The sequence below is a fragment of the Pinus tabuliformis genome, chromosome X, assembly GCF_031772625.1.
Source record: "Pinus tabuliformis cultivar Carrire ecotype Pingquan chromosome X, CPIR1, whole genome shotgun sequence".
NCBI lineage: Eukaryota > Viridiplantae > Streptophyta > Pinopsida > Pinales > Pinaceae > Pinus > Pinus tabuliformis.
The window spans coordinates 1,230,856,620-1,231,144,977 of NC_142308.1; the positions used below are offsets into that span (position 1 = coordinate 1,230,856,620).

The following is a 288,358-nucleotide window of genomic DNA, read 5'->3' on the forward strand; positions in this document are numbered from 1 at the left end:
GTATTCATGGAGATATGAATTTATTTTGATTATGGAATTATTATCAAGATGACCTACAACTCATGTAGGCTCAGAAGCCCAACAGTCACATTTATTCAAACATCATCATTTTTGTATAAATACAAGAGGAATTTTCCTCATTTTCACTCACTCATCTCATCACATCTCTCTCTCTACTGCATAGAAAGGAGTCTCTTCTCTACTGCACAGAAAAGGGTCTCTCTCTCACACATGTGAAGCTGGATGCTGCTGAAACTGAAGCTGCAACTGCAGAAGTAAAGTTTGACCTACGTGGACAAGAATATCTCCTCTTCTAATCTGCATTTTAGGTGAATTTGAACCTCCTCTGAAGGCTGCAACTTTTGGTGGTGGAATCAAGTCAATCCGACGGACAATTTGCAAGATATCGACTGCCCTGATTTGAAGGAAGCTACTGAAACTGAAGCTGCAACTGTAGAAGTAAAGTTTGACCTACGTGGACCAAAATATCTCATCATCTGAATTGTGCTATAGGTTCATCTAAACCTCCTCTGAAATTTGAAACTTTTGGTGGTGGAATCAAGTCAATCCGATGGACGGTTTGCAAGATATTGACTGCCCTAGTTTGAACGAAGCTACTAAAATTGAAGCTGCAACTGCAGAAGTGAAGTTTGACCTATGTGGAATAGAATATCTCCTCATCTAAACTATGCTGTAGGTTCATTTGAACCTCCTCTAGAAGCCAAAACTTTTGGTGGTGGAATTAAGCCAATCCGACAGTCGATTTGTGAGATATTGTCTGCCCTAGTTTGATGATGAAGCCGCTAATGTTGATGTTGCTGATATAGGGTTTGCTACTACTGATATAAATCAGATTTATTGTATTATTTCTCTCTGCTAAATTATTGAATATAAAAGAATATTTGATCAAAGGGTTTCCCCACACATTGTGGGGTTTTTCCTTGGCTAGCCGCCACATCTTGTGTCTCTTGTCTTGGCTTGTTTTCTGTCGATCGTTTAATGATCTATCTACACTTTACTTTATGTACATGTGATTGCTAACATGTGGAATATAATAAGAAAAAGAAGTAAATTGTTATAAGCATAGAACATACCATAAATTAACAAGAATGGAAAAACAAACCTATTGGATCCATGAAAGAAAAATTGAAGACCAAATACTTTCGACACTAGCATTGAGAAATTTAACTTCTAGAAGGACAAGGCATGAAAGTAGCATTTTTAGAAGTGTATGGAAACTTACTCTAGACTTTCTCTGAATGGGAGATATAGACTTTGCATTTATAGAGATCCTCTGTCCTGCGGAAGATCTAAAGTTATGCCTCTTCCAGAGCCAATGCTCCCTTAACCTATGTTTTCCTTTCCAAAATTCTAGTGAGGAAAAAAATATCAAAGACGAATACGCTCACCTATTACTGTAAACATCTCCTTAGGCTAGTCATTCATGCGACATTAATATATTTAGAATGGTGATTCTTGTTCTAATTATTTGAATATATTTGGGTAATTACAGGCTTCCTAGTGACTTTGGATTTGATTTGTTGGGCTTGATGGATCCTGAAGGACCTAGAGGTTTTGTCGAACCAGGTTGGCTCGCTTATGGAGAAATCATGAATGGTCAATACACAATGTAGCTTGTAGTTGGAGCCATTTCTCCTGAAATATTAGGCAATTAGTGTGGACTAACCACACCTTCTACCTACAACAATGTAAACTTTGAAACGGGAACTATAAACTCAAAACGGGAACTCTGGCCCAAAAACCCCAAAAAAACCACAAAAACAGTGCTCAAAACGAAAAGTGTGTATACTGGAACGATGTTTTTTTTTTTTAGGTGTCAATTTTGCGGCTGTTTTAAAAATGGCAGTGACTACGAAATTTTCCTGCAAAATATAGCTTCAGAACGAAAGTGTTGATACTGGAATAATGATTTTTTTTTTAGGTGTCAATTTTGCGGCTGTTTTAAAAATGGCAGTGACTACAAAATTTTCTACGAAATTTTCCTGCAAAATATAGCTTCAGAACGAAAGTGTTGATACTGGAATAATGATTTTTTTTTTTAGGGTCAATTTTCATACTTTTTAAAAAATGCTAATAAAACCAATTTTTTATGTCTCAAACAAAGTTAAATTTTAAGGAAAAAAACACATTAATGTTTCTAGTAGAATATCATTTTGGGCCGCCCCCTCCCCCCCGCAGCCCCCTGCCCGGGCCGCCCCACCCTCCTCCCCCTCCCTCCCCTGCCCGGCCACCCCACCCCCCTCCCTCCCCCTCCCCCCCCCGGCCCCCCCCGCCCCCCCCGCCCGGGCCACCCCACCCCCCTCCCTCCCCCTCCCCCTCCCCCTCCCGGCCCAGCCCGCCCTCCCTCGCCACCCCCGGGCCGCCCCGCCCCGCCCGACCCGACGGCGGGTTGATTCCCGGAATCAAGATGCAAGTTTGTGTATCATGCAAGATGCAAGAGACATGCCCAAAGTATTTATCATATAACATGAACCAATGTCAAAACAATGGGTAGAGGAATAGGTCATTTGATAGAGAAATCACCTAGTCACTAATTTCACCATTGTCTACTAGTGATTAGTCTCAATCTTGTACTGTGGGTTATGGGAACACTGCACCCTTTTACTACACCTCTAATCCATCCATGCATAGTCAATAAATAATTGCTTTTTACTTTTGTGCAAGCGAATTTTTTTTTTCAACTTTCCGTTGATTTCCCATCAAGAAAATCACAGAAAAGCATTAAATGGCGGGGGATGAAAAATTGGACCATATAAATTCACCAACACTTCTCACACCATTCAACTCCAACGTTCACCAAAAAGTGAAGTATGGACTAGAGAGTCTTGCAAATTATTGTGAAGCATGTTCCAGAAGCAGAGATCATAGAATTAGGAGATGGCACCTACAAAATCCGTCTGTCATATTGCTTCAAAGAAATGGTTGTGTATCGAGAGCTAAGAAGAGCTCTGAAAGAGTCCCCAACCAAGCCCATCTATTCAACCTTTTGTTCATAGAATACAAAGTTCAGATATTTTGAAGACAACTCCTCCAAGGTATAAATTCCTAGCCTGCAACAATCTCTTCACTTTTGGAGGAAAACAATACTACAAAAACCATAATGCAGCTAATGGTCAAGACCATCAGAAGGAGAAAAAAATCAACTCCAAAGATCATGATCAGCACAGTCTAGTTTCAAGAAAAAAATCAAATGGAAGGAGGTCGATTGCAGCAGCAGCAACAACAGAGCTGGTGACAACGACTACTAAGTGCAAAATGTGGAAACACTGAACCTAGTTAATTTGATAAATTATTTCAAGCAAGATGCACAGGATTTTGTTCAAACACAATTGGAACTATCCCAGAAGCCTTACTGGGCAAAAAAAATTACGATGGTGATGATGAGGGAGAGATGATATCTTGTGGATTGAGTAAAGTTGTGCCTCAACAATGTATGAAAGAAAAGGAAGGCGATCTTCAAGATGAGAAGAATTCTTTTGAACTGCAGTTATGGTTTTAACCAAATTATTGATTTGGGTTTTGAAGGATCTCAATTCTCACTCAGACGGATATATTCTGGTGTCACAAAAATTATAGTTTCATTAAATTAGTGCAAAGTGCCCATATAAATAATAAATTGTCCTATTGATATTCTTATCATTGTTGCTTTGATTATTCTATCATAGAAAGTGTTGGCCAGGATTGAATGTTGATTTTGGTTTTTGTTTGCTTCAGAATCAATAGAATTCATAAATTTTAATGACTCTTATTCTTGCATCTTAATTCCTTATGGTTTATGTTCACCCATTTTTATGTTATTATAGATTTGAGGAATATTTTGATATTTGGGAAATAGAGGGAGGTGAAACAATTGGGTTTGCTATTGTTTGTTCCTGTGATTATATTCATCGTATTCTGAAAATATTCATGAAACTTGTATAAAATTAACTCCAACTCTTATATTTTATTTATGAATTACTTTAAAAGATATCCACCCATTAAAACGTAAAACTGCCTTTTTGGACGTGGACGTGGAGAAGAGAACTTCCTTTATAGTACATCAACCAGTTGCTCACACAGATAGCTTCAAAATAAAATACAGTATACGATATGCATTTCAAAACAAATGGTTAATTAATTAGATAATATGAAACATGCATCCACCCAGCCTAAAATAGAATTGTAAATAATTGAATTAACTAGATTGAAAAATTAACTTTCCAAAAGTTGTAAAAGAAATCAAACTGCAAAGGAAATAAAATGAACACACAAAAATAGAAATAAAGACTAACTAAAATACACAACACCTATTCTTATTCTTATTGCAGTGGATCTTGCATCCTAAAAATATAATTTCGACTTAAACCACAATAAACTAAGAAAACTCAATAAGCCACACATTCACACAAGCATATATTTATGAGACTGAAACTAGAATTGTGATTTGAGAAAAATCACCAAGAAATTTAAACCCTTTCATTCTCAAGTGGTTCTATATTTATATGTTCGTTATTATTGTCATAAGTAGTGGTTTTAACATGTTACTAACTTTATAGAGCTCACAACCAAACACACAAGTGGTTCCTGGGATTCTTGCTACATCGTATGGAATTTAGAATGTTGTAGACTGTATATTATAATATCTCACCCCAAATTCATCCAAGGCGTCTATTGATGGCGCTGGTTTCCCGGATCTATGCATGCATATAGAAGGTAGTAAAAATAGGTAGTAAAAATGGATCTACAAATGTGGGATTATAGTAATCTTCCTTCCCTCTACAAATGTGGGATTTTAGTAATCTTCCTTCTCACAGTCAAAACCATGAATTGCATATTTTATTATCTTCCCCAAATGGTCCTAAGAATGAATTTGTTGCATTAATTTCACTGATTTAAATTAGGTCAGAAGCACGTGGAGGAAGGAAACACGTAAAGCAACGCTTTGTGTTTTTTTTTCAAAGTATTGTGGAAGTATCTTAATGGTAAACACCTTTTATTTTGATTATGAAAAATTAAATTAACATTATCAAACTTAGAAGCCAAGTGTAGTCCCTAGAATTATGACCAAATTTGTACTCAAATTATAGGGATCATAGTGTCACAGTTGAAATTGTGGCTTTTTAAGTAATACACTATGACCAAATTTGTACTCAAATGATAGGGATCATAGTGTCATAGTTGAAATTGTGGCTTTTTAAGTAATACAACGTGCTTTTGTAAACTGGGTCCTAATCAATACAATGGTGAGAGATAATCAAAACCTTGTGCGGATTGGGGAGCTATAGAAATTTTATTTCATTAATTTATTAGTGTACATATTGTATCATGTGGCAATATAACAAAGTTTTGTGTTACAGGCTTGAAATTATGTGGGGAGATATTTGTTAACATGGTTAAATTTAAATGCAACAAGACTTATAAAGATGGATGGAAATTATTGAAATTAATAATAACCTTACTATCTTTTATTAACTTTATAATTGGCCATTCAACTAGTGGTTTTCTAGCATCTTCCAATTAACTTTACAAGTGGTTTCTTCATTGGTGGTTCCTTGCATCCTCGTTGACAATGGAACCTCCAGAGGGGCGGGTCGATTCCCGGAATCGACCCGCCGCCGGGTCGGGCGGCGCCTCCTCGCAACGCCACCCCGGGTGGCGTTGCGAGGCGGCGCCGCCCGACCCGGCGGCGGGTCGATTCCGAGAATCGACCCGCCCGGGGTGGCGTTGCGAGGCGGCGCCGCCCGACCCGGCGGCGTCGATTCCGGGAATCGACCCGCCCCTCTGGAGGTTCCATTGTCAATAAGTTTTAAGAAGCATAGGACATTTTGTTGACCTGTACACATCGACATTTTGTTGACCTGTACACATCGACATTCTTGAAGATTTTTATCAGAAAGTTGAAGTGAAGATCACGGTCACGCGTGGTCTGCTTGTTAATAGCTGCAACTGGAAGATTCACCTGTGACTTACAAGTGTGGTAATTGGGAGTGCTAATCTTTCCAAAGGGAGCATTGATCGATGCACTTAGATATAGTGGATTCTACAGTACTTTAAGATTGGAACGAGAGTTTGAAATTCAGCTGGGTTGTTGTTACTCGGATTGACCCTACGTATTCCATTTGAAAAGATATGCAAAATCAGTTTTCGTGCCACCTCGGTAACTCTTGCCATTCGTGAATTTGACTCTGTGATACACACAGATACCTATCTGAAGAAATAAAAAATGTCTACGGTGATTGGCAGCCATAATGCGGGCATGCCTTAATTTCATTTTCTTTTCCCATTCTTTTGATACAGCGCGATACTCATATGACATTACACAACAATTGCATGTGGTAATTGGTAACAGTAATGTGGTAATTCCTCTTTTTGTCTCCTTGTGCTATCGGTGAAACAAGTGAACATGGCCTTGATCATGTGCGTTAGGGTTTTGGTCATGTGTGTTATGACTGTGGTTGTGTGGTGCACACACAATGACGGGCATTGCCATTGTTAATTGGCATCGTAACACATTACGCTCCTCCACCCCCGGGCCGCCCCGCCCCGCCGCCGGTCGGGCGGGGTGGGGCGGCCTGAGGGTGCCGCTGCGTAATGTGTTACCAAGTCAAACAGAACTAAAATTAAATAAACATGAACAATAAACCGAAAATAACTTGTACCTTCGACCTGATTAAACGAAACATAAATTATGAAATGATCTTCGACCAATCTCATGTCAAATGATATATCAGATTTCGGAGAAATGGGAAGCCCAACATATGTGACATGGCGTGAAGCAATAACCAGAGGTTTAGAAGAAGATGCGGTCTATCGCCTACCATCAATTTTATATTTGTCTTTGGAAATACTGTCTGATGTTTCTTTCTATGTTGCTGCCTATAATGGACCCCAGTGCGAAACAACTCAAATTAATCGGTATCGTATGCTTCTTATCACATCTACGTCCCTTGTTTTCTTCCTCAACATTGCTGGTCATTTCGTTTCCTTGTAATTAGAAGTTAGAACGTCCCTCGTACTTTGTTTCAAGTCGCTCATCTATTTTCTGTGCGAAATTATTCTTCAATACAAAACTGACATCACGGTAAAGGTAAGGATCCATATTTCTTAATATGAATGCATTCAAAGAAAAACCAGAAAACTGATAACACAATAGGTATTGTGCGGAATTGTTTTGCAGAGAATGAGCCAAGTTTCCAAGGCAGATAGTTTAAACTTCAAGCCAAGCGTAACAAATTTCTTTGACAGTGATGGTTTGGATGAACTTCAACGGATCAAAGCATACTTGATTCTTATTGCATTGTGCTTCAAATGTACAGCTAGAATGAATAACACATTCATGGCATCTCTATGTATGTTGGTTGTCTCTGGAATGTGTCCATGTCGTCTTTTCAGGCTATATGGCGGAAAACATAAAGTTTTCAGCGAACACTAGATCAGGTTATCAAATGTTTATGAATATACAACTCTGTAAATATCCAATCAGTAAATCAGTGAGACAAAGGCCATCACGCAGGTATAGAGACGCAAATCTCATAAAAGGATACCATATTCCACTAGCTAAGGATATGTATTATGATGACAGGAGAGTTCAACATAGGAACGAAAATTCCCTTAAAGGGCCATTCGTCGCTAAAATGTTGACATGCCAAAATAAAAACAAACCGATACGCATCGAAGGCGTATTTGTGAAGCACGAGCCACTTTCCTCTGGCTTTGGAAGGTAAAGCACTGAAGTGGGTAAGTGAATTCTCCAAAGAATCATATAATAAGGACGATGTTGTTCCTTTTGCTTCCGTTTTTTGTTCGGGAGAGAATATCTGTGGGTTGCATTCTGTATAACTTTTAGCTTTTGAGGAGTTTCATGTAACTTCATCATATACATAGATCCTTAGAATTTGTTTCCATTATGGTGGGCTTTCTAAGATATGTAATTATAAGACATTGATTATGTATATTTGGAAAATATTCACAACATTTACCTGCTTTCTGCTTTCTCCTATGAGTTTTAGGAATACGATTATATTTTGACAGTGTTTTGCAGTGATAAGGTTTGCGTGAGTGGCATCATGAAAATGTGATGGAGTTTCAATAACTAATCGATTCAATATTTTCTTTGTTTTAAAAGCGACGAAGTCCTAAGTCCGAATGTTATGGATTTTAGAGAAAACGCCAACAACATCTACGAATTACCTGCACAAACATACCATAAAGATATTAAATTCGATTCTGCACGAATATCAAAATTGCATTATGTTTAAAGTTGTGTGATGAGGTTTTATGAGTATAATACACAACATAATATGTGCGTTTCTTTTGTTTTATATATGTGTGCTTTACATCTGTTTGATATAATATGAATTTTGGGTTTATTTAACAATATTTATAAGTTTTAAAATTAAATAATGAAGTGAAAGGCTTGGTCATTTTGAGTCTAAGTTTATTTTCAATTTTTGATTCATTATTTGTTGCTTAGATTTCAAAACTAAGTAGGGCTTTTTTGCACATTTGCAAAACCATTTCCCACCAACACTAGACATCTCTAATAAGTCATATATCTAGGCTAAGGTCTGGGGACTCAAGGAAGGGAAGGTAGTCCAACACAGAATGACTGTAGAGAGATATCGTGTCATCCCTGGGTGGGTTACGTATGGACATGAAATCGAAGAGGGTAACACCATAGCCTCCCTAGTGGGTAGGTGTATGTGAGTGCTAAAGTGAAAAATCCATATGCTACACAAGGCGCCCTTTGTAAGAGACGCTATCCGTAATATGGGAATAGTAGTGAGTTGCAAGGAAGGAGAGAAGTCAGCAAAATGAAAGAAGGAAAAGAGAAAAAGAAGAGTAACAACAATAGAAAGGCAATTATGCATGGGGAGGAGCCTACTAGTGTGTGTAGCAGGAGGCAATTATGAATGGAATGGTTCGGTAGTAATTGAAGTTTATTATCATTTAATAAAATAGAGAAGGATAGTCTTTATATTTATTTTTTATATCTATATGTAAACTCTAGATTTATAAATATCGAGCTAGGTAACATTTAAATTTATTTCTTTCAAATTTGTAATTAAATATAGTTAAAAATTATGTATAAAGCTTTGCAATGTTTTGATTCTGACATTTCATGAAAAGAATAATCAATGAATTAAAGTTGTTATGTGTTCAATATTTGTAATTTGTGATTTTTGCATTGATTTTTAAGTTAATCATTATTTTTTGAAAAAAAAAGTAGTTATTATTATCTTTTTGACATGAAATTCATAAAAAAAACTATTATTTGACCATTTTTAGTTAATATTTTTGTATAAAAATTGTGATTTTGACATGTTAATTCTAGCAAAAAATTATCAAAACGTTTAGTTTTTTTGTTATATTTATGTTAAAAATGGTTATTTTTTATGTCCATTGTTAAAAAATGTTGTTTTTTAGAAACAATTATTTCATGTGGATTGAAAAATTAATTAAGGATGTCTAAATATGTAGATTATCTAAAATTCAAACTATCGACTTTCTAATTTAAAAACGCAAAACAATAAAAACCCCACTAAAAAAAAAAAAAATTAAGATAGAGAACAAGAAAATATGAATACAATGACGACTTCAAAAACTATCAAATTTAGAAAATAATTTTTTACATTTCACACACTAGGTCTTTTAAAAAAACATTCTTTCAAAAAATAGGTCTTTTAAAAAAAGGGTGTGATGCAGAATACTCTTTAAAATCATGATGAAAATCACTACCATTCACTACCATTCTAAAACTTAATGCACATGAAAAAAATTAAAGTTCCAAAAACCATGTTCTAAAAAAAACATGTGTATTCTGCATCAACACTTTTGAAAATCGGGTCATTTTTTTGCCACCTCTACAAAACGGGTAACAGTATCAGTTCCCGTTTCAAAGTTTACATTGTTCTACGTCTGATGGGTGTGTTGCTATTGGGAAGGCAAGCTATATCCGCTAAACTATGGAAATTATGAACAAGAATTTATTATGAATGGACAAAAATACCTGAAGATCTACTCCTAGGCCAAAAATATAGAAGGAATATTGCTAGTAATAATACTAATAGTACATTAAAATAAATACATTTAGCACTCATGTACATGGATAAGGCATTTCTCAGCAATCCGCTAATCATTATTACTTTAAAGCTCCAAGTTAAGCTCTCAGTTTTCCTCTTCTATATATATGTAACGTATAATTCAAAATCGAATAGATCACTTACATATCAAAGTCACATGGTATCAGAACAATCCTATAAATAAATGTACTGGTTTTACCATTATTTGAATTAGATTTTGTTGTCCTCTGTGTTGAATTTGTCAAGTCTTTTTTCCTGCCAAATATTTGAGTCCCAAATGAACAAGAAAGCGGCATGGGCAAAGCCACTGAAATAGTTTCATTTAATTGAAGTACATAAATCTACAAGTGAATGCAGAGGTGTGATTAGGCATATATGGGGTTAGAAAAGAGGACAACCTTTGACAGAGATTCCAGGTGCAGTTGAACAAGAAGCAAGTGGACAATGATATATTTCTGTTCCCCACCACTTGATCCCCTTGTTTTCACTACCCAAAATAAAATAGAGAATCACTCCCATGAAGGTTGTGCTTGCATCCATAGATGCTGATAAAACATAATTGTATCTCTTCCACCGCCCTTTCTGCTATTGAAATATGAAATAACTGAAGATGCTCCCAATGAAAATCCATGACCAAAGTTGATAGGAGTTGCAAGAGGCATGCTGGAAAAACTGCCCAAAAGCACTGGTATGTTGATCAATTTCAACCATTCTACTTTGGGGAATAACTTGCTTAAACTACACACTATCATAGGGAGAATTGTATCCACTAGGAATAACCACAACAAGTTTGTGTATGGTCCAAGTGGGCTGAACAGGTGTTTCGGACCAACTAGGCCCCATATGAATGATGCATCAAAGGCTACTTTGTTCTTTGGACACATCCAAGGGCTGTCAGGAGGCAAAGAGTCCACATCATAAATATTCTCTCTTCTTGTCATCATACACCATGCAACGTAGAGATTGATTTGGCTTATTGGGCCCTGATCCAGGTTTGGAAGAGTTATTAGCCAAACAAATCCCGCGCTACCGGCCCTTTCGGAAATAGTCCACGGAGCATGGACTGAAGTCTCACCTAAGGTAGCAGGGGAGGGTGCTGGAACCAGGTTTCTGTACCCTTGGGATGTCTAGATGTGTTCTGGAAGGTTCGCGAACCAATCTGTGGCCTCGCGCCACTTTTCTTCTGCGCATATCTGGAATAAGGCACTTCCTTAATACTTATTGTTAATGGGTTTGTTATAGATCAGATCTACTTCTTACAGTGTTTAAGCAAACATTTAATAGAGATAACCAGTGCGTGCACCCAGAAATGTTATAGATTTGCATAAACTCAGAACATAAGCATAAGCGCACAGATCAAAATAGATATATAAACCAGAAATTAACCAGATCCACAATATTTCAGAACCAACTTAGCTTTATTGATATCTTTGTTCAGTACAATCCACTTCTCGCCCTACACACTCAGCTGCAGGGGTCCGTGCACATAGCTGTGGACTCTACTAGGCCTCTACGCACACAGTTGCAGAGCCTATTCCACTAATATCTAACCTGACTCGGACTTACAGACTCAGATCCACTATCACCTTCACAAACCCATACATTCAAGATCAAAAAACAAGAACTAGAAACTGACTCTACCTCTAGATCCTTGCTCTATTTATAAATTTCCATGATCCATGGACCATGGGCAGGCTGACTCACTTTCTATTTTCTTACATTATTTTTGGGCAGACAACCCTTTGACTTGACTTGTTACAATCCACGCTCCGTGCACCTCGTGAAGCCTTTATCATACTTTTACCCAAAATTGCGGGCTTGGAGCCCCAAAACCATTACGCGGGGCCTCTGCTACCCAACAGGCCCCCAACACAATCATCGTGACTCGTTTTGAGTCACTTGGCTGGCTCGGAAATCTTCACATGGAGGTCAGTCAACAACTTCTGTGCTTCGCTTGTACTTGCAACAAACTCTATCTCCATCTTCTGTACTTGTTCTATGTGGGCCAGTGATGCATAAGCATCTGTTTTAGTTGTTTCGCCGGGTGCATATGTTGCCTACATGTGTTCCACCTTTCACTCGATGGTGGTGGAAACCGCAAATGCTTCATCAATCCATGGCTGGAGACGTTCTTTAATTACTTCTTCCTTCTTTCGGGTAGTGTTAGATTGTATCTTCAGAGCCTGGGCATCCCTCATTTTGGCCAAGTGCTGCGTAATAGCAACCATCTGCACGGTCCCTCTCACATTATCATAGGATTTTTGTAGCTCCCTTCCCTCTGTTTCCAATCGCTGTAAGGTTCGATCTTCCTGCAGTGAAGTGAGTGTAATAAGTGATTGATCCAACAACCCGGCACACTCCTACATGGCACAGGCTATTGTTTCCCGCCCGGATTGAATGATACCTCTCCACTGCTCTATGACCTCCGGTGGCATAGAGGGCTATGATTTTAGTTGCAGTTCGGTGATTTTCAAGTTAAGGGCAACCTGGATCTTCGTGGCTTTGTCCTTTGCTTCACGGAACCCACTAGCCAACTTGTGGATTCGTATGCCGACAGGTAAATCTTCCACGATCTCCAACTCAAGGCACAACTACATGCTTCCCCCATAATTTTCTCCAGCTGTCGATTTTGTGTTACTTCTTCATCCCGTTGGAGGCTCAACTGTTCTATGTTAATTCGCTACTCACTAAGTACTTGTACTGCACATCCATCCCTAGCGCGGAGCTCCTTTGTGACACCATACTAAAGATAGCATAAGTTCTCACAGTGGAGGGCAGCCAAATTTAATCCAAGCCCTGTAAGCTGGCCTACGACTACTCTTTCCGTTGTTTTGTCTGTTGTTATTACTCCTGTGGGGAGTGTGATAGCATTAGCCATTTTGGCCTACAACAACTACTCAACTGCAGACATACTCGTAGCTCCAGGGGTAGCGACTATTCTTGGCGGTAGGGCCCGTGCTTCGAGTTCCTGCAGTTGTGTGCTAAGCACCCCCAACACAGTCTTCTGATCCATCATGGCCTTGTCGAATGTTTCCCGAGTGACTTCACGGACTGTATCCCCTATGTCATGTAGGTCACCTTCAGTTAATGTGATAAGTTCCCCCTCCAATTTGGATGCCTTGGTCTTCTTCCATGCCTTCGATCGTTTTGTCGCATGCGGTCATTTTAGGGGCAAACAGGTGGTGGATGGCGCTCCTCCTTCCATCTCTATATCCCTTTCTAGCTCTAAGGTTACTTGCAAACTTCTTTCGTCCCCTATCATAGCAGCCCCTCCTGTTGTCGCCTTTCCTGTGGAAACCTGCACTGCTTCCTGGGCTACCCGTACTTCCGCAGCATGCTGTTCATTTCGCTTCTGTTGTGCTAAGCGCTTAGCCTCAACCTTCTGTTTCTGAATGGCGGCCTCATCGCATCCCACCGCATCTAGGCCGCACCACTCTGGTGGCCAGGTATCCAACACTGCATAAACAACCTCGTCAATGGCAATGAAGGGAAGTGTGGACCATGTCTGCTCTGGATCCTTGCACGCCTGGATGTATACATGGTGCATATCCGCCTTAAACTCGGCTACGCTCTTCACACTATCAAATACTTCTGTAGATAGACAAGGTTGTTGATTGATTCACTGTCATATGTTCGCATCCATCAGTATCTAGAAAATCTTGACTCCTTGGATTCTTGCGGCGTATCCTGGTCCAGGGAAGGAAATTGACTATATTTGGGTAGTTCACTTGTAACCAATAGGATGGGTAACAACAACCACACATAGTGGAAGACCTTACTGTCCTCCTAGGCCTCCCTGCAGTTGGTCAGGAATTTGTCACAGAGGAACTGCGCGCAATTGAACTGTTCCCCTTCTGCGCATTGTTCAGCTAATGCGATGACCACTGCCGGGACCTCGTTGCCTTGGCATTTCCTCATCACTTTCCCTACCAGCAACTGGGTAGCTACGTGGACCCCCTTGTCCTGAATACTATCAATAGCATATCCCCTCTACTTTTTCTCCAATTTGAATTTCTTCTTCAGGGCTTCTGTCATCATCAGGTTGCCTCTCATAGCAACTATTTTTGCGGGGTCCCTTCTATCACAGGGAAGTTGAGAGATCCTATGAATAAGCTTCGTCGTGATGGGGATGAGTTTGTCTATCCACAAGTATCCATCGTGTACCAGGCATAACAATTGTCTGATGACCAGTATTGTAATGGGGGGCCGATGAAAATGTGGAATTGACAGGAGGCAGAGTAACACAGCTGCCTCCACCTTTTGCAGCCAGTCCTGCGGCTGTAGTGTCGTAATAGCCCCCTCCATGCTCCACTCCATCAGTTCGCTATTCTCCAAATGGGGAAATTTCTCAGTATCTGCAAGGTCCCAGTCTTCAAATTTTATGATAGGGATGTGTCTGGTCACCGTTCCCTCGAATGGAACCCCTTTAGGGAGGGACAGGGTGATGAGTATGTTATCAATGACATCTAAATCTTTAGGGACCGGGGCTTTCCCTTTCCTTGGAGGAACATACTTAGGCCATTTTGCTGGAGCCCAGACTGACTGGATTTCTTCCATCTGGTCTTCGGGTTCTATTTCTTTGATAATGGTCGGAGGGTCCTCTTCCTCTTCATCACTCTCAATCATAACAGTTTTGCCTTTTTCTTCCATCGACAGCTTGCCAACTCGTGGATTTCGCAGGGACGTCCGGACCGGTCCTGTTTCCTGTGTGTTCATCTTGGTCCGTGGCGTCTAGGGTGATTTAGGGATATCAGCTATAGTCCCTTCCTACGGTGGGGGGTTTTGCATCGCCTCCTTGGTTATGGCTGCCATCTTAACTAGGTTCTCCTGCATATCCTTCGGTAACGTTTTAAACCACAGACTTTCTCACAGGAGTTACTCATCCATATTCTTCCTGTTTTCTTGATAATAGTACGTCTTATTATGCAAGGTGCCAAGGGTTGTTTGGAGACAAGCAATGCATGATTCATATGCATATTTGAATTTAAATTCGACCGTTCCCTCCACTTGTGGCTCATTAATGTGATTTTTGTGGTAACTCGCTTTAGCCCTATATCTTAATAACCCGCTGCCTACTCCTTGACGTCTTAAATGGGGCATCTTGTCATTAATAGTATTTTCAAGGTCACCTTCCATCTGTCCCACGCGCCAGTGCAGTCGCTGGTACGTGAATGCGTTCTCTACTTCCTACTAGCCGTGCGTGCCACGTTTGAATCGTGCAACTTGTCTACAGACTTCTTTCTAGTTTTGTGCCCTCTTCCAACTGCATGAAGCACTGAGACTGGGCCTCCTATGGATAGTTAGGTGGTCGCACGCCTCGTGCGAGCCTTTCGTTTCCCTGATAGCCCAGGCTGCGGGCACCCTTCGTGTACCTTTGAAGCAAGGTGCGTCGCACATTCCGTGATCCCATGTTTAGTAGGGTGCACTGGCAACCATGATAGCAGGGTCATAGCTCATTCTAGTATCGTAGGAGGGCCGACCAGGTCTAGTCCCCTTATTCTCACATTCGTGCTACTCGTTTGTGTGACTTCGTATTTTGTTGATCTCCTCATCCAGCATTGTGCTTTTCCTCTCCAGCCATGCCCATTGTTCATTAATTTCGCAAAGCCTTCTGCTGCCGCACCGAATGACTCCAAGAAATCGTCGGATTTCTTCATCCCTGACCTCTGTGAAGGTTACGATCGAGGAAGTTTCTTCAGTCCTCTCAGTTCCATCTTGTCTCATCACCTTCGCCCTCCTTCATTTGTTGTTGGTCTGATAATTCCATTGAACCCTTGTTACATGCAGGTTCTCATTGACTCGTCTTCTTGTGTGAATGTTGTGCATACTTCCCCCTATTATCCTGATTGTGTTGGCACGAACAGCTGGAATGCGTTTCTTCTCTTGTTGTCGTGACAGACTCAGAGTTTTGATTCTTGGTCGGGTGGGCGTTTCCACAACATATATTTGCACCCCCTGCAACCGGCGGATGTTTTGTCCTTTAACTTGTACATGTGTTTGTCTTCTACATCCGCACCCAATCCTCCAAGTCTCTTAATGTTTATTCCACCCTGGTGCATTTGTCGCGCACAGCGCCCCTAGTTGTGCACCATTCCATTTCCGTGCCAGTCACATCTTTTCACAATGAGATATAGCTTCCTTTGTGCATGTTGTGCCCTCATCGGTTGGTAGTTCCCTTGCTTGGGACGTTACGTGTCGCAGCGATCTAATCATCATATTACAATTTAGTGTTGTTACCTCCTGCAATTGGTTCTGCCACCACCCTATCTCTTCATCGGAATTTGATGTGCAGTAACTGTCGCACTTCCATGAGATTCTCTCGGCCGCTGTCAGATTCACCCGGTCTTGATCTTATGTTGTTAGCTGGTAGATGCAGTCTAATTCATCATCGTTGTCCTCCTCGTGCAAAGGTTCAATGTAGTACGCGCCTTCGGTGAGGCCAAACGAAACTACTACACGTAGAGACTTTTTCTCGAATGTCATCTTTCGTCTCTTTAAGTTGATGACCCCATTCATGTCCATGGCCCAATCTATCCCTAGCAACTCAGGATATGGATTGTTGTCATCAACAATTTCTATCACCTCAAACTCCATCTGCGTACTTATGCCTTCAATGTCCATAGTCACCCCTTGCAATCTTTCCATCAGTAAGATCTTCTGCTGGTTGGCCATCCATAGTTGAATTAGGGACCACTGTAGTGTAGGCCTACCCATGTGTTCCCATGTTTGCTTAGGAAATACATTTGCATCTGACCCCAGATCCATAATGACCTGGTCCATCTCATATTCATTGATTTGCGCCGTCATTCGCATTTCCTGCCTGGTGCGCAAAGCATGTTTTCTTAGCTTCCAGACTACACATGACGACCCTGATCCTGTGCACCTTGTGATCAGCTCTTGTAGTCCTTTAACTACCTTATTGTCATGTAGTAGCTTCATACATGTCTCTAAAAAGGTAGTAAGCATCGAGGGATCCATTCCTGGCTCAATTGGATCCCTACTACCTGGAGTAGAGACTTCCATGAAACTCTTCTTAGCTTCCCTTAACGTCCCCTTCCCCTATCCCATCTCAATGTCAGGTTCCTTCACGTCTTCTCCGAACACTTTCCTCGCAACCTCCCCTATAGTTGCACCACTCCTTAATACCATGTTTACGCTGGGTTCTTCCTTGCATGGCCCAGACCTCATCATTTGGATATTTTGAGTTGTACTAGGCTATAGTACCCCCTTTTCGTGCATTTGGACAATCAATGTCAGACAATCTATCATTTCATGGTCAAACTGCTCACAATACAGGCAATATATTCTCGTCGGGTTAGTATAATTGTGAGTGTAGTGCGCTGGCCCTCTACAATTATAACAAATCAGTTGTCTGTGGCCTCATCCTAGTCCCATTCCTCCTCTCCCTTGTCCGCACCCTTGGTATTCATCGCACGACCTTGTGGCTGGGTCGAAACTCCACGTCTTAGTTTGCATTCGGTAGGCTGGGGTCCTTTCCATCATTAGCTCGTAGCTTCGACATGTTCACTTGTCGTTCCCTACTGATCTACAGAAGTTGCAATACAGCTGTTGCGGAGTCTGGGTATACTTCTGCAACAGGTGATAGTTGTCTGTTGCGTGCTTTCCTCCTACTTGACAAATCGCACACCAGAACAAGGGCGCCGCACTTTTCCCTGCTTGTACTTCCAGCCTTAATGGCATCATGCCCCATTCCTCCAGATAGTTCGCAAATACGAGTCGGTGGTCCTTGTCATGCCCTTGACTTTTTAATTTGATACACCCTACTTCTGTACTCACCTCTGGTCGAGGCGCCCTTTCTTGCTTCAAACTTTGCATTTGTAAGCATAGGTTTTGTAGTTGCGTGTGGATCTGCTGAACTCCCAACCCCAGATCCTGTATTGGGGTTTCATGGAACATCATCACTGTCTCCAATGCTTCAGCTTTGGTTGAGATCTTTTGCTGTGACAATGTCATTCTTAGATGTGGTGTCAAAGATGCCATAAACCACGTGTAGTGGTGTGCATCTATCAGCGTCATGTTAGCTTTGCGGATTGCAATCTTCAATCTCTGATCCAGATCCCATGGGGTTTCACCAGGTAACATCACAATCTCTTTGAACCCGATGATCGATTGCGTCTCTGATTTTGGCCAGCTAAATTCTTTGTTTAACGCATCCTAGATCGCCGCTATTCCTGCATTCGGATGATCGCTCGAGTACTTTATATACCACGTCAACGCATGGTCCTGCATTACGCTAACCAAAGTAGCCTTTTTGATGTTATCATCCATTATGCCTTGGGATTCCCATACAGCCTTTACCACAAACCATAACTTACTTGGTTCCTCATTTTCTACGCCTCTAAATACCAACAACTTTATCGCACTCGCCATTCCAACCCTTGGTGGTGGTGGTGGTGGAGGAGGAGGGGTCAGTGAAGATGGGTTTGACGTAGGTGAAGTAGGTGATGGCGTCGAAGGTGGTGGAATCAGTGGAATGCATTGATTTATCAGTCGGACTGTGCTTCTCAGAGAGAACCCTGCGAGCTCCTCCTCACTTTCTCGCGAGAGTGAAATCAGAGGACTATTTTCCAATCCCTCAATCCCTCAATAGCCTCTTCCGCTCCTCGTTACCCCAGACATTAATGTACGTGCATAACCCGTTTTTCACATAACATCATTTTAATCCAAGTATTCAATGATTTGATGTACTTACCCCACGGTCCTTGGAGAAATCACCTTTCTACTTCATTGTAAATCACAGTTGTGTCTATCGCAAACTCAGTGATAAGCCTTCCTATTATTCGATCCAACCAGTGATCTACTGTGCGTATGATTTTATCTTCAGATGCCTCTAGCCTCTGCACCAATTCTGGAGTCCACATAATGGGTTGATCTAGTCTGCACCTTCCCACGCTGTCAGCTAGCCTCGCAATCCACTTGTACAACTCCAGCGAGAAGGTTGTGAAGAAGATCGTGTGGACTTCTGTGTATATGTAGCGATCTAGCCACCTTTCCTCAGATATCCACGGATTTCTGTTCTCCTGTACCATGAACTCGTGCAGCTTCTGATCCAACCAATCTTCAAGTTTTTTTCTTTGTAGGGTTCCAGTGTTCAAACATCAGACATCCCTTAGGTAGATCTCGGTCCCGACAACGGAACCATTTGTTGTATTATTGGGCGTTGACCCAAGTTCAGAAGAGTTATTAGCCAAACAAATCTCGTGCTACCGGCCCTTTCGGCAACAGTTCGTGGAGCGTGGACTAAATTTTCACCCGAGGTAGCAGAGGAGGGTGCTGGAACCATGTTTCTGCACCCTTGGGATGTTTAGATGTGTTCTGGAAGGTTTGCGAACTGACCTGTGGCCTTGTGCCACTTTTCTTCTGCGCAGATTTGGAACAAGTCACTTCCTTAATACTTATTGTTAATGGGTTTGTTATAGATCAGATCTACTTCTTACAGTCCTTAAGTAAACATGTAATAGAGATAACTAGTGCGCACACCCAGAAATGTTATTGATTTGCATAAACACAGAACATAAGCATAAGCACACAGTTCAAAACATATCTATAAACTAGAAATTAACCAGATCCACAATATTTCAGAACCAAATTAGCTTTATTGATATCTTTGTTTAGTACAATCCACTTCCCGCCAACACACTTAGTTGCAGGGGTCCGCGCACACAGCTGCAGACTCTACCAGGCCTCTGCACACACAGCTGCAGAGCCTATTCCACTACTATCCAACCCAACTCAGACTTACAGACTCAGATCCACTATCGCATTCACAAACCCATACATTCAAGATCAAAAAACAAGAGCTAAAAACTGACTCTACCTCTAGAGCCTTGCTCTATTTATACATTTCCATGATTCGTGGACCATGGCTAGGCCGACTCAGTTTCTATTTTCTTACATTATTTTTGGTTAGACAACCCTTTGACTTGACTTGTTACAATCTGCATTCCGCACACCTCATGGAGCCTTTACTATCCTTTTACCCAAAATTGCGGGCTTTGAGCCCCAAAACCATTATGCGGGGGCTCTGCAACCCAATAGGTTGATAGTACCTATAACTATTATGCCCACAAGATGTGTACATCAACAAGTTAGCCCCTGGACTCAAATATAGTTAGTAAAAATTTGAACCCCATGACAAAATAATACTTGTGGTTTATAAAATATTTTATAAGATTCAACACTATAGAAGAAGTGAAAACTGAAAACTATAAGAGCCACGCTGAGTAACATACATGCAATGTGGTGGAATCTTCATGTAGTGCCCAAGCTTCAAGTCTACATGAAAAGAAAGAGCATGTATTGTACTAATCCTTCCACAAGTCTTAAAAAGGATATTGGCAATTGATTTTCTAGGCAATAAGTACCCAATAATAAATTCCATAACAACATTGTAACCTGGTTACTATTTTCACAACAATAGAAAATAAATTTTTGCACGAGTCTAGTTCACTTCAAATAGCTAGCCCTATTACAACCCAATGGGGCATCAAAAAAAGAATAAGCTCACACTTGATTTACTAGCATGGGTAGGCATGAGAGAGGTTTTGATGTATTGATTTCCTTTTATGTACTCTTGGAAGGCAAGATAACCGTATCTTTTCCAGTATCAGTTTTGTTTAGAAACGAACAAGGAAACAAAATAAGCTCATTTTCTTTTAGTTTTAGAAAATTTTATTGATCTCTAAAAGTAGCATGGCTTTCTGGGGAAATGGATAGTTCAATAGGGAGGAAGAAATATATAATGTGTGGATGGTCTGATAGGTAGGTATAAAAATATAGTATGTAATATCATTAATGGGCATATCCTTTTAATGGAAAATTTGGGTTATGCAACCTTTCAAGGAAAACTGATCAATTCCATTTGGGTGAAGTTACAATTTCTAATCAGAGCTGTTTATACAAATTTCTTCTAGAATTGGCAACTTGAGAAAAGATATCGATCTCTTGAAATCAAAGTCAAGGTGGACTTACTAGCTCAAATTTCTTAGTATGGAGGCTAAATCTAGGTAATTTCACTTTGACTCGATGCTGAATCATTGTTGATGTACCTTTTATATTTTAGAGATGAAATATAAGATTCATATTCCAAAAGAAATGGTTAATCAATGGTGATATCCATACAAGCATGTTTAAATTAATCAGAATATAAAATAGGTACCATTGTAGCATCATACACAGAGACATCTCTTTCTCATTACTTTGGCATTAGGAAAAATGAATGTAAGAAAATTTACTGCTTAACAAGAAAGCATGGACAAAGCCACTGAAAGAGTTGCATTTGATTGAAGTACACAAATCTACAAGTGCATGCACAGGTGTCATTAGTCATATATGGGGTCACAAAAGAGGACAACCTTTGATACAGATTCCAAGGGCAATTGGACAGGAAGCAAGTGGACAGTGATCTATTTTTGATCCCCGCCACTTGATCCCCTTATTTTCACTATCCAAACTAAAGTAGAGAAGCACTCCCATGAATGTTGTGCATGCATACATAGATGTTGATAAAACATAATTGTATCTCTGCCACCACCCTTTCTGCAATCAAAATATGAAATAATTGAAGATTCTCCCAATGAAAATCCATGTACCAATGTTGACAAGAGTTGTAGGAGGCATGCTGGAAAAACCACCCAAAAGCACTGGTATTTTGATCAATTTCAACCATTCTACTTTGGGGAATAACTTGCTTAAACTTCACACTATCACAGGGAGAATTGCACCCACTAGGAATAACCACACCAAGTTTTTGTATGGCCCAAGTGGGCCAAACATGCATTTTGGACCAACTAGGCCCCAAATGACTGATGCATCAAAGGTCACTTCCAAGGGCTCTTAGGAGGCAAAGATTCCACATCACAAATATTCTCTATGCCTGTGAGCATCACCATGAAATGCAGATATTGATTGTACTTGCAACTGTTGTGCCCACAAGCTGTGTACATCCACAAGTTATCCCCTTGACTCAAATATAGTTAATAAAAAATTGAACCCCATGAAAAAATGATATTTGTGGTTTATAAAATATTTTATAAGATTGAACATTATAGAAGAAGCGAAAAATGGAAACTATAAGAGATACACCTAAGCAACATACATGCAATGTGGAGGAACATTCATGTAGTGCCCAATCTTCAAGTCCGAAAGATAAGAAAGAGCATGTACTATACTAATCCTTCCATAAGTCTTAAAAAGGATATTGGCAATTGGTTTTCTAGGAAATAAGTACCCAATAATAAATTCCACAACAACATTGTAACCTGGTTGTTGTTTTCATAACAATAGAAAATAAATTTCAGCATGAGTCTAGTTCACTTCAAATACCCAGCCCTATTATAACCCAATGGGGCATCAAAAAAGCATAAACTCATACTTGCTTTACTGGCATGGGTAGGCATGGGAGAGTTTTTGATGTACTAATTTCCTTTTATGTACTCTTGGAAGGAAAGATAACTACATCTTTTCCAATATCAATTTTGTTCAAAAATGAAAAAGGAAACAACATAAGCTCATTTTCTTTCAGTTTTAGAATTTTTTTTTGATCTCTGGAAGTAGCATGGTGTTATAGACATTTTTGTGCCTTACAGCATGAAGCATGAAATGTCAATAATCTAAGGGATCCAAAGTCCCTAAACATGTTGTTCCTACCCCTAGAGGAACAAGTTCAGCAAACCACAGCACTAAATATCAGTTCTCCACCTGAAAACACTCAAAAACAAGCTAATTCTGGATCATGTCAACTGCTCCACTGAGCATCTGCGCTGAATGTCAACTGCTCCACTGTGTACCTGCGCTGAATGTCAACTGCAAAGAAGGCTACCTGCGCTGGGCGAGTTTGGCCAAGTGGCACAGTCATTCCTCAAGGTGTCAATGCCCAGGAAGCTTCCAAAATGACACTTGGATAAGAGAATTCGCCTAGTGATGAGTAAGAGGGTCTAGATCTCCAAGTGGAAGCAAGAACCTCCAAGTGGACTCAAGAACTGAAGAATAACTGAAGTGGGAGAGGACACTAGTCAGCTTCATGCCAGCCTCAAGCTGACTCATCCTTTCTCCAAAACTCCTATATATAGAGCTCTCTCATGAGGTCTAAGGAGGCTGGAATCTTGTGAATGTAAGGAAGTGCTGTTGGTTTGAGTATAGAACTATTGGGTGATTTGCTTGAAGGAGGTGAAGAGGAGATTTCTTTCTGCTGGGAGGTGATGCTGGATTGGGCCTCTTATGGTTGTATCACTTCCTGAACTTTACTTCTTCCATTAATAAAGCATTTGAGGTTCTTCTATATGCATGCGTCTCAATGGTGTATTGTTATGCTTGTGTATTTGATTTATTCTAATCCTTGAATCAATTATGAATGTATGCTTCTTGTAGTTTCCCTCTCTTGTGATTTTGCAGGAACTTGGTGTAGCTGGGCCAGTGAAAGAGCAAGGAGCTGGGAACAAGCAGCAAGGAGATAAGATTGGATCAATCATTAGCGGAAGACATCGGTTAGTGGATCTCTTCCTCCTCTCTCTTACATCTCATAAAGAAGTAATCTTGAATAGCTTTGCTTTGATTGTTGCTGAGGTACTATCACCCTTAGAGTGGGATAGGGTCATTCCGTATTGGATACTTTTACTAACAACAAATTGGCGACTCCACTGGGGATCGTATCTTGTTGGTTGTTTGTGTTTTTGCTATTCATTTCATAAACACAGGGAGTACCGAATCGAACTGCATTTGGAGCTTTCAAATGCAAAGTAGAGGGCAGCTACTCTAGCTCAGTTTCTGGGCATGTTTATGATTTGAAGAGCTGATCCACAAGGACTCTAAATAGCTCTTAGTGATAGCTTTTCATCCTCCTTTTCATCCCTTAGTGTGTACTTGATTGATAGCTTCTGATTTGGCCAAAAACTGTGAATTTTTGAGCAATCTGTAACCCGGAAACTGAGAAAAACGAAAGTTTAACTCTTCATTGCAGACACTGTGAAGACAGTTTGCATTTCAGCGCAGATCCCGAAGGGGCTACCTGCGCTGAATGTCAAACTGACGGTGTACCACCTGCGCTGAACCAGTTTTGCCTAGTGCGACTGGGGTTCCCTGCTGTTTATTGCCCTGTTTTCATCCTTGTTTTTGCAGCCTATTATCAGTCAATGTACCTATCTGAAACCAACTTTCCTTGCCACTATTCTGCCTCGGTTGTATAAAGAAACTGTGTTTGTTCTTTGTGTATTTCTTATATCATTTACAGTTTCCCGTAACGAAAGTGAACTAGTCTTGCTGTGGCCTCTTAGATCTAGACCTGTGATAAGTGTCGTTTTGATCTTAAGAGTTAGTTTGTTTGCTGTTCATAGCTGATTGAGCTTTTGCTTTCGTCATATGGTTTGAATTTATATATTTCTAGTGTCGAAACAAGTAAATCTTAAGGTGTCTTTTGATTTTGGACAAGCTTGTTTGCTTTCACTTGAAATTGAATTCAAAGTTATACAACAGCTTTCTTTTTGTATTACATCAACATTAAGAAAGAGAAAAGAAATACCTGCATTGTGCATGTGCATTATGACAGTTTGCATGTTGATTTAGGAAAAAGTGCATTAGTGTGTGCTCTATGATCTGTGTGAAAAGATGATGTCTTTCTTTTCCCTCAGTAGCTAGGATTTTCAAAGTTGAAAGATCGAAAAGCTTGCTTATCATCTTAGACTGCATTTAGGAGTGTTACTATACATCTCGTGGTGATCCATAAAGGCAAACTGCTAAACAAGATCAACCTTAAAATAAATTGAATTTACATAACAACGCATTGAAACATAATGCAAACACATAGAGGTCTAAGCTAGAGACGTGTTCCGGCGTCGTTAAACGTGATATCTTAGCGTTGAGTGGTTGGGTGATTCCTCCACGGTGAAGCGATAAGTATCAATACGGACTTGTGCTCCCACGTACCGTTGCGTATATATTGGGAGACCCCTATAGGAACAAAGCCTTTATCCATAGGAAGCCGTGTCGGCCGCCCTACTGATCGCAATGCAGTGAACACAGCATTCACGAAGATCGACCACTCGTACCGTAAAACGTATTCTGTGGTTTTGCGAAAAGTTTGGCACACCCTCTGCCTAGAACTCCAGAGTAGTTTCTTTTGGCCTTTTTCAAACTCTATAACTGAAAAAGTCCATCCGAGCATTTGTCACTTTGGGCTCGTTAAAACATCGAAGGAGACTAGAGTCATATTTAGCTTTTTCTCGACTCTTAAAAAGTGAAAAAGCAAGTTGTGTCTAAAGCGTCGTTATAAAATTTATTTTAAACGGAACATAATCACCTCCTATTCCTGCGTTGATCTATAGGTTGAGAACATGGAATGCCCCAACCAAGGAATTCCACATGATGGAAATCCTAGTCCTTTCTCCTCTTGGGGAGAAGTTGGTGCGCCCCACATGGCCACATTGTCGCTTCCAGGACTGACAATTGGCCTGCCAATTTGGCTATTCTCAACCAATGTAGTTCAGAACACCATGGTTCCTGAATAGTCAAGTCAACAGTTAGACCAGTCTAGAGCTGCCCACCAGCCTTCTACTTCCTATAACTCTTCCTCCGATCCTTCATCTTCGCAAGGTAGAGCCGGCAAAAGCCAAGCTCCCATGGAGAAGAAGGAGAAGAAGAAGAGAGAGAAGAAGAAGAAGGAGCCTAAGGCGACTGGGGGCAAGCAAAAGACATCTAACAAAAATCCACACACAGCACAGACCGGGCCTAAATCACCATGTGTCATATGTAAAGGAGACCACTTCCATAGAGATTGTCCCTGTATTCCCCGGATACTAAGGGACTGGTCCCCTCGTTTTCACAATTCGGGAGCATCAACCTCTGATAGCCATGTTGAATGCTTACCGTCAACCAACGAAAGTGAAGGTTCAAGACAAAGAGGGGGAGCAAGATCCCCCTGCAGACTGTGTGAAGGCGATCACGCCATCCACCGTTGTCCCTTCTTAGACGAAGCGAAAAGAGTTTTGGAAGATCGCCCGGTTTCACCGTTGAGACTTCCTCCTGGATACAAAAAACTCGTGCCAATTACTTCGTTGGTTGAAAATACAGCTGGCCCGCTCAAGTGGTCAGCTGAAGCGTCAGTCATTGAAAATGAACCTACTGAATCCAGACCAGACGAAAGTCCAAAGGTCGAAACAGCAGTTGACCCGGTTCTTCCTTCAGAAGTTTCATCTTCAAATGACACCGTCACCGAAGATTCATCTTCAAATGACACCCTCACTGAAGAGAATAAGGATGACACCATCCAGATTCTTTTCATCAGCACCGACTCTGATGAGCATCAGGGCAATTGATCCGGATTTAAACAGGAACGCAATAGATTACAGAGATAACCATAAATACAGAGATGCAATAACCATAAACACATAGATGCAGCGGAAATAATGATTCATTTTATTAATGGCAAATACTGAATACAACCAGAAATGGAAATAAACCAGCTAGGGCGATGGTAGCTATCTCTGAGAAGAGATGTGCGGCTACATGCCTCTGAACTGTTCCGAACTGTATTACAATGAGGCTCGAAGGCCTATTTATTGTTGAGAAACAATGAAAAACCCTTCACATCCCGAAACCTAACCCTAGAAGATGAAACGCCAAATTGTGGGCCCCGTTTGGGTAAATTGGTACATCAATTTCCCGGGGTCGTAACTTTGGCATATGATCTCCGTTTGACGCGTACGATAGCTCGTTAGAAAGATCTATCCGAGAACTACCACTTTGGGAAGGGCAACATCGGTCCATGGACCCATGTTGCCCCCAGATTCCCAAAAAAACGTCGTTTAGGGCCTCAAAATGGCTCCGGAAGTTCAGGACCCGAAAAACTGCTAAAAATAGTAAGTTGTGCTACAATTAAGGAAACTGAAAAGACTGAAAGAGACAGTTGTGGGGGTCCAAATGGGTTAGTGGGTGGCCACCAACATCCACCTGGATCATTCCTCCCCCCTTAGGAAGCAATGGTCCCCATTGCGTTGAGTTCCTCCATCTGCTGAACTTGTCCTGCAATCTCTGATGTGTCCAGTGATGGTGGGAAGCATGGTCGACGATGGTCCACATTGAACATTTGGTGCAGGCGAAGGAATGGAGGAATGTTGTGCTCCAAAGCATTGTTCCCCATAGCCTTGGTACTGCTGTAAGGACCATGTCGGTGTGGTCTGAGCTTCTGATGGGTTCTGGTAAGGCGTTCTTTCTGTCGATGCAACCAGACTTTGTTGCCCACCTGAAACTTATGTGGTACCCCTGTGGGTGAGGAGAAGTTGTTCCTGTGTTCTGTCATGACCGTATCCTTTTGCTACTGCTGCTGCATGGAGGAACCCTTTGCAGGGGTCATGGGTGTAGCAACGATCTTCCCCTTATTTTGGGAGTGAACCAGACAAATGAATTTCCTGGTCTGTGATATGAGCTTGCTGCCTTTCTTGGTAGTGATCAAGGATGTGGCAGTAGGTGGGGCTACCTCTGGTATCCTGTATAATGAATTATTCAAAGAAATAATGACAGCACGAGGCCTTGACTCATACACAGCATGTCGCCTCCATAAGTATGGCTGGCCTAATAATACATCACAAACATCCAGAGGTGTAACATCACACAATACCTCGTCTGTGAAGGGTTTGATGCTGTAGGGAAGGCGGCACTGCTGGCGAACTTTGAGATCTCGTCCTTCATGAAGCCACCCGATACTGTACGGCTGTGGGTGTGGTGTAGTCGGTAAGCCCAACCGCTTCACGACCTCTGCTGAAACCAAGTTCTTTTGGCTACCACTGTCGACAATGAATCGCAGCGGTGAACCCTTCACCCACATCTGTGAGTGGAAAAGACGCTCCCCCTCCTCTGGATCTTCGGGCTCATTTTTCTTGATCTTGGCGGTGGCAACAGTGGCACTGGGATCCGCATCAATGATCTGCTTCCCTTTACCATTCCCCTTGTCAGGTTCTGGCTCAGGGTCGGAACATGCATCTGATTCGGAAGCCTTCAACTCGGCCACCAGCGACTGCTTGGTCCGACACTCACTTGTGTTATGAGTGGGACTCTTGTGGAACTCACACCACTTTCCTGTGTCCTTCTTCGGCTTCGTGGTGTTGTTCTTTTCTTGCGGCTTTGACGGGTTGTCTTGGGTCACCCCGCCTTGGCTTTGTCCTTTGGGCTTCGGATTTGCAGATCCAAAGTCTCGCTTCTTCTGTTTAAACTTTTGCTCGATTTTGACAGCGTATCGGTATGCTGTGCCGAGTGAGGAGATGTTCAAGAACACCATCTCTTCCTGGATGTATCTGTGTAGGCAGCCACGGTATTTGAGTACCAGATGCAGCTCAGAATCTTTGATACCCAACTGTGTGCGAAGGGTATGAAAAATGTTTGTGAACTCTGGCACATCTTGGTCTCGTCCCTGCCGCAATGTGGTCCATTTGATGTATTTGTCCTCATAGCTTCCGACAGGGTAGTACTGCTCCTTGATGGCATCCCGAAAGTCATTCCAAGTGGGTGCGGCTGAAAATAGTGAGCCTGTACTTTCATCCTTCTGCTCGCAGTAGGTTTCCCACCAGTCCTTGACGTGGGGGGCTGCTTTGAGAAGGGCAAAAACAATCTTTTCCCGACTTGAAAATTCATGAACAGAAAAATACCCATCTAGCAGATTTAACCATTTATCTACGGCATCTGCGTCTATTTGACCCTCGAAGATGGGGATTTCAAAATTAACTTGTACCTTAAACGGTGTGGCGTTTCCAGAGTCACTGTTGGAAGTCGATGCGTCGCCTCTGGGTAGCCGCTGAAGGATCTTCGCAAAGCTATCCATCATCGCGTTCCTTTGCCGCTCGAGCGCTTCTTCGAGCAAGATTTTGATAGGATCTCTTGCTCCCTCGTCTTTCTTCTCATTCGCCATGGGAGGCCGTCGGGATTTTCGAGGCTGGTCTTGCAAAGGTTCGACCAGTTCAAGCCCTAACTCCTTATATCCCGACCTCGTTGGGGACATGCAAAGAAAAACAGAGAAAAAGCAGACCGCTCTGATACCACTGATCCGGATTTAAACAGGAACGCAATAGATTACAGAGATAACCATAAATACAGAGATGCAATAACCATAAACACATAGATGCAGCGGAAATAATGATTCATTTTATTAATGGCAAATACTGAATACAACCAGAAATGGAAATAAACCAGCTAGGGCGATGGTAGCTATCTCTGAGAAGAGATGTGCGGCTACATGCCTCTGAACTGTTCCGAACTGTATTACAATGAGGCTCGAAGGCCTATTTATTGTTGAGAAACAATGAAAAACCCTTCACATCCCGAAACCTAACCCTAGAAGATGAAACGCCAAATTGTGGGCCCCGTTTGGGTAAATTGGTACATCAATTTCCCGGGGTCGTAACTTTGGCATACGATCTCCGTTTGACGCGTACGATAGCTCGTTAGAAAGATCTATCCGAGAACTACCACTTTGGGAAGGGCAACATCGGTCCATGGACCCATGTTGCCCCCAGATTCCCAAAAAAACGTCGTTTAGGGCCTCAAAACGGCTCCGGAAGTTCAGGACCCGAAAAACTGCTAAAAATAGTAAGTTGTGCTACAATTAAGGAAACTGAAAAGACTGAAAGAGACAGTTGTGGGGGTCCAAATGGGTTAGTGGGTGGCCACCAACATCCACCTGGATCATTCCTCCCCCCTTAGGAAGCAATGGTCCCCATTGCGTTGAGTTCCTCCATCTGCTGAACTTGTCCTGCAATCTCTGATGTGTCCAGTGATGGTGGGAAGCATGGTCGACGATGGTCCACATTGAACATTTGGTGCAGGCGAAGGAATGGAGGAATGTTGTGCTCCAAAGCATTGTTCCCCATAGCCTTGGTACTGCTGTAAGGACCATGTCGGTGTGGTCTGAGCTTCTGATGGGTTCTGGTAAGGCGTTCTTTCTGTCGATGCAACCAGACTTTGTTGCCCACCTGAAACTTATGTGGTACCCCTGTGGGTGAGGAGAAGTTGTTCCTGTGTTCTGTCATGACCGTATCCTTTTGCTACTGCTGCTGCATGGAGGAACCCTTTGCAGGGGTCATGGGTGTAGCAACGATCTTCCCCTTATTTTGGGAGTGAACCAGACAAATGAATTTCCTGGTCTGTGATATGAGCTTGCTGCCTTTCTTGGTAGTGATCAAGGATGTGGCAGTAGGTGGGGCTACCTCTGGTATCCTGTATAATGAATTATTCAAAGAAATAATGACAGCACGAGGCCTTGACTCATACACAGCATGTCGCCTCCATAAGTATGGCTGGCCTAATAATACATCACAAACATCCAGAGGTGTAACATCACACAATACCTCGTCTGTGAAGGGTTTGATGCTGTAGGGAAGGCGGCACTGCTGGCGAACTTTGAGATCTCGTCCTTCATGAAGCCACCCGATACTGTACGGTTGTGGGTGTGGTGTAGTCGGTAAGCCCAACCGCTTCACGACCTCTGCTGAAACCAAGTTCTTTTGGCTACCACTGTCGACAATGAATCGCAGCGGTGAACCCTTCACCCACATCTGTGAGTGGAAAAGACGCTCCCCCTCCTCTGGATCTTCGGGCTCATTTTTCTTGATCTTGGCGGTGGCAACAGTGGCACTGGGATCCGCATCAATGATCTGCTTCCCTTTACCATTCCCCTTGTCAGGTTCTGGCTCAGGGTCGGAACATGCATCTGATTCGGAAGCCTTCAACTCGGCCACCAGCGACTGCTTGGTCCGACACTCACTTGTGTTATGAGTGGGACTCTTGTGGAACTCACACCACTTTCCTGTGTCCTTCTTCGGCTTCGTGGTGTTGTTCTTTTCTTGCGGCTTTGACGGGTTGTCTTGGGTCACCCCGCCTTGGCTTTGTCCTTTGGGCTTCGGATTTGCAGATCCAAAGTCTCGCTTCTTCTGTTTAAACTTTTGCTCGATTTTGACAGCGTATCGGTATGCTGTGCCGAGTGAGGAGATGTTCAAGAACACCATCTCTTCCTGGATGTATCTGTGTAGGCAGCCACGGTATTTGAGTACCAGATGCAGCTCAGAATCTTTGATACCCAACTGTGTGCGAAGGGTATGAAAAATGTTTGTGAACTCTGGCACATCTTGGTCTCGTCCCTGCCGCAATGTGGTCCATTTGATGTATTTGTCCTCATAGCTTCCGACAGGGTAGTACTGCTCCTTGATGGCATCCCGAAAGTCATTCCAAGTGGGTGCGGCTGAAAATAGTGAGCCTGTACTTTCATCCTTCTGCTCGCAGTAGGTTTCCCACCAGTCCTTGACGTGGGGGGCTGCTTTGAGAAGGGCAAAAACAATCTTTTCCCGACTTGAAAATTCATGAACAGAAAAATACCCATCTAGCAGATTTAACCATTTATCTACGGCATCTGCGTCTATTTGACCCTCGAAGATGGGGATTTCAAAATTAACTTGTACCTTAAACGGTGTGGCGTTTCCAGAGTCACTGTTGGAAGTCGATGCGTCGCCTCTGGGTAGCCGCTGAAGGATCTGCGCAAAGCTATCCATCATCGCGTTCCTTTGCCGCTCGAGCGCTTCTTCGAGCAAGATTTTGATAGGATCTCCTGCTCCCTCGTCTTTCTTCTCATCCGCCATGGGAGGCCGTCGGGATTTTCGAGGCTGGTCTTGCAAAGGTTCGACCAGTTCAAGCCCTAACTCCTTATATCCCGACCTCGTTGGGGACATGCAAAGAAAAACAGAGAAAAAGCAGACCGCTCTGATACCACTGATCCGGATTTAAACAGGAACGCAATAGATTACAGAGATAACCATAAATACAGAGATGCAATAACCATAAACACATAGATGCAGCGGAAATAATGATTCATTTTATTAATGGCAAATACTGAATACAACCAGAAATGGAAATAAACCAGCTAGGGCGATGGTAGCTATCTCTGAGAAGAGATGTGCGGCTACATGCCTCTGAACTGTTCCGAACTGTATTACAATGAGGCTCGAAGGCCTATTTATTGTTGAGAAACAATGAAAAACCCTTCACATCCCGAAACCTAACCCTAGAAGATGAAACGCCAAATTGTGGGCCCCGTTTGGGTAAATTGGTACATCAATTTCCCGGGGTCGTAACTTTGGCATACGATCTCCGTTTGACGCGTACGATAGCTCGTTAGAAAGATCTATCCGAGAACTACCACTTTGGGAAGGGCAACATCAGTCCGTGGACCCATGTTGCCCCCAGATTCCCAAAAAAACGTCGTTTAGGGCCTCAAAACGGCTCCGGAAGTTCAGGACCCGAAAAACTGCTAAAAATAGTAAGTTGTGCTACAATTAAGGAAACTGAAAAGACTGAAAGAGACAGTTGTGGGGGTCCAAATGGGTTAGTGGGTGGCCACCAACATCCACCTGGATCATTCCTCCCCCCTTAGGAAGCAATGGTCCCCATTGCGTTGAGTTCCTCCATCTGCTGAACTTGTCCTGCAATCTCTGATGTGTCCAGTGATGGTGGGAAGCATGGTCGACGATGGTCCACATTGAACATTTGGTGCAGGCGAAGGAATGGAGGAATGTTGTGCTCCAAAGCATTGTTCCCCATAGCCTTGGTACTGCTGTAAGGACCATGTCGGTGTGGTCTGAGCTTCTGATGGGTTCTGGTAAGGCGTTCTTTCTGTCGATGCAACCAGACTTTGTTGCCCACCTGAAACTTATGTGGTACCCCTGTGGGTGAGGAGAAGTTGTTCCTGTGTTCTGTCATGACCGTATCCTTTTGCTACTGCTGCTGCATGGAGGAACCCTTTGCAGGGGTCATGGGTGTAGCAACGATCTTCCCCTTATTTTGGGAGTGAACCAGACAAATGAATTTCCTGGTCTGTGATATGAGCTTGCTGCCTTTCTTGGTAGTGATCAAGGATGTGGCAGTAGGTGGGGCTACCTCTGGTATCCTGTATAATGAATTATTCAAAGAAATAATGACAGCACGAGGCCTTGACTCATACACAGCATGTCGCCTCCATAAGTATGGCTGGCCTAATAATACATCACAAACATCCAGAGGTGTAACATCACACAATACCTCGTCTGTGAAGGGTTTGATGCTGTAGGGAAGGCGGCACTGCTGGCGAACTTTGAGATCTCGTCCTTCATGAAGCCACCCGATACTGTACGGCTGTGGGTGTGGTGTAGTCGGTAAGCCCAACCGCTTCACGACCTCTGCTGAAACCAAGTTCTTTTGGCTACCACTGTCGACAATGAATCGCAGCGGTGAACCCTTCACCCACATCTGTGAGTGGAAAAGACGCTCCCCCTCCTCTGGATCTTCGGGCTCATTTTTCTTGATCTTGGCGGTGGCAACAGTGGCACTGGGATCCGCATCAATGATCTGCTTCCCTTTACCATTCCCCTTGTCAGGTTCTGGCTCAGGGTCGGAACATGCATCTGATTCGGAAGCCTTCAACTCGGCCACCAGCGACTGCTTGGTCCGACACTCACTTGTGTTATGAGTGGGACTCTTGTGGAACTCACACCACTTTCCTGTGTCCTTCTTCGGCTTCGTGGTGTTGTTCTTTTCTTGCGGCTTTGACGGGTTGTCTTGGGTCACCCCGCCTTGGCTTTGTCCTTTGGGCTTCGGATTTGCAGATCCAAAGTCTCGCTTCTTCTGTTTAAACTTTTGCTCGATTTTGACAGCGTATCGGTATGCTGTGCCGAGTGAGGAGATGTTCAAGAACACCATCTCTTCCTGGATGTATCTGTGTAGGCAGCCACGGTATTTGAGTACCAGATGCAGCTCAGAATCTTTGATACCCAACTGTGTGCGAAGGGTATGAAAAATGTTTGTGAACTCTGGCACATCTTGGTCTCGTCCCTGCCGCAATGTGGTCCATTTGATGTATTTGTCCTCATAGCTTCCGACAGGGTAGTACTGCTCCTTGATGGCATCCCGAAAGTCATTCCAAGTGGGTGCGGCTGAAAATAGTGAGCCTGTACTTTCATCCTTCTGCTCGCAGTAGGTTTCCCACCAGTCCTTGACGTGGGGGGCTGCTTTGAGAAGGGCAAAAACAATCTTTTCCCGACTTGAAAATTCATGAACAGAAAAATACCCATCTAGCAGATTTAACCATTTATCTACGGCATCTGCGTCTATTTGACCCTCGAAGATGGGGATTTCAAAATTAACTTGTACCTTAAACGGTGTGGCGTTTCCAGAGTCACTGTTGGAAGTCGATGCGTCGCCTCTGGGTAGCCGCTGAAGGATCTGCGCAAAGCTATCCATCATCGCGTTCCTTTGCCGCTCGAGCGCTTCTTCGAGCAAGATTTTGATAGGATCTCCTGCTCCCTCGTCTTTCTTCTCATCCGCCATGGGAGGCCGTCGGGATTTTCGAGGCTGGTCTTGCAAAGGTTCGACCAGTTCAAGCCCTAACTCCTTATATCCCGACCTCGTTGGGGACATGCAAAGAAAAACAGAGAAAAAGCAGACCGCTCTGATACCACTGATCCGGATTTAAACAGGAACGCAATAGATTACAGAGATAACCATAAATACAGAGATGCAATAACCATAAACACATAGATGCAGCGGAAATAATGATTCATTTTATTAATGGCAAATACTGAATACAACCAGAAATGGAAATAAACCAGCTAGGGCGATGGTAGCTATCTCTGAGAAGAGATGTGCGGCTACATGCCTCTGAACTGTTCCGAACTGTATTACAATGAGGCTCGAAGGCCTATTTATTGTTGAGAAACAATGAAAAACCCTTCACATCCCGAAACCTAACCCTAGAAGATGAAACGCCAAATTGTGGGCCCCGTTTGGGTAAATTGGTACATCAATTTCCCGGGGTCGTAACTTTGGCATACGATCTCCGTTTGACGCGTACGATAGCTCGTTAGAAAGATCTATCCGAGAACTACCACTTTGGGAAGGGCAACATCGGTCCATGGACCCATGTTGCCCCCAGATTCCCAAAAAAACGTCGTTTAGGGCCTCAAAACGGCTCCGGAAGTTCAGGACCCGAAAAACTGCTAAAAATAGTAAGTTGTGCTACAATTAAGGAAACTGAAAAGACTGAAAGAGACAGTTGTGGGGGTCCAAATGGGTTAGTGGGTGGCCACCAACATCCACCTGGATCAGCAATGCGCCCATTCCTTTATCGCAGGAAGGAACATCGTCAGGGTCATATCCGGCCGTGTATTCGGTCCCACCACCAAGCAACCTGGTTGTGTCCTTTGATTGGAACCAACTAGGCAGACCCCGGTTGCCAGCCAGTGTACCATTCAGAATCATAGTCCAAATTTATAGAATGATAATGGCTGGCACTATCATTGATGAAGGGGCATCTGTGAGTATCCTTTCCTCTATTGCTTGGAAAGCACTGGGTTGCCCGGCGCTTTTGCCTGAGATAAGAAATCTCTCGGGTTTTGATAAAGGAACCAGTCGACCATTAGGGATCCTCCCCAATGTACCTGTTACATTGAAAGGGAAGACCGTTCAAATGAACGTGATGGTCGTTCAAGGACCCTTGGATTATAACCTACTCCTTGGACGAGACTATATATATTGCATGGGAGCTATAGTCTCCTCACTCTTTAGAGTAATGCGTTTTCCACACGAAGGAAGGGTGGTCAAGCTCGTAGACCAACTTTCATTTCTGGGATCACGCATCGTAAATAGGCACATACCAACCCTGAATGGTCTATTCAATCAAGAAATGTCTCCACCCCCAGTCCTCCTTCCCGATGAGTGCGAGTGATTCAGAAAGATGGGACTGGAACCCAGGGGGCATGCATCCTGGTCTGCTTCGGGCAGAGTAAACCCTGGGTATAAGGTAGAATTTCCGCGAAAGAATATGACTAGTCCGTACCCCGTCCGTGGATGGAAGAGGGGTTGTTCTAGAATAGGATTCTTTTGTCAAGGTTACTTGTTTGACAAAGGTCATTCACCATTGTCTACTTCGGTAGACAGTGCCGAGGAAATGTTTTCGTTTGATGGTGTTAACAAAACAATCTTTGGGTAACCAGAAAGAGGCAAGCCTCACCCTTTAAAACAAATGTTTTAACGGATAAGTAGGGGCAGCCTTGAAATTGTACTTTATACCTGGGGGCATGCAAACCTTTTGGAGTGCAAGCTAAGAGCGGTTATTTATCTGTTTTTGGGATTAGCCGTTTCCGAACTTGCATAAAGAAAGGATGAGAGGGAGCATAGCTTATGTAAGGCGCGAGCTCTATAAAAAATGGGATCTTACAGGAGACATTTCTTATCTTATGACTGGTATATCGAGCAGTTTTACTGCGGAATTTATGCTCGTTAAAAAATAGAAAAGCGAGATCCGAGCATTTTTAGTACATAGTTCATGCTCGTTAAAAAATAAACATAAGATTGAGCAGTGTTTTGGCGCATTCAAGCTCGTTAAATAAAAAATGAACCTATCCCGGTAAATAACCATTGTGATCGTAAATTTATTAGCCATAAAAAGCCTTGGTCATGTTTGCACCTGCCACCTCCATTCCATTTGGCCGATAGTTCACCCCCATATGATTGTTTACCCATTTTGAGGAACAGCTGCGAAGAGTGATTTCACCTAGCCATCCTTGTGACACTGCCGTGATTGGAAAATTCCAACCTGTACCTGGAATCTGCTGCTATCCCTGTTTATCACTCGTTCCTCAAAAGACGAGTCTTCTTTGAGCTCTTTTCAACTGACTCATAAAATATGAAAAGATTGCCGAGTTTTGGCCTTCCAGCTCGTTAAAAGGACCGGAAGAGCTATCCCTCCTTTAGATTTTAATCTTTTTGGACCTGAGGGATTATTGCACAAAAAGGTCGAGCGCTTGTTTTATTCGGCTCGTTAAAGTTATCGAAAACTCATCCCTTCTGTATTGTTTTATACTTTTTCGGACTTAAGGGATTAGATGACGAAAAAGGAATTTTGGAGTTAACTTTCCGTACCTTTTCAGACTCTCTAAAAATGAAAAGGACCGAGTTTTCCTTGTCGTTAGACTCGTTAAAATGATTAAATAGCGACAAACTTGTCTTTAGATGAGAACGAGTTTCCCTATCGCTAAGCTCGTTAAAACATAGCGATGGGCTTGCCCGAAGGGCAGGTTATAGAACAAGCATATGTTATCCTCCTCAAGCTTGACAAAAATAAAGAGGTACTGGTCAGAAATGACCGGGGAAAAATTGGGAGAACCTCAAAGCTTTAATGGTAGCAAGTCGCTCTTGAACATGACACTTTTCCTTCGTATCACATCAGGTTGGGTTGTTTCATTCACTGGTCTCATCACCATGGTCTTCGCCAAACCATCCACATTTGGGGTAATGCTACCGATCCATCGCATCAGTGTCGTTATATGTTTAAGAGATGTTGTTCAGAAAGAGTCAACCGTGTCCCATCCACTGCCATACATTATCCTTCATCCACTCATGATCGCCACCCTGAATCATATTTCACAGATTATTTTCACCTCCATTAAAATCATTAGCTCCGTTCCGTGTCAATGATGTGGGATTCATTAAGGCCCTCCTTTGACAGATCGCTTCTTGTCGACTTCAGCTCATTATTCGAGAAGTTGATCTAGGAACAACCCCCTCAGTACTTTGAAGCTTGCATGCCTCAATGGAAAGTTTCTCACTTCCGTCGACAGGTATACATCAATGCGCTTTGACCAGAAGATTTTGCGTGGTGTTCGATGCCAAGTCCTATATTCACACCACGTGAATTGTACTGCAGTACCTTGAGGGTCATTATCATTATCGGTGATTCCTCTCGCGCTTGTTAACGGTTTACATCATTGACCGGTAATCAAGCGATGTCTTTCCATGTTCGACTTCAGCGCAATTCTCACATGGATCGACTTGTACTTAGAGTGAAGATCGAACGAGTTTGAAGACCCCGGATCTAGTTTCATCCATCCGGGCTGCGATATATATTCAGGAAATATAAAGACATTTGACATGTACATCATTGCAGCAGATGATCATCCTACTCAAAGGATGATAATTTCAGCAGAGAATTATCAGTCTACCATCAGACGATCGTCTGTTCTATGTACCAAAATGAATTTATAAAGCTGAGCATGGGAATTCCCGCCTCAGCTAGATCATGAAAGCAGAATGAAAAATAATGTATTGTATTGTATTTTATTACAGGTCACCTCTCAGCGATTGAATGAACTTCGGATCCTCCTGATAAAGCATTTCACCCGATAAACGACCTCATACTTTAGGGGGCAACTGTTATAGACATTTTTGTGCCTTACAGCATGAAGCATGAAATGTCAATAATCTAAGGGATCCAAAGTCCCTAAACATGTTGTTCCTACCCTTAGAGGAACAAGGTCAGCAAACCACAGCACTAAATATCAGTTCTCCACCTGAAAACACTCAAAAACAAGCTAATTCTGGATCATGTCAATTGCTCCACTGAGCATCTGCGCTGAATGTCAACTGCTCCACTGTGTACCTGCGCTGAATGTCAACTGCAAAGAAGGCTACCTGCGCTGGGCGAGTTTGGCCAAGTGGCACAGTCATTCCTCAAGGTGTCAATGCCCAGGAAGCTTCCAAAATGACACTTGGATCAGAGAATTCGCCTAGTGATGAGTAAGAGGGTCTAGATCTCCAAGTGGAAGCAAGAACCTCCAAGTGGACTCAAGAACTGAAGAATAACTGAAGTGGGAGAGGACACTAGTCAGCTTCATGCCAGCCTCAAGCTGACTCATCCTTTCTCCAAAACTCATATATATAGAGCTCTCTCATGAGGTCTAAGGAGGCTGGAATCTTGTGAATGTAAGGAAGTGCTGTTGGTTTGAGTATAGAACTATTGGGTGATTTGCTTGAAGGAGGTGAAGAGGAGATTTCTTTCTGCTGGGAGGTGATGCTGGATTGGGCCTCTTATGGTTGTATCACTTCCTGAACTTTACTTCTTCCATTAATAAAGCATTTGAGGTTCTTCTATATGCATGCGTCTCAATGGTGTATTGTTATGCTTGTGTATTTGATTTATTCTAATCCTTGAATCAATTATGAATGTATGCTTCTTGTAGTTTCCCTCTCTTGTGATTTTGCAGGAACTTGGTGTAGCTGGGCCAGTGAAAGAGCAAGGAGCTGGGAACAAGCAACAAGGAGAGAAGATTGGATCAATCATTAGCGGAAGACATCGGTTAGTGGATCTCTTCCTCCTCTCTCTTACATCTCATAAAGAAGTAATCTTGAATAGCTTTGCTTTGATTGTTGCCGAGGTACTATCACCCTTAGAGTGGGATAGGGTCATTCCGTATTGGATACTTTTCCCAACAACACATGGTTTTCTGGTGAGTACAAAATTCATTTTGTTACCCCTATTCATAGGGATTTTCTAGGGAAATGGATAGTTCAATAGGGAGGAAGAAATATATAATGTGTGAATGGTCTGATAGGTAGGTAGAAAAATATAGTATGTAATATCATTAATGGGCATATCCTTTAAATGGAAAAGTTGAGTTATGCAACCTTTCAGGGAAAACTGATCAATTCCTTTTGGGTGAAGTTTCAATTTCTAATTAGAGTTGTTTATACACATTTCTGCTAGAATTGGAAACTTGAGAAAATATATCGATCTCTTGAAATCAGATTCAAGGTGGACTTGCTAGCTCTCCTTGCTTAGTATGGAGGCTAAATCTGGGTAATTGCACCTTGACTCCTTGTTGAATCATTGTTGATGTACCTTTTAATATTTTATAGATGAAATATAAGATGCATATTCCAAAGCAAAGAGTTAATCAATGATGATATCCATACAAGCATGTTTAAAATAATCAAAATTTAAAACAGGTACCATGGCAGCATCGTACATGGAGACATCTCTTGCTTATTACTTTGGCATTAAATAGAATGAATGTAAGAAATTTTACTACTTAACAAGAAAGCATGGGCAAAGCCACTGAAAGAGTTGAATTTGACTGAAGTACACAAATCTACAAGTGAATGTAGAGGTGGCATTAGGCATATGTGGGGTCAGAAAAGAGGACAACCTTCAACAAAGATTCCAGGTGCAGTTGGACAAGAAGCAAGTGCACAATGATCTATTTTTGTTCGCTACCATTTGATCCCCTTGTTTTCACTACCCAAACTAAAGTAGAGAATCACTCCCATGAATGTTGTGCCTGCATCCATAGATGCTGGTAAAACATAATTGTATCTCTGCCACCACCCTTTCCGTGATCGAAATATAAAATAATTGAAGATGCTCCCAATGAAAATCCATGTACCAATGTTGACAGGAGTTGCAGGAGGCATGTTGGTAAAACCACCCAAAATCACTGGTATGTTGATCAATTTCAACCATTCTGCTTTGGGGAATAACTTGCTTAAACTCCACACTATCATAGGGATAATTTCACCCACTAGGAATATCCACACCAAGTTTTTGTATGGCCCAAGTGGGCCAAACAAGCATTTCAGACCAACTAGTCCCCATATGAATGATGCATCAAAGGCTACTCTGTCCTTTGGACATGTCCAAGGGCTATTAGGAGACAGAGAGTCCACATCACAATTGTTCTCTATACCTGTCAACATCCACCATGTAATGGAGAGATTGATTGTACCTGCAATTGTTGTGCCCACAAGCTATGTACATCCACAAGTTAGCCCTTGGACTCAAATATAGTTAATAAAAAATTGAACCGCATGACAAAGTGATACTTGTGGTTTATACAATATTTTATAAGATTGAACACTACAGAAGAAGTGAAAATTGAAAACTATAAGAGCCATACCTGAGCAACATACATGCAATGTGGAGAAATCTTCATGTGGTGCCCAAGCTTCAAGTCTACAAGAAAAGAAAGAGAATGTATTGTACTAATCCTTCCATAAGTCTTAAGAAGGATATTGGCAATTGGTTTTCCAAGCAATAAGTACCCAATAATAAATTCCGCAACAACATTATAACTTGGTCGCTGTTTTCACAACAATAGAAAATAAATTTCAGCACGACTCTAGCTCACTTCAAATAGCTAGCCCTATTACAACCCAATGGGGCATTAAAAAAAGCATAAGATCACACTTTCTTTACTGGCATGGGTAGGCATGGGAGAGGCTTTGATGTACTGATTTCCTTTTATGTACTCTTGGAAGGAAAGATAACTGCATCTTTTCCAGTATCATTTTTGTTCAGAAATGAAAAAGGAAAAAACATAAGCTCATTTTCTTTTATTTTTAGAAAATTTTATTGATCTCTGAAAGTAGCATGGTTTTCTGGTGAGTACATAATTCATTTTGTTGCCCCTATTCATAGGGCTTTTCTGGGGAAATGAATAGTTCAATAGGGAGGAAGAAATATATAACGTGTAGATGGTCTAATAGGCAGGTAGAAAAATATAGTATGTAATATCATTAATGAGCATATCCTTTTAATGGAAATGCTGAGTTATGCAACCTTTCAGGGAAAACTGATCAATTCCATTTGGGTGAAGTTACAATTTCTAATCAGAGATGTTTATATAGCTTTCTACTAGAATTGGAAACCTGAGAAAAGATATTGATCTCTTGGAATCAGAGTCAAGGTGGACTTGCTAGCTCTTCTTACTTAGTATGGAGGCTAAATCTGGGTAATTGCCTCTTGACTCCATGCCGAATCATTGTTGATGTACCTTTTTATATTTTAGAGATGAAATGTAAGATTCATATTCCAAAAGAAAGTTTAATCAATGATGATGTCCATATAAGCATGTTTAAATTAATTAGAATATAAAATAGGTACCATGGCGGCATCATACATAGAGCCATCTCTTGCTCATTACTCTGGCATTAAGCATAATGAATGTAAGAAATTTTACTGCTTAACAAGAAAGCATGGGGAAATCCACTGAAAGAGTTACATTTTATTAAAGTACATAAATCTACAAGTGAATGCAAAGGTGTCATTAGGCATATGTGGGTTCAGAGAGGAGGAAAACCTTTGATAGAGATTCCAGGTGCAGTTGGATAGGAAGCAAGTGGACATTGATCTATTTCTGTTTCTGCACCACTTGATCCCCTTGTTTTCAATACCGAAACTAAAGTAGAGAAGCACTCCCATGAATGTTGTGTGTGCATCCATAGATGCTGATAAAAAATAATTGTATCTCTACCATGACCCTTTCCACGATTGAAATATGAAATAATTGAAGATGCTCCCAATGAAAATCCATGTACCAATGTTGATAGGAGTTGCAAGAGGCATGCTGGTAAAACCGCCCAAAAGCACTAGTACGTTGATCAATTTCAACCATTCTGCTTTGGGGAATAACTATCTTAAACTCCACACTATCATAGGGAGAATTGCACCCACTAGGAATAACCACACACCAAGTTTTTGTATGGCCCAAGTGGGCCGAACAGGCATTTCAGACCAACTAGGCCCTATATGGCTGATGCATCAAAGGCTACTCTGTCCTTTCGACATGTCAAAGGGCTGTCATGAGGCAGAGAGTCCACATCACAAATATTCTCTATACCTATCATAATCCACCATGCAATGTAGAGATTGATTGTACCTGCAACTATTGTGCCCACAAGCTGTGTACATCCACAAGTTACCCCTGGACTCAAATATAGTTAATAAAAAATTGAAACGCATGACAAAATGATACTTGTGGTTTATAAAATATTTTATAATGCTGAAAAATATAGAAGAAGTGAAAAATGAAAACTATAAGAGCCACACCTGAGCAACATACATGCAACATGGATGAATCTTCATGTAGTGCCCAAGATTCAAGTCCACAAGAAAAGAAAGAGCATGTACTATACTAATCCTTCCATAAGTCTTGAAAATGTTATTGGAAGTTGGTTTTCTAGACAATAAGTACCCAATAATAAATTCCGCAACAAGATTGTAACCTGGTTGCTATTTTCACAACAATAGAATATAAATTTCATCATGAGTCTAGTTTACTTCAAATAGCTAGCCCTATTATGACATAGGCTTGGCACTATGGCACAAGTATTGTCTTTGATGGCAACTCACTCGGAAAATAACTCATATGGCAGTTTAGGCTCACAGGCTCTTGGAATAAAGGAAAAGGAGGTATACGCAGGTTCCCATTGCCCAAGCCGTGTATACATGCAGATTCACAGACCAAAAGGCGCGTATGTGTATACACGCACTTTCATGCACAGAAAAGCGCGTACAGTTTGGAAAACTTGGTTTTTGGTCCTTGGTATTTGGACCTATGGTTTTGGACCATGGTATCTCATCCGAAGTGTTGAACCCAGGTATTTGGACCCAAGTATTGGTTCTAAGTGGTTTTGGACCATGGTATTGAGTAAGGCCTAAGACTATAAAAGGGGAAGGAGATCATTAGGCAAAGGCACTCAAGGATTGAATATCTTATGAAGAGAAAGATCTAGAATACTGGTCATTGGGTTATGGTGCATAGCTGGATCTAAATCAAGGAGGAACCTGAGCGCTTGAAGAAGGATAAGTTCTATTGATGGCTCAAGATCTCAAGGCTTGAAGAGAAGTATCTTTGTGTGATTTTGATCTGTTATATTTGGCGCATGACTTGATATATAAATTTTATGATATGGGTATAACTAATGTCTAAATAGTTGAAAAGGGTAAATTATCTTTTATAGATCTGTACGCAGGTTCAACATAGAAAAGGTGTGTATGCACGCTAGTTCGGTAATTCAAAACAACATATACGCTGGTTTGCCTTAATATAACAGCGTATGCATGCAAGTTCTACATATTGAAATAGCGTGCGTCTCATGAAATATGTTTTAGCTACTTTTGTTTATCGCTGCATTGTTTTGCGTTCAGGTTGATTTCTGGTTACTGTTACTGTATTTTGGCTACAACATTCAGAGAAGTGATTGTTTGATTTAGTTTTTGGTTGGTACAAAGGAGATTGGTTGATGCAGATATATTTGATGTTTGATTGATGTTGTTGATGGATCTAGTCTGAAAATTTATGAAACGTGGTCCCTGGAAGAAAAGAGAAGGTTGTAGCCTTTTGTAGGCCAGCACCTACGTACTAGTACATCAGCTAGTACAAGAGCTAAGGGGGTTGTAGCTCCCTTCCAGGATAAGCTGGAGAATGAGAGAAGGTTGTAGCCTTCTGCAGGTAGAAGCCTGTGTACTGGTATAAGACTGCACCAATACATAAATATTGTAAAAAGAAGTTTCTTATTAAAGGACGATAGAGTTGAATTGTAGTAGGTGGTTTTCACCCACATTGGATTTCCACCTTATATCTTGTGTTCATGTGTGTGATTACTTGTACTGTTTACTACACTTTATTACTGTTTTATGGTTCTGATACATAGATTAAGATCAGATAACTAAATTAGAAGTCTGCAAGATATACGTGGTTTTCTCTAAACACAGTTGCATTTATACATAGGTTTACTTAACAGAAGTAGCATATATCAATTTGTTTATGGAAATAAAAATTTGTTAATTTCTAATACTGATTCACCCCCCCCCTCTCAGTATTATTTCCAACAATTGGTATCAGAGTAGGTCCTTCAGAAGAAGCTTGATTGCTTGAAGGAAGCTCTATCATCATGAGCAACTACAAATAGGAGGCATCCATCAGGCCACCAATCTTTGATGGAAGCAACTTCGTCTATTGGAAGGTAAGAACCATAGCCTATCTTCAATCTCTTGGTATAGAAGTTTGGGATATCGTGGAAGGAGGATATGCATTTCCATCAACAACTCCTAGAGATATGGCTGGTAAAAAGCAGTATGAAACAAATGCAGAGGCTGTCAATACTCTATTGGGGAGTCTATCTCAGTCAGAATTCGTCAGGTTATGAAGCTCAAAACTGCCAAAGAAATATGGGACAAGATCATTCTAGGCTATGAAGGAGATGATCACTTAAAACGTTCAAAACTACAATCTCTCAGAATTCAATATGAAACTCTCAGAATGCAAAATGATGAAAGTGTGGCTAATTATTTCTTACATATAGATGAGATTGTTAATCGCATGAAAAAATTGGGTGAAGAGATAAATAAAGTTACTTTAGTTGAAAAGGTTCTATGATCTTTGTCTTTTAACTTTGGATCATAAGTTTCTGCCATAGAAGAAAAGAAAAATCTTAAGAGTATTACCATGTCATAGCTGCACGTAATCCTAACTGCTTTTGAAATGAGAAAAGGGGAACCACTAGACATGATGGAAGCCACATTCAAAGCTTCATGAAAATGAGAATACAATGAGTTAGGACATACGTCAGAAGGAGACGAAGAATCAAACTTTGTCAAGAACCTTCAACGGGGTTCTGGAAGATTTAGAGGTAAGCTACCCTTCAAATGCTTTGCTTGTGGAAGAGTCTGTCACTATGCAGCCAAATGTCCTCATAAAGATAATCTTGATAAAGGTAAGGAACCAGTTAAATGGAATAGAAAGCAGAACGTAAGTAAGAAGAGCTATTATACACATGAAGACAATGATGGATTTTCAAACAGTGATGAAGATGAACATGGTAATGATTATAGACTTTTGATGGCTTTTGAAGACGATGATTTCTTGGATTATAGATGAAGATGGTCTCTATGAAGAAATTTCTAAACTTAAAATTTGTTTAGAATAAAATAGTATGATTATAGATAATTTGACATTCCAACTTGCTGAAAGGGAAAAACACAATGAAAATGTAGAATGTGAAATTGTGGAACCTAGAAAAGATCTTGAGAAAACAAAAGCTCTTAACCTTAGATTTGCTAAAGGATCTAAAACTTTAGATGAGATTATCAAAGTGCAGCGTTCTCCTCTAATCAAGACAGGTCTTGGATATACTGAAGAAGCATCTCAAGCACAGAAGCCATCCACCTCCAAAAGTTATCTTGATGCAGGAAGGATACGTGAACAGGTTCACAATCATCAACAAAGGCATAAAGTGGATCACCAGGTAAATCAAGGTCAATATACTTCAGGGATGAACATAAGCTACAACCAACCGTAGGTAAATCATTCTTAGTTTACCTCAAGAATGAATCTCAATGGAAACTACAATCACCTGGTCGGTAGATTTGATAATCGGAGGAATTTCTTTAATGGCCAATGTTTCTCATGTCATAACTTTGGACACAAAGCTAATCAATGTGTTTCTTACAAGACCATCTTGACTAGAGAAGCACGAAATCAAAGAAGTGTGACTGGGATCATGAATAGGACCTACAATAACTTTTCTGCTCTTGAAAATGAAATAGAATGTTCTATTTGTAACAACTTTAGTCATGAAGATTCTGAATGCATGAGTAAGTTTCGGCAAACATCTCAGAAGGAGCAAGCTTCATTAGGTCCCACAACATGGAGAAAGAAAGAACCACAACTATAAAGATGTGGTATAGCCTTATATGTGAAAAGACAAGAAAATCAGTGGTACATCGACAGTGGATGCTCAAAACATATGACAGGTGATAAATAAAAACTTCAGTCATATAGTGCCTTAGAAAAAGAAAGGAAGGTCTCATTTGGAAATGACACCTCTGCACTCATAAAAGGTAAAGGTTATGTTCTTTTAAAAGAAAAGGTCAAAGCTGGAAATGTTATGTATGTTGATGGCTTAAAGCATAACCTATTGAGTGTTATTCAAATGTGTGATCAAGGAAATGAGGTAGTATTTCGATCAAATGGATGTATTGTTCATGAGCTTGATACAGGAGAAACAATGATCAAAGACATAAGAACTCCAAATAATTTATACATACTCAAGGGAGGTGTTATAGACATTTTTGGGCACTGTAACCCCAAGCATAAAATGTCCATAAACCAAGGGATCCTAAGTCCCTAAAAGTGTTGTTCCACCCCCTAAAGGAACAAGGTCAACTGATTACAGCTTCTCCCAAAAGTTCTCCATGAAAAACCACTCAGAACTGGTCAAAACAGGATCATTTCACCTGCTCCATAGGCAAAGTGCGTTGCATCTCACCTAAATACACTCTGTGGGTGCGTTGCATTTCAAAAAGCCATTCTATGGGGTGCGATGGGCAAGAAGTGACAAATGGCAGTGTCAATCCCCGAGGTGGAGAGGCATGGAATCTTCCAGAAACTTCTCCTGTGACACTTGCCTCTCTGAATTCGACCAAGGATGAGTAAGAGATCATCAATCTCCAAGTGAAAGCAAGAACTATCAGAGGGAAGACACTAATCAAATCACAAGCTGACTCATCTCCCTTACAGATATCTATATATGGATCCCTCATCCCAGAGATCCAGAGGCTGGAATTTTGCATCTTGTAAGGAATTGCTGTTGGTTTCTTGAGGCAACATCATAGTGTTAGGTGATCTAAGCTTTGCATGAGGTGAAGAAGGGCTTACTTGATGAGAGGATGATGCTGGGTCAGAACAACTGGTTGTAACTCTCTTGGCTCTTTCTTGATTATCAATAAAAGCTATTCAAGTTTTCCTCCATACTCTTGTGTCGTTTATGTTTTATGCATTTGTATGGTCAATTTACATATGATCCTAGGTTGTTTATGATAATAGATCCATGTTCTTGTATAGTGTTATGCTACTTGGATTCTACAAGTACTCTGTGAAGCTGGGTGTACAAGGAAGCAAGTAGCAAAGGACTATCAAAAGAGAGAGGAATCGAACTAGGAGCCAAGCGCAAGACAGAGGTTGGTCTCCTTTATTCTTCTCTCATCTATATTTCCTAAAGGAAAACGAAAGTAGCTTTACTTTGTTTGTTTCTAAGGTAGTTACGACACCTTAGTGGGATTAACAGTTCTGCATAGACACTTTTCCCTGTAACAAAATGGTGACTCCGCTAGGGAGCGACTAGGTTGTTTGTTTATCTACCTTGTTGTTTACTTTATAAACTTACAGACGGAGCCTAAAGTTGAGCCAGGTAGCTTTCGAACTGCATTTGCATAAAGTAGATAAATGTCGCTTCAGTCAATCTCCGGGTTTTGTTTATGAATTAAACAACTAATTTACAAACTCTCTAATTGCCCTTGTGGTGGCTCTAGTAAACTCTTTAGATCTACCCCTGTTGTTGATTTACTGATTACCACTTGCTCGGCCAAAATCCCTGAACTGAACTGCAAACTGTGACGTGGAACCCAGGAAAAGTCTCGTCCCTAGCCTAGCGCAGTCTCTGTTATGTGAATCTGAAATTCAGCTCACTTCCCGAGTGTAGTAGGTGCGCTGCATTTCAAGTTCACTGTGTTACAGGTGCGCTGATCAGACTAGGCATTGTTCCTCAATTTTGGTTTCTGTGTTCATTCTTTTCAGTTCTATTCATGAATTTTGCTGCCTGTAGTCAGTATACCTCTGTTTGAAACTCCTTTCCTTGCTGATATTCCGCCTCCATTGTGCAAAGAACTGTAAATGTTTTTGTGTATTTGTTGAGTCATTTTCAGTTCTCCTTTTCAAAAAAGTAACGTAATTGTACTGTCGTTTCTTGATTTGAAAGTGTCGTAAGTGTCGTTTTCAGTCATAGAAGAGAGTCTGATTGCTCTTGATAGTTGATTACCCTGTTACTGTTGTATTTGATCTGAATTAGTAGTCTTTCTAGTGTCGAAAGCAAGTCTTCATTTTGAATTTGAAAAGAAACTTGTTAGTAATTGTCGCTTGAAAGTAATTCAGATTTGTGCATTAGCTTTCTTTTTATCATTCACATATTAAGAAGGCTGAAAATAAATACATGCATGTGCATTTGCATTTATACTATTTGATTAGTTTGATTTAGGACAGTGCATATAGTGTGTGCTCTTTGCTCTTTGTGAAAGAATACTGTCTTTCTTTCCTTAGTAACTAGGATTTTCATTGCACAAAGAAGATAAATACTGTTTATCATCTTAGATTTCATTTTAGGAATTGTACATCTACATCACGCGGTGAACTTGAAAGGCAAATTTCTTAAGCAAGATCAACTATAAAATAAATTTAATGAATCTAACAATGCTTTGGAACCTAATGCACAACATCTAGAAGTCTAGGCTAGAGACGTATTCCGGCGTTGTAAAGCTTGGTAACTGTTGTTCTCACTGTTGGTTGGGTGATTCCTCCACTTTGAGACAATAAGTGCCAGTACGGACTTGTGCTCCCATGTACTGTCGAGTATATTTTTGGGAGACCACAATAGGCTTAATCCTTTATCCATAGGAAGCTGTGTCTGCCGCCCTATCGATCGCAATGCACTGAACACAGCATTCGGGAAGATTGACTACCGTACCGTAAAAGGTATTCTGCAGTTTTGCGATTGGTTTGGTAATCCCTCTGCCTAGATTTCCAGAGCAGTCCCTTTTGTTCCTTTTTAGACTCCTTAACGGAAAAGGTCCATCTGAGCACTTGTCACTTCAGGCTCATTAAAAATCGAAGGCGACTAGAGTCATCTTTTGTTTTTTCTCGACTCTTTAAAATTGAAAAAACAAGTTGTGTCAAAGCATCTAAAATTTATTTTAAACGGAATAATCATCACCTTTCCTACGTTGGTCTTAGGTTGAGAGGATGGAGTCCACCAATCAAGGAATTCCTATTGGAGGAAATCTTAGTCCCTTCTCCTCTTGGGAGATGTTGGTGCACCCCATATGGCCACATTGTCGCTTCCAGGATTGACAATCGACTTGCCTGTATGGCTCTTCTCAACCTCTGTCGTTCAGAACACCGCAATTCCTGAACAATCAAGTCAACAACTAGACGATTCCAGAGTTACCCCCCAACCATCTACTTCCTCCAATTCTTCCTCTCGTCCTTCCTCTTCACTTGATGGGGCTGATAAAGCCAAAAATCAAGTACCTGAGAAGAAAAAGGAAAAGAAGAAGAAAGAGAAGAAGAAGAAGGAGCCAAAAGCGAAAGGGGGCAACCAAGCATTGTCTAGCGAAAATCTACACACTGCACTGACCAGGCCTAAATCGCCATGTGTCATTTGCAAAGGAGACCACTATCATAGAGATTGTCCCTGCATCCCTCGGATCTTAAGGGAATGGTCTCCTCGTTTGCACAAACCGGTGTCATCAACCTCTGATGGTCATGTTGAAAACACACCGTCGACTAGTGAAAATGAAGCCCCAGGACAAAAAGGAAAATATAGATTTCCTTGTAAACTGTGCGAAGGCGATCATGCCGTCCACCGTTGTCCCTTCTTAGATGAGGCTAAAATAGTTTTGGATGATCGTCCGGTTTCACCGTTACGACTTCCTCCTAGATATAAAAAACTCTTGCCGAGTCCGTCACTAGTTGAAAATCCGGCTGACCCGCCCAGGTGGTCGGCCGAAGTGTCTATCATTGAAGACAAACCATCTGAACCCATACCAGATGAAAGTCAAAAGGTCGAGGCGGCAGTTGACCTGATCTTGCCTTCAGAGGTTCCATCTTCAGATGATACAGTCACAGAAGAGAACAAGGATGACACCGTCCAAATTCTTTTCGTAAGCACAGACTTTGATGAACATGGGGGCAATTTACCCATTCCTTTATCGTAGGAAGGAAGTTCGTCAGAGTTGTACCCGGCTGTCTATTCGGTCCCACCTCCAAGCAATCTAGTTGTTTCCTTTGACTGGAATCAACTAGGCAGACCCCGTTTACCGGCTAGTGTACCATTTCGAATCATTGCTCAAATATATAGAATGGTTATGGCCGGTACCATCATAGATGAAGGGGCTTGGTTCGCCATCGCTTTTGCCTGAAATGAGAAATCTAACAGGCTTTGATAAAGGAACCAGACGACTGTTAGGGATCCTTCCCAATGTGCCCATAACATTGAGAGGGAAAACCGTTCATATGAATGTAATGGTAGTCCAAGGACCCCTGGATTATAATATACTCCTTGGATGAGACTATATTTATTGCATGGGAGCCATTGTCTCATCACTCTTTAGAGTAATGTGTTTTCCGCACGAAGGAAGAGTGGTCAAGCTCGTAGACCAGCTTTCATTTCTCGGATCAGACATAGCAAATAGTCATATACCATCCCTGAATGGTCTTTTCACACAAGGATTGTCTCATCAATCCCCAGTCCGTCCACCTGATGAGCGCGAGTGATTCTGAGGACATGACTAAAACCTAGGGGGCATGCACCCTGGTCTGCTTCGGTAGGAAAACTTCGGGTATAGGATAAGCTTCCACGAGAGATATATGACTAGTCTGTAATCCCATCCATGATTGGAAAAGGGGGTTAGACTGGAATAAGATTCCCTCATCAAAGTTATGTGAGTGGATTGGCTCGCCTTTGTCTATTTCAGTAGACATCGCCGAAGAAGTGTTTTGTTTGCGATCCAGATAAAACAATCTTTGGTGACCTGAAAGAGGTAGACCTTTCCTGATAAAACAAATGTTTTGTCGGTAGAATAAAAGGTGAGCTTGAAACTTTATTTTATACTTGGGGGCATGCAAACCTTTTGGCGTGTAAGCGAAGAGCGACCATTTATTTTTTAAATTTGTAGGTCCTCTAACCCTTTAAACTCATAGGATTGGTCGTTTCCTAACTTGCATAAAGAAAGGATGTGGGGCAAAGATTTGAAAAATTTCCGTTTTCATATATGAGACATTCTTATTATACGACTGGATTAATCGAGCAGTTTTAACGCGGACTTCATGCTCGTTAAAAAATAAATATAAGCAATGAGCAAATGTTTCCCCCAGCGTTTAAGCTCAATAAAAAATGAACCAATTCCTGGTAAATAATCATCGTGAATGTATTACTTCAGCCTTTAAAGCCTTGGTCGTGTTTCCATCATCACCTCCACTCTGTATCGGTTGATGATTCACCTCCATCTGATTTTTTACCCCTTTTTGAGGAAAAGCTGTGAAGAGTGATCCCGCTAGCCATCCTTGTAACACTGCCATGATTGGAAAATTCCAAACCTTACCTGGAATCAGCTGCTACCCAATTTTATCACTCGTTCCTCATAAGACGAGTCTCCTTTAAGCTCTTTTCAACTGACTTGTAAAATATGAAAAGATTGCCGAGCCATTGGCCTCTCCAGCTCGTTAAAGGGACCGGAAGTGCTATCCCTCCTTTAGATTTTAATCTTTTTGGACCTGAGGGATTATTACACAAAAAGATCGAGCGCTTGTTTTGTTCGTCTCGTTAAAAGTATCGAAAATTCATCCCTTCTGTATTGTTTTATACTTTTTCGGACTTAAGGGATTAGATGACGAAAAAGGAATTTTGGATTTTCCTTTACGTCCCTTTTCAGACTCTCTAAAATTGAAAAGGACCGAGTTATCTTTGTTGTTAAACTCATTAAAACCTAATAGCGACAAACTTGTCCATAACAGACAAGAACGAGTTTCACTATCGCTAGGTTCGTTAAAACATAGTGATGGGTTTGCCTGAAGGGAAAATTATAGAACAAGCATATGTTATCCTCCTCAAGCTTGACAAAAATAAATAGGTATTGGTCAGCAATGACTGGGGAAAAATTGGGAAGAAAACTTGAAGAAACTTTGTTGGTAGCAAGTCGCTCTTGAACATGACACTTTCACTCCGCATCCAAGTTGGGTTGGGTTGTTTCATTCACCGGTCACATCAACGTGGTCCCATCACACCATCCACATTTGGGGTTAATGCTACCAATCCATCACGTCAGTGTCGCTGATATGTTCAAGAGAAGTCACTCAGATAATTCACCTGTGTCTCACCCGCTGCAATACATTTACACTCCATTCTTTCATGACCGCCACCCTGAACCTTATATCACCATATCGTTTTCACCTCCATTAAAATCATTTGCTCCGTTCCGTGTCATCGATGTGGGATTCATTAAGGCCCTCCTATGACGGATCGCTTCTTGTCGACATTAGCTCATTATCCAAGAAGCCGATCTAGGGACACCCCTTTCAGTACTTTGAAGCTTGCATGCCTCAATGGCAAGTTTCTCACTTCTAGCGACAGGTTTACATCAATGGCCTTCGACCGAAAGATTTTGCGTGGTGTTCGACGCCAAGTCCTTTATTCACACCACGTGAATTGTACTGCAATACCTTGAGGGTCATTATCATTATCGGTGATTCCTCTCGCGCCTGTTAATAGCTTACATCATTGGCTGGTAATCAGGCGATGCCTTTCCATGTTCGACTCTAGAACATCTCTCGCATGGATCGACTTGTACTTTGAGTGAAGATCAAACGAGATTGAAGACCCCGAATCTAGTTTCATCCATCCGGGCTGCGATATATATTCAGGAAAATAAAGACATCAAATGTACATCATTGCTGCACACATAATCATCCAATCAAAGGGATGATGGCTCTACCAGAATCATCAGTCTACACTCAGACGATTGTCTGTCCTATGTACATGAAAATGAATTTATAAAGCTGAGCATGGGAATGCCCGCCTCAGCTAGATCATGAAAATATTATGAAGATAATGTATTGTATTGTATCTTATTACAAGTCTCCTCCCAGCTTGAAAGAACTTCGGATCCTCATGATAAAGCATTTCACCCGACATAAAAAAGATTAAGGACCTCATGCTTTAGGGGCAACCGTTATAGACATTTTTGGGCACTGCAACCCCAAGCATAAAATTTCCATAAACCAAGGGCTCCTAAGTCCCTAAAAGTGTTGTTCCACCCCCTAAAGGAACAAGGTCAACTGATTACAGCTTCTCCCAGAAGTTCTCCATGAAAAACCACTAAGAACTGATCAAAACAGGATCATTTCACCTGCTCCATAGGAAAAGTGCGTTGCATCTCACCTAAGTACATTCTGTGGGTGCGTTTCATTTCAAAAAGCCCTTCTATGGGGTGTGATGGGTGAGAAGTGACAAATGGCAGTGTCAATCCGCGAGGTGGAGAGGCATGGAATCTTCCAGAAACTTCTCCTGTGACACTTGCCTCTCTGAATTCGACCAAGGATGAGTAAGAGATCATCAATCTCCAAGTGGAAGCAAGAACTGTCAGAGGGAAGACACTAATCAAATCACAAGCTGACTCATCTCCCTTATAGATATCTATATATGGATCCCTTATCCCAGAGATTCAGAGGCTGGAATTTTGCATCTTGTAAGGAATTGCTGTTGGTTTCTTGAGGCAACATCATAGTGTTAGGTGATCTAAGCTTTGCATGAGGTGAAGAAGGGCTTACTTGCTGAGAGGATGATGCTGGGTCAGAACAACTGGTTGTAACTCTCTTGGCTCTTTCTTGATTATCAATAAAATCTATTCAGACTCTTGTGTTGTTTATGTTTTATGCATTTGTATGGTCAATTTACATCTGATCCTAGATTGTTTATGATAATAGATCCATGTTCTTGTATAGTGTTATGCTGCTTTGATTCTACTGGTACTCTGTGAAGCTGGGTGTACAAGGAAGCAAGTAGCAAAGGACTATCAGAAGAGAGAGGAATCGAACTAGGAGCCAAGCGCAAGACAGAGGTTGGTCTCCTTTATTCTTCTCTCATCTATATTTCATAAAGGAAAATGAAGGTAGCTTTACTTTGTTTGTTTCTAAGGTAGCCACCACACCTTAGTGGGATTAGCAGTTCTGCATAGACACTTTTCCCTGTAACAGGAGGAATACAACAATGCTATCTAAGCAAAAATGATGAACACTGGCTATGGCACAGAAGATTGGGGCATCTAAGCTTCCCTTAGATAAGGAAAGCATGCAAATATCACGCTATTTGCAATCTTCATGACATCAAAATTCCAGATAATACAATATTCAAATCATGTCAGTTTGGTAAGCAAACCAGAACCCATTTCCCTGAGAAGGAAGGATCAGGTAGTAAGCCACTTGAACTTGTCCATACTGATTTATGTGGTCCATCAAGGAAAAAGTCACCTCGTGGAGAAGAATACTTTATATTGTTCATTGATGACTTTTCCAGGATGTGTTGGATAGGAATTCTGAAGCATAAAGACGAAGCTTTCGAAAAATTCAAATCTTTCAAGGCCTTGGTTGAAAATGAATCAGATCGAAAAATCAAATGCCTCAAGTTTGATCGAGGAGGGGAATTTACCTCGGATGAATTTTTTGACTTTTGTGAAGAACATGGAATAAGAAGGGAATTCTCTATTGCAAGGACTCCTTAGCAAAATGGAGTGGTGGAAAGGATGAACATAATGGTTCAACAAATGGCTCGTGCTATGCTTGATGAGTCTGGAACTCCTGCAACCTTCTGGGGTGAAGCTGCATTTTCTACCATTACTATTCTCAACAAAAAAAATGACTGGGTAAACACACTCAAACTCGTCATGAAATTTGGTATGGTAAGACTCCTATTGTAAAATACTTCAAAGTTTTTGGAAGCAAATGTTACATCAAAAGGACTGATGAAAAGCTTGGCAAGTTTGAACCTAGAGCAGATGAAGGCATTCTCCTTGGTTACTCTTACCGAAGTAAAGGATATAAGTGTTACAATAAAAGACTTGGAAAAATTGTTGAAAGTATTGATGTCGTGGTTGATGAAACAGGTGATAATCCAAAGCAGATAAAAACTGAAGATTATGAAGATGAAGAGGACTGTCCTTCAACATCAGATCAGACTAATGCTAAAGAAGAAACTTATGAGGCACTAGAAGAATAGATAAGAGTAGAAGAAAAGACTCCATCCAGGTATGTCCAAAAGAACCATCCAGAGACTCAAATTTTGGGGTAGAAAGAGACAGGTGTACAAACAAGAAGAACTATTACAGAAGCTTCAAGCTATCTAGCATTGCTCTCCTCCATCGAACCATGAAATATAAGTGAGGCATGCAAAGATGAATGCTGGGTCAAGGCCATGAATGAAGAACTTGAGCAAATTGAAAAGAATAACACTTGGGAATTGGTTCCTAGACCTAATGATAAGAATTTCATAGGGACCAAATGGATATTCAAAATAAGCTAAATGAAAATGGAGATGTTATTAGAAACAAGGCTAGACTTGTTTGTAAAGGGTATGCTCAACAAGAAGGTATAGACTTTGAAGAAACTTTTGCACCAGTTTCCAGACTTGAAGCCATAAGAATGTTCCTTGCTCTTTCTAGCTTTCAGAAGTTCAAAGTATATCAAATGGATGTGAAATCTGCCTTTCTAAATGGAGACTTAGAAGAAGTGTATATTAAGCAACCAGATGAATTTATCCTTGGAAATGATACAAAACTTGTATGCGGACTCATAAAATCTCTCTATGGTCTTAAACAGGCTCCAAGGGCTTGGTATTATCATTTGGACAAATACCTCCATCAACAAGGTTTTTCAAAAATATCAGCAGATAGAAATCTATATATAAAATTGACAATGATAAATTGCTAATACTTGTTGTGTATGTTGATGATATCATCTTTGGTAGAAATGAAGAAGCCATGAGTCAAAACTTTGCTTTGGTGATGCAGAAAGAATTTGAAATGTCCCTGCTTGGTGAGCTCACATACTTTCTTGGGTTACAAGTCCAACAAAACAAAGACGATATCTTTCTATCACAAACCAGGTACCTCAAGAAGATCTTGAAGAAATATGGCATGGAGGATTCAAAACCAGTATGTACCCCTATGGTAATAGGATGCAGCTTGAGCGCAAATGATGAATCAGCAGCAGTACATTAAACAATCTATAGATCCATGATTGGTAGTCTACTCTATCTGACAGGTACCTGACCAGACATCATGCATGCAGTGGGAATAGTTGGAAGATTTTAGGCAAATCCAAAAGAAGCACACCTTCAGGCAAATAAAAGGATTTTCAAATATCTTCAAGGAACGCAAAACTATGGCTTATGGTATCCTAGAGATACAGATCTCACACTTCATGCATATACAGATGCAGATTGCGCAGGAAGCGTGGATGATAGAAAAAGCACTAGTGGTGGTGCATTCTTTATGGGTTCCAGATTAGTATCTTGGTTCAGCAAGAAACAAAGTTCAATTTCTTTATCTACAGTTGAAGCAGAATATGTGGCTACTACATCTTGCTGCACACAACTCCTTTGGATGATGCAAACATTGCAAGGCATTTAAATCACTTGTACTCCATCTATCTCCATTTATGTGATAATACAAGTGCAATCAGTATCTCAAAGAATCCAGTCATGCATTCAAATACCAAGCACATACCTATCAAATATCATTTTCTCTGGGAACAAGTGCTTGAACAAAAGGTCAAATTGAAGTATGTTCCCTCCAAGGAACAGGTTGCTGATATATTCACCAAACCACTACCCAGAGAGACCTTTGAATACCTCAGACAGAAGCTAGGGGTAGTTGATGCATCATATTTTTGTTGACACTTATCTATTTCAGAGAACAGTGGTTGTACGTGAGTTTCATGAAGTGTATCCGCGTACATACGCTGGTTTCTATGGATACAATCGCGTATATGTTGGTTTGAAGAATATCAGTAGGCCAGACTCAGGATGAAAAGTGTTTGATATGGGTCTGACAGAGATCATCTGGCATAGGTTCAGGGGGAGCATATACTTCTAATAATGCATTGATGGCACTATCTTAGAAGATCTTGGTACAAATTCATAGTTGTTTTTGATTCAAGTGGAATAGGTGTAGAGGGAGATCATGGTTGATGGTCTAGATGGTGATTGACAGAAGCTGCTTATGATAGTTGCTAATGACTATCATAGTCTTGTCTTATATATTTGGTCTCTATGTCATGTATTTTTTTTATTATCAAGGTCATGTAATGGTCTATCTTGTTTCCCCACTATGCCTGGGATGGATGATGTTTAATGTTCTTGTCTTATTGTGTGTAAACTTTTGGTGTATCCCCACTTGGTTGGGTGGATGAGCCAATCTTGGTATATCCCCAATTGGTTGGGAGATGGATGTATGTATGAGTCTTTGGTGATAGGAAGGTCATTTATGATGTATAGAGTCATGTTCTTCTTGTAGAACATCTTTTTACAGACACTGCCTATAGTCAATGGGAGCATGGACATCACAACAGAGTAGAGATTTTAGCATGTACTCAGGGGGAGCACAAACCTTTGCCCTTGATGACAAAGGGGGAGAGTGATTTGGGGTTGCCATCAAGTCCAAAGGGGAAGATCATTGGCATTATGACACATGCTTGGCACTATGGCACATATATTGTCCTTGATGGCAACTCACTTGGAAAATCACTCAGATGACAGTTTAGGCTCATAAGCTCTCAGAATAAAGGAAAAGGAGGTATATGTAGGTTCCCATTGCCCAAGCTATGTATACATGCGTATTCACAGACCAAAAGGTGCGTATGCGTATACATGCACTTTCATGCACAGAAATGTGCGTACAGTTGGGAAAACTTGGTTTTTGGTCCTTGGTATTTGGACCTATGGTTTTGGACCATGGTATCTTGTCTGAAGTTTTGAACCCAGGTATTGGTTATAAGTGGTTTTGGACCATGGTATTGAGTAAGGCCTAAGACTATAAAAGGGGAAGGAGATCATTAGGAAAAGGCACTCAAGGATTGAATATCTTATGAAGAGCAAGATCTAGAATACTGGTCAATGGGTTATGGTGCATAACTGGATCTGAATCAAGGAGGAACCTGAGCGCTTGAAGAAGGATAAGTTCTATTGATGAGTTAAGATCTCAAGACTTGAAGAGAAGTATCTTTGTGTGATTTTGATCTGTTATATTTGGCGCATGACTTGATCTATAAATCTGATGATCTGGGTATAACTGATGTATGAATAGTTGAAAAGGGTAAATTATCTTTTATAGAATTGTACGTAGGTTCAACATAGAAAAGGCGCATATACACGTTGGTTTTGTAATTCAAAATAGTGTATATGCTGGTTTGCCTTAATATAATAGCGTATGCACGCAGGTTCTACATATTGAAATAGTGTACATCTCACGAAATATGTTTTAGCTACTTCTGTTCATTGCTGCAGTGTCCTAGGTTCAGGATTGGTTTCTGGTTACTGTTACTGTATTCTGCCTATAACATTTAGAGAAGTGATTATTTGATTTAGTTTTTGGTTGGTGCAAAGGAGATTGGTTGATGTAGATATATTTGATGTTTGATTGATGTTATTGCTGGATCCAGTCTGAAAATTTATGAAACGTGGTCCCTGGAAGAAAATACACCTGAGCAACATACATGCAACGTGGAGGAATCTTCATGTAGTGCCCAAGATTCAAGTCTGCAAGAAAGAAAGAGCATGTACTATACTAGTCCTTCCATAAGTATTGAAAAGGATATTGGAAGTTTGTTTTCCAGACAATAAGTACCCAACAATAAATTCCACAACAACATTCTAACCTAGTTGTTGTTTTCACAACAATAGAAAATAAATTTAAGCATGAGTCTAGTTTACTTCAAATAGCCAGCTCTATTACAACCCAATGGGGCATCAAAAAAAGCATAAGCTCACACTTGCTTTACTGGCATGGGTAGGCATGGGAGAGGTTTTGATGTATTGATTTCCTTTTAGGTACTCTTGGAAGGCTAGATAATTGCATATTTTCTAGTATTAGTTTTGTTTAGAAACGAAAAAGGAAACAATGTAAGCTCATTTTCTTTCAGTTTTAGAAAATTTTATTGATCTATGAAAGTAGCATGGTTTTCTGGTGAGTATAGAATTCATTTTGTTGCCCCTATTCATAGGGATTTTATGGGGAAATGGATAGTTCAATAGGGAGGAAAAAATATATCACATGTGGATGGTCTAATAGGCAGGTAGAAAAATTATAGTATGTAATATAATTAATGGGCATATCCTTTTAATGGAAAATTTGAGTTATGCAACCTTTCAGGGATAACTGATCAATTCCATTTGGGTGAAATTAAAATTTCTAATCAGATTTGTTTATACGGATTTCAACTAGAATTGGTAACTTGAGAAAAGATATCGATCTCTAGAAATCAGAATCAAGGTGGACTTGCTAGCTCTCCTTGCTTAGTATGGAGGCTAAATCTAGGTAATTGCACCTTGACTCCATGTCAAATCATTGTTGATGTACTTTTTTATAGTTTAGAGATGAAATATAAGATGCATATTCAAAAAGAAAGGGTTAATCAATGATGATATCCATACAAGCATGTCTAAATTAATCAGAATATAAAATAGCAACCGTGGCAGCATCGTACACAAAGACATCTCTTGCTCATTACTCTCTCATTAATTAGAATGAATGTAAGAAATTTTGCTGCTTAACAAGAAAGAATGGGTGTTGGGAACGGGATCCCCCAAGGATAGTTTTGGGTCTAAACGCCCATGTTTTGGGTCAAATTTTGTAATAAACTTGTAAAGACTCTGCATTTTGTGGTTGCATAGCGCGAAGGTGTCATGAGTCATAAAGGGTTGTCTGCCCTTAGTTTTGTAAAGTAAAGTTGGCTATAAAAGACCTATCCATGGTCCGCAGACCATGGGATTGTATAAAAAGATCTAAGTAAGTAATCTCTAAGTAGTTCAATAGTCAAGAGAGTCATATCTCTGAAGTAAGAAGTCTAAGTTTTGGGTCGTAGCGTAGGTTGAGACTCTGTAGCTGAGTGCATAGAGGACTAAGGTGAAAGTCCGTAGCTGAGTGCATGGACGCTTGCAGCTGTGTACGAAGGGTAGATAGAGTCTATAATCTCTGAAGATATCAATAAAGAGAAGTATTCTGCAAATTTTGTGCCTTCGTTCTGATTAATGCTTCTTGTCATATTATGAATGAATTTCCTTTACAATGCTTATGAGATGTGCGAATGCGTATAACGATGTTGGATAACTGAATGCAAATAAGAATATTTGTTTACGTGATGCTAACGGTGATTATCTAATAAGATAAGTAAGACACTTAGACTAGTTTGGGAATTTGCATGGTACAATGCACTGGCAGCATGAAAGTACCTAATCCATACGTTGTGATTGTGTGAAGGTTGATTGTACCCTCTCATAGAGGTACTGAAGGCCGAAGTATAGGGCTAGTCTGGCGAGCCTTAGAAATGAGTGACCTATGCGAAAATAGGAATAGAAGAATAAAACGACAACATGACCATCTCAGTGTGCAGAAACTTGGTTCTAGCATCCCCCCATACTGCTTTGGGTGAGACTTCAATCCGCGCTCCGTGGGCTGATGCCAAAAGGGTCAGTAGTGTAGGGATTTGTTTGGCTAATTAATGTTGAACCTAGGTTAGGCCCCAACAAGCCCAAAAATGGTTTTGTTGTCGGGACCACAATTTTCTTAAGAGATGTGTGATGTCGTATCACTGGAATCCAACTAAGAAAGAGATCGAAGACTGGTTGGATAGGAAGATCCGCGAATTCACAGCACAAGAAAATAGAAGTCTGCGACTAACAAAGGAACAGTGGTTGGACAAGTACCTATATACAGCTATCCACGATATCTTTTTCTGTTCCTTTTCGGTTGAGCTATATGAGTGGATTGCAAATCTAGCAGATAGCCAAGGAAGGTGGAAACTTGACAGTCCTATTGCCTGGACCCCAGAACTAGTGCGAAGATTGGAAGCATCTGAGGATAAGATCGTCCGCGTTGTCAATCATTGGCTTGATCACGTCACAGGAGGATTTGTAGTTGAATTCGTGGTCGACACCTTAGTTAGCTACAGTGAGGCGGAGTGGAAATTTTTCAAAGGTTCACGAGGTAAGTGCGTGAAATATTTGAATACCTAGATTAAAACGTTATTGTGTGAAAAATAGGTTATGCAGCTACCTTGATGTTTGGAGCTACAGGAAGCAGAAAAACTTACAAGAATGAAGGAAGAAAGGGGCTTGAATACAGTCCATTTATTTCAACTTCGCGAGGTGATGAAGAGGGAATAGCACAGGTTTCTCCGCAAAGTGCTATTTAGTTAATAAGAGAAGGATTCCCGCAACTACCACCTCCACCCACTCCACCTCCAACTTCACCACCTTCACCTGTGACTTCACCTGTACCACCTCTGCCTCCACCACAGTTCAGTATGGAAAATTCCGTGAAGCTGCCTTTGTTCAAAGGCTTGGGAAATGAGGACCCAGACCAATTCTGGCTCATTGTGAAAGCTATATGGGAAGATCAGGGCATTACAAATGATAACATGAAGAAGGAAACACTGGTTAGTGCTCTACAGGATTGTGCACTAACCTGGTACATCAAGTACTCTAATGGCAACCTGAATGCTGGAGTAGTGAAGTTCCGGACTCTGCTAAACAAAGAATTTAGTAGGCCTAAGTCAGAAGTATAGTCTATCGTGGGTTTTAAAGAAATTGCAATGCAACCAGGCGAGACACCTTGGGAATTAGATCAGAGGTTGAAATGTAAGATCTGCAAAGCTAATATAAATTTAACAGATGGATAGCATCGTGAGTGGTTTGTGGCTTCACTCCTGCCTCACCTAAGGGTTGCGCTGTCACAATAGAAGATAACAACTCAGGTAGAGGTCTTGGAGATTGCAACAAGACTGCATGAAACACCAATGCAAGATCCAAATTGGGGGTTCAATAGATCCATGCGCAATTGAAAAATATTTTCTTGGAGATGCAAAGTTTCAAGCAGGATAGAACAATTTGACTAGAGGTGTGTGAAGAGTTGTGGTGTCTGAAATGCAAGGGTTAGGGGCATGACAAGGACCATTGTTCAGTCTTTGCAAACTATATTGCAGGAGGAGGACCGATGCCTTTGAGGCCAAAAGCTCAAGAAATACAAAGTGTGGGGCCTTCATTGTGGTGTGTTATATGTTAGGTGGCAAGAAAGCATGCCATGAATAACTATCATTTGTTGCAAAAGTTTGTACAGACACTGCAACAACTATTCTGCAACTTTTGTAGGTTGGTAGGGAATGATGAGTGTAATTGTAAAAGTTACGAATTGATGATGAATAGAACTCCCGCCTATAGGTTTCAGGTAGAAACGCAGCCCCCTGACAAGGGCACAGGGATGGTGTAGACATGCTTTCAGGGGCGTGGACGAGGTCGAGGTAGAGGAGGACCTGGCAGAGGTCGGGGACAATTGATTTGCTACAATTGCAAAGGACTAAGACACTATGCCCGTGATTGCACTAACCCTACACATTCGTCGTGCAAGTATTGCACTTTGTTTGATCACGAAACATAAGATTGTCCTATGCTGATAGCAAGGATACATGACAAATGGGTGCTACCACCTCAGCCAACTCAAAATTTGCAGATGATGAGGTCTGAACCACGCGAAGAGGATCTGAATGTAAATATAGTGCTCTGAGGTGGAATCACAATAAGAGATGACAAGGGGAAAGAACTTGAAGATAATACCTGGGTTCCTAAAGCTCCAGCAAAGGAGAGTGAGTTCGATTTGTAGCGTGCACGTGAAACATTCATGGAGGTGAAGAAGAGCTTCGCTGAGGCCTCCACCTTAGGGATCAACGGTAAGCCTGATCAGGAGATAGACCCTTCTATTCTTACAACCTTCCTGGAGACTTGCATGAAGCTACTACGCGATAGCAAGGCTATGAAGGGGTTGTATGAACTCATAAATAGATGCGCTAGGAACACTACAGCTAAGCTACACGTAGTAGGAAAGCTTGGTAAGTATTAACCAAGACAGGACGAGAGATGAGAGTGATCGCGCAGATAGGAGAGTATGAGATGAATCAGGTTATATTGGACTTGGGGCTAGACGCGAATGTCCTATCGAAGCAAACTTGGGAGAGGATGGGAAGACCCACACTACAGTGGTCTCTGATTCAGCTAAGGAAGGTGAATCAACAAAAGATCATCCCCATGGGGTGGTTGCAGGGGGTGACTGTAGATATTGAAGGTGTGAGCGTGCTGGCTGACTTTGAAGTAATAGAAATTGTGGATGACAGAAACCCCTATCCTGCACTCCTTGGAATTGATTGGGCTACTGATATGAATGGGGTAATCAACCTAAGGAAGTAGAAGATGATATTTGAGAAGAAATCGCTCCATGTAATAATACCCCTAGATCCTGCTAAAGGATCACGCTATACTGAACCATTTCGCGATTATGAGAGTGATGATGATCTAGACTGTATCTATAACATAACATCACGGGACCAAGACTGGGTGAATCCAACAGAGGATGGATGAATTACATGGGATCACAAGAGTTATTTCACCTCAGACTCTAATGAAGAATTAGAGCACTGGCAGAATCGGTTACACGAAGTAACCACGATGAGCTATAACATGATGACTCGGTCGTTGCGTTGTGTGTCATTAGAGGTAAGAAATCTACCTACTTATGATGGCCTGAATGATGTAGATATCTTTCAAGATGCATTTGAGAGTGAGGTACAAGAAAATCAATGCTTCCAGGTGTTGAACTGGGCACTGTACGCTACGCCCATGAGATAGTGGGGTACACACAAGGGAAGCTTTGATGATTGGCATGAATGTAGGAGAATGATGAGAATACACCTTGGGAAGCAAAAGGTGTGAATGACAAATAAGTATGATGGGTAGGATGACCTACCCACTTGACCAAATAGGCTTAGGCTTATGGAGCGAAGCCCCAACCTGAATGTGTGCGCTTGTTCTGTCACACCCTGGAGGTCTTCCTGATGAACTGGTATGTAGAAACAGAGCTCCACCATGGTACAGGTGAATACAATATTCTGCATGAAGGATTCATAGTGATATTCAGTTTGAATATGGGTTTGACTATATTGATGAGGTGCCACAAGAGGTGAAAGCAACAATCTTTAGAATATCGCAGATCCGTTAGACCTGATTCAGCCTCAGTGGGCTACTCAGATGAGTCATGCACTACAATGTTATAACATAACTACTAAAGAAGAGGACGAGGATCCGCGAAAAATTAACATCCCTGAAATAGAAGGTCACCATGAGGTTGAAGGACGACAGGTTGAGAATCCTGATATAATAACGTCGCTGAAAACAAAACAGGTAAACATTGGTACAGAGGTAGAGCCCAAATTCACGAAGATTGGAGATTACTGGGACGATGCAGTGGTAGATAAGCTCACTGAATTGCTCCACGAGTACCAAGATTTATTCCCTACCAATTTTACGGATCTAAAGGGGATAATCGGGGGCCTAGGCGTTATGAAGATCACGTTGAAGCCCGATGCGAAACTGGTTAAGCAAAGGCCTTAACATCTTAATCCGAAGTATAAGGAAAAGGTCCACTTAGAGCTAGACAAGATGTTCGCAGCAGGCATCATTGAGCCTGTGGAAGAATATGATTGGGTAAGCCCGAGGTGGTACAAGAGAAGAAGCAGAAGGATGAAATAAGGATATGCATGGATCTCAGAAAGCTGAATGACACTTGCATACATGATACTTTACCGAATCCGTTCATTGATGAAGTGTTGGACAATGTAGGTGGCCAGGAATCATATTCCTTCACTGATGGGTTCTCGGGGTACCACTAGATCAAAATCATGTTGGAGGATAGGAACAAGACAACCTTCGCGTCTAAGTGAGGTTGTTTCTAGTACAATGTAATGCCATTTGGGTTGAAGAATGCACCTATGATTTTCTCACGCGTAGTCATTGTTGCGTTCAAAGAGTTTATTCATAAGTTCCTGGAAGTATACTTTGATGATTGTACTATGTTTGGATTGGTGAAACACCATGTAGCAAGCTTGCGCCTGATTCTAGATACCTATCGAAGATATCAGATCATGCTCGATCTGAAGAAGTGCTTGTTTTGTGTTTCTTTTGGGACCCTACAGGGTCATGTGGTTTGCAGACATGGATTGATGGTAGACCCTGTGAAGATCATGGTGAAACTAAACTTGGAGGTCCCAAGGAGTGTGAAATAGTTGAGCACGACCCTAGGACATATGAGATATTACATAAATTTTATCAAAGGCTATTCCTAGATCACCGTGCCTATGGAAAAGTTATTGAAGAAGGATGTCACATTTTGCTGGAACGAGGACTCTAAGAAGAGCTTGGATGTATTGAAAGAAAAGATGGTCATCGTGCCGATTTTAGTCTTCCCGAATTGGAAGAAGGAGTTTCATGTACATGTCGATGCATCATGTATAGCATTGGGAGTAGTACTAACACAGGCTGGTGGAGAAGACTTGGACCATCCTATCGCATTTGCAAGCCGAAGGTTATCCAAGGCAAAAAAGAACTATTCCACCACCAAGCGCGAAGGGTTAGATATGATATATGTGCTCCAGAAGTTTAGACACCACTTGCTGGGAGGCCATTTTAAGATGTACAAAGGTCATTCTACATTGAAGTACCTGGTCAATAAGCCTGTGTTGGGGAGAGGGGGGGGGGAGAATCTGCAGATGGCTGTTATTGTTCCAGGAATATGATTTTGAGGTTATTGTGAAGCTTGGTTGACTAAATGTGGGACCAAACCATCTGTCGCACATCGAAACAAGGGAAGAGCCCACTAAAGGGTTACCTGACACACAATGTTTTGTAGTGTGCATCGCGTGTTAGAAAATTATATATTATAGAGAAATGGAATACATAAAATATTGCAGAAATATAAACAAAAAAAACACATAAAACAAGAGAGACACAGATATACATGGTTCACCCAGTTTGGGCTACGTCCACGGAGAAATAGCCAGTCCTTCTTTTATTATATTATCCAAAAAACTGAAGAGATACAACCTACAATAGATCCGATGTAACTCCCTCTTCACTATCAATCTCCTCTCTTTTCCTCACTCTGAATACAGATATACATAGACGCAATACAATTCCCTCATATATAGAGAGGGGTTTCCTTCTAGGGTAAAAAACCCTAAATTAAACATAACTTATACCGTTAGATCATCCACCTAATGAATGGCTCATATTGACTAGAAATTACTATGCTTTTACAAGGCAATTTTACATCTATTTTTAGCTTCGGGGGCGCTGCCCCGCACCCCCCCGTGCGGAGGGTTGTATAGTTGTTACACAGAAATTTGTCACCATCCCTGTTACTCCTCTTGTCGTACCTTGGAGGACTCATTCCGGGAGGTATAAGAAGTGACAAAGCCTAAAAACACTTGCATTATGTTCCCCTGAGTATGTAATTCATGTTCCCAGAAGACACCTCCTACAGATCATCCCTGAAAAGTGATCTTTTTCCATTGGCACAAGTCCACAGTATCCTACCCGCGCCAATGATGGAGATCCTCAAAAGAGGGCGCGACCATTGGCGCTCTGTCTTAGAGCAGAAGTCACGCCAACCAAATTTGGTCGTGCTTTTTTCCTTAACGCACGTCCGACTGTTGTTTCCTTCATTACATGGAGCTTTTCTGAAGATAAAAAATCAGTCTTTTGTCGAGCTTTATCCTATATCCATCTTTAGTGGCTTTTGAGGATAATGCTAATCCACAAAAGGTGTCCCGGTTCATCGTATCCTCCTCCCTTCTTCATCTATATAAGCTTGTCATTATGCATTGGACAAGCTAGTGCTAGTGATTGAGTGATTGAGTGATTAGAGTTATAATGATTAGTCAAGGAGTGCTAGAGAGGTTATGTTGCCGGAGAGGAGATGCATTGCAAGACACATATAGTTACTCGCCCAGCCAGGAGAGGGTCAGCGTCAGAACAATGGTTGTAACTCTTCCTGTTTGTTATTAATTGATGAGCGACTGCTATTATAGTTCCAATCTCATTGTCTATTATGGTGATGTGTTGATTTATTTCCTTTCTGACTGAAATATAGTTGTGCCTTGGTAGCTATTATGTGGTATCTGTCTCCTCCTTTGCATGTGCAGGTGTTCGTTTATAATCTGCTGGAGCGAGGGAGCGGGGATATCAACTCTACTTCAATCATAGCGTTGGACTCCAGGTTGGTCTTCTTGGTTCACCTTTGATGCATAATTAGGAACTTGCGTAGCAGCGTGGTTTGATTGTGGCTAGTTCTGTTATAGGCTAGTGGGATCGCCTCTGTCCGTAGAGGGGATTTACCTAACCAACAATTTGGCGACTCCGCTGGGGAGGAGCTATTTGATTTTTGTCTTGCATGTTAATTTTCTTCTGCTTGCTTGAGTGAATGAGCTTCCTGAGTCAGTTTTGAGTTTATTCCTTACTGTTTGACCCATCTGAGCACTGTCAACCCGACCTGAGGTCGTATCATTTATTTTTCTAGTTGGCAAGCTTAATTGGCGCAGTTATTTCTCTGACAGTCGCGCCAGTTGGCGCATGTTGCTCTAAAGCAACTCGCGCCAATCCTATGGTAGCGCAAGTTGCAGGCTGACAGTCGCGCCAGCTCTGTAAATTTTGCCTGTGTGTGTGTGGAAAGCTCTTTCAGTCTCTTTTTATATCTCTTACAGCCTCTGGAAGTGTGTCGAACCTCTGCTTGACTGGTCTTAGCCTTTATCCTTCAGCTGTTTGCCTATTTCTTTGCTTTTCATCTCAGCCCTAGGACATCTAGTGACTTTGCATGTCTAGCTTTCTGTGGGAAATTTCGGTCTTTTGATTATCCAGTCAGCTTGCTGGTTGTGTTCTGCACCGATCCAGTGATTTGTTAAAGCTTGATCTTCTATACTCTGAATACTTCACTTCTAGCCTCTTTGGATTTCACTTGTCTTTGTGTTTTTCCTTGCTTGCATGGTTCATTTTTATGTTTTAGAATTGGTTCTATTTCATAGACTGAACTTGGATTGTGCATATCTCTTAGAATTTGTTTACATGCATCATGCCATCTTAAAGGAAAGAAAAACAAAAAATCTCTTGCATCATAGTAGTTAGCATTTATTGTTATTTATTGCTATTAAAAAGAAAAAGAAAAAATTTCGTTTCTTGTTATTAGCTGCATTAGGATCTTTGTTGTTTGTTGAGTGATCATTTCATTTGTGAAAAAGATCTCAACCCTCCTGTAGATAGAATTCATCGAATCAAATGATATAATCTTGGCATATAGTTTGCATGTAAGAAGTTTTTGAGATATCACATACGGTAGGACCAAAAACTGAAACATAATCAAAGATAAACTTTAAAATGAACTCAATGAACATAACAACGCATTGGAACATAACGCAAATACTCTAGAGGTCTAGGTTAGAGACGTGTTCCGGCGTCTTTAAACCTGGTAGTTTATCGTCGAGTGGTTGGGTGATTCCTCCACGGTGAAACGATATACGGACTGTGCTCCCACGTACCGTCGAGTATATATTGGGAGACCCCTATAGGAATAAAGCCTTTATCCATAGGAAGCCGTGTCAGCCGCCCTGCGATTCGCAATGCAGTGAACACAGCATTCACGAAGATCGACCACCCGTACCCTAAAAAGTATTCTGTGGTTTTGCGAAAAGTTTGGCACACCCTCTACCTAGAATTCCAGAGCAGTCACTTTTGATCCTTTTCGGACTCCCTAAACGAAAAGGTGCCTGTCAGCGTCTTGTCACTTCGTGCTCATTAAATATTCGAAGGAGACTAGAGTCATCTTTTATCCTTTTCTCGACTCTTAAAAAATGAAAAGGTTAAGTTCAGTGTCTTAAAATTTATTGGCCACGATAACATTACCCAATTAGATTTTGTTTGCGTTAGCTTGAGTAGGGTTATTTCTCGTTCGATGGCAGCCTTTCCGGCGCCCACCGGCCAAGGTGTTCCTCCTGATGGGAACCCTCGCCCATTTCCTTCTGTTGGAAATGTCAGTGTTCAGTATATCGCAACATTGTCTTTGCCTGGGTTGACCATTGGTTTACCCGTATGGTTGTTTTCAAACTCGGTGGTCTCAAGCGTGATGACTCCTGTCCCGCCACCACCTCCTCCACCCGAACAACACCATGTTGATTCTAAGGTGGACCCCTTCCCTTCTTCGCCTATTGCTGCGTCCTCATCTTCTACTTCGCCTGGTGAAACCTTGGATTTCAGTAACCAGGTGGCTAAGAAGAAGAAGAAGAAGACCAAAAAGAAGAAGTCTCCTAAGGGAAAGGTCGTATCTACCACGAGACTATCAGAAGTGGAACCACCTTCTGCTCCTCCGCGGAAGCTTCGGTCTCCTTGTCGATTATGCAAGGGGGACCATTTTCTTTCTGATTGTCCTGGCATTCCCAGGATCCTAGATATATGGTCCCGTGACCCGACTCGCCCCTTGTTATCGCCGATCGACGATACCTTACTAGTTGGTAACAGAAAAGGGAAGGTTCGTTTCCCTTGTCGACTTTGTGAAGGTAATCATCTCCTTCGCCTTTGTCCACTTATGGATGAAGCTTCCCGTCTTTTGGCGAGTCTGTCGGCTCCCTTACCCCAACTACCCGCTGGATATCAGCGTCTTTTTACAACGGCAGATCCTCTCTCCACTAACCAAGTGATCAAACATGATTCCTCTTTGGTCCAGCTTTCTCTTCCTGAACCTACCTGTGCTCCGCCTGCTCCAGACCAGTCCCTGGTCGGAACGAGTGTTGATTTATATTCATCATCTATGCACCACTCGATCATCAACGATGAACCACCTGAGTCCAAACCAAACGAAAGTCCACAGTTCCAGATTACAAGTGACCCGGTCTTTCAAAAGGTCCAGCTTACAAGTGACCCGGTTTTGCCTACAGAAGTTCCATCCTTAGATGCTCTTACACCTGAATCCAAACCAAACGAAAGTCCACAGTTCCAGATTACAAGTGACCCGGTCTTTCAAAAGGTCCAGCTTACAAGTGACCCGGTTTTGCCTACAGAAGTTCCATCCTTAGATGCTCTTACACCTGAAACCAAACCAGACAAAAGTCAAAAGGTCCGGCTTACAAGTGACCCGGTTTTGCTTTCAGAACTTCCCGCCTTAGATGATCTAACATCTGAATCCAAACCAGACAACAATCAAACGGTCCGGATTACAAGTGACCCGGTTTCGCCTTCAGAAGTTACCTCCTCAGATGATGTTATCACTGCCAAGAATGAAGAACCCACCGTCCAAATTCTATTCATTGACATAGACGTTAATGATCAAGTGAGCGTCCCTCTCATTCCTTCACAACAGGAAGAAAGTCCATCAGAATCATATCCGGCTGTCTATCCAGTCCCACCTCCAAGAAACCTAGTTGTTTCCTTCAATTGGGATCAACTAGTCAATCCTCGGTTACCAGCTTCCATACCATTTCGAATTATAGTCCAAGTCTATCGCATGGTTATGGCTGGTACAATTATTGATGAGGGATCTCCTGTGAGTATCCTTTCTTCAACAGCTTGGGAAGCACTTGGTTCCCCACTGCTTATGCCTGAGATGAGAAACCTTATAGGTTTCCATCGAGAAATCACTCGACCTTTAGGAATTCTTCCCAATGTACCTATCACGTTAGAAGGGAAGACTATCCAAATGGGTCTCATGGTAGTCCAAGGTCCATTGGATTACAATTTACTCCTTGGACGAGACTATATTTATCGCATACGTGCTATTGTGTCCTCACTCTTCAGAGTGATGTGTTTTCCGCATGAAGGAAGGACGATCAAAGTCGTAGACCAACTTTCATTCCCCGGTTCACACTTCACATATAGTCATCTACCATTCCTCAATGGTCTTATTTCCACAGGAAATGCCCCAGCCCCCACTCCGTCATTCTGATGACGGTGGCTGGCCCCCAGAGACATGCATCCTCCTTCAAAATCGAGTTTTTCCAACTAAACCTTCATTCCATCCACTCCGTGAATGCCATGAAGCTTGGGGGGCATGTATCTCGATTTTGCATTACCATGCTGGGGGCATTATCATGCTGGGGGCATGCAACAAAATTTTTTTAACAAGCAAAGTTCTCCATGGTTCAAGCTTGTGTAAAAATGAACCCATACCTGATTCACATCCCGTGATTGCCTTTTATCTGCTAAATTCTGCTAGATGAGCCTTGGTTGTTTCATTCCATCGCCACCATCTTTTTGGCCGATCATATGCTTTCACTTGGTTGTTTCTCCTTTCCTGAGGAACCGCAGCGATGAGTGGTTTTATTAGCCAGCCTCTTAACCTTTACATGTTTCGAGTAAGTTCCACCATTACCGGAACCAGTTGCTATCCTTTATACCACTCGTTCCTTCAGGACGAGTCGCCTTTACGCTCTTTTCTGACTCGAAAAATATGAAAAGATTGCCGAGTATTTTTCCCTTTTTGACTCGTTAAAGAAAATAAAAATGGAGGTCCGCTTTCAGCTCTTTTCTGACCATTTAAAGAGGAAAAGATTGCCGAGTCGCTCCTCTTGACTCGTTAAATGGTAATAAGGGGCGGTCGTTTTAAGTTCTTTTTGTCGACCGTTAAAACATAAAAAGATTACCGGGTTTTTGTCGTTCCAAACTCGTTAATGGTTACGAAACGACGTGGTTTTGACCGCTTTTTTACTTTTTCAGGTCGAAATCAATAATTATGAAAAGTACTCCTCGATCGTAATGATCGGGCGGTTCTCTCGGGTATTATTTTATACTTTTTCGGGCCCGAGAGACACAACTTTACGAAAAAGGACATCCTTGGAGTTTCCTTTTCTGCTGTCTTTTCAAACTCTCTAAACATGAAAAGACGCCGAGTTCTTCCTTTGTCAGACTCGTTAAAACTTAATGACATCGGATTTTGTCACAACACAAGCATATGCTATCTCCATCAAGCTTGTTAAAAATAACTGGGGTACTCGCTAGAAATGGCGGGGGGAAAATAAAATTTTTGAACCATAATTATTACCGTGACGGCAGTATGTCGCTCTTGAACATGGCACTTTTCTGCTTTCGTGTCCGGGGTGGGGATATCTCATCTCATATATTTCACTTGCTTCCATGGACTTGGGTACCTTATTTGACCTCTCATCCATTCATTGCCTCGTCATCATGACCTTTGATACCTTGATGTCAAATACTGCCAATTCCGTTAATGTGCCGCCGATATGTTCAAGAGAAGTTGACCTCTGCAAAGAAACAACCTCCCTCTGATAGTTCGTACAATCTTGATTCGCAACATTATCTCTCTGTCTCGTGTCGATGATGTGGGAAACATTATGGCCCACCTTCGATCAAGGTCACTCCCTGTCGACTTCAACTCATTATCCAGGAAGTTGACCCAGAGACTCCCTGCCGGTGCCTTGGAGCATGCATGCCTCAATGGCAGGTTCTTCGTATTCGACGCGAGGTTTTCATCATTGGCCTCCAATCGGATGATTCTACGGGCGTTCGACTTCAGATCATTAACTCACGCGCCGTAGATTGTACCTATAGTACCTTGAGGACCATTGTCATTATTGGTGGTACCTTTCGCGTCTGTTAACAGTTTCCACTATTGACTGGTAATCAGACGATGTTCATGCATGTTCGACTTCAGCTCATATATTCACATGCTTGAACTTGTACTCTTGTTCGGGTCGAGATGGAGCGCAAGACCCTGGATTGTGTCTGTTGTAATCCAGGCGTGATTCTTGATACTTGACTCATTCACTGGATGGCTGCGACCATACCTGAGTCAATTCATTGATCCTAACCTGATGGCTGCGTCCATACTATGGATCTAGATTATTTATGTACTCTCTTATGGATGGCTGCGACCATACCACGTACATCATGTAATTGAACTATCAGTCATGTCTCTTAATACAGGTCCTCGGCGGCAGTAACTATATGTATTCTTATGTGTGTTCTTGTAAAGCATTTCACCCCTCTCCACCTCTCGGACTTCATGCTTTAGGGGGCATCTGTTACACAGTAATTTGTCACCATCCCTGTTACTCCTCTTGTCATACCTTGGAGGACTCATTCCGGGAGGTATAAGAAGTGACAAAGTCTAAAAACACTTGCATTATGTTCCCCTGAGTATGTAATTCATGTTCCCAGAAGACACCTCCTACAGATCATCCCTGAAAAGTGCTCTTTTTCCATTGGCGCAAGTCCACAGTATCCTACCCGCGCCAATGATGGAGATCCTCAAAAGAGGGCGCGACCATTGGCGCTCTGTCTTAGAGCAGAAGTCGCGCCAACCAAATTTGGTTGTGCTTTTTGCCTTAACGCACGTCCGATTGTTGTTTCCTTCATTACATGGAGCTTTTCTGAAGATAAAAAATTAGTCTTTTGTCGAGCTTTATCCTATATCCATCTTTAGTGGCTTTTGAGGATAATGCTAATCCACAAAAGGTGTCCCGGTTCATCGTATCCTCCTCCCTTCTTCATCTATATAAGCTTGTCATTATGCATTGGACAAGCTAGTGCTAGTGATTGAGTGATTGAGTGATTAGAGTGATAATGATTAGTCATGGAGTGTTAGAGGTTGAGTTCTCGAGTTCTTGAAGGAATGCTAGTGAGTGCTAGAGAGGTTATGCTGCTGGAGAGGAGATGCATTGCAAGACACATATAGTTACTCGCCCAGCCAGGAGAGGGTCAGCGTCAGAACAATGGTTGTAACTCTTCCTGTTTGTTATTAATTGATGAGCGACTGCTATTATAGTTCCAATCTCATTGTCTATTATGGTGATGTGTTGATTTATTTCCTTTCTGACTGAAATATAGTTGTGCCTTGGTAGCTGTTATGTGGTATCTGTCTCCTCCTTTGCATGTGCAGGTGTTCGTTTATAATCTGCTGGAGCGAGGGAGCAGGGATATCAACTCTACTTCAATCATAGCGTTGGACTCCAGGTTGGTCTTCTTGGTTCACCTTTGATGCATAACTAGGAACTTGCGTAGCAGCGTGGTTTGATTGTGGCTAGTTCTGTTATAGGCTAGTGGGATCGCCTCTGTTCGCAGAGGGGATTTACCTAACCAACAATAGTCTTCCTAGGTTATACATCCAGCTGAAACCTTTGAATACAAAATATAATCAGGCTCCACACCCTACATCGTAGATGGTCATTTTGAGGATATCATACACTTCCTGAAAACAGGAATTGCCCCAGATATTATGATGATATGTACCCAAGTTTGAGAGGAGCAACATCCTTGTGGACACTCATGAGGGCGCTGCAGGAGGACATTACGTAGGGAGAGAGACCGTGCAGAAGATTATACACGTAGTGTTGTGGTGGCTAACCATCCATCAAGACTCAAAAGTGTATTTCAAAGTGTGTGATGTGTGTCAAAGAAATGGTAGGCCATCACAGAGGGATGAGATGCCTTTGAATCCACAAATGACGTTGCAACCCTTTGAGAAATGGGTGATAGATTTTGTGGGACCCATTCAACCCCAAGGAAAAATGGGAGCTGGGTACATTATCACCACGATGGAGTATTTGACTAGTTGGGCGGAGACACAACCTGTGAAGTATTACACAAGCATGACTACCGCAAAGTTCCTTTTCGAGAATGTATTGAGACGATCATCACGCTAATGGAGGAATTTCAGGTATATCACTAGAAGAGCATACCTTATCACCCATAGACTAATAGGACAATGGAAGCCTTCAATAAAGTGCTAGAGAATGCACTGACCAAGGTTTTCAATGCTCAAGGAAGTGATTGGGACCTACACATACTTGGAGTACTATGGGCTTATCGAACAACATGCAAGAAGTTGACTGGACAAACTCCCTTTAGGCTGGTCTATGGTGTTGAAGCGGTAATTCCTATGGAATATATTGTGCCTAGTCTGTGCATAGTGATTCTCATGGGTATGACGGATTAGGGAGCCCTGGAGGAAAGTCTTGCACAACTAGATGAGCTTGAGGAAGAGAGATTTCTGGCTGGATTTCACCAACAGGTCCAAAAGTACCACGAAAAATCATGGCATGATCGACACATTAAGTTGTGCACCTTTAAGGTAAATGACCCGGTTTTGTTATATGACAGTAAGTTTGATAAATTTCCATGGAAGTTCAGGCTGTACTGATTAGTGCCCTATGTCATTAAGAGGATTACCGATAGAGGAGTGGTATAGCTAGTCAAATTGAATGGAGATCCCTTCCCAGGAAAGGTGAATGGTAGTCGATTAAATCCATACATCAACAATCCAGCCATGTGATTAGATGAAGATAACATAGTCTTAGCACTCCTGGTAGCTAAAAGGAGGCATGGGACTATAAACTACACTGCCTAGGTTGGGGAGTTGCGCGATTGGAGGATTGTGCGAAGCAAGGAAGTGTCATAGGGTTCACGGGAGCACGAAGGGAGCTGTGCTACCCATGGAGAAATTACACATGTTAGCTGGAAAGTGACCGTTAAAGTCACTATTCATGAGTTGACGATAGAAATGCTGCCAAATGGAGTGGGCAGCCAAAATTTAAGACAAAATTTATGGCTCAGATCCTTGAAAATATACTGCCAATATGGTATTAATGAACCAAATTTGGGGGGAATGGTCGGATTTGAGTTCAAAATTCCCTATAAATTACAAGTGGTTGTCCAGAAAAAAACACTTGGCATTTTGAGAATTGAGTTTTGAGCTCTTAGGTGCACATGAATCGTGAGCACTACGAACTTCTCATAGCAAGTAAATTATTTGATGCATTGCCGAAGGAGACACAGGAGTTCTTGCATAACATCATGTCGGAACCCACAAAAGCTATAGATACCAAAGTAGAGGAGTCAGTGCTAGAAATGGAGATAGAGGCAAAGGTAGCTGCTCTAGAAGTGGCCAAAGTATTAGCAGAAGTCCCTAAATCATCGAGGATGCCGAGACCAAAGCCGATCCCAACCAAGGAGACTGTGAAGGATAGAAAGGGAAAGCAACCTACTATACCGGTGTGTGTATCGCCTAGGAGAATCCCACCGAAGCCCACCACACAGGAGAAGGGAAAAGCTATAAGTTTGGAGCGGGAGGAGGAATACATTGAATACATCCCAATGGATTATGAGGATGTAGGAAGTTGAAGCCCAAGGTGTGGACCCCATTACTCGGTTGCCTGAGTATGTCCTTCCGTGCAAGCCCAAGACCAAGGTGCCAAAAGATATTGATGAAAGCAAGACCTCCTTGCAAACCCCTCTACTGCCAGATGAGATTGTTATCGAGGGACGACGCTTGGCGCGGGTACTGCTACTGAAACTTGAGGACTGGGATTTGGCCGACCACGAGAATTTCCCACACCTAGCGACCAAGTAGCTGATGTGCTGCATCATTGATACGAACTATGGAATGACCACATTGGAGCCGTGGAGGTGGCTCCAAGGAGTAGACAAGGCAGGGTTGCTCAACTTGCTTTGGGTGCCGCACTACAACCACACCCCAGTGTCAGTATTGGTCATCAAGCAACTGATGTGCTTGGTGCATGATGGGTTTCTATGGATGGAGGAGCTAATACCCATCACAGATAGGCTAATTCACAGGATAACATGATTGTCGTATACATGAGATAATCTGGCCATGATATTTAGCAGAAAATGCAGTGAGCAGGCCCTGACATAATCCATGAAAGAAAAGTTTAAGCTGGTGAAGAAGCCATGTGGATATGCTATATCTGGCATCTGCGACCCTGCTATGAAGGTAGCCACACAGATCTTAGCAGGAAAAGTAATGAGGAAGTGTCGCGCTGATGAGGTGCCGATGCTTGCCGTTGTGCTAGCAGCTCAGTGCGCTAAAGGAGTCTAGTTCAACTGGTCTGACTACCTTTGTGGTGAGTTCCTGGAAAACTACCATGAAGCACAGGAGCTCAGCAAGATGTTCCACTAGACGTGTCTCTTGCTTTCAATTGTGCTAGTAGCATGGGAATTGCCAAAGGAAAACCAGTTCCATTTGATCGCGCCATACCTCCTAGAAGCAGTGAAGTACGCTTCACTGTGGGCGACCAAGGACGCGGAGTGATTCAAGGACAACAAGATCTTCTAGATCTTGATGGAGATGAACATCCACATGGCCATCAATCGCAAATTGTGATTGTCACCTACAGTGTAAGCCAACCTATAGGGCTACACAAAATTTAAAGCATAATTCCATCATGTATCCATTAGGGAGTGGAAGGACCCTGCGTAGAAATGGTACAACTTGCCTTACCTGGCAACGGATGACACCATTGATGTGGTACTTGATCAATGGCCAGGAGAGTGGCGTGCTACAACAGACTTAGCGATGGGAGGGAGCAAGTCTATCATGCAGAGAAAAAAGGAGGAGGCCAAGCTTAAGATGACACAACTAGCCAAAAAGAGGAAAAAGGAGGCCACTGAAAAGGCCAAGGAAAAGCGTGAGGCCACGCAAAGAAAGAAGGAGGAGGCCAAGCTTAAGATGACACAGCTAGTCGAAAAGAGGAAAAAGAAGGCCACTGAAAAGCCCCAAGCGGAGTGCGAGACTGCGCAGACAGCAAAGCAAACAAGTGGGATAGAGTGGGGCTCTGACAAAGGTGTAAGGTTGCCTTTACCTGAGATAGAGGAGGAGATAGACGAGCAGCACAACACAGAACCTCAGGAGACGTCCACTCGCATCTAGCACCTAAGAGAGCTAGAGAAAGGAGGGTCTAGGAAGAAATCAAAGGTTACCAAGAGATCACTGGACCCCATCACACTAATAGAGGGTGATTTGCATGATATCGGTGACACAGCGAGGGATGTCACCGCGGAGGCCCTGCAACAATTTTAGTCACAGCAACAGATAATCTTGGGGGCCATCCAGATAGGTTTACAGGAGCTATAGACCCACGCATCGTAGGCTGGCATGGTGTCTACCAACCTAACTATCGACACTTCAGAGGCTGCTGAGATGTTGTGCGCGAAGGCCTCCAGCGCAATTGTGCTGCCTGATGGAGCACTAACCACAGAGAATGAGGTTGATAGGCCCATTGTCAGCACCCTAAAGGAATTAGGGTTGAATCTAGCAGCACTCCTACATGAAGTGCTCCACCTCTTGTAGGATGGAGTGATTATAGAGTTAAGGGCCCCTGAGCACTGCGCCCTCCAGGTGATCAGTGAACAACGGATCAACAATGAGTAGATGACACTACAATGAGATTATTCCATCACCGATGAGATCAAGGTGACCAATCAAAGCAAGTGCATTATGCAAGTCTTTGAGGAGGCCTACTGAATGGTCCTAGAGTTGGCCATTCCTAAGGAGGAGCCATTCAAGGTGTGCATCCAGAAGCTAGCCATAGGGGTGCATGACACTCACACTGAGATGGTGAAGGTTCAATTGGAGTTGAACCTGTAGATCACAGAGTTTCAGTTGAAAGTCCAACCTTCAACTCCACCAGAAGTCAAGGAGCAACGGGCGACCGCTGTCATAGAAGCAGTAGTTGTAGTGGAAAGTGTAGTAGCAGACTGTACGCAATTGTTTGAGTAGTCATTTGAGGTCCTAACAAGCTTGTAGGATGACCCTGATGTCCAGAAACTAGAGACGGAACTGTATGAGCTACAACAACAATATGATGAGGTTAAGGGCATAACGCAAACCATCGCGCTGACACAAAGACTAGCCAAGCTGTAGGAGGCCAAGCAACTAAAGGAACAAGTGGATAAAGTGTTGCACAAGGAAGAAGAAGTGGAAGGCACGACTGAAGCCCTAGCTAGATGAGGCTTACATAATGTCAGGATCTATTGAAGCAAAGATTACGACTCTGCAAGTGACACAGCAAAAGCTTCAGGTTGATAGTTCAGGAGTAGTGACCAAGAAAATGGTCGAAGACGCGAAGTAGGCGGCCGCACAGTGCACAACTGAGGTTGCAGTCATCTAAGTCGGACTGGAAGGTCTTCACGCAAAGATATTTCACCTGCCAAGTGACTCGAGGACGAGTCACGATGTTTGTGTTGGGGGCCTGTTGGGAACAAGATCCCCCAAGGAAATTTTTGGGGCTAAAAGCCCATGTTTTGGGTCGAATTTTGTAATAAACTTGTAAAGACTCCGCATTTTGTGGTCGTGGAGCACGAAGTTATCATGAGTCATAAAGTTTTATACCTACCCTTGGTTCACAAACCATGGGATTGTATAAAAAGAGCTAAGTAAGTAAGCTCCAAGTAGTTCAGTAGTCAAGAGAGTCATAACTCTGAAGTAAGAAGTCTAAGTTTCAGGTCATAGTGTAGGTTGAGGCTCTGCAGCTGAGTGCACAAAGGCCTAGGGTGGAAGTCCGCAGTTGAGTGCATGGACCCCTGCAGCTATGTGCACAGGGTAGATAGAGTCTGTAATCACTTGAAGATATCAATAAAGAGAAGTATTCTGTAAATTTTGTGTCTTTGTTCTAATTAATGAATCTTGTCATATTATGTATGAATTTCATTTACAATTCTGATGTGATGCATGAATGTGTATAATGATGTTGGATAACTGAATGCAAATAAGAATATCTATTTACGTGGTGCTAACTGTGATTATCTAATAAGATAAGTAAGACACTTAGACTAGTTTGGGAATCTGCACAGTACGTTGCACTAGCAGCCCGAAAGTACCTAAGCCATGGGTTGGGGTTGCATGAAGGTCGATCATAACCTTTGGTAGAGGTACTGAAGGCAAAAGTATAGGGCTAGTCTGGTGATCCCTAGAACTGAGTCACCTGCGCAAAAGTAGGAATAGAAGGAATAAAACGACATCACGACCATCTTAGGGTGCAAAAAATTGGTTCGAGCATCCCCCCATACTGCTTCAGGTGAGACTTCGATTCGCGCTCTGCGGGTTGATGCCGAAAGGGCCAGTAGTGTAGGGATTTGTTTGGCTAATTAACATTGAACCTGGGTCAGGCCTCAACAAGGAAACAATGGGTAAAGCCACTGAAAGAGTTGCATTGATTGAAGTACACAAATCGACAAGTGAATGCAAAGGTTTCATTAGGCATATGTGGGGTTAGAAAAGAGGACAAACTTTCACAGAGATTATAGGTGTAGTTGGACAGGAAGAAAATGGACAATGATCTATTTCTGTTCCCCACCACTTGATCCCCTTATTTTCAATACCCAAACTAAAGTAGAGAAGAACTCCCATGAATGTTGTGCATGCATCCATAGATGTAGATAAAACATAATTGTATCTTTGCCACCACCCTTTCCACGATCGAAATATGAAATAATTGAATATGTTCCCAATGAAAATCCATGTACCAATGTTGACAGGAGTTGTAAGAGGCATGCTGGCAAAACCACCCAAAAGCACTGGTATGTTGATCAATTTCAACCATTCTTCTTTGGGGAATAACTTGCTTAAACTCCACACTATCACAGGGAGAATTGTACCCACTAGGAATAACCACACCAAATTTTTGTATGGCCCAAGTGGACCGAACAGGCATTTCAGACCAACTAGCCCCCATATGACTGATGCATCAAAGGCTACTTTGTCCTTTTTACATGTACAAGGGTTGTCAGGGGCAGAGAGTCCACATCCTGAATATTCTCTATACCCATCAGCATCCACCATGCAATGCAAAGATTGATTGTACTTACAACTATTGTGCCCACAAGTTGTGTACATCCACAAGTTAGCCCCTGGACTCAAATATAGTTAATAAAAAATTGAACCCCATGAAAAAATGATACTTGTGGTTTATAAAATATTTTATAAGATTGAACACTATAGAAGAAGTGAAAATAGGAAACTATAAGAGCCACACGTGAGAAAAATACATGCAACATGGAGGAATCTTCATGTAGTGCCCAAGATTCAAGTCTGCAAGAAAAGAAAGAGCATGTACTGTACTAATCCTTCCATAAATCTTGGAAAGGATATTGGCAATTGGTTTTCCAAGAAATAAGTACCCAATAATAAATTTTGCAACAACATTGTAACCCGGTTGTTGTTTTCACAAGAATAACGAATAAATTTTAGCACAAGTCTAGTTCACTTCAAATAGCTAGCCCTATTAGAACCTAATGGGGCATCAAAAAAAGAATAAGCTCACACTTGCTTTACTGGCTGTTTAGTCAATTTAGTGTGTCCTCAATTGCTAATTAAAATGTCAATCCGGGATTCGTAAACTAATGAAGTGAGGTGTACTATATGTACAAGATAACCATTTTCCTAGTCTTTTGTCGTTTTTGAGTTTTTTTTTAGTTTGTTTTTGGGTTTATCTTCTATGGATTCCCTAGTGTTTGATGGCGAAATTGAAAGTTAAGTATGGATGGTAATGGTGATTTCTACAGTGATTTTCCAAACTTAAAAGTTTTCAAAAAGAAAGTTCCAAACTGACTATAATGAAATCAATTCTCAAAAGGAAGTAAATGTATCAAAACAGTGAACTAGTGACAATGGCCCAGTATCCTTACTGCTGTATGAAAAAGAAAGTAAAAACTGAACTTAAAGCAACTCAAAGGCTGAAAGCAAAGCAAACTAAATCACACTACTTCAACCCCCGTTCTGACCCTTCACCTTTCGACTCACTCCGTCTATAGTAAGTAATCATAAACAAGCTGAGTAATATGATATCTAAATTGCAGGAAATTAAATTGCATAAAAAGGAAACTAAGATTTACCTACTCATTCATATTTCAACTCTTGAGAATGACATAAGTAATCCAATCTCTAACTTGCAGGAAAGCAAACTAAATCATACTACAATAAGTAATATTCTGATTCCTTACTAATAGAGTCGCTTGACTATAGAAAGGAAATCATAAACAGATGGGTAATATGATGTCTAAGTAGCAGAAAAGTAAATAAGCAAAACACAACTTGAAAAATGACAGTGCTGGAATTAAACTCAGGAAATGAAAATCAGCAGAAAGGACAAGATGATCTCATGTCAGTAGTTATCAAAAATATGTAAATTTGCCCGGGCTACCTACAAAAAACCTGTAAAAGAAGCACTGATCAACTAACAGTTATAAAAGAAAACATAAAGGAAATATGGACAACAATGAACATCAGAACAACGCAATATATATACAAGAAATTATTTAAAAACAGTAAATGAAAGCAAGTAAGAAACTATACAAAGATTTGGTGTACAGGGGCCCTTTGCAACCTCGGCCAGTCAATCACTTAGTCACAAATCAAATTTAGGAAAGCTGTCTTCTCATGTATTTAAAGTGCAGTAATAAAACAAAGTGAAACACAGTACAGTGGGCTGATGACAACAGTCAAAATTACATTTTCAAAAAGTAACTATCCAGCGTATATCGACGCGTTATTTATAAGTAAAGGTGCTGCAACTCATTCCTAGATTTTATGCTACCAAGAGACACATAAATCTCCTTGACCTGAGATCTAGCGTGATGGTCATCATGAAAGTTGAATCCATGGAGTGGTGGCTGCTCGATTCAGTTCACGGGCTGCTCTACAGGTGTGCCAGTACCTTCGGAAACTAAGGATCGTGCCACACAAACCTTCACGTGGGTAAAATAGAGCCGTGCCACCGCAAAACTCCTCATTTGGCCCTTCCTTTGACCGTCGTTAACCACGACCGTTTATGAGTGATTTGGCTGAACTGAGGGGACACACTCCATGTATATGTCAATTGCAGCTTACCCATGTGGCCGGTTTCTCCATTGGACACTTGTAGCATAGCCTTTAACAAAATGGATGCGGAAACTTGGGCTGGCTGCGGAAAGTGACAAGTTTCCGTAGCTGCTTGAACAAAAATCTAAATCAAACAACAGTCATAAACATAGTTAGGAAACCATTTCATAAGCTCTTTTTAGACTAATATGCAACGATTTGACATCTTGGTGGATGAAATAAATAAAAAAAGAAGGCTGAAAGGGTATATAGGGAAGTGCAGGTTTGGGACTCAACACTGGCATGGGTAGGCATGGGAGAGGTTTTGATGTACTAATTTCCTTTTATGTGATCTTGGAAGGCAAGATAATTGCATCTTTTCTAGTATTAGTTTTGTTCAGAAACGAAAAGGAAAACAACATAAGCTCATTTTCTTTCAGTTTTAGGAAATTTTTTTGATCTCTGAAAGTAGCATGGTTTTCTAGTGAGTAAAAAATTCATATTGTTGCCCCTATTCATAGGGATTTTTTGGGGAAATGGATAGTTCAATTGGGAGGAAGAAATATATAACGTGTGGATGGTCTGATAGGCAGGTAGAAAAATATAGTATGTAATTGTTGGATAGTGGAGGCCCCGCATAACGCTTTTGGGGCTTAAAGCCTATAAGTTAGGGTAATGATATTGTAAATCTCCGAAATGTGTGGAGCGTGAAATGTAATAGGTCAATTCAAAGGGTTTTCCACCCAAAAATAATATAGAATAATAGGAAGTAAGTCGGCCTGCCCATGGTCTGCGGACCATGGGAATGTATAAATAGACCAAGGCTTTAAGGGTAGGAAGCAGTTTTTGGTTAGATCTGATGTGTAATTGGTTTTTCCAAGTAATTGTGCTCTAAGTCTATACGTCCCAGTCATGGGTGTTAGTGGTTGGATAGAGGCTCCGCAACTGTGTGTGCGGAGGCCTGATAGAGTCTACAGCTGTGTGCACAGACCTCTACAGCTGGGTGCACATGGCAAGGAAGTGGATTGTACTGAATCAAGAATATTAATAAAGATAAGTTGTTCTGAAATACTGTGTTGATTCTGAAATATTGTGGATCTAGTTAATTTCGGGTTTATATATATGTTTTGATCTATGTGCTTATGCTTATGTTTTGAGTTTATGCAAATCTATAACATTTCTGGGTGCGCGCATTGGTTATCTCTATTAAATGTTTGCTTAAAGACTGTAAGAAGTAGATCTGGTCTATAACAAAATCATTAATAATAAGTATTAAGGAAGTGTCTTGTTCCAAATCTACACGGAAGCAGAGTGACGCGAGGCCACAGGTCGGTTCGCGAACCCACAGATCGGTTAACGAACCTTCCAGAAGACATCTAGACATCCCAAGGGTGTGGAAACCTGGTTCTAGCACCCTCCCCTGCTACCTCGGGTGAGACTTCAGTCCACACTCCGTAAACTATTGTCGAAAGGGCAGGCAGCGTAGGATTTTTTTGGCTAATAACTCTTCTGAACTTGTGTCAGGCCCCAATAAGCCAACAAATGGTTCCATTGTCGGGACCGGGATCTACCTAAGGGATGTCTGATGTCAAAATTTTGAAGCCCTACGAAGAAAGAGATTGAAGATTTTTTGGATCAAAAGTGGCACGAGGTCATAATAGGCCCTAGCATACCCGCACATAGACCAGGAGTTAAAAATGACAAGTCCAATCAAGCTGTTGGTATTCAAAGGAGCAGGAAGCGAAGATCTAGAACAATTTTGGTTCATAGTAAGGGCAGTGTGGGAAGCGAACAGAGTTACAGACAATAACATCAAAAAGGCTACTCTGTTTAGCATGTTGTAGGACCGCACATTGATGTGGTATATAAAGTACTCGAGTGATCACCTGAATGCGGGAATAGCAAAGATCTAGGAGGCATTGAAAAAAGAGTTTAGCCGGCTGAGATCAGAGACGCAGTCGATCATCGGATTTAAGGAGATCATAATGCTGCCAGGAGAAACCTCTTGGGACCTGGATCAAAGGCTAAAAAGTACGATGCGAGAGGCTAACATGATACTAATGGATGCGACACACTGCGCGTGGTTTGTGGCGTCTTTAACGCCACATTTGAGGAAGGAACTGTCACAGTAAAATATATCAACCCAGGCTGAAGCATTAGAGACAACGATGAGGTTGCATGAAACTCCAATACAGGATCCGGGGTTGGGAGTTCAGCAAATCCACGTGCAAATACAAAACTTGTGTTTAGAAAAGTAGAGTTTAAAACAAGAAAAGGCACCTTGCCCAAAAGCACGAGAAGAAGTGTGGTGCATGAAATGCAAAGGCCAGGGTCACGATAAGGATCATTGTCTGATATTCGTGAATTATTTGGCAGGGGGGGACCAATTCCATTGCGACCAGAGGCACAGGTAAGGCCAAGCGCGGTGCCCTCGCTCTGGTGTGCAATCTGTTAGGTGGGAGGAAAGCACACCACAAACAACTGTCACCTACTGGAAAAGTTTACCCAGACCCCCCAACAACTATTTTCCAATTTTTGCAGATCGGTGGGCCACGATGAACAGGACTGCCAGAGTTTTTAGTTATTAATGGATCGAACACCTGCCTACAACATGCAAATTGAGGTGCAAGGTTAGGATCCAGCCGCAACGATGGCACGCGGTGGGTTCCAGGGGCGAGGAAGAGGATGAGGAATGGGGCCAGGAAGGGGCTGCAGGCAGCTAATCTGCTATAACTGTGGAGGACCAGGGCACTACGCGTGAGATTGTACCAAACCGACCAGAATATCGTGCCCTTACTATGAGTAGTTTGATCATGAAATGATAGATTTCCCCACATTGATAGCACATATACATGAGAAGAGGGCAATGCAACCTACAACGACACAAAACGTCCAAATGATGAGGGCTGAACCATGCGAGGAAGACCCCAACGTGAACATGATGCTTAGAAGTGGCGCAACCACAAGGGAGGATAAGAGGAAATTAACTGAGGATGATGTCAGGGTTTGCAAAAAGACAGATTTGGAAGCTAGGAAGAGCTTCACGGAGGTCTCTACCCCAGGTAGTAAGGATCAACACGAGTCGGAAAAGGGTCCCTCGCTGCTAACTACCTTTTTAGAGACATGCATGAAATTGTTTCGCGATAATAGGGCAGTTAAAGGATTACAAGAGCTGATAACTAGATGTGTAGGGTCAAGTGAACTCGGTGTGGTCTGAAAATTGGGGAAACATTCTTCACGTACTGGATGGGAGATGCTGTTAATGGTGTAGATTGCTGACTATGATATGGATCAGATTATCTTGGACTTAGGCTTGGATGCAAACGTGCTACCTAAACAGGCTTGGGAGTGCATGGGCAAGCCCGCATTGCAATGGTCTCCGATTCAATTGCAGATGGAAAACCAACAGAAGATCTTGCCCATGGGGAGACTGTAAGGAATCATTGTAGATATAGAAGGTGCAAGCACACAAACAGACTTTGATGTAATAGAAATCATGGATGACAATAGCCCTTACCCTGCATTGTTAGGGATAGACTGGGCCACAGATATGAATGGGGTCATGTTATAGACATTTTTGTGCCTTACAGCTCTAAGCATGAAATGTCCATAAACCAAGGGCTCCGAAGTCCCTAAAAGTGTTGTTCCAACCCCTAAAGGAACAAGGTCAACAAATTACAGCTTCTCCCAGAAGTTCTCCACCAGAAACTGCTCAGAATAAGTCAAAACAGGATCATTTCAGCTGCTCCACTAGCTAAGTGCGTTGCATAGCACCTAAGTCCACTAGCTAGGTGCGTCGCAACGCACCTAAATGCACTACTAGGGTGCGTTGAGCGGGAAATGACAAATGGCAGTGTCATTCCGCGAGGTGGAGAGACAATGGAAGCTTCCAGAATCTTCTCCAATGACACTTGCCTCACTGAATTCGACCAAGGATGAGTAAGAGGCTTTCAGTCTCCAAGTGGAAGTAAGAACTGACAGAGAGAAGCCACTAATCAAATCATAAGCTGACTCATCCTCCTTGCATACATCTATATATGGATCCCTCATCCCAGAGATCCAGAGGCTGGAATTTTGCACATTGTAAGGAATCGCTGTTGGTTTTGAGACACATATCAGAGAATTGGGTGATCTATGCTTTGTTGGGGGTGAAGAAGGGACTTCTTTGCTGGGAGGTTGATGCTGGGTCATGAATCATCAGTTGTAACTCCTCCTGGATCTTCTTGTATATCAATAAAAACTATTTGAGTTTCTTCTCCATGATTTTGTATCATTGATGCTTGTTACATTTGTATGGTTAACTTAAATCTGATCCTAAGTTATTTATGAATATAAATCCATGTCTTTGTATAGTTTCCCTCTTCTGTGATCTTACAGGTACTTGGTGAAGCTGGGCAAGTAAGGGAGCAGGTAGCTGGAAGCTGTCAAAGAGGAGAGAGATTGGATCAAAGGACTAGCGCAAGACACAGGTTGGTTCTTCCTATTCCTCTTTGTTTATAGTTCATAAAGGAGATACAAAAGTAGTTTTCTCTGTTTGTTTCTAAGGTAGCTGTCACACCTTAGTGGGATAGAGCAGTTCTAAATAGACACTTTTCCCGATAACAAAATGGCGAATCCACTGGGGAGCGTGTCTAATTAGTTTGTTTTTGTTTCTCTTGTTGTTTGTTTCATAAACTTATAAGTAGCAATCGAACTGCATTTGCCATTAACAAATGCAAAGTAGATATCTGCTACTTCAATCCATTCACTGGATCTGTTTATGATTTGAACAGCTGATTCATAGACTAACTGATTGCCCTTGTGATAGCTCTTAGACCCTCTTTAGATCTAACCCTGATTGTGCAATACTGATTGCTTTTACTCGGCCAAAAACCAAAGATTAAACTGCAAACTGTGACCCATAACCCGGATAGAATTCTCGTTTTTGCCCCAGCGCAGGCACTGTGAAGAGGTTTTGCATTTCAACGCACTTCCCGAGAGGGCTACCTGCGCTGCAATGCAGTTTCTCTATGTAACAGGTGCGCTGATCAGCCTAGCCTTGTGCAGCTGAGGTTCTTTGCTTCATTCTTTCTAGTTTTGTCTCTGATTTTTGCAGCCTGTGATCAGTATATGACTGTTTCAAACCCCTTTTCCTTACTGATATTCCGCCTCATTTGTACAAAAGAACTGTAGATGTTTTTATGTGTTTGTTGAGTCATTTACAGTTTTCCATTGCAAAAGTATAATAGTCGTACTGTCGTCCTTTGATTTAGATCTGTCGCAAGTGTCGATTTTGATCATAGGATAAAGTTTATTTGCTGTTGATAGTCGATTATGCTTTTACTTTTGCCTTTGGTTTGAATTTGTGACTTTCTAGTGTCGAAACGAGTATTTATTTCAAAATCATAAAGTGTCGTAATCATCTCTACCTTTTGATTTCGGAAAGAAGCTTGTTTATGTTTGTCGCTTGAAAGCAAATTCAGATTTGTACATTAGCTTTCTTTTTAGCATCAATATTAAGAAAGTGAAAAAAATACATGCATGTGCATTTGCATATTGACAGTCTGTTTGGCTTGATTTAGGAAAGTGCATTTACAGTGTGCTCTTTGCTCTTTGCGAAAAGATTGTGTCTTTCTTTTCCCCTAGTAGCTAGGATTTTCATTGCTGAAAAGAGATAAAAGTTTGTTTATCATCTTTAGATTGCATTTTAGGAATTACATCTACATCTCGTGGTGAACCCAAAAGGAAAACTTCATAAGAAAGATCAACTTAAAATAAATTCAATGAACCTAACAACGCTTTGGAACTTAACGCACAACATTTAGAGGTCTAGGCTAGAGACGTATTCCGGCGTCGTAAAGCCTGGTAACTATTGTCCTCATTGATGGTTGGGTGATTCCTCCACTTTGAGACGATAAGTGCCAGTACGGACTTGTGCTCCCACGTACCGTCGAGTATATATTGGGAGACCCCAATAGGCTTAAATCCTTTATCCATAGGAAGCCGTTTCGGCCGCCCTACTGATCGCAATGCACCGAACACAGCATTCGGGAAGATTGACTGCCATACCGTAAAAAGTATTCTGCAGTTTTGCGATTGGTTTGGTACTCCCTCTACCTAGACCTCCAGAGCAGTCCCTTTCGTTCCTTTTCAGACTCTTTAACGAAAAGGTCCATCTGAGCACTTGTCACTTCAGGCTCATTAAAAATCGAAGGAGACTAGAGTCATCTTTTGTTTTTTCTCGACTCTTAAAAACTGAAAAAACAAGTTGTGTCAAAGCGTGTTAAAATTTATTTTAAACAGAATATTCATACCCCTTTCCTACGTTGATATTGGGTTGAGAAAATGGAGCCTACCAACCAAGGAATTCCTCTTGGTGGAAATCCTAGTCCCTTCTCCTCTTGGGGAGATGTTGGTGCACCCCATATGGCCACATTGTCGCTTCCAGGACTGACAATTGGTTTGCCTGTATGGCTCTTCTCAACCTCTGTCATTCAGAACACCACCATTCTTGAACAATCAAATCAGCAATTAGACGAGTCCAGAGTTGCCCACCAGCCTTCTACTTCCTCTAATTCTTCCTCTCCTCCTTCCTCTTCACTTGATGGAGCTGGTAAAGCTAAAAGCCAAGTTCCTAAGGAGAAGAAGGAAAAGAAGAAGAAAGAGAAGAAGAAGAAGGAGCCAAAGGCGAATGGGGGAAAACAAGTGTCGTCTAACGAAAATCCACACACTGCACCGACCAGGCCTAAATCCCCATGTGTCATTTGCAAAGGAGACCACTTTCACAGAGATTGTCCTTGCATCCCCCGGATACTAAGGGACTGGTCCCCTCATTTGCACAACCCGGTGTCGTCAACCTCTGATGATCATGTTGAAAGCACACCGTCAACTAGTGAAAGTGAAGCCCCAGGACAAAAAGGGAAAGCTAGATTTCCCTGTAAACTGTGCGAAGGCAATCATGCCATCCACCGTTGTCCCTTCTTAGACGAAGCTAAAAGAGTTTTGGATGATCGTCCGGTTTCACCGTTACGACTTCCTCCTGGATATAAAAAACTCTTGCCAAGTCTGTCACTAGTTGAGAATCCAGCTGGCCCGCTCAGGTGGTCGGCTGAAGCGCCTATCATTGAAGATAAACCAACTGAATCCATACCAGACGAAAGTCAAAAGGTCGAGGCGGCAGTTGACCCGGTCTTGCCTTCAGAGGTTTTATCTTCAGATGATACAGTCACTGAAGAGAACAAGGATGACACCATCCAAATTCTCTTCATAAACACAGACTCCAACGAACATGGGGGCAATCTACCCGTTCCTTTACCGCAGGAAGGAAGTTCGTCAGAGCCTTACCTGGCCGTCTATTCGGTCCCACCTCCAAGCAACCTAGTTGTCTCCTTCGACTGGAATCAACTAGGCAGACCCCGTTTACCAGCAAGCGTACCATTCCGAATTATCGTTCAAATATATGGAATGGTTATGGCTGGTACCATCATAGATGAGGGGGCTTCTGTGAGTATCCTTTCCACAACTTCTTGGAAAGCGCTTGGTTCGCCATCGCTTTTGCCTGAGATGAGAAATCTGATAGGCTTTGATAAAGGAACCACTCGACCTTTAGGGATCCTTCCCGATGTGCCCATAACATTGAGAAGGAAGACAGTTCGCATGAACATAATGGTAGTTCAAGGACCCTTGGATTATAACCTACTCCTTGGATGAGACTATATTTATTGCATGGGAACGATTGTCTCCTCACTCTTTAGAGTAATGTGTTTTCCGCACGAAGGAAGAGTGGTCAAGCTTGTGGACCAGCTTTCATTTCCCGAATCACGCATAGAAAATAGTCATATACCGTCCCTAAATTGTCTTTTCACGGAAGAAATGTCTCAATCTCCAGTCCGTCCTCCCGATGAGCGCGAGTAATTCTGAGGGATATGACTGAAACCCAGGGGGCATGCATCCTGGTCTGCTTCGGCAGGAAAACTTCGGGTATAGGGTAGGTTTCCGCGGGAGAATATGACTAGTCTGTACCCCGTCCGTGGTTAGAAGAGGGGTTATTCTAGAACAAGATTCTTTTGTCAAAGTTATGTGAGTTGGCGGGCATCGTCGCTCACCTTTGTTTATTTCGAGAAACATCGCCGAAGAAGTGTTCTGTTTACGCCGTAAATAGAACAATCTTTGGGTAACCTGTAAGAGGTAGGCCTCTCTCGGTAAAACAAATGTTTTGGCGGAAAGAAGTAGAGGTAACCTTGAAACTCTGTTTTATACCTGGGGGCATGCAAGCCTTTTGGAGTGCAAGCAAAGAGCAGTTATTTATCTGTTTTTTGGATTAGTCGTTTCCTAACTTGCATAAAGAAAGGATGCGGGGCAAAACTCGAAAAGTTGCCATTTTTATATGAGACATTCTTATCATATGACTGGATTAATCGAGCAGTGTTTACCGCAAGGTTCAAGCTCGTTAAAAATTAAACCCGGACCGAGCAAATGTTTCCACCCGCGTTTAAGCTCGTTAAAAAATGAATTATCCCCTGGTAAATAAACACCATGAATGTAGTACTTCAGCCATTAAAGCCTTGGTCGTGTTTGCACCGTCACCTCCTCTTTTTCATTGGCCGATCATTCACCTCCATTTGATTGTTTACCCATTTTGAGGAACAGCTGCGAAGAGTGATTTCAATAACCATCCTTGTGACACTGCCGTGATTGGAAAATTCCAAACCTTACCTGGAATCAGCTGCTACCCTTTTTATCACTCGTTCCTCAAAAGACGAGTCTTCTTTAAGCTCTTTTCTGACTCGTAAAATATGAAAAGATTGCCGAGTTCTGGCCTTCCAGCTCGTTAAAGCGACGAGAAGTGCTATCCCTCCTCTAAATTTTAATCTTTTTGGACCTGAGGGATTATTGCACAAAAAGATCGAGCGCTTGTTTTGTTCGGCTTGTTAAAGCTATCGAAAATTCATCCCTTCTGTATTGTTTTATACTTTTTCGGACTTAAGGGATTAGATGATGAAAAAGGAATTTTGGAGTTACCTTTATGTACCTTTTCAGACTCTCTAAAAATGAAAAGGATCGAGTTATCTTTGTCGTTAAACTCGTTAAAAAGGTTAATAGCGACAAACTTGTCTTTAGACGAGAACGAGTTTCACTATCGCTAGGCTCGTTAAAACATAGCGATGGGTTTGCCCGAAGGGAAAATTATAGAACAAGCATATGTTATCCTCCTCAAGCTTGACAAAAATAAAGAGGTACTGGTCAGCAATGACTGGGGAAAAATTGGGAAGAAAACTCAAAAAAAATTTATTGGTAGAAAGTCGCTCTTGAACATGACACTTCCGCTCCGTGTCCGAGTCGGGTTGGGTTGTTTCATTCACCGGTCACATCGCCATGGTCACGCCATACCATCCACATTTGGGGTTAATGCTACCAATCCATCACATAAGTGTCACCGACATGTTCAAGAGAAGTCATCCAGAAAGGCCAACTATGTCCCGCCCACTACCATACATTATACTCCATTCTTTCATGACCGCCACCCTGAACCATATATCATCAGATCGTTTTCACCTCCATCAAAATCATTTGCTCCGTTCCATGTCATTGATGTGGGACTCATTAAGGCCCTCCTATGACGGATCACTTCTTGTCAACATCAGCTCATTATCCAAGAAGTTGGTCTAGGAACACCCCATTCAGTACTTTGAAGCTTGCATGCCTCAATGGCAAGTTTCTCACTTCCGGTGACAGGTTTACATAAATGACCTTCGACCGAAAGATTTTGCGTGGTGTTCGATGCCAAGTCCTTTATTCACACCACGTGAATTGTACTACAGTACCTTGAGGATCATTATCATTATCGGTGATTCCTCTCGCGCTTGTTAACGGTTTACATCATTGACTGGTAATCAAGCGATGCCTTTCCATGTTCGACTTCAAAACATTTCTCAGATGGATCGACTTGTACTTCGAGTGAAGATTGGACGAGATTGAAGACCCCGGATCTAGTTTCATCCATCCGGGCTGCGATATATATTCAGGGAAATAAAGACATTGAAATGTACAACATTGCAGCACAGATAATCATCCTACCAAAAGGATGATGGCTCTATCAGAATCATCAGTCTACCGTCAGACGATTGTCTGTCCTATGTACATGAAAATGAATTTATAAAGCTGAGCATGGGAATGCCCGCCTCAGCTAGATCATGAAAACAGTATGAAGATAATGTATTGTATTGTATCTTATTACAGGTCTCCTCCCAGCATTGAAAGAACTTCGGATCCTCCTAATAAAGCATTTCACCCGATAAACGGCCTCATACTTTAGAGGGAAACTGTTATAGACATTTTTGTGCCTTACAGCTCTAAGCATGAAATGTCCATAAACCAAGGGCTCCTAAGTCCCTAAAAGTGTTGTTCCAACCCCTAAAGGAACAAGGTCAACAAATTACAACTTCTCCCAGAAGTTCTCCACCAGAAACTGCTCCGAATAAGTCAAAACATGATCATTTCAGCTGCTCCACTAGCTAAGTGCATTGCATAGCACCTAAGTCCACTAGCTAGGTGCATTGCAATGCACCTAAATGCACTACCAGGGTGCGTTGAGCGGGAAATGACAAATGGTAGTGTCATTCCGCGAGGTGGAGAGACAATGGAAGCTTCCAGAATCTTCTCCAATGACACTTGCCTCACTGAATTCGACCAAGGATGAGTAAGAGGCTTTCAGTCTCCAAGTGGAAGCAAGAACTGACAGAGAGAAACCACTAATCAAATCATAAGCCGACTCATCCTCCTTGCATACATCTATATATGGATCCCTCATCCCAGAGATCCAAAGGCTGGAATTTTGCACATTGTAAGGAATTGCTGTTGGTTTTGAGACACATATTAGAGAATTGGGTGATCTATGCTTTGTTGGGGGTGAAGAAGGGACTTCTTTGCTGGGAGGTTGATGCTGGGTCAGGAATCATTGGTTGTAACTCCTCCTAGATCTTCTTGTATATCAATAAAAACTATTTGAGTTTCTTCTCCATGCTTTTGTATCATTGATGCTTGTTACATTTGTATGGTTAACTTAAATCTGATCCTAAGCTATTTATGAATATAAATCCATGTCTTTGTATAGTTTTCCTCTTCTGTGATCTTACAGGTACTTGGTGAAGCTGGGCAAGTAAGGGAGCAGGTAGCTGGAAGCTGTCAAAGAGGAGAGAGATTGGATCAAAGGACTAGCGCAAGACACAGGTTGGTTCTTCCTATTCCTCTTTGTTTATAGTTCATAAAGGAGATACAAAAGTAGTTTTCTCTGTTTGTTTCTAAGGTAGCTGTCACACCTTAGTGGGATAGAGCAGTTCTAAATAGACACTTTTCCCGATAACAGGTCATTAACTTAAAGAAGCGAAAAATGATATTTGAGAAGAAGTCACTCCGCGTAGTTATTCCACTAGACTCGGTTGAAGGAGCACGTTACACAGAACCCGTGCGCGATGAAGGAAGTGATGATGAATTGGATTGTATCTATAAGATCATTGCACAAAATCAAGATTGGGTCAATCTGACTGTAGAAGAAAGAATATTGTGGGAGCATGCAGAGTCCTTCACTGCAAATTTAGATGAGGAAGACGAGCGATGGCATAATCGGTTGAATGGAGTAACAACGTTAAACTACAACATGATGACTAGGTTGTTGTATTATGTAAAAGCTCAGGATCGAGAACTACTGATGTATGATGGGATGACAACGGTAGATGAATTCTTGACCAAGTTTGAACACGTGGTACCAAAGCACCATCGACTTGATGCGTTAAAATGGGCGTTGCACGCGACGCCAGCGTGTTGGTGGGGGACGCATGAAGGAACCTTTGAAGACTAGCGTGACTGTAGGTGGATGATACAGATAAGGTCCGGGAAGCCGGAACTATGAATAACTAAGAAATACAATGGATGTGATGACCCGTGCATGCACCTCACCAGATGGACCTAGGCCTATGGAGAAGAGCCCTAGCCAGAGTGGGTACACTTATTTTATCATACCTTGGATGTCATCCCAAGGAACTGGTATACTGAAACAAAACTCTGACATGGTACAGGTGAATGTGATATCTTGCGGGAAGGGTTCTTATTGACATTATTATTTTAGGATCAATGGATGGATACTGTTGTTGATGCAATGCAAGTTGTGAAGGCTGCCATTTTCAAAGTACCACTGGAACCAGAAGAAATAGAGCAGTTAGATTGGTCGCGTCAATTGAGCCATGCCCTAGAATGTTACAACGTGTAGATAGAGGATGATGAGGATGACCCTAGAATCATCAATATTATGGAAATAGAGGGGAGTCATGAGGTTTGAGGACTAGTGATCGAGGACCCCGACATCCCTGCGCTATTGAAAACAAAATAGGTGAACATTGGTACGGAGGAGGAGCCGAAGTATGCGATGCTTGGGGACTATTGGGATGATGCCACGATGGAGAAGGTCGTCGAGTTACTTCGAGAATATAAAGACTTATTCCCGACTAAAATCACATAGTTAAAAGGAATCCTCAACGACCTAGGAATGATGAAAATAACTCTTAAGTCGGACATGAAGCCAATCAAGCAGTGGCCTTATCGGTTGAATCCAAAATACAAAGCGAAGGTTTGCGAAGAGTTGGACAAAATGCTTGCAGCAGGAATAATTGAACCAGTGGAGGAATCCAACTCGGTAAGTCCTATGGTTGTACAGGAGAAAAAAATAGAAAGGTGAAATTCACATTTGCGTGGATTTCAGGAAGCTCAACAATGCATGTGTTAAAAATCCCTTTCTGACACCATTTACAATCAAGGTATTGGAAAATGTGGGTGGACAGGAAGCCTACTCCTTCATGGATGGTTTCTCAGGGTATCACCAGATCAAGATCGTGCCAGAGGATAGGAGTAAAACAACTTTTTTCCACCGAATGGGGTTGTTTTCAATACACTGTGATGCCCTTTGGACTGAAGAATGCACCGACGATATTCTTGAGCGTTGTGGTAGTTGCATTCAAGGAGTTTATACATAAGTTCTTGGAAGTATATCTTGATGATTGGACCGTATTTGGGTTAGTCAAGAAACATATCACGAGCTTATGGTTAATGTTGGATACTTGTCGACGACACCAGATTGCACTAACTCTAAAGGAGTGTACTTTCCTCATCCCCTTCAAGAACTTGCTCAGCCATGTGGTCTACAGGAAAGGCTTGATGGTAGACCTAGCGAAGATTGTTGTGGTACTCAATTTGCAAGTGCCGCAAAGTGTCAAATAATTGTGCGCCACGTTGGGACACACTGGGTACTATCGAAAGTTCATCAAGAGCTACACACAAATCACGACACCGATGGAACAGTTGTTGAAAAATGATGCTACTTATTGTTGGAATGAGGAATGTAACAAAAGTTTGGAAACTCTCAAGGAAAAGATGGCATCAGTGCCCATTTTGGTCTTTCCAAAATGGGACATTGAATTTCACGTACATGTTGACGCATCGTGTATCGCGCTAAGCGCGGTACTCACACAGGAAGGAGCAGAGGGAATTGATCACCTGATTGCGTTCGCAAGTTGAAAATTGTCCAAAGCTGAAAATAACTACTCCAACACTGACCGTGAGGGGTTGGCGATGGTGTACGCACTCCAGAAATATTGCCACTATCTACTTGGGGGACACTTTAAGATGTATACTGATCATTCCATGTTAAAATACTTAGTTAATAAGCCTATGTTGTCGATGGTTGTTATTGTTTCAGGAGTATGATTTTGAAGTCATTGTAAAGCTGGGACATCTAAAAGCAGGCCCAGATCACCTGTCTCGAATTGAAAACAGTGAAGAGCCCACAAACTTAGAGGAGGGACTACCTGACGCATAGCTCTATGTAATGCGCATTGCAGATGGCTACTTTGAGGATATAATCCACTTCTTAACCACGAGAACTACGCCATCAGGTTATTCTATGCAACATAGGAAAGAACTGGTAATACGCGCAACAGACTTTACTGTTATTACAGGGCACCTCTACAAAATGGGCCATGATGAAATATTATGCAGATATGTACCTGAATTCGAGTGAGGAAAGATCCTTGCCAAAGCACATGGGGGGGTTGCAAGGGGACAGTTTGCGGGACGTGCCACAACACAGAAGATTCTCCACGCTGGACTATGGTGGTAAACTCTACATCATGACTCAAAAGCGTACTGTTAGACCTGCAACGTATGTCAATGGACTAGGAAACCATCGTGGAGGGATGAAATGCCACTCAAGCCACAGATGACACTATAACTGTTTGAAAAATGGGCAATCAACTTTGTGGGGCCTAACGCACCTCAAGGGAATATGGGCGGATGCTATATCATCACCATGACAGAATACTTGACCCGATGGGAAGAAGCACAACCGGTTAAGGACTGCACAGCTGCTACAGGTGCGAAATTTTTGTTTGAGAATGTGTTGATAAGGTTTGGATGTTCCAAAATTCTAATGAGCGACCATTGAACACACTTTCTGAATGAGAATATTAGTGTGCTCACTGAGGAATTCCATATATATCATCAATAGAGTACGCCATACCATCCGCAAGCGAATGGAACCGTCGAAGCGTTCAACAAGATTTTGGAGATTGCGTTGACAAAGATATGTAATGTGCATCGAAACGATTGCGACTTGCACATCCCTATTGTGATATGGGCATACCAAACCATGTGCAAGAAGTTAATGGGCTAGACACCTTTCCGGTTAGTCTACGACATGGAAGCCATAAAGCCAATGGAATACATTATACCTAGTTTGCGAATTGCGGCAATGATAGGCATGGCAGACTGCAGGGCTTTGGAAGAACGGCTAGCGCAACTGGAGGAACTTGAGGAGAAACGGTTTTTGGATGGATTCCATCAGCATGTACATAAGCGGTGAGAGAAAGCTTGGCATGATCATCACATCAAGGTGCACACATTCAAAGAGAATGATCTAGTATTACTATATGACAACAAGTTTGAAAAATTCCCTAGCAAGCTTGGAATGCATTGGTTGGGACCCTACGTAGTCAAAGAAGTTACATATGAAGGCGTAGTCTAGCTTGCCAAGCTCAATGCAGACACCTTCCCAGGTAGAGTAAATGGTAATTACCTGAAGCTCTACACAGGTGGGTTGACCGCTTGACTAACCAACCGAAGGACAATCTCACCGCTCTAGCCAGTTGAAAGACATCGCGGGACAATAAAGCAGTCTGTGGGAAAGCTGTGTGACAATAGGGGTGCGTGTAGATTTGGTCTATCACAAGGGTCGTGGTTGCGTGGAAAGTGCTTCACTTCTACGTCGACCAACAAAGAGGTGACCATTGTTGTCACTATTCATGATAAGATGTCTGTCTCATGGTGAGAAGGAGCGGGAGGCGAGAAATTAAGAGACGGGGTACGAGCCAGATCTGGAACGATCTGTCACAGGCTTAACGTTATGGCACCAGAAAAGGAGGGAACCGATGAATTTCTAAATTCTTATAAATCACAGGGGGGCATCTGCTAAACAATCTGCGCTTTTGAGAAAAGTAAGCTATTGTGCCTTCCCGCCGATATGGAACTGTTCATTATTTACGCTCAAGGAGTAAGCCCGAGGGTTGTGATATGGCCAATTGAGATGCAAGACTTTCCGAGTAATATGGTGTTGATGGCTGTGGGCACCACATAGAGTTCAACACCGATGGTAGGGGATGTGCCGAAAATTCTTAGACATGAAGCAGAACTGGTTCGGATGCCACTACTTAACCCATGGGCTGGCCGTTGAACTATAAACGATAAGGGAAAGACTGTACATACGGAGACAAATGGTGGAATTTCAGTTAACATTTTGTCCTGGATGCACCTTGAAGATTGGGATCTTGCAGACAGCAGCAATGGTCTTGAAAAATTGCAACACAAGCTACAGCAGATAGTGCGTATAGTATACCATACATTATAAACTTGTTGCGTTGGCATGAAGAGTTCCCGTATGAGGCACCCTAGATTGAGCTAAAATCCTATGAGGGGGTGCTCTGAGTTAACCAAGTAGAGCAGAATGGGCATCATCGTTTGCGTGAATTAGTGGCAACAATAGAGTAGGAGCGAGAAGAAGAGTTGCAAGAGACAAAGAGGGAGCGACAGAACAAAGTGTGTCACTTACGTGGAGGTGGATCGCGGGGCCTAGGCAGCGCGTATCGCCACACCAATGAGTGAGTTGAGACGAGTCACAATGATTGTGTTGGGGGCCTATTGGGTAGCGGAGGCCCTGCATAACGGTTTTGGGGCTTAAAACCTATACGTTAGGGTAATAATATTGTAAATATATGAAATGCGTGGAGCGTGAAATGTAATAGGTCGAGTCAAAGGGTTGTCCACCCAAAAATAATATAGAATAATAGGAAGTAAGTCAGCCTGCCCATGGTCCATGGACCATGGGAATGTATAAGTAGAGTGAGGATATAAGGGTAGGAAGTAATTTTTTGTTAGATCTGATGTGTAATGGGTTTTTGCAAGTAATTGTGCTCTAAGTCTGTACGTCCAGGTTGTGGGTGTTAGTGGTTGGATAGAGGCTCCGCAAATGTGTGCACAGAGGCTTGATAGAGTCCGCAGCTATGTGCGTGGACCTCTACAGCTGGGTGCACAGGGCAAGGAAGTGGATTGTATTGAATCAAGAATATTAATAAAGATAAGTTGGTTTTGAAATACTGTGTTGATTCTGAAATATTATGGATCTGGTTAATTTCGGGCTTATATATCTATTTTAATATGTGCGCTTATGCTTATGTTCTGAGTTTATGCAAATCTATAACATTTTTGGGTGCGCACACTGGTTATCTCTATTAAATATTTGCTTAAAGATTGTAAGAAGTAGATCTGATCTATAACAAACTCATTAATAATAAGTATTAAGGAAGTGCTTTGTTCCAGATCTACATGAAAGCAGAGTGGTGCGAGGGCACAGATCGGTTCACGAACCTTCCAGAAGACATCTAGACATCCCAAGGGTGTGGAAACCTGGTTCCAGCACCCTCCCCTGCTACCTTGGGTGAGACTTCAATCCGCGCTCCACAGACTGTTGCTGAAAGGGCTGACAGCGCGGGATTTGTTTGGCTAATAACTCTTCCGAACCTGGGTTAGGCCATAATAAGCCAACAGTAATATCATTTATCGGCATATCCTTTTAATGGAAAAGTTGAGTTATGCCACCTTTCAGGGACAATTAATCAATTCCATTTAGGTGAAGTTACAATTTCTAATAAGAGTTGTTTATGTAGATTTCAGCTAAAATTGACAACTTGAGAAAAGATATCGATCTCTTGAAATCATAGTCAAGGTGTACTTGCTAGCTCTCCTTGCTTAGTATGGAGGCTAAATCTAGGTAATTTCACTTTGAATCCATGCTGAATCATTGTTGATGTACCTTTTTTATATTTTAGAGATGAAATATAAGATGCATATTCCAAAAGAAAGGGTTAATCAATGATGATATCCATACAAGCATGTTTAAATTAATTAGAATATAAAATAGGTACCATGGCAGCATCGTACACAAAGACATCTCTTGCTCATTACTCTGGCATTAAACAGAATGAATATAAGAAATTTTACTGCTTAACAAGAAAGGATGGGAAAGTTTTGGACTTGATTTGTAGTTGCCTGAATCACTCCAATGGGAAGACCTAATATGCATGCAAGCCCACATGCCAGTAGCATGCCCCACCATGGAAGTTGAATATCATCCTTCCATATAATTGAAAGAATAAGTGACAAAGCCATGCTTCCTGCCAGTAGGATAAGAAACCACCACTGTGGTACATCATTGTAATATCTCATCAAGCATGCATGGACATCAGGTTTATTGGTGTTTATAGAATATCTACTTTGATTAAGGATTTCATTGAACGTAAAAATGTTTGGTAAGTTTCTTTTGTTGGGCATGTCACTGAATGAATCCAAGCAACTCCAGAGTGAATGAAAAAAAAAAATGTAACAAAAATCATAATACATGGAGATGAGAAAATGACTATATAGTATATGATGCATGTACTATGTTTTGATTTATATAGACACACACACACATGCCATTGCTTAATCCTCTGAGTTAACAAACCAAAATCAAAGTGATGAAATTTCTGCTAATAATGCTCATCAAATATGGCATGGTATTAGGAAAACAAATAAAATGTTACGAGAAAGCTCACCTTCCATTTAAGAGTATAACATGGGCAAGTGTTGCAACAATCATTGCAAAACCAAATCTAGTGGAGAAAGCAAAAAATGTGCCAAGATACAGTTTGCTATATTTATCATAACCCTCAATTTTCAAGTCAAACTTTGGTGTGTTAATATGTGCTGTATTGTATTTCTGACCAGTGTCTGTGAATAGTTGACTTGAGAAAATTGGAAACCTCCTTGCATTATAGATATAAAATTTCCAATATGACAGTGGAATGAAAACATAAATAAATAGGAAAAAGCCAATGTCAATGTTAACAATGGAAAACCAAGGGGTGAAAAGTGGACTTCCAAGATATGATGGAACTCCCATCCAATCAAGTGTTGCAGCAACCCAAACCGTGAAGACCCAAACCAATTTGGTGTGCTGTGACACTGTATGGACTTATCTAGCAAATCCATGAAAAAAACTCAAGATTGTGAATAGGTCTCCCAGTAATACATAGTAAGAAAAATTGATTATCATAAAGATTATAAAGAATTGCATGCAAGAGAGTCCCTGCATTTGTTCCCTTTCATGGAGTGTCCTAATACAACATTCACTCTACTCTTTGTCTCAAACAATATAAAACAACAATGGCAGTTTGTCATATTCATTGTTCCTTCAATCAACCCATAGAAATTTTGAAAAAAATAAATGTCAGAGATATTTGTATACATATAAAATTTAGTTGTAGTAGTTATGTCTAGTTAGTCTACAATAGCTAATCAAACCAAGGCTCAAAACAAGATAGTAGAAAATGTGAAGTTTTGTCATCAATTTTTAGGACTTTAGAAGCCACATTATGGGATTATTAGTCACTAAACTAATGGAAATGGTCATGCCATTATGAATCTTAGAAACTGAGTTAGCATAAGAGAATAGAAGGGATATAGAATTAATATATATATTCTACTTCCCACATTTTACTACAAGTGTCCAATAAAATAAAGAGATAAATTTCAAAATAAAAAGGGAAAGAGAGAAAAAGTTGTTTGCAACCAAACCATCATATCTTCCAATAATACAGTAAATAGTTAACATCTTCAGAAAGTTTGTAAGATGGCGAATTTCTTTAAATACTTAGTCAGTATAGGTGAGTGAAAATGAGAGAACTGCCCTGTTCGAGTTGAGCAAACTTTGTAATGATCTTCCATGAAAGACAAACTCTAAAATCAATTTTACTTGCCCTTTTTTTCTCTTCCTGATGCTAAGTAACTAGAAAGGAGCAATTGCAATTCCTTCATAATTACAAAAAGGGCAATTTTCTATCCCTATAAATAAAATATCCAAACTTTCCACGAGAAGAAAAATGAGAAGGGTAGCGAAGCTCTGCTATTGTCCTATGTCTCTGGGCCAAACTAGGCCATATTCTAGACAATCATGGAGGTTTACAAATTACAAGGATTGACAAAAATTCTTTTGGCTTAGTCATTTTTATGAGGAGTCCTTGATCAAGAGCAGTCTTTGACTAGGAATCTTCTTGGCTACATATTTTTTTTCGCATATTAACAAATTTCGAGGGCTAGTGTATTGTTGATACCATTTGAAGGAAACAAATTTATCATCATGCTTTTCCCTTATAAGTTCAATATTTTAACCTACAGAACTATAACAAAAATGGTAAATTTATTCGATTTGATTGCTTCTTGAAACTCTTAGGCACATACATGTCAAAGATGCGTCCATCTTACCTAAACAGAGAAACACATACTAGATTGGATGGCCACCACATATATGTTAGTTGTACTAGATATTTGCGTAGCAAACCTGCCCAACCATAACCTAAAACTTGCATGAATACTCTACCATCATTGTCATCAATTGACGCAAACTTAAGTCTGAAAACACTTGAAAAAAAAAAAATAAGTATAATTAAAGTTTGTTGGTTGAAAGAATTGGGTTGGTTATAACTACCTTACATGAGCTATGCAGAAAATAAGACCTTTCATGACGTGAGGATATGGTCAAGAAACACTTTTCTATATAGTTGTTCCCACCTAACTGCTCAGAAATTAGGTCCTGGAAGATCAACTCTGCGCTAGTTAGAAGGATTGGATGTGAAATGTATTACTTTTATGAGAAGGGCTTAGATAACTACAAAAACATTAGCACAAAATTAGCATATTATGTTGATTACATGTAGTTAGATGTTTTTATTTCTGGACCATTGGTTTTGGGACATCATGTTGGAAGGCTTTGCAGGTACCTGCATTTCCATTAATTCTACTTGTGATGTTGAATTGAAGAAAAGTAATCTCTCAACCCAAGGATGGAAGGTTTTGCAGGGATTTGGATGTCCATTAAATCTACTGGTGATGTTGAATCCAAGTAAAGTAATCTCCCAACCCAAGGTTTAGTGGCATTGTGACAAAATTCACAGCAAAATTCGAATGAACATGTCTGTTAGAACAATAATAGATTGATAATTCCAATGGTAGTGCATGGTTGGTGTGCACATTCATCAACTTCCGACAGAGCAGTGCAAGCTTTGAATAGATGAGGCACGCGAACTGATAGAAATCATGGATGATATGTTTTAAAACGAAGTATTCTTAAATGTATTTTTTGAAGTTTAAATTGGATTTTAAGTTTGGTGAAAATTTTTGTAGTCGAATCTTGATTTGTGTTGTTTAAATTGTTTTTGACTATATATATATGGATTTAGTACTTCGAAAACTTTTGGGGCACTTCGCACGGGTCAAATTTAATTTCAATGAATTCTTATCTGATTTTATATACAAATTAAGCTAGAAAATAAACCATAAAACTTTTCAAAAATTCACACTTAAAACTACTCTCTCTCTCTCTCTCTTTCTATATATATATATATATTTGATTTTAGACTTTTATGATCCATATTGATTTTGTTTTGTTTTATTTCATTTCATTTGTATTTTTAATTAAAAAAATATTGAATTCAAATTAGTTAAATTAATTTAATAATAATATAATAAGAATTGAATATTTGTAGATATGTACTCATAATTAAAAATAAGTTTAATATATTTATCAAATAGTTATTAAAAAAAATTACTAATATTTAACAATTAGATTCAACTTATGATGTGATTAATTTGAAAGACATTATCAAATCTATATATATATATATAAATAAAATGATATATATAATTAGTTTTAAAATATATGTAATTGGTTTTGGGTTAGTAACATGATTAAATTAAAATATGATTTGTTTTCTTATCAATTTAAATTTAAATAAATATTTTAACATTCAAATACATTCTCCAAAGACAAAGATGGACTCCTCATACTTGGAATCTATTAATGTTCTTTTATGGTGATGCAGTAACAAGATCCGTTCTGAATCCTTCTTGAATTGTAGTAATAAACTGAGCATTTGCCCAGAAACAGAGCACTCGTGTCCAAAAACAAAGCATTTGTTAAATGGCAATGACAGAGCATTTTTTAAATGGAAATGAAGTGTTGTTTCGTACTTCAGAGAAAAATTTGTGATGAGATCAATGAACAAAGAGTTGTCCGTTGTCTTCCTTTTGTTGGTGCGAGGAGGAGATCTTGCAGCGGAATCACATCCATAACCGTTTTTTTAAGTCCAAAAAAAAATACAACCACATAATAATAATTAAAAAAAAAAAATCTAAACAACATCAAAAAAAAAATTAGATATTTAAATTAAAAGAATTATATTAAAAAAAGTTGAATTAAAAGACTAAAAGAAATCATAACAATTATAAAATTTAAATTTAAAAAATTAAAAAATAGAAAATTGTAAAAAAAATAACTATATTTGTTGGTTCCAAATGCGTCACCCAAAAAATACTTTCATGTAATTTCTACCAAAAAACTTTGTTTAAAAAAAACAAATCAAAACCAAAAAATAAAAAAATAAAGAAACAAATAAAGTTTAAAAAATATTAAAAAAAAAAATTAAAACTAAAAAATTAAAAAACAAAGTTAAAAAAAAATAAAAAATAAAAAACAAAAACTAAAAAAATAAAAAAAACTATTAAAAAACAATTAATAAAAAAAAAATTCTGCCACCCCTGGGGCGGGGTTGACCGCCTCCCTATTAGATTAATTATTAATTATTTTTATTGTTATTTTTAATTAGATTAAATTTTTAATTTAGTTTTAGTTATTTTTTAATTAAAATTTAATGTTTTTAATTGGTTCTTTTATTTTAATATTGTTTTGTTTTGATTTTTTTGATTTTGATTTTTTAATTGTTTTTATTTATTTATATAAATTTAATTCAATTTAATTTTTTTAGTTATTTAATTTTCTTTTAACTCAATTTAATATATTTGGTTATGTATTTAAAAAATGATTTTTTATTAAAAAATGTTTTTTATTTAAAAAATGATTTTTATTTAAAAAATGTTTTTTATTTAAAAAAATATTTTTTTTTTTTTTGTAAATTATGTTTATTTTATTTTTACTTATTTTATTATATTTTCATTTTCATTTTTTCTAATTTTTTATATTTATAAGTTAATTTTATGTTATTTTTTATTTTATTTTTTTAGTTTTTTTTTGTCTTTTTTTATAGTTGATTTTTTTGTCATGTTGTTTATATTGTTTATATATATATATATATATATATATATATATATATATATATATATATATATATACTTTATTTTTTGTTATTATTTAAAAAAATATGTTCTTTTTATTTTTTATTTTATTTTATTTATTTATTTATTTAATTATTTTTGCTATATTTAAATTTTTGGTGTTTTGTATTATTTTTTGTGTTTTTTTACTATTTTTAAATTTTTATAATTTTTTATTTTTTATTTTTTATTTTTTTTATGTTTTTCTAATTTTTTTCGAATATTTGAAATTTTTTTTTAATTATTTTTTGTGTTTTTTTTTTATTGTTTTTTTCAATATTTAAAATTTGATTTCTTTTTATTATTTTTTTTTTTTGTTTTTTCGATATTTAAAATTTACTTTCTTTTTATTATTATTACTATTTTTTTATTTATTTTTCATATATATATATATTTACTTTATTTTTATTATTATTACTATTTTTTTTTTATTAATATATATATTTATATATATATATATATATATATATATATCTTGTATTACCTTTTGTGTTTTTTTTTAATTGTTTTTTTTCAATATCTGAATTTTTGTTTTCTTTTGTATTCTTAATTTTTATTTTTTTATACATTTATTTTTTTATTTTGGTTTTTATCTTCATTTTTCTCTATAGGGTCTGTGTCGATGCTCGTCTAACAACACGATCTCATTATGGGTAATTTGATAGTTGATTTTAAAATTTTTGTTATAATGAATGGAGTGTGCCCCCACAATGTATCAGTTTCATGGTTGTTCTTTAAGTTTTCATTACAACGGGTCGAGTTCACCTACACCGCGTGTTAATTTGATGGTTGATTTATAAAAAAAATATTGCAATGTATCGAGTTGTCTTAGGCTAAAAATTTTAAATTGCTATATATTTTGCATTTAAAAAATAAATTACTCTTGAGTGTTCATTTTTTAAGTTTTTTGTCATAATTTTTTTCATAATTTCATGCTTGAAATATTTTGAAAACTTGAGATATTTTTCTAGTCATAATCTTTGGTTTTAATTGCATGGTTGAAAAATTGTCAAGATTTTAATGTTTTTCTAAGCCATGATATTTTACCTTTAATGCTATGGTCGAAAACAATTACAATTTCAAGGTTTTTTAGAGTCAAGATATTTTATCTTTAACAACGTGGAAGGAAATAGTTGGAATTATTAGGATTTGAGACATGATATTTTATCTTTAACATCATGTCCGAGAATTGTTGGAATTTTATAGTTTTTCAAAGTCCATATATTTTCTCTTTAACTCCATTGCTAAAAAATGTCAAAATTGTAACCCGATTTTTTTTTTGTTATTCCAAAATAAACAATTTTTTAAGGGTGTTTTTTTCCACCATTTTTTTAAAAAAAAGAAGGTTTTTACTTCCATTTAAAAAAATGTTGAAAATTTACCCAAAAAAACATCATTATGGAATAAACAATTTTCATTTTTAAGTTGTTTTTTCATGTTTTTTTGGGGTTTTCGGGCCCGAGTACCCATTTTGAGTTAATAGTTCCCATTTCATCCGTAACTATGTTTGTTCCTCTTCTGCGAATTTCCAAATTTACCTAGTTATTCCATGTCGTAACTTTTTTTATTTTCAATTTTTATCTAATTTCAATTTATAAAGTGGAACCCAAGTAAAGATTTGCTTTGTGAATTGGATTTATTCATTGTTATTGTCGATTAAACTAATTCACTTGGTTATTCCAGGTCGTACCGTTTTTTATTTTCAATTTCCTTCTATTTCAATTTATAATTTGATTTGTGAACTGGATTTATTCATTGTTATTGTCCATTAAACTTTGACACAATGATTATAAGTAACCAGGTTCTCTTTGTATGCTGATATAGATATATGGATATTTATTTAATGTAAACATTAAGTTAATAAAACATAAATTTCACAATTTTTTTATTATCAAAACTTAATATAATGCTTTTTATATTTCGAAATGAAAAATCATTATTTTTTTCTAAGTTATTTAGGTTGATATTAATTTTATTTTTTAATTTAAGTGTACATATTTTTTAACATATACCTATTTATTTCCATTTAAAAAAAAAATTAATTTCATTATATTTATTAATCAAAATTTAATATAATGTAAATTTCATAGTATTTTTTAATCATTCATATATATATAGGCTAGAAGTTAAATCCTAAATCATTTCTTCTAACAACTCAATAACCTTAATCAACAACAACAAAAGTTTACATAAAACTTTATATAATATAATAAAATAAATCATTTTAAACAATATATAGCCTTAATTCAATGCCCAAGGAAATCAATTATGATAGCTAATCACGTATTTATTTGTCATATACCACCTTGAGAATCATCTATTATTTGTGATAACTACTCATTTGTCTATCCATGTAATCCCACCTTGAGAATTGATCAACTAAAGATACATTGATTTAATCCCTTGCATTGGCATAACTTTCTATATGTTATCAATTTGACCTCATAGAAGTACGTTAATCTGTTATGAATTTGACCTCATAGAAGTAAGTTAATCTTCACCTTTGAGAAGCTTGCTTTAATTATTAGATTTAGTTTTGAATATTTATTATCTTATATAATTATGATGTTAAATTTTTTTAGTGCTCAAATGTTATTAAGAGTTTTTGGATTTTTGTTTCTTTTATGTTTTTTAGTCTTTACCTCATTAGGGGCTATAGCGATTACCTCGTGTCAAAGTTCTTTGACTTTTCAATCATTTTTCAACTTTTCTACAATTTTAACCAAAGTTTCGAGAAACTACTTAATATTCCTACTTCCCCATATATTTAAAAATGATTTTCTAATTTTCGATTGGTTCAACGAGTTCTGATGGGATATAATTCCCCTAGTGGAGGGCATTTTATTTTTTGTAAGTTCCTAACAAATAATTTTAACATAAAAAAAGTCTAATTTTGTGAGTGGCCATTCTATCAGTGAGTGCTTTGACACTGACATTGTTATGCTATTACTCTACCCAATGATGCCAGAACTAGCGCAGTTTCAAGTCCTTTACGTAGATGAAAGTGTGTGGGGGGGTGGTGGTGGATGAACAAATCTCCAATTAATATTATTATGTTTCATTGTGCAGAGAAATATTCCTCGCATAGTGAAAGCTCCAAAGAAGGAAAGCAATGCACATCTTCTTAGTACATCTATCATCAATGCATTGTGATGGGGAGTTGTGTGGAGCTACAAAATGTGATAAAGAGTTTGTATGTTATGGGGATAGTGAGAATGGTTGCCACCCAAAGATGAAAACCAGAGACATAAGCTCACAAACTTACATGGAGATCATGTCATTCGAGAGGAATAAAGCAATCTCAATTCCCCTAATCTCGCATGTAAGGGAGAGAGAATGAAACTTATTTGTAAATGATCGATCTGGAAATAATAGAGATATATAGAAACACTAATTCAAATGAAAAGACACACCTAAAGCAACAACTAAATTATTGAAGATGTCATTGTTGTGCATAAAACCAATTCTAGGCATCACCCAAGCATGAGACAAGTGTTGCTCTGGCTCTTGATTATTAAAGCGAACCACATGAATGATAGATGAAATAATCATGGAAATAGTTAAAATTTGATTGTCATGGTCTTACTTATTATTCAACTATTGAACTTAAATTCATTATAAATTCTAGGAAGAATGTCAAGTTTACCTTAAGTTAATTGTGATGCATTCCATTACTGGATGTGAGAAGTAACAATCAACATCCAATACTCGGTCTTTGTAAGTTGTAATTGATTTTAACAAGGATTAAGAATAGTATTCGATTGATTAGTCCCATCTTTATCTCTATCTCAATTTATGATTCTGATAATATTTTGAAAATATAGGAGTAAGATCAATCCAAATAAATTCAACTATTAAATACAATGTGTAGCTTGTTTCTGCGATTCCTTGATATGTATACATAAATTAATCTACAGGAGCCAAATTGTAGGGTTCCACAACACGATGACAACACAGAATATTTTTGGTTGAGGTGGAACTGATTGGTTGTTGTTAATGTCTTAACGTTGGAGGAAGCTCATTGTGCAGGAGTGCAAAGCTCCGCACTCCCACAACAATGAATGACATCACGGACTTTTCCATTTCTCCTTTTTATGGTCTTGTGTACTAAATATTTTTATGACATATTAAAACATTTGCATTGATTTTTGTTTGTGCCATTTATGAATTCATTACTCTTTGATTTTATTTCGTGACAAACATGTATTCATTACTCTTAGGTAGTTGTTGGCATATTTAATTAAGAAAAATATTGAATTAATAACATGTCACCACTAGTATTTACATTACCAAATTGCCTCTATAAATTAATAATTGTTACAAGCTAATACTCAGTACCTTGTCTACCCAGCAAAAAAAGATGATGAAGTTTAAGATATTATTGTTTTCTCTGTTTTTGGCAATGACAGGAATAGACACAACGAATCGAAGACACTCAAAGGCGCTACATTATTCTTCCCCTCACAATAGAAATCACAACTATAAAGGTGCCCTATCAAAGAGCATTATAAATGTCTAAACTGTTGGAAAATGCAACTAGTTTCGGTCTTCATAATTGTCATTGCAATCATGTCATTATGTATATCTTATGTAATAAGCAAAAGAAGAAAGAAAAATTATTATTTTCAAGCATGGGTTTCATGCTTCTTTTGATTGGTCAACTAGGTTAAGCATGTTATTCATGCTTCTAGGGTTTTTCATGTCATAAGAATAATTTTCATGAGTCAAGAGAGTCAATATCAATTGTATAAGACCCATTTGGGCAAGTTGTAACATGAAAATAATTTATTTTTGTGTCTAGAAAGTCAAAAATGTCTCCAAGCACAAGTCGCCCTTACCAGTGACAAGTTGACCTAGAAGAGGCCTATTTGACCTCATGAGAAGGCTATATAAAGAAGCAAGTTCAATTCATCTTGGACACACTTCTATAGTTCAATCTCAAGCAAGAAAAAAAAGAAAAACAAGAGCGAAGGACAAGGAGGCAAGAGGAAGTCTAAACAAGAAGCAAAGATCTGATTTTTGAGTCTTATTCTCTCAAATGTGCAAAGATTAGGGTTTTTGTCAGAGATGCAAGGCTGAGAGTTGTATGCCTAAAGTTTCACACCTACATTGGAAGTTGAAACCTTGACTAGAGCAAATCTTAAAGAAGGATTGACTCTCGTTGACCTTGAAGACCTTTACTTGCTTAAGGAATGACTTCTTGAAGGGATTACATGTGTAATAAAGCTAGGGTTTCTAGAGTCTAGAAGCTGAAATTTCATATCTGAAGTAGAAGGCTAAAATTGTGTTTGGGAGCAAGATTAAAAGAGGTTTGACCTTAGTTGACTTGGGTAATCTTTGACTTGTTTCAAAGAGATTTTTGGAGGGATGACTTAGTACTTGGAGGAGGTCTTGACTTTGGTCTTGGGGTCTTGGATTTATAATTTGAACTAAATTTATAATAAGATAAGGGATTCTCCTTGGATTTGCCCCTTGGGTGGGTTTCTCCCTAGCTTGGATCCCACTTCTTGTATCTATTTTCTTTATTGTTTATGCTCTTGATAGTTGTTTGATAAAAATATCCAATAAAGAACATTAAAAATATAACTAAAGTTCACAATATTTTATCAAGGTTAAGGAGAATTGTTTAAATAGTTTCCCTACTATATTATCCAACATAAATGCCCTAAATTTTGAACCATTTTGAGATTCACAGGAGGGTAGTTTTGGCACAATGTTGATGGCATGATTGTTACCACATGGCATCCACTCACTAAGAAAAGGACATCCTGCCAGTTTAGATATTTGTAGCAGAGTGATGATGGTATTAGATCCACTCCTCATGTTTTCCTTAGGCATAACTAGTGGAGCCCTCCCACCCTAAACGCAATGATCAACTCTGCAGAGTGTAGAGGGACCTTCTCATTTGAGAAAATGATAGTTGGAGTTTCTTGAAAAGGAGTGTAGAAGTTTGGGTGTATTTCATAAGAGAATAATCCAAAGGCCATGCTAAAGAATGAGAAACCAGTAAAATCCACCAATCACTATGATATTATTGACGTTTGGCTTTATGGTAAACAAATATATGTAGAAACACTGTGAGAAAATGATTAAAGGTGGCAACTCAATCACCTCAACCTTCGAACACTCACATAGTCAAATTTTTGAAAGAACAAAAATTGCAAGATTCCAGCAAGAAACTTGTTGTCAGGGAAAATTGTGGCCTCGGTAGACATTGCCTCTTAAACTTCACTCTCGTTTGAACTACAAGTATCACGTATACAACTTTGACTGCTTGGCGAAGAACACAAGAAATATCTCTTATTGTACATACATAGGATTGGATTTTAGCCTCTTATGGTTGTAAGATCCTTCTAGGGTGACTACACTTATTGAGACCCTATAATTTTGTAAAATATTGTCAAATATTCATTTACGATTTCAAGTTTCAATGTTGTCGATCTTCTTTATCGAGGTTTTCCCATGAAATATTTCGTAAAATACACTGTTATTTGAAGTGTGAATATTTGTTGATGGCAAAAAATTACCTCATTAGCATGTAAGGGAGACCACCTGGTCAGATCCCTAACTAAGCCCTTACTGTTTGTTTTACTAGTTCTGATTGGTTCAATTGGGTCCTATTAGCCCCTCTATCTTCTTGCTGATTTGTGGTATTTCTATTACTTGCCAAACAAGGAGAAAAATATCAAAATTACCCTCTTGTTGTTAGCTTGCAAGAAAGAAACCCTTAAGTTGACTTGAGGGCTCAACCAACCACACTAAAGTTTACCCCTAATGTAAGGGGACTTCTAGAAATGCAGTGATTGATCTAAATGCAAATTAACTCTAAAATGCAAGCAAAAATAAAGAAATCCTAAGCCTATCTCGATTAGGAAGATGTAGATCTAACCAAACTATGAGCAAGGTAATTAAATGGATTGGGGATTTAACATGTATCATTTGTGTTGAATATATAACTAATGAAATAGTTTTGATAGATGATATTATGATTAAAAAACATGTTATGTCTAGAGACATATTAATAATGAATGAATAACTATTAAAACCAGGAAAAAGTTCACATGATTTCAATAGAAATTAAATTGATTTAAGATAGCATATTTCTGAGTAAATAATTACTCAAAAGTCTGATTTAAGCACTTGAGTAAAAGATAAAATTAACAACAAATCTATGAGACTAATGAACTAGATATCTAATCCAAAAGATAATCATCCTCACATCAAACAAATGTGCTCAATATGAAAATCATTTCACATAGATCTGCTATAAAAAAAGATAAAATTTACATTCAAAATAAAAATATTTTGAATACAAAGTGATGAAACCTAGTCTCTTTTCTTTGTTCCTTTATTTGATCTCCAACAATCCTTTCTAAATAATATGCTCTACCACTAAAGGGAGAGGGTTGCAAAAGTGCAGGCTTAACCTCTAATACAAATTCTAGATTTGAAAAGAAAAAGCCCCAATAACTGAGACTTGAGCTTTTCCTCCCTACCTACAACTCAGAATCTCATTAAAAAAGTGTTAAGAACTCATAAGTTGCAAAGGACAGGAACCATTCCTCATTCTCAAGACTGATATTTATAATTTACAAAAATTATTAAAAAATGGAGAGTTGTTGGGAGTGGTTTTAGATCCCTCTAGTTTGGACCAACAAATCCTCTTCTTCTACTTTGCTAGTGCAATAACATTGCTACAAGATCTTTTAGCTTCATATTCTTCAACAAATCTCCTGCTAAAATCAAATTCCAACCAATTGAAATCAAAAACCAAAATTGAGAAAATAAAATTCTCAACAATATCTATTTATTTCGATTCTTTAAAAAAACATTATATTTTTTAATCAAAATTTAATATAATGTAAATTTCATAGTGTTTTTTAATCGTTTCTTAATATTTTTTAATCAAAACTTTATATATATATATATATATATATATATATATATATATATATATATATATATATATATATATATATATATATGGAAGTTGAATCCTAAATTATTTCTTCTAACCACTCAAAATAACCTTAATCAACAACAACAAAACCTTACATAAAACTTTATATACTATAATAAAATAAATCATTTTAAACGACATATCATAGAAAAGAATCTTATTTTCTACTAAAGATTAACCCTAATCATCAACAACAAAAACCTTAAATAAAATTTTATATAATATAATAAAATAAATCATTTTAAACAATATATAGCCTTATATAAATTTTTATATAATATAATAAAGTAAATCGTTTTAAACAACATATAATGGAATTTTTTTTTTTTTTTTTTTTTTACGTTTATTTATTATGCCTATGCCTCATCAAATACATAGTTAATATCACGAGGAATAAAGGAAAAATTTTAATTTCTAACATAAAACTTCACCATGGTACCTCTCGATAAAGAATTGCATTTTTATTATATTATTATTCAAATATTATAATGTGATATTATATCACTTAATATCATGATCATTTCAATATCTAATATGAAAATGATTAATTTGATTCTTCAAAATCTATCTCTCTCTCTCTCACACACACACACATACACACACACACACACACACACACACACACATATATATATATATATCATTTTTTTTAATAATTTTTATAATTAAAGGTTCTAATGTGATATGTCAAAACATCCACTCTATATGTAGAGAATATTTGGAAAAAGAATTTTGAAAGAATTAAGTTTTTCTATGGATATTAATTAAATTTAAACATGAAGTTCTAAGATATGGTTACCACAAATATGTATCATTATTATTTAGAAGTTATTATAATGTTAATATGCATTGTTATTATTTAAATTTATTTTAATGTCATGTGTATATTATCAAAAAAAATTAATTCATAGTTACTAATATGTATCTTCATTATTTAGATTTTTTAAATGTGATATTCTTATTATGATCTGTTTTTATATCAAATCCTGACATTGATATGAAGCTCCATTGCAACCTCTCCTCCATAGTAGGGTGCAGGATGCCTTTACATGAAATAACAAGACTTAGAATTAATTATAATAAATACTTTTCATTATCTATTAACCAAGGATGGGGTGAGAAGGGATGTTATAAGGGGAGTCCTCCCTTAATCATGCAAATTGGTGTAACCTTCACCTCTTGTAAATGTTGTCAACTTACGAGCTCCTCTAGGCCATATTTATTTTTTGTTTTGCATGTTATGAAGTGATTGTTTCCAACACTGTGCAACATCATTGCAATTATAGGGAGAATGTATTGCTATCATTGCCTCTACTCTATTCTCTACGGCTTCTCTCTGTCATTGTGAGTTCACAGTTTGCTCTGGAAAAGAATCTTTTGTGATTATTTATAAGCCCATGTCTAGTCAAATACATAGCCAATCTCTCGAAATATCATGTGGAATAAAGAAAATCTTTTAGTTGCTAACATAACACTTCACCATGATACCTCTCAATCATAGAATTTCATTTTTATTATATTTTATTCAAATAATTATATTATTTTAAAATTAAATAATTAAAAATAAAATTTAATAAAATTTTTGATTTAAAACTCCATTACAACCTTTCCTCTATAGTAGGGTGCACAATGCATTTACATGAAATACCAACACTTAGAATTAATTATAATAAACACTTTTCATTATTTATTAACCCAAAATGGGGTGAGAAGGGATGTTATAAGGGGAGTCCTCACGACCCTATTGACATCCTCCCTTAATCATGCAAATTGGTGTAACCTTCATCTCTGGTAAATGTTGTCAAGGTGGTGGTGTTTACAAGCTCCTCTAGGCCATATTTATTTTTTATTTTGCATATTTTGAAGTGATTGTTTTACAACAGTGTGCAACATCATTGCAATTATAGGGAGAATGTATTAGTATCATTGCCTCTACTCTATTCTCCATGGCTTCTCTCTATCGTTGTGAATTCCTAGGTTGCTCTGGAAATGAATCTTTTCTGTTTATCTATAGGCCCATGTATCGTCAAATACATAGCCACTCTCCCAAAATATCATGCGGAATAAAGAAAATATTTTAGTTGCTAGCACAAAAATTCACCATGGTACCTCTCACTAGAGAATTGCATTTTTGTTATATTATTATTCAAAGAATTATATTATTTTAAAATTAAATAATTACAAATAAATAAATAATAATAATAATAATTTACATCGGCCAGGCTATATGATATTTTTATCACATTTTAAAATAAAATTAATAAAATCTTATTATTTTGAATAATTATATTGAAATTTATTTATTTATTTTAATATATTTTATTAAATTTATAAATAAAAATAATTTTGGAAAAGTAAATTAATATTAATCATTTCATATAAATTTGTTAATTAAAAAATGAAAAAAATTATGTTTATGATTTCATATGTGTTGGGTGAAAAGGATTTTTCTTCCAATATTACTTAATATTATGATCATTTCAATATCTAATATGAAAATGATTTAATTTGGTTCTTCAAAATCTATCTAATATTTTCTATTGGAACTTGAAAGAGTGTCTTTGAAGATTAAAATACAATCTATACGGGAAAGGTTATAGAATATATCAATTTGGCATAATGCAAGTGACTTCTCTTTATCTTCTAGATTTGAATGACATTTTTTTTTACTAATTTCTATCTTCAATGATTTTTTAAATGTCATGATTCTTCTTGTTATAGACGTATTTGGGCACATCAACCCCAAACTTATATGTCGATAAACTAGGGTTCTTAAACCCCTAAAAGAGTTGTTTCATACTCTAAAATAACATAGGCATGTGATTACATCATTCCCCAAAAGTTCCACCTGAGAAACCATCTAGAAATGGCCTAAACTAAACCATACTAACTGCTCCACTAGCAGGGTGCGATGCATACTGATTAGGCCTTCTATAGGGTGCGATGGGTGAGGATGGACAAATGTCCGAGACAGTTTTCTAGGTGGTTGCTCATGGAATCTTCTAGAAACTTCTCCTATGCCACTTTCCTCTCTGAATTCGCCCAGGGATGAGTAAGAGATCCAAGAAATCTCCAAGTGGAACCAATTGCAACAAGTGGAATGACACTAATCAAACCCCATGGATGACTGACACCCTTGCACACATCTATAAATGGATCCCTCATTTAAGAGATATAGAGGCTGGAATATGGTGAATTGCAGGGAAGTTCTGATAGTTTGTAATTGAGGAAAGAGCATTGTATTGTTGGTGTGATCTTGCTATTTCATGAGGTGAAGAGGGATTGAAGCTGGGAGGATGATGCTGGATCAGACAACTGGGTTGTAATTCTCCCTTCTATTTAATAAAGTTCTTCAATTTTTCTTCCATATGATTGTGCAATTGTGAATGTTATCATTTGTGAATGCTATCATTTGTTCATTATATATCTGATTCTGTAATGTTTATGTTGTAATAGATCACAATTCTTTGACGGTTCTTTGTTGCTGTACTTGTGCAGGTACTCTCCAAGCGGGTTAAGTACGGGGAGGAGTTGCAAGCTCTGTCAAGGGGGAGAGAGATCAGGCAAGGGATTAAGCGAAAGTCTCAGGTTGGTCCCATCATCTTTCTCTTATTTGTTGCACGTAGAAGAAATCGTTGAATTTCTTTAAACTGTTGTTTCTAGGGTAGCTGCCAAACCTAGAGGGCTAGTCGTTCGACAAGACACTAGTTTTCCCAGAAACAAATTGGCGACTCCACTGGGGAAGAAAAAATGTTTGTTTGTTGTTATTGTTTGTTTTATAAACTATAGACAGAGCCTGAAGTTAGCCAGGTAGCCTTTGAACTGCTCTTGCTCTGCAATTGCATAGTAGATGAATGTTGCTTCAGTGAATATCTGGTTTAGTTTATGAATTAAATATTTGACTTACAAGCATTCTAGATTCCCTTTTGGTAGTTCAGTAACCTCTCAAGACATTCCTCTATACTTTTCTCTTTACTGCCCATCAAAGCTCAGCTTAACTCATTGAAAACAACTGCACATCTGAGCCAAAACCCATTTCAGTTGCGCTCCCTGGACCATCGCATTGTCTTCCACTGTAACCCAATATGCATCGCACCTCTCGAGTGTGGTAAGTGTGATGCATCCCTATTTCTGTGAAGCCTAGGTGCGATGACTAATTGAACCCTTTTTCCATTCTAAAAATTGGGGGGTTTTGACCTTGTTTGCAATTTTGTTTAGTTGTTTTGTTGATTATGAATAGTGCCTCCTTTAAGGAAAATGAAAACAAATACATGCATTTGCATTTAGCATTTTTTAGTTTGTGTGCAAAAAATGATTTAGGAAAATGCACTAGTGTGTGCTCTTTGCTCTTTGTTTGAAAGAATTGTAATCTTCTTTCCCTAGTAGCTAGGATTTTCATTGCTCAAAATAAACAAAGATTGTTTATCATTGTAGATTACATCTTAGGAATTTCAAATCATCATCACGCGGTGAACCATTGAAAGGCAAACTCTAAACAAAATCAACATTAAAATAAATTTCAATGAACCTAACAATGCTTTGGAACTTAACGCAACATATCTAGAGGTCTAGGCTAGAGACGTGTTCTGGCGTCATTAAAACTAGTGGCTATCATTTTCATTGAAGGTTGGGTGATTCCTCCTCCTTGATACGATAAGTTCTAGCACGGACTTATGCTCCCCGTACCATCGCGTATATATTGGGAGACCATAATAGGCTTAAATCCTTTATCCATATGAAGCCAAGTCTACCGCCTTATTGATCACAATGCACTAAACAAAACATTCGGGAAGATTGACTGCCATACATAAGTCCTTGGTAATTCTCTTTAATTTATCACCTAGGTGTATATTGCAGTTTTGCGATTGGTTTGGTAATCCCTCTATCTAGATTCTCCATAGTAGTCACTTTCATTCCTTTTCGACTCTTTAAAAGAAAAGGTCCATCTGAGCACTTGTCCTTTCAGGCTCATTAAAAATCAAAGGAGACTAGAGTCATCTTTAGCTTTTTCTCGACTCTTAAAAAATGAAAAAGAAAAGTTGTGTCAAAACGTCTTTAAAATTAATTAAATTTAGAATAACATCTTTTTCCCCTTAATTTTGAGTTGATCAAGTAATCCGCAATCGTGGAAAAAATTCAATCAAAACCCCGTAATTCATGGAGACTAGCGAGTCAACCGTCTTTGACTCCAGAAGCGAAGCCAATCCGGACAAAGCGGTCTCGTTTAACTAAGTCTAATTCATCTGGTTTATTTGAAACTTTGGTTTCAACATCGTCAGAGACTTCAGTTACTCCAATTATTTTTGGTACATTTGCCTTTAGAGAAGAAGTTCTGCAATTACAAGAGGACATTAGAACTGATCCTAGTGTAACGGTAGACACTTTTGTACCTAAAACAACTCCATCTAGAGTTGATCCAGAACCCATCTCAGTTCAAATCAAGGCTACATTGGAACCAGTAGTTGTTCAAGAACCTCCCTTTGAGACTAGAGTTCACTTACCTGAATGTTTGGAAGTTGAGTTTCAGAATTCAGAAGGTGTCACCCCTCCAGTTTCTGTCACTACAGAAACTATACCTTCTTTAGCTCCAGGAAACTTTTATGGACCTAACGGTCTACCTCCTCCACCTGGTCTGATTTCTATAGGGGATATAGTAGAGGATCCTCCATCTAGTACCCCGTTACATTTTGGAACTGGGATTCATTTGTGTCCTTCTACTTCTGAGTTTGGTTCTTTTAATCCTCCTTCATCGCAAGTTCCTGTCGAATTGCTAGGAAATCGTTTGGATAGATTAAACATGTCTGAACAACCATCAACATCTAGGAATGTGTCATCTCATGTAGCTACGATAGAACTTCCCGCTACCATTCCGACAATGTTTGCTGGTATACCATCTATTTCGGCTAGTTATCAATCATTAGCTAGAGTCCACTCAAGGGCTGCTTCAACAATGTGGTCTGCTCCTATTTATTCATCCAGAGTCCCATTTGGTATTTCTGATGTTGAAACTCAGCAATTTGATCTTGCATGCCAATATCAATTTGGGTAGACTAGTCTTCAAAGACCGATATATCCTTTAAACACTGGACTGCCACCATATGGAGAGAAATATGCCTTTTCACTGTTTCCTCCTGGGGAACAACCATATGAGAGTTTCCAACAAAATTCAGGTCAAACTGGAATTACATCTAGTAGTTGGATACCAATACTACCACAACAACCAATGGTTGTATATCCAATGCAACCGATCCAACCTGTGTCGAATATTCGCACTACACCTGCTATTATGACTGTGTTGCAATAACAAGCACAGCTTGTTGTGTCTCAACCTCAAGTCTCTCAGATTGTGATACAATAACCACTTGTCTCTACAGCCCAATCGCAACCTCAAGTTAGTGCTTCTTTATTTGGAACGACTCAGGCACAAACGGGTATTATCAATCCGTATCTTGGTCAATCTTCTAGTATTGGGCAACAACAAATGGTCCAACAACCATGGCTGGCCCAATACCAGTAACCACAATTCCAGCAAACCCAACCTCAGTTTGGGCTTGGTTTACAAGCTCAAATTGGGCTTGGTCAATACCAAGCCTACCGAGGACCTGAGCAACAAGGCTTTGTAGGTTATGGGTAGCCGCATTTTCAAAACAGTTATCAACAACCACACTATACTAGTTATGTCCAACATCCTTATCAAAGTTACCAACATCAAATGCATTATGCTGGTATGCAAAGACCTACTGCTCAGGTGATTCCATCTTATCCTGGGTATGCTTCACCTAACCTGAATTAGCAGTTGCCTTTTGTAACAACTCTGGAATTACTAGATTTGAACTGGCTAACGAATGATCCAATTGCATACACCCCTTGGTGGCTAGCAATTCCTCATAAACTTCCCTCTGATATTCCTAAATTAAATGGAAATCCAGGTGAAGATCCATCGAATCACGTAATGATTTTTCATTTGTGGTGCTCATCTAACACCCTGAATGATGATTCGATTAGGCTTCACCTTTTTCAGAGAACACTCACTAGTCTAGCAGCGAAATGGTATATTGAATTTCATAGAGCTTCTTTTGATAGCTTCAGCACCCTTGCCACTACTTTTCTAACCCACTTTTAGTTACCCATTAGGTACGAAACGGGAACAGAACTCCTTACCAACTTTAAATAGACCATGGCCACTCACATATATGATCATATTCATGAGTGGCAGCATCATCGTCGAATGGTAAAAACGTATGTTCCTTATTAGCTTTTAGTTGAGTGGTTTATTAAGTCATTATTGCCATCTATCACTTAGGACGTGGCGAAAGGAGGAGTTGTCACTGAAGAACAAGTCATTTCTTGTGCCCAAGATTTAGACTTGATCTATATTCAGTCTGGCACACTCTACAACAAAATTCTTGACGCTCCTAGACCAGAATTTTCCATTCCACCTCCTCCTAAATCAAATAGGGACTCTCATGCTAGTGACGGTGTGATCAGTGCCTCAAACACACCAACCGCAAGGGGTCCATCTGGTAAAGCTCTTGCTGTTTCTAGTCAAAATGCAAATGAAAAACCTCTTGCCTTGGAGATTAATGCCAAGCCATCTGACAAGGGAAAGAATCCAAAGCAACTAGGGGGGAAGAAGAAATGGAAAAACAATAAAAATAAACCGGAAAATTCAACTCCTGAAAAATTAGGTGAGAACCCTACTAGGCCAAAGAAACCTCCTCGTTTTCCATGTTTAATATGTAACAAGGAGCATTATACGAGCGAATGTACACATCAATCCGAGGTTTCAAAACATTTGAAGGCTTCGAAAACCTTAGCGGTGTTGACTGATCTGTTTCCAAACCCAGAAAATAATCTGGTTGCTATCGATATTGCTTCCACATCCCAAGTGCTAATGCTATCCATCTCGAAAAAGCAAAATGATGCTTTGGTATAAACAAGGAGTAAAGATTATGGGAATCCATCGTCGTCAGACAACTAGGTTACTAATCAACCTAGTAGTTCGACAACGACTTCGCCAGAAGTCGTTCCACCCATTATTCCTGAATTAACTATAAAGCCACCAAAGGGATTCATACATAAATCGACATTTAATCCTCATGATCAAGCTGGTCATAATTATAATATAGTGGAGGATCTGGCTCAATCGCCATACGCTATGTCGACACTTGAGGTATTGTAAAATTGTCCCTCCCAAAAGCAGGCTTTGTTATCAGCAATAGGTGGGATCAATCCAATGGATTCCAATCTTGCGGCCTTTAATCATAAAGGATATACACCTTAGTTATCGGCCCAAATCGCTTTCCTTATACAGGTAAAAGCCCTCAATAAAAATGTTCATCAAACTGTCATTGTTGAGGGGGCATCCACCTGTATTATGTCAATGAGTTGCTGGAAAAATCTTGGTTCACCACCCTTGTCGTGATCACCAACAACATTAAGAGCATTCGATGGAAGAACGTACACTCCATATGGGATCTTAAGTAACTTGCAAGTTGAACTAGGGGGCAAGACAATGGAAATTGAAGTCGAGGTCATTGATAGAAACCTTGATTAAAATATTTTACTAGGAAGGCCCTGGATTTATGCTATGGCTACCGTTGTGTCTACATATTTTAGAAAAGTTCCATTTCCCTTCCAAGGTGGAATCACAATTGTTGACCAACTAGCCTTTTTGCTAACGGTTCACAAGCTATTGGAAGCATTCCATTGATCCATGGAAGTTCACAATCGCTTCGAAATGTTGGAGTAGGTGTCCTAAAAGACCCTTCCTTAATGGGTACTTTTGCCCTCCCGCCTCCATCTGGTTTCGTGGAAGTGGGCATAGTGGAAACTTGTCAAATGATCTCTTCTCCATCATCTGAGAGTAAGAAGAGTTCCGATTATTTTGAGAGTGAGGATCATCGCGAGGTGTTGCCACCTAGCCCCATTGAATTTTTGTAGCAATCAGTTTTCTGGGCTTGGGCAACAAACTTGAATCAACACTCGATGAGTGTTTGGGTAGATAGGTCTTTAGAATATGGTACCTCTTCTGATCCTTGGTCTCGTATGCATTCTACAGACGAAGTGATCATCCAATCAATGATGATAGAAGAGATGCCATGGGAAGATTACCACCATGGATCCCACCTTCAATATGACAATGAAGATTATTCAAACAACCTCAATCATTCTTCAATTTTTGATGTTTTATTAAATTCTGTAAGCACAGTAGATTTCGAGCGAAATCTGTCCAACATTGAAGGAACTATCGCCATTAATATTTCGACCAAACCTAATATTGTAGAGAATATTCACGTTGGAAAATCCCGTTCTCCATCAGAACTAGAGATTTACTGTGCTCTTTTTCATGAATTCAGAGATGTCTTTGCATGATCATATGAAGAAATGCCAGGCATTGACTCGAGAATTGTTGAACATGAAATCAAGATGTATCCAGATGTAAAACTAGTACGAAAACGACTTTGACCTATCCATCCAAAGAAAGTCGTTGCCATTAAAGCAGAGGTTGAAAAACTTTTGCATGCTAGCTTCATTTACCCTGTTCCTCTCACTGATTGGGTATCGAATATTGTTCCTGTGATTAAAAAACAAGGAACCATTAGAGTGTGCATTGATTATAGGGATGTAAATCAAGCATGTCCAAAGGACAACTATCCTACACCCTTTATCGACCAGATTATTGATGAATGTACTGGATGTGAAATATTTTCATTCATGGATGGATTTTCCAGATATAATCAAATCAATATCCACCCACAGGAATAGTCAAAAACTACATTTATATGTCTGTGGGGCACATTCGCATATTGTAAATGACCTTTCAGTTTGAAGAATGCAGGGGCCAACTTTTAGAGGGCAATGAATTACGCCTTCCATGACATCAAACACATCGTTCAACCATATCTCGACGATCTGCCAACTCATTCATGAAAACGAACTGATCATCCGCAACATTTGAGAGCCATATTTCTACATTGCTGACACTACAAGATACGACTCAATCCGCACAAGTGTGTATTTTGTGTTGGTTCTAGTCGATTGCTTGGTTTGTAGTTTCTAAGGATGGAATTTGACTCAACCCATTTAAGGTTCAGGTAATTCGTGACATGCCTCCACCTTCAAATTTGCTTCAGATTCAGAGACTCCAAGGGAAAGCTAACTTTATAAGGAGGTTCATTCCACATTATGCTAAGCTCACTAAAGGTTATACACATCTTTTGAAACAAGGAGTACCCTTCCACTAGGATCAGGTTGCACAAGCTTCCTTTGATGCTTTAAAAGATTCCCTAATAAAGGCATCATTAATGTACGCTCCTGACTATCAAAAAGACTTCAACCTATATCTCATCGCTGTAGATACAACCATCGCTATGGTTTTAGTGCAAGAAGATAATGGAATTGAACATCCTATATATTATTTAAGTCGCAATATTCATGATACAGAAAGCAAGTTATCTTATGATGAAAAGTTGGCTTTAGCAGCCGTTCAAGCAGTACAGAGATTTCGACACTATGTTCTCTTTCGCAAAACTACCATTGTGTCAGATTGCAACCTTATGACTTACATTCTATCGCATCAATTACTAGGGGGGAAATATTCCAAATGGATAGCCATTTTGTAGGAGTTTGATATGGAATTCACCAAATCCAAATCAAAGAAGTCTCTCATCTTTGTGGAGTTACTTTATGACCATTCTTCATCATTTATTTAACATCCCAAGCATCAATCGTGGATGAGACTCTATTTCTAATATCGTCAAGCGATCTGTGGTACGGGGATATACTGGTATATCTCCAAACCCAAACTTTTAGGCCTAACACCTCTCACTCTGAACAGCGACGTACTAGATACCAAGCCAAAGACTATCTAACCATTGGTGATACACTTTACCATCATGGTGTCGATACAGTTCTATGAAGGTGCCTCACGCATGATGAGGACGAAAAGGTTTTGAATGATTGTCACTTAGGTGCTTGTGGGGGGCATCTATCTGGATACGCTAATGCATAAAAGATCTTACGAGCTGGTTACTTTTGGCCCACCATATTCAAAGATTACATAATTGCAATCAGAAGTTGCCATGCTTGTTAGATTTTTTATCGCAAAACCAGATTACCACCTACACCACTACACCCATTCATTGCTGTTGGGCCATTTGCTAAATGGGGCATTGATTTCATGACATGTAACCCCACCTCGGATGGGGGGCATGGGTATATTATAGTCGTTGTTGACTATTTTACAAAATGGGTCGAGGCAATGCCTACATTAAACAACAACGACGAAATGGCTACTCTTTTCTTTTTCAATCATGTAGTTTCTAGATTTGGTGTACCAAAGGCTATAGTCACAGATCATGGGTCACATTTTTGCAATCACATGATGATAAAACTGACTACCAAATTAGGACTGTCCCATGATAGTTCTACTCATTATCCATAGGCTAACGAACAAGTTGAGGTAATCAACAAAGTCCTTAAGCGCACGCTGCAGAGAATGATTGGAGTCTACAAACGGAATTGGAATCCTATACTTAGCTTTGTGGGCATATAGGACTTCGGTGAGAAATGCAACTAGATTTATGCCCTTTCAGTTGGTGTATGGTCTAGAAGCAATCTTACCAATTCAATATGAAATCTCATCCCTCAAGCTTGCAATCGATCTACTTCTCAAAACTTCTGAAGAAGAGGCTCGTTTCTTGGGGTTTTAATCCATCTGGATGAAACCCGTTGTGACGCCACATTGGGTAATGAAGTACACAAGAAACGCATCAAGGCACAATATGAAAAAAATGTCAAGCCTCTTGTCTTCTTAGAAGGTGACTTGGTCTTGCTTTACGATAAGAATTCTGACAAATTAGGAGCAAGTAAATTCGAACCATTATGGATGGGCCCTTACATTGTTAAACGAGTATTGACAAAAGGAGCCTATGAGCTAGTCGATTATGATGGAATTCCACTGTCGCAGCCCCGGAACGACTTGTATCTTAAATGTTACTATGATTGATTAAGTATAGTACACTCATTGTACATATGCTTTTATTGCATTTTTTAGTGTTTTATTTTAGAGTTGTTAGTTTGGTTAGCTAATCCATTTTACATTTGTTGCAGATGTCAGACTTTTTGGAATCGTTTGTTGGGTATGCCGATAGAGCTAGTCGTAGTATGCAGAACCTATATTCTGTGGCCTGGGCCATTTTCGCTCCAACTGGAAAGATAGTGAGTTTCAGGGGGATATGTATTGGTCGATCGATGAATAACATCACTGAGTATAGTGCGTTGAATGAACTTCTCTCTGATGCCATTTCACATGGCATACGCCAACTCATTATCAAGCTAGATTCACAACTCGTCATTCTATAGCTTACTGGCATTTATTCCTTTCGAAACCCAGCTATTTATCGCATGTTCCCAAGAGTTAGGATTTTGGTAAGGCATTTGATTCCATTCAATATCAACACATTTCCAGAAACTTAAACGCATTGAATGGTTCATTAGCAAACTATGTGTTAAATAGACATTTGTAGCATTTGTAAAGAAAGCACTTCACATCAACATTTGTGCCACTTAGCCAAAATAAAACTCAAAAAATCAAAAGTAGATAACTGTTTATAGTTTTTAAAAAATGTTTTGTGTCCAAGACAAAATTGTTCATCTAACCAAGAAACTCATAATGAATGCAGAAAAACATCCTCGACTAGTGATGTTGGTGATAACATGTCACCGCTTGTGGTATCATGCGTAGGAGCCTAGTCCAACAACTCAATACACCGGTAGTATGGTGCTGTAACCTCAAAGGTAACTCATCAGTCATGACATCTTGAATGTTGAGAGTGAGGCCCTCGATCTGATCCTGCAACACTGCTAGGGTCTCTGATATGTCCAAATCCCGAAGGATGGCCCTCCCTACAGCCTCCCCTGCTGGAGTGTCATTTGCCACCCGTGGGCGTGCCACTGGTCACACTGGTCCAATATCTGCACATACATATAAGTTTTTTTAGTCTCAGTAACATCAAAAACACAAAAACATTATAAAACTAAAAAACAAATATGTGGTCGAATCATTTTACCTATAGCACTCCACTGCTCACCAGCTGGTAATGCCAAATCTGGGTCACCTCGAAAATCCATCCCAACATATGGATACTCTGCAGATACCATCTCTTGGTGGTTGAACCACTCGAAAAAGGCATCAGAGAAGGAAATATGTGACTGGCCGGCATGTCTAGCCATAAGATCCACCCATCTCTGCATCCGTGGTTCCCTCGGTGTAGGCAATCCCAGTGAAATGTTTTTAGGTTGCGTCAGTGGAATTCTCTCCAAAGAAAAAGTAGTCAATATGGATCCATAACCAAAGTTCTTGGTTCTTCCATTATTTACTTTGGACAGTTGTTCTTTTATGACAGGAAGTATCACCTCACACTAATTGAGCACCTTCGGTTCTAGACATTCCAGGGCATACTTCATGTAAGATCTGTTCACTAAATGTAAGGCCACACTGCTAGCCAATCTAGCAAAGGTAAATAAAATGGTCCTCAAAGGTCAATCAGTGACATCCCATATTTTAATCTTACCATCTCTACTGGGCTGAGATCCATCCTTGCAGAACTGATGAATGTAATCTTTCACAGATTCACCCCCACGAGCAAATCCTGATAGTGAAAGAGGGGCACCATGCCTCAACAACCCTGTCAGAAAGTAAATATCCTCTACCATGAGAGGAATAGATTTACCTTTGATCTGGAATACCTGGTCAATAGGATCCCAAGCATCAAGACAATAATGCAACAAATTGATCTATTATCTCATGCTGGATATGCAGAAGAACTTTAGCAAACCACAGTTTCTTAATGCATACACTATGCCCTAGTCATGTAAAGCAATCATTTCCTCCTCTTCATGTTCTCATTCATGCCATGTGACAACCATATTGATCCAACAAATATCTGAAATGCAGACAAAAGATGAATTAGGATCCAAATTTGAGCAAAAACAGGCAAAAATTGGATGAAAAAATACTGTGTAAAGTTTCCATTCTGCGCCCATTGCACCCTGACTTTGAGCAAGGTGAGATGCATACTGACTGGCCAATGTATAGCTCAGTATGCATAGCACCTTTTGATATAAGCTAGATGAGCTGATTGGGGAACAAAATGTTTAAACCCCAAAGGCCCAGAAATGTGGAAAAACTAGCTCAAAATCAAGAAAATATGGAATGAAAATGAAGAGCTCAAGGATAACTCCTACCTGGTCCTGACGGTGTGGAGAATGGTCCACTGGATCTCCCGAAATCAACTGGTGAAATTTGAGGGGGAAAACCACTCCAGAGCTTCAAAATCCTAAATTTCAAAAGAAATGATGAAAGTGAAAGGTAAAACTACTTTTTATGTTTACTATTCATGTACTTCAAGTAAAATGTTAGTTTTAGTTCTTTTTCATCCATATATATGTATTTCTAATCAATTTGATGGAGTGATTGAGCAGGTTGTGGTTGAAGGGAAAGTACCCCTAGGGTCCTTTGGGCTAAGACTCTACCAGACTGAAAATTGCTTATTCAAAGAAACACACACACACAACCATCTTTTTTACTTTTAAGCAAATTCTAATGTTTAGGGTACATACCTAAGGTCCTACATTCGAGAAGACCGTTAGGGTGCAAACCCTTCTTGGAGTTCCCTTCTTCTTTCTTTGACCTGCAAGACAAACAAATCAAAGAACACAACAGTACATGTATAGAAGTTTATGTATAAATCATCTTTATGCTATAAAGTTAGTTATAAAAAATCTTTAAGTAACCACTTTCATAAGAATTCAACACAAGAATCTCATAAGCATAAAGAAATATTATTCGGGAACAAAGACGTGTTTCTTTATATATAAAGGCAAATAAAGTACATATATCGGAAAGATATCACCTGAACACCTTCAGCAGGCTCCAAGCAAGCTTCCTCCCGGATTCGTTCCAGCCTCCAGCCTCCAACAAGAGCTCCTTCCAAGTCTTACTCAATGATGATGTCAAGGATGAATGATCACCAATACACATGGAAACAAGGGTTTCCTATGCAAGATGGGGGAAGTGCAGAATGCACCAAGGACTTCAGACCTGGTCTAAGGGAAAAATCTCAGCATAATAATCTTGCTCTCCTTTCTCTCTCCCCTTGGCCTTCCCTTTGATGTCTTTTTATACCCTCTCCAAAGTAGTTTTTTAGTTAGGAGTTGGTTGGGAACAGTTGGGCCACGGGCACTAACAGGTGATCCAGCAGGTAAACCCACGATCACCGCCCGAAAAAGAGGAAATTATATTTTTTTAAGTGTTTTAATAGATACACGCGGGTTGGGTATGACATACCCGCGTGTACACGCGTTTAACACAGGGCAAAGTCGCGTATAGGGAATAAAACACTGTTTTTTAAATTTTTGGACCAGGTCTGGAAGGAGGGGTTGCCCTAGGCCATAAGTGCAGCATCACAAACCATAAGAGTGAGATTTGGAGCTATAACAGATGCCCCCTAATGTATGAGGTCAGAAGGGGAACATGATGGCCGAAATATATTAAGTAAGTACAAGGAAAGGAACTCTGCCGAAAAACCGAGGAGGACTTCACCAGAATTCAGCCTGCCAAGCCACCGAAAGGAGATCAGAAAGAAACACTGTCTGAGGCGGGCATACCCATGCTCAGGAAAAGTAAAGCATGTCCGCATATCAAGTACAAGCGGATCCACTAAGTATACAAGTATAAATGACTGTAAAATACATAATGGATCATCTGATCATAATGAGTAAGTACATGTCTGAATATCACATATAAAACTGTCAATGATGCTGAAAGATGCAACGGATCACTGAAATCAAAGACTGATCCCATAAGGTACCAACTGAACGTGATGGAATAGGATGGTACTACACTGCAAACTCAGGTGCCAGCATATAGAATGTCGCCATGACTGACTGCAACATATAAGGTGGAGTGGTATCAACTAGCAGCAACAGGAGCAACTGTCAAGTGAACCAATGAATGCTGATACAACCTGAGGTCTTCACCGACCGCCGTGGTACATTTCTACACCATGGGAATAAATGATCTGAAGTCGACCATGTGAGAAATCGTTTGATTACCGGTCATTGATGTATACCGTTAACAAACGCGAGACTACTCACCGATAATGATAATGAGCGTCAAGGTACCCAGTACAATCTAACAAGCGTGAATAGATGAGCTGAAGTCGAACACCTGTAAGAATCTATCAATCAGGAGACAATGATGGTTTCCCACTGTCGATAGCGAGGAATCTGCCACTAATGACTGCAAACCCCAAGGTACTGCCAAATGGACTCTAGATCTTTGCCCCAGAGCAATGAGTCGGAGTCGATAGGGAAAGATCCGCTAGAGGGAAGGCATTAAGGCATCCTCCATCAATCTAGCGCGAGTGTAACCCGTAGGCCAATAATGTGGAAGGAATCGGACGAAAAAGATGTAGTAACCCAACCGAAGTACGTTTCCGGCGTACACAAGATGTGGCTAGCGCACGGCAGAAACCCTCTGAACCAACCAATAATGAAAGCTGACACAGAGGCGAGGTATCCACCAATAGGGTCAAATGGAAACCAAGGTACTGCACGAATCCCAATGTGTGATAGTGTATGCTGATGTCGAACACAAGGGAAACCACTCAGTCAAAGACCCATGATACTGATCGATGCTGAGCACAAGGTGACCTATCAATAATGAAAATAGGGCCAGGGTGCGGTCTCTAGGTCTGCCCTCAGAGCAATGTGTCGTCGTCGATAAGGACAAGACCCGCCAGCAAGAAGTCAATGGGGACCTTCTCAAACCGGCACGAGTGAAGGACCAATATAACTGATGTGATGATAGACATGACACTGACAACCAGGGATGGCCGACTGAAAAATGAGTCAAGAGACACCGCAGAAAGGCCGACTTAGGCTAACTTCCCTTGAACAAAAGCACGACTCAATGTGACTATGTGGCAGCATATAATGAATCTGTATAAGTTCGTCATGCAGGAGGCACGAACGAACCCTCCATATGATTGGAAGAGATAACCAATCGGGGGAGAACTGACTCGATAACAAGGTTATGGCCTGCCTAAGTCAAACTAAATCCCACCCATGCGGAGGAGACTTTGTTTTGAGTGCTTTGTTCAAGGGCGACACGACTGACTCTAGCTGCCAACAATAAATGGAAATAATGTCCCTGTTCCCGCTCTTTTTGGAATATTTAATTTTTTTGTCTTTTTCTGATAAGCCGGAAAAAGAATAAAAGAATGCTATGGTACAGTGGAAAGAACGAGTGTCGGTGAAACAGATGATCTAGTTCCTGGGAAAGGAACATTCCTATGCTCAATGCAGGGAGGTGAAAAACTGGTCAGTGACACTCAGAGGTATGTCCCTTCCACGGATCTGGGTATGTCAAGCTGCAGAGGTCAAGGGTATGCAAGGTTGATTTTTGCAGACGTCATGGTCAAAAGTGGGCTTAAACACGAGTCCAAGTGAAGCCGGCTATAGGCCAAAAGGTGCAAATGGTCAACATGCAATGCAGAAGTACAACTCAACACACATAGGAGCCTCTAGGGTATAAGGCCAGAACGAAGCGAAGAAGCAAAGAAGAATGAGTCTTCAACGCATAAGTCATGGCGGGACTACAGAGGACTCCCGAGCCTACTCAAAACGAAGCAGCATGGGCAACAAATGTCAGTGAGGTGCCAACTAGGATGCCCATGTAAAAGGATGGCTCTACCATCATGTCATGATTTAAAGAATCGGCGAGTGAAAATGGCTTGCGAACCATAACATGATGGGGTCGACCCTACGGCAGATGTATCGGTCAAATGGAGGCTAGTATGCATAATGCAACGGAAAAATGGTGTCCCTAACCTATATGCCAGTGAGAACACGATACCTGCCATGACGGGTCAGCAGTCATGGAACCGTCTCGAACCGTCGAAAAATGTCCAAAATGTCCTGAAAAACAACTCAATCTCGACATTCCAAGCTCCCAAGTTAAAAGTGACATGAAACCAAACAAAATAAAATTTTGAAAAAAATTTCGCATTTTCAAAACTTATAAAAAGAAATTTTGGACTTACCATTTTCACCGTTTGACTTGGAGAGCAAATTGTGGAGCAAAAGGAGCAAAATTTCCCCGTGACTTATTCAACCGTTCAAACTTGCCGAAAACTTCCAGGTAAGCACTAAACTTGTCTTGCAATCAATTGTGATAGTTTTTAGGAAGTTTAATTAATGTTTCACCGTTAGATTTTTGCAAAAAATTGCTCTGCGGCGTACACGCGGGTTGGATGTATATAAATCGCGTATACGACGGCCCTACACGCGACTGTGTATAGGGTAAACCGCGTGTGCGCAGCGAAAATTTTTTATACAAAAAACTAATGGATGAAAATGATTTTTTCTTCCAGGATGACTCTCACATGGCGTGAAAGAGAGCACTCAGCTGTAGATAATGAAGTTATGGATAATGATGAGGCATTAGATGCCTTACGGGGATGCGGATTGTTAAAATTCTTCAAGTTGCCGAATATGAAAGCAAATGTGCGTCTGCTCGAGAGACTTATTGATTATTGGGATGTCGAGGAAGAAGCTTTTATGATTGATCAGATGCCACTCAGGATAGAAGTGGAAGATATATATTTCATCACGGGCCTTTCCCGAAGGGGAGAGGTAGTACACTCCTGGGGCAGGACCCGGAATAGTCTCAGTGTGGACGACTATGTACAACTTTACTGCCCAGGTCATCGGAAGGTCGGGAGTCAGATCTCGATCCCACACGTGGCGAGTTTGTCACTGCGGATAATCCTGTTCACCATAGCTCGAGTGAACGGGTCATCTTCGCTACATCAGGCATCACGGGTAAACATGAGCGTAGCAGTGGACTGTCTTACCACGGTGTTTGACTGGTGTACTCCTCTACTTGCCAACATGAAGGAGCAACTTGCTTCTATCAGGAAGGGACAGACCAAGAACTTTGGGTACGGAACCATTTTATGTACTTTTTTCTTCGAGAAGGTTCCCGCACTCCGCCCCAGGGTAGCAGTTCCCATCAGTAGTCCACGTGATCCACGCATGGGCCGGTGGGCTGACTTGATGAAACGTCTGGGGGGTGGGGAAGTGCCCAGGAATGCATTCGACGACGACTTTTTTGCTTGGTGGGAGCAACAGATCATCGCCATAGACGACTACCCCTATGCTGGACTGGATTTCCGAGGAGATCCTGACCTAGTGTTACCACCAGACGCAGCATGGGGCGAGATCGGTAAGATTTTTTTTTGATTTTTATGATTTTATGATTTTTAGGATTTTTCAAGCATAATGATGAACTTTGAAAAATATATTTTTTTTTTGATGAGATTCAAATGACTGATATGATGATCATGTTCCAGACATTGGGCCCGTGCGACCAGATGGATTCCCACGGCATGGACGGCGTGGCCGAGGAGCCGAAGAGGAGGCTGCGAATGCGGAAAGGACGCTCAACAACGTCCAGCGACACTTGGCGAGATTGAGCTACCAAGTACCGATGGCCGAGATAGAGGACCTTCCTCCAGATATGCAGCGTCATGTGGTTGGGATGCCACGTGACTGGGTTCGCGTCTTTCGGCGCGTGGCCACTGCTATAGTTAGTTATTTAGATGTTCATCCAGAGCCGAGGCATTAGATATGCCTGACATGATTATGGGCATTTGAGTCCCAATTTTGTATATTTTGGACACGCATATGTACACTCGAGACGCTTTGCGATATATATATATATACAGTTTGACTTTTTGATGCATGATTTTATGATGATGAATGATTGATATGCCAGTCTAATGCTTGATTAGCGATAGAATCAGCTAACCAATTTTGAGATCTTGGAATGTGCAAATAATTAATGTAAATAAATGATCTTTGCAACAACCTCACCCTTAAATATTGGCGATATAATGATGGATCTCTAACCCGATAAATGTTATTTAACTGAGACACTATCAATTGAGAATCAAGATATACTACCAACGAGTCGATCCCATAAGAGATTGCCTCGGATAATAAATTGATAACAGCTGTATACTCGGCCATATTGTTTGAAGCAGGACCGATACACACGCCTCTTGATGTCATCAACTGACCAGTTGGGTAATAAAGTACCCAAGCTGCGGAAGCAAGATTCCGAGTGTGCCGACTAGCACCATCGGCGAATCCAAAATAAACCAGATCATCCATCAACACCTGCCAAAGCAGACCAAAAGTGCTGATATCAGAAAACGCTCGATAAGATATGTACAAATATACATAAAATACAAAGAAGCCATTGCCTGGTAAAACTAAGCAAAATACTTCTTTAAATAGAGCCCATTTCGGGGCTCCGCCAGCTTGTTTCCTTCGAAATCAATTAACTCATACGATCCTTTTTCTAAGACTCGTTTGATAATGAAAGGACCGTACCACATAGGCTTGAATTTGCCTGCCCCCAAGGCGTCCTTATCTTGGTCATAGACCAAGACAAGGTCACCTTCAGAAAAGACACGAGGTCGGACAGACTTATCATACTGAGTTTTGACCCTTTTCTTATGGGCCTCATTCGTCGTGGCGGCATCTCGACGCTGCTCATCGAGATGTTCCAGGTGAACTAGGCGCTCCTCGAGACTCGAAGTCTCAGGAAGAAGCTCGACAGCCAATTTCAGAGATGGAATTTCACATTCGACCGGAAAGATAGATTCCACCCCGTAAACTAACTGAAAAGGAGTAAAACCAGTAGCCGTTTTAACGGAGGTTCGGTATGCCCAAAGAGCCGGATACCACATAATGTGCCAATTGGACCGATTTTTATCGATTGTCCGTTGGAGTATCGTCTTAAGAGTTTTATTGACCGCCTCGACCTGTCCATTGGCCTGAGGATAGTAAGGAGACGAATGCTCTTGACGGAAACCTAATTTAAAAGCCAATTCGGACATTAGCTGATTTTGGAAATGACTGCCATGGTCAGTGACAATCTCTCTTGGGATACCGAATCTTGAGATAACTTGATTGAAAAGAAACAAAGCTGCCGTGTCACTGTCGTTCTTATAAGTAGGCATGGCTTCAGCCCACTTCGTGAAGTAGTCTACAGCCACGATAATGTACTTGTGATTTGCCGCTGAGGGCGGATTACAAGTCGTAAAATCAATACCCCACTTAGTAAAGGGACCGACGGTGACAACGGGAAAGAGGGGAGCTGGATGCGCGCGCATCTTGCGAGTAAAAATTTGACATGGGTGACAGCGTTTTACCGCTTCCACACAGTCCTTAAAGAGTGAAGGCCAAAAGTAGCCGGCACGTAAGATGCGCTGGGCTGTAGCAAGCCCGGATAGATGACCACCACAAGCTCCACTGTGGCAATCATTAAGAATAGACTCTGCTTCCTCTAAGGTTAAACAACGTCGAAGAATTGAATCAACCCCTCGACGGTATAAAGTGTCACCAATGATAACATAGTTTTTAGCCAGGTGACGTAACTTGCGGCGTTCATCCTTGGAGGAAGTAGAGGGAAACTTCGAAGTCTGGAGATAAACAATGATATCTCCATACCAAGGGTCTTGTGAAGAGATGAGGAATATATGTTCGTCGGGTAAACTTTCCTCATAAACAACATCTTCTCCACAAGGAAGCTCAGAAATTAGCTCCGCGAAGACCATAGATTTCTTAGACTTGGCGGACAAGAACTCGAGGTCGAATTCTTGTAAAATGACTATCCATCTATTATATTTGCCCCCAATCACTCGCCTACTGAGGACAAATTGGAATGGATTGACCGCCGCTAAGACAAAAGTTTTGCGTAGCAAAATGTAATGACGGAGCCTCTGGACAGCATGGACTGCTACCAAGGCCAACTTCTCAACTGGAGAATAGCGGAGTTCAGGGCCTATCAAGCCTCGGCTCAAATAATAAATCACGTGCTCGACAAGAGCATCGTCTTCCTGAACTAGAACCATACCAATGGTAGATTCTGCTGCAGCGAGATATAAAAGGAAGTCTCTACCATAATCCGGTGGACTCAAAAGCGGGGCAGAGACTAATGCCTTTTTCAAAGCGTCAAACGACCGCTGCGCAAAGTCGTCCCACAGGAATGGAACTCCTTTCCGTAGCAAACGCATGAACCCTTTAGTGATCTCGGCATAGTTTGCTATAAACCTTCTTAAGAAATTGGCCTTCCCTTGAAGACTTTGAAGGTGACGAATTGAAGACGGGGGAGGCAACTGAACTATTGCCTCGACCTTGAAGGGATCAACCCGAATCCCTTCATTGGAAACTATAAACCCTAACAACCGACCTGATGTAACCGCGAAAACGCACTTATTAGGATTCAACCGGATTTTGTAAAAACGACATCGCTCAAAGACTAATCGAAGATGACTAGGATGATCAGTTCTCTTTCGAGAACGAGCAGCGAGATCATCTAAGTATGCCTCGATGATATGTTTGATGTCGTGGAAAGCGTAAGACATGGCCCGCTGAAAGGTGGCTCCAGCATTTTTAAGACCGAAGGGCATCTTTCGATATGCAAAGGTACCCCAGGGACATATGAAGGCAGTCTTATGCTGATCCTCAGGACGAATAGAGATTTGATTATAACCTGAGAAACCATCCATAAAGGAGAAAATCTCATTACCTGCACACTCGTCAATGATTTGATCAATAAATGGCGTGGGGTAATTGTCTTTTGGACAAGCCTTGTTTAAGTCCCTAAAATCGATGCATACGCGGATTGTTCCTTGCTTTTTGTCCACAGGGACTGGATTCGAAACCCAATCCGTAAGAGGAACAGGGTATATAAAACCCGCCCTTAGCAGCTTCTCAACCTCAGCTTTGATAGCCGCTGCTTTTCTAGGGTTAACCGGCCGAAGCCTTTGACGAATCGGTTTTGCGTTTTCGTACGTCTTGATCTCATGTTGGACTATAGAAGGATCAATGCCGGGCATTTCCTCATAAGACCAAGCAAATACATCACGATATTCCTTGAATAGGTCGGTGTAAATTTGAATTTCTTCAGGGGAACACTCACTTCCGATGAAGATATTCTCGATGATGTTAGGATTCTTAGAGATGTTTATAGGTATCGTTTTTGAGATTACCGACATATTACCTTCGGCATGCACGTGTGTTGGAGCCAAAGGGTTCGACACCGTACAAACATCACTACCAACGAGCTCGGAGAATCTAGATTCTACTTCCTGCAATGGAGGAAGAAAATATGAGCGATGGTGTAAGTCTTCCCAAGGTCGATCTATACCCATCATAATTTCGAGGATTGCTTCTTCAGAAGGTAGAACCGAATCTAAGCAGTCCAAGGCAGAGTTAGAATCAAAGCTCCAAGCGGGGGCCACATGACCATCTAGCTCCTCTTCGGAAAAGGGAGTAGAATGGTTATCTGCAGAGTCTACGATAGCCTGATATCTAAGCTCAGCTGCAGATATAGGAAACGCCATTCCATTAACTTGCCCTTCAACTAATGTGGTCGTAGGTGAAGGCAAGGTCCAAGGGTCGGAAAAATGATGAGTTCGGAAGAACTCCTCTCGAGAAAATTCCTTGGATGATGAAATAGCATTGATTCTTGCAAAAGGAGAGGGAAGATCAAACGTACCCATCAATGAGGAATACATCCCTACTCCTAAATTCTCAGTCGGCGGGCGAGGGTTATCCACCAAAGGAACAGTAGAGTCGGAGGTTGCTTGAGGATCGATTGGAGCATAGTCCAATTGATCAACCTTAACGATTTTCCCCTCATGAGGAAAGCAAATGACACAAAACAGAGTCGAAACAACGGCTTCCATCTCGTACACCCAGTTCCTTCCTAATAGGAGATTATAGTCTAGGTTAGCATCTACGACTTCAACTTCGATATTAACGACCTTCCCTCCAACACATATAGGAAAGGCCGGGATAATCCCATGCGGCTTGTGAGAATGGCCATCAAATGCAGTTAAGACGGTTGGTGAAGGAACAGCCGAAGGTGAACCAATAGCCTTCCAACATGACATGGACATGACGCATGTGGAAGCTCCTTCATCTATAACGGTGCGAAAAATATTGATTTTCCGGTATGTTGACTTTACCTGAAAAGCCATATGATGAGGGAGTCTCTTTTTGACATTTGACATGTCAAAAGAGAGCACTAGAGAGTTAGCTGGATCGACTGCTCCAATGGCGGAGAGTAAAGCACTTCTCTGAGATGGACACGACTGGAGAACTTCCAAAGCGGACATAGCACATGGGCTTTGAGCCAAATCCTCCACAATGGAGTAATTTTGAGCAGCTCTAGCATTGGGGTTAATTGTCGCGCGTTTGGCGGAACCTTTCGGTATCCTAGGTACAGTCTCAACAGGAGGTCGCTCAATATGAAGGTCATTACTTCCGGGAACCGTTTTATCCTTAGATGTTTCGGCTTCACCATAATCACGTGACCGAGTAGTCACGTTAACGTTTGAACCCATCATAAAAACATTTGATGCTTTTTCCCCTTCCTGGTTGCCCCCTGAGGAGGTCCCAGGATTCGAATTTGCGCCAGCAAGAAGTTGCTGCCCTTGGGGAAACGGGTTAGTCAACACAGCTTGCGAACTAGAAGTCCCTTGCTGTGCTAACAAGCGCTGAGCGTCTTCGATTCTAGGGCAAAGATGAGTTAGATGGTCCCCACTGCATAACTTGCAAGGAAACTTGACTTTCTTTCTCGACTCACCTTTACCACCACCAGCGTTGTTGCCGGATTTATTTGCATCGGGCTTCCCATCCGAGTTCTTCTTTTTACCACGTCCTTTCTTTTTCCCATTGGAATTTTGATTTCCTTTGGGGTTCTCGGATTGGACGGCGTTAATGGAAGAATTTTGGGAAGCGGGAGGATTAGACATTGTGACTTGGTTGTTAGGAGCAGTTTGTAATGACAACTGCTCCAATTGATTCAACAAGTTCACTGTAGTCGAGTCTACTGACCCCACGATACCATCCGCGTGAGGACCTGGCTTTGGCTTAGCTAAATCAACCTTAGATCCAGGAGCATCTGGCAAGTACTTTTGGAGGATCCCAGACTGAGAGTAGATCAGTTCTAATTGCTGGGCCCTGAAAATGGCTTGCTCCTCAGAATAGACCCCAGACATGGAGACATCCTTGGAGATCTCAGGTTGCAAAGACTTCAAAAACCACTCTAGACGGTACTCCGGAGGGATTTCGGCTTTAATGAGCCTTTTTCTCCGTCTCCATTCCTGTATGTGATCAGAAATGTGGGTTGCCTTATCTTGACGAAAGGTAGCCAGAAGTTCAGTTCCGGCATCATAGCGGACAGGCAACTGGAAGTGATTCAAGAAGATATTGGCTAAGTCAGCGAACGATGTAAAGCTGCCCCCTGGCAACTCTATGTACCATTTAGCCGCATTACCAGTCAAGGTGCGTTGAAAGAGTCTCAACCTAACCGAATCTTCGATGAGGGAGTTAGATGAGCACCACAAATGGAATGTGGTTACATGATCGCCCGGATCTTCACCACTCTTCCCTTCGAATTTTGGGATGTCCGAAGGGAGTTTGGTTGGGACCGGAGGCCAGGCCGGATTGTATCTGATAGGGTCGTTCGTTAGCTTAGTGAGATCTGGCAAGTTTAACGTTGCCAGAAATGGAAGCCTAGGAGGACCTAGGGGATTCCACCCAGACTGGGCAGAACTCCCCAAGTTCTGAAAAGATTGTCCTGGGATTTGAGAGGCACCAGGCTGCCCCAAGTGACCAGTAGAACCAGCTGAACCAAAAGGCAAGCCTTGTGGTCCAGCAAAATTCGGAGTTTGACCAACTCCTGCCGTATAAGCTCCATAGCTTGCAAAGTTTCCTCCTAAAGAATTGTAAGGAGTCGATAACCCCTGATATGGGTTCCAAGCCGAAGCGAGGGGAGGAATACTTTGAAACATGCTAACCGTGGAATACGGCCTACTTCCTTGTTGGCCAATGAATGGATTCGCAGTTCCTGCGTTACTAACCCCAGGGTTATTCCAACCTTGGAAAGGATTGCTGCTTTGTCCTATTGAAGAAAAAGGCATGGATCTTACCGTTGGGTTGGAATGTGGGATATGACCACTTCCAAAAGGAAAACCCTGAAATGAAGCCGATCCGCCCATCATGGACGTAGCGGCACTGAACGGAACTGACGGAATACCCTGTGATTGGGTGCCGAAAAGGAAGGAACCAGTACTAAAAGCATTGGTTTGGGCATTTCCACTCGTGGACGGAATGGAGGTAGACCCAACCAAAGATGTGCTAGCAAACGATCCGAACAAGGAAGCGGAGGGGATGGAAATGGTTCCTCCCCCTTGCACCGATGTTGGGGTTTGCATAGTCGCAGCACTCGTGGAAGCCATGCTTCCAGTAGAGATCATAAATGGTAAGCGCGTAGCGTAACCTGGACTCGCTGGTCTAAATAATGGAGGCCCAACGTATTGCAATACGTCTGGGTAACTAGATGGTAGTGGAGAATTTGGAATCACTAATGATTCTGAAAGTTCTTCTACCTCTACGTTATCCTCCGCTTGAAAGCGAACTTGAGAAAAGACTGGAGCGTCCCTCTCTTGTTCAAAAGTACCAGGCCTTGCTTGGCCGCTAATATCCCCGAGAGGAGGATCAATCCCCGATGCGTCAACCGGCGTAGGACGGACCCCACCGGTAGTATTCCCTCTGCGCCTTCTAGGAGAAGGCTCTAAACTAGGTGGCGAGAGACCACGAAGTCTTCGAGACCGTCTTGGAGACCGGTCAGCCACTTTGAATTTTCTGTTAAGATCTAACTAAAGACTCAAAAAATTAAAAGCTAAGCCGACTAGGAGCACAGAGCACACAGTATAAAGTTCCTAAAGATACAGCCAGTCAAACAACTTTCAAGTATTTCCGCTCCGGGTGATTGAGACCGTACACCAAAATACGAGAAAGTGAATCAAAGGGCCTTCCGAGGATAGTCTGGGATGATGAGGGCCCAGTCCTATCAGCGAAGGTATCAGAGGAAGTTACGCTGACCTCCTAACAACAGTCTGCGCCGGTGCAAGCCCCAAGCTTCGCAAGGGTGCCCTCCGGAAGTACTGTCGAGAGTGATACAACGTCGACCTCAGGTGCCACGGGATTCCCCTCCGCAGCCACCTATGCAGATCCCTAGGAGAGGCAACTATGGGTACCAACTCGTCGCAGAAGCCAGGTGGAACAGTCGTGAGGTAAGTTCGGACAAGTAGGAGAGGGGGTATCTCTCTTTCCTGTCTTCACAGACCCTCGTGCTTAACTCCCAGATCCGGAGCTTTCCTGGTCTTCCTAACGCTATTGGATTTACTCTCTTTAATCAGACTCTTATGTTTGACGTTTTGTGTGGCCTTGGAGAGTTAACTCTCCACTCGCCTAATCCAAGGCCCTAAAATCCTAAACTTGTTGGTGTAATAACTAAAACAAAAAGTTCTAGTGGATTTAAATTAAGCGCTTGATTTTATTAGGCTGTTCTTTAAGTCAAAGGTAATGGAGGTGAAACTTGTGGTGTTTTATGGACGCAAAAGAAATTAATAAAACCTAGCTACATGCATATGCAATTTTGTTTTCGATGAATAGCAATTTCTATGAGGTTCAGAAGGCACTTGTAATATAAACAAAATTTTTTCCTTTTTCTTTTCAGACTCCACACTCACAAAAACTAACAAAACTAAATATGCCTAAAAAGAGATGCAAATCTTACCCTAATGCAAGAACTAAATGTGGATGCACGATTCAAAGACTACTCTAAAAACAAAGAAGGAAAGTTGCTGCTTTACCAAATTTTGTCTTGCCACTGAAATGCTTAGATAGAAGATGATTTGTTACTAATCATTTCGTCCAAACAATAAAAACAAGTTTAAGATAAAAAACAAAGCACTTTCACTTCGCAAAAAAGGAAATCAAATGAGAAGCAAGTTTAAGAAAGCGAAACTCAAAAACTTTCAAAAGATTTTCTTTCAATCAAACCAAAAAGTCTTTTTCAACGGAAAACTCTCAACAATACTGACACTAATGATTGATAAACAAGCCACCAAACACTTTCGTGAATTGACACCTTTCAAATGATGAAAACTCAACAAAAATAAAATGTGTTCGAAAACGCCTTTGACAATCAAGAGCAGCAATGAAAGTCCAAAATATCAAAAGACAAGTTTCAAGAAACTGGTAACAAACAAATTTCCCGAAACAAAGGAGTAAATGGTCATAAAAATGATTTCGTTAAGCAAACACAAATGTCATGAAAACAAAATGGACACAAAGATTTTAAGACAATCTTCCCACTCTGCCGAAACAGAGCGATCAAGATTCTTAAACAGAAATCTTGTGTGTCAAAAATCAATGACGCTTGCAATCAACGAAAAACAAGACTAGCACTCCTTATAACTAGAGAGAGTTCGAAACAAGATGCCCCCTGTTAAACAGAGAACTGTCACTGGAAATTGACTGTTTTAAACTGACCCAAACCACCAGACAGACATTCAGCAAAAGAAAAATTATAAATCTTGAAAATTATGTGATATACGCGCCTGCAATTATTTGCAGAATGCGTGTATACGCGACTGTAACTAAGGAAACATGCGTATACGCGGGTTTACTTAGTGCAACTTGCGTATATACGCTTCTGTAATCCAGAAAAAGTGCGTATATGAAGTCTTTCAAGAAAAATAAAAAACACAAACTGAAAAACTGGAAAAGCTTGGAGTTCAAGAAAATATCAGACAGTCAGAACCAACAAACAGAGGGACTGAGCCTTGATTGGCTTGAGGACTACCCAAACTAGGAACAATAAGAGTGTTGTCCCCAGCGGAGTCGCCAATTCTGGTTGAAGGGAAAGTACCCCTAGGGTCCTTTGGGCTAAGACTCTACCAGACTGAAAATTGCTTATTCAAAGAAACACACACACACAGCCATCTTTTTTACTTTTAAGCAAATTCTAATGTTTAGGGTACATACCTAAGGTCCTACGTTCGAGAAGACCGTTAGGGTGCAAACCCTTCTTGGAGTTCCCTTCTTCTTTCTTTGACCTGCAAGACAAACAAATCAAAGAACACAACAGTACATGTATAGAAGTTTATGTATAAATCATCTTTATGCTATAAAGTTAGTTATAAAAAATCTTTAAGTAACCACTTTCATAAGAATTCAACACAAGAATCTCATAAGCATAAAGAAAGATTATTCGGGAACAAAGACGTGTTTCTTTATATATAAAGGCAAATAAAGTACATATATCGGAAAGATATCACCTGAACACCTTCAGCAGGCTCCAAGCAAGCTTCCTCCCGGATTCGTTCCAGCCTCCAGCCTCCAACAAGAGCTCCTTCCAAGTCTTACTCAATGATGATGTCAAGGATGAATGATCACCAATACACATGGAAACAAGGGTTTCCTATGCAAGATGGGGGAAGTGCAGAATGCACCAAGGACTTCAGACCTGGTCTAAGGGAAAAATCTCAGCATAATAATCTTGCTCTCCTTTCTCTCTCCCCTTGGCCTTCCCTTTGATGTCTTTTTATACCCTCTCCAAAGTAGTTTTTTAGTTAGGAGTTGGTTGGGAACAGTTGGGCCACGGGCACTAACAGGTGATCCAGCAGGTAAACCCGCGATCACCGCCCAAAAAAGAGGAAATTATATTTTTTTAAGTGTTTTAATAGATACACGCGGGTTGGGTATGACATACCCGCGTGTACACGCGTTTAACACAGGGCAAAGTCGCGTATAGGGAATAAAACACTGTTTTTTAAATTTTTGGACCAGGTCTGGAAGGAGGGGTTGCCCTAGGCCATAAGTGCAGCATCACAAACCATAAGAGTGAGATTTGGAGCTATAACAGGTTGAACAACTGAAGAAAGAATCTAATGCGCTAAACATTGAATTGAACATCTTTGACCATTGCTCCAAGCATAATTTTTTCGTTTCGAGCTTGAGTAAAAATGACACTGACTCCAAGCATAGTTTGTTCATTTCAAGCTTGTAAAAACGTAAAACCGAATCCAAGCATAGTTCCCCCATGGTTCAAGCTTGTCAAAAAATGAACCCATTTACAAGTAATTAACCTTTGTGATTACTGTTCTATTAGCTTTTTGAACCTTGGTTGTGTACATCCCATCACCACCATCCTTTTGGCCGATCATACGCTTTCACTTGGTTGTTTACCCTTTTGAGGAACAATTGCGATGAGTGGTCTTATTAACCATCTTCTTCATAGAATTCACCATGTTTTGAGAAGTTCCAAATTCACCAGAACTAGTTGCTACCCTAGACACCACTCGTTTCTCAAATCGAGTCTCCTTTAAACCCTTTTCAAACTCGTTAAATATGAAAAGATTGTCGAGTGCCATCCTTTCCAACTCGTTAAAGTGATTGGAAATGTCATCCCTCCTATATAATTTTATACTTTTTCGGACCCGAGGGATTATCTTACGAAAAAGTCGAGCGCTTGTCTTTTTTGGCTCGTTAAAGTGATCAGAAAAGTCATCCCTTTTGTATTATTTTATCCTTTTTCGGACTTAAGGGATTATTTTTCGAAAAAGAACTTTTGGAGTTTTTATTTTCGTCCCTTTTCAAACTCTCTAAACATGAAAAGGACCGAGTTACCCTTGTCATTAAACTTGTTAAAACAATAGTGAAAAACTTGTCCATTCTAGACAAGACCGAGTTTCACTATCGCTAGACTCGTTAAAATATAGTGACAGTTTTGCCCAAAGGGTGAATTATAGAACAAGCATATGTTATCCTCCTCAAGCTTGACAAAAATAAAGAGGTATTGGTCAGAAATGACTGGGGGAAAGGGAAGAAACTTGAAGAATTTATGGTAGCAGGTCGCTCTTGAACATGACACTTTCACTTCGTCTCCATTATTGAGTTGGGTTGGGTTATTCCGTTCACCAGTCATCTGACCATTTGTCTTTCATACCATCCATCTTTTGGGGTTAATGCTACCAATTCATCTCAGTGTCGCTGACATGTTCAAGAGAAGTCATTCAGTTGAGAAACCACCATCCAGTTAATGTCTCATCCACTGCAATATCTCCGACCTTCATTTTTTCATGACTGCCATTCTTGAACCTTGTGTTGTCAGTCCATTTTCACCTCCAGAAATCATTTGCTTCGTTTCATGTCGTAGATGTGTGATATATCAAGGCCCTCCAATGATAAGTCACTTCTTGTCGACATTAGCTCATTATCCAAGAAGTTGACTTAGAAACACCCCTTTCAGTGCTTTGAAGCTTGCATACATCAATGAAAAGTTTCTCACTTCCGGCGACAGGTTGACATCAATGGCCTTCCACCGAGAGATTTTGCGTGGTGTTCGACATCAGATCATATATTCACACCACATAAATTGTACTGTAATACCTTGAGGTTCATTATCATTATCGGTGATTCCTTTCACGTCTGTTAACAGCTTACATCATTGGCTGGTAATCAGGCGATGTCTTTCCATGTTCAACTTCAAAACATCTCTTCACATGGATTGACTTGTACATCGGGTGAAGATTGAACGAGTTTGAAGACCCCAGATCTAGTTTCATCAATCCGGGCTACAATATATTTAGGGATTTAAAAACATCAAATGTACAAAAGCGTTGCACAAGTGGTCACCCGAACCATGGATGATGACTCTATGTCTGAAGAATCGCCAGTCTGCATCTATAGACGACTATCTGATCTATGTACATGAAATGAATTTATAAAGCTGAGCATGGGAATGCCTCCCTTAGCTAGATCATGAAAATTATATTGCGATGATGTATTGTATTGTAACTTATGCAGGTCACCTTCCAGTTCGAAACCTTGGATCCTCATGATAAAGCATTTCACCCAACATCAATATTTACGACTTCATGCTTTAGGGGGAAAATTTTATGGACATATTTGGGCACATCAACCCCAAAGTTATATGTCAATAAAATAGGGCTCTTCAACCCCTAAAAGAGTTGTTTCACACCATAAAAGAACATAGTCATCTAATTACATCATTCCCCAAAAGTTCCACCTGAGAAACCATCCAAAAATGGCCTAAGCTGAACCATACTGATTGCTCCACTGGCAGGGTGTGATGCATACTGAGTGGTACACTGCTAGGGTGTGATGCATATTGATTAAGACTTCTATAGGGTGTGATGGGCGAGGATGGACAAATGTCCGAGACAGTTTGCTAGGTGGTTGCTCATGGAATCTTCTAGAAACTTCTCCTATGCCACTTGCCTCTCTGAATTCGCCCAGGGATGAGTAAGAGATCCAAGAAATCTCCAAGTGGAACCAATTGCAACAAGTGGAATGACACTAATCAAACCCCATGGATGACTCACACCCTTGGACACATCTATAAATGGATCCCTCATCTAAGAGATCCAGAGGCTGGAATATGGTGAATTGCAAGGAAGTGCTGATAGTTTGTAATTGACGAAAGAACATTGTATTGTTGGTGTGATCTTGCTATTTCATGAGGTGAAGAGGGACTGAAGCTGGGAGGATGATGTTGGATCAAAAAACTGGGTTATAATTCTCCCTTCCATTTAATAAAGCTCTTCAATTTTTCTTCCATATGATTGTGCAATTGTGAATGCTATCATTTGTGAATGCTATCATTTGTTCATTATATATCTGATTCTGTATTGTTTATGTTGTAATAGATCACACTGCTTTGATGGTTCTTTGTAGCCGTACTTGTGCAGGTACTCTCCAAGCGGGTTAAGTATGGGTAGGAGTTGCAAGCTCTATCAAGGGGGAGAGAGATCAAGCAAGGGATTAAGCGGAAGTCCTAGGTTGGTCCCATCATCTTTCTCTTATCTGTTGCACATAGAAGAAACCGTTGAATTGCTTTAAATAGTTGTTTCTAGGGTAGCTGCCAAACCTAGAGGTCTAGTCATTCGACAAGACACTAGTTTTCCCAGAAACACTTCTCAAATTTATGCCTTAATGCATTTTCTTTGCAACATCTGGTGCAATTGTTAGTTATTTTAAATGTATTAAAAATAAGATGAATCAAATCTCTCAAGATTTAACTACATGTATATATGGAAATTTTATTTTACATGTTTTATAATTGATTTTTGAATTTGTTTTCTTAGTGTAATCTGTGTAATATGTATAATTTTGATTATATATATATATATATATATATATATATATATATATATATATATATATAAGTTAAAAAAAACTATGGTTAGTTTTTACATATTTAAATACAAAATTTTGAAATATCATAAATAATGATATGAATTTAAAATAAAATGGATTTAAGATTTATTTTATATATATATATATATATATATATATATCATTTTTTTATACCCATTTAATATATAGAGAATGTTTGGAAAAAGAATTTTGTAATAATTAAATTTCTCTATCAATATTAATTAAATTTAAACATGAAATTTTAAGATATGATTACCAAAAATATGCATCATTATTATTATTTAGAGTTAATATAGAATTAATATGCATTGTTATTATTTAAATTTATTTTAATATCATGTGCATATTATCATTTTTTTTTAATTCACAATTACTACTAATATGTATTGTCTTTATTTACATTTTTTTAATGGGATATTCTTATTATGATTTTTTTTCTTATCAAATCTTCGCATTGATCTAAACCTCCATTGCAACCTCTCCTCCATAGTAGCTTCATTGAAACCTCTCCTCATAGTAAGGTGTAGGTTGTCTTTACATGAAATAACAAGACTTTTTATTAATTATAATAAATAATTTTCATTATCTATTAACCGGGGATGGGTTGAGAAGGGATGTTATAAAGGGGGTCTTCACGACCATATTGACATCCTCCCTTAATCATGCAATTTGGTTTACCCTTCACCTTAGGTAAATATTGTCAAGGTGTGATGCTTATTAGCTCCTCCAGGTCATATTTATTTTTTGTTTTGCATGTTTTTAAGTGATTGTTTCCAACCGTGTGTGTGCAACATATTGCAAATGCAGAGAGAATTTATTGCTATCATTGCCTCTACTCTATTCTCCATGGCTTGCTCTGGAAAAGAATCTTTTGCATTTATTTATAGGCCCATGTGTGGCCAAATACATCCTCAATCTCCCAAAATATCATGTCGAATAAAGAAAATCTTTTAATTACTAATATAAAACTTAGCCATGGTACCTCTCAATAGAGAATTGCATTTTTTTTATATTTTTATTCAAATAATTATAATATTTTAAAATTAAATAATTACAATTTTTTTTTTTTTTAATTTACATTAGCCAAGTTATATGATATTTTTATCACATTTTAAAATAAATTTAATAAAATCTTATTATTTTGAATAATTATATTGAAGTTTCTTTAATATTTTTAATATATTTTATTAAATTTATAAATAAATAAAAAATGGAAAAAAATAATATTAATGATTTTATACAAATTTGTTAATTAAAAAAAAATGAAAAAAAAATGTTTATTATTTCATATGTCTTGGGTGACAAGGTTTTATCTTCCAATATTACTTAATATCATGATCATTTCAATATCTAATATGAAAATGATTTAATTTGGTTCTTTAAAATCTATCCAATATTTTCTATTGGAACTTGAGAGAGAATCTTTGAACATTAAGAGACAGAGTAGTCTACCTAGGCGGTAGAATGACCCATTTTCCGTCACCGGCCGGAAAGTCGTTCGGCTCCGGCCATAGGCAATCCCTCCGCCACCCTCCCCTAGCTCCGCCACCGTCCTTCTCTGCCACCCTCCTTCTCTGCCACCCTCCCCTGGCAATCCTGACATTCCCTGCCATTCCCTGACAAAAAATCCGATCGCAGCTAGAGAGCCTAACGATCGCAGCTGGAGGGCCTGACATCCCCTGACAGATCGGGGACGAGCTGGAATTACAGCCGCGGAGTATTATTGCTGGTTCCAATTTGAATTGAGGAAATGGTCACCCGCGCGCTGCTCACTCACCTTCCTCTTCAACTCGGCGCTTCCCTTTCAGAAATGGGTCCACTCTGCATGTTTGAAAAGAGTGAAACAAATCACTCTGGGAAATGGCATGTTGTTGGATGTTCCAAAATCCTTCTTTTCTTGCAACTGCCTCACATTTTTGAAGCTGCACTGGTTCACGTTAACAAAGCTGCCTCCTTATTTTAGTGGATTCAGTTGCCTTGTAACCTGTTTTCTATCATATATTTATACAAATGATGATATAATTGAGCAGCTCGTAGCACAATGCCATCTTCTTGAAAACTTGACAGTCCACCGTTGTCGAGGGCTGAATAGTTTGAAAATTTCTGCTCTGAATCTCAAGTATTTAGATTTAAATGGACTTGACTTCCCACAACTAATAATGAATTGCCCCCAACTAGTGAATTTCATAGTAGATGATTGTCCAAGTATGTCAAGGTTGGAGGTTAGTTCTTGTGGGTTTCTGCATTTATCCACTACAGAGGTTAATGTAATTACAGGGTTTTCTACTACAAACATGTTGAGAAAAGTTACCCTTCATGGGTACCATAGGGAAGTGCGTGACCTTCATGGATTCAATGGGCCTAGAGAAATTACTCTTCATTTTCGTGCACAGGTGCTCTCAATTGAAGCTTTTGGCAGGTTTTCCAATCTTGAAGATCTCTCAATAGAAATTGACTGGTTCAAGGTTAGTCATCCTAATGCTTTTAGCTTTAATATTACCATGATATTGTTATCTTGTAGAGAGATTTTTCATGCAAAATTTGGATGGCAGACCAAAGCAAAAAGCATGGAAGTATCCAGCTTAAACCTTTCCCTGAAATTTTTGAAGAAGGTTCATGTAAAGGTTTCAACTTTCGATAAGGAAGAAATTGATCTGCTGGGTTGCCTTTTTAGAAGTACTCCTTCATTGCAAACAATGACAGTTACACTATCAAGATTCTCCCAATACATCCACGAGTTGAGCTTCCTAAAACAACTTCTGGGTTTCAAAAGATTTTCTGACTCCAGTGTAGTTATAGTAGAAAAATATGAGGGCAACTGTGAGAGATGCAAAGGAGAATGAATAAGTTTTTGTAATCATTAAGCTTAAGCCTAGATTCTGCTACAGTTTCATGGTAAATAGTTTATCTAAGTTTGTCTCTGTAAACAGCCCACCAAAACCTGTGCTTTTGTTATATGGGCCTGTGGCCCAGTCATCTGTTTCCTTTCATTTTTTTGTAGTTTGAATTTAGCTGCAAGGTATAGTTATGCAAATAAACTTCGTCTAAGAGTATCTGTATGTCAATCTTCTTTTCCACATTTGAAGTTTATATTTTAAGGTATTTGGTTTCTTTGTTCTCCATCATATTTTGCATAATGGGTGCCCTGAATAAATAAACAGTTTAAGAACTTTAGTTCAGTGAAATGTGTTTTCAACTTAAGACTTTAATATGTGCATTGTCCAGAAGTTATCCATAAATCATGGGCTTGCTCTGAATAGATGAAATTAATACACTTCTAATTAGTGCATTGCTCATAAATTATACACAAAACACAGGTTTAACCATTCCGACTGGATATATGTAGACAAACTGTGCTCCTTTTCTATGTTTAGATTTATGAAAATTCTTATATATGAAGTATCGATTTTCTCTTAATTATGTATTTATATTACAGTTAATTGGTTATTATGTTGTTAGAATGTATCATTCTTTTTTCAATACAGTAAAACTTAGGTAAACTATATGTTTAAAAAGTGATTAATTTTTTATAGCAAAAAAAATATGGAGATTTAATGTGATGAGTGACCTAAAAACATGAATAATTTTTTTGGTGTCTCCGTATATAACTCAATCCACTTTGATATGGTCAACCATTCGATTTGCCTTGATATGGTAAATTGAATAATTATTTTGTTCTTAGAAAATGGTAAATTTTATTAATTTTAAAATTGAATAATTATTTTGATGGTGTAAATTAAGTGATTTGTTCTGGTAAAATTTTATTAATTTTAAAAAATTGAATAATTATTTTGATACGGTAAATTGAGTGATTTTGTTCTTAGTATATGGTAAATTTTATTAATTTAAAAATAAAAAAATCAATCTAATTTCACAAATTTGATGGGATTGATTGTATTTTATTTTAAATATGCTTTTTAGGAGAATAGTAGAATAGTAATAATTATTTAGATGCTCTATATTTTCAGTGTAATTTTCAAATTGTGTAAAATTAATTTTTTGATAATGATATATAGTCATATAAAATTAGAAAGAAGAGAAAAAAAAATAAAAATAGTAAAGACTAAAGGTTGTTATTGTACCTTAGTATAAAGTATGCATGGGTTGCCAATGGAAAGGAATAAGTAAACTACATAAGCATAAGCAATCCAAAGAAAAGAAGAGACACAAAGTAGTGGATAGTCAACAAATTAACGCTTATATTAGATATCTTCAACAACCAATCAAGACTAGTACATAGAGTTGAGTACAAGCATATATATGTGTGTGTGTGTTTTTTTTAGTATATAAGCAGTTACAACAATTTAACCATCTGAGCCAACTTTATTATACCAATTTAGTGGGTTGAATTGACTATAGAGTTGGTAGACTTGCAATACAATCTTTCGTGTCAACTTGAGTAGGCTAGTCGATTGAGTCTACTAGCCCCTCGAACATCTCCCCCATCGTCAGTGTCTTCTTTGTCTCGAAGAAGGGGAAGATTTGGAAACTTAAAAAAATTGAGAAAAATAATACAACGGATTGAAATATAAGTAAAATGAGAAGAAGAGAACAGTTATTGGTTGGCAGAGAATCATTTTGTTCGTGATGGCGATCATTGAGATTCAGATTACCCACAAGTTGGTTGGTTGGCGGATCTTATAGGCTAGCTAGCTAATGTTGCTTGTGTCTCGTCAAGGGAACTTAAGATATGGATTCCTCTTCTTTGTTTCCCTTTTAACGACCAGTTGGACCCTTCCAATTCAATCTCTTGTATGTCATAATGTTGTTCAAGAACCAAGCCACATTTTAACATGCTTGGTTCAAAGAAATTAAACTTGCGCTGAGTAGGGGTTGGTTCTGTCAATCATGCCCAGACAAGTGCCTCTCCAAAATTCATCTGATAGATGACCAATGCAAGTGATTGAATGTGCCAATTGAATATCAACCAATCTTTTATAGATTGTTGAGCTTGCACCTCCAAAGTTTAATTTTGCCAAGTATTGGACTTTGTCGACCATTAAGCTCTGTTGGGTTAGTTGTTGGTCGTGCATGCCTTGTTACTCTAATTGTTGGATTCTATTGTGGATACTATGTAACTAATCATTGGCATTGGTTGCTTTCATATGTGTCTTCTTTCCTTCCCTAAGCCACAATTTTTTTTCTTGCATCCACTGCATCTCTACTTTTTTTGTGAAATTTGATTCTCTAATACATTCCTTGCTTGACTTTCAAAGAGCATGTGTTGTCGCGATGAAAAATCATGAATGATAATTTGTTGTGCTTTGAGTCGATTACATGTGGTTGGTAGATAAGTTGACCAATTGTTGGGAATTGTGCTTGGTGTGGAAAAATTGTGCAATGTTTTTTCTAACCTCTACTTGGCCTTCACAAATTCCTTGTATTCTTGTTGGATAATACTCGACAGTTCTTGGTTTCCCTGTTTATTTTCTTCTTGTTGAAGTTGGGTGACCTATTCGTTCATTTGCACATTGTGGTCTACCAATTGGTAGACCAATTGTTAAATAGCAACAGGTGGATCATCAACCTTGATTTGAATGTCTAGATTAAGTTTTTCTGCTCCCTGGGTCATGCAATCCGACCAAGTCTCATCTTCTTGTTGCTTTTGTTGTTTTAGCTTATCACTAACATTAGCTTTCTTTTTTTCTCTCTTTGTGGTTATTTTGTTGTATATTTTAAACAAGAAAAAACACGTTTATCATATGCATAAATAAGATCATATGGTATGGAAGCATTTTGCTTTGTCAATCCTAACCCTGATGTTCAAGCGGATGTGTTGACCATGGTCAGTTGCATAGGTGGTACTTGTTGTTGAGTCTATGACATGCCAAGTGTGTATGTTGTCTCTAATTCAATATTTACTATAATATCCTTACCCACGTTGTTTGGCTCAACTTGTTCTGATGATATTTCATGAATAACTTATTGTCCATTCATTATTTTCTATGCATCATTCACTTATACAATAGGTGTTGAAGTGATGGGAGGTGAGTCTGAAGTCAGGTCGATATCTAGTACTTGTTTTTTCTCTTTATCACCCCCACTCAGTTGATCTTAGGTTTGTTTTTGGGGAGGTGTTTTTTTTTGGGTAACCAATTGCACTAGCTTGACTGTTGATTGCCAGTGAATAGCTGTAATTAAAAGATTGGTTAAAAATAAATTTGAAAACAATCTTTTAATGAATAGTTGTAATTAAAAGATTGGTTAAAAATAAATTTGAAAACAACGGTCCATAAAAGCAAGCATAAAACTGAGGAATGCCCTAGTCATTATATACTAGCGCGCATGATGAATGAAGACTGAGAGGGGCGCGCCTGATGAATGAAGAATGAGAGGTATCAGTGATCATTATATACTCCAGCGCATGATGAATGAAGAATGAGAGGGGCGGGCTTGATGAATCAAGAATGAGATGAGGAAATTCACGAACAGGAGGTGATCGAAAACAACAACAAGGCGATCTGAGTGGATTATTCATGGAGAGGGTAATTTTTAGTTCCCTTGAATTTGTTTGTCTATCTCTCTGTTTATTCAACTCGTTAACCAGGGAAAGGCAATAGGCGATTAAGTAAATTTATGTAACCTGACAATTTGTTACAGTCAATGCTAGTGCAATTGGTTACCCAAAAAAGAACACCTCCAAGTAGAGGTTAGAAAAAACATTGCACAAGTTTGCCACACCAAGCACAATTCCCAACAATTGGTCAACTTATCTACCAACCACATGTGATCGACTCAAAGCACAACAAATTCTCATTCATGATTTTTCATCGCGACAACACATGGTCTTTGAAAGTCAAGCAAGGAATGTATTAGAGAATCAAATTTCACAAAAAAAGTAGAGATGCAGTGGATGCAAGAAAACAAATTGTGGCTTAGGGAAGGAAAGAAGACACATATGAAAGCAACCAATGCCAATTATTAGTTACATAGTATCCACAATAGAATCCAACAATTAGAGTAACAAGGCATGCACGACCAACAACTTACCCAACAGAGCTTAATGGTCGACAAAGTCCAATACTTGGCAAAATTAAACTTTGGAGGTGCAAGCTCAACAATATATAAAAGATTGGTTGATATTCAAATGACACATTCAATCACTTGCATTGGTCATCTATCAGACGAATTTTGGAGAAGCACTTGTCTGGGCATGATTGACAGAACCAACCCCTGCTCAGCGCAAGTTTACTTTCTTTGAACCAAGCATGTTAAAATGTGGCTCAGTTCTTGAACAACATTATGACATACAAGAGATTGAATTGGAAGGGTCCAACTGGTCGTTAAAATTGAAACAAAGAAGAGGAATCCATATCTTAAGTTCCCCTGACAAGACACAAGCAACATTAGCCAGCTAGCCTATAAGATCCACCAACCAACCAACTTGTGGGTAATCTGAATCTCAATGATCGTCATCACGAACAAAATGATTCTCTGCCGACCAATAACTGTTCTCTTCTTCTCATTTTACTTATATTTCAATCCGTTGTACTATTTTTCTCAAATTTTTTAAGTTTCCAAATCTTCCCCTTCTTCGAGACAAAGAAGACACTGACAATGGGGGAGATGTTTGAGGGGCTAGTAGACTCAATCGACTAGCCTACTCAAGTTGACACGAAAGATTGTATTGCAAGTCTACCAACTCTATAGTCAATTCAACCCACTAAATTGGTATAATAAAGTTGGCTCAGATGGTTAAATTGTTGTAACTTCTTATATATTAAAAAACACACGCACACACATATATATGCTTGTACTCAACTCTATGTACTAGTCTTGATTGGTTGTTGAAGATATCTAATATAAGCGTTAATTTGTTGACTATCCACTACTTTGTGTCTCTTCTTTTCTTTGCATTGCATATGCTTATGTAGTTTACTTATTCCTTTCCATTGGCAACCCATGCATACTTTATACTAAATTACAATAACAACCTTTAGTCTTTACTATTTTTATTTTTTTTCTCTTCTTTCTAATTTTATATGACTATACATCATTATCAAAAAATTAATTTTACACAATTTGAAAATTACACTGAAAATATAGAGCATCTAAATAATTATTACTATTCTACTATTCTCCTAAAAAGCAGATTTAAAATAAAATACAATCAATCCCATCAAATTTGTGAAATTAGATTAATTTTTTTATTTTTAAATTAATAAAATTTACCATATACTAAGAACAAAATCACTCAATTTACCATATCAAAATAATTATTCAATTTTTAAAAATTAATAAAATTTTACCGGGAACAAATCACTCAATTTACACCATCAAAATAATTATTCAATTTTAAAAATTAATAAAATTTACCATTTGCTAAGAACAAAATAATTATTCAATTTACCATATCAAGGAAAATCGAATGGTTGACCATATCAAAGTGGATTGAGTTATATATGGAGACACCAAAAAAATTATTCATGTTTTTATGTCACTCATCACATTAAATTTCCATATTTTTTTTGCTATAAAAAATTAATCACTTTTTAAACATATAGTTTACCTAAGTTTTACTGTATTGAAAAAAGAATGATACATTCTAACAACATAATAACCAATTAACTGTAATATAAATACATAATTAAGAGAAAATCGATACTTCATATATAAGAATTTTCATAAATCTAAACATAGAAAAGGAGCACAATTTGTCTAAATATATCCAGTCGAAATGGTTAAACATGTGTTTTGTGTATAATTTATGAGCAATGCACTAATTAGAAGTGTATTAATTTCATCTATTCAGAGCAAGCCCATGATTTATGGATAACTTCTGGACAATGCACATATTAAAGTCTTAAGTTGAAAACACATTTCACTGAACTAAAGTTCTTAAACTATTTATTTATTCAGGGCGCCCACTATGCAAAATATGATGGAGAACAAAGAAACCAAATACCTTAAAATATAAAATTCAAATGTGGAAAATAAGATTGACATACATATACTCTTGGACGATGTTTATTTGCATAACTATACCTTGCAGCTAAATTCAAACTACAAAAAAATGAAAGGAAACAGATGACTGGGCCACAGGCCCATATAACAAAAGCGCGGGTTTTGGTGGGTTGTTTACAAAGACAGACTTAGATAAACTATTTACCATGAAACTGTAGCAGAATCTAGGCTTAAGCTTAATGATTACAAAAACTTATTCATTATCCTTCTTTGCATCTCTCACAGTTGCCCTCATATTTTTCTGCTATAATTACACTGGAGTCAGAAAATCTTTTCAAACCCAGAAGTTGTTTCAGGAAGCTCAGCGCGTGGATGTATTGGGAGCATCTTGATAGTGTAACTGTCATTGTTTGCAATGAAGGAGTACTTATGAAAAGGCAACCCAGCGGATAAATTTCTTCCTTATCAAAAGTTGAAACCTTTACATGAACCTTCTTCAAAAATTTCAGGGAAAGGTTTAAGCTGGATACTTCCACGCTTTTTGCTTTGGTCTGCCATCCAAATTTTGCATGAAAAATCTCTCTACAAGATAACAATATCATGGTAATATTAAAGCTAAAAGCATTAGGATGACTAACCTTGAACCAATCACTTTCTATTGAGAGATCTTCAATATTGGAAAACCTGCCAAAAGCTTCAATTGAGAGCACCTGTGCACGAAAATGAAGAGTAATTTCTCCAGGCCCATTGAATCCATGAAGGTCACGCAATTCCCTACGGTACCCATGAAGGGTAACTTTTCTCAACATGTTTGTAGTAGAAAACCCTGTAATTACATTAACCTCTGTAGTGGATAAATGCAGAAACCCACAAGAACTAACCTCCAACCTTGACATACTCGGACAATCATCTACTATGAAATTCACTAGTTTGGGGCAATTCATTATTAGTTGTGGGCAGTCAAGTCCATTTAAATCTAAATACTTGAGATTCAGAGCAGAAATTTTCAAACTGTTCAGCCCTCGACAACGTTGGACTGTCAAGTTTTCAAGAAGATAGCATTGTGCTACGAGCTGCTCAATTATATCATCATTTGTATAAATATATGATAGAAAACAGGTTACAAGGCAACTGAATCCACTAAAATAATGAGGCAGCTTTGAGAACGTGAATCAGTGCAGCTTCAAAAATGTGAGGCAGTTGCAAGAAAAGAAGGATTTTGGAACATCCAGCAACATGCCATTTCCCAGAGTGATTTGTTTCACTCTTTTCAAACATGCAGAATGGACCCATTTCTGAAAGGGAAGCGCTGAGTTGAAGAGGAAGGTGAGTGAGTAGCGCGCGGGTGACCATTTCCTCAATTCGAATTGGAACCGGCAATAATACTCCGCGGCTGCAATTCCAGCTCGTCCCCAATCTGTCAGGGGATGTCAGGCCCTCCAGTTGCGATTGGATTTTTTGTCAGGGAATGGCAGGGAATGTCAGGATTGCCAGGGGAGGGTGGCGGAGAAGGAGGGTGGTGGAGCTAGGGGAGGGTGGCGGAGGGCGGAGGGATTGCCAGTGGCCGGAGCCGGACGATTTTCATGCCGGTGACGGAAAATGGGCCATTCTACCACCTAGGTAGACTACTCCTTAAAAGAAAACCTATACTGGAAAGGTTATAGAATATATCAATTTTGCATAATCTTCTAATTTTGAATGACATTTTGTGTACTAATTTCTATCTTCAATGATTTTTTATATGTCATGATTCTTCTCAAATTTATGATTTACAACATTTCCTTTGCCACATCTAGTGTAATCGCCAATTTATAATATAATCTATAAAAAAAATTAGTGTCCGAGCCTCAATGAAAACTCAAATCAATTTCTTAACCCTTACGGGCTTCCCGGTCCTTTCTCTCACCTAAGTGGTTGTGGTTTTTAAGTGGCTATAGGCGGTTGTAGTTTATGTACATACATGGAGGGAGGGCCCACTCCATGTAGAGCCTGACTTCGCCCCCCTAACTCCCATCCTCCTTATTCCTTTGGGCTTCCGGCCTGCCCTTCTCTCTCCCGACTCATTTATGATCCCAAAACAAAAGCCATTTCATTTGTTTTTTTTTTTTTTTGTTTTTTTTTTTAATATTTTGTTATTTTTTTTTTTAATTATTTTAAATTAGATAATTAAATTTCTAATACATTTTTTTTAAAATTAATTTATTTATAATTTATGGTGAGGCAGGAGGAGAAGCTGGATGCAATCCAGCAAATGCTGAATCGGGACCATCCAGAACCAGCGGGAGCAGCCAACCAGCAACCAGATGGGGACAACGATTGACATAAGATATGTTTAGAAACTGCAATAGTTTTTTTGATTATGGCTTTTTACATGTTAAAGATAGGGAAAAGCAAGTAGTGCAGATTAGTAGTATTAGTAAGTCTCAAGACTGCATCGTTTATTTAGCTAAGACAACCAGACTGTGGACCTTCTATTTTTGGGCTGCAATTAAAAACTATAGGTGGATTTCTGACCTGGTTTCCCCACGTGGGCGGGCTGCAACATTTTTGAAATGATGTAATGTTCTGATGATCAAGTAATAGAAAGAGTACCATCCTAGCTTACAAAAAAAAAAAAAAAAAAAAAAATTTATTTATAATTTAATTAATTTGAATTTACTTATTTATTTTGGGTATGGATATTTTCACAATTATTTATATTGTTTGAATCTTTTGAATAGAAACTGTGTAGGAGTTTTCTCTGTATTTTTATTTTATTTTAATTAATTTATAATTCTTATATTAATTGGTACATAGTAATAATTTTATTTAATATTTATATAATTTGAATCAATTTGTTATTAAAACAGTTTAAAATCAAAATTATTTTTAATAATTTTTATATTAATTTTAATTTTTATATAGTAATAAAATGTCCAAATTTTGCCCAAGCATGTATTTTACAACTTAATGGCAATTTTGAGACTCTGATTTTGGAGAGCTCTATGTTGAGTTGTTCTTTGCCAAATGAGGCCTAGGACAACTCATTAGAAATATAATATCATGGAGAATAATATGGAAGCATTAACTTAGCCAAATATGCATATTTACTATCCCTAAAGAATAGCAAAAGTTGGAGTTTTGAGAGTTTTATTGTTGCAAATTCATTCAAAGAAAATATTCTTGATCCATAGAATTATTTACAGGGATCAGTGAGAAGCTCATATTTTATTTCTTTTTACTTATTTAATTACATTTTAGTTTGAGAATTTGTTTTCCCAAATTTTGGTATTTTTTAATGTGCAAAATTAATTTGCTTTTGTTTCAATTTTGATTGTTTTTGTAGTAGATATGTTGGATAGAATGAAGTTAAATGTAGTATTCCTAGTAGAAATTTTACAATGATAACAAAAACATGCACAAATAAATAACACATAAATTTTCAGAAATGCATACACATAAACTAGAAATTTCTGCAAATCCCTAAACTAGCCAAAGTTTATTAATAATATCTATAGTGGTACAAATTACTTGGAGAAATTACATCTAAGCTTGAACACGACAAGCTACAAGCACCAAATGATGAGTACAAGAAAGCCAAATGACTGTAATAATCAACACCTCCAGAAAATTGTGTTGATGCTCCAAAACTACACTGCTGTCTCACATCGCCCCCTGATTTTCCCACTCTAGAGTGCCCAAAAAATTCTATAAAATTAGGAGAGTACTCCTTGCACAAAACCTAGAAAAATCCAGAAAGGGTTTCCTTTAGTTTCAACTTTCGAAATTTGACACTTCACATCTTGGTCCTCCACCAAATTCGAATTTTGTTACTATGACTATTCCTATCAATATCTTCTCTCAAAACTCTAGCAATCCTCCTCAAATTTCCCTCCCAATGATTTCCCAACACCCCAGCTCCAAACTCCCCCAATAATGCTGCCCCAAATGAGTCTCATTCCAATGACTACACAGTCATGGAGGAGATGATGTAGTCCTGTGTATGATAAAGTGAGAGCTACATGTAGGTTGGTCCTCTTGGCTGTAGCTACCCTCCACACTCATGAAAATGATCAAAGAACACTCCTATAGCTTCTTCAGTCAATTCACCAATAACCTAGCTCCACAAACAACTAGTGAATCCTCCCTCTTTGAAGTGGTAGCTCCCAAATTCCGTGCTCTACTCTAGAAATGTGTGGGACCTGTAGTTTATGCCTCTTCCAGTCTCAGTGATGAAGGAAAGCCTTCCTAGGGTGGCATTTGAATCCCACCGAAGAAAGGTTGAGATTCTCTCCTTAGGAAGCTCGTGTGCAAACAACACAATATTGGCTCAGTTGAACAACTAAGGCACATTCAATTTTCAAATAGACAAAAGAAACCTATTGTTACCTCATTCCTTCCTTTTATAATTTTTGACCATGCATTCATTGTGGGTCCCTTCACTAATTCGATTTTCCTAAAGGAATTCAAAGTCTTTCTTCCCCAAGTGTGTAATTTATGTGAGCCCCATATTCCACTATCAATTTAATCTTTCATTTTCTCTAATGTTGGTGGCCTCCATCTTCCCAAAATTTAAGCGGGGACTCCCTCCACCAACTTTTCCTAAGTTTACCTGCCAAAATATTTCCCAAAACCCAATTGCAAAATAGAAATTTACCTTAGAAAAATTAATTTAATTGGGGACATTACAGTCCTCCCCACCAAAAATTGCTTGTCCTCAAGCAATGCCTGAACAAGCATCCTCTCAATTGACTGACACCAAGAGTCTCTGCACACAATACCATGGTCCCAAATGTACCACTCAGCCATCCCTGATCTCTAACTCATCCTGCTAAGATCCTAATCCATCCTAATCATCATGAGGCATCCCTTGCTCCACTTGTTGTCCAACTCAGCATAGGCACCGGACATCCCATGCATACTACCACTAAGTAGAGCGTCATGGTAGTATAAAATCCTAATCATCTCCTCTTGAAACTTCTTTACCAAATAGTCTCTCTCATTCACTTCAAGAGTAGACCCCTGAAGATGCAATCCAATCCTTGTGGGATGGAATCCTCACCCGCCCAGGCATCCCTTGATCTCCTCCTGCTGATCACCCTGCCACACTGGTGAAGTCTGCCACACCACCAACAAGTCACTAAAACCAAATGGAAGATATGGGTGACCTTCCCCTATAGAAACCCACTCACCTCCACTGGTAGTTCAACTGCTAAGCCCTGCTAGGCCAAAATCCCAAGCTAGTCTAAAAGGGGTGCCACCATAATGTCGTTGTGCCACTCTGATCATGAAGGTTTTCCCGTCATGCGTAAGCTGTATCCCCCTATCCTCAGACCTGATGGAAAAATATCAATGGAGTCCCAATGCATCAGGTACAATAATCCCCATGATGTCACGACCTACCCATCCAACACTCACTCTGATTTGTAGCTGCAACAAGGAAAGCCAATCTTGCCATGCGACAAATGCCTCAACACTCCCCCACATGTCAAACCAAGTGGGAGTTGGGTCATCCTCTATCCTACTCCCACTCATCATGAAACAAAGTTTCCAATCAACCAGCCAGATCCCTAGATGCCATAGTCAGAATTGCTGCGGCATAGTCCTGACAGTGACTAACGCAAACTCATACCACATCTCAAGCCCCTACGACAATCAATATATGGCCTCCTTACATCATGAACCAATCTGGTGCATACGAACCTCCCCTGCAAAAGCCATGCCACACAGTGGGATCTATCATCCTGCCTCGTGAAAGCATTCCCCAACACCGCCTGGAGTATAAACTGTTGTTGATTCTCTTGAGACACCTCAGAATGTCTCACCTCAAGGGGGTCATGCCTCTCTGTTAGTGTGGGCTCAAGTGTAGTGCAAGTGTTACCTCTATAGAATATTAGACTACCCCCAAGACTACATACACCAACCTGCGCCTTGCCCATATGCCATAGCTGGAAATCCTCTCTTGTGATGCACTGTGCCCCGTCCAACTATCTCAGATGAACCTTTCGGGTTCTGTTTCTCACAATGAGAGAATGAAGGAATGGTATCAAAGTCCCCGACATTAGTATGCAATGCTGTTGAGTGATAAAGGGAAGGTCACGGTCGACCCTATGATCAAATCACTCTCCAAATTTGAGTGTGCCAACCCCAATGGATTTACTGATGCCCTTGTTAGGAGATCTCTCTGGTGAAAACACCTCAATAAACTTTTGTGCATCATCATGCTCTACTGCACATAAATACACACCCCAACACTCCACTACATAGCCCTCAACTCCATGGCACAACTTCATGCACCACTATATATCAACGCTCAGTGCCATCCTACCATATACCATAGGCCATCCTATATGTGCCCATGCATTCGCCACTTTATAGTACACCCACCATGATGTGATCTACAGCTCCTCATCTACCCAAGTACACCTATGTGGCTCAACTCCTCACATGCAATCGATACTAATGCTACCATGTCGAACCTCAGTAGCTCTAGTGCTCAATAAATCAATGAGAAAGCACTGTCTCCATATGATGCCCTGTCCAGTGGCCTAACGATGCCACCTCCTCCTACCAACTCCTACTAGAGTAGTCTAACCATCCTACGATCCCATGTCAACCCAACATGCCATGACAACTCATGAAATATTCCTACTCCTCTGCCAATCCATCCTATCACTAGTGTTGTTAGGAACTCTGAAGGGGATATGAAAAGGTGTGTGCACCCAACCACGGAGTCCATCACATAGTTGCTACCATGACCTACCGACTCCATGATGTGATGGAGAATACCACTTGGATCCCAACAATAGTCTAGCCCTCAAGCTCCTATGGTAATCCACAACCTTCGTTGAGCTGTGGCCGTGTATGCATCTAACCTCCTAACCAACCCCACCATCTCTCTATCTCTCTCCATCCAACCCCAAGCAAAGGATTGAGAGAATAAACTCATGATCATGGAACTAACCCTCCATCCCCCCAAGGATGCAACTTCTCATATCTCCTCATCTCACGATCTTGGTCAACACATAAAATATGTCGAGGTGACTTTGCCTCTCCCTCTCCAATGTGTAGTGGTAACCTTCTAGTGCTACTAGCCTCTAATATCTGAGTAGGGTTTCCCCATCGCTCCAATGTGCACTCCAACTGAACCATTAGGGAACCCAACCATTCCCTAATGTGAGTCAGTTTTGTCGCTGACACAGTGAAAATCACTCTCATGCCCTCCAACTCCTCATTTTGTTGTAGAATGGCCTCTCGCACTATTGTGGCCCTCTTTCTCAATGCTAGAAAGCTAGTTCGGAAATGATGAAACTATGGAGGGGGGTTATCCTCTGTAAAACCTATCACCACTCTGGACCCCTCTGTCTCTTTGGTACCTCCTATTGGCTTAGGGGGTCCTAAACCAGGTTCAAGGTTAGTTGCACCAACCAACAAATCCCTACACTATTGGCCCTTTTGGAAACAACCCACGTAGCGCAGGTTGCATTCTCATCCGAAGCAGTATGGGGGATGCAAGAACCAAGTTTCTGCATCCAGAAATGAGTGTGATGTCTTTTAGTTCCCTAGATCTTCCTTCATGTGGATCGATAAGCCCTTAGGGCTTGGTACTATGACTCTATTTAAATAGTCTTTAGACCTTCGTGAAGGTCTACGATCAGCCTTTACGGACCCTTAACAGTCGATTTATCCACTTATGCACATCAAAGGACAATCCTTAATTAGTGTGCACACAGATCTACTTAAGTTATTTAGTAAACATAACATAATTAATCATAGTCTTCGCAAAAGTACTTAACATGCATTACATACATTAATTAAGACTTATTCAAGAGAATTGTGCATCATTATATCAATATTCCATAAACACATTATTCATCAACAACATATATCATAAACAAAAGTAAACAGAGATAAACAAATATACATAGGAATTTCTTTGGTAACTTTCTTTATTGATCTTTCATCTAGATTTATAGACTCAAAACTTGTTATGAAACCAACTCACCAAAAGATAGAAAATATAGTTGAATGCCTTAGAATTCAGCCTCTTCGAGGGGGCAACCTCCTTTACATTACACAATTGAACCATTCTTAGATGATTCAAATGACAAAACCTCCTTTCTATATATAGGAGGTTAAGGAGTCATAATATAACCCAACCGACTTAACAATAATAATATAAAGCCACAAAAATAACAATAGAGGGATTCTATGGGGCACAATAATAACAATATGGGGACAATAGGGGCACACAAATATTAATAAGGGATACAACTACAATAGTAATGGGGTAATCACTAGTATTATAGGGACCTAACATGCCCCTCTCCTTCGAAAAAGTGTTGTCCTCAACGCTTGAGTAGTTCTGGATGCTTCTGTATAAAATTCTCATCCTCCCATGTGGAATCTTCAGCGGATAAGTTCTTCCACTTGATGAGATACTCTCAAATTGATCAATTTCGTAGTTGTCGAGTTCTTGTTTCTGTGACTGCTTCCGATTCCAATATAATTTTTCCTTCCTCGTCAAGTTCTGGCAATATTGTTTGAACTAGGAGCTTGTCACCTATAACCTTCTTTAAACATGAAACATGGAAAACTGGGTGCACTCGAGAAGCTGCAGGAAGCTCCAATTTGTATGCAATTGTACCAATCTTTTGCAACACCTTGTACAGACCATAATACTTTGGTGATAATTTATTATCCTTCTTAGCTTGCTTGAGGGACATTTGTTTATATGGTTGTAGCCGTAGGAATACCAAATCACCTACATCAAAACTTCTTTTGCTGTGATGTTGATCTACCTATTGTTTCATTATATTCTCTGCCAACACGAGGTTATCCTTTAAGAGTTGGAGGACTTGTTATTGATGTTCGATGTGATGTTCCACTGCTTGAACCTTAGAATTTTCTCTTAAATATGATGCGATGGATGGTGGCTGATATCCATAAAGTGCCATAAATGAGGTCATTTGTTGTTGTATGGAAGGAAGTGTTATACCACCATTCAGCCAGAGGCAACCATTTGACCCATTGTGTCTGTTTATCAGATACAAAACAACGAAGATATCCTTCCAAACATTTTTTTACTATCTCAGTTTTCCCATCAGACTGAGGATGATAAGATGAGCTATGAGCTAACTGAGTACAAAGACAAGAAAATAATTATGTCCAAAAATTTCCAGTGAAAATGGGATCTCTGTCACTTACAATAACATTTGGATTTCCATGTAGCTTTTGAATTGTTTCCATAAATGCAGTAGAAACTGTATTGGCTTTAAATGGATGTGATAATGCACAAAAGTGTGCATACTTGGTAAGTCTGTCAACTACCACCATGATGACACTCTTTCCCTCAGACTTGGGTAAACCTGTGATAAAATCCATTAAAACCTCCTCCCAACGTTGGCTTGGAATGGATAAAGGTTGTAATAGACCCGGGATCTTGATTGTTTCCACTTTATTTTGTTGGCAAACCAAACATTCCGCCACAAACTTTTGAATATCTGATTCAAGGCCATCCAAAAAAAATTCCTTCTTAACCCTGTGGTAAGTTTTTAAAATCCCGAGTGCCCTCCTAAGGGAGAAGCGTGCAATTCCATAAGAATCTTTTATTTGAGTTGGGAATTCTTACAGAGGTATAAGCGATCTTTGTACCATAACGAATAATTTTGCCAGCTAAATGTATCAGATGTACTGGAATCTTGTTGTAACTTTCAAATAAGTGCCCACACTTCTTCATCATTCTTCCATTCCTCCCTTGCTTCATTTATCCAATCTGGTTGGATAATAGAAATGGCGCACAACAATGCTTCCACATCCTCATCCTTTCTTGAGAGTGCATCTGCCACCACATTTTGCTTCACTTTTTTGTAGATGATTTCAAAGTCATAACCCAACATCTTTGTGACCCACTTTTGTTGCTCTTCAGAGGATAATCTTTGTTCTAAAAAGTATTTAATGCTATCATGATCCATTTTTACCTTGAAGTGTCTTCCCATTAGGTAGGGTTGCCATTCTTAAGTGCATGTAGTATTACCAACATTTCCTTCTCATAAATAGCTTTGTGTAAAAACTTTCCCTTGATTAGACGACTTTCAAAAGCAATGGGTCTTTCATCTTGCATTAAAACAACACCAATTCCATTTCCTGAAGCATCACATTCCACAATAAAGGTTTTTGTGAAGTCTAGTGTAGCTAAGACCGGTGCTTGGCACATTGCCTTTTTAAGATGTTCGAAGTCCTTTGTTGCTTCTGCAGTCCATGAAAATGCATATTTCTTCAATAATGTTGTTAGAGGTGCTGTTATTCTCCCATAATTCTTAACAAACTTGCGATAATACCCTGTCAACCTGAGAAATCCTCGCAGATGCTTTATGGATGTGGGGATTTTCCATTCCTTAATGGCTTTAATTTTGCTAGGGTCTACCTTAACTCCTTCATGAGATACAATATGACCCAGATATTCCACCTCTTGTACTCCAAAGAAACATTTGGATCTTTTTTCATATAATTGTTTCTCCTCCAATAGTTGTAGCACCCTGTCAACATGTTCAACATGATCCTTCCAAGACTTGATGTAGATCAGTATATCATCAAAAAATACTAACATAAATTTTCTAAGGAAGGGTTTGAAAATGGAATTCATCAAACATTGAAATGTAGAAGGTGCATTGGTAAGGCCAAAAGGCATGACCAAGAATTCATAATAACCCTCATGAGTTCTAAATGTTGTTTTCGGAATGTCTTCAGTCTTCATTCTGATTTGATGACATCCTGAACGAAGATCCAACTTGGTGAAGTAAATTGATCCATGAAATTCATCCAACAATTCATTAATGACAGGAATGGGAAACTTATGTTTAATAGTGAGCTTGTTGAGCTCCCTATAATCCGGACACATGCGCCATGATCCATCCTTCTTGTGCACCAATACTACTGGAGAAGAGAAAGAACTTTGACTAGGTTGAATTATACCAGCCTCTAACATTTCTGCAACCATACGTTCGATTTCACTTTTTTGGCATAGAGATATTTGTACGGCCTGATGTTTGGAGGAACACTTCTTGGAATCAGATGAATAGCATGATCATGGTCACGAATAGGTGGGAGACCTTTGAGAGTCTCAAATAGCTTGGAATGATTGTCCAAGAATTTTTGGAGATCTGGAGAAATAGATGATTCCAATGTGGAAACATCTAGCGAACATAATTGCGCAATTACACCTCTTTATTGCTTTTTTAGAAGCTTTGTCATACCATTAGAGTTGATTATATTTCCCGGTTTCCCTGCAATACCCCTTAATTCAACTTCCTTTCCTTCTACAAAATATTTCATGAAAAGTTCTTGAAAATTAAAAGCTATTGTACCCAAGGATTGTAGCCATTCGACTCCTAGTACAACATCAACACCTCCCATTGGAATGGAAAGCATTGGGCTAGTCAATGCATATTCTCCCATCGATAACTTGATGTTATGGCACTTTCCAGAGCAACTTATTATTCCTCCATTTGCAACCATCACTTGACAATCTGGTGTTGGATATAAGAAGCAATTCAATTCTTTTGCTACCTTACAATGAATAAAATTGTGGGTACTTCCTGAATCAATCAACACTATTACCTTTTTCTTCTTGATTTGTCCTTCTATCTTGATGGTTTGAGGAGTGGTAATTCCAGCCAATGCATTACAAGATATGGTCGGATTCATTTCTTCTTTATCTAGGCTTTGTTCTTGGAGTATATCCTTTTCTTTTGACTTTTCTTGCTCCTTTTCTTCTTCCTTTTCACAATCTATGTAGAATAATTTCTTCTCAGCACACTTATGACCTTTAATGTATTTTCTATCACAACTATAACAAAGCCCTTTTTCTCTTTTTTCTTCCAATTTTTGTGGTGTCAACCTTATAGGTTGTGGAAGACTAGGGGCAACAACACTTCCATCTTTATAGTTGTGAGTGGTATGCTTCCTGGTTGCCATAATTTTTCTTTCCATTTTTCTTGCTAACCTGAATACCTTCTCTAATGAATCAGGTTCCCAAAGGCAAACATCATGTTGGATATTATCATTTAAAGTCCCTATGAACACATCAATCCTATGCTCCTCTGGAATATTTTTTACCCTTATGTTCAATTTTTGGAACTCCTCAATGTGCTTCATTATTGAACCCTTTTGTTTGAGACTTATCAATTAGCTAAAAAAAGTGTTGCTTTTTGTATCCTCATAATGTGTTGTCAATTCTTCCGTAAAAATTGCCCAAGTGATAATTTGTTGATGAGAGCAAAGCCATTGGTACCATACAAACTGATTTGGTTCCAAATATAAAGTTGCAATACGTACCTTTTGTGTGTTTTGCACATTATTGAGATCGAAAAATTGCTCCATTTGTAATATCCATGTTGCGGGATCCTTGCCATCAAACTTCCTCATATCGATTTTTGGAATATGGTGGGTCTTCGATCCAACATTAGAGTCTATGAAATCATGATTAACATTTCTTTTGTTCTCATCATGAGTTTCCTTTACTACCCTTTCACCATTAGTAAGCCTTTATTATCGAAACTTTGTTAAATCTGTCTTCAAATCTTCCATGTCTGTCTTCAAATCTATCTTCAATTCGTCCATCTTAGCTTCCACATCATTCATCTTAGCTTCTACACCTTTCTTTAAATAATCCATCTTAGCTTCTACGCCTTTCTTTAAACCATCCATCTTAGATTCTGTTCCTTTTTGTGCAAGTGACACTTGTTGCACTTGGTCTCGTAATTTTGATATATCATGTTGCATTTCTTCCTCTTCTTCATGAGTCATTCTAGAGCTTTCAGGTTGCTTACTAGGTGTTTGCATTTTCTTTCCTCGAGGCATCAATTATTGATAATAATGCTTTATTATGCCCTTTGAATTCCTTCAAACTAATTTTTCAAACCAAGCTTATGCAAAAAAAAAAAAAAAAACTACACACCTTTTTTCACTTTGTAGGAGCTTGTTATTGAATCTGATGTATCTTTGTAATTTCAGAACATCCACTTCTGAAATTGCAATTTGCGGTAGCCCTTTGTGTCCTCTTTCCAATGCCACCAGTCTGATCCAAATTGGATTCTCCAGGGAAGAGTTATGCCAAATCTCCCACAGTGACCTAATTATAGACTAGTTTAGTAGAGTGAACTTGTAGGAGCTGCCACGAGTCACTATTTCGGCCTTTGGCTCTGAAAAATATATACAAGAAACTAAAACCCATCCTCTTTCTGCACCTTCTTACGAAATTTCAATGTGATGCTCAGAGAGAAAGTTATGACGATTTTCCCCAGCTCACCTGTTTGGAATGTAATTCAGGAGTCTGCAAAAAGACCAACTTCCTTAGATCATATCTCTCTGCAAATATAGTACGAAAAGCTATGAAATTCAGACCCAAGGTTCAGTGTGATTTTGTCTCAAATGGGTTTTTTTTAGCTTCTGAAATGTCGCAGAAAAAAGCTATAGCGAAAATGCCATGATGACCTATTTGGAGCAGCAAAACCCTAGAATCCAATGCTCTGATACCAAATGTTATGAAACCAGCTCACAAAAAGATAGAAAAGATAGTTGAATGCCTTAGAATTCAGCCTCTTTGATGGGGCAACCTCCTTTACATTACACAATTGAACAATTCTTGGATGATTCAAATGACAAAACCTCGTTTTTATATATAGGAGTTTAAGGAGTCACAATATAACCCAGCCGACCTAACAATAATAATATAAAGCCACAAAAATAACAATAGAGGGATTCTATGGGGCACAGTAATAACAATATGGGGAAAATAGGGGCACAAAAATATTAATAAGAGATACAACTACAATAGTAATGGGGTAATCACTAGTATTATAGGGACCTAACAAAACTACCTTGCGCACTCAGCTACGAACTCTACCTAGGCCTCTACCCACTCAGATGTAGAGCCTTTCTTCTCCTATCTGACCCAATTCTCTATGCTATCACTTCTAAGACTCCATCTATTATCCACACGGACCTGCTTTAGACTCTCTAAGACACACCTATTTATAGCCTTTTTCATACAATCTCTTTGTTTGCGGACCATGGGTGTGTCTCAAAATCGACTCAAACTTTTCATACACAAGGGGCTAAAACCCCTTTGACTCCTAATTATCTACGTTCTCTGCATCTACAAATCATGGAGACTTTACATTAGTTACAAAAAATACATCGAAACTTGGGTTATCTTAACCCCAAGACTGACCTAGGGAACCCCATACCAACAAGCCCCCAACACAAAGATCGTTACTTGCCCTCGAATCATGTGGTTGGCGATGCGATCTTGCTGCAAAGGTCCCCTAACTCTACCTAGATCATGGTGACTTTGGAAGTGCTCTGAGTTGCTACCTTCTTGACTTCCTTAGCTAAATTTTTTGTAGCTGGTCCTTCTGTGGCTAACCTCATTCTCTGTTATGTCTGTTGCAAGCCTTTAAGCTTGTCCTGGATGGTGGTCATAACTTGATAAGTCTCTTCCAACCATGGTTGTAACCTGGCCTTTAGCAAGGCCTCCTTCTTCCATGCTTCCTCTACCTGCATGAGGAGTTGCTTGCCCTCCTGTAATTTGGCTAGGTTCTGCACTGGTGCTTTGGAGCGCACCGTTGCCCTAACTTCATCATATTGGCACTGCAACTCCCTTACTTCCATATTTAGTGTCTGCAGGTTCAAATCCTCCTGCAGATTAATCACCAACTCCATGTCTTTCTCAAATAATGATGCGTAGTCAGCAATTGTGGAATCCAGAGTAGCCATTCCTTCCTTCATCGTGGCTCTGCGATGCTCCTGAACCTCCGGCGGAGTCGTGGGCTGCAACTTTAATTGCAGCTTGGTGATCTTCATGTTGAGTTTAAATTGAACTCAGTTAACCGAGTTAGCTTTGGCTTCGTGCACACCAGTAGCTAGCTTTCTGATTTTTTATTCTGGTTGTGCATCCTAGGGGATATGAAGCTCAAGAAATGTCCTGCATGCATCTGTGACTACTGACTCCAATCATGAATTGTGCACTTGTAGCATCTCCTTCTCCTTCAAAACCTGCATCTTTTTAGTGAATAACTGTTGATTTTGACTTTGATTTCACTTACATCACTGAGTTCTCGTTGTTCCCTGATGTGAAGCTCTTCCACAACTCCCTGTAGTAATGCATGCAGTGACTCAAGTGATATCACAACAAGGTTTAGACCCATTTTTGTAACCTTGTTAAGGAGGGCACGTTGTTCCTTAGTGTCGGCACAAACTAAATCTTCAGGCAAGGGGACGACTTGCACATCTTGCATCCAGGCCATCTCTGCGACTGTACTTTTACCCCATACCAAACTGCCTTGTGCACCACTTGCCTTCTCGACATCTTCTTGGATCTTGGTTGCTTTGAGATGCAACTCTTGGATATCCTTCTGAACTCCTCCCAATGTTTGCATGTAATGTTGTTCAAACTGTTGTAGTACTTCTGTTGCGGTTTTCCTGAATTTATCACCGATCTCATCAAGATTGGTTTCTATGAGCACCATGGGATCAACCTTTGTTTTCTGAGCTTTTTTCTTTTTCCGTGATCCACCTTGTTGCTCCAATTCACGCCTTTTCAGAATGAAGGGGGTGCACTGCCCTTCCTCACCTCCATCGCCTTGTCCTATAAGATCTTCTATTTCTATTTTTAGCAAAGGTGACTTGTCACCTTTCTGGGACTCATGCTTCTCCTGTTCTACCTTCTCCTTGGCAGCGCGTTCCTTCTCAACATGATCCTTCTCTCCAGCATCCTTCTCTTTCTGTGGAGCCAAGTTCTACACAGCCTGCTTAGCTTCCTCCTTCCTTTTCTTCACAACAGCACTCTCCACACTTGAGCTTGGCCCCGCAGCAAGATTTGAAGGGGCACGCCATTGTATGGGCCATCTTGTTACCACCTCTTATACATACGTTTCGATTACCAAATATGGCAAGTCATGCCACTTCTGCGTTGGATCCTTCTGCTCCTAGATATACACCCTATCGAAGTCATCCTTGAATGTTGCGTAGGCTGATAGCTGCATGTATAAGGTTGAGGACAACCTTGGACACTAGTTAATAGCCATGCAGAGACTTGATTCCATCAGGACCCAAAATATTTTTGTCTCTGTGATCTGCACGAGGTCCTTGGTAGCCCATAAGGAGGTGAATTGTGTTTCCTCTGGTAATCCTTCCTCAAGCGGATGAAACTGGCCATCCTCCAGCAATTCCCATGTGACAAGCACAATAAACAACAATAACCAAGCATAGTGAAACGACTTGGTTTCATCGTGGACCTCTCGGCAGTTCGCGAGGAACTCCTAACAAAGGTATTTGGACCAATTGAACTACACGCCCTTCGCATATTATGCAGCTAGGGACATTACGGTCGTTGGAATATCATCCCCGTGACATTTCCTCATCACATTTCCTGTTAATATCTGTGGGCCAATTGAACTGCGGGGTCTGAGATAGATAAAATTGAATACACACGCGACTTCTTTACGATTTTGTAATCTTTCTTCATTCTTTTTGCAAGGTCCTTCTCCCCCGTCTTTCTGCCAAATTCCTTGGATGGGTTCAAAACTTTGTATGGCATGTGTGTAATCCTATGAATGAGCATATATGTGATGGGTATAGGCCCTCCTAGCCATAGGCACCCATCATGCACCAATGTAAGCAGTTGGCACACATAAATTGTGTTAATGGGGGTGCGGTGGTAATGTGGCACCTAGAGCAAGTCAAGCAACCTTGATTGCTCGACACTATGGACCCATTCCTCTATTTCCAGTGTTGTAACACCTGTATCTTCATAATAGACTCTCTTCATATATTTTTCCATCACTAAGTGTGGGAAATTAGCATGATCTATGAGGTCCCAATCCTCCATCTTCAATAGTGGGATCCGCACGAGCCGAGGACCTTCAAACGAGACCTTCTCAGGTAGTAGGGGTGTGGAGATGGTAAATTTATCAGAGTCTGGGTCCTTTACGATCTTCACCTTTTCCTTCCTCGAAGGGATATACCCAAGTATCTTTGTTATAGGTTCCATGCCACCTTCCGCCTCCAGGTCCACTACGTTCTGCTTATATTTCATTGGTTGCTTATCTTTCATTGGTTGCTTATCTTTCTAATGTTTCCGTGCTGCATAATTCTTCCTAGGGGACTTACACATTGGTACTGGATTTTTCTACTTTTCCTTTGTTGCAAGTTGCTTCAATTTTGCCGTGGTATGTTTTGGTCTTGGTGACTTCGGTGCCATGGACACTGCAGGCGTAGCTTCTACACTAGATACTTATGTTCCTGGAGTGTCAAATATGAATCCTTTCAGACTTAGGGCTTTGGCAGGGTTGGTGGTAGTCATACTCTCCATAAATAACTCACAGGCTTCAAGAGAAATGTATGTGTGTGCTAGGAATTCCTCCCAAAATGCTTGGCTCATAAGCTAAAGACAAAAAATTTAAACAACAATGCTAAGGGCACAAAATATTCTCTATTGGACTAGCACGCGTAATTTATAGGGGGTTTTGAATTCAAATCTAAATTTTCCCCCCAAATTTTGACAATAAATGTTGTTTTGGCGTTAGATATTCAAATATCTTTTCCTTAAATGCCACTAGCCCACTCCTCTTAACTGTCTTTTGGTTGTCAAATCGTGAACAATGACTCCAACGGTCACTTTTATGCTGTGCTGCGCGACACCTCCCCTCATGGCGTAGCTTCATATGTTGCAACTTCACTATTTTCCACACAGCCTTCTGTTATAGACATTTTTGTGCCTTACAACATGAAGCATGAAATGTCCATAATCTAAGGGATCCAAAGTCCCTAAACATGTTGTTCCTACCCCTAGAGGAACAAGGTCAGCAAACCACAACACTGAATAAAAGTTCTCCACCTGAAAACACTCAAAAACAAGGCAATTCTGGATCATGTCAACTGCTCCACTGAGCATCTGCGCTGAATGTCAACTGCTCCACTGTCTACCTGCGCTGAATGTCAACTGCAAAGAAGGCTACCTGCGCTGGGCGAGTTGGGACATGTGGCACAGTCATTCCACAAGGTGTCAATGCCCAGGAAGCTTCCAAAATGACACTTGGATCAGGGAATTCGACTGGTGATGAGTAAGAGGGTCTAGATCTCCAAGTGGAAGCAAGAACCTCCAAGTGGACTCAAGAACTGAAGAATAACTGAAGTGAGAGAGGACACTAGTCAACTTCATGCCAAGCTCAAGGTGACTCATCCTTTCTCCAAAACTCCTATATATAGATCTCTCTCATGAGGTCTAGGGAGGCTGGAATCTTGTGAATGTAAAGAATTGCTGTTGGTTTGAGTTTAGAACTATTGGGTGATTTGCTTTGAAGGAGGTGAAGAGGAGATTTCTTTCTACTGGGAAGGTGATGCTGGATTGGGCCTCTTATGGTTGTATCACTTCCTGAACTTTACTTCTTCCATTAATAAAGCATTTGAGGTTCTTCTATATGCATGTGTCTCAATGATGTATTGTTATACTTGTGTATTTGATTTATTCTAATCCTTGAATCAATTATGAATGTATGCTTCTTGTAGTTTCCCTCTCTTGCCATTTTGCAGGATCTTGGTGTAGCTGGGCCAGTGAAAGAGCAAGGAGCTGAGAGCAAGCAGCAAGGAGAGAAGATTGGATCAACCATTAGCGAAAGACATCGGTTAGTGGACCTCTTTCTCCCCTATTTTACTTTCATAAAGAAGAAATCTTAGATAGCTTTGCTTTGATTGTTGCTGAGGTACTCTCACCCTTAGAGTGGGATAGGGTCATTCCGTATTGGATACTTTTCCCAACAACAAATTGGCGACTCCGCTGGGGAACGTATCTTGTTGTTTGTTTGTGTTTTTGCTATTCATTTCCTAAACACAGGGAGTACCGAATCAAATTGCATTTGGATCTTTCAAATGCAAAGTAGAGGGCAGCTACTCTAGCTCAGTTTCTGGGCATGTTTATGATTTGAAGAGCTGATCCACAAGGACTCTGAATAGCTCTTAGTGATAGCTTTTCATCCCCCTTTTCATCCTTTAGTGTGTACTTGATTGATAGCTTTGATTTGGCCAAAAACTGTTGATTTTTGAGCAATCTGTGACCCAGAACCTAAGAAAAACGAGAGTTTCTCTCTTCATTGCAGGCACTGTGAAGGCAGTCTGCATTTCATCGCAGGTCCCGAAGGGGCTACCTGTGCTGAATGTCAAACTGACAGTGTACTACCTGCGCTGAACCAGTTAGGCCTTGTGCAACTGGGGTTCTCTGCTTTCAGTTGCCCTGTTTTCATCCCTGTTTTTGTAGCCTGTTATCAGTCAATGTACCTATCTAAAACCACCTTTCTTTGCCACTATTCCGCCTCGGTTGTATAAAGAAACTGTATTTGTTCTTTGTGTATTTATTACATCATTTGCAGTTTCCCATAACGAAAGTGAACTAGTCTTGCTGTGGCCTCTTAGATCTAGACCTGTGATAAGTGTCGTTCTGATCTTAAGAGTTAGTTTGTTTGCTGTTCATAGCTGATTGAGCTTTTGCTTTCGTCATATGGTTTGAATTTAAGTATTTCTAGTGTTGAAACAAGTAAATCTTAAGGTGTCTTTTGATTTTGGACAAAAGCTTGTTTGCTTTCACTTGAAATTGAATTCAAAGTTATACAACAACTTTCTTTTTGTAGTACATCAACATTAAGAAAGAGAAAAGAAATACCTGCATTGTGCATGTGCATTTTGACAGCTTGCATGTTGATTTAGGAAAAAGTGCATTAGTGTGTGCTCTATGATCTGTGTGAAAAGATGATGTCTTTCTTTTCCCTCAGTAGTTAAGATTTTCATAAGTTGAAAGATTGAAAAGCTTGCTTATCATCTTAGACTGCATTTAGGAGTTGTACCACACATCTCGTGGTGATCCATAAAGGCAAACTGCTAAACAAGATCAACCTTAAAATAAATTGAATTTACATAACAACGCTTTGAAACATAACGCAAACACATAGAGGTCTAAGCTAGAGACGTGTTCCGGCGTCGTTAAACGTGATATCTTAGCGTTGAGTGGTTGGGTGATTCCTCCACGGTGAAGCGATAAGTATCAATACGGACTTGTGCTCCCACGTACCGTCGCGTATATATTGGGAGACCCCTATAGGAACAAAGCCTTTATCCATAGGAAGCCGTGTCGGCCGCCCTACTGATCGCAATGCAGTGAACACAACATTCACGAAGATCGACCACCCGTACCGTAAAACGTATTCTGTGGTTTTGCGAAAAGTTTGGCACACCCTCTGCCTAGATCTCCAGAGTAGTTTCTTTTGGCCTTTTTCAAACTCTATAACTGAAAAAGTCCATCCGAGCATTTGTCACTTCGGGCTCGTTAAAACATCGAAGGAGACTAGAGTCATCTTTAGCTTTTTCTCGACTCTTAAAAAGTGAAAAAGCAAGTTGTGTCTAAAGCGTCGTTATAAAATTTATTTTAAACGGAACATAATCACCTCCTATTCCTGCGTTGATCTGTAGGTCGAGAACATGGAATGCACCAACCAAGGAATTCCACATGATGGAAATCCTAGTCCTTTCTCCTCTTGGGGAGAAGTTGGTGCGCCCCACATGGCCACATTGTCTTTTCCAGGACTGACAATTGGCCTGCCAATTTGGCTATTCTCAACCAATGTAGTTCAGAACACCATGGTTCCTGAACAGTCGAGTCAACAGTTAGATCAGTCTAGAGCTGCCCACCAGCCTTCTACTTCTTATAACTCTTCCTCCAATCCTTCATCTTCGCAAGGTAGAGCCGGCAAAAGCCAAGCTCCCATGGAGAAGAAGGAGAAGAAGAAGAGAGAGAAGAAGAAGAAGGAGCCTAAGGCGACTGGGGGCAAGCAAAAGATATCTGACAAAAATCCACACACAGCACAGACCGGGCCTAAATTGCCATGTGTCATATGTAGAGGAGACCACTTCCATAGAGATTGTCCCTGTATTCCCCGGATACTAAGGGACTGGTCCCCTCGTTTGCACAGTTCGGGAGCATCAACCTCTGATAGCCATGTTGAATGCTTACCGTCAACCAGCGAAAGTGAAGGTTCAAGACAAAGAGGGGGAGCAAGATCCCCCTGCAGACTGTGTGAAGGCGATCATGCCATCCACCGTTGTCCCTTCTTAGACAAAGTGAAGAGAGTTTTGGAAGATCGTCCGGTTTCACCGTTGAGACTTCCTCCTGGATACAAAAAACTCGTGCCAAGTCCTTCGTTGGTTGAGAATACAGCTGGCCCGCTCAAGTGGTCAGCTGAAGTGTCAGTCGTTGAAAATAAACCTACTGAATCCAGACCGGACGAAAGTCCAAAGGTCGAAACGGCAGTTGACCCGGTTCTGCCTTCGGAGGTTTCATCTTCAAATGACACCGTCAATGAAGATTCATCTTCAAATGACACCCTCACCGAAGAGAATAAGGATGACACCATCCAGATTCTTTTCATCAACACAGACTCTGATGAGCGTCAGGGCAATGCGCCCATTCCTTTATTGCAGGAAGGAACATCGTCAGGGTCATATCCGGCCGTGTATTCGGTCCCACCACCAAGCAACCTGGTTGTGTCCTTTGATTGGAACCAACTAGGCAGACCCCGGTTGCCGGCCAGTATACCATTCAGAATCATAGTCCAAATTTACAGAATGGTAATGGCTGGCACTATCATTGATGAAGGGGCATCTGTGAGTATCCTTTCCTCTGTTGCTTGGAAAGCACTGGGTTCCCCGGCGCTTTTGCCTGAGATAAGAAATCTCTCGGGTTTCGATAAAGGAACCAGTCGACCATTAGGGATCCTCCCCAATGTGCCTGTTACATTAAAAGGGAAGACCGTTTAAATGAACGTGATGGTCGTTCAAGGACCCTTGGATTATAACCTACTCCTTGGACGAGACTATATATATTGCATGGGAGCAATAGTCTCCTCACTCTTTAGAGTAATGTGTTTTCCACACGAAGGAAGAATGGTCAAGCTCGTAGACCAACTTTCATTTCCGGGATCACGCATCGCAAATAGCCACATACCAACCTTGAATGGTCTATTCAATCAAGAAATGTCTCCACCCCCAGTCCTCCTTCCCGATGAGTGCGAGTGATTCAGAAAGATGGGACTGGAACCCAGGGGGCATGCATCCTGGTCTGCTTCGGGCAGAGAAAACTTTGGGTATAAGGTAGAATTTCCGCGGGAGAATATGACTAGTCCGTACCCCGTCCGTGGATGGAAGAGGGGTTGTTCTGGAATAAGATTCTTTTGTCAAGGTTACGTGTTTGACAAAGGTCATTCACCCTTGTCTATTTCGGTAGACATTGCCGAGGAAGTGTTTTGTTGAAAAAATAACAAGACAATCTTTGGGTAACCAGAAAGAGGTAAGCCTCCCTCAATAACACAAATGTTTTGTCTTTGAGTAGTGTTCTTCTCTTGTCGCAGGTAGCTGCTCTCTTGTCGCAAGTAGCTGTTCTCTTGCGATCTTGCAAAAGATCTGTTAAAAGTTGGGTTGACGAGAAGACAAGTATCGCATAAGACCCATTAAAAATAACGAGAAGACAAGTATCGTTAACATTAGACTAGCAAGACGAAAAGTAGCTGTGAACACCCAAAGAAAAGCAGAGGTGGGGGAGAGGAGGGGCAACCTTGAAATTGTATTTTATACCTGGGGGCATGCAAACCTTTTGGAGTGCAAGCTAAGAGCGGTTATTTATCTGTTTTTGGGATTAGCCGTTTCCGAACTTGCATAAAGAAAGGATATGGAGTAAAGCTTAGTGAAGATGAAACTCCTTAAAAAATAGAGATCTCACAGGGGACATTCCTTATCTTATGACTGGTATTTTCAAGCAGTTTTAGCACATAGTTCATGCTCGTTAAAAAATAAACATAAGATCGAGAAGTTTTACCGCGGAATTTATGCTCGTTAAAAAATAGAAAAGCGAGATCCGAGCAGTTTTAGCACATAGTTCATGCTCGTTAAAAAATAAACGCAAGATCCGAGCAGTTTTAACGCGGTCTTCATGCTCGTTAAAAAATAAATAAAAGCAGTGAGCAATGTTTCCTCCAGAGTTTAAGCTCATTTTTAAATAAAAAATGAACCTATCCCGGTAAATAACCACTGTGATCGTAAATTTATCAGCCATAAAAAGCCTTGGTCGTGTTTGCACCTGCCACCTCCACTTTCATTTGGCCGATCGTTCACCTCCATATGATTGTTTACCCATTTTGAGGAACAGCTGCGAAGAGTGATTTCACCTAGCCATCCTTGTGACACTGCCGTGATTGGAAAATTCCAACCTGTACCTGGAATCAGTTGCTATCCCTGTTTATCACTCGTTCCTCAAAAGACGAGTCTTCTTTAAGCTCTTTTCATCTGACTCGTAAAATATGAAAAGATTGCCGAGTTTTGGCCTTCCAGCTCATTAAAAGGACCGGAAGAGCTATCCCTCCTCTAGATTTTAATCTTTTTGGACCTGAGGGATTATTGCACAAAAAGGTCGAGCGCTTGTTTTATTCGGCTCGTTAAAGTTATCGAAAACTCATCCCTTTTGTATTGTTTTATACTTTTTCGGACTTAAGGGATTAGATGACGAAAAAGGAATTTTGGAGTTGACTTTATGTACCTTTTCAGACTCTCTAAAAATGAAAAGGACCGAGTTTTCCTTGTCGTTAGACTCGTTAAAATGATTAAATAGCGACAAACTTGTCTTTAGACGAGAACGAGTTTCCCTATCGCTAAGCTCGTTAAAACATAGCGATGGGCTTGCCCGAAGGGCAGGTTATAGAACAAGCATATGTTATCCTCCTCAAGCTTGACAAAAATAAAGAGGTACTGGTCAGAAATGACTGGGGAAAAATTGGGAGAACCTCAAAGCTTTAATGGTAGCAAGTCGCTCTTGAACATGACACTTTTCCTCCGTACCACATCGGGTTGGGTTGTTTCATTCACCGGTCTCATCACCATGGTCTCGCCAAACCATCCACATTTGGGGTAATGCTACCGATCCATCACATCAGTGTCGTTATATGTTCAAGAGATGTCGTTCAGAAAGAGTCAACCGTGTCCCATCCACTACCATACATCATCTTTCATCCTTTCATGTCCGCCACCCTGAATCATATTTCACAGATTGTTTTCACCTCCATTAAAATCATTAGCTCCGTTCCGTGTCACTGATGTGGGATTCATTAAGGCCCTCCTTTGACGGATCGCTTCTTGTCGACTTCAGCTCATTATCCAAGAAGTCGATCTAGGAACAACCCCCTCAGTACTTTGAAGCTTGCATGCCTCAATGGCAAGTTTCTCACTTCCGGCGACAGGTATACATCAATGACCTTCGACCAGAAGATTTTGCGTGGTGTTCGACGCCAAGTCCTATATTCACACCACGTGAATTGTACTGCAGTACCTTGAGGGTCATTATCATTATCGGTGATTCCTCTCGCGCTTGTTAACGGTTTACATCATTGACCGGTAATCAAGCGATGTCTTTCCATGTTCGACTTCAGCGCAATTCTCACATGGATCGACTTGTACTTAGAGTGAAGATCGAACGAGTTTGAAGACCCCGGATCTAGTTTCATCCATCCGGGCTGCGATATATATTCAGGAAATATAAAGACATTTGACATGTACATCATGTGCAGCAGATGATCATCCTACTCAAAGGATGATAATTTTAGCAGAGAATTATCAGTCTACCATCAGACGATTGTCTGTTCTATGTACAGAAAAATGTAGTTAGAAGGCTGAGCATGGGAATGCCCGCCTCAGCTAGATCATGAAAGCAGTATGAAAAATAATGTATTGTATTGTATCTTATTACAGGTCACCTCTCAGCGATTGAATGAACTTCGGATCCTCCTGATAAAGCATTTCACCCGATAAACGACCTCATACTTTAGGGGGCAACTGTTATAGACATTTTTGTGCCTTACAGCATGAAGCATGAAATGTCCATAATCTAAGGGATCCAAAGTCCCTAAACATGTTGTTCCTACCCCTAGAGGAACAAGGTCAGCAAACCACAGCACTGAATAAAAGTTCTCCACCTGAAAACACTAAAAAACAAGGCAATTCTGGATCATGTCAACTGCTCCACTGAGCATCTGCGCTGAATGTCAACTGCTCCACTGTCTACCGGTGCTGAATGTCAACTGCAAAGAAGGTTACCTGCGCTGGGCGAGTTGGGACATGTGGCACAGTCATTCCACAAGGTGTCAATGCCCAGGAAGCTTCCAAAATGACACTTGGATCAGGGAATTCGACTGGTGATGAGTAAGAGGGTCTAGATCTCCAAGTGGAAGCAAGAACCTCCAAGTGGACTCAAGAACTGAAGAATAACTGAAGTGAGAGAGGACACTAGTCAGCTTCATGCCAAGCTCAAGGTGACTCATCCTTTCTCCAAAACTCCTATATATAGATCTCTCTCATGAGGTCTAGGGAGGCTGGAATCTTGTGAATGTAAAGAATTGCTGTTGGTTTGAGTTTAGAACTATTGGGTGATTTGCTTTGAAGGAGGTGAAGAGGAGATTTCTTTCTACTGGGAAGGTGATGCTGGATTGGGCCTCTTATGGTTGTATCACTTCCTGAACTTTACTTCTTCCATTAATAAAGCATTTGAGGTTCTTCTATATGCATGTGTCTCAATGATGTATTGTTATACTTGTGTATTTGATTTATTCTAATCCTTGAATCAATTATGAATGTATGCTTCTTGTAGTTTCCCTCTCTTGCCATTTTGCAGGATCTTGGTGTAGCTGGGCCAGTGAAAGAGCAAGGAGCTGAGAGCAAGCAGCAAGGAGAGAGATTGGATCAACCATTAGCGAAAGACATCGGTTAGTGGACCTCTTTCTCCCCTATTTTACTTTCATAAAGAAGAAATCTTAGATAGATTTGCTTTGATTGTTGCTGAGGTACTATCACCCTTAGAGTGGGATAGGGTCATTCCATATTGGATACTTTTCCCAACAACACCTTCCTACTGCATAGTCCTCCAACCATGGAACTGTAGTTTATAGTATCGCGCCCCCTTGCAACTGCTTGGAGCACTAAGACTATCTTGTCGCAATATAGTCATTGCGTAGGATCCCCTGTATACAACTTCAGTCTGCTTCCATTCACTCCTCTAGGGAAGGCTTCCCTATTCAGCTTCGCGAGCTAAACTGTGCCTCCATATGTAATTTCCTTGATAATATATGGCCCTAGCCAATGCATCTGGAATTTACCCAGAAATTTAGTGAACTTACTATCATATAACAAGACAAGATCATTTACCTTGAATGTGCAAATTTTGATGTGGCAATTGTGCCATGCTTTTTCACGTTCCTTTTGTACTTGCTGATGGAATCCTGGCAAGATTCGGTCCTCTTCAAGATCCATCAGCTGCACGAGCTGTTCTTGAAGGCTTCATGATCATCCATACCTATGAGAGATGCTATGCACAGACTAGGCACAATATACTCCATCGGCATGACAACTTCTACACCATAGACCAATCTGAACAACTTTTTTCCTATCAGCTTCTCGCAAGTAGTCCGATAAACCCATAGTACCTCAGGCACACACACATCCCAGTCATTTCAATGCGCGTTGCAAATCTTTGTTAGCGTGTTCTCCAAAATTTTGTTAAAGGTTTCAATAGTTCCATTGTCCTGTGGGTGATACAATGTACTCTTCTGATGGTAGACCTGAAATTCTTCTGTCAATGTGCTGAACATTTTGTTCAGAAAGTACGTACCTCTATCAATCATCATCACTTTCTGGCAGCCAAATCTGGTTAATACATACTCAAACAAAAACTTTTCTATTGTAGCCCATGTATAATCCTTAAACAATTGTGCTTTTTCCCATCTAGATAGATATTCCGTTGCGGTGATGATATAGCGCGCACCAGTTTTCATCCCTGGGGGCTGAATTGGCCCAATAAAATCAATCACCCATTTTTCAAATGGCTGGAAAGATACTTGAAGTTGTAATGGAAATTCATCCCTTCACGATGGTTTGCCTGTTCTCTGACATGCATCGCATGCCTTACAATATGCCTTGGAATCCTTGTGCAACATTGGCCACCATATACCTGTGCGCAAAATCTTCTGTGTAGTCGCATTTCCTACATAATGACCTCTAGTAGCTCCCCCATGAGCTTCAACAAGAATTCTATCCCTCTCAAATTCTGGCACATATCTTTGCAATATTTCATCAGCACCCATCTTATATAAATGTCCCGCAATAACTGAAAAATCTACTGCGCACACTACTAATTCATTCTTTTGCGAACTTGTATACCCTTTTGGTGCCATTCTTGTAGTGAAGAAATGAATGATATCTTCAAAATGGTTATCTGCTATGTGCACCGCAAAGAGCTGCGCATCCGGCAACCCTTCCTCTAGATTATTGAGATACTTTCCTATTTTGATCTATGACAGATGGTCAGGTCCCACATTTAAACTCCTTGGTTTTACAATTACTTCAAAGTCATACTCTTGGAATAGAAGCAACCATCTTCAGATCTCCCCCCCCAACACAGGCTTACTTACCAGGTATTTCAAGGTAGAATGATCTATGCACATTTTAAAATTCCCTCCTAATAGATAGTGCATGGAATTCTACATCGTGTACACCATGGCCAACCCTTTGCGCTCATTCGTTGAGTAATTCTTCTCAGCCTTCAATAATTTCCTACTCGCGAAGGCTATAGGATGGTCCATTTCTCCTTCAATGGCTTGTGTTAACACTACACCCAACACAATACAAGAGGCATCCACATGTACGTGAAATTCCTTTTTCCAATTCGGGAATACCAATATTGGTGCAGTGACCATCTTTTCTTTCAATACATCTAAGTTGCGCTGACGTTCTTCATCCCAACAGAATGTTGCATCCTTCTTGAATAGATTCTCCATAAGCACGGTAATTTGAGCATATGCTTTGATATTTTTTCTGTAATATCCCATATGTCCCAGCCTTGCGTGCAACTGCTTAACGGTCCTTAGGGCCTCCAAATTCACAATTATTGCAATATTTGTAGGGTCGGCCATTAGCCCTTGCTTACACACCATGTGACCCAACAAGATTCCAAAGGGAACATAGAAGATGCATTTCTTCAAGTTCAGTGCGATCTGGTATCTGCAACATGTATCCAACATCAAGCATAGGCTTTGTTGACACCTAATGATATGGATTTTGTGAACAATTGTAAATAGTGTAAATAAATAATAAGAGAAAATGGAGAGTCATCGGGAGATGAAACTCAACAGCCACTCCCTCATGTATATAACTATGAACAACCCAAATGAATATATATAATCTCATTTGAGTAGTTACCTCCTGACCTGACATGGTATCAGAGCCAGCTCCATTTTTGGTATTGTAGTTTGCCATTGTAACTCTCTTCTTCCATTTTTCAGAAATTTGTCATGTAATCTGCCATATTCTTCAGTTCTTTGCCCTCTACGTGATAACTAGTGTAATGCTTGGTGTAAAGCTTGGTGTACCTCCCCTTGCAGCTCCCATACATTGAAGCGCATTGTTTTATGAGGCCTCCAGCAGTCCTGGTGCGCTATATGATCCATAGAGGCATTCATGCAGCATTTTGAATTCGACTCAGTGTATACACTACTATCTCTAGCCTTCGCCAACAGATTTCTAATGCTAAATTCCAATAGCTTCTCCATGTACGCTGCTCATTCCATGCTTCCTTGTATTTGTTGCTTCATTGTCTTTTGGCTGGTTTTTTTTGGACACCTTTGCTACTTCATCTAGTGTCATATCCATATTTTTCTCAGTTAATGCAATTGTCTCAATAGTAATCACTGGCATGCTCACCATTATATTCCATAGATGTTATTAGAACCTAATCAAATATCGATACAAAACTTGATAGAGGTAGTTTTTTCTTCTCTTCCTCCCACACTGTCGCTGCTCCCTCCAATAAGTTGCTCCCTCCAGTAAGTTTCTCCCTCCAGTATGCTGCTCCCTCCATACTGCATTTTTTACCAAAACTGCATTCTTGACCAAAATTGCATTTTTCTTTTTCAGAATATTGCTATTACAGTGCAGTTTTTTTTCTTTAACACCAGGAGTGAAAATATTTTATATATTAGTAGCAGAAGTATATTTTTTTTTACAGTGCAGAGTTTTTAAAAAAAATGCATTCATTGATATTTATTGTGGGAGTGGTTCCCACCACTAAGGAGAACTATCCAGAATGCTCACGGAAAATCAAACACACTATCATTTTTAATGATATATGGAAAGGAGTGTGTGTTGGAGATGAAGACAAAGAACCAAAATAGCCTACCTCAAACAAGGAATTTGCCATTTGGGAAAATAAGAACAGCAAGGCTTATGCCTTGATTTCAACATCTAATAAATGAAGAGGTGAGTCACCATATTTCTCCATTTTCAAATGCTTTTGAAGCCTTACAAAAACTGAGGAACTCTATAACTCACACTCTGCACTTGAAGTTTTTCAACTCATGATTAAATTGTTTAGCCTTGAATTACAAAATGATGATCCTCTTGCTCTTGCATCAGAAGTAAAATATATTATGCATGATATCAAAGTCACTAATGTTGAATTGGACATTCCTCTGATAGATTTTGTCAAGGCACTTTATCCCACTTACTCAAATTATCTTGAGTCATTGCAAGCAATGGAAACCTCAAAGAAATTACCTTTGACTCCCTTGTGAAAAAATTTGCTGAAAGAGAGAAAGATTTTGGGAAGAAGACAACTCCTTAGTCTTCTGAAGAGACTGTGTGTCTTGCACATAGAGAGAAGAATATTTCTCAAGATTCTTCCAGAGGAAGAGGTGGTGGAAGAGGAAGAGGAAGAAGAAATTTAAGAGGAAGGGGGGCAGACAATCTTAAGGATAAAAGTTAGATTTGCATTGCATACATTGCAAAAGATATGGATCACAAGATGCATCAACATGCAAGTTGCCTTGGGACATAATTGAGCAGGAAAGAAAATAACCCAAAGGTAAAACTAATGACAAAGAGAAAGGTAAAGCACCTGAATCTGCTCATTATGTTGTGGCACACTGTAATATTGGAGTAAATGAAGACTTATTTAATGCTTCACTTGCTTCTTTAAAAAATGATTGGTTGCTTGATTTAGAGCAACTTGCCACATGACCTTTAGAAGATATTTTTTTTGAAGAATTCACTGACAATGTTGATGGAGCAGTATACTTTGTAAACAAATCAAAACTCAAGCCATCAGGGCTTGGCACAATCAGGCTAAATTTCCTGGTCTTCGAGACTTTCTTTTGCATCATGTTTTATATCTCCCACAACTAAGGAGAAACTTGCTATCCTTGGTCCACATCCACGAGAAAGGACACTCCATTCATATGTTTGATGGCAAGATTGAGGTGAGAAAAGCACCAGATCACTCACTTGTCATGACGGGGATAGAAGAAGGAAGGCTTCTCAAGCTGCAAGGTACCTCTGCTCATGCACATAATTTCTCATACAATTCTCATTATGAAGAAGGTACATTTCCATCAAGTTTATTATGGCATGATATATTTGGACACTTGAACTATGATAGCCTTTGTTTGTTGAAGAAAAATGGTGTTACTAGTTTGCCTACAATTCCTAGGAAACTTAAGCAATTCGATGCTTGCATTCTAGGAAATCATAGCAAACAGTCTTTTCATGATTCACATTCCAGAGCACATAGAAAACTTGAATTCATTCATTCAAATTTATGTGGTCCAATGCCTATTCCTTCTGCAAATGGAAATAAATATATGATGACATTTATTGATGACTACACCAGAATGTGTTGGGTTTATTTATTGAAGAACAAATATGATGCTTTTCAAACATTCATGAACTTTCATACATGGATAGAAAATGATGCACAATCTCAGATTGGCTCTTTTTGCACTATTAATGGAAAATAATACACTTCAAATGAATTTGAAAACTATCTTTGCCAACATGGGATCAAACATCAAACAAATGTGCCTTATAATCCCCAATAGAACGGAGTAGCTGAAAGAATGAATAGGACAATCTTAAATATGATGCGCTCCATGATGTTTTTCAAGAATGTAAAATTGATGTTTCGGGCTGATGAAGTTCTATGTGTTGTATATGTAAAGAATAGATGTCCATCGAATGCTATTAGAAACAAGAGTCCTTATGAAATGTGGTATGGGCACATTCCTTCAGTAAATCATCTCAGGGTTTTTGGTTCCACATGTTATGCCTTAATACCAAAGGTACATAAAAAAAAACTTGGTGCAAGGAGTTGTAAGTGTATCTTCCTAGGCTATTCAAACACCTCCAAAGCATATTGTCTCTATGACGAAGTCAATAAAAAGTTTGTTGTATCTAGAGATGTAATATTTCTTGAATCATCCAAAGCTGAAAATGTTGTTGAGAGAAAACTTGATTTCTTGGATAGATTCACAAATGCAAAATCATTTCAAGAATTTGATAATCATATTCCACATCTTGAAGGGGGGATTCCTATATTAGATCAACCCGTGGAATCTTCTTCTGAAGTGCCCTCTCCCCCCCATGAAACTCCAACAACGGATGATACTTTGAGTGATGTGATTGACAGAATTGGGAGACTCAATCTTGATTCAGTTCCAACTCAATCAACTGAGTAGCCAGGACCATCTTAGAAAGGTCCCCCAAAGTGGCTGACAAAGACACTTGAAAGTGTTCATCCTGATGAGGTTGGAAAGACAAGAACTAGAAATTCAACCCCAAAAAATGGAGATGATGTAGATGACTCTGATTCACCTGTTGATATGGATGTTTCTTATGATTGTGAATTGAATTTGTTTACAGATTTTGAACCAACTTCCTTCAAAGAAGCTGATTCTCATGATGAATGGAAAGAAGCGATGAAAAAGGAGTATGATGCGTTGATAAAGAATGGCACTTGGAAGCTAGTTAATCCTCCATTGGGAACCAAACCAATTGGCTACAAGTGGGTCTACAAGAACAAGTATAAAGCTGATGGCTCACTTGACAAGCATAAAGCCAAGCTTGTGGCAAAAGGTTTTGCATAGAAGGAAGGGGTGAATTATGAGGAGACCTTTTCCCCCACAACAAAATGTGCTACCATCTAGACACTCTTTGCCCTAGCATCTCAGAATGGTTGGAAAGTCCATCAAATGGAAGTAAAAATACTTTCTTGAATGGAGATCCAAAAGAGAATGTTTTTATGTCCCAACCTGAAGGATTTGTTGTGAAAGGACATGAAAATAAAGTATGCAAAATTTTGAAATCCTTGTATGGCCTCAAACAAGCACCGTGAGCCTGGTATGAAAAACTAACTGAGCATCTTCTAAAACTCAATTTCAAACATTATGATTGTTTAGTCAATTTAGTGTCCTAAATTGCTTGCATAAATTATCAACCGAGGTTTGTAAACTAATGAAGTTTGGTGCACTATATGTGCTTAGTTAACCTTTCTCTTACTTTGTTGTTTTGTATTTTATGTTTGTTTAGGGGGTTTCTGTTCTCTGATGTCTAAGAATGTACAACCTGAAACTATGAGAAAATTTAAGTGGATCTAATGAGTTTTAAAGGAAAGAAAATGTTCCTAAGTTAATCTAATTTCCTAAAAATGAACCAAGAATTGTTGGCTAGTTAGAACCTAGTAAGAAAACAGAGCATCTATCTTATCTTATCATCAGTCCTAATCCATGGATCGAATTCTTAAAAATAAGAGTGATATTGATGCAAAAGGTAACTCAATAATTGCATTCATTAAACATTCAACCTTTCAATTTTGGAATATGATTAAATCAATCTCCTTGAAATGATTTTTTGGAATATCAATGATGCAACTAAGGATTTGAAAGCAAAAAGGTAAGAGCATGTAAAACTAACAATGCACTGAGTAATTCAATCACTGTATGAATTAGGCATTTAACCATTTAGTTTAGGATCATCATCATCTTGAAATGGATTTTGAAAACATCCATTAACACAGTTAATTAACAATTCTGTTCTAAGAGAATGAATGACAAAACAGTAAGAAAACTAAGAAATTATGTATTCTTATTACTTCAATCTTCATTCAGTTTGTAAACAAAGTCATTTTTCTCCATGAAATATCTTAGAAGAACAAGGTTGCATAGTTGTGATTTTATCCTTACACTATTGGTTAAAAACTGAAATGAAATATCATTTTAAATTAGAAAATAGATTTGCTGAAAACAGACTAATAGAAATTAAACTGAAAACAACAAATGAAAAACCTCCTTCAATGTAGGGGCCCTCTGCAACTGATGTGGCTAGAATGCTAGCTAGTTAAGGATGCACTTTAAATGATCATTGACAATACGAAGTTTGTATTATGAACAAAACAAAGTTTGAATACAGAGTATCAACAAAAAGCCCGAACTTAACGTAATTCATTCTAACTTCTAACTACTTCTTGGTTCCATGCAACTGATATTTATAGGAAAATAACATAACTATTTTATGACATAAACTTGATACATGTGGCTAATTCGAATTAAATCTAACATGAATGTTTAAGAGAAAAACTTGTTACATGTGGCTTAATTCGAATTGTAATAGGACTGTTTAAACTTCTGATCAGCTACAGGTGGTCAATTCAAATTAAATCTTCAACAAAATTGTTAGACTCTTGATTAGGTACAAAAGAGAAAATCAAGAGTCCTACTGCTTCTAGATAACATATTTTGACTGCATCTTTGACCATGACCTTAGGCTTGCTTTTCCGTCGATCTGGTCCGAGTGAATAGGATAGAATCCATGTGGATATAATTCTAGAAATTCCCATGTCACCCAGTTCTTCATTTGACACCTAGAACCTGCCAAACCATGAGAGTAGCTACAAAATCCACAGTTAGCTGTAGAATAGGCTGCATTCTGTAGCTAATTCACAAAAATCTATTAAAATAGAAAGAACATGAAAATATAATATGGTGATCATTTTAATGCTTTCCCTAAGACAAAACCTAGCATTTATCATTGATTAGGTCTGTAGTCTTATGATAAATTGAGAGAAAAGGGTGAGAAAAATATCAAGGAGAGGGTAATTATGAGGTTCAACATACCCCCACTGCAAAATCATTGCATGTCCTCATGCAATTTGCCAAAAATGTGAGTTCTTTCTCCCTAATGCATTTGCTCAAACACCTCTGCTAGTACATCCAATTTCCTTCTTTTTCTCTTTTTTGAAGTGACTGTCATCCTGGGTTTTCTCATAAGAAGCCTGTACTTAAGGTTAATGATTGCTCTGTTCAAGATCTTATTCTTTCTTTTCAATTTCCTGTTTTTCTTATACCACAGTCTTAGGTGTAGAATGGTATTATCATGAATTGCCCTGTGCAATTAATTTTGTTCCTTCAAGGTTTCATTCTCTTGTTTGATATTTTTGTTCAATATCTCTAATTCATAAAGTTCATGTTTGAGAGTATCAATTACAGGTTCTTGTGTATTGGCAGAAGGTTCTGGGTTCATTGAAGCACTTGTCTTCTCCATTGATTCTATACAATCATATATTTGTTGCTCCACTGGGTCTATGCCTGGAGATCTTCTACTTGGGCTACCTTCAAAATGATGAACAAGAGAATTTTGAGGACTGTGTGCAGAAGAGATGTTAACAAGAGATGTTTCTGGGGTTTCCTCATCTAAATTTATAAACTCTGTCCCTTTTGATGATGTTTTCTTTACCAAACCTTGGAGTCTAGAGCTTCTTCTAAGTTATGGAGGACTTACATTCTCCTCATTCCTGACCTTTTTCTCCTTTCTTATCTCCCCCCTTGCCTTGATTTTCTTCCCGATTTCTGTCAGTTCTTCAAAGATTAAATTTTCATCATCTTTCTGTAATGAAGACTTAGGTCTGTTTTCAATAGTTATACCAGTCTTCTTTCTTCTGCTTCTTCTGACATTATCTTCTTTAGGTGACTTTGGTGCTTCTTGGAAATGGTTTCTAATAAGGAAATCCTCCTAGGTATCTCCTATGTTTTTTAAATGAAACTCAATCAATACCTTTATCAACTCATGATGATACATGGTTGTATCTATGAACTCTATTTCTTTTGCACATTTGAGGCCATCCTTCTTAAACTATTTAGCAGGAGGAAAGGAAGATTGATTTCCCCATTTTCTAAGAAATTCATCAGTAAACGGATATGGTAGACATACATGCAACCAAATCTCCCCTCATAGGTGATAAATTTTTGTAATATCAAGAGCATGTTCCTCGACTTACTTTTAAGCGTTGAAATGGGAATTCCTTTTCTAAAAATAGAGGCATGCATACTTGGGTTTTTGAGTATTATTTTCCATGATTCATAGTGGAATTCCTTGTTCTTGAACCATCTTTCACCATGCCTTGGAATTTCTGTAGCCTTGGTTTTGAATGACTCAGTTATTGCAAACTTAAAATCTCCAATTTCTACCTCTGTTCCATCAAAATATTGAGCAAAGTATTTCGTAATCTCCTTATGGAAACCATCAAAATTTTCAATGAATTTAACCCATCCAGCTTTCTGTAACATTTCTTTGAGTTGTGGGTATCCTTCCATGTACTTTGCTCCTACCAGTTATGATATGACAATTAGCCCCATGCCTTCTACTATGCAAAGTTCTCAACCTTGAGAATTACCCTTCCTAGTTTTATGAAATGGATTGACTGCGAATATGGTGAAAGGAAATACGGGTTTCTATGAAATAAGTAGATGGTAGGGGTTTTGGAGAAACATACACAAGTATGTCACATCATAGTCATGACCATTAATAACAACGAGGGAGTTAATTGTAGACCGTTATGTGACAGAATATGGAGGATGTGGCGGATATGTAGTATGATGGACATTGCAATCAAATCAAATGATGATTCGTCAAGGAAACATATGAATATCCATATTATGTATGCTTTATCTTTTAACCTTGATATTTAAAATAAATTTTTGCACTTTACCTTTTAGAACTTAACCTTTTCGTTTGTTGTTTTCTTTGATGTTGATCCGTAGGTACCCTTTTCCATATTGGTCTTCAAAACAAGATTCTTCAATTCCATACAATCATCATTTGTTTTGTAAGATGTATAATTATGTCAGAGCTGCTGAATGAGATATGGATACATAATCAAATTAGCTGCAGAATGGAATCAACTGCGGAAAATGATAAAAATGAAGTATGGCTATGGAACATGAAAGTGAAATGAATGGAAATGGAATATGACATTGAAAGGGAATGAAAGTGAGGTGGGAAACTATAAAATAAAATGAAAACTGGGTGAGATGGAATGAAATGAAATGAATTTGCAGATTAGGAACTGCAAATGAATGTAGCTTTATGTCACTACTTATTACAGACAGAAAATGGAAAATATAGGATGTCAGAAATATATGATTTTCACCCTATATTTCCTGTATAAGTATGCCAATTAATAATTGGTTTTCATACTTATACATTTTATTATTATTTTTTAATGTACACCCATGGTCACAGGATGTAGCCTCAGTGCAAATGATGAATCTGCAGCAGTACATCAACCAACCTACAGATCTATGATTGGAAGTCTACTTTATTTGACAGGTACCCGACCAGACATCATGCATGTAGTTGGAATAGTTGGAAGATTTCAGGCAAATCCGAAGGAGACTCATCTTCAGGCAGTGAAGAGAATTTTAAAATATCTTCAAGGGACTCAAAATTATGGCTTATGGTATCCTAGAGATACAGATCTTACACTTCATGCTTATACAGATGCAGATTGGGCCGGAAGCGTGGATGACAGGAAAAGCACAAGTGGTGGTGCGTTCTTTATGGGTTCCAGACTGGTATCTTGGTTCAGCAAGAAACAGAGTTCGATTGCCTTGTCTACAGCTGAAGCGGAATATGTTGCTGCTGCATCTTGTTGCACTCAACTCCTTTGGATGATGCAGACTTTGCAGGATTTTCAAATCACTTGTACACCACCTATCCCCATCTTATGTGATAACACAAGTGCAATCAGCATCTCAAAGAATCCGGTTATGCATTCAAAAACCAAGCACATACCAATCAAGTACCATTTTCTCCGGGAACAAGTACTTGAACAGAAGGTCAAGTTGGAGTATGTTCCTTCTAAGGAAAAAGTTGCTGATATTCTCACCAAACCATTGCCCAGGGACACTTTTGAATACCTCAGGCAAAAGCTGGGGGTTGTTGATGCATCATCTTATTGTTGAACCTTTCTGATTGATGGTACAGGTTAAGGGGGAGCATATAATGCATTGTTGGCATTATGGAGGATGGTCAGAAGGAGATCTTGGAAATAGCTGCAATATGTCTCTATCTCTTTCATGGTGGATTATGGTTCTTTGCTGCAGATCTGGTTCATTTTCAGGGGGAGCATGATCTTAGGGGGAGCATACCCCTTTGCCCTTGATGTCAAAGGGGGAGAATGAAGCTGAAGTTTGTGAGGTTGCCATCAAGTCCAAAGGGGGAGATTGTTGGCATTATGTTTCTGGTATGGCTATATGTTACAGATGTTGTACTTGATGGCAACTCCCATGACAAGGCTCTCCATTTATTGAAAAATTAAGAAGGACGCAGGAAATCAGTTCAGAAGGTGCGTACCCGCAGGTACACCATGCAGGGACCGCGTCCAGAGACGCAGGCCAGCCGTTCAGGAGGTGCGTCCACCCAGTGCACACATTTCAAGGCAGAGAAAAGCTCACGTGGGGGTTTCTTATGTTTTACTCTTGGTATTTAGCCGACGGTTTTGGGTTATTATGGTGTCGGCTCGTGGTATTGTTCCATGATTTTAGGAGGAGCTTGCCTATATAAAGCAAAGGAGATCATTTGGCTTTAGCATGTTTTGGGTTGAATATCTTATGAGGGCTTGATCTGGTCTAGATCTAAATAAGACGAATCTATTGATGGACCGAGATCTCTTGGCGCATGTTCAGATCTATAGATCTGATTGTCTGGGTTACTTCTGAAGTCTTGAAATCATCTATGCTCGGAGGGACGCAGGTGCAGTAAGAGAAAAGTGCGTCCGTACGCAGGAGCGAAGCGTTTCAGGTGCGTCCGGGATGCAGGCGAGCAGCGTGCGTCCGGGACTCAGGCGAGCAGTTGAGCAGGGTGAGTCTAGGACTCAGGCTAGCAGTTGAGCAGGGTGAGTCCGGGACTCAGGCTAGCAGTTGAGCAGGGTGAGTTTGGGACTCAGGCTAGCAGTTGAGCAGGGTGAGTCCGGGACTCAGGCTAGCAGTTGAGCAGGGTGCTTACTTCTCTTAAAATCTTTGTTTATCATTGTTGTGTTCTGGGTTTGGTCCTATTATTGTTGATCTGGTTACTACAATTGATTGGGTGATTCTCTTACACTTGATGATCAATTGATGCTTATGGATCCAGTTTGAAAATTTATGAAAAGTGGTCCTTGTATGAAAAGAAGTAGGGGGTTGTAGCTCCCTTCCAGGAGAGACTGGAAAACGAGAGAGAGTTGTAGCTCTCTGCAGGTTGCAGCCTGCGTACTGGTAAAGGACTGCACCAGTACAAAACCATTGTAAAAGGAGTTTCTAATTTGAAAGAAGATAGAGACATATTGCAGCAGGTGGTTTTCACCCACATTGGGTTTCCACCTTACATCTTGTGTTCTTTGGTGTGACTATCTGTTTTCTTTTGTTCATGCTCATTATTTTATGGTACTGACATGCAAAAATAATTCAAAGAACAAATAAAGAAGATTTATTAAAAGAATTATATAATACTGATTCACCCCCCCATTCAGTATTATTTCCAACAATTGGTATCAAAGCAGGTCCTTCAGAGAAGCTTGATCGCTTGAAGGTAGATCGTTCATCATGAGCAACTACGAAAGAGAAGCATCAATCAGGCCACCGGTTTTTGATGGGACAAACTTCAATTATTGGAAGGTAAGAGTTACTGCCTATCTTCAATCTCTTGGTACAGAAGTTTGGGACATCGTAGAAACAGGCTACGCTTTTCCTTCAGCTACTCCTACAGATGCAGCCGAGAAAAAGAAGTATGAAACAAATGCGAAAGCAGTCAGTACTCTATTAGGATGTATATCTCAATCAGAATTCATGAAGGTAATGCACTATAAATCCGCAAAAGAGATATGGGACAAAATTGTCACGAGCTATGAAGGAGATGAACAGGTAAAGCGTGCTAAACTTCAAACTCTCAGAATTCAGTATGAGACTCTCAAAATGTATAATGATGAAAGTGTGGCTAACTATTTTCTTCGGGTAGATGAGGTTGTTAACTGTATGAAAAATTTGGGTGAGGAAATTAAAGAGGCTATTGTGGTTGAAAAGGTTCTAAGATCATTGTCCCCCAAGTTTGAATCTAAAGTATCTGCAATAGAAGAAAAGGAAAATCTACGAATTCTTACTATGTCTCAGCTACATGGAATTCTAACTGCTTATGAAATGAGAAAGGGAGGTCCATCAGATAGAAGAGAAGCTGCTTTCAAGGCATCAGGCAAAGGAGATTATTATGAAGCAAGCCGTGTCCCAGAAGAAGAGGAAGAAGAATCAAATTTTGTCAGAAATCTTCAAAGGGGTTCTGGAAGGTTCAGAGGTAAGTTACCTTTTAAATGCTTTGCTTGTGGAAGAGTAGGTCATTATGCTGCAAAATGTCCTTACAAGGATAAAGGAAAAGAATCTGCTAGATGGAACAAGAAACAGAATGCAAATAAGAAAAGCTACTACACTCATGAAGATAGTGATGGGCTATCAAACAGTGATGAAGATGAACAAGGTAATGAATATAAGTTGTTAATGGCATTTGAAGATGATGATTATATGGATGCTGTAGATGTGGATAACCTTTATGATGAAATCACTAGACTCAAGAGATGTATAGAAGAAAAGAACATGATCATTGATACTCTACAATTTCAAATTGATGAAAAGGAAAAACATCTTGAAAAATTAGAAGGTGAAATTGTTGGTCTTAGAAAAGAGATTGAGAAAACAAAAGCTATTAATCTCAAGTTTGTCAAAGGATCTGAAACTTTGGATGAGATTATCAGTGTGCAGTGGTCTCCACTAAACAAGACAGGTCTGGGCTATAATGGAGAAACTTCTCAAGCATCCACTTCAAAAAGTTATCTTGATGCAGCAAGAAGAAATGAGCAAAAGCACAATGAAGATCATCAGGTAAAGCAGGGACAAATTACAAACAGAAACTATCAGGGGCAATCCATCTTAAGGGTGAACAAAAGCTACAACCAGCCACAGGTAAAATCTTCTCAATTTGGTTCAAGAATAGATGACAATAGAAATTACAATCAATTGGCTGGTAGATTCGATAACCGCAGAAGTTTCTTCAATGGACAATGCTTTTCTTGCCATAACTTTGGTCACAAAGCAGCTCAATGTGTTGCATATAAAACGATCATGACTAGGGAAGCTCAAAAACAAAGAAGTATGACGGGGATTACAAAAAGGACCTATAACAACTTTTCGGTTCTTGAAAATGAAGTTGAATGTTCTATTTGCAATAACTTTGGTCATAAAGACTCTGAATGCAGGAGCAGGTTTCAGCAGAAAAAGGAACAAGCCTCAAGCACCAAAACATGGAGAATAAAGGAACCTCAAACAGAAAGATGTGGGATAGCATTTTATGCAGAGGGACAGGAAAATCTATGGTACATTGACAGTGGATGTTCGAAGCATATGACAGGTGATAAAGAAAAACTTGAGTCTTATTCTACTCTAGAAAAGGGAAAGAAAGTCTCTTTTGGAAATGATACTCTTGCAACTATAAAAGGAAAAGGCATTGCTCAGTTAAAAGAAAAGGTCAAGGCTGGAAATGTTTTGTATGTTGATGGATTGAAGCATAATCTTCTAAATGTCAACCAGATGTGTGATCAAAGAACCGAGGTTATATTCAGATCAAATGGATGTCTTGTTCGTGATCTTGATACAGGTAAAACAGTGATCAAAGGAAAAAGAACTCCAAATAATCTGTACATATTTGAAGAAGGACAACAACAATTCTATCTGAGCAAGGATGATGAGCACTGGTTATGGCATCGGAGGTTGGGACATCTAAGCTTTTCACAAATAAGGAAAGCATGCAAATATCAGGCAGTTCGTGATCTTCCAGATATCAAAATTCCTGACAACACCATATGCAAATCATGTCAGTTTGGAAAACAAACCAGAACTAACTTTCCAGAGAAGGAAGGATCAGCTAGCATGCCTCTTGAGCTAGTTCATACAGATACATGCGGTCCATTCAGGAAAAGAACACCTAGAGGAGAAGAATACTTGATATTATTCATTGACGATTTCTCCAGGTTTGTCTGGCTAGGACTTATGAAGCACAAAGATGAAGCATTCGAAAAATTCAAAGCCTTCAAAGCCTTGGTTGAAAATGAATCAGGTCACAAAATTAAGTGCCTCAGATCCGACAGAGGTGGGGAGTTTACCTCAAATGAATTTTTCGATTTCTGTGAAGAACATGGGATAAGAAGAGAATTCTCTACAGCTAGAACTCCTCAGCAAAATGGAGTTGTGGAAAGAATGAACAGAACAGTCCAACAAATGGCTCGTGCTATGCTTGATGAATCAGGAACTCCTGCAACTTTCTGGGGTGAAGCTGCACATGCTGCGGTTGTTATTCTCAACAAAACAAATGTCCGGGTGAACAGCACTCAAACTCCTCATGAGCTCTGGAGTGGTAAGACTCCTTCGGTAAAGCACTTCAAAATCTTTGGGAGCAAATGCTATATCAAGAATACTGATGAGCAGCTTGGCAAACTTGAACCTAGAGCAGATGAAGGCATTCTTCTTGGTTACTCTCCACATATCAAAGCATACAAATGCTACAATAAAAGACTTGGCAGAATTGTTGACAGCATTGATGTAGTGGTTGATGAGAAGGGATACATTCCTAGGCAAGTACATCATGAAGACATCGAAGAAGATGAAGGCTACCCTCAAAGACAGAATGATGAAGAAGAAGAATCCCAAGAAGAACCTCAAGAAGAACCAGAGGAGCAGACAAGAATAGAAGAAAAGACTCCATCCAGATATGTTCAGAAGAATCATCCAGAATCTCAGATTATGGGGCAGAAAGAAGCAGGTGTACAAACAAGAAGAACAGTTGCAGAAGCTTCAAGCTATTTGGCATTACTCTCCTCTACTGAACCACAAAGTGTGAAAGAGGCATGCAAAGATGAATGTTGGGTGAAAGCAATGGATGAAGAACTTGAGCAAATCGAAAAGAACAACACTTGGGAGCTGGTTCCTAAACCAAAGGATAAGAATGTTATCGGAACAAAATGGGTCTTCAAAAACAAATTGAATGAAAATGGAGAAGTAATTAGAAACAAGGCCAGACTTGTTTGTAAAGGGTATGCGCAGCAAGAAGGAATAGACTTTGAAGAAACCTTTGCTCCTATTGCAAGACTTGAGGCCATCCGAATGTTCCTTGCTCTCTCAAGTTTTCAAAACTTCAAAGTATTTCAAATGGACGTGAAATCAGCCTTTCTGAATGGAGAGTTGGAAGAAGAAGTGTACATTGAACAGCCAGATGGGTTCATTCTTGGAAATGATCCAAATCTTGTATGCAGATTAAAAAAGGCTCTCTATGGTCTCAAACAAGCTCCAAGGGCTTGGTACTACCGTTTGGACAAATATCTTCATCAACAAGGTTTTTCAAAAGGATCAGCAGATAGCAATCTTTATATAAAAGTTGAAAATGACAAATTGCTAATACTTGTTGTGTATGTAGATGACATTATTTTTGGGAGCAATGAAGAAGCGATGAGTCAAAGCTTTGCCTCGGTCATGCAGAAAGAATTTGAAATGTCTTTGCTAGGAGAACTGACATATTTCCTTGGTTTGCAAATCCAACAAAAAGAAGGAGGAATCTTTTTATCTCAAACCAAGTATCTCAAACAGATTTTGAAGAAATATGGTATGGAAGATGCAAAACCAGTATGTACACCCATGGTCACAGGATGTAGCCTCAGTGCAAATGATGAATCTACAGCAGTACATCAACCAACCTACAGATCTATGATTGGAAGTCTACTTTATTTGACAGGTACCCGACCGGACATCATGCATGTAGTTGGAATAGTTGGAAGATTTCAGGCAAATCCGAAGGAGACTCATCTTCAGGCAGTGAAGAGAATTTTCAAATATCTTCAAGGGACTCAAAATTATGGCTTATGGTATCCTAGAGATACAGATCTTACACTTCATGCTTATACAGATGCAGATTGGGCCGGAAGCGTGGATGACAGGAAAAGCACAAGTGGTGGTGCGTTCTTTATGGGTTCCAGACTGGTATCTTGGTTCAGCAAGAAACAGAGTTCGATTGCCTTGTCTACAGCTGAAGCGGAATATGTTGCTGCTGCATCTTGTTGCACTCAACTCCTTTAGATGATGCAGACTTTGCAGGATTTTCAAATCACTTGTACACCACCTATCCCCATCTTATGTGATAACACAAGTGCAATCAGCATCTCAAAGAATCCGGTTATGCATTCAAAAACCAAGCACATACCAATCAAGTACCATTTTCTCCGGGAACAAGTACTTGAACAGAAGGTCAAGTTGGAGTATGTTCCTTCTAAGGAAAAAGTTGCTGATATTCTCACTAAACCATTGCCCAGGGACACTTTTGAATACCTTAGGCAAAAGCTGGGGGTTGTTGATGCATCATCTTATTGTTGAACCTTTCTAATTGATGGTACAGGTTCAGGGGGAGCATATAATGCATTGTTGGCATTATGGAGGATGGTCAGAAGGAGATCTTGGAAATAGCTGCAATATGTCTCTATCTCTTTCATGGTGGATTATGGTTCTTTGCTGCAGATCTGGTTCATTTTCAGGGGGAGCATGATCTTAGGGGGAGCATACCCCTTTGCCCTTGATGTCAAAGGGGCAGAATGAAGCTGAAGTTTGTGAGGTTGCCATCAAGTCCAAAGGGGGAGATTGTTGGCATTATGTTTCTGGTATGGCTATATGTTACAGATGTTGTACTTGATGGCAACTCCCATGACAAGGCTCTCCATTTATTGAAAAATTAAGAAGGACGCAGGAAATCAGTTCAGAAGGTGCGTACCCGCAGGTACACCATGCAAGGACCGCGTCCAGAGACGCAGGCCTGCCGTTTAGGAGGTGCGTCCACCCAGTGCACACATTTCAAGGCAGAGAAAAGCTCACGTGGGGGTTTCTTATGTTTTACTCTTGGTATTTAGCCGACGGTTTTGGGTTATTATGGTGTCGGCTCGTGGTATTGTTCCATGATTTTAGGAGGAGCTTGCCTATATAAAGCAAAGGAGATCATTTGGCTTGAGCATGTTTTGGGTTGAATATCTTATGAGGGCTTGATCTGGTCTAGATCTAAACAAGGCGAATCTATTGATGGACCGAGATCTCTTGGCGCATGTTCAGATCTGTAGATCTGATTGTCTGGGTTACTTCTGAAGTCTTGAAATCATCTATGCTCGGAGGGACGCAGGTGCAGTAAGAGAAAAGTGCGTCCGTACGCAGGAGCGAAGCGTTTCAGGTGCGTCCGGGACGCAGGCGAGCAGTTGAGCAGGGTGCGTCCGGGACTCAGGCGAGCAGTTGAGCAGGGTGAGTCCGGGACTCAGGCTAGCAGTTGAGCAGGGTGAGTCCGGGACTCAGGCTAGCAGTTGAGCAGGGTGAGTCCGGGACTCAGGCTAGCAGTTGAGCAGGGTGCTTACTTCTCTTAAAATCTTTGTTTATCATTGTTGTGTTCTGGGTTTGGTCCTATTATTGTTGATCTGGTTACTACAGTTGATTGGGTGATTCTCTTACACTTGATGATCAATTGATGCTTATGGATCCAGTTTGAAAATTTATGAAAAGTGGTCCTTGTATGAAAAGAAGTAGGGGGTTGTAGCTCCCTTCCAGGAGAGACTGGAAAACGAGAGAGAGTTGTAGCTCTCTGCAGGTTGCAGCCTGCGTACTGGTAAAGGACTGCTCCAGTACAAAACCATTGTAAAAGGAGTTTCTAATTTGAAAGAAGATAGAGACATATTGCAGCAGGTGGTTTTCACCCACATTGGGTTTCCACCTTACATCTTGTGTTCTTTGGTGTGACTATCTGTTTTCTTTTGTTCATGCTCATTATTTTATGGTACTGACATGAAAAAATAATTCAAAGAACAAATAAAGAAGATTTATTAAAAGAATTATATAATACTGATTCACCCCCCCTCTCAGTATTATTTCCAACAATTGGTATCAAAGCAGGTCCTTCAGAGAAGCTTGATCGCTTGAAGGTAGATCGTTCATCATGAGCAACTACGAAAGAGAAGCATCAATCAGGCCACCAGTTTTTGATGGGACAAACTTCAATTATTGGAAGGTAAGAGTTACTGCCTATCTTCAATCTCTTGGTACAGAAGTTTGGGACATCGCAGAAACAGGCTATGCTTTTCCTTCAGCTACTCCTACAGATGCAGCCGAGAAAAAGAAGTATGAAACAAATGCGAAAGCTGTCAGTACTCTATTTGGATGTATATCTCAATCAGAATTCATGAAGGTAATGCACTATAAATCCGCAAAAGAGATATGGGACAAAATTGTCACGAGCTATGAAGGAGATGAACAGGTAAAGCGTGCTAAACTTCAAACTCTCAGAATTCAGTATGAGACTCTCAAAATGTATAATGATGAAAGTGTGGCTAACTATTTTCTTCGGGTAGATGAGGTTGTTAACTGTATGAAAAATTTGGGTGAGGAAATTAAAGAGGCTATTGTGGTTGAAAAGGTTCTAAGATCATTGTCCCCCAAGTTTGAATCTAAAGTATCTGCAATAGAAGAAAAGGAAAATCTACGAATTCTTACTATGTCTCAGCTACATGGAATTCTAACTGCTTATGAAATGAGAAAGGGAGGTCCATCAGATAGAAGAGAAGCTGCTTTCAAGGCATCAGGCAAAGGAGATTATTATGAAGCAAGCCGTGTCCCAGAAGAAGAGGAAGAAGAATCAAATTTTGTCAGAAATCTTCAAAGGGGTTCTGGAAGGTTCAGAGGTAAGTTACCTTTTAAATGCTTTGCTTGTGGAAGAGTAGGTCATTATGCTGCAAAATGTCCTTACAAGGATAAAGGAAAAGAACCTGCTAGATGGAACAAGAAACAGAATGCAAATAAGAAAAGCTACTACACTCATGAAGATAGTGATGGGCTATCAAACAGTGATGAAGATGAACAAGGTAATGAATATAAGTTGTTAATGGCATTTGAAGATGATGATTATATGGATGCTGTAGATGTGGATAACCTTTATGATGAAATTACTAGACTCAAGAGATGTATAGAAGAAAAGAACATGATCATTGATACTCTACAATTTCAAATTGATGAAAAGGAAAAACATCTTGAAAAATTAGAAGGTGAAATTGTTGGTCTTAGAAAAGAGATTGAGAAAACAAAAGCTATTAATCTCAAGTTTGTCAAAGGATCTGAAACTTTGGATGAGATTATCAGTGTGCAGCGGTCTCCACTAAACAAGACAGGTCTGGGCTATAATGGAGAAACTTCTCAAGCATCCACTTCAAAAAGTTATCTTGATGCAGCAAGAAGAAATGAGCAAAAGCACAATGAAGATCATCAGGTAAAGCAGGGACAAATTACAAATAGAAACTATCAGGGGCAATCCATCTTAAGAGTGAACAAAAGCTACAACCAGCCACAGGTAAAATCTTCTCAATTTGGTTCAAGAATAGATGACAATAGAAATTACAATCAATTGGCTGGTAGATTCGATAACCGCAGAAGTTTCTTCAATGGACAATGCTTTTCTTGCCATAACTTTGGTCACAAAGCAGCTCAATGTGTTGCATATAAAACGATCATGACTAGGGAAGCTCAAAAACAAAGAAGTATGACGGGGATTACAAAAAGGACCTATAACAACTTTTCGGTTCTTGAAAATGAAGTTGAATGTTCTATTTGCAATAACTTTGGTCATAAAGACTCTGAATGCAGGAGCAGGTTTCAGCAGAAAAAGGAACAAGCCTCAAGCACCAAAACATGGAGAATAAAGGAACCTCAAACAGAAAGATGTGGGATAGCATTTTATGTAGAGGGACAGGAAAATCTATGGTACATTGACAGTGGATGTTCGAAGCATATGACAGGTGATAAAGAAAAACTTGAGTCTTATTCTACTCTAGAAAAGGGAAAGAAAGTCTCTTTTGGAAATGATACTCCTGCAACTATAAAAGGAAAAGGCATTGCTCAGTTAAAAGAAAAGTTCAAGGCTGGAAATGTTTTGTATGTTGATGGATTGAAGCATAATCTTCTAAGTGTCAGCCAGATGTGTGATGAAAGAACCGAGGTTATATTCAGATCAAATGGATGTCTTGTTCGTGATCTTGATACAGGTAAAACAGTGATCAAAGGCAAAAGAACTCCAAATAATCTGTACATATTTGAAGAAGGACAACAACAATGCTATCTGAGCAAGGATGATGAGCACTGGTTATGGCATCGGAGGTTGGGACATCTAAGCTTTTCACAAATAAGGAAAGCATGCAAATATCAGGCAGTTCGTGATCTTCCAGATATCAAAATTCCTGACAACACCATATGCAAATCATGTCAGTTTGGAAAACAAACCAGAACTAACTTTCCAGAGAAGGAAGGATCAGCTAGCATGCCTCTTGAGCTAGTTCATACAGATACATGCGGTCCATTCAGGAAAAGAACACCTAGAGGAGAAGAATACTTGATATTATTCATTGACGATTTCTCCAGGTTTGTCTGGATAGGACTTATGAAGCACAAAGATGAAGCATTCGAAAAATTCAAAGCCTTCAAAGCCTTGGTTGAAAATGAATCAGGTCACAAAATTAAGTGCCTCAGATCCGACAGAGGTGGGGAGTTTACCTCAAATGAATTTTTCGATTTCTGTGAAGAACATGGGATAAGAAGAGAATTCTCTACAGCTAGAACTCCTCAGCAAAATGGAGTTGTGGAAAGAATGAACAGAATAGTCCAACAAATGGCTCGTGCTATGCTTGATGAATCAGGAACTCCCGCAACTTTCTGGGGTGAAGCTGCACATGCTGCGGTTGTTATTCTCAACAAAACAAATGTCTGGGTGAACAGCACTCAAACTCCTCATGAGCTCTGGAGTGGTAAGACTCCTTCGGTAAAGCACTTCAAAATCTTTGGGAGCAAATGCTATATCAAGAATACTGATGAGCAGCTTGGCAAACTTGAACCTAGAGCAGATGAAGGCATTCTTCTTGGTTACTCTCCACATATCAAAGCATACAAATGCTACAATAAAAGACTTGGCAGAATTGTTGACAGCATTGATGTAGTGGTTGATGAGAAGGGATACATTCCTAGGCAAGTACATCATGAAGACATCGAAGAAGATGAAGGCTACCCTCAAAGACAGAATGATGAAGAAGAAGAATCCCAAGAAGAACCTCAAGAAGAACCAGAGGAGCAGACAAGAATAGAAGAAAAGACTCCATCCAGATATGTTCAGAAGAATCATCTAGAATCTCAGATTATGGGGCAGAAAGAAGCAGGTGTACAAACAAGAAGAACAGTTGCAGAAGCTTCAAGCTATTTGGCATTACTCTCCTCTACTGAACCACAAAGTGTGAAAGAGGCATGCAAAGATGAATGTTGGGTGAAAGCAATGGATGAAGAACTTGAGCAAATCAAAAAGAACAACACTTGGGAGCTGGTTCCTAAACCAAAGGATAAGAATGTTATCGGAACAAAATGGGTCTTCAAAAACAAATTGAATGAAAATGGAGAAGTAATTAGAAACAAGGCCATACTTGTTTGTAAAGGGTATGCGCAGCAAGAAGGAATAGACTTTGAAGAAACCTTTGCTCCTGTTGCAAGACTTGAGGCCATCCGAATGTTCCTTGCTCTCTCAAGTTTTCAAAACTTCAAAGTATTTCAAATGGACGTGAAATCAGCATTTCTGAATGGAGAGTTGGAAGAAGAAGTGTACATTGAACAGCCAGATGGGTTCATTCTTGGAAATGATCCAAATCTTGTATGCAGATTAAAAAAGGCTCTCTATGGTCTCAAACAAGCTCCAAGGGCTTGGTACTACCGTTTGGACAAATATCTTCATCAATAAGGTTTTTCAAAAGGATCAGCAGATAACAATCTTTATATAAAAGTTGAAAATGAAAAATTGCTAATACTTGTTGTGTATGTAGATGACATTATTTTTGGGAGCAATGAAGAAGCGATGAGTCAAAGCTTTGCCTCGGTCATGCAGAAAGAATTTGAAATGTCTTTGCTAGGAGAACTGACATATTTCCTTGGTTTGCAAATCCAACAAAAAGAAGGAGGAATCTTTTTATCTCAAACCAAGTATCTCAAACAGATTTTGAAGAAATATGGTATGGAAGATGCAAAACCAGTATGTACACCCATGGTCACAAGATGTAGCCTCAGTGCAAATGATGAATCTGCAGCAGTACATCAACCAACCTACAGATCTATGATTGGAAGTCTACTTTATTTGACAGGTACCCGACCGGACATCATGCATGTAGTTGGAATAGTTGGAAGATTTCAGGCAAATCCGAAGGAGACTCATCTTCAGGCAGTGAAGAGAATTTTCAAATATCTTCAAGGGACTCAAAATTATGGCTTATGGTATCCTAGAGATACAGATCTTACACTTCATGCTTATACAGATGCAGATTGGGCCGGAAGCGTGGATGACAGGAAAAGCACAAGTGGTGGTGCGTTCTTTATGGGTTCCAGACTGGTATCTTGGTTCAGCAAGAAACAGAGTTCGATTGCCTTGTCTACAGCTGAAGCGGAATATGTTGCTGCTGCATCTTGTTGCACTCAACTCCTTTGGATGATGCAGACTTTGCAGGATTTTCAAATCACTTGTACACCACCTATCCCCATCTTATGTGATAACACAAGTGCAATCAGCATCTCAAAGAATCCGGTTATGCATTCAAAAACCAAGCACATACCAATCAAGTACCATTTTCTCCGGGAACAAGTACTTGAACAGAAGGTCAAGTTGGAGTATGTTCCTTCTAAGGAAAAAGTTGCTGATATTCTCACCAAACCATTGCCCAGGGACACTTTTGAATACCTCAGGCAAAAGCTGGGGGTTGTTGATGCATCATCTTATTGTTGAACCTTTCTGATTGATGGTACAGGTTAAGGGGGAGCATATAATGCATTGTTGGCATTATGGAGGATGGTCAGAAGGAGATCTTGGAAATAGCTGCAATATGTCTCTATCTCTTTCATGGTGGATTATGGTTCTTTGCTGCAGATCTGGTTCATTTTCAGGGGGATCATGATCTTAGGGGGAGCATACCCCTTTGCCCTTGATGTCAAAGGGGGAGAATGAAGCTGAAGTTTGTGAGGTTGCCATCAAGTCCAAAGGGGGAGATTGTTGGCATTATGTTTCTGGTATGGCTATATGTTACAGATGTTGTACTTGATGGCAACTCCCATGATAAGGCTCTCCATTTATTGAAAAATTAAGAAGGACGCAGGAAATCAGTTCAGAAGTTGCGTACCCGCAGGTACACCATGCAGGGACCGCGTCCAGAGACGCAGGCCAGCCGTTCAGGAGGTGCGTCCACCCAGTGCACACATTTCAAGGCAGAGAAAAGCTCACGTGGGGGTTTCTTATGTTTTACTCTTGGTATTTAGCCGACGGTTTTGGGTTATTATGGTGTCGGCTCGTGGTATTGTTCCATGATTTTAGGAGGAGCTTGCCTATATAAAGCAAAGGAGATCATTTGGCTTTAGCATGTTTTGGGTTGAATATCTTATGAGGGCTTGATCTGGTCTAGATCTAAACAAGGCGAATCTATTGATGGACCGAGATCTCTTGGCGCATGTTCAGATCTGTAGATCTGATTGTCTGGGTTACTTCTGAAGTCTTGAAATCATCTATGCTCGGAGGGACGCAGGTGCAGTAAGAGAAAAGTGCGTCCGTACGCAGGAGCGAAGCATTTCAGGTGCGCCCGGGACGCAGGCGAGCAGTTGAGCAGGGTGCGTCCGGGACTCAGGCGAGCAGTTGAGCAGGGTGAGTCCGGGACTCAGGCTAGCAGTTGAGCAGGGTGAGTCCGGGACTCAGGCTAGGAGTTGGGCAGGGTGAGTCCGGGACTCAGGCTAGCAATTGAGCAGGGTGCTTACTTCTCTTAAAATCTTTGTTTATCATTGTTGTGTTCTGGGTTTGGTCCTATTATTGTTGATCTGGTTACTACAGTTGATTGGGTGATTCTCTTACACTTGATGATCAATTGATGCTTATGGATCCAGTTTGAAAATTTATGAAAAGTGGTCCTTGTATGAAAAGAAGTAGGGGGTTGTAGCTCCCTTCCAGGAGAGACTGGAAAACGAGAGAGAGTTGTAGCTCTCTGCAGGTTGCAGCCTGCGTACTGGTAAAGGACTGCACCAGTACAAAACCATTGTAAAAGGTGTTTCTAATTTGAAAGAAGATAGAGACATATTGCAGCAGGTGGTTTTCACCCACATTGGGTTTCCACCTTACATCTTGTGTTCTTTGGTGTGACTATCTGTTTTCTTTTGTTCATGCTCATTATTTTATGGTACTGACATGAAAAAATAATTCAAAGAACAAATAAAGAAGATTTATTAAAAGAATTATATAATACTGATTCACCCCCCCTCTCAGTATTATTTCCAACAATTGGTATCAAAGCAGGTCCTTCAGAGAAGCTTGATCGCTTGAAGGTAGATCGTTCATCATGAGCAACTACGAAAGAGAAGAATCAATCAGGCCACCGGTTTTTGATGGGAGAAACTTCAATTATTGGAAGGTAAGAGTTACTGCCTATCTTCAATCTCTTGGTACAGAAGTTTGGGACATCGTAGAAACAGGCTACGCTTTTCCTTCAGCTACTCCTACAAATGCAGCCGAGAAAAAGAAGTATGAAACAAATGCGAAAGCAGTCAGTACTCTATTAGGATGTATATCTCAATCAGAATTCATGAAGGTAATGCACTATAAATCCGCAAAAGAGATATGGGACAAAATTGTCACGAGCTATGAAGGAGATGAACAGGTAAAGCGTGCTAAACTTCAAACTCTCAGAATTCAGTATGAGACTCTCAAAATGTATAATGATGAAAGTGTGGCTAACTATTTTCTTCGGGTAGATGAGGTTGTTAACTGTATGAAAAATTTGGGTGAGGAAATTAAAGAGGCTATTGTGGTTGAAAAGGTTCTAAGATCATTGTCCCCCAAGTTTGAATCTAAAGTATCTGCAATAGAAGAAAAGGAAAATCTACGAATTCTTACTATGTCTCAGCTACATGGAATTCTAACTGCTTATGAAATGAGAAAGGGAGGTCCATCAGATAGAAGAGAAGTTGCTTTCAAGGCATCAGGCAAAGGAGATTATTATGAAGCAAGCCGTGTCCCAGAAGAAGAGGAAGAAGAATCAAATTTTGTCAGAAATCTTCAAAGGGGTTCTGGAAGGTTCAGAGGTAAGTTACCTTTTAAATGCTTTGCTTGTGGAAGAGTAGGTCATTATGCTGCAAAATGTCCTTACAAGGATAAAGGAAAAGAACCTGCTAGATGGAACAAGAAACAGAATGCAAATAAGAAAAGCTACTACACTCATGAAGATAGTGATGGGCTATCAAACAGTGATGAAGATGAACAAGGTAATGAATATAAGTTGTTAATGGCATTTGAAGATGATGATTATATGGATGCTGTAGATGTGGATAACCTTTATGATGAAATTACTAGACTCAAGAGATGTATAGAAGAAAAGAACATGATCATTGATACTCTACAATTTCAAATTGATGAAAAGGAAAAACATCTTGAAAAATTAGAAGGTGAAATTGTTGGTCTTAGAAAAGAGATTGAGAAAACAAAAGCTATTAATCTCAAGTTTGTCAAAGGATCTGAAACTTTGGATGAGATTATCAGTGTGCAGCGGTCTCCACTAAACAAGACAGGTCTGGGCTATAATGGAGAAACTTCTCAAGCATCCACTTCAAAAAGTTATCTTGATGCAGCAAGAAGAAATGAATCCTAGAATCCTAGAAAAATTCTAACATCCTTTTGACAACTTGGAATTGATAATTTAGAGATGACTTCAACTTTAGATTTATCAACCTTAATTCCATCTCCTGAAATGTGATATTCCAAAACAATCCCTTCTGTAAACATCATAAAACATTTTTCATGGCTTAGTGAAAGGTTTGCTTCCTTACACCTTTTAAGAACTTTTTCCAAATTTTCTAAAGCTTCTTCAAATGTATTCCCATAAATTGTAAAGTCATCCATATACACCTCTACAAAATCATGTATTAGATCAGAAAAAATTCCTAGTACTGCTCTTTGGAATGTTGCAGGTGCATTGCACAATCCAAAAGGGATTACTTGGTAGGCATAAGTTCCCATGGACAGGTGAAGGTGGTTTTATCTTGATCTTCAGGTGCTACCTGAATCTAAATGTAACCACTAAAACCATCCAAAAATGAGAAATAATTCTTACCTTCTAATGTATCTAACACTTGATCTATAAAGGGAAAAGGAAAATGATATTTTACGGTAGCTTTATTCAATTCTCAATAATCAATACATACCCTCCATTTACCATTCTTTTTAGACACAATCACTAGAGGAGAAACCCATTGGCTGTCTAAAATTGGGTAAATGAAGTTTACATTCAACAATTTTTGCAACTCCTTCACAATTTCCCTAAGATTTGGATTCATCCTTCTTTAAGGTTGTCTGATAGGTTTACAATTTTCCTCAATGTAGATGTGATGTATACAAGTCTTAGGACTAATTCCTTTCATGTCAGTGTATTCCCATGCATATGCAGAAGAATGTTGTTGTAATGTTTTGATTAGCTTTTCCTGTTGTAATTTTTCCAAGTTATTGTTTATGTTCAATGTTTTTCCTAGAAAGATTTCAACTGTAGAGCTACCAAATTCTTCCATAGAATAAAGAGACATTTGCCTAGATGACAAATATTCAATATTAGATTTTTCTTGAAATTGATCATGTTCATATTCTGGAGATGATTCAAAATTTTCCATTATATTTAAGATTTGACTATCTTCACTAATGGTTGAAATAGTAAAGAGAGGTTGAATATCATTTTCATCATCAATCGATTATTTTTCATCTATCTCTATGATTGTTCTTGCTGGAGGATATAGAGTGAATTTCTTAGTTGAGTTACCATTAGAGATATACATATCACCAAATCTACATCTAATGAAAGCATCAACTGTAGCCAACCAAGGTCTGCTAATATAAATGGATGTCCTCCTAGATTGTTCTTTTGGGTTAAGATCATAAAATCAAAAAGGTACTCCCAAGAGTCTAAGGATACTGAAATATCTTCTAACACACCATCTGGTCTGATTATAGATCTATCTTCCAATTGCAGTAATGTAGGTGTATAAAGAAGATTAGGAAGTTTGAGTTGTTCCATGGATTGTTTGCTCATGATGTTTATTGTTGATCCTAAATCAATCAATGTATTGGGAATTTCAACTCCATTGATATGTGTTTTTACAACTGGACTTCCTAGATATACATATTTTTGTATGGCAATTTTTCCCATCATTTTGTCTGCCATTTTTCATGCCAGCTGAATTCTTTTTACTTCTTTTATTTTTCTTCCTGGTTTCTTCATGCTCAATTCCTTTATTATTTTAGCTATAATTGGAATCTCCTTAATGGATTGTAACAGAGGGATTTTGATACAAATTTTTTTCAATTCATCTAGAAATCATAACTAGGCAACATAATATGCTTTTATACCCCTCTATCAACTTGTAATTTTTCAGGAAAGGGAGGTGTAGAAGTGGATACTAGTGTTTGATCTATGATAGGAGTTGAGTTTATTGGTTCTTTTTGTTTTTCATTTTCAGTATTCTGGTTTTGAAGAGATGTTCCTTCAAAAAATTTATTTGGCTGTAGAGAATCTTCCTCAGAATTATCTTGTTCTTGAATAACTATAGAAGGTTTTTTTCTTTTCCAATACCCTACCAGATCTCAGTTGGACATCATTGAGATCTAAAGGAGTGATCATATAAGTTGGAAATTGCTTTCCCTCCACCATATAGGTATTCTGAGGATTTTTGTTGTTGGGGTTTGGTAATGGTTGGGAAGGTAACCGATTTGGTCTCTATGGGAATGGCAGTGAAAGTTGAGGGTTTTGGTTTTGAAGTTGGGGCTATTGATTTTGTTGAGGAATTTGTTGGGGAGGATAGTTTGGATATGATGGAGGATATTGATAGTATTGAGAGAATATTACATAGGGATTTTGCATTCCTTGAGCCCAAGATTGAGATTGAGATTGAGATTGAGGTTGATGCCAAGGTTGCTACCAAGAATTTCAATTTGGTGGGGGATGAACATACATTTGGTTGTTAAAACCCTGATTTTGTTGCCCCTGCACAGGTCTTCTAGAGACAAAGCAAAGAGATTCTGTTGGATTTGAAATTGTTTCCTCTTGAAAAACAACCTTAAGGTGAGGAGTTGAAGGAAAACTTTTGGTCTCATGGTTTTCTAAACAAATCACACAAGTCTCTATGATTTTTTCATCCAAAGGGCATTCTCTTAAAGCATGCTTCTTTCTGCATTTGGGACAGAAAATAGCTAAAGAATTAATCTTGACTTTCTTCTTTTTTTGTAACTTAAGGGTGTCTATTTGTTCACTAAGGCTCCCTAGAATATCTGTTTTAAATTCATCAAGCATGTTTCCAATTTATACCCTACTCATTGATCCTATTGCAAATTTATTCACTCTAACAAGAGAAGGATCTCTTGGACCTTTCCCAATTTTGGACTTTCCTCTTAAGAGATGAACACATAATTCTCCAATGCCACTTAATGGGAGTTTAGAGATATCTCCCTTCCCCATTATGTTAAGGATGTCTATCCACTCATCTCCAATTGATTTTAATAAAAGAGCTTTTAAAGTATCTTGATCTAAGTTATCCATTTTTTCTCTTTTTAAGTTATAGTTGAAACTTTCAATTAAATCCTCCAAATTTTCATCCTCTCTTTGCATCATTTTAAAAACTTCATCTTTGTGATTGATAGGCATGCAATAATCCAAATACCTATCCAAAAACACTTTGTTCATGTCATTCCATGTTCTAATAAACTGAGTGACCAATCCCATGAACCATTTTAAAGCAGGTCCTTTCAATGTTGAAAAAAATAATTTGAGTTTTTGAGAGTCTTGTAAATAATCATAAGTTCTGCACAAGACTTCAAATTAAAAAAAAAAAGGTTTCAGGATCTTCACTTTTTAATTCATGAAAATTTGGGAGGACAGAAGGTGAGATATTTTTCATTGTGGCATCTATTTCTTCATCAACTATAGGGAATCCAAAATAATTATCAACTTCCCTATTTCCTCTACCTCCTCCATTATTTCCTCTACCTTCTCCATTATTTCCTCTACCTCTTCCTCTACCTCCTCCTCCAAATAGTGAAAATTCTCCATCCTCTCCTTCTTCTTCTCTTCCTGCCATTATATTTTCTTCAGAGTTAATACAATATTCAACCTGAAAGGTTAATTTCTCTTCCTTTGGTTCCTCTATCAACAATATGTGGAAGAAAGGTTCTAATTCTCCCTCTCCACTAGGAATATTTAATTCTTCCACTAAAATATGTTCCCCTTTAGAGGTGAAAAAGGCTACTTCTTCTGTTGGAGATCCAAGATTTTCTTATTTTAGGACTGCCTCAATAGATGAAGTAGGATATCCTCTTGATTAGATTTCTGACCTTAGAACTTCAAAAGGTCTATGGCTAGGAATATGAGTTTGAGATGGAGGTGTTTCTCTTCTTAGTCTTGGTGGAGTAAGTGGTGTTGTAGGAATTAAACTCCTACCTCTAGCTATGAATCTACCCCTAGAGTCTCTTTCTCTATACATATCATTTATTTTTGGATGTAAGAGATGAAAATACCTAATTACACTTCCCCGGCAATGACACCAAAATTTTTAGTCAATTTAGTGTCCTAAATTGCTTGTATAAATTATCAACCAAGGTTTGTAAACTAATGAAGTGTGGTGCACTATATGTGCTTAGTTAACCTTTCTCTTACTTTGTTGTTTTGTATTTTATGTTTGTTTAGGGGGTTTCTATTCTCTGATGTCTAAGCATGTACAACCTGAAACTATGAGAAAATTTAAGTGGATCTAATGAGTTTTAAAGGAAAGGAAATGTTCCTAAGTTAATCTAATTTCCTAAAAATGGACCAAGAATTGTTGGCTAGTTATAACCTAGTAAGAAAACAGAGCATCTATCTTATCTTATCATTAGTCCTAATCCATGGATCTAATTCTTAAAAATAAGAGTGATATTGATGCAGAAGGTAACTCAATAATTGCATTCATTAAACATTCGACCTTTCAATTTTGGAATATGATTAAATCAATCTCCTTGAAATGATTTTTTGGAATATCAATGATGCAACTAAGTAAGGATCTGAAAGCAAAAAGGTAAAAGCATGTAAAAATAACAATGTACTGAGCAAATTCAATCACTGTATGAATTAGGCATTTAACCATTTAGTTTAGGATCATCATTATCTTGAAATGGCTTTTGAAAACATCCATTAACACAATTAATTGACAATTCTATTATAAGAGAATGAATGACAAAACAGTAAGAAAACTAAGCAATTGTGTATTCTTATTACTTCAATCTTCATTTATTTTGTAAAAAAAGTCATTTTTCTCCATGAAATATCTTAGAAGAACAAGGTTGCACAGTTGTGATTTTATCCTTACACTATTGGTTAAAAACTGAAATGAAATATCATTTTAAATTAGAAAATAGATTTGCTGAAAACAGACTAATAGAAATTAAACTGAAAACAACAAATGAAAAACCTCCTTCAATGCATGTGGCTGGAATGCTAGCTAGTTAAGGATGCACTTTAAACGATCATTGACAATACGAAGTTTGTATTATGAACAAAACAAAGTTTGAATATAGAGTATCAACAAAAAGCCTGAACTTAACGTAATTCCTTCTAACTTCTAACTACTTCTTGGTTCCATGCAACTGATATTTATAGGAAAATAACATAACTATTTTATGACATAAACTTGCTACATGTGGCTAATTCAAAATAAATCTAACATGACTGCTTAAGAGAAAAACTTGTTACATGTGGCTTAATTCAAATTGTAATAGGACTGTTTAAACTTCTAATCAACTACAAGTGGCCAATTCGAATTAAATCTTTAAGAGAACTGCTAGAATCTTGATTAGCTATGAAAGAGAAAATCAAGAGTCATACTACTAGATAACATATTTTGACTCCATCTTTGACCATGACCTTAGGCTTTCTTTTCCATCGATCTGGACCGAGTGAATATGATAGAGTCCATGTGGAGATGATTCTAAAAATTCCCATGTGGCTCAGTTCTTCATTTCACACTTGGAACCTGCCAAACCATGATAATATCTATGGAATCCATAGTTAGTTGCAGAATATGCTGCGATCTATAGCTAATTTGCAAAAATCTATTCAAATAGCAAGAACATGAAAATGTAATATGGTGATCATTTTAATTCTTTCCCTAAGAGAAAACCTAGCATTTATCATTGATTGGGTCTGTAGTCTTATGAGAAAGTGAGAGAAAAAGGTGAGAAAAATGTCAAGGAGAGCGTAATTCTAAGGTTCAACAATGATCTTGATGATGCAAATTTGTTTGTCAAGAAAGTTGACAAAACAATTGTATATCTTGTGGTATATGTAGATGATCTTTTGATGATATGGAATAATGAGAACTACATTTCATCCATAAAGAAGGAATTGAGGAAAGGGTTTGAAATGACGGATGTGGGCTATGTTCATTACTATCTTGCTATTGAATTAACTCAACATCTGAAGCCCATATTCCTTTCTCAAAGGAAGTACATTGGAGATCTGTTGAACAAGTTTGGCATGGCTAAATGAAATCCTCTGACTTCTCCAATGGAGCAAAATTTAAAACACACATCCATTGAAGGAAAATAATTTGAGGATAAAACAAAGTATAGACAGCTTGTAGGAAGTCTCGACTACCTGACTACTACCAGACCAAACATTTTGTTTGCTGTTGGAATCCTCTCGAGGTTTATTCAAAAACCTTGTGTGATCCAGATGGTTCTAGAAACACACAAGACAAAGACGGCTTATGAATGCTAAAAAATCAAAGTGTTTAGAATGATGTTGACCTAGGACCAGAGCGTAGATTTCGTCGTCTTGATCGCGGAAGTGCGAACAGTTCGTCAATCTGAGCTTGTATGAGGGAGAATGAGCCATTCATAGTTTTGGTCAAAGTTGGGTTGTGGGTGAGATTTAAGTGTCCTGCAATTTGAATGACCCCGAGGCATGAAACCTAGCTCCCGAAATCGGTCGAAATTGCAGCTTTGTTAATTTGCCCAATATCCCTTATTTTCCAAAGATTTGAAAAAATTCCATATGTTAAATAAAAATAAATAAATAAATATGATGTAGTGGCGGGCCACCACCCCTGCTACCCCCAAACCCACATTACTTATAAACAAATTTTTTTTTGGGGTCTTTACATTAAAGCCAAACATATGGAGGTTGTGGGCGAGCCACTTCTGGTGGACCTGACCCACGCCCCAACAACCAAACAATGTGCAATGAATAAGGGTGTCGACAAGGGTCAAACCCGTCCACCCCATGTGGCCAGCCCCCAAGTAGGCAGACCCATAAAAAGAACGCAACCATGAATTGCGCAGCCCATCAATACGCTGGTACCACCAACTAAAATGGCGGTCCACCAACCTCAAATGACTATGCATGTTCAGTTAAGTGCAGGAGATATGGCGGAGGTCACCCAATGCGGACCCAACCCCCTTTAAAAAAATAAATTTTGGTTGTTTAAAACAATAAGGTGTTAAAAGGAAGGGGCGGGGTTTGACCACCCGACCCCTCCTCAACCATTTTCCAAGTTTAACCAATGCACCAAAACAATTTTCTTGTAAAATCCACCAACAAATTACCTAATTTTATTCAGTGCGCCCAGGCAGATGGAGGAACCAGGAGTGGACATAGATTTTTAGATAGGAGGAGGCAGTGCATGCAGTTGGAGGCAACATTTTGCAGGAGGGCTGAATTTTCACTTTGTCAGATTTTGACAAATTTTATATGGTTTCAGAACTTCTCGATGCCACGAAAGCAATGTCGTTGTCCATTTCTCCATCAGAGTTATGCATTTTTCAGCCATTTTCCAGTATTTAGGTGGAACCATGACTGCTGTAGAAATAGGGAGTGGAACCATGATCCTTGAAATTTTCCCGAGGAGGTGTTTTTTCTCCATGTCAGAATATAGTCAAGTTTACAGTCGTTTTTCATGGTTTTCCATAGGGATCATAATGGCAAGGTTATATTTTCCTTTGGATTTGTAGATTTTCAGTCCACCTATGGAGCAAAATCTTTGAGAAATCTAGGGGGAATCTAAAAGATTCCTTGAGCCCTAGATTCTCAATTTCTCAGAATTCAAAAATTGGACAGTCGATTTTACACTATTCGACACCACAAATATGATGGTGCATTCAGATTTCTCATTTTCTCATTCTATTCTTCAGCCACTTTTCTAAGTGGAATTTAGGTGTTAGCATTTATCTGTGAGCAACCATTTTCGTGCGATTAATGTCGTGAGATCGATGGCATAAACAACTTCAGCAGTTTGACATCCGCTTCTTCAGATGGCCCTTGGTTGTGAGGTATATGCATTGTTTTCATGTACTTCTTCTTTATGCATTGTGCTACATAGATCCTTGTTGATGCTTGATGTGGGATCTTGTGTATTACTTATTTTTATCGTTCCTTCTTGATGTGACGCAGAATATTCTATGTGTTGTACTTGTTGTCATGATTCATCATGTTATGTTTGAGATCCCTTTGTTGTATGTTGATGGGATACTCATGATGTCATCATGCATGTTTTGCATTGATATTCCTTTGTTGTATGTTGATGGGATACTCATGATGTCATCATGCATGTTTTGCATTGAGATCCCTTTTATGCCATGTTGGCGAGATGCTCATCATGCATGAATTTATGTCATATTGATAGGAGTCCTTTTGACTGAGAGTTCCTGTAGCGAAACATCTCTTGGTGCCACTCTTGCGTGAGGGAATTTTCCCTTGTATGATAGTGTCATCATCTCTTATGTACATCATCACTATTGACAACACTTAATGCAACGGCCTACACCATCTTGACACCGGGGCCCGGAGATGTAGTCCCTCCTGGACGAATTCTGTTATCAACGACTTATGTTTTTATGTTGCTGATGATTTTCATGTTCCTCTTCTTTACAACATGTAGATGTATTCATTTATGTTCTTTTGAAAATGAAATTTAACACATCACGAAATTAAAAGGTCTTGGAAGGGTCTTTCGTCACACCCGGACCTGGATCAAGTGGTATCAGAGCAGTCTTTGTGTGAATGTTAATTCCAGCATGAACAATGGAATGTGCAGCGACAGAGGATGTAAAAGCATTGTACGAGACCATGCTCAAAATTTATAAAATGGTAGAGATAATGTATGAAACTCTGCAGAAAGAGACATAGGAAAATGAGCGATTGCAGCTTCAGTTGCAAGCCATGGAAGAGGCCCTAAAAGAACTGAAGCACAAAAAACATAATCTTCAAACAGAGAATGATGAATTTAAGACGCTTCTACATGAAGAGAAAGAGGAAAAACAAGGTTTGCTACAACAGTTGCAAGCAAAGGATGAGGCCTTGGAAAAGCTGCAACATGACCCATGTGAGGTAAAAAGTAGTTCTCTGAATTCATGTATGTGTCTTGATGATGATTTCACTACTTTTGAAAATCATACCATAGGAATTGGCTCCAAACTATTGAAGAGAATGGGATATGAAGGAAAAGGCTTGGGCATTAATGGCCAAGGCATTGTCAACCCCATCAAAGTAGAAGAATTACCCCGTTAGGCCAGACTTGGGCATGTCAGAAAGGAATTTGGGGAATGCATTGTGACAACTAGCGAACCACCAACAACAGATGATGAGCAACCCTCATTAATTCTTTCCAAATCGACACAGGAGGTAAAAGATGTTGATTTCCTTTCAGTTTTGTCATCACATAGTATGATTTCTATTGGATATTTCGAGATCCAAATTACAGGGACAAACATGAGGCTCCTTACAAGGATGAGGCATGAGGAAGAAGAAAAAATTGGTGTTAATAAGCAAGGCATAACTCAACCATTGGAGGTTACGCAGAGACCTCAATTTTTAGGCTTGAGATACACCAAAGGAGAATGCTTGAAGGTGTTAAATTCTTCTGAGACATCACTGAAATCGTCAAGGAAAGAGAATGATGGGAAAATATCTCCATCATCCCATGGCAGTGCCCATTGCAGGGAAAGAGCTGAGCCAAGCTCTCATCGCCATACTTACATAGGAAACAACAAGGAAAGGTATAACCACTCTCAACATTTGAATTTTCATTTCGTTTATAATCATGTTGTTAATGATGAACATAAAACATGGCATCTAAAAACATGTACCTTTTTTGGATTACATAAACATACATTTTCTAAGTGTTGGAAAAGAATGGAAGCACACAGAAGGATGAGGCGTGCAAGACCCTCTCAATAGCAAATAAAGAAACATGTTAAGAAGATCTGGAGGAAGAAGACATATTGCATTCATTACGATAGAAGTGGCCATCAAAGAGCCACTTGTTGGAGGCTACATCGAGACCAACACCTTAAAGACAAAGTGTCAATGCATGAACCAAACGAAACAGTTGTTCGACAAGCAAAGCCACCACAAGGAGGCAACCCATTCACAACGATAAGTGAAAAATGGTTTCTATACATGTTGTCATTTCATGGTTGTGCTTTTGTAAATCATTTGTTGCATTTTAAAATGTAAAAGTGATGATGTGTTTTCCATCACTTCTTGAGCAACAATGATGTCTGGTTTTATTTGGTGTCGAATGTTGCACTGTGAAAGTGATGTCATGTTTCCATAACTTGTCAAAGAAAAACAATAGTGTTTGGCCTTATCTTTGTAAATCATGTGTTGCAGTGATGATGTGTTTTTCATCACTTATTGAAGCAACAATGATATGTTGGCCTTATTATCGTAGCTAGGGTATTGCATCCATCTTGTTGTAAACGTTACCACCAAGTATGTGTTATAAACTCATGGCAAGTGTGGGACACTTGGGTCATTAGTTGGTCATTAAATTCAAGCATGTAATTTGCAAAACAATGTACTAGAAGTTGCAGATGTCGACTCATCGCTTAAGGCTCCAAAGAACAAAGGTGAAGGAGAAGGAAGCGAGGCCTTTTCAGGATGCTTGTGATGCAGACAAGGTATAGAGAAGTGGCAAATTATTTTTCATGCTTTTGGAGGACCAAAAGCTCGTCAGTGGGGAGGATTGATCCAGGTGGCTCCAGAGACACACAGGACAAATAGGGCTTATGAATGCTCGAAAATCAAAGTGTTCAGAATGTTGTCGACCTAGGACTAGAGCGTAGATGGTGTGAACGGTTCATCAATCTGAGCTCGTATGAGGGAGAACGAGCCAGTAAAAGTTTTGGTCAAAGTTGGGCTATGGGCCAGATGTAAGTGTCCTACAATTTGACTGACCCTAAGGCATGAAACCTAGCTCCCGAAATCGGTTGAAATTGCGGCTTCGTTAATTTGCCCAGTATCCCTTATTTTCTAAAGGTTTGAAAAAATGCCATATGTTAAATAAAAATTAAAAAAAATATGATGTCCACATTACATACAAGCAAAAATCAATTTTTTTTGTGAGCGATGGGCCATCACCCCTGCCGCCCCGCCCCCCCCAACCACTTTACATTAAAAGCCAAAAATACGGAGGCTATGGGTGGGCCACCTCTGGTGGACCTGACCCACGCCCCAACAACCAAATAATGTGAAATGAATAAGGGTGTCGGCCGGGGTCGAACCCGTCCGGCCCACATGGCTGGCCCCCAAGCGGGTGGCCCCATAGAAAGAACACAACCATGAATTGCGCAGCCCATCAATATGATGGTACCACCACCTAAAACGACGGTCCACCAACCTCAAATGACTATGCATGTTTGGTTAAGTGTGGGAGATATGGGGTGTGCTGCACAATGTGGACCCGACCCTCTTTAAAAATAAATTTTGGTTGTTTAAAACAATAATGTGTTAAAAGGGAGGGGTGGGGTTTGACCACCCGACCCCTCCTCAACCATTTGCCAAGTTTAACCAATGCACCAAAACGATTTTCTTGTAAAATCCACCAACAAATTTACATAAACCGAATTTTCTTCAGTGCACCCGGGTAGATGGAGGAACCAGGAGTAGGCACATATTTCAAGACAGGAGGAGGCAGTGCATGCAGTTGGAGGCAACATTTTGCATGAGGGCTGAATTTTCACTTTGTCAGATTTGACAAATTTTATATGGTTTCAGCACTTCTTAATGCCACGAACACAATGGCATTGTCCATTTCTCCATAAAAGTTCTGCATTTTTAGGCCATTTTTCAGAATGTAGGTGGAACCAGGATTGCTGTAGAAATAGGGAGAAGAACCATGATCCTAAAAAATTTCCCGAGGAGGTGATTTTTCTCTATGTCGGAATATAGTCAAGTTTACAATCATTTTTCGTGGCTTTCCGCAGGGATCACAATGGTGACGTCAGATTTTCATTTAGAGTTGCAGATTTATAGTCCACCTATGGAGCAAAATCTTTGAGGAGTCTAGGGGGAATCTAAAAGATTCCTTGAGCCCCAGATTCTCAATTTCTTAGAATTCAGAAATTGGACAATCGATTTTACACTATTCGATGCCACAAATCTAATGGTGTGTTCAGATTTCTCATTTTATCATTCTATTCTTTAGCCACTTTTCTAAGTGGAATGTAGGTGTCATCATTTATGTGCGAGAAGCCATTTCCATGCGATTGATGCCATGAGATCAATGGCATGAATAGCTTCAGCAGTTTGACATCCGCTTCTTCAGATGGCCCTTGGTTGTGAGGTATATGCAGTGTTTTCATGTACTTCTTCTTTATGCTTTGTGTTGCAGAAATCCTTGTTTATTCTTGATGTGGGATCTTGTGTATTACTTGTCTTTATGATTCTTGCTTGATGTGACACAAAATCGTCTATGTGATGTACTTGTTGTCATGATTCATCATGTTATGTTTGAGATCCATTTGTTGTATGTTGATGGGACACTCATGTTGTCGTCATGCATGTTTTGAATTGAGATCCCTTTTATGCCATGTTGGCAGGATGTTTGGCATGCATGAGTTTATGTCATACTGATAGGAGTCCTTTTCACTGAGAGTTCCTGTAGCAGAACATCTCTTGGTGCCACTCCTGTGTGAGGGCATTTTTCCTTGTATGACAGTGACATCATCTTTTATGTACATCATCACTATTGACAACACTTAATGCAGCGGCCTACACCATCTTGACACTGGGGCCCAAAGACGTAGTCCCTCCTGGACGAATTCCATTGTCAATGACTTATGTTTTTATGTTGATGATGATTTTCATGCTCCTCTTCTTTACAACATGCATATGTATTCATTTATGTTCTTTTAAAAATGCAATTTAACACATCACGAAAATAAAAGGTCTTGGAAGGTGCCTTCGTCACACTCAAACCTGGATCAAGTGGTATCAAAGCAGTCTTTGCATGAATGTGAATTACAGCGTGAACAATGGAACTCGCAACGATAGAGGATGAAAAAGCGATGTACGATACCATGCTCAATATTTCCAAAAGGGTAGAGATAATGTATGAAACTCTACTAAAAGAGACAAAGGAAAAGGAGCAATTGCAGCTTCAGTTGCAAGCCATGGAAGAGGCCCTAAAAGAACTGAAGCACAACAAACATAATCTTCAAAAAAATAATGATGAATTGAAGATGCTTCTACATGAAGAGAAAGAAGAAAAACAAAGTTTACTACAAATGCTGCAAGCAAAGGAAGAGGCCTTGGAAAAGCTGCAGCGTGACCCATGTGAGGTAAAAATTAGTTCTCCGAATTCATGTATGTGTCCTGATGATAATTTCGCTATTTTTGAAAATCATACCACAGGAATTGGCTCCAAACTATTGAAGAGAATGGGCTATGAAGGAAAATTCTTGGGCATTAATGGCCAAGGCATTGTCAACCCCATCAAAGTAGAAAAATTACCCCCTCAGGAAGGACTTGGGTATGTCAGAAAGGAAGTTGGGGAATGCACTGCGAAAGCTAGCGAACCACCAACAACAGATGATGAGCAACCCTCATCAGTTCTTTCCAAATCGACAGAGGAGGTAAAAGATGTTGATTTCCTTCCAGTTTCGTCATCACATAGTATGATTTTTGTTGGAGATTTGGAGATCCAAATTACAGGGACAAACATGAGGATCCTTACAAGGATGAGGCACGAGGAAGAAGAAAAACATGGTGTTAATAACTAAGGCATAACTCAACCATTGGAGGTTATGCAGAGACGTCAATTTGCAGGCTTGAGATGCACCAAAGGAGAATGCTCGAAGGTGTCAAATTCTTTTGAGACATCATCAAAATTGTTGAGGAAAGAGAATGATGGGAAAATATCCCCATCATCCCATTACAGTGCCCATTACAGGGAAATATCTGAGGCAAGCTCTCATCGCCATACTTACACAAGAAAAAATAAGGAATGGTATAACCACTCTCAACATTTGAATGTTCATTTCGATTATAATCATGTTGTTAATGATGAACATAAAACATGGCATCAAAAAACCTATACCTTTTGTGGATTACATAACCATACATTTTCTAAGTGTTGGAAAAGAATTGCAGCACACAAAAGGATGAGGCATGAAAGACCCTCTCAACAGCAGGTAAAGAAACATGTTAAGTAGATCTGGAGGAAGAAGACCTATTGTAGTCATTGTGACAAAAGTGGCCATCAAACAACCACTTATTGGAGGCTCCATCCAGAGCAATGCCTTAAAGACAAAGTGTTGATGTATGAATCAAATGAAACAGTTGTTCAAGAAGCAAAGCCACCACAAGGAGGCGACCCATTCACAATGATAAGTGAAAAATGGTTTCTATACATGTTGTCATTTCATGGTCGTGCTTTTGTAAATCATTTGTTGCATTTTAAAATGTAAAAGTGATGGTGTTTTTTCCATCACTTCTTCAACAACATTGATGTCTGGTCTTATTTGGTGTTGCATGTTGCACTATGAAAGTGATGTCATGTTTCCATCACTTGTCAAAGAAAAACAATAGTGTTTTGCCTTATATTTGTAAATCATGTGTTACAGTGATGATGTGTTTTTCATCACTTGTTGAAGCAACAATGATATCCTGGCCTTATTGTCATATCTAGGGTATTATGTCCATCTTGTTGTAAACTTGACCACCTTATGTGTTATAAACTTGTGGCAAGTGTGGGACTCTTGGGTCATTAGTTGGTCATGAAAGTCAAGCATTTAATTTGAAAAACAATGTACTATAGGTTGCAGGTTTTGGCTCATCACTTAAGGCTCCAAAGAACAAAGGTGAAGGAGATGGAAGCGAGGCCTTTTCAGGACACTTGTGATGCAGACAAGGTACAGAGAAGTTGTAGATTATTTTTCATTCTTTTGGAGGACCAAAAGCTCCTCAGTGGAGAGGATTGATCCAGGTGGCTCCAGAGACACAGAGGACAAAGAGGGCTTATGAACGCTTGAAAATAAAAGTGTTCAGAATGTTGTTGACCCAAGACTAGAGCATAAATCTCGTCATCCTAATCGTGGAGGTGCGAACAGTTCGTCAATCCGAGCTCATATGAGGGAGAACGATCCAGTGAAAGTTTTGGTCAAAGTTGGGCTATGGTCTAGGTTTAAGTGTCATACAATTTGACCGACCTCGAGGCATGAAACCTAGCTCCCGAAATCAGTCTAAATTGAAACTTTGTTAATTTTCCAAATATCCCTTATTTTCTAAAGATTTGAAAAAATTCCATATGTTAAATAAAAATAAAAATAAAAAATATGATGTGGTGGCGGGCCACCACCCCCGCCACCCCCAAACCCACATTACATATAAACAAAAATCAATTTTTTTATGGGCCGACGGGCCATCACCCCTACCGGCCCTACCCCAACCACTTTACGTAAACCAAACATATGGAGGTTGTGGGAGGGCCACCTCCGGTGGACCCGACCCATGCCCCAACAACCAAACAATGTGCAATGAATAAGGGTGCCGATGGGGGTCAAACCCACCCGACCCACATGCCTAGCCCCCAAACGGGTGGCCCCATAAAAAGAACGCAACCATGAATTGCGCAGCCCATAAATATGATGGTACTACCACTTAAAACGGTGGTCCACCAACCTCAAATGACTATGCATGTTCGGTTAAGTGCGGGAGATATGGGGCAGGCCACCCAATGTGGACCCAAACCCCTTGAAAAAATTAAATTTTGGTTGTTTAAAACAATAATGTGTTAAAAGGGAGGGGCGGGGTTTGACCACCTGACCCCTCCTCAACCATTTGCCAAGTTTAACCAATGCACCAAAACGATTTTCTTGTAAACTCTACCAACAAATTTACACAAACCCATTTCTTCAGTGCACTTGGGCAGATGGAGGAACTAGGAGTAGGCATGGATTTTGGGACATGAGGAGGTAGTGCACACAGTTGGAGGCAACATTTTGCAAGAGGGCCAAATTTTCACTTTGTCAGATTTTGACAAGTTTTATATGGTTTGAGCACTTCTCGATGCCACGAATGCAATGGCACTGTCTGTTTCTCCATTAGAGTTCTAAATTTTTCGGCAATTTTTTAGTATGCAGGTGGAACCATGAATGCTGTAGAAATAGGGAGTGGAACCATGATCCTTGAAATCTTCTCGAGGAGGTTATTTTTCTCCATGTCGGAATATACTCAAGTTTGCAGTCATTTTTCATGGCTTTTTGCAAGGATCATAATGGCGAGGTCGGATTCACCTTTGGAGTTGTATATTTCCAGTTCACCTATGGAGCAGAATCTTTGAGGAATCTAGGGGGAGTCTAAAAGATTCCTTGAGCCCCAGATTCTCAATTTCTTAGAATTCAAAAATTGGACAATCGATTTTGCACTATTCGATGCCACAAATTTGATGGTGCATTCATATTTCTCATTTTCTCATTTTATTCTTTAGCCACTTTTCTAAGTGGAATGTAGGTGTCATGATTTATGTGCGAGCAACCATTTCCATGTGATTGATGCCGTGAGATCGATGGCATGAACAGCTTCAGCAGTTTGACATCCACTTCTTCAGATGGCCCTTGGTTGTGAGGTATATGCAATGTTTTCATGTACTTCTTATTTATGCATTTTGCTGCACATACCCTTGTTGATGCTTGATGTGGGATCTTTTGTATTACTTGTTTTTATGATTCCTACTTGATGTGACACAGAATCATTTATGTGATGTACCTGTTGTCATGATTCATCATTTTATGTTTCAGATCCCTTTGTTGTATGTTGATGGGATACTCATGTTTTCTTCATGCATGATTTGCATTGAGATCCCTTTTATGCCATATTAGCAGGATGCTCATCATGCATGAGTTTATTTCATATTGATAGGAGTCCTTTTGACTGAGAGTTCATGTAGTGGAACATCTCTTGGCACCACTCCTGCGTGAGGGAATTTTTCCTTGTATGATAGCAACATCATATATTATGTACATCATCACTATTGACAGCACTTAATGCAGTGGCCTACACCATCTTGACACCGGGACCTAGAGGCGTAGTCCCTCCTAGACGAATTCCATTATCAACGACTTATGTTCTTATGTTTCTGATGATTTTCATGTTCCTCTTCTTTACACCATGCAGATGTATTCATTTATGTTCTTTTAAAAATTAAATTTAACACATCACGAAAGTAAAAGGTCACGAAAGGGTCCTTCATCACACCTGAACCTAGATCATTGTGAGGGACATTGGTCTGCTGCAAAAAGAGTTCTAAAGTACTTGAAGGGAACTCAAGACTTTGGGCTCAAGTATACACAGGTGGGCGACTTCAGCTTGATTAGATAATCTAATTTAGATATTGATGGAGACAAAGAAACTGGGGTATCTACTTGTGGTTATGCTATGAGTCTTGGATCAAGAGATGTCTTTCGGAGATCACACAAACAATCAGTTCTAGCAGATTCGACAATAGAGGCAAAATATGTGGCAGTAGTTGAGCAACAATAGAAATTGTGTGGCTCAGGAAAATTCTGGAAGATTTGCAGGTAAAACTAGTACATTCGACTCCACTCATGATTGACAATACCTCAACAATAAAGTTGCCAAAGAACCCAAAGTGCCATGATTTAGCGAAACACATAAATACAAAATATCATTTGATTCGACATCATGTTGAGGCCAAAACAATCCATCTTTGCCATTGTTCCACTAATGAGCAGATTGCAGACATCTTCACCAAAGCGCTTGGAAGAGAAAAGCTTGAAAGATTCAGAACAATTCTTGGACTCACCAACATCCCTTCAGATTAAGGGGGGGAATGTTGACACCTAATCATAGGGATTGGGTGAACAATTGTAAATAGTGTAAATAAATAATAAGAGAAAATGGAGAGACATCGGGAGATGAAACTCAACAGTCACTCCCTCATGTATATAACTATGAAAACATAAATGAATATACATAATCTCATTTGAGGAGTTACCTCCTGGCCTGACAGGCTTTCTACATGGTGCTTTACTAGTCCGAACATTGTCCAGTCATCAAAGAACACTTCTAAGAAGTTATGAATGAACTCCTTGAATGTTGCGATGACTACGCGAGAAAATATCACAGACGCATTCTTGAGTCCAAACGGCATTACAGTTTATTGAAAACAACCCCACTCTGTCGCAAAGGTCATTTTCTCCTATCCTCAGTTGCGATTTTAATTTGATGATATCCAGAGAGCCTGTCAATGAAAGAGTAGGCCTCCTACCCTCCAACATTGTCTAATACTTCATCAATAAATGATGTCGGGAATGGATCATGGACGCAGACATTATTAAGCTTATGCAAATCTACGCAAATCCTTATCTCTCCCTTCTGCTTATTTTCCTGAACCACCAACGAGCTCACCTAATCAGATTCCTCAACTGGTTCTATGATGCCTGCTTCCAGCATCTTAACCAACTCTAGGCAAACCTTTTCCTTATATTTAGGATTAAGGCGATATTATGGCCTCTTAATAATAGGATTCACATCCGGTTTTAGAGTAATATTCATAACATCCAAATCTCCTACTATGCCCTTCAAATCTAAAAACTTGGTAGAGAAAAGATCCTGATATTCACGGAATAACTCAACAACCTTATCCATAGTAGCATCATCCCAATAATATCCAATCTTTTCAAACTTCGGTTTTTCTTCGGTACCAATGTTTACTTTCCTTTCCTTCAATGGCACAGTGATGTCTGGGTTTTCTATTTGGGGGCCCTCAACTTCGCAATGCCCTTCTGTCTCTGGAATGTTAATATTTCTTGGATCTTCATCCTCCTCCTTGGCGGTCACATTGTAGCATTCCATCATGGAGCAGCTGGGTGCTCTAATCTGGTTGGACCCACTCCATAGGTTCTTGCAGCATTCTGAAGATAACTGCCTTAATATCTTTTAGGGCTTCATCAATTCTCACAAAGAGATCTTCAAAACTGAAGGTCAATAAGAACCCTTTCCTCAATATATCCCAGTTTGTGGTGCCATGGCAGTGCTCTGTTTCTAGATACTAGTTCATGGGAATTGTATCCAAAGTATGGCAAAATAAGTGTACCCACTTCGGCTGCAGTTCTATTCCCCCATGCTTTAGTCCATTTTTCTAGGTGATCATGAAGATCATCATTCCCTCTATATTTCCCAGTCAATCTAGTGTTAGGGAAACCAAACTGTAACCTCATCATTCTTCTGTATTTTCACCACTCATCAAAGCTATCCTTGTCTGTACCCCACCATCATGCAGGTGTAGCGCATAGTGCCAAATCTAATTCGTCGAAGTGGTGATCCTTAGGGACTTCACACTCAAATGCATCCAAAAACTTATCCACATCAGTTAAACCATCATAATAGGGTAAGTTCCTTACCTCCGATGAAACACGACACAACGATTTCGTCATCGTATTGCAGCGTAGTATAGATACTTCATGCAAACAATTCTACCAATGCTCCAACTCTTCATCTGAATCAGAGGTACAGGAACTCTCCCAGTCCCATGCAAACTATCCATCTGCTATCAAATTAACCAATTCCTCATCTCGCGTTGCTATTTTGTAGATCTGATCCAATTCATCATCACTTTCTTCATATTTGCAAATTGGTTCAGTGTAGCACACCGCTTCTGCAGGGTATAACGACACTATAACCCGAAGATATTTCCTTTCAAACGACATTATCGTCTTCTTCAAGTTGATGACCCCATTCATGGAAATGGCCTAGTCAATTCCCAGGGGCACAGGGTATGGATTATTGTCATCAATGATCTCTATAACCTCAAAGATAGCCATCATATTCACACCTTCTATATCAACTATGACTCTGTATAATCATCCCATAGGGATGATTTTCTGCTGGTTTGGAATTCTGAGCTGAATCAGATACCACTATAGCACAAGTCTCCTGATTCTTTCCCATGTTTGTTTAGGAAAAACATTTTCATCAAACCCTAGATACAAATTGACCTGGTTCATCTCATACTCTCCTATCTACATGGTGAGCCTTATCTCATGCCTTGTTCTTGCCTTATGTTTGCCAATTTTTCTAAGTACCTGGTGTCCCTCAAGGACCTTCTCTTTACTGGCGCATTTGTTTATTAACTCCTACAGTCCTTCCATAGCTTTTCTATTGCGCAACAATTTTAAGCAGGTCTCCAAAAACGTAGTAAGCATAAAGGGGTCAACCTCTACAAGCGCGTTGGTGTCTTGCACCTTGTCCTGACTTCCTGACATGAATGCCTTAGCGAAGTTTTTCTTGGCCTCCATAAATGTTTCCTTAGTGTGCGCTAGATCAAAACCCAATTCCTTCTCTGGGGCCTTGCAGACCCATTCGTCCTCGTCAGGTTGTTTACCCTTATCATCACCAATCATTATTCCACTTCTCAACACTATATTCACGATGTGATCTTCCTCGCGAGGTGTCTAGTCAATTTAACGTCTTAAATTGCTCTACATAAATTATCAATCCGGGTATCGTAAACTGATGAAGTGTGGTGCACCATATGTGCTTAGTTAACCTTTTTCTTACTTCGTTGTTTTATAGATTTTATTTTGTTTTGGGGTTTTGTTTTTGTTGGTTTCCTAAAGTGTCTAATGCAAATGGAAATCCTATTCTAAGGTCTTAAGAATACTTTTAAAGGACAAGTATGGATAGAGATTTCAAGACAAGGCCTAAGGCCTAAGTCCCTAATGGTAACTTTCAAAACTTTAGCACTTCAAAAGATCTCAAAACATGTTATTGGTGGAATTAGTACTTGAACAAAAGTGTAAATATGCAGCTACTTCAATCAAAATGGAATGCAACAACCAATCAATGACCTAGTGACTATGAAACCCAGCATCCTTGCTGCTGTATGAAAAAGAAAGTAAAAAATGAACTTAATGTAACTCAAAGACTGAAAGCAAAGCAACTAATTCATCACACTACTTCAACTCTTCTGATCCTTTACCCTTCAGCTCAATCTACCTTATGGGAAGCAATCATGAACAAGTTAAGCAATATGATATCTAAATTGCAAGAAATTAAATTGCATAAAGGAAACTAATCACACTACTTCAACTCTTCTGATCCTTTACCCTTCAGCTCAATCTACCTTATGGGAAGCAATCATGAACAAATTAAGAAATATGATATCTAAATTGCAAGAAATTAAATTGAATAAAGGAAACTAATCACACTACTTCAACTCTTCTGATCCTTTACCCTTCAGCTCAATCTACCTTATGGGAAGCAATCATGAACAAGTTAAGCAATATGATATCTAAATTGCAGGAAAGTAAATGAGAAAAACAAAACTGATTGAAATAACAATGCTGGAATTAGAACTCAAGAAAAATAAATCAACAGAAGGACAAGATCATTCCGTCATGTCATTAGTCATTAAAAAGCTATGTGCATTACTAGCCTACAATCAACCAGTTGAACACACTTACATGAATTAAAATTGCATGAATGAAAAATCTAATCTATCAAACTTGAAAGCAATCAAATGTCATAATGAAATCAAAGAAAAATTTACAAAATGAAATCTACTCTACCTTACATTCTAATATGCTCTATGACATCTACTTCACATCTCCTTCCATGTTGAGAACATCAAAGCTTTATTCAAATTCTTCAAAATTACAAAGTGCAACAAAGTTCTCCAAATCTTTCAAAAGCCATCAAGGAAGAACTACAAACTCCAAGCTAAAGAACTCACAAGCTAAAAAGACTAATAAGCTAAGCTCCCAAATGAAGGAGAGAGATCTCCTATTTATACAAAAAGATGAGAAACCATCTCATTAATGAGAATCCATGAATCTCTCCCTCTACCTTTAGAGTCCTAATTAAAATAGGAATTGATAAGACACATGTCTTCTTAGAGTTACAATACAGTTAGGAGATGTGACACATATCCTCATGATCACATGATTCTTTCCACTCAAATTCGAATTTGGCCTTAGAGTGCCACATAAGAGTCTTCTAGAAGCCTCCTTTCAACCTACACATGTCAACAATCTCAACCCATTTGTTAGGTATAAGTATATGCACATTATTTTCTAATGTTTAACCACAAATTCACTTAAAAGGCTTATAAATAATAAAGATTGGAAAAACATAAAGGTGACCCAATGATAATGAAAGTGCGATGAATGTGGTGACATAGTAGTGAAATGGAGGTGAAATGGAGGTGATATAATGGACATAATAGTGAAAGTGTAATGGAAATGAATGACATTTTCAAGACTCAACATACCCCCCAACTGAAGCTATTGCATGTCCTCATGCAATATATATTACATTAACTCTTTTGATCCTTGAGCTTTGGCTTAACTTTGCATGATATCATTTGATAACTTCATATTTCTGCAAAGTGTTTCACTTGAATTGCAACATGGTTGGTTCTTGTGTTACAACCATTTTTTTTTTTGTTGCCTTCTATTTTGATCTTTGAACTTTGCATAATGATATTTTGATTATTGTTGCAAAGTATATCTTTATTGGATTGCATGATGGTTGGTTCTTGTGTGACAACCATGATTTTGTTTGTATCCGATTTATCCTTTAAGCAGTTTTTTCAAAAGCCATTGTATGCTCATAATAGCAATGTAATAATTAATATATGTTGGAAGTATGTGAGCTCCTGAATATGATATGGACATGGCAAGATATGAATATGAATGTATCCCCCCCCCCAACTGATGGTATTGGCAATTTTATGAAATGAGGAAGAGAAATGTTTTTCCAACAATTATCATTCTAGATTTTTATGGAATTCTATGGTCGAAAGTTAGAAAATGACGTACCTTCACTTACCCTTGGAATGGATGAGTTGTATGTGTAGTGGCTGAAAATTTCTGATCATATTCTTCTTCAAGTGGCTGAACAAGAGGAGTCATGGATAGAGAGATAGGATGACTTTTTATTGCTTCTACTAAAACTTGCTGAATCTGCTCCAAAATGCTGAAAATAATAGTCTTCATGTCTTCAAAACTTACTGGCACAATTCCTACTATGTGAAAAGATGTTCTGATGTCGAACATAGTAGGAAAGTGTTGTCTTAGTGGCCATTAATGGATGCCACTATTCAACACGAGAACTCTCACCATTGATGACAATGAGAGTCAAGATGCCCAAACACATCTTGCTAGGCACGAATGAATTTGTCGATGTCGAGTCACCTAGAAGATCTAACGAACAAGGGAAATTAATGTATTCCAATTGTTTGTCAACATGAGGACTTGCCATTAAGGCATGCAAGCCTCAAGATGCTTTTACAAAGAACTTAGACTCAAAGGACTATGGACTCAATAATTAGCATTAAAGCAGGGCTTATTTGCGGAATGAAAATGACAAGGAATGGAAGATGAAAATGGAAGATGGCAATGGAGAGTAGAAATGGTAATGGGCAATAAGCATATGAATGAGCCTCTTGCTTTTATTTGTGGGTTATGAATGGATAAAAAGAGATGGAAAGTGTATGTGAATGTAAATGAAAAATATGGAGGAAAATGAGATGAATGGTTTATTATGAAGTATGGATGTGATGGATGAATGTGATGGAGACAATAGTATCTGAAAGTTTTTCAAGTGTTTGGATGTGATTTTGCATCAACATATTTCCTCTTTGTTGCTGATCATCCTTTTATGAAACAAATTGGTCTCTTAGAGAGACACCATTCTCTTGTAGTCATTTGTCCTTCCTCCTAGAACCTGCAAAAAACTAATACTTCTTCTGCAATGGAATGTAAGATTATCAAATAAGAGAGGTTATCAATCTCTCTAGTTGTGATATTTACACACAAAACTAAGAATTTGTATTAATGAAACAAGTTCTCAAAGGAAAAATCAAAACAATTTATACCTGCTTTGGAATTTGTGCCCAAGTTGAATGTTGCTTCTTTTCAGCAATTTATTTCATTATTTGCCATTTCAAACTCTAATGATATATTTTTCATTGTGTAGATCTTGTTGAGATCTTTCCAACGATACTTAAATCATCAAAATCTCATTTTGTATGAGAAAGATAGGCTGATTTGAACAATGAGGTTTTACTGGCTGCGGAATGTGCACGGTTCTGTAGCTAAAAATCTTGGATACAAAGTTAGCCATTCATTTTTCATCATTAATCCAAAATTAATCAATACCTTCAGAAAAGTGAGCAAATAAATTATTCATTTCATTGATTCAAAATTATTATTTTTTCTTGACATGCAGCGACTTAGTGTGGCGACTTAGTGAAAACACTCAACTTGACTTCCCTTTGACCGGGGTCTTTTTGATCAAATTTGACCGAATGAATAGGACACCATCCATGTACTGACATTCCCCCAACTACCCATGTGGCTTGTTTTGCTTGATGACACCTGCAACCTAGAGTTTAACAAAACAGCTGCGGAAAGTTAAGCCAGCTGCAGAAAGTTGAGCCAGCTGCGGAAGGTTGAGCCAGCTGCGGAAAGTTAAGCTAGCTGCGGAAACTTGAATCAGCTGCGGAAAGTGGTTGGATTCCACAACTAATGAAAACAGAGTGTAGAAAATACTGTGAAATGGAGTGGCTGTGTGCGTGGAAAAGGGAAAAAAATATGGAGGATGTAACTGAATTTAACTCAAGTTTCTACCCTCAACAGTCCTCCCATCCTTCCTTCTGTTCTTTAAAACTCATTTGAATTAGCAGAAATGGTCAGGGTTTATGAAGAAGACCAGCAACTGTAAGTGGATATCAGAGAACAGGTACATGGAATGAGGCGGAATAGAGAACAAAATGGGGTGAAGGTTTATGTGAGAATGGTGGAAATGAAGCCGTGAGGTCAATAGAACGGTAGGGGAAGAAAGTGCATCCGACAAAGTTTTAAAATTGGGTGGCTGTAGAATGGGCGCAAGCACGTTTATAAAACAACTGTCCATTTTGCCCTTAGTTATTAGAAAACTGGCAGTAATCCTAGACAAGATTCTGAATACCATAATCATTAATTAAAAATAGAGTGATGTTGTGAAGAGTCGTACCCAACCAGATCACGTAATGGAGAGCCGTCTTGGATTGGAACTGTTGTTTAACAGGTTTTAATGAATTGCAACGGGTGGCATATGGGCAGAGGACGTGGTGGCAAAGGGTGGAAGATGTGGTAGAGGTAGAGTAGGTGCCAGCACAGAACCAAATTGGAATTCCCCTTCTTCAGGCACGCCAAATTCAATCACACAACAAACTATCAGTTAATTAACTCAAATTCCGTTTTTCTTCACGCAGCGGCAAAAAAGAGGCTCCAAAGATCCGAGGATTTCTCCCAGACCACCACAAATTTCTTCAAACGGTTTCTGGGTTATCTAATTGACCCACCTTGAAAAATAACCCATGTTTTAGTTTTTCCAAATTCATCTCTGTTTGGGAAAATCGAGCATTTGAAATTTGACGTTTTTTCTATGTATACGTTTTTCTGAGTTATTATGTTCACTGTTCTGCATTCGGCCTGCAAATTTTCCGAATTAGTGGTTGGATGATACGAATTTGTGCATTCTCATACATGTCAAGCTGTCCACCATAATTTTCACCTTTTCTCAGCAATGAAAATAAGAAGAAGAGCGAATCCTCAAAAGAGTCCAAGTACTTGCTTGTTAAGCCTCTGCTGTTTCCCTCATGGAAAAAAAATTTATCATTTGCCTATCCATCTGTTCACCCAACTAAACCCCCATAAGCAGCAGCCAGCCAGCCAGCCGAGCTTCCTACCACTGGTCATCATCATGGCCCAATTCGTTCCCCCTAACAAAAAGCTTAATGTGCTTTTGTCTTTCTTTTGTCATGGGAGTGGACATGAGCAGGGTTCAGTGTCATTTTTTCAGTGTGAATTATAATTCTACAACCTAGCCCCCATGTGTTGCTCGTAGCTTTAGATTTTTTTTCTAAAAAGTGTTTGCTTCAATCCAATTATATATATATATATATATATATATATATATATAGTGCATTTTTTTTATGTTGCAGGTTTGTTTCAGGCCAAAGCTTGATCAAGGAGGTAGATTTTTTATTAAAGCCACAGTGAAAGCTAGGAATAGAGATAGCTATATAAGCTGGTTTTTTTTTATCTGAGCTAGGTGACTAGGATAGGATCAATGTCGGGACAATTCTAGAGATGCCCATGTGGTCGATTTTTTCAATGGATGCTTGTAACCTGCTAAACCTTAAAACAGCTGCAGAATTCTCAACTAACTGCGGAATCAGGGCAGTTTCCGCAGCTAAGTTGCAAAACCTTATTAAAACAGGATACAGTGTTTTGAAGACCACTACAAACCATAACCAGATAATTTTGGACAATTTGAACCTATCAAAGCAGTTGAGCTTCATTTTTTTCATTTTTTTTTTATTGAATCAATTGAAATGTTGAAGTTTATTTTGTCTCCTTTTTTTTTTCTTTTTACATAACAATTCTTTTTCTGATCCTCCAGATCACACGAAGTGCAGGAGGAGAGCATACTCAAGAATTATTAATTAATTTTTTTTACTTAACAATCATTTTTCTGATCCTCTAGATCATACAAAGTGCAGGGGGAGAGCATACTCAAGAATTATTAAATTTTTTTTCAGATGTAAGAAATAAGGTCTCCTAATTACACTTCCTCGGTAACGACACCAAAATGTCTAGTCAATTTAACGTCTTAAATTGCTCTACATAAATTATCAATCCGGGTATCGTAAACTGATGAAGTGTGGTGCACCATATGTGCTTAGTTAACATTTTTCTTACTTTGTTGTTTTATAGATTTTATTTTGTTTTGGGGTTTTATTTTTGTTGGTTTCCTAAAGTGTCTAATGCAAATGGAAATCCTATTCTAAGGTCTTAAGAATACTTTTAAAGGACAAGTATGGATAGAGATTTCAAGACAAGGCCTAAGGCTTAAGTCCCTAATGGTAACTTCCAAAACTTTAGCACTTCAAAAGATCTCAAAACATGTTATTGGGGGAATTAGTACTTGAACAAAAGTGTAAATATGCAGCTACTTCAATCAAAATGGAATGCAACAACCAATCAATGAGCTAGTGACTATGAAACCCAGTATCCTTGCTGCTGTATGAAAAAGAAAGTAAAAACTGAACTTAAAGCAACTCAAAGACTGAAAGCAAAGCAACTAATTCATCACACTACTTCAACTCTTCTGATCCTTTACCCTTCAGCTCAATCTACCTTATGGGAAGCAATCATGAACAAGTTAAGCAATATGATATCTAAATTGCAAGAAATTAAATTGCATAAAGGAAACTAATCACACTACTTCAACTCTTTTGATCCTTTACCCTTCAGCTCAATCTACCTTATGGGAAGCAATCATGAACAAGTTAAGCAATATGATATCTAAATTGCAAGAAATTAAATTGCATAAAGGAAACTAATCACACTACTTCAACTCTTCTGATCCTTTACCCTTCAGCTCAATCTACCTTATGGGAAGCAATCATGAACAAGTTAAGCAATATGATATCTAAATTGCAAGAAATTAAATTGCATAAAGGAAACTAATCACACTACTTCAACTCTTCTGATCCTTTACCATTCAACTCAATCTACCTTATGGGAAGCAATCATGAACAAGTTAAGCAATATGATATCTAAATTGCAGGAAAGTAAATGAGCAAAACAAAACTGATTGAAATAACAATGCTGGAATTAGAACTCAAAAAAAATAAATCAGCAGAAGGACAAGATGATTCCGTCATGTCATTAGTCATTAAAAAGCTATGTGCATTATTAACCTACAATCAACCGGTTGAACACACTTGCATGAATTAAAATTTTATGAATGAAAAATCTAATCTATCAAACTTGAAAGCAATCAAATGTCATAATGAAATCAAAGCAAAATTTACAAAATGAAATATACTCTACCTTACATTTTAATATGCTCCATAACATCTACTTCACATCTCCTTCCATGTTGAGAACATCAAAGCTTTATTCAAATTCTTCAAAATTACAAAGTGCAACAAAGTTCTCCAAAGCTTTCAAAAGCCATCAAGGAAGAACTACAAACTCCAAGCTAAAGAACTCACAAGCTAAAAAGACTAATAAGCTAAGCTCCCAAATGAAGGAGAGAGATCTCCTATTTATACAAAAAGATGAGAAGCCATCTCATTAATGAGAATCCATGAATCTCTCCCTCTACCTCTAGAGTCATAACTAAAATAGGAACTGATAAGACACATGTCTTCTTAGAGTTACAATACAGTTAGGAGATGTGACACATATCCTCATGATCCCATGATTCTTTCCACTCAAATTCGAATTTGGCCTTAGAGTGCCACATAAGAGTCTTCTAGAAGCCTCTTTTCAACCTACACATGTCAACAATCTCAACCCATTTGTTAGGTATAAGCATATGCACATTATTTTCTAATGTTTAACCACAAATTCACTTAAAAGGCTTAGAAATAATAAAGATTGGGAAAACATAAAGGTGGCCCAATGATAATGAAAGTGGGATGAATGTGGTGACATAGTAGTGAAATGGAGGTGAAATGGAGGTGATATAATAGACATAATAGTGAAAGTGTAATGGAAATGAATGACATTTTCAAGACTCAACACGAGGCTCAGCTCTCATCATCTATAAGTTCTACATAGGTTGCTGAGGCTACAACTTCTTCTCCTGCATCTTGGCTATCAGCACCGGGAATTCTTCTATAGTGTGGCCAAACTGGCTACAGTATTGACATGACGAGCGTGTCTGATTCTGACACTCCTGTGCACCATGCCCTGGTGTTCAGCAGTTGTAACAGATAACTTGACCCCAGCCTCTACCAGCTCCTCCTCCTCATCCCTGATATCCTTCGCACGCTCCTTCGGTGCCCTGCTCTAGAGGCCAAGTTTCTACTTGCATCCAGTATGTAGGTGTTCTTTTCATCATCATCTCACAGTTGTGATAGTAGCGCTCATCGTGGCCCACTGATTTGAAGAAGCTACATAACAATTGTTGAAGTGTCTAGACAAACTTTTGAAGCAAATGGAAATTATCCATCGCATGTTTTCTAGTAACCTGAAAAATAGCACACCATAGCGCAACCCCCACACTCGGTCCTGCTGGAGCTTCTAGCCTCAGGGGAATTTGTCCCCCTCCTGTAATATAATTTGCAAATATGAGACAATGGTATTTATCGTGTCCCTTGCCCTTGCACTTCAGACAACAGACTTCCGCGCTCACCTCTGGTTTAATCTCCCTGTCTTTCTTCAAGCTCTACAATTGTAAGTAGAGGCTTTGTAACTGAGAGTGGATATGTTGTACCCCCAAAGTGACATCCTAAATAGGTGTTGCATGCAACCTCATCATGATTTCCAGGGCTTTTGTGTGATTTCTTATCTTCTGCTGCGACAGAGAAATCCTCAGGTGGGGCAGAAGCGAAGCTATAAACCACTCGCGATGCTGACCATCTGTGAGCTGCATGTTAGCTTCAGGAATCTAACATTTCAGCCTTTTATCTAATTCTCAGGGCATCTCATCAACCCTCATCATGATTTCCTTAAATCCAACTATTGAATGTGAATCATAAATTGGCTTACTAAACTCCTTGTTTAGGGTTTCCCTAGTCTCTGTTAGCGATGCTAGAGGATTATCAGAACAATACTTAATATACCAAGTCGGTGCATACGATCTTGTAGAGCAGTAACCAAATGTGCCTTCTTTATATGATCATCAATAATCTGTTGTGTTGTCCACACAACAAACCAGAAATTATCTGTATCTTCACTCCCTATGCCCTTGAAAATCAACAACTTCATTGTGTTTGACATGTTGAGTGGTGGTGGTGGTGATGGAGGTGTGGGTGAAGGTGTATGTGGTGGAGGTGGAGGTGGGGCTGGAGTGGATGGATGAAGTGTCTGCGAAAAAAATTATGTTATCAACTAGACAACACTCTATGGTGAGGCCTGTATCGCCCCCTTATCGCCACTCAAAGGAGGTCTGATCAAAGCGCTATATTCAGGACCTGATCTCTCTCGATCTCTAAAGAGTTTTCCACTTTCAGTATTTCTGAACATCAAGGCAATGGCATAACCCATTTTTCACATAACGGTATTTTAATCTAGGTATTCAAAGATCTTAAATACTTACCTCACGGTCCCTTGAAAAATCATTTCTTTGCTTTGATGTAGTTGACTGAGGTATCAAGTGTGAATTCTGTAATAAATCCTCCCGAAATCCGATTGAGCCAATGATCAACAACCCATGCGATCTGATTTTTATAGGCTTCTAATCATCACACTATTTCAGGAGTCCACACTATAGGATTATCAAGCTTCCACCTTCCTTGGCTAGCTGTCAATTTAGCTAACAACTTGTATAGTTCAATGGGAAAAGTGCAAAAGAAGATTTCATGTATCTCTGTATACAGATAATTGTTCAACCACTCTTCTTTCGATATGCACATATTCTTGTTTTCTTACGCCACGAACCCGTGAATTTTTTGATCCAACCACTTTTCAATTTATTTCTTGGTTAGATTCCAGTGATGCGACATCACACATCTCTTTCAAGCAGATCTCGGTCCCAACAATGGAAGCATTTGTTGGCTTAGGGGTCCTGACCCAGGTTTAGAGTTAGTTGCGCCAACTAACAAATCCCTACACTATTGGCCCTTTCGGCAACAATCCACATAGCGCATGCTACAGTCTCACTTGAAGCAATATGGGGGGATGCAAGAACCAAGTTTCTGCATCTAGAGATGAGTGTGATGTCTTTTAGTGCCCTAGATCTGCCTTCGCGCAGATCGATAAGCCCTTAGGGTTCGATAGTGCAACTCTATTAAAATAGTCTTCAAACCTTCATGAAGGTCTACGATCAACCTTTTCGGACCCTTAACAGTCGATTTATCCACTTACGTGCATCGGAAAACAATCCTTAATTAGTGTTCGCGCAGATCTAATTAAGTTATTTAGTAAACATAACTGAATTAATCACAATCTTCGCGAAAGTACTTAACATGCATTGCCTACATTTATTAAGACTTATTCAAGTGAATCACACATTATTACATCAATACTCCATAAACACATTATTCATCAACAAATCATAAACATAAGTAAACAGAGATAAACAAATATACACAGGAATTTCTTCAGTAACTTTCTTTATTGATCTTCCATCCAAATTTATAGACTCAAAACTACCCAACGCACTTAGTTGCAGACTCTACCTAAGCCTCTGCGCACTCAGTTGCAGAGCCTTTATTCTCCTATATGACCCACTTCTCTGTGCTACCACTTTTAAGACTCCATCCGTTATCCACACATACCTACCTTAGACTCTCTAAGGCACACCTATTTATAGCCTTCTTCATACAATCCCATGGTCCGCGAACCATGGGTGGGTCTCAAAACCGACTCAGACTTTTCATACACAAGGGTCTAAAACCCCTTTGAATCCTAATAATCTACGTGCTTTGCATACAAAAAACAAATATACTTTACATTAATTACAAAAAATACATCAAAACTTGGGTTATATTAACCCCAAAACTAACCCAGGGGACCCCATCCCAATACCTACTCAATGACAAGTGTGCCTCTAGGCACCTCATCAACCTGCTTTGGGTGGCCATCATCTAGAAACTCTGTCATTGCACTAGGTACCTCATCAATTGTTGGCATCTCATCAATATATGGCCCTCCAAGTGTATGCTCTACTCCCTCAACCGAGATGTCAGCTGGAGCTACCAAAGAGGCTTTCAACAATGGTGACTCCTACGCCACACTGGGTATATCGATGTGCCTCACACCATCCTACATGTCCTCCTTCTCAACCTCCTCCTCGCGCTTCTGACATCTAAAGCTAGGTCTCCACCAATAGATTCCTCTTCATCTCATCCTCTAGCTTTCCTCATCCTATCCACTCCCTTTGAGGGGGTCTGCTGTCCTTTCGATAAAATATCTCCACGAGCCTCTATGTGAACTCTTTGTAGGATGTGATACGTACATGAACCAAAGGGATCAACCCTCGGTACCACCATTCCATGGCATCTCCATCCAAGTGCAAAGTGGCATGTCTAATAGCGTCTGCCTCCCTCATGGGGTTTAGCCATAAATATGTGTCCAATTCTTGTATCCATTTTCTGACAGAATTCCTAGCTGAACCATCAAAGTGGGTGAGGGTCATTTTTCCATCAACGATACTCACTCTCCCTTAAGCCATGGATTTGTCTACATTTCACCCATCACAGTGCATACATGGCCAAAAATTCCATGATCTTGCTGGATACTCCACAACTAGCCAAATCATGCTTTGATGCCATTGTAATATTCCTAGTAGAAATTTTACAATGATAGCAAATACATACATAAATAAATAACACAGAAAATTTCAGAAATGCATACACATAAAATAAAAATCTTTGCAAATCCCCAAACTGGCCAAATTTTACTAATAATATCTGTTGTGGTACAAATTAGTTGGAGAAATTGCACATGCGCTTGCACAAGGAAAGCTACAAGCACCAGGTGATGAGTACGAGAAAGCGAAGTGGCTGCAATAATCAACACCTTTGAAAATTGTGTTGCTTCTCCAAAAATACACTGATTCTTGACTTCACCCCCTAATTTTCCCACTCTAGACTTCCCAAAAAATTCTATAAAATTAGGAGAGTACTAATTGCCCAAAACCCAGAAAAACCCAGAAAGGGTTTCCCTTAGTTCCAACTCTCAAAACTTGACCCTTCACAACTTGGCCCTCCACCAAATTCGAATTCTGTTACTGTGGCTACTCCTATCAATCTCTTCTTTCCGAACTCTAGCAATCCTCATCAAATCCCCCCCACCCGAAAGATTTCCTAGCACCCCATATCCAAACTCCCACGGATGATGCTGCCCTAAAAGAGTCTCACTCCAATGACTGCATAGTCATGGAAGAGATGATGTAGTCATGTGTATGATAAAGTGAGAGTTGTGTGTAGGTTGGTCCTGTTGGCTGTAGCTTCCCTCCACACTCATGAAAATGATCAAAGAAAACTCCTATAGCTTCTTCGGTCAATTCCCTGACAACGCAGCTCCACAAGCAACCAATGAATCCTCCCTTCGTGAAGTGGTGGATCCCAGATTGCGTGTTCTTCTCCAGAAATGCGTGGGACTTGTAGTTGATGCCTATTCTAGTCTCAATGATAAAGGAAAGCCTTCCTAGAGTAGCACTCGAAGTCCACCAAATAAAGGATGATCTTCTCTCCTTGGGAAGCTCTTGTGCTAAACAACACAATATTGGCTCAGTTGAACAACTCAGGAAAATTCAATTTTCTAATAGACAAAAGACCCCTATTTCTCCCTCATTCCTTCCTTTTATAATTGTTTACCATGCATTCCTTGTGGGTCCCTCCACCAATTCGATTTACCTCAAGGAATTCAAATTTTTTCTTCCCCAAGTGTGTATTTTATGTGGGCCCCATATTCCACTATCAATTTAATATTTCATTTTCTCTAATGTTGGTGGCCTCGATCTCCCGAAAAATTAAGTGGTAACTCCCTCCACCCACTTTTCCTAAGTTTACATGCCAAAATATTGCCCAACACCCAATTTTAAAATAGAAATTCATCTTAACAAAATTAATTTAATTGGGGACATTATAGTCCTCCCTAGGAAAAATTTCTTGTCCTCAAGCAATGCCTGAACAAGCACACTCTCAATCGACTGACCCCAATAGTCTCTACACACAATAATGGGGTCCCAAATGTACCACTCAGCCATCCTTGTTACAGGGAAAAGTGTCTATATAGAACTGCTCTATCCCACTAAGGTGTGACAACTGCCTTAGAAACAAACAGAGAAAAGCTACTTTTGTTTTTCCTTTATGAATTATAGATAGAGAGGAATAGAAAGACCAACCTCTGTCTTGCGCTAATATCTTGATTCGATCCCTCTCTTCTTTGATAGTCCTCAGCTACATGCTCCCTTGCACGCCCAGCTTCACAAAGTACCTGTAAGATCATAGAAGCATAGCACTATACAAAGACATGGATCTATAATCATAAACAATCTAGGATCAGATGTAAATTGACCATACAAATGTAACAAGCATCAATGATACAAAAGCATGGAGGAAAACTCGAATAGCTTTTATTGATAAACAAGAAAAGAGCCAGGAGGAATTACAACCAGTTGTTCTGACCCAGCATCAACCTCCCAGCAAAGAAGCCGCTCTTCACCTCAAACAAAGCTTAGATCACCCAACAATTTGATGTTTGTCTCAAGAAACCAACAGTAATTCCTTACAATATGCAAAATTCCAGCCTTTAGATCTCTGGGATGAGGTATCCATATATAGATATCTATAAGGGGAATGAGTTAGCTTGTGATTTGATTAGTGTCTTCCCTCTAATAGTTCTTGCTTCCACTTGGAGACTGATGGCCTCTTACTCATCCTTGGTCGAATTCAGTGAGGCAAGTGTCACAGGAGAAGATTCTGGAAGCTTCCATTGCCTCTCCACCTCGCGGAATGACACTGCCATTTGTCATTTCTCGCCCATCGCACCCCACAGAAGGGACTTTTGAAATGCAACGCACCCTCACAGTGTATTTGGGTGAGATGCAACACACTTAGCCAGTGGAGTAGCTGCAATGATCCTGTTTTGACCAATTCTGAGCAGTTTCTCATGGAGAACTTCTGGGAGAAGCTGTAATCTATTGACCTTGTTCCTTTAGGGGTTTTAACAACACTTTTAGGGACTTAGGAGCCCTTGGTTTATGGACATTTCATGCTTGGGGTTGTAGGGCCCAAAAATGTCTATAACAGTTGCCCCCTAAAGCATGAGGCCGTTAATCTTTTGATGTCGGGTGAAATGCTTTATTGTGAGGATCCGAAGTTCTTTCAATGTTGGGAGGAGACATGTAATAAGATACAATACAATACATTATCTTCATAATATTTTCATGATCTGGCTGAGGCGGGTATTCCCATGCTCAACTTTATAAATTCATTTTCATGTACATAGGACAGACAATCGTCTGAGTGTAGATTGATGATTCTGATAGAGCCATCATCCTTTCGAGTGGATGATTATCTGTGCAACAATGATGTACATTTAATGTCTTTATTTCCCTGAATATATATCGCAGCCCGGATGGATGAAACTAGATCCAGGGTCTTCAATCTCATCCGATCCTCACTCGAAGTACAAGTCAATCCATGTGAGAAATGTTCTGAAGTCGAACATGGAAAGACATCGCTTGATTACCAGTCAATGATGTAAACTGTTAACAAGCGCGAGAGGAATCACCGATAATGATAATGACCCTCAAGGTACTGCAGTACAATTCACGTGGTGCGAATAAAGGACTTGGCGTCGAACACCACGCAAAATCTTTCGGTCGAAGGCCATTGATGTAAACCTGTCGCCGGAAGTGAGAAACTTTCCATTGAGGCATGCAAGCTTCAAAGTACTGAATGGGGTGTTCCTAGATCAACTTCTTGGATAATGAGCTGATTTCGACAAGAAGTGATCTGTCACAGGAGGGCCTTAATGAATACCACATCAATGACATGTAACGGAGCAAATGATTTTAATGGAGGTGAAAACGATCTGGTGATATAGGGTTCAGGGTGGCGGTCATGAAAGAATGGAGTATAATGTATGGTAGTGGGTGAGACACAGGTGAATTCACTGAATGACTTCTCTTGAACATATCGACGACACTGATGTGATGGATTGGTATCATTAACCCAAAATGTGGATGGTATGGCGTGACCATGGTGATGTGACTGGTGAATGAAACAACCCAACCCGACTCGGACACAGAGTGGAAGTGTCATGTTCAAGAGCGACTTGCTACCAACAAAGTTTCTTCAAGTTTTCTTCTCAATTTTCCCCAGTCATTGCTGATCAGTACCTCTTTATTTTTTTCAAGCTTGAGGAGGATAACATATGCTTGTTCTATAATTTGCCCTTTGGGCAAACCCATAGCTATGTTTTAACGAGCCTAGCGACAGTGAAACTCGTTCTCGTCTATAGACAAGTTTGTCGCTATTAATCTTTTTAACGAGTTTAACAACAAAGATAACTCGGTCCTTTTCAATTTTAGAGAGTTTGAAAAGGAACATAAAGGTAACTCCAAACTTCCTTTTTCGTCATCTAATCCCTTAAGTCCGAAAAAGTATAAAACAATACAGAAGGGATGAATTTTCGATACTTTTAACGAGTCGAACAAAAACAGCGCTCGATCTTTTTGTGTAATAATCCCCCAGGTCCAAAAAGATTAAAATATAGAGGAGGGATAGTACTTCCTGTCCCTTTAACGAGCTGGAGAGGCCAATGGCTCGGCAATGTTTTCATATTTTACGAGTCAGTTCAAAAGAGCTTAAAGGAGACTCGTCTTTTGAGGAACGAGTGATAAAATGGGTAGCAGCTGATTCCAGGTAAGGTTTGGAATTTTCCAATCATGGCAGTGTTACAAGGATGGCTAGTGAAATCACTCTTCGTAGTTGTTCCTCAAAATGGTTAAACAATCAAATGGGGGTGAATGATCGGCCAATGCAAAAGTGGAGGTGACGGTGCAAACATGACCAAGGCTTTAATGGCTGAAGTACTACATTCACGATGGTTATTTACCGGGGAATAGTTCATTTTTTAACGAGCTTAAACGCGGGGGGAAACATTTGCTCATGGCTTATGTTTATTTTTTAACGAGCTTGAACTATGTTCTAAAACTTCTCGATTAATCCAGTCGTGTGATAAGAATGTCTCATATAAAACGACAACTTTTAGAGTTTTTCCCCACATCCTTTCTTTATGCAAGTTAGGAGACGACCAATCCTACGAGTTTAAAGGGTTAGAGGTTCTACAAATTTAAAAAAAAAAATAGTCGTTCTTCGCTTGCATTCAAAAATGTTTGCATGCCCCCAGGCATAAAACAGAGTTTCAAGGTTACCCCTTCTTTAGTCCGTTAAAACAATTGTTTTACCAAGAGAGGCCTACCTCTTACAGGTTATCCAAATATTGTTTTATTCACAGCGTAAACAAAACACTTCTTCGGCGATGTTTACCGAAATAGACAAAGGTGAGTGAAGGAGGCTACTCCACTCACATAACTTTGACAAGAGAATCTTGTTCTAGAATAACCCCCTCTTCCAATCACGGACGGGAGTACAGACTAGTCATATTTTCTCGCGGAAACCTACCCTATACCCGAAGTTTTCCTACCGAAGCAGACCAGGGTGCATGCCCCCTGGGTTTCAGTCATGTCCCCCCGAATCACTCGCGCTCATCGGGTGGACGGGCTGGAGATTGAGACATTTCTTGCGTGAAAAGACCATTCAAGGATGGTACATGACTATTTGCTATGCGTGATCTGGGAGATGAAAGCTGGTCTACGAGCTTGACCACTCTTCCTTCGTGCGGAAAACACATTACTCTAAAGAGTGAGGAGACAATTGCTCCCATGCAATAAATATAGTCTCGTCCAAGGAGTAGATTGTAATCCAGGGGTCCTCTAACTGCCATCACGTTCATGTGAACGGTTTTCCCTCTCAATGTTATCGGTACATTGGGAAGGATCCCTAACGGTCGACTGGTTCCTTTATCAAAGCCTGTTATATTTCTCATCTCAGGCAAAAGCGATGGCGAACCAAGCGCTTTCCAAGCAGTTGAGGAAAGGATACTCACAGAAGCCCCTTCATCTATGATGGTACCGGCCATAACCATTCTATATATTTGAACAATGATTCGAAATGGTATACTAGCTGGTAAACGGGGTCTGCCTAGTTGATTCCAGTCGAAGGAGACAACTAGGTTGCTTGGAGGTGGGACCAAATAGACAGTCGGGTACGACTCTCACAAACTTCCTTCCTGCGGTAAAGGAACGGGTAAATTGCCCCCATGTTCGTTGGAGTCTGTGCTTATGAAAAGAATTTGGATGGTGTCATCCTTGTTCTCTTCGGTGATTATATCATCTGAAGATGGAACCTCTAAAGGCAAGACCGGGTCAACTGCCGCCTCGACCTTTTGACTTTCGTCTGGTATGGGTTCAGATGGTTTGTCTTCAATGATAGATGCTTCAGCCGACCACCTGAGCGGGCCAGCCGGATTTTCAACTAGTGACGGACTTGGCAAGAGTTTTTTATATCCAGGAGGAAGTCGTAACGGTGAAACCAAACGATCGTCCAAAACTCTTTTAGCCTCGTCTAAGAAGGGACAACGGTGGACGGCATGATCGCCTTCGCATAGTTTACAAGGAAATCTATATTTTCCTTTTTGTCCTGGGGCTTCACTTTCACTAGTCGATGGTGTGTTTTCAACATGATCATCAGAGGTTGACAACACCGGGTTATGAAAACGAGGAGACCAATCCCTTAAGATCCGGGGGATGCAAGGAAAATCTCTGTGATAGTGGTCTCCTTTGCAAATGACACATGGCGATTTAGGCCTGGTCGGTGCAGTGTGTAGATTTTCGCTAGACGACACTCGTTTGCCCCCATTCGCTTTTGGCTCCTTCTTCTTCTTCTCTTTCTTATTCTTTTCCTTCTTCTCCTTAGGTACTTGACTTTTGGCTTTACCAGCCCCATCAAGCGAAGAGGAAGGAGGAGAGGAAGAATTAGAGGAAGTAGAAGGTTGGTGGGTAACTCTGGACTCGTCTAGTTGCTAATTCGATTGTTCAGGAATTGTGGTGTTCTGAACGACAGAGGTTGAGAAGAGCCATACAGGCAAACCAATTGTCAGTCATGGAAGTGACAATGTGGCCATATGGGGTGCACCAACATCTCCCCAAGAGGAGAAGGGACTAGGATTTCCTCCAAGGGGAATTCCTTGGTTGGTGGATTCCATTTTCTCAGCCCAAGATCAACGTAGGAAAGGGTAATGAATATTCCATTTAAAATAAATTTTAGACGCTTTGACACAACTTGTTTTTTCAATTTTTAAGAGTCGAGAAAAAACAAAAGATGACTCTAGTCTCCTTCGATTTTTAATGAGGCTAAAGTGACAAGTGCTCAGATGGACATTTTCCGTTAAGGAGTCTGAAAAGGAAGGAAAGGGACTGCTCTAGAAATCTAGGTAGAGGGATTACCAAACCAATCGCAAAACTGCAGAATACTTTTTACGGTACGGTAGTCAATCTTCCCGAATGCTGTGTTCAGTGCATTGCGATCGATAGGGCGGCAGACACGACTTCCTATGGATAAAGGATTAAGCCTATTGGGGTCTCCCAAAATATACTCAACGGTACGTGGGAGCACAAGTTCGTACTGGCACTTATCGTCTCAAAGTGGAGGAATCACCCAACCATCAGTGAGAACAACAATTACCAGGCTTTACGACGCTGGAATACGTCTCTAGCCTAGACTTCTAAATGTTGTGTGTTAAGTTCCAAAGCGTTGTTAGATTCATTGAATTTATTTTAAGTTGATCTTGTTTATGAAGTTTGCCTTTCGGGTTCACCACGAGATGTAGATGTAATTCCTAAAATGCAATCTAAGATGATAAACAAACTTTTTATCTCCTTTATGCAATGAAAATCCTAGCTACTAGGGAAAAGAAAGACAAAATCTTTTCACAAAGAGCAAAGAGCACACTCTAAATGCATTTTCCTAAATCAAGCCAATCAGACTGTCTATATGCAAATGCACATGCATGTATTTGTTTTTCGACTTCCTTAGTATATGAATGCTAAAAAGAAAGTTGATGCACAAATCTGAATTTCTTTTCAAGCGACAAATATCAACAAGTTTCTTTTCGAAATCAAAAAATGGAGACGATCACAACACTTTACGATTTTGAGCTAAATACTTGTTCTTGACACTAGAAAACTACAAATTCAGACCAAAAGCAATAGTAACAGGATAATCGACCATCAATAGCAATTAAACTTTTTCCTACGATTGAAATCGACACTTGCGACAGTTTCAAATCAAAGGACGACAATATGATTACGCTACTTTTGCAAAGGAGAACTGTAAATGACTCAACAAACACATAAAAACATCTACAGTTCTTTTGTACAAAGGAGGCGAAATATCAGCAAGGAAAAGGGGTTTCAAACAGACATATACTGATCATAGGCAGCAAAATTCAAGAATAGAACTGGAAAGAATGAACCCCAGAAGCCACAACTGCACAGAGCTAGTCTGATCAGCGCACCTGTAACACAGAGAATCTAAAATGCAGCGTAGGTTGTCCACTCGGGAAGTGCGCTGAAATTTAGAATCTCTGAATAGTACCTGTGCTGGGCCAGAAATGAGTCTCTGTTCAGATTCCAGGTCACATTTTGCAGTTCAGTTCTTGGGTTTTGGCCGAGCAAAAAGCAATCAGTAATACAACAATCAGGGGTAGATCTAAGGAGGATCTAAGAGCTATCACAAGGGCAATCATATAGTTTGTGAATCAGTTGTTTAAATCATAAACAGATCCAGTAGATGGATTGAAGTAGCAGTTGTCTACTTTGCATTTGTTATGGCAAATGCAGTTCGAATGCTACTTGTAAGTTTATGAAACAAACAACAAAGAGTGATAAAAAAACAAACGAATTAGCTCCCCAGCAGAGTTGCCATTTTATTATAGGGAAAAGTGTCTATATAGAACTTCTCTATCCCACTAAGGTGTGACAACTGCCTTAGAAACAAACAGAGAAAAGCTACTTTTGTTTTTCCTTTATGAATTATAGATAGAGAGGAACAGAAAGACCAACCTCTGTCTTGCGCTAATCTCTTGATTCGATCCCTCTCTTCTTTGATAGTCCTCAGCTACCTGCTCCCTTGCACGCCCAGCTTCACAAAGTACCTGTAAGATCATAGAAGCATAGCACTATACAAAGACATGGATCTATAATCATAAACAATCTAGGATCAGATGTAAATTGACCATACAAATGTAATACGCATCAATGATACAAAAGCATGGAGGAAAACTAGAATAGCTTTTATTGATAAACAAGAAAAGAGCCAGGAGGAGTTACAACCAATTGTTCTGACCTAGCATCAAACTCCCAGCAAAGAAGCCCCTCTTCACCTCAAACAAAGCTTAGATCACCCAACAATCTGATGTTTGTCTCAAGAAACCAACAACAATTCCTTACAATATGCAAAATTCCAGCCTTTGGATCTCTAGGATGAGGGATCCATATATAGATATCTGTAAGGGGAATGAGTCAGCTTGTGATTTGATTAGTGTCTTCCCTCTGATAGTTCTTGCTTCCACTTGGAGACTGATGGCCTCTTACTCATCCTTGGTCGAATTCAGTGAGGCAAGTGTCACAGGAGAAGATTCTGGAAGCTTCCATTGCCTCTCCACCTCGCAGAATGACACTGTCATTTGTCATTTCTCGCCCATCGCACCCCACAGAAGGGACTTTTGAAATTCAACGCACCCTCACAGAGTATTTGGGTGAGAAGCAACGCACGTAGCCAGTGGAGCAGCTGCAATGATCCTGTTTTGACCAATTCTGAGCAGTTTCTCATGGAGAATTTCCGGGAGAAGCTGTAATCTGTTGACCTTGTTCCTTTAGGGGTTTGAACAACACTTTTAGGGACTTAGGAGCCCTTGGTTTATGGACATTTCATGGTTGGGATTGTAGGGCCCAAAAATGTCTATAACAATCCCTGATCTCTGACTCGTCTTGATAGGATCCCAAGCCATCGTGATCATCATGAGGCATCCCTTGCTCCAGCTATTGTCCAACTCAGCATAGGCCCTAGACGCCCCCTACATACTGCTACTAAGTAGAGCATCATGGTAGTATAAAATCCTGATCATCTCCTCCTGAAACTGCTCTACTGAATAGTCTCTCTTGTGCACTTTAGGAGTAGATCCATGAAGACGCAATCCAATCCTTGTGGGATGGAATCCTCGCATGCTTGTGCTTCCCTTGATCTCCTCCTACTGATCACACTACCACATTGGTGAAGTCTGACACACCACCAACAAGTCACTAAAACCCAAAGGAAGATAGGGATTACCTTCCCCTATAGAAACCTGCTCACCTTCATGGGTAGTTGAACTGTTAAGCCTTGCTAGGCAATATCCCAAGATAGTCCAAAAGGGGTGCCACCATAATGTTGTTGTGCCACTCTGATCATGATGGCTTGCCTGTCGAGCACAAGCTGTGTTCCCCTCTCCTGGGACTTGATGGAAAAATATCTATGGAGTCCCAATCCATCTGGCCCAAGAATCCCCACTGTCATGACCTGCCCATCCAAAGCTCACTCTGATTTGTTGTAGCAGCAAGGAAAACCAACCTTTCCATGTGACAAAGGCCTTAATGTTCGCCCTCATGTAAAACCAAGTGAGAGTTGGGTCATCCTCTCTCCTGCTCCTACTCATCATGAAATAAAGTGTCCAATCAACTATCCAGATCCCTAGATCCCATAGCCAGAATGGTTGTGGCATAGTCTTCACATATGTTGGTGCCAACTGGTACCACATCTCAAGCCCCTGCATGGAATCAATATATGGCCTCCTTACATCACGAACCAATCTAGTGCATATGAACCTACCCTGCACTGGCCATGCCACGCAATGGGATCTATCATCCTACCTCCTGAAAGTGCTCTCCAACACTGCCTGGAGTCTAAACATCCGCCTACATGTAAGGTCCACAAACTGTTGTGGATTCTCTTGAGACACCTTAGAATGTCTCACCTCAAGGGCATCATGCCTCTCCATGATTGTGGGCTCAAGTGCAGTGCAAGTGTTACCTCTACAAAGTATTGGACTACCCCCAAGCCTGCATACACCAACCCACACATTGCCCATATTCCATAGTTAGAAAGCCTCTCTCCTCATGAACCATGCCCCGTCCAACTGTCTCAAATGAACCTCTCGGGTTCTGTTTCTCACAATGAGAGCATCAAGGAAAGATATCAAAGTCCTCAACATTAGTGTGCAATGTTGGTGAGTGATAAAGGGAAGCTCATAGTTGACCCTATGATCAACTCGCTCTCCAAATTTTAGTGTGCCAAACCCAATAGGTTTCCTGATTCTCTCGTCAAGAGATCTCTCTAGTGAAAACACCTCAAAAACTATTGTGCATCATCATGCTTTGCTACACACAAATACACACCCCAACACTCCACTACATATCCCTCAACTCTATGGCACAACTTCAAGCACCATTGGATATCAACACTTAGTGTTATGCCACCATGTACCATAGGCCATCCCATATGTTCCCATGCATATGCCACTCTACGAGTACACCCACCACGATGTGATTTACACCTCCTCGTCTGCCAAGGTACACCTATGTGGCTCAACTCCTCAGCTGCAATTGGGACTAACGATACCATGTCGAACCTCAATAGGTCTAGTGCCCAATACATCAATGATAAAGAGCTATCTCATATGATGCCCTGTTCAATGGCATGAAAATGTCATATCCTCCTGCCAACTCCTGCCAAAGTAGTATAACCATCCTATGATCCCATGTCAACCCAACATGCCATGACAACTCATGAAATCTGCCTACTCCTTTGCCAATCCATCTTGTCACTAGTGTTACTAGGAACGCTGAAGGGGATATGAAAAGGTATGTGCACCCAACCATTGAGTCCATGACATAGCTACTAGCATGACCTACCAACTCCACAGTGTGATGGAGAATCCCACCTGGATCCCAACAGTAGTCTAGCCCTCGAGCCCCTTTGGTAATCCACAACCTCTGTTGAGCTGGGGCCATGGATGCGTCTAACCTCCTAGCCAACTCCACCAGATACCAACTCAATATATTTCACCGTCCAACCCCAAGGGAAGGATTAAGAGCATAAACTCTCGTACATGGAACTAACCCTCCATCCTTTCAAGGATGCACCCTGCGCAACTCATGTTACCTCATCTCACCATCCTGGTCAACACATAAAATATGTCGGGGTGACTCTGTCTATCCCTCTCCAATGTGTAGTGGTAATCTGCTAGTGCTATTGGCCTGTAATGTCTGAGTAGGGTTGCCCCATTGCTCTAATGTGCACTCCAACTAAACCATTAGGGAACCCAATCATTCCCCAACGCAAGTCAGTTTGGCCACTGACTCAACACAAATCACTCTCATGCCCTCCAACTCCTCGTTCTATTGTAGAATGGCCTCTCGCACTATCGTGGCCTTCTTTCTCAATGCTAGAAGGCTAGCCCAGAAATAAAGAAACCGTGGAGGGTGGATATCCTCTGTAAAATCGTTCACCACTTTGGACCCCTCCATCTCTTCTAGTACCTCCTTAATGACAAGTGTGCCTCCAGGCACCTCATTAACCTATTGTGGGTGGCCATTGTCTAGAAACTGGGTCATAGCACTGGGTACCTCATCAAATTTTGGCATCTCATTAATAAATGGCCCTCCGAGTGTATTCTCTACTCCCTCAACCAAGGTGTCAGCTAGAGCTACCAAAGAGGCCTCAAATAATGGTGACTCCTACGCCACATCAAGTATATCGATGTGCCCCTCACCATCCTGCGTGTCCTGCTTCTCAACCTCCTCCTTGAGATTCTTACATCTAAAGGCTGATCTCCACTTAGAGAAATGCCTCCTGGTCTCATCCTCTAGCTTTCCTTGTCCTATCCACTCCCTTTGAGCAGGTCTAGTGTCCTTTCGGTCAAATATCTCCATGAGCTTCTGTGTGAACTCTTTGTAGGATGTGATACGTACATGACCCAAAGGGATCAACCCTCGATACAATCATTCCATAGCATCTCCATCCAAGTGCATGTCTAATAGAGTCTACCTCCCTCATGGGGTTTAGCTAGAAATATGTGTCCAATTCTTGTACCCATTTTCTGACAGAACTCCTAGTTGAACCATCAAAGTGGGTGAGGGTCATTTTTCCCTCAATGATACTCACTCTCCCTTGAGCCATGGGTTTGTCTATAATTCACCCATCACAATGCATACATGCCCAAATATTCCACAATCTTGTTGGATACTCCACAACTGGCCAAGATCATGCTCTAATACCACTGTAGTATTCCTAGTAGAAATTTTACAATGATAACAAAGACATGCACAAATTAATAACACATAAAATTTCAGAAATGCATACACATAAACCAGAAATTTCTACAAATCTCCAAACTGGCCAAATTTTATTAATAATATCTGTTGTGGTACAAATTAGTACGAGAAAGACAAACAGCTGCAATAATCAACACCTCCAGAAAACTATGTTGTTGCTCTAAAACTACACTGCTTCCTCACTTCGCCCCCTGATTTTGCCACTCTAAAGTGCCTAGAAAATTCTATAAAATTAGGAGAGTACTCCTTGCCCAAAACCCAAAATAACCCAGAAAATGTTTCCCTTAGTTCCAACTTTCAAAATTTGACCCTTCACAACTTAGCCCTCCATCAAATTCGAATTCTATTACAGTGGCTACTCTTGTCAATCTCTTGTCTCCAGACTCTAGCAATCCTCCTCAAATTTCCCTCTTAATGATTTCCTAGTGTCCCAACTCCAAGCTCCCCTGGATGATGCTTCTCCAAAAGAGTCTTACTACAATGACTGCACAGTCATGGAGGAGGTGATGCAGTCCTGTGTATAATAAAGTGAGAGTTGTGTGTAAGTTGGTCCTCTTGGCCGTAGCATACCTCCACACTCATGAAAATGATCAAAGAACACTCATTTAGCTTCTTCGGTCAATTCCCCAATAACCCAACTCCACAAACAACCAGTGAATTATCCCTCTGTGAAGTGGTGGCTCCCAGACTGCATGCTTTACTCCAGAAATACATGGGACCTGTAGTTGATGCCTCTTCCAGTCTCAGTGATGAAGGAAAGCCTTCTTATGGTGGTAGTTGAAGTCCACCGAAGAAAGGTTGAGCTTCTCTCCTTGGCAAGCTCTTGTGCTAAACAACACAATATTGGCTCAGCTGAACAACTAAGGCAAATTCAATTTTCAAATAGACAAAAGACCCCTATTGCTCCCTCATTCCTTCCTTTTATAATTTTTGACCATGCATTCCTTGTGGGTCCCTCCACCAATTTAATTTGCCTCAAGGAATTCAAAGTCTTTCTTCCCCAAGTGTGTACTTTATGTGGTCCCCATATTCCACTATCAATTTAATCTTTCATTTTATCTAATGTTGGCGGCCTCCATCTCCCCAAAAATTAAGTGGGGACTCCCTCCACCCACTTTTCCTAAGTTTACATGCCAAAACATTTCCCAAAACCCAATTGAAAAATAGAAATTCATCATAGAAAAATTAATTTAATTGGGGACATTACACTAAACCATCTTGGAGCAATTATATTGCACTAGTAAATGAGAAAAAGAGGAATTGCGGCTCCAAATATGATGGATCTAAACCTCTTCCAACAACTCTTCATTGTTTATTCTCTTTGTAAATTATAAATTTTAATTTTAAGAATGATGAAAGGATTCCTTTTCTCTACAACTCAGAGGCTCTAGGCACTTTTGTAAAGGGAATATGAGTTCTATATTGGGATTAAAAAACCTATATCTAAGGAGATTGGGGGTTTTCATTCATAATTCAATCTTTGTTAGTGAGGCAAAACTTGCACTTTTGTAATCCTTCTTCTTGCTGGAAAAGCTGATCACTTTGAAATACTATTGAGGAAATTATGTTTTCATTCTGTATTTTTGAGCTTGAGGGAGTAAACACATAGGACAACATCAAAACCACTTTGGAAGCTGAGATCTAGCCCTGCCAACTTTAGAGAGGGATCTCTCTGTAAAATTTAGCTTTGTTTTATGTAAATTTTAGGCTAGTTATCATTTTACTGATTGTTTTGATTGAAATGCTTTAGTTGATTTAAGTGTTATAATTCCATTGGGCTATGGAGTCTAAAGATTCAACTGGATTTGGCATCAAATTTTAGAGGAGTTTCACAGGGAAAGCTAGGTTGTACTATTTTGATCTTTTCAGAAATTTAAATGGATTATGAGAGAACATAAATGTAAGATTAAGTGAAAATTGAGGAGCAATTAGAATTCCTTAATTTGACTTCAGCGGAAAAAATGAAAATTACTAACAGCCAGAATAGGGTGCTCTAAATAACAAATCCTATTCATCACAGTTTTTGTTAAGTAATTAAGATTTGAGAATAACATAGAAATAAAAAAATGTTTAAACAAATAAACTGAAGAAACACATCACCATTTGATACACCACATGAATCCTGTCAAAAGGTCCCTGTATTATTGATGCTCCAACGCTTTGAAAAATTACAATACACATAGGAAATTACATTCATAAATAAACCCTTAATACTTCAAACAATGAAGTATTTATACAAAATAATTACAAAAACGTTGTCAAAACCGACAATGTAATATTAGCCTAATTCTAAACAATAAGCTTTATCTCTGGCATAAAAATAGGCCACATAAACAACTGTATCAAAAGGTGGCTTTGCTTTGGTGGGTTCGGTTGCTGGATCAACACAAAACTATGTTGCGTTGATGTGCTGGCTATTGTATTGGCTGGTGTGCTGGTAGTTGTCTTACTACATCCAAATTACCTTTTTAATCCAGTAAATCGCAAAGTTCTTCCCATATCTTTTCATTGAGTATGGTTAATTTAATTACCCTCCGGTAAATTTCATCAACTTCTGTGTATTTTTCAAAAGTTGGCTTCACTGCAAAAACATGCTTTACCTCATTCTGTGTGTAGAAGTCATTTTCCATGGTTTCTAAAAATGTTATTGCTGACATACTTCCCTTTATCCCACTGAACTTAACACTGCTTCTAATTGTTTCCTTCATCTTCAGGACATAGTCTTCCTAAGTGTTCAATTTATCATTGATCACATAAGTTTTGGGCAATCCTTTCTGGATTAATGCTTCAATTATGTTGGAGAACCTGTTTACTCCCAGCTCTAATGTTTCAAATCTTTCCTCTAATTGATCAATAAGGTTACTTTTAGTCAAGGCTTTCTTGACTTCCAAAATAGTGGTAGTCCTATCACTAACTCCTATTTCTTCAAGCTCATATTTAGATTTAGAATTCAGGAATCTGATAATGTTGGAGGCTTCTGTGGGCATATCTCCAAGCTTTTCTCTTACCTGAACGATGGTTTATGCAGATTTTTCTATCAATTCCTTCTACTCAAAGATGATTTGGAAAGATGGCCAAATCTCATTCATAGAGTCCAAAATACCCATCCAAATGGTTTCCTTGGCTTGGGCCAAGGTCTAACCAATTGAAGTATCCTTTTCTACCTTCTGCAACTTCTCCAATAGTCTCTGTGATTTCTGCATTTTAGTAAGACGAGAAGCTTTAGCTCTGGCTTTCTGTACTTCTAGAGCTTTGAGTTTCTCTTGCAAAGTCTTGATCTCTTTTGACTGGATTGACATGTTCTCTAGTGTCTTTGTCACCTGTTCAACACTTGCAGTATGAGTGGATGAAGTAGTTGCAATGGTTTTTCCAGTTGCTGGAAGCTGAGAAATGGGTATGAAATCCAGGGTGACAATGGCCATCTTTTGACTCTACTCTTTCTCCTTTATCATCTTCTCCATTTCTGCCTCCATCTGTCTAATTTGTATGTTTCGCTCTATAATCAACTTCATCATGTCAGCGTTCTGTGATTCATTTTATTCAATATCCTTGGTTAATGGATCCTCTGTAATTGGCAGCTTAAGCTACTTTCTTAATGCTGCGATATCCAGATTCTTCTTTTTGATGATCTCCTTTGCAGCATTTACATCTTTAGGATCATATCATATCTTGATTATCAAATCTTCCAAATATTTGACCCTATTATCCTTTTCTAAGGAGAATACCTTTTCCATTTCCAACTGAGACTAAACATTGGCAAATGATACCTGCAACTTGTACAATGACATAGCAATATTAGTTAATTTAGAAGATATCATCTCACCAGTATGTTTATGCATCTCCATTTGGTCAATGGGATGGATGTCTTTGGTGTTGAACTCAAATGTAGTACTCTTGTAGCCTGCTGATGTTTTTGGATGTGGAGTTCTAGCCTCAAGAAAGGCTATTTGCATCTTCCCATGCTCTGTGTCAAAAACTGATAACAATATGCTATGTGAGATAGAGCTCTGCTTCCAAAACTGATTATAGGTACTATTTTTAAGAATCTCATTCTTTAGCTTTGTGGTGAAATAAAATTCCAAGTGTGGACACAAACAATTCCTCTAGCCCGAGAGCGGGTCTAGCCACAAACAAGACATTCTATGGAAGATTTACTTGGATTAGAACCAAGGGCCTACCTCTTAGTACACTTGTCCTATTTGGTGATGACCTTGCTTCCTCACTCCAGCTATCTCTTGTTTCCTTCTTCGAGCACCTGAAACAAGTAAACAACATCAAACAACAACCATGATAGAAGACAATTTGTATTCAACCTATGTAACAAGTTAAGAAACATTAATCCATAAACATGTGAGATGACATAGTATGTAGGAAATCAATCAATAGTTGCATATATATGAAATGAAGAAGAGATTACAACCGTTGTCTTGACATTGTTGTTCTCCTCTGACAAATTCAGGTTCCCACACACTTCCGTTAGCATTCCATGATGGCCTGAACAATGGTAGTTTTAAGGCTCTTCCCTTTAGTCTTCACATTAAGCCAAATTCACACTTCTCCCTCACACACAACTAGAGAGCTACAACTATGAATAACTTGTTGATTACTCCAAAATCAAAACTTCAACCAGAGCCTAATTAGAACTAGCTTGTGCTTGGGAAAAAGGAAGATTTATATAGCATGGATGGAAGGGAGATGTTTCCTCTTCTCATGGGAGAAGGTCTTATCCATTGAGGTAGTTCCATCCTAATAGGGGAAAGGATCCCAAACTAACCTCCTCGACTCCATCTGGGCTAGCCATTTACCAGACTTTCGTTACGAAGCTTCTAGAGCTGGAAGCTTCGACTCCTTATTTAAAAACTTTCCAAAAGAGGATCAACACGACTATAAAAAGGCCCAGTCACTCCGGTTGATGCTAGGGACAGATGTAATCCCTGAATATCGATGCGAGGATGACACAGGTCATTAGCTCTAGTCTTGTAAACTGGGAAAAACATAAGATTTTTGGGAAATGATGCAAAAGGGAATTGTTCTGCTCATGAAGAGGGACACAATGAGAGTTTCTTTATTAAGGGAAAGCATGTAGGGTTCACTGTAGAGGCGCTCCAGGATCATGGAATAGGGAGTACAAGGACAGTGACGAAATGATGCGTAACAATCTTAGTCTCTCTATACCTATCAAAAACTGTCTTTTCCTTATCTCCTTGGACATTCTGTGAATCTAGCTCTATTTCATTCTGAATTTGTGATGATGAAGGTTCAGTAGAAGATGTTACAAATTTGTTGCTTGTAGGTGGTGAGTCTGTAATTATGATGGCAACCTTCTCTTCTGTCTCTATATCCACATTTGTCCTAGGAGTCATTTTTTCCCTTTTTCTATAACTGATCCTGAATTCTTTGGCCTCAACTCCTATTGTTGATAATGATCCTTCCTCTCTTTGTCTTTTACTTTATTTTTCCCGAGGAGTGGGAGTCTGTAAACTGGATGTACAAAAACATTGTTCTTTAGCTTCCTACAAGGTGTTCTCTCTCCATTCCAACTGATTTACATACTTTTCCATTTCAGGCCTTGAGGTATGGATGTAGGGAGTAGTTTTTTTTTCTACTTTGACTTTTGAAATAATCCCACAAGGGTCATAAGACCATGTAAAACTCAGGCTAAATTTCATCTCTTTAAGAGTTTTATATGCTTCTTGATCTGCTGTCCTAGTATTACATACAAATGGGCCCACCTATTTCTTTATGCGAAACTGTGATTTCTTCTTATCCACTACAAAATGAATGTTATTAGAATTTAACATTTGTCTGATGTATTCCAAGGAAAAAATCCTTATGGGGAGGTATTTAGGGAATCTTTATAATGCCAATTTGCATCAATAAACACTGATTTCTATGTAGTTTTGGTATAAATACCAATCTCCATTCTTGGCTTGATTTGTTCGGTGTAGAATCCTATTAATATCTTCACTGACTCTGGGTTGAATTGAGTTGTTTAGGATGCTCATTTTTGGGTGGAAAAACTCTTCAATAAAATTCTTGTAAGAAAATTCTTGTTTTTCTTTCATGACCAATGAGGTCCAAAAAAATCACTGGCTACTAGTTTGCTTCATCATCTAGCTTCTGCATCGCAAAATTGAACTTGTCTTCTTGTGTTGACATGGTGAATTTTTGATATACCAACAAGGGGGACTAACCCGATCGCAGGGCCCAATCAGACCTACTTTCGCTTGGAGTGGCTAGTTCCAACGGGTTTTAAAGGATCCCGTAAACTATTAAAAGTGTTGAAAGATTGCTTCTTGGAGGAAGACTTCAATTAAATCAACAAAAGGAAAAAACTAACCTATATGTATCAAATCCTATCTAAACTACTTAAGTCAGTCCTAACTATCCTAATCTATCCTGTGCGAGCATAACAAAAGAGGTTAAACATCATATATAAATTCCAAGTCCAAACGAATCAATTAATGGTTCACATAAGAACAAGGCTACATCAAATATTAATTGCAATCCAATCACTCATATATGAATACACATTCCTTTTTATACAAATAAAGCTTGCAACTGATGTCTAACATAGTTTCAAATCAAGGACTGCCTATGAATTAACTATGATGAGGAATTACATTCAAACGACCAAGGCTAATCATAAGCCACATTGTTATCAATATGCACAAAGAAAAAACACATTTGTATTTATGCCAGCAACAACACCCTGTTTCAAAACACATCAAAGCAAAGGACCTTAAATCTGAAACAAAAGGCTCCTCATTGAACCAAACAGTCTTCTTTATTCATAATAAATCAAAGTTGTTCTCTCCAAAAAAAAAGCCCTCATCTCCTATCTGAAGGTAATACTTATGCAACTGGAAATGACTCTCGGTCTTCCCTTAACCCTTTCACCTTCCCCCTGTTCTCTTCAATATACAGATCAAAATACACAAATGTAGAACAATCGGTGTCACTGCTGACACATAGAGGGCATTTCCTGTCACTGGAGCGTTTCATTTCCTGGGGAAATGAATAGATGTTGATTAGAAGAGGATGACTGTGTGTCATCTCTTCATGATGAAACCTGGGGAAATTTCACTTTCAGAATACATAGGAAAGGCGTGGAACCTGACCAAAAACACCTAAGGCTGCCTCTTTAAACGAAACACATCCGCATATATGGACTCGTCGGATCCAATCCTGCATCTTTTATCTAGAGCCATACTTGATGCCTATGCACCCGTTCTTCGACCTTGCTTGCCTTCTCTTAGTCCTCGCCTGCAAAGATAACCAACATCAGCTATACTTATGCAAATATGATAAAAATGCTTAAAAAACACAGATCTTGCCTTCATTAAACGTTTATAATGTCAAAAATAACAAGTATGAAAGAATTTCCCCCTGGTTTTTAATTCATGCATTGATTGAGTCCAACAAGCGTAAATCCGATTTACATTGAAAATCATTGCATAACACATAACCGAATCCGAAATTTAGAAATATTATATACGGGAACCCATCCCCTATTGGGTCTACCATATGGGGATTTTCCATTAAAAACTGTGACCACAACACTTTATCGAATACACAGAAATATATGGGAAAACTTGCATCTGACCGTACAACTAGACTTTAAATCTTATATATCGAGCCTATAATTATTGGTAGGTCCGACGTATTGCAAATTGCTTTATGTATAAACAATGAACTCTACCGATTGCAATAAGCGATTGAGGAGGTGGACCCGAAATACATATGGTTGTGGTTAATAATCCTTTCGGGTCCGTCGTATAAGACTCTCCTTTGAAAACTGGGTCCGGAAAGTTTTATCAAAAATACAAGGGAATGCATGGGAAAACTGCACCCAACCACAAGGATGGACTTGAAATAATATATACCTGAATTCATAGTTATCGGCGGGTCCGATATATCATAGTGCACCATACATATTGTTAGAAAATTATATACTGTAGAGAAATGGAACACATGGAATATTGCATAAATATAAACACAGAAAACGCATAAAACCAGAGAGACACAAATATACATGGTTCACCCAATTTGGGCTACGTCCACCCCGAACAAACAATCCTTCCTTTCTATTATCCAGCAAAATGAAGAGACACAACCTACAACAGATCCGCTGTAATATCCTCTATCTTCTCTCACAGTCTCACCTCTCCATCTCTCACTCGGAGAATACGCATCTATTACACAGCCTTAATACAATGCCCTCACACAAGGAGAGGGGTTGCCTTCTATGGCAAAAAACCCTAAACTAAACATAATTTCTACCATCAGATCATCCGCCTAATGAACGGCCTAGATTGACTAGAAATTACTATACTTTTACAAGGCAATTTTACATCTATTTTTAGACTCGGGGGCGTTGCCCACGAAACCCCCACCGGGGGACTGGTGGCCCCAGGAACACCCATCTAGGGGGGATCAGTCCCCTCGAACCCTCGGGGGGGGGGGGGGGCAAGTCCCCCCCACACCCCCTCATGTGGAGGGGTGTACAAACTTCTTGGGGTATACATCCAGCTAAAACAAAGACCTCTAAATAATCATGCTCCACACCAAACAATCTCCCACTTGGAGAATGATTGTAGCAACTCCACGGCTACTTTATTTTCTGGACAATGACTCCACTTTGGACCTGGTTGTTTCTCATCTTCATCATCATCCTTGAGGGCCAATTGAAACTGAGCATATTCTCAGTTTCTCCCTAGTTAAAACTTTTGTTATCATATCTACAGGATTCTGGCTAGTGTGTATCTCTTCCAGATTCAACTCTCCATCTTCCAACACTGATCGTATGAAATGGTACTTGAGTTGTATGTGTTTAGTCCTGGAATGAAATGTTGAGTTATTAGCAAGATGAATGGAACTTTGGCTATCACTGTATAACATGCCCATATCATGCTTTTTACCCAATTCATCCATAAACCTTTGTAACCAAATCATTTCTTTACTAACCTCTGTAGCAGCAACATACTCTACTTTTGTTGTTGAAAGTACAACAACACTTTGGATTTTTGAAACCCAACTGATAGTTGTTCCACCTACAGTAAATACATATCCTGTTGTGCTCCTCCTATTATCTCTTTCACCTGCCATATCTACATCAACATATTCCTGTAGAGAAATGTTTGAACCACCAAAGCATAATGCTTGATTTGTGGTACCTTTCAAGTATCCGAGAATCCATTTCACTGTCATCCAATGTTCCTTTCCTGGATTGTTCATGTACCTGCTTACAACTCCCACTGCATGTGCAATATCAGGCCTTGTGCAGACCATTGCATACATTAAGCTTCCAACTGCTGATGCATATGGAACTTCAGACATATAATCCATGTCTTCTTGGGTCTTTGGGCACATTTCCTTACTAAGTTTGAAATGGCTAGCAAAATGTGTACTGACTAGTTTTGCATTGTGCATATTAAATCTTTTCAACACCTTTTGTATGTACTCATTCTAAGACAATGTTAATTTGCGATTTTTCCTATCTCTAGTTATTCTCATACCAATGATTTGTTTTGTAGCTCCCAAACCCTTCATTGCAAATGAATTTGCCAATTTTCTTTTTAGAACATTTATTTCCTGCATGTTAGACCCTACAACAAGCATGTTATCTACATACAATAACAATATAATATAGCTACCATCATTTTGCTTTTTAAGATAAACACAATGATCAGAGTGACATCTAGTATAACCTTGTCCAAACATAAACTTGTCAAATTTTAGACACCACTGCCTTGGAGCTTGTTTTAAGCCATACAAGCTCTTCTTCAACCTGCACACTAGTTTCTCCTTCGCTTTTACCTCATATCCTTGTGGCTGCTGCATATTTATCTCTTCCTCCAAATCCCCATGTGTTATAGACATTTTTGTGCCTTACAGCATGAAGCATGAAATGTCCATAATCTAAGGGATCCAAAGTCCCTAAACATGTTGTTCCTACCCCTAGAGGAACAAGGTCAGCAAACCACAGCACTTAATAACAGTTCTCCACCTGAAAACACTCAAAAACAAGGCAATTCTGGATCATGTCAACTGCTCCACTGAGCATCTGCGCTGAATGTCAACTGCTCCACTGTCTACCTGCGCTGAATGTCAACTGCAAAGAAGGCTACCTGCGCTGAGCGAATTGGGACATGTGGCACAGTCATTCCTCAAGGTGTCAATGCCCAGGAAGCTTCCAAAATGACACTTGGATCAGAGAATTCGACTGGTGGTGAGTAAGAGGGTCTAGATCTCCAAGTGGAAGCAAGAACCTCCAAGTGGACTCAAGAACTGAAGAATAACTGAAGTGAGAGAGGACACTAGTCAGCTCTCAAGCTGACTCATCCTTTCTCCAAAAATCCTATATATAGATCTCTCTCATGAGGTCTAAGGAGGCTGGAATCTTGTGAATGTAAAGAATTGCTGTTGGTTTGAGTATAGAACTATTGGGTGATTTGCTTTGAAGGAGGTGAAGAGGAGATTTATTTCTGCTGGGAGGTGATGCTGGATTGGGCCTCTTATGGTTGTATCACTTCCTGAACTTTACTTCTTCCATTAATAAAGCATTTGAGGTTCTTCTATATGCATGTGTCTCAATGGTGTATTGTTATACTTGTGTATTTGATTTATTCTAATCCTTGAATCAATTATGAATGTATGCTTCTTGTAGTTTCCCTCTCTTGCCATTTTGCAGGATCTTGGTGTAGCTGGGCCAGTGAAAGAGCAAGGAGCTGGGAGCAAGCAGCAAAGAGAGAAGATTGGATCAATCATTAGCGGAAGACATCGGTTAGTGGATCTCCTTCTCCCCTCTCTTACATCTCATAAAGAAGTAATCCCAAATAGCTTTGCTTTGATTGTTGCTGAGGTACTATCACCCTTAGAGTGGGATAGGGTCATTCCGTATTGGATACTTTTCCCAACAACAAATTGGCGACTCCGCTGGGGATCGTATCTTGTTGGTTGTTTGTGTTTTTGCTATTCATTTCCTAAACACAGGGAGTACCGAATCGAACTGCATTTGGATCTTTCAAATGCAAAGTAGAGGGCAGCTACTCTAGCTCAGTTTCTGGGCATGTTTATGATTTGAAGAGTTGATCCACAAGGACTCTGAATAGCTCTTAGTGATAGCTTTTCATCCTCCTTTTCATCCTTTAGTGTGTACTTGATTGATAGCTTCTGATTTGGCCAAAAACTATTGATTTTTGAGCAATCTGTAACCCGGAAACTGAGAAAAACGAAAGTTTATCTCTTCATTGCAGGCACTGTGAAGGCAGTCTGCATTTCATTGCAGGTCCCAAAGGGGCTACCTGCGCTGAATGTCAAACTGACAGTGTACTACCTGCGCTGAACCAGTTAGGCCTTGTGCAACTGGGGTTCTCTGCTTTCTGTTGCCCTGTTTTCATCCTTGTTTTTGCAGCCTGTTACCAGTCAATGTACCTATCTGAAACCACCTTTCTTTGCCACTATTCCGCCTCGGTTGTATAAAGAAACTGTATTTGTTCTTTGTGTATTTCTTACATCATTTGCAGTTTCCCATAACGAAAGTGAATTAGTCTTGCTGTGGCCTCTTAGATCTAGACCTGTGATAAGTGTCGTTCTGATCTTAAGAGTTAGTTGTTTGCTGTTCATAGCTGATTGAGCTTTTGCTTTCGTCATATGGTTTGAGTTTATGTATTTCTAGTGTTGAAACAAGTAAATCTTAAGGTGTCTTTTGATTTTGGACAAGCTTGTTTGCTTTCACTTGAAATTGAATTCAAAGTTATACAACAACTTTCTTTTTGTATTACATCAACATTAAGAAAGAGAAAAGAAATACCTGCATTGTGCATGTGCATTTTGACAGTTTGCATGTTGATTTAGGAAAAAGTGCATTAGTGTGTGCTCTATGATCTGGGTGAAAAGATGATGTCTTTCTTTTCCCTCAGTAGTTAAGATTTTCATAAGTTGGAAAGACTGAAAAAGATTGCTTCTCATCTTTAGACTGCATTTAGGAATTTGTATCATACATCTCGTGGTGATCCATAAAGGCAAACTGCTAAACAAGATCAACCTTAAAACAAATTGAATTTACATAACAACGCTTTGAAACATAACACAAACACATAGAGGTCTAAGCTAGAGACGTGTTCCGGCATCGTTAAACGTGATATCTTAGCGTTGAGTGGTTGGGTGATTCCTCCACGGTGAAACGATAAGTATCAATACGGACTTGTGCTCCCACGTACCGTCGCGTATATATTGGGAGACCCCTATAGGAACAAAGCCTTTATCCATAGGAAGCCGTGTCGGCCGCCCTACTGATCGCAATGCAGTGAACACAACATTCACGAAGATCGACCACTCGTACCGTAAAACGTATTCTGTGGTTTTGCGAAAAGTTTGGCACACCCTCTGCCTAGAACTCCAGAGTAGTTTCTTTTGGCCTTTTTCAAACTCTATAACTGAAAAAGTCCATCCGAGCATTTGTCACTTCAGGCTCGTTAAAACATCGAAGGAGACTAGAGTCATCTTTAGCTTTTTCTCGACTCTTAAAAAGTGAAAAAGCAAGTTGTGTCTAAAGCGTCGTTATAAAAGTTATTTTAAACAGAACGTAATCACCTCCTATTCCTGCATTGATCTATAGGTCGAGAACATGGAACGCACCAACCAAGGAATTCCACATGATGGAAATCCTAGTCCTTTCTCCTCTTGGGGAGAAGTTGGTGCGCCCCACATGGCCACATTGTCGCTTCCAGGATTGACAATTGGCCTGCCAATATGGCTATTCTCAACCAATGTAGTTCAGAACACCATGGTTCCTGAACAGTCGAGTCAACAGTTAGATCAGTCTAGAGCTGCCCCCCAGCGTTCTACTTCCTATAACTCTTCCTCCAATCCTTCATCTTCACAAGGTAGAGCCGGCAAAAGCCAAGCTCCCATGGAGAAGAAGGAGAAGAAGAAGAGAGAGAAGAAGAAGAAGGAGCCTAAGGCGACTGGGGGCAAGCAAAAGACATCTGACAAAAATCCACACACAGCACAGACCGGGCCTAAATCGCCATGCGTCATATGTAGAGGAGACCACTTCCATAGATATTGTCCCTGTATTCCCCGGATACTAAGGGACTGGTCCCCTCGTTTGCACAGTTCGGGAGCATCAACCTCTGATAGCCATGTTGAATGCTTACCGTCAACCAGCGAAAGTGAAGGTTCAAGACAAAGAGGGGGAGCAAGATCCCCCTGCAGACTGTGTGAAGGCGATCACGCCATCCACCGTTGTCCCTTCTTAGACGAAGCGAAGAGAGTTTTGGAAGATCGTCCGGTTTCACCGTTGAGACTTCCTCCTGGATACAAAAAACTCATGCCAAGTCCTTCGTTGGTTGAGAATACAGCTGGCCCGCTCAAGTGGTCGGCTGAAGCGTCAGTCATTGAAAATGAACCTACTGAATCCAGACCGGACGAAAGTCCAAAGGTCGATACGGCAGTTGACCCGGTTCTGCCTTCAGAGGTTTCATCTTCAAATGACACTGTCACTGAAGATTCATCTTCAAATGACACCCTCACTGAAGAGAATAAGGATGACACCATCCAGATTCTTTTCATCAACACAGACTCTGACGAGCGTCAGGGCAATGCGCCCATTCCTTTATCGTAGGAAGGAACATCGTCAGGGTCATATCCGGCCGTGTATTCGGTCCCACCACCAAGCAACCTGGTTGTATCCTTTGATTGGAACCAACTAGGCAGACCCCGGTTGCCAGCCAGTATACCATTCAGAATCATAGTCCAAATATACAGAATGGTAATGGCTGGCACTATCATTGATGAAGGGGCATCTGTGAGTATCCTTTCCTCTATTGCTTGGAAAGCACTGGGTCCCCCGGCGCTTTTGCCTGAGATAAGAAATCTCTCGGGTTTCGATAAAGGAACCAGTCGACCATTAGGGATCCTCCCCAATGTACCTGTTACATTGAAAGGGAAGACCGTTCAAATGAACGTGATGGTCATTCAAGGACCCTTGGATTATAACCTACTCCTTGGACGAGACTATATATATTGCATGGGAGCAATAGTCTCCTCACTCTTTAGAGTAATGTGTTTTCCACACGAAGGAAGGATGGTCAAGCTCGTAGACCAACTTTCATTTCCGGGATCACGCATCGCAAATAGTCACATACCAACCCTGAATGGTCTATTCAATCAAGAAATGTCTCCACCCCCAGTTCTCCTTCCCGATGAGTGCGAGTGATTCGGAAAGATGGGACTGGAACCCAGGGGGCATGCATCCTGGTCTACTTCGGGCAGAGAAAACCTTGGGTATAAGATAGAATTTCCGCGAGAGAATATGACTAGTCCATACCCCGTCCGTGGATGGAAGAGGGGTTGTTCTGGAATAGGATTCTTTTGTCAAGGTTATGTGTTTGACAAAGGTCATTCACCCTTGTCTATTTCGGTAGGCATTGCCGAGGAAGTGTTTTGTTTGAAAATACCGCATAAGACAAGTACTGCATAAGACCCGTTAAAAATAACGAGAAGACAAGTATCGTTAGCATTAGACTAGCAAGACGACAAGTAGCTGTGAACACCCAAAGAAAAGCAGAGGTGGGGGAGAGGAGGGGCAACCTTGAAATTGTATTTTATACCTGGGGGCATGCAAACCTTTTGGAGTGCAAGCTAAGAGCGGTTATTTATCTGTTTTTGGGATTAGCCGTTTCCGAACTTGCATAAAGAAAGGATATGAGGAGCATAGCTTCGTGAGATAAAGCTCCATAAAAAATAGCTATCTCACAGGAGACATTCTTATCTTATGACTGGTATAATCGAGCAGTTTTACCGCGGAATTTATGCTCGTTAAAAAATAGAAAAGCGAGATCCGAGCAGTTTTAGCACATAGTTCATGCTCGTTAAAAAATAAACATAAGATTGAGCAGTGTTTTGGCACATTCAAGCTCGTTAAAAAATGAACCTATCCCGGTAAATAACCACTGTGATCGAAAATTTATCAGCCATAAAAAGCCTTGGTCGTGTTTTGCACCTGCCACCTCCACTTTCATTTGGCCGATCGTTCACCTCCATATGATTGTTTACCTATTTTGAGGAACAGCTGCGAAGAGTGATTTCACCTAGCCATCCTTGTGACACTGCCGTGATTGGAAAATTCCAACCTGTACCTGGAATCTGTTGCTATCCCTGTTTATCACTCGTTCCTCAAAAGACGAGTCTTCTTTAAGCTCTTTTCAACTGACTCTTAAAATATGAAAAGTTTGCCGAGTTTTGGCCTTCCAGCTCGTTAAAGTGACCGGAAGAGCTATCCCTCCTCTAGATTTTAATCTTTTTGGACCGGAGGGATTATTGCACAAAAAGGTCGAGCGCTTGTTTTATTCGGCTCGTTAAAGTTATCGAAAACTCATCCCTTTTGTATTGTTTTATACTTTTTCGGACTTAAGGGATTAGATGACGAAAAAGGAATTTTGGAGTTAACTTTATGTACCTTTTCAGACTCTCTAAAAATGAAAAGGACCGAGTTTTCCTTGTCGTTAGACTTGTTAAAATGATTAAATAGCGACAAACTTGTCTTTAGACGAGAACGAGTTTCCCTATCGCTAAGCTCGTTAAAACATAGCGATGGGCTTGCCCGAAGGGCAGGTTATAGAACAAGCATATGTTATCCTCCTCAAGCTTGACAAAAATAAAGAGGTACTGGTCAGAAATGACTAGGGAAAAATTGGGAGAACCTCGAAGCTTTAATGGTAGCAAGTCGCTCTTGAACATGACACTTTTCCTCCGTACCACATCGGGTTGGGTTGTTTCATTCACCGGTCTCATCACCATGGTCTCGCCAAACCATCCACATTTGGGGTAATGCTACCGATCCATCGCATCAGTGTCGTTATATGTTCAAGAGATGTTGTTCAGAAAGAGTCAACCGTGTCCCACCCACTGCCATACATTATCCTTCATCCATCCATGATCGCCACCCTGAATCATATGTCACAGATTGTTTTCACCTCCATTAAAATCATTAGCTCCGTTCCGTGTCACTGATGTGGGATTCATTAAGGCCCTCCTTTGACGGATCGCTTCTTGTCGACTTCAGCTCATTATCCAAGAAGTTGATCTAGGAACACCCCCCTCTGTACTTTGAAGCTTGCATGCCTCAATGGCAAGTTTCTCACTTCCGGCGACAGGTATACGTCAATGACCTTCGACCAGAAGATTTTGCGTGGTGTTCGACGCCAAGTCCTTTATTCACACCACGTGAATTGTACTGCAGTACCTTGAGGGTCATTATCATTATCGGTGATTCCTCTCGCGCTTGTTAACGGTTTACATCATTGACCGGTAATCAAGCGATGTCTTTCCATGTTAGACTTCAGCGCAATTCTCACATGGATCGACTTGTACTTAGAGTGAAGATCGAACGAGTTTGAAGACCCCGGATCTAGTTTCATCCATCCGGGCTGCGATATATATTCAGGAAATATAAAGACATTTGACATGTACATCATTGCAGCAGATGATCATCCTACTCAAAGGATGATAATTTCAGCAGAGAATTATCAGTCTACCATCAGACGATCGTCTGTTCTATGTACCAAAATGAATTTATAAAGCTGAGCATGGGAATGCTCGCCTCAGCTAGATCATGAAAGCAGTATGAAAAATAATGTATTGTATTGTATCTTATTACAGGTCACCTCTCAGCGGTTGAATGAACTTCGGATCCTCCTGATAAAGCATTTCACCCGATAAACGACCTCATACTTTAGGGGGCAACCGTTATAGACATTTTTGTGCCTTACAGCATGAAGCATGAAATGTCCATAATCTAAGGGATCCAAAGTCCCTAAACATGTTGTTCCTACCCCTAGAGGAACAAGGTCAGCAAACCACAGCACTGAATAACAGTTCTCCACCTGAAAACACACAAAAACAAGGCAATTCTGGATCATGTCAACTGCTCCACTGAGCATCTGTGCTGAATGTCAACTGCTCCACTGTCTACCTGCACTGAATGTCAACTGCAAAGAAGGCTACCTGCGCTGAGCGAATTGGGACATGTGGCACAGTCATTCCTCAAGGTGTCAATGCCCAGGAAGCTTCCAAAATGACACTTGGATCAGAGAATTCGACTGGTGATGAGTAAGAGGGTCTAGATCTCCAAGTGGAAGCAAGAACCTCCAAGTGGACTCAAGAACTGAAGAATAACTGAAGTGAGAGAGGACACTAGTCAGCTCTCAAGCTGACTCATCCTTTCTCCAAAAATCCTATATATAGATCTCTCTCATGAGGTCTAAGGAGGCTGGAATCTTGTGAATGTAAAGAATTGTTGTTGGTTTGAGTATAGAACTATTGGGTGATTTGCTTTGAAGGAGGTGAAGAGGAGATTTCTTTCTGCTAGGAGGTGATGCTGGATTGGGCCTCTTATGGTTGTATCGCTTCCTGAACTTTACTTCTTCCATTAATAAAGCATTTGAGGTTCTTCTATATGCATGTGTCTCAATGGTGTATTGTTATACTTTTGTATTTGATTTATTCTAATCCTTGAATCAGTTATGAATGTATGCTTCTTGTAGTTTCCCTCTCTTGCCATTTTGCAGGATCTTGGTGTAGCTGGGCCAGTGAAAGAGCAAGGAGCTGGGAGCAAGCAGCAAAGAGAGAAGATTGGATCAATCATTAGCGGAAGACATCGGTTAGTGGATCTCCTTCTCCCCTCTCTTACATCTCATAAAGAAGTAATCTCAAATAGCTTTGCTTTGATTGTTGCTGAGGTACTATCACCCTTAGAGTGGGATAGGGTCATTCCGTATTGGATACTTTTCCCAACAACACCATGGAGAAAGGTTGTATTTACATCTAACTGCACAAGATGCAAATCTTCAACTGCTGCTAGACTTAAAATAGTTCTGATTGAAGTCATTTTAACAACAGGAGAAAATATTTCATCAAAATCAATACCTTTCTTCTGTGCAAACCCCTTCACCACAAGTCTATCTTTGTACCTTTGTTTTCCTCCATCTTCTTCCTTCAGCCTGCAAACCCATTTATTCTTCAATGTAGTTTTTCTTGCAAGCAACTTGACTAAGTCCCAAGTCTGGTTATGCATTAAGGAGTCCATCTCTTCTTCCATGGCTAGCTTCCACTTCTTTGTACTTTCAACCTGCATTGCTTCTTCATAAAATTCAGGTTCACCAGAATCAGTCAACAATAAATAATATAATGAAGGAGAGTATCATTAAGGGGGTATGATTATCCTGGTAGATCTTCTAACACCACTTTCAAGTGTTTGGGTTTCCTGTTGATGTTGTGGTGGTTGTTGTTGTTGTGGTTGTTGATTATTATTATTTCTAGGAACTTTTACTTTTTCAGTGATCTCATCAAGAACTGTGTATTCCTTTTTTCTTTTTCCTATTTCTTTTCCTGCAACTGATTCTTATACAAGACCTTTTCATTGAATATTACATCTCTGCTCCTAATGATTTTTTTATTTTCGTAATCATATAAGCGATAACCAAAACCATTAACACCATATCCAATAAAGGTACATTTCTTTGAATTTGCCTCAAGCTTTGTTCTGTTTTCTTTATTAATATGGACAAAGGCCTCACAACCAAAAGGATTTAAAAAAGAGTAGTTTACATTTTTACCTGTTCATGCTTCCTCTGGAACACCACCATCCAAGGAACTTGAAGATCCTCTATTTATTAGATAAACAACAATATCTACAGCATCCGCCCAAAATTGTAAAGGCAATCCTGCATGCAATCTCATGCACCTTGCACACTCCATGATTTTGTTCATCCTTTCTGACACACCATTTTATTGTGGTGTTCTTGGAACTGTCTTCTCTCTGTGAATTCCATGCTCTAAACAATACCTATCAAACTCTTTGCTGCTGAGACACTTCAATTTCTTTCCTGTCTCAATCTCAACCAAAGCTTTCCATTTCTTGAAAGTATCAAATACATCATATTTATTCTTAATACAATAAATCCAAGTTTTTATAGTTGCATCATCAGTAAAAGTAACATAATAACGAGAGCCACCGAGAGATGATACCTGAGTAAGTCCCCATACATCTGTATGCACAAGCTCTAATTTTTCGCTCTTCTTTTCTTTCCCAACTCTGAGAAATCTGACTCTCTTCTATTTTCCATAAATGTAATTCTCACAGAAGTCCAAATCAATATTCTTCAGACCCAACAACAAATTCCTTGAGTGAAGAATCTTCATCCCCTTCTCACTCATGTGTCTGAGCCTATGATGCCATAACGTTGCATTTGCTCCTTTGGAAGTTAAAGCATTAACAGAGTTAGAAATACCATTGCATAAATACAATGTACCAACCTTTTCACCTTTTCTTATTACCAGGGCTCCTTTGGTGACCTTCCAAGCTTTATCTGTGAAAGTTGTCACACAACCTTCACCGCCTAACTACCCTGTTGAAATCAGATTTTTCTTCAGATCTAGAACATGCCTTACCTCCTTTAGTAGCCATTGGTTTCCATTCTGCTATTTTACAAGAACTTTACCCATTCCAATAGTTTTACAGGGTTTATCATCACCCAAATGGACTTGTCCAAAATCTCCTTGAACATAGTCATGAAAATATTTCTTATCAGGTGTGGCATCAAATGAGGCCCCTGAATCTACCACCCAGGAATCAGTAATATTTTCAAAAGAAAGAATCAAATCATCTTGTAACTCCTCACTTGTCACATTTGCTTCATGATTGTTTTCTTGTTGTGCATCTCCTTCTTTTCCCTTCTGAGATCTACAGTCTTTCTTTAGGTGTCCTTTCATTCCGCATTTCCAGCACACTATCCCCGATCTGGACTTGGATCTGCCTTTCCTTGATTTACTGCAATATCCTGAGCTCTTTCCTCTTTCCATTTTTCTTCCCCTAGACTCTGCACTTAAAACATTACCCGATGTCTCACTAGAGCTTTTTCATCGCATTTCCTCGCTAATGATAGCACCGACAACATCATCAAACTTTAAAGTACTAGATCCAAAAACAGAGTTACTAATGGACATTACTAAACGATTCCAACTTTCTGGCAATGAGCAGAAGAATAACAGAGCTCTAACTTCATCATCAAAGTTTAACCCTATAGAACTTAACTGACTTGTAACAGTATTAAAATCATTTAAATGGTCTGCAACAAATCCACCTTCCGACATCTTCATATTAAATAACCGTTTCATAAGAAATACCTTATTTGAGGCTGAGGTTTTTTCATATAGTTTCGCCAATGCCTTAATCAAACCCTCAGTCATTGTTTCCTTCAAAATGTTGAAGGCGACCGATGCTGTGAGGCACAACCATACTATTCCAAGTGTCTTTCTATCGAGAAGGTTCCATTCTTCATATGTCATACCCGTCGGCATCTTTGTTTTTCCGCCCAATGGTAGGTACAGATAATCTTCCATCTGCATCTTCCATAGCGAGAAGTTTTGGCCGTTAAATTTCTTGACCCTAAACTTACCATCTTCTGCCATTGCTCCCACTCGAATGAGGAACCCTTCTTTCCTGCGAGTTTATCAGCCAAATAGACCTTTGGCTCTAATACCAGTTGTTAGAAAATTATATATTACAGAGCAAGGGAACACATAAATATTGCATAAATATAAACACAGAAAACACATAAAACTAGAGAGACACAGATATACGTGGTTCACCCAATTTTGGCTACGTCCACCCCAAATAGCCAGTCCTTCCTTTCTATTATCCAGCAAAATGAAGAGACACAACCTACAGCAGATCCGCTGTAATATCCTCTGTTTTCTCTCACAGTCTCACCTCTCTGTTTCTCGCTTGGAGAATACACATCTATTACACAACCTCAATACAATGCCCTCATACAAAGAGAGGGGTTGCCTTCTAGGGCAAAAAACCCTAAACTAAACATAAGTTCTACTGTTAGATCATCCGCCTAATGAACGGCCCAGATTGATTAGAAATTACTATACTTTTACAAGGCAAATTTACATCTATTTTTAGCTCCGGGGTCGCTGCCCCCAAAACCCCCGCCGAGGGACCGCTGGCCCCCGAACCCCCGCGGGGGGACAAGTCCCCCCCCGTGTGGAGGGGTGCATAAACTTCCAGGGTATACATCCAGCTAAAACAAATACCTCTAAATAATCATGCTCCACACCCAACATATATAACCCCTAGGTTCCGCCGATTGCGATAAGTGATTGGGGAATCAGACTCGATAATGTATGTATTGTAGTTGATAGCCCTGTCAAGTCCGCTATATCACATCGACCTTATGGCTCGCTTTGACTCCTGCCAATTTTGATATGTGATATGGTTTTAGACCCGACATATATGAAATATGGTTAATAATGTCGTCGAGCCTGGAAGACAACAGTGCGCCTTATATAAAAGCCTTGGACCCCACTAATTGCGATATGTGATATGGTTCTAGACCCAATATATATGAAATATGCTTAATAATGTCATCGGGTCTGGAGTATAGCAGTGAACATCATGCCTTAGTTTTGATTGCGACAGGTGAAAAGGGGTGATTTATGCATGTTTGTGAAGGATTTCCATTGTAAAGAGTTATAATGGAAATAAGATACAATAGAAGGTTTTTGAGGGTTGAAAAGGTGCTGATTGAGGATATGAATGAAGGGTTAGAAAGGGTTAGAGATGAATCATGCGATAGATATTTAAAGAGGGGCCCTTAACCAAAAAATTGAAGATTTGACTTGGCAAAGGGTTAAAATCCCTAGGATAAAACAGATCATTCGAAGGGGTGCAAGATCAACTTCTAGGGGACCCATTCAAAATTGCTACTAGGGAAAATTTTAATAGGTTGGTTGTTGTGGCCACAAAAAATGGTGAACTGTTGGGTGAACCATTTATCTCTGTTTTTAAATAAACCTTGGACCAATAGAAAATCAGGGTGTTAAGATAAACTTGAAATGCAAACTATATAGATGGATAGGCATGGGTTCCACTTCAACATTAATTTCTTCAGGTGGGATAAAAACAAATAGCTTCTACTTACTAATAGGGTTTTTACAAGAATTCTCCAATGGTAGTATTTTGGGATTTATTGACCCTCCTTTACCTGTTTTCTACCTTCAAGAATCCTTTCGGGGCCATCACTTTTCTGTCAATACCTATTTAGGTGTGTACCTCAGCTCTTTATTGCTCATAAATCTTGATGTAGATATGTTTATCTGCACTTTATATAAGAATTTCAGTGCTATATTTTCATATGATTGAATGGGGCGTAGTCATGGATCATGCCATATTTTTAAACTGCTTAAGCAAGGTTGGGCTTGCTATATCAGCCGGTTCTTTGATCCCAGGAACAATCCCTACTCTAACCGGCTTCCCAAACAACTTGTCCTTATAGATTAGCACAAGGACTTGACATTTCATTTTCTTTTAAATAAGTCCTTCCAATTTCAGGCACAAGGACTAGAGCACAATTAGATTTTCCACAGGGTATATGACATTGAGCTTAGCCCATGAAAGGAGGTATACTTGTAGATGACAGGTATTGGAGCATTTAGTGTGGTGGATGGGACCAATGGAGAATAACTGCAAACCTTATAGGCAAGTATAGGCTAGGTCTGAGTGGGATTTATTTAAAATGCAGCATTCCTCCATGCCAGTCCAGCTGTAGTTACACATTTTTTGTTTTATAAAGATGCCCCTACATGCTCCAGGTATCCATGTTATCAACAGATCTCGCCTAGTTCCCAACAGATGCTAATGAGTGGCTTCAGTTTGAATTCCACCTCTGATTTTCCAGTTCTCATGGGCTCATTGAAAATTTGTTTGATTTGCAAGGTAATGATGGATTTAGGATCAGCAGACTCATCAGCAAGTTAATGAAGGAGGAAAAAGTTGAAGGTGGCAAATGGGGGAAATCTGAAAAAGGTAAAAACAAGATTGGAGGACCGAAGTAAGTTGGCTGAAAAGGACTACAATTCAAAACAAAAGGAAAATAAACTTTGCAGAAAAAAAAGAAAGGAAAAGACGGAAATGTAACTAAACTAACAGCAAAAATAAAATGAATTCTAACCTACTCAGGAGGTAACCACCATGTGGTGGCTACTAGAAGTATCTCTTGAGATGTTGGCCATTAATAGGGAGTTTTTCAGTTTCTCCCTATAAAGTTTTCAATCTGTAAGCTCCTTAACCAATTTTTCCACAACTTGGAATGGGCCCAGCCATAAGTGTTGGAATTTAGTGTGCTTACCTTTTGGCTCATTCAACTTGTCCCATTTCAAGACTAGCTCTCCTATTTGGTAATGTTTATCTTCTGCCAGATGGCAATCAAACCACCTCTTCAAAATCATTTGGTTATTTCTAAATTTATTTCTGGCTTTGTCTCTAAATTCCTCCGACCTCACTAATTGGTTGATCCTTTCTTGAAGTAAGGCTGAAGGGGTCCCTCTTGAGGCTTGGGAGAGCTATAAAGAGGGAAGGGTAACATTGGGAGGCAAGATGGCTTCCTGTCCATAGACGAGGAAGTCTGGGGAGTTTTCTAAGGCCACTTTTGGGGTGACCCTATCGGCCCAAAGGGCATTTTTTAGAGCATTGTGCTATTTCCTCTGGTTGTCAGTGACAGATTAACAGATTATGTGGATGAGATTTTTATATGAGGACTCTGCAACTCCATTTCCCTGGGGGTAATATTTTGATGCATACCTTATGTGAATTGATTTATCAATAGAAAATTCAGTCAATTTTAGTGATGAAAAGTAAGAAGCATTATCAAATATGAGAGCGTCAGGGATGCCATACCTATTAATAATGAATTTATCAATAAATGATATTACCTCCTCTTCGTTTACCTTCCAAAGTGGAATGGCTTCCGTCCATCTGGTGAAGTAGTCGGTCACCGTGAGTATATACTTATGTTGCTGCGAAGAGTTTGGAGTGATCTCGCCTATGATATCTAGGCCCCATTGTTGTAACGGGCGATAAATCATAACGAGCTTGAGGGGAACAATTAGCTTTATTTCTCGTCCTACGGCAGCTTGACATACCTTGGATTTGTGAGTGTAGGCATGCGAGTCTCTGAACACCCTGGGCCAATAATATCCAGCTCTTAATATTTTGTGAGTAGTGGTCTCTCTGCCGTAGTGACCACCTACTAGGCCATCGTGCATTTCTTTCAAGACATGACCAGCATCAACTTTTTCCAAACACCTCAGCCAGATTCCATCATAATTTTTTCTGTATAATGTGTCATTGGACAAGTGATACTGATTAGATTTCAATTTGAGAGCTCTCCTTTGTGATGCATCCATGTGTTCAGGACATGATCCTCGTGTGAGATAAAATCGTATGTCGTAATACCATGACTTAGGATCCAAAATGGCTTCAGACATTTCGCGCTCATACATCAACGTCTCATTAATCAATAGGGGCTCCTCCCTGAATTCTACTTGTGCATTTTTCATGCTCTGTGCTTCTGGTTTTTTGGATGCCCCTTCTTTATCCACCAAGGTTTCTGTGCTAACCTACACAATCCCTGCCCTCAAACTATCTTTGTCGACTTAATCTTGAGGTCGAACTCTTGAAGTTCAGTTATCTAATTTCTCTCTATTCACCCAATTATTTCTGCACAAAGAGGGTTCTCACAATAGGATGGGGAACAATTACTTTAGTCGTGGCCTTTAATAAATAAGGGTGGAAGTGTTTTATGGCTTTAAAAACTGCAAAGCCTTGTTTCTCCACGTCTGGGTAGTTCAGTTTTACTCCCTGGAGATTAGAGCTCATATAAGGAATAGGGAATTCATTGCCATCATCATTTTTTTGGGTGAGGATTGCGGCATACGAAACATCATAAGTGAAATTGTATAGGAGGAATTCCTAGTTGAAATCGAGTTTGTCCAATGCTGGAGCTTCTGTGATGGCCTCCTTGATTCGCTGAAATGATTTCTTAGCTTCATCGCTCCATTTATACACAACGTCCTTTTTCATCATTAGCTGCATGGGATGCACTATTTCTGTGAAGCCTGAGACAAATTTCCTAACAAAATTAATCTTCTCGAAGAAATATTGCATTGCCCTTTTGTTTGTAGGGGGTTGTATTCTCATGATGGTCTCTATTCTTTTAGGATCAATAACAATCCCTTCTTTAGAGAGGATGTGACCCAGTAGTTTCCTTTCTGTGACTGCGAAGACGCTCTTCTTGGGATTCAACGATATTCCATGCCTTCGCCATCTTTTGAAAATCTGTTTCAGGTGATAGATATGATCCCTTTTGTGATATGAATACACAGTGATGTCATCCATGTAAAACACTACTGATTTGCTAATCAACCCTCAGAAAGCTATGTCCATAGCTCTCTGAAATGTGGCGCCCGCATTAATAACTCCAAAAGGCATTTTATAATATGCGTAGGTGCCCCATTTAGTGTTGAAGGTTGTCTTAAGCTGATCCCCATTATATACCAGCACTTGATTATATCCTGAAAACCCATCTAATAGGGACAACATTTCAGAACCAGAAACACACTGAAGAATGTGTTCCATAGAAAGGACAGGATAGTTATCCTTTCGTGATGCTTTGTTTAGGTTTCTGAAATTGATACACAACCTCATGTCTCCATTTTTCTTTCTTACTGGCATGATATTGGCTACCCAAGGGGTGTGTCTAACTGGAAAGATGATCTTATCATCCAACATTTTGTTTAATTCTTTCTTCACCAACGGTTCTAGGCTCGGATGCATATTACGAAGATTTTGTTGGTAGGGCTTAGCCTCCTTTTCCATGCAAAGATGTTCTTGTATTCTTTAAATAGCTTGACAAATGCAACCTTTTCTTGTGGAGAGCACCCCAAGCCCAAATTAACAATTTTTGGGTCTCCTTTGGTCCCAAGGTTGACCGATTCATACTTCATGGATGAGCTATGTGCTTTGCAATTAATTGGCTTTTTGAATTTATCATGCAGGTCATACAAGTGCTCCATCTTGACAACTGACTTGGGAATCATATTGGACTGATATTTTTCCTCATCTTCCCTCTCATTCATAAGCCTATCATGCTCTTTTTCATCAGTGACTGCATTCTTGAATGTCTTTTTGCAGTGCAAGAACTCAAGGATTTGCTTGTCATCTTCAAACACCTACCAATTTGAGATGTTATCAGGCATGGATGGTCTGAAAATTAATTCAACATAACATTTATTATTCTTTAATCTAAAATCAGGTAAAAGTTTTGCAGCCATACCAACCATCCGATCAGCATCTTGGTTTTTCCCTCGAGGTATTTATGTGATATTAAAAGAATCAAAACTGTCAATTAAGCTCCATACCTCATGCTGGTACCTTACTAGGTGTGGCAAGTTGTAGTGTATCCTTTTCCTTACCTGATCCACAATTATCTGTGAGTCGCCAAAAACTTTAAGACTTTTTACCTTCATATCAATGGCTTTCTTCAAGCCCTGCAACAAGCCTTCATATTCTACCGTGTTGTTGGTGCACGCGAACTCCAACCGGTTGACCATCAGATGTTGGTTCCCTTGTGGGTCAATGAGAATGCTCCTAGCACCTGCACCTTCAAGGAAGTTAGAGCCATCAAAATAGAGTGTCCAAAATATAGAATCTAATGTTACATCAATTGAACTTCTATCTACGAAATTAGTCCTATCATCTACTATAATACAGGATAATTCATCAGTTGGATTATGGGGGATAGCTTCCAACTATGTGTTTGTCAAACTTTCTTTAACTGTCTCTGCATGGAATTCTCCAAAATAGGTTTTCGTGGCACAAACATTGAAACTACAATTCCCAAGGATAGAATTGGTAAACATTACAGGTTCATTAGGGCCGTTTAATTCTGTCACCACATACTTCATGTATCTTTCTCGGTCAATTCTCAGCATATCACCCTTCCTCTTCTGATGCAGCAAGAGATGGGACCAATCAGTTGAGAAATTTCCATTTAGTTTTGTTGAGCAATCCCTACTAAGCAACATTCCATAAGCCTCGAGTATATTGACTACCACTATATCAATGACTTGTGTGTATTGTGGTTTAGAAGCCATCCGAATCAACACATCTTTCAATTCCCCAATTACTTTCACATTTGTCCTCATAATTCAAGTCCTAGTTTTCTCGGGTATCACATGCAGTCTTTTATCAGCAGCGTAAGGCATCACAGTGGATGAGGCACCTGAATCTACCAAGCAATTGTGTACGTTCATGTTGAGGATTTCAAATGTGATAAGGAAAGGTGGGGTCATGGATTTTGATTTCCTCCCTATCATGGCTGCACTGACATCTTGGGGGTTTCGATTCATTTTAGATAGAGTGGCTTTCATAGCTGATGGTGTTTTGGCTATACTAGAGGTACTGATAGGTCTGCACACTGACGTCTTGGTTTGGCTACTTGGGATGGTGGGAGTTTTGCAGTTCCACTCATTCATAGCTTTCAGGAGAAAATTTCTTTGCTGTGTTAATTTCAGCAAATCGAAGTATGTTATATTAGCCCTAGATTTCTTAAGGTCATCCACAATGTTGTAATCAATGTTATAAACGGGGTAGGACAGAGTAAACATACCCGTTTTTCCATTCTTAGGTGGGAGTTTGCCATTTTGAGTCACCTTCATTGCAGTGGGAGATGTGTTATCTTTATCTGGATGGTTTGCAACTAGGGTATTCTTGGACTGACCACTAGGTCTACCCTTCTCAGACTGCTTGCTTGTTCCTGAGTGACAGGATGCTCCCACAACCTCTCTTCTTCAGGTGACCCAGACACAGGACTGAGAGGGATCTCTATTTCTTCGAAATGGTGCTCTTTCAAATGGGTGGAATGATCTTTTCGACCTTTACGATCCATACATTAATCTTTTGGAATCCATGCATGGCATTTATAGATTTAATCTTGAAAAGACGTGGATGACGGTTCAAGCCCTCCTTCTAGCGCCAATTTGTTAACATGGTGAATTTTCGCTATACCAACAAGGGGGACTAACCCGATCGCAGGCCCCAATTAGACTTGCTTTCGTTTGGAGTGGCTAGTTCCAATGGGTATTAAAGGATCCTGTAAACTGTTAAAAGTGTTGAAATATTGCTTCTTGGAGGAAGACTTCAATTAAATCAACAAAAGGAAACATCTAACCTATATGTATCAAATCCTATCTAAACTACTTAAGTCAGTGCTAACTATCCTAATCTATCCTGTAGGAGCATAACAAAAGAGGTTAAACATCATATATAAATTCCAAGTCCAAACGAATCAATTAATGGTTCACATAAGAACAAGGTTGCATCAAATCTTAATTGCAATCCAACCACTCATACATGAATACACATTCCTTTTTATACAAATAAAGCTTGCAAATGATGTCTAACACAGTTTCAAATCAGGGACTGCCTATGAATTAACTATGATAATGAATTACATTCAAAAAACCAAGGCTAATCATAAGCTGTATTGTTATCAATATGCACAAAAACAAAACACATTTGTATTTATGCCAGCAACAACACCCTGTTTCAAAACACATCAAAGCAAAGGACCTTAAATCTGAAACAAAAGGATCCTCATTGAACCAAAAAGTCTTCTTTATTCATAATAAATCAAAGTTGTTCTCTCCAAAAAAAAAGCCCTCATCTTATATCCGAAGGTAATACTTATGTAGCTGGAAATGACTCTTGGTCTTCCCTTAACCCTTTTGCCTTCCCCCTATTCTCTTCAATATACAGATCAAAATACACAGATGTAGAACAATCGGTGTCACTGCTGACACATAGAGGGCATTTCCTATCACTGGAGCGCTTCATTTCCTGGGGAAATGAATAGATGTTGATTAGAAGAGGATGACTGTGTGTCATCTCTTCATGATGAAACCTGGGGCAATTTTGCTTTCGGAATACACAGGCAACGCGTGGAACCTGACCGAAAATGCCTAAGGTTGCCTCTTTAAATGGAACACATCTGCATATATGGACTCATCAGATCCACTCATTCATCTTTTATCTGGAGCCATACTTGATGCCTATGCACCTGTTCTTCGACCTTGCTTGCCTTCTCTCAGTCGTCACCTGCAGAGATAACCAACATCAGTTATACTTATGCAAATATGATGCTTTAAAAACGCAGATCTTGCCTTCATTAAACGTTCATAACATCAAAAGGAACAATTGTGAAAGAATCACCCCTCGTTTTTAATTCATGCATTGATTTAGTCCCGCAAGCGTAAATCCGATTTACACTAAAAGTCGTCGCATAACACATAACCGAATCTAAAATTCGTACTTGAAATATTATAGACGGGAACCCATACCCTATCGGGTCTGCCATATGGGATTTTCCATTAAAAACCGCGACCACAATGTTTTATAGAATACACAGAAATATACGGGAAAACCCGCATCCAACCGTACAACCGAACTTCAAATCTTATATACCCAAGCCTATAATTATTGGTGGGTCCGGCCTATCACAAATCGCTTTATGTATAAACAATGAACTCTGCTGCTTGCGATAAGCAGTTAGGGAGGCAGATCTGAAGTACATATGGTTGTGGTTAATAATCCTTTCGAGTCTGCCATATAAGACTCTCCTTTGAAAACAGAGTCCAGAAAGTTTTATCGAAAATATAAGGGAATACATGGGAAAACCACATTTGATCATAAGGCTAGACTTCAAATAATATATACCTGAATTCATAGTTATCAATGGGTCTGGTATATCATAACGCACCATATATATAACCCTTGGGTTTCGTCGATTGCGATAAGTGATTGCGGAAGCGGGCCCGATAATGTATGTATTGTTGTTGATAGCCCTGTCGGGTCCACTATATCACATCGACCTTATGGCTCGGCTTTGACTCTCACCGATTGCGATATGCGATGTGGTTCTGGACCCGATATATATGAAATATGGTTAATAATGTCTTCAGGTCTGGAAGACAGCAGTGCACCTTATATAAAAGCCCCGAACCCTACTGATTGTGATATGCAATATGGTTCTGGAACCGATATATATGAAATATGGTTAATAATGCCGTCGGGTCTGGAGTATAGCGGTGAACATCATGCCTTAATGTTGATTGTGACAAGTGAAAAGGGGTGATTTATGCATGTTTGTGAAGGATTTCCATTGTAAAGAGTTATAATGGAAATAACGTGCGATAAAAAGTTTTTGAGGGTTGAAAAGGTGCCGATGGAGGATATGAATGAAGGGATAGAAAGCGTTAGAGATGAATCATGCGACAGATATTTAAAGAGGGGGCCTTAACCAAAAAATTGAAGATTTGACTTAGAAAAGAGTTAAAATCCCTCGGATAAAACATATCATTCAGAGGGGTGCAAGATCAACTTCTAGGGGACCCATTCAAATTGCTACCAGGGAAAATTTTAATGGGGTGGTTGTTGTGGCCACAACAGCTTGATAATAAAGGAACATGTAAAATTAAAATAGAATTTTAATTAAACACCTACTCTGTGGGAAATTTTAGAAACTGATCATGATACTATCAGACAAGAATTGACTTAAATTGAATACAATGGATGGTTTAATGTCTATGGAAAATATCGAGAGGAAACATAAAATGGGCTCATCTACCCACTAATCAGAATAACAACCCAAAATGTAGAAAATTATGGATATAATTTGTTTATCTTGATCAGGGAAGATGGAGGAAGGGCATGGAAGATTCTTCTTAGGTAACTGGGAATTTTCAGCCAAGAAGATCTCAAAGATTTTGGCTCTTGTAGCAAAATCCAGCTTCTAGTAAAGTTGGGTGAGGGCTTCTAGAGAGAAAGGGGCACTATTTTCCACAGGGGGAGCCAGCATCATTTGATTTATAGACTGGGCAGTAATGGTAAAGAGGATGTCACTAGATGGGGCCATGATAGCTCTTTGGGCCAGGACATGACATGCCTGACATTTTATGGTGAATTCAGGGGCTTGGAAGGTCAGAGGGAAGATATAATGGGGAAGATTGGACTCCCATAACCTAATTTCATCAGTTTTATCTACATGCTTGTCTTCCAAACAACATTATAACTCTAAAAAATCACAGTCACACTGGGTTTCAGTAATCCGATAATCCCTATCGGCTAAGGGGATGTGATCTAAATGTATAGAGGGAGGGATGAATGGATTAACATGTTTATCTTGGGTTTTTCTCTTTGGAGGAATCATTGTATCAATGAATAATTACAGTGAGAGAAAGAAAGGCTTACCAGGAATTAGTTTAAGTTGGATGAATTGTCGGGGAGAAAGAGACAAAGTGCTGACAATTCCTATCTTGGTCTAGTCGCGTGAATACTGCGAAAATGATCGCTATGTAAAATTGTGAATTACAGGGAGTAAGCCAGTGAAAAAGGGAGAAAGGACTGGTTCAAAAATATTTTAAACAATGCTATGAAAGTCTGGTTGGAAATGGCGCGGGACAGTTAAGTTTGAACGGTTACATAGGAATTGTGAATTTAATGAAGAACATTTATTTTTACTAGGAGAGAATTTACGTGGCTAACGTCTAGGCGACGTGGCCGAAGATGAGTGGTGGAAATGTTGTGGTAGGGACGTGGTAAAGTGGGCAAGGGGATGGCGGTTTTGGAGGGGGTTGAGGGTGGTAAGTAGTTTTGGCCAGGGGGGTGCAAAATGCGGAGAGGGTGCCACATAGAGATGGGGCTCGGCGGGAGAAACAGCCTTTTAGGACCCCCCGACCATAAAGGTAGGATGGAGAGGGGGGGCTGAAGAATGATATGGACCATGGATCGTGAGGGGGAGAGGATCCCGACGCTCTGACAGTAATATCGATTAACCATATATGACGAAACAAATTTATCCATATTCACTTTTTATACTTTTCCTTCGAACTTAGGATAAAGATGAAGTATGAAATATATGTAAAAACACTTTACCTTATCGCGCATGTTTTTCCTTTTTACAATTTCCTTAGACTTAGGATAAAATGGAATAGGCATATATTTATAAAAACATCTAATTTACCTACCCTTGACTAAGCTAACATTTTTATTCTTCTAAGGGGTGCACTTAGACTAGCAAACCCACATTATTTTATCTTATACATAATGAAAAGCTATCTAAATCATATCCCTTATTTCTCCTATTGATTCAATTTAGACAGTTGAATCAATGTCATTTTCTACTTAACTATAGATTTACCAAGGTTAAACTATTTGACAAATCTTTATTCTCTAAACTAATTTACAGAAATTTAAACATGTTTAACCATGATTACACTGTATGATTAAACAAATAGCTAGTGATTGTGGCATTTTGAACAAGCTGCATGCAACCTTTATTTAACAATGACGAACAAAATTATTTACCAGTGGTGGCATTTGGAATTACAACACTTTCACTATTATTTATTTTTTCCTTGTTTTTCTTTTGACGGGGTTCTATATTTCATTCTTTTTGAATATTTTTGTTTTTTTCCTCTTTTTTTCTTATTTATACCCTCTTTTCATTTTTTATTTTATTTTCCTTTTATTTGGAAATCATTGGTAGATTGACAATTATTTACAATATAAGGTTCCTGAGATACAATACTCAAATACCTTGAGATCATATAAATTATAGGACCCTACCGGATTCTTTATGAAAAAAATCTAGGATTTTAGGTACAATTACTATATTTTCCAGATACTTTTATTTTTCAATACAATTCATATTCATTCAATTGCAGGTCTGTGTCAATTGTTCTTTTTTTTCTGCACTTTTTTTAGAGACAAGAATGATTGTCTGCAAGATCAACTACCTGATCTTGTAATATCATTGATTTGTTATTAGTTTTTCTCCCTATTTTCTCATGTGCTTGAAATTTTTTTTTGAGTAACTATTTACTCAAAAATTCTCCAGCTAAATTGATTTAATTTCCATTAGAATTAAGTAAATATTTTCCTAGTTTTAGTGGTTAATCATTCACTTCTTTAAATATCCAAATAAAATATGTTATGTGCTTACTATATCAGTTGTTAGAACTTCTTTTGTAGTATGATATTCATCATAAAAGAAACATGTTAAATCCCCATTCATTTAATTATATTACTCTCAGTTGGGATTAGATCTACATCTTCTTAATATAGATAGATATATTTTTTGTCACATGCATCTTAGAGTAGATTTGCATTTAGATTTTATCATTTATATTTTAGAAGTCCTCTTACATAGGGGAAAACTCTAGTGTGGCTTGGTTGAGCCCTTAATTTAGTTTGATGATTTCTTTCTTGCAAGTGCACTATAAGAGCATTAATGAGATTTCTCTCTTCTCGTTGGTTGTCAATTAGTAGCATCACAAACTATCGAGGAGAAGAGTAGGTAACTAGACCCAATAGAACCAGTCACAACTGTCATTTAAATGGATAAGAGTCTAATTTGGGACTCTGACCGGATGACCTTCCCAAAATGTTGATGAGGCCATTTTTTCACATTGACATTTTTGGTGCTAGAAGGAGGGCCAACCATAAACTGTTCTTTTAAGCTTAAAATTTTAAAATTTTATTTTAAGCTTTAAAATATTTATAATGTCTCCCTCTAAATGACCTCCTTGGAGTTTCTTTACTACAATTATTCCAGCTACCATTCTAGTGAAGGTAGTTAGGCTCTTGTCAAAAATAAAATCTAATGGTAAAACTTCCACTTTTGATCATCTCCTTCAAAATATTTTAGATTGCAATAATTTTGATATTGAAGAAGGTGTCATTTCCAGAATATTCACTCTTAATTTGACAGGTAAAGATGAATACTAGTGTCGATCATTACCGGTTTCCTCTATAGTTTTCAGACGAATTTTCAAAAATTTTCCTTCACTCTTTTCAAGAATACAAGTGCGAAAAGGCTTGCAATTAGTTAGAAGCATTGCGTAGATTAGAATGAGAGTCCTTGGAAAATTTTCTAATTATATTTAAGCTTGTTTGTTTACAATTTCATTCCAAATATTTACCTCTTGAATATCAATTGGTAGAATGGTTTAAACATTTAATGTCTCTTTCCTGTAATTATAACAATAGTAAGGAATCAAAAGATATGACAATTGAAGAGTCAATGACTCAAAATAGCAATGTTGGTTTGATACATTCTGAAAATGCTAATACTACCAATCAAAAAATTCAACATAAAGTTAATGTTTATCTGGAAAGTGCTATAATCAATAAGTTAGTATCTCTGAATTAGAATAATGTTGCTGATATAAATTATGATAAATATGTTGAAGAATAAAATTAACAAGAAGTAAATGCTACTAAAACAAATAACATGAATCTTGAAAATACTCCTATCAGTCAATCAACTGATATTTCTATTGAAAAAGAAGCTGCAAAATCAGCCAACAACAACCAACAAGAAATAAGCACAACTAGCAATCAACATCAAGCAAATCAACAAGCAGAAATACAAATTAAACTTTTCAATGATGAGTTCTCTACTTAAATTAATTATTCATCACAAAGGAAACTAAACATATATTCTCAAGCAAACATGGAATAATATGAAATGCACATTCTAAAAAATGAGCAATAATATCCCAACAAAGAAAATTGCAGGTACATATCTTCAACTTCTTGTTTCTTCCTCTATCTTGACCTTTCTAGAAACAATAATTCAATTGTTAATTTGTTAACAATCCCCTTGGACACCAATTTAATTTTAGAAAATAGAGGAACTATCAGTAATGAATTATTGGTAATTCTGACTGGGAAAGAGAGGATATAATTACCCATAATCTTAACAGTCCTATAAATTCTCTTAATTATGCATATAACCATTTGTTTGGTTCTCATTTATCTTATGAAAAGGAAGAGAACATTAATGAAGTCATTAATAATGATGATTTGAAGGTTGATATTGTTGAGTCTCTTCATCCTTTGGAAATGGCTTTGTCAAATTCTCATAATCTCAATCCTTTGAGTCCAAATATATTTGAAGATGAGGAAAGAATCAATCCAGTAA

General features: G+C 39.6%; 1 pseudogene; it reads right to left on the reverse strand.

Annotated features, from left to right (window-relative positions):
* Positions 1–40,070: 40,070 nt before the first annotated feature.
* On the reverse strand, positions 40,071–183,870 carry LOC149144391 (oligopeptide transporter 3-like; annotated as a pseudogene).
* Positions 183,871–288,358: the final 104,488 nt, after the last annotated feature.